Source organism: Bos javanicus, chromosome 23 (assembly GCF_032452875.1).
Source record: "Bos javanicus breed banteng chromosome 23, ARS-OSU_banteng_1.0, whole genome shotgun sequence".
In the NCBI taxonomy this organism is placed as follows: Eukaryota; Metazoa; Chordata; class Mammalia; order Artiodactyla; family Bovidae; genus Bos; species Bos javanicus.
In genome coordinates, this window is record NC_083890.1 from 47,827,948 (window position 1) to 48,116,305 (window position 288,358).

The window sequence follows — 288,358 nt, forward strand, 5'->3', positions numbered from 1 at the left end:
GCTCAGTCTCACCCAGCGAAGGGAAGACTTGGATGGGGTTTGACTTTGCCCAGGCCTCCACAACAGAGGACCACAGATGGGGGCGCTTAAACAACAGAAGTATTTTTTCTCATAGTTCCAGAGGCTAGGAGTCCAAGGTCACGGTGCCAGCAGGGCGGGTGTCTTCTGAGGCTTGCAGACGACTTTCTTCTCCCGTGTCCTCCTGTGGTCTTTCCATCTGTGTCCGTTCTAGTCTCTTCTTCTTCTAAGGACGCCAATTATATGAGATCACGACCCACCCATATGACTTCATTTAACTTAATTACCTCTTTAAAGTTCTTATTAACTTAAATACGGTCTCATTCCAAGGTACTGAGGGTTCAGACTATAATATATGAAGTGGGGTGGGGAGCACCCTTCATCCCCCTAGATAACAAACAGCACCTGTCTCCAGCCAGGTGAACCCTAAAAGAGTTCACCCTAAAACCCTAAAAGAGTTTTAGTGAACCCTAAAAGACCAGGCAGTCTTACTGGTCAGACTGGATGGACTGGCAGTGGTATAAGTAGGAAGGACCCCTCAAGGACCTCAGAGTCCACCCCACTTGGCCTTGACTTGAGAGCTCTGGTGTTAAGTCCTGTCACTAGGCTTTTTTTTTTTTTTTTGCACTGGGGTGGTTTAGTTGCTCAGTCGTGTCTGACTCTCTGCGACCCCAGGGGCTGTAACCCACCAGGCTCCTCTGTCCCTGGGATTCTCTAGGCAAGAATACTGGAGTGGGCTACCATTTCCTTGTCCAGGGGATCTTCGTGACCCAGGAATTGAACCTGGATCTCCTGCTCCGCAGGCAGATTCCTTACCAACTGAGCCACCAGGGAAGCCCTTGTAGGGTGTAGGGCATGTCTTAAAGATCCATACGGAGGTCCTTGTTACTGTGTCTATTTTGCAGACACAACACTTTGCCAGGAAGTCTTGGCAGACACAGCCCCGTAACTCAGAAATTCCATGCTCCTGCATCCCCAGGACAGATGTGAGCAGCTGCCCTGGCAACCGGAGCTGCCCGCCTGCACGTGGTGAGACCACACCCCCAGGATGCCTGGGGTGTCTTCCCTGATAGCCAAGGGAGGAGGTCGCTGCGGGCTTTGGGATTTGGCTGGAAGAATGGGAATAACACCACCGTGTTGCTGAAAAATGCAAAGGGAGTTTTAATGGAGCAGGAAAGTTATAGTTACATCACTAGGGCTTGCCCATCATGAAAGGCATTCGGTTTAGTTTATATGACGTCTCAGCTGCCTGTGTGGGACTGAAGATTCTTCATGTTTAGTGAAACATGGAGCAAGAAGGCACAAGTGACTAAATGCTAGATGTTCAAGACCTAGTTTTTGGTGCTGGTCAAAGGTTCATGGTCGTCCCATTATTTGTATGCATGTAGACTGAAGACCTGATTTTGTTGCCTTAATGGAATCAGTTATTAAAATGTCTTAAACTTTAGTTTTCTTTATACACATGGATTTTTTTTTTTAAGGAAGAATTAAAAAAAAAAAGGTAATGATATATCCAGAAGATGTTAAATTTGGACTAAAATTCTTTAAAAGGAGACTTTTATTTCTATGGAGATACAATTTTACTCAATCTAAAAAGAAGTAGATGAAAATGTACTCGTGTGTATATATGTGTACATATATATATATATTAACATTTCTCAAAGTTTTCCATAGGGTCTCTGTTTATAAACTTTAAGTTCATTGTCTTAAGTGCCAGGAATTTTGAGTCAAACAAAGGAAAGTTGGACCTGCTTATTAAATGAAATAGAAATATTGAATGAGGCATCATTCTTTGAAGTAAAGAGGAATAAAATGATGTTAATTCTTTAGACACTTGAACGTATCAGCACTGAGAAGTTCTGTCATTTTTTTCGCAGATGAGTGCTAATTCACTCTGAATTGATACATATATATATGTGTGTGTGTGTGTATATATGTATATAGTATTATAATATTTCTAAATCAGCAACTCAACAACAACAGATGGAACCAGGCATGGTTTGAAGCACTTTGTATGTAATAACTCATCATGTTGTAATAATTTCTTACAACAAATCTATAAAGTGGGTGTTATTAGAGTCCCCATTGAACAGATGAAGAAACGTAAGCACAGAACATTTAAATTATCCAAAACCACACAGCTGGGCAAGAGCTGGAATTCAAACTTCAGCAGTCTGATGCAGAGACTGCACCATTATTAACCACTAAAATGCACTGCTGTTCATATTGTAAATGGTCTGAATATACCATATATATTTTTAACTCAGTCCTCTCTTAAGGGATATTGGGTTGTTTCCAAAGGTTTGCTATTTTAAACAATGTTGCAATGAACCTGTGAAGTTATCTCCGAAAGATAAGGTGCTTAACCTATTGCTGGGTCAAGGGTATGCATGTGCTTATTTAAATTTAAATAACCTGTATTGTCAAATTGCAACAATCATGTCCATTAAATTTAAATTTTTTTTCAATTACAGAATTACAAAAGTGATATGAAGACATGCTTATTGCAAAAATACTCAGATGAAAGATGCACACACACACGCACACACACACAGAGCTCACTCCAGTCCTACTCCAATCCCATTCCTCTCCTGTACCCAGTGCTATCACAGTGCAGTATGTACCCTACTACAGGCAGTAAGGAAACCAGCCTTCTGGAACAGTTACACAGTATAAGAGACAAGATTGCAGAAGTAGAGGGAGCCACGAAAGCCACGCAGAGGATTTGTGATGTGGTATAAGATGACATACAGCTCGCTTACTCTGACCCCTGGACTGTAGCCTGCCAGGCTCCTCTGTCCATGGGATTTCCCAGGTGAGAATACTGGGGTGGGTTACCATTTCCTCCTCCAGGGGATCTTCCCGACCTAGAAATTGAACCCAGGTCTCCTGCATCTCCTGCACTGCAGGCAGATTTTTTTTTTTTTTTTTTTTTTAACTGCTGAGCTACCAGGGAAGCCCTGTAAGAAATATAGAGCTATTCTTTACTGGAGACTGAGCAGTGACACACTAGACCTGTTATCTCAAGATGATCTTGGTAAAAGCAGCTGCACATGGTTTGGACAAGAGTACACAGAACTCGTCCTAAGAGCCAGGAGACTAGAAAGACCACCCAGGCAGCAAGTGGTGCTGGGCTGAGCCGAACAGTGCAAGCAGAACCAGAGAAGGGAGCATACATATGACTTCCCAATAAACTAATTGCCAAGTGACCTGCTGGAACTTACTTAGCAAAGCTGTCATGAACTCATGCACTGTATGTAGACATGGCTAAGTATCACAACCGCTTCGGAGAATTGTTTGATTAATTGACCGGCTTCAGTTCAAGTACTATCATTTCTTTCCTGCCTCTGCTCTCACTGTGTTCCCTGTCTCCTTCTTTGCTCCCTGCCTTGATTAAAACACAGAGCTGGCTAAACCCAGCTCCTTGTCTGTTCTGCACAACAGAACGTACCTGGAGGAAGCCCAGGTGTGTCCCGTTGAATTCTGGTGGGTCCCCACAGCCACCAGTCAGTCATGCCAGACCACCCTGGTCCATCACTCTCCCATGCTTTTCTGGACCTCAGACTTCCTCTTCCCTCTCCAGACTCCAGGACTGCTTTGGTCTCGGTTCATGATACTGGCTCCCATTTTAGGACAAAATGGAAGCAACCAGAAGAGGACAGCTAGACATCTGTGCTCAAAGGGCCCTGCAGCACCCCTCTCCTGGGCACTGAGGGCAGAGACCCTGACTGTGCCTCACTGGGGCCCAGTGCTTTTCCACGCTGGAGCGGGGCTGGGACGTCAGCCCTGTGCTCAGAACACAGCTGACTACAGCCATGAGACCCACTGGCTTGGGTCCACCATTCCCCTGGAGTCTGAGTTTGGAATAATGCTCTGGGATTCAGGCAGCTGTTAGGAGACGGCCTCTGAGCACCGTGAGAGAGATGTGTCCACGTGCTCACAGAGAACATTGCAGACCATGGCCAAGGCCATCTGCACAGCCAGCACGGCCAAGACGAGAAGGGAGCTGCTGAGGAAGTGGCCTTCTTGGTGGGAAGACTGTGCCCCAGCCCGAGTACTGATGGGCAAGCTTTGCATCAGCCTGTTGGCCTTGCACCCAAGGAATGTGTGGAAGACGAGCTGCCATGATAGCAGCCAGCAAAGGAGGAGCTGGGAAGACGGCAGGGCGGGAAAGCGCCGAAGGCTGCAGCCGGATGTCCCCAGACGTGGAGAAATAGCACGGTTCTTTCAGCTTCATCATCAACATGGGAACTCTTCCCCCGCCCCGACCACCAGCGTGCATCCCACATGAATTTGGAAAGATTTATCTCCCAACTAAATCTCTTATGTTAGAATGTCTCTTCCTGCACCTATTAATCATTTAGGAGGAGATGGGCAGTGTTAACCAAGGAGGTTATGTGGATGGTGAGTAAATACCAACTCTCCATTAACCATTTTATGTTAGTAAAAAGAACAATTTATTGTAGTTTACTGCATTTACAATGTTGTGTTACTCGCAGGTGCACAGCAAAGTGAGTCAGGTAGTGTTGCTGTTCAGTCGCTGAGTCACGTCTGACTCTGCGACCCCGTGAACTGTAGCACGCCAGGCTTCTCTGTCCATCACTGTCTGCCTGAGCTTACTCAAACTCATGTCCACTGAGTCAGTGATGCCATCCAGCCATCTCATCCTCTGTCACCCCCTTCTCTTGCCATCAATTTTGCTCAGCAACAGGGTCTTTTTCAGTGAGCTCTTCGCATCAGGTAGCCAAATAATTGGAGTTTCAGCTTCAGCATCAGTCCTTCCAATGAATATTCGGCACTGATTTCCTTTAGGATTGACTGGTTTGATCTCCTTGCCTTCCAGGGGACTCTCGAGAGTCTTTTCCGGTACCATAGTTCAAAAGCGTCAATGCTTTGGTGCTCAGCCTTCCTTATAGTCCAACTCTCCCATCCATACATGACTACTGGAAAGACCATAGCTTTGACTAGACAGACCTTTGTTGGCAAAGTGATGTCTCTGCTTTTTAAAACACTGTCTAGGTTTGACATAGCTATTCTTCCAAGGAGCAAGCGTCTTTTAATTTCATGGCTGCAGTCATCGTCTGTATTGATTTTGGAGCCCAAGAAAATGAAATCTGATGCTTTTTCCACATTTTCCCCATCTATTTGCCATGAAGTGATGGGACCGGATGCCATGATCCTAGTTTTTTGAATGTTGAGTTTTAAACCAGTTATACATAGACACACATCCACTCTTTTTAAGGTTATTTTCCCATATAGGTTATTACAGAGTATTGAGTAGACTTCTCTGTGCTATACAGTTGGTCCTTATTAGTTATCTAGTTTATATATAGTATGTGAATGTCAATCCTAATTTATCCTCACCCCTTACTACCTGGTAACCATAAATCTACACCTGTAACTCTTATTTCTGTTTTGTAGATGAGTTTCCATTAACCATTTTCGTTTTTGTTTTTGGTTTTTTTTTTGCCTCATTCTGCAGCATGCAAAATCTTAGTTCCTCAACCAGGGATCAAACCCACGCCACCTGCATTGGGAGTGCGGTGTCTTAACCACAGGACTGCCAGCAAAGTCCCCCATTAACTATTGTAAAGCACTAAAAATAGCCCCATTTCTCTGATCATCACCAACTGGGAAATTGCTTTGGTCTTTTCTTTGGACTTGCTCTGTTGAGAGCAGTCGTTCAGCTCTGCTGTCTTTTTCAGCAATCACATCTGAACCATCACAAAAGCTCCTTGAGGAAACTGGTTTCTCTTCTTCTTCAGATACACCTTCCAGAATGTTCTGACCTACAGAACAACAGGATGTCAGTGCTTTCAGTACCTGCCTAAAAGTAGCATTTGTAGCCCAATTATAACTCAGAACACACCTGTTGAAGAGTTCAAATGGCGGCGTTTCGGTTTCCACATTTAGAGAATGTTCTCTGCGGTCCTCTTCCCAAAGTGGCAACACACTGGGGGTTCATTTCACTCTCGGCAGGTGGGAAATAAACGCTGTAGATCCCCACCCCCCTCCACCAGCAGGGATTTCTCCCACTGGCGTTCTCCCCCCTAACCCCCGCGCAGGACAGCTTCTCCCGCACCTCCCGGCTGCAGTGGGGACCCGGGTACAGGGCTGGGAAGGAGGCACTGTAGCAGCTCTATTCATCAGTGGTGGTAACACCCCTGTGCCTGTTGTTTGTTTGGGAAGAGGCCTTGATGGTTTCTCAAGGAAGCCATCATCTGAGGGAAAACCAAATACGCTTTCGTTCATTGAACAAATGTGTATTAAGTGCCTGCACCAGACGTCGTGTTCACGCCCATCAACCTACAGAGACTAGAGGGGAAAGCTGACGCTACATAAACCCACAGTCACTGTTCTGTTCGAGGGTCCAGAGAGAAAGGACAGATGTTAGGAGAGCACCGTGGGGCTGGGGGCTAGCCCCTGCTGGGGGTCAGGAGGGTCTCCCTGGAGAGAATCGTGTTCACTTCATTGTTATAAATATGCAGTCTCCCCACTTTTAGACTTCGTTGAGCTGGAAGGCAGGCCGCCCAGAATTGGGAATCTAAGCAGGCCGCTCCTGGCTGCTTCCTACTGGGGCGACGTGTTCGTTCCAAGTGGGCCCTGGGAGCTGAGAGGAGGAACCTGGCAGAGCCAGCCAGGGAAGCCAAGAGCTCTGGGCCAGTGGTGACGGGGGCCATGCAGGGAAGGCAGGGCCATGACTGGCCCAGAGAAGGGGAGTGGCAGTGCAGGCACGGGGAGCAGCTTGACACCTCCTTGGGAAGAGCGAGTTACCAGTATCTAGTCTTAGTGGAGCCTGGGAGAGACGGGGAGGACATGGGCTCTGGGTTCCAGGGAGAGAGTGGTGGGCTCACTGGAGAGAGCGTCCTTCCTGGGGCTGACAGGGAGGAGGGCCAGGGGTTCTGGCCCTGACGAGCGAGCAGGGTTTCTGGTTTGAGCCAACCACAAGGAAGGACCATTTTCCGAGGTGGAGAAACAGAAGGCCAAGCAAATTGCGGGGAATCCTGTGTGTGAGGCTGGGCTCTGCCTGCGAGACAGGCAGATGCGGAGATCAATAGGCAGTGAGCGCACAGAGAAAGGTCTCGGCTGGTTAACAGAAGGTCAGCATCATCAGCACACAGACAGTGTGTCCACCAGGGCCGTGCATGAGCTCAGAGAGAGGGCAAGACGAGCCATCTGGAGGCCAAGAAGCTTCGATCTCAGGGCCGGGCAGAGGGCACCGAAGAGGATGTACGCGTGGGAGGCATCGCGGTGAATGACTGATCAAGACATGGCCAGTTTTGTTTGTCTCGAAGCTGCCAGGAAGCCCAGTGACATAGAGAGTGTAGTGTTCCTCCCATTTGCTGGTGTGATATCGTCGGTGACTTTGGTGTCCACTGGGTGCAGGAGCCAGAGGGGCACGAAGAATGAACGGACAGGGACTTGTGGATAGTGCTGGAAGGATTTTGCTATGAAGGAAAACTAAGGAATTGGGGTAGTAGCCGGGGGCTCCTGCGGTCAAGGGATGTTTTCTAAAGTTAGGAAATAGGAAGGTTTGTCCGTGGGTGGGAATGATCCAGCAGAGGGGAAGCGGTTGGGAATTCGTGCAGGAGAGAGAGCGGTTGCAGCAGGAGCCAGGCCGGGAGGAGGCCTGCGGTGGGGGCAGGGGCAGCCGGCTTACGGGTCTTCCTGGGCTGCTCGAACAAACTACCCCAAACCTGGTGTCATGAAAACAACACATGCTTCTCCTTTTACAGCCTGGAGGGCAGAAGTCCGGATCCGTGTCGCTGGACCAATAAAGTCAGATCGACAGTATGGCCAAAGGTCCCTCTGGAGGGGCCAGGGAACCATCTGTCTCTTGCCTTTTCCGGCTTCCAGAGCTGCTTCTAGAGCTGCTTTTTTGTTCTTTGTCGCTCCCTCCATCTTCAGAGATGGCCGGGGTGTTGAACATCTTCACATTTATCTCTGCTCTAGTCACACCATCTACCATGCCCACATTCCCCCCTGCTCCTCTCCTGTGAGGACATCTAGAGCCAACCGAGACAGTCCAGAATTACCCTCCTCCCCCCACCAAAGATCCTTAATGTATGAGAAACGTTGGGCTGGAAGAAGCACAAGATGGAATCAAGATTGCTGGGAGAAATATCAATAACCTCAGATATGCAGATGACACCACCCTTCTGGCAGAAAGTGAAGAGGAACTACAAAGCCTCTTGATGAAAGTGAAAGAGGAGAGTGAAAAAGTTGGCTTAAAGCTCAACGTTCAGAAAACTAAGATCATGGCATCTGGTCCCATCACGTCATGGGAAATAGATGGGGAAACAGTGGAAACAGTGGCAGACTTTATTTTGGGGGGCTCCAAAGTCACTGCAGATGGTGACTGCAGCCACGAAATTAAAAGACGCTTACTCCTTGGAAGGAAAGTTATGACCAACCTAGATAGCATATTAAAAATCAGAGACATTAGTTTGCCAACGAAGGTCCATCTAGTCAAGGCTATGGTTTTTCCAGTAGTGATATATGGATGTGAGAGTTGGACTGTGAAGAAAGCTGAGCGCCGAAGAATTGATGCTTTTGAACTGTGGTGTTGGAGAAGGCTCTTGAGAGTCCCTTGGACTGCAAGGAGATCCAACCAGTCCAGTCCTGGGTGTTCATTGGAAGGACTGATGCTAAAGCTGAAACTCCAGTACTTTGGCCACCTCCTGCTAAGAGTTGACTCTTTGGAAAAGACTCTGATGCTGGGAGGGATTGGGGGCAGGAGTAGAAGGGGATGACAGAGGATGAGATGGCTGGATGGCATCACTGACTCAATGCACATGAGTTTGAGTGAACTCCGGGAGATGGTGATGGACAGGGAGGCCTGGTGTGCTGGGATTCATGGGGTTGCAAAGAGTTGGACACAACTGAGCAACTAAACTGACCTGCAAAGTCTCTTTTGTCCCATAAGGTAACCCTTAGCTGACATGGACGGGCTCTGGAGTGCGGTGGAGGACCCGCCTTGGCTTGGAGCAGGGAGACTTTCTTACTTTGTATAACTGGAGGGAAAGGGACTAGTGCGGGGCTTTGTAGATTTGGTGGCAGAAAGATGAGGGAGTTTCTGCTTTTGGCTTCAACTTTCTGCAGGAAGTATTGACAGCCGAGAAGGATGGTAACTGCAGGAGGGCGGGGAGGGGAGGGGAGGGGTTGAGGTCTGGAAGCAGCGCACAGAGTGGGGAACTCAACAACGTCTCGGCCTGGCCAGGCAGTAAGTATAGGATGAGAATCCACGGGATTTAACCGGGAGGTGAGGGAAACATCGTAGCTGGGCGGCTTGCGAGGAGACTGTGAGCAGAATAGGGTGTTGAGGCTTCAGGGGTGAACCCTCAGGGGTGTTGAGGAGGAGACACTGAGCCAGCAAACTTTAAGTACCGGAAGGACGGGCAGAGTGGGGTGCCCTTAATGCAGATTTTGGAGACACTGTGATGTCCAGTTATGACAAGCTCTGGGGTTTCCCTTGGGGAGGGAGTCACTGGGGGACAGAGAGACAGGTCATCAACCTGGATGCTGAAGGTGCTGGAAATGAAAACAGGGAAGACGTGGCCCGAGCCACAATCTTCAGTGAACAGGGAAGGGGGAGCTACCCGGAAGAAGACTGGTACTAGAAGTACCGGGGTGACCGGAACCGGAAGAGCAGTGGGGGCCACGCTCAGCAGCTTCCACGGAAAGGGAGCTGGTGGTTTGCTGGAGGAAGGAGGAGAAGTGCTATGAGCGGAATCATGCAAGCAAGGAGGCCTGGGTTTTCTTCCCGACTCGGAGGTAGGTAGCCAAGGTGTGAAAGACAAGTAGCTAACACTTGAGAGGACTCCCATGTTTCCATGTTTGCATTCAGATAAGTCAAGTAGCGAGGCTCTAAGAATGTGTGCTGATGCTTTGGTGGAAAAGTTTGGGAGGCCTGAGGTTCAAGGCACAGGGAAGTGGGAGTCTAGCAAATATGGGACTTTTGGAGAGCATCCCTGTGCTTCTAGTGGTGAGTGAGTTTCACAGGACACAGAACTTTTGGAACCAAGGGCCTCGAGCAGTGGACTGAGGACTGCGTTTTACCCTGTAAGGGGGGGGCTGGCGGGGGTGGGGGGTGTTCACAGCGAACTATCATGATCAAAGGCAGGCTTAGGGAAAGTTAACTTTCCAGCCTGATGAGTGACAGAGGCCCTTAGAAAGCCACTGCATGGTCCAGGAGTAAGGGCTGATCAAGGTACGAACACCGCGAATGGAAAGAAGGGATTTGTCAAGAAATGCGGTGCGCTTTAATTACAGGAGATAAGGGAGAGGAGGGAGTGATGGGGAGAAGGCTCCCATGTTGTTGAGTGTTAACTGGTTGGTTTGGAGGGGAAATTGATGGCTTGGTATTTGGCAAACCACGGTCTTAGGTTGAGCAGTGGCCAGAGCAGTGTTGATGACAGGTGAGTCATGGGGCGCTCCCCTTGCCGTGCCCGCAGTCACTGCCTCGGGTTCCCCAGACTGCGGACCACAGGAGGCAACCTGAGTCTCCTGATTCAGCTTCAGATCCCCAGGGCGAGGCCTAACCCTCAATTATGGCGTGCCGTCGGGTATGTGCGCAGGTGTGAATTGAGGTGCCCGATTCACACGCGTCGCGCCTGGGTTCGCCTCGCAGCCCACGGGGCCAGAGCAGGCGCGTCCAGATGCACCTGGGGGCGCGGGCGCCCTGGGACGCCAGGCGGGCGCCGGTGGAGGAGGACCCTAAGGGGTTTGTGTCCGGGAAGACGCTGTAGGCAGGCTTTCCTCTCAACCCGAGGTAGGGCGGGGCAGGGCGCGCCCCCAAGCTTTCGCTTGGAAGACGGGTTTTCATCACACCCCTGGGCTCGGACCCAGAATCACAGTTGAGGTCCGAGAATTTGATTCATTCAGGTGTAAACCTCGCCCACTTCTGCTCAGTTTCGTGAATTCTGCTGACGGCAGCTCGCTCTTTCTTTCGCCTTTGTGTAGTTGAGGTGAGCCGAGGCCGACACCGCCCTCGGTGGCCTCCGGGCCTGGCCTCTCTGACCCTCCAGTCCTGGGCGCAGCCCCACGCCAGAGCGGGCCCAGCGGGGCTTGGGGGGGGGGGGTGGCCCGCGGGATTGGCCCAAGCCGTCCCTCCAGCCCTCAGGTGCGGGAGGCCCGCGTGGGAGACTGTCGGGGGCCTGGCCCACCCCTCCCCCGGGCTCCCAGCGAGGATCCCCGGCCACGCGCGGGCGCGTCTGGGCCGGGGAGGCGGGCGCGCGCCGGAGGGCGGGGGCTCGGGGCGGGGCCTCGGGGGCGGGGCGGGCGGCGCGGAGGGGACCGGCGGCCGGGGCGAGAGCGCGCCCAGCCCGCCGAGATGCCCGCGCGCGCCGGACGCCTCCTCCCGCCGCGGCCTCGGGCCCTGGCCCCGGCCATGCCGCCGCCGCTGCTGCTGCTGCTGCTGCTGCTGGACGCCGGCGGCGGGCGGGGGGGCGCCCGGGCCCAGGAGCCGGGGTCGGCGGCGGCGGACGGGCCCCCCGCGGCCGGCGGTGGGGGCGGTCAGGACCCGCACGCCAAGCACCTGTACACGGCCGACATGTTCGCGCACGGCATCCAGAGCGCCGCGCACTTCGTCATGTTCTTCGCGCCCTGGTAACTGGCCGCGCCGCCCGCCTGGGGCTCTGCGGGCGCTGGTCGGGCCGGGGCTGGCGCGTGGGGCGCGGGCCCGCGTCCTGGGGCGCCCGGCGAGGGGCAGGGGCACTTTCGCGCCTGGGGGCGCGGGGGGCGGCGCGGGCCGGGCGCTCGCCGCTGACGTGGCGCAGGGGCCGGGACCAAGCGAGAGGGGGCGGTCCCCGAGGGCCGAACCGGAAAAGGCCGACGCTCCGGCTCCTTCGCCCGGCCCCCCGGTCCCGGTACCGGGGTGTCGGGGCAGGGGTCATTGTCCATCGGGGCCGCTGGGAGCCCGGAACCCGTCCGCGCCCAGTTCCCCAGCCCCAAACTAATGCGCTGGTCGGAGGCAGCGGCCTGCGGCTCGGCCGGTACCCGGAGGCCACGTGCGGCCGCGCGGACACCCGGGGTCCGGCGTGTACACGTGGACTTCCTGTCCCGTGCGCTCGCTGCAGGGCGGACCCCGGCCTGGGGGTTTAATTGAAACTCAGGGACTCCCAGGCTCTGCGTTCGCGAGGTGGGAGGGGGTGGTCCGGACATTAGAGGGTTCCCACTCTTCTCCCGGGAATTGGGGTGCCTTTTGGAGGCTGGGGGCCCCTCCGCAGCTCCGGGGGCGTGGCGAGCTGTGCTCCAGGTACAGGAGCTATTGACCCCCGACCCAAGGCTGTCCTCGGGCGCGTGCTCCCCTCCGCTTTCTTGGGGCCTGGCCATCTGGGAAGTGTGAGGTGGGAAAAGGCACAGCGTTGGACAGACTCCCCCGCCCCCGCCGTGGTTCCAGGATGGGGGGCTTTGCTGTGAGCCTCGGTGCCGACCCCAGAGACCCTTGCCCTGCGAGTCGTCCAAGAGACTTCCGGCCCTTGACACGAGCAGAGGGACCGAGTGCCTTCTCCCAGGGCCTAGATGCCCGCTGAGGGGGGTCCTCTGTGGGCGGCGCAGCCAGTCGGTCTAGGGCCCAGGCCTTTGCAGGCTTCACTGCAGAATTTGGCATTCTTGCCCAGAGCCAAGAGACTCCTTGAGATGTGGGAAAGGGATGCAAAAAGGATTAGGAAGAAGATGCCCAAGAAAAGCCGCCTGTTGAGAAAATGTGCCGGCATAAGTTGGAGGAAACTTTCCCCCCATATTCAGGTTATTACTACATTTCAGTTCCTTTGGAGTGACATCGACACTTTCAGTCGAGCTCAGACTTGTCATTTCCTAACTGTATTTATGGGATAGCTTGTGTTTCAAGAACCAAAGGAGCTCAATTTTTAGAACCCAGTGGTATAGAAATGTAAAGTAATGGTTGTGGATAGTTTCTTTGTGGAGGGTGTTCTCAGAGTAGCTGTTGCAGTTAAATACACTACTGAACTGAAGTCTGCTTCTGTGGAATAAATCTGCCCCTGGGTTGGTTTATTTATTTTTTTAAAGACACCTGACATGTAGACATCGTAGGTCCCCGCAGTGCCAATGGAGTTTTGGATTTGGAGTCTCTGTGATGCTCACCATTTAGTCCTGGCCTGAGTGAGGGAGAGGACTAGTACATTCCTGTTTCATTGTGTGCGGCTTACAGAGTTTTAGGTGGATGCTCCCAGAAAAAGTAACTTTTAAAGTTTTTGTTTGCTTTCTCATAGTCTACTAGGAAATATTTAAACAGATGTGTGGGTTTCTGTGACAGCATTTAACAGACTTTATGAGCAAATTGGAGTATCAGCTAGTATACACTGGGCTGCCCCTGGTCTCTTTGCAATTTCAGTCTCTGAAATGTTGCGCACCCATGCAGGATTCGGGGGCAGGAGCCAATGATAGCATTGATCCTGTGTGTTTGCTCTGAACCTAGCAGAGGCAGGGCTGTCCTACTGCGGTAAATGGTGTGCCAGCGTCAGATCATAGCTTCTGTATGGCCAGTTTTCAGGTCACATTGAATCTGGTGACAACGAGGTCAAGGTTGGGGCCGCCACCTCGAAAGGACCAGGTGGCTTTGCTCTGTTGCTGACCACAAACTGCCTCAATGCAGCTGCAGTCTCAGTTTTTGTGCTGTAGCCCCAAGGGTCCAAACCCAGAGTGCTGACTGTGAGGCACCCATGGAACCATCACGAGGAAGTTGCTGAGCACTTCGTACACGTCTCGGGCATCCAGTTGTAGAAAGGAAGATGCTTGTCGTCTTGCACTTGCACCACATCTACTTAAATCTGAAGGTGGTTTCCCCTCAAAGTTATCTTCCAGAAAAGAGAGTTCATATTATATTTGAGTCTCTTATAAAGCAGGATTCTCTCCTCTGGCCTAGAAGGTGTTGCTTAGGGAAAGTTTGCTTAAAGCAAGCTCTTCTAGTACTGCCTCTAGATGCTTCCTGGTGAGGTCATCTGTCAGAAAAGAGGCAAGGGGACTTAACACTGATTTTGTGGAGAAACTGCTTTGAGGAGGAACTTAGAAGTGCTGGGTGTTCTGACAGCACTCTAAAAAGCACTACAGCAAGGAGTTCCATGGCAGAGATCAGGAATTCACACTCACCAGGAGAAGGGGGAGCAGACCATGTGCTCTAATGCTTTGAGAGCGTTCCTGGGGTCTGAGATTCAGTTTTCAGTATCAAAAGTATGGCCCTGTGAACAGCTGACAGTTAAAGACAATGATCAGCCATATGACTCAAAAAGATTTAGCGATGGGGAAGAGACTGATGCTGTCAAGAAATGGGACAAGTAGAAGCAATCATTTTAAGTTAGCATATTATTTTAAATGATAGGTGATTTTAAAATACTTATGTCATTAAATTCTCACAGTGAATATTTTAAGTGTCCATTTGAGTGTGTCACATTTAGAAGTTTTGAGTGGCCACAAGCGTGTTGTTTTTTTTAATCTTCTCACTGGTGAGAATGCAGAACGGATTTCATTCTGAGACTGACATATTTGGAGAGAGTGGGTTACATGGGGGAGGAGACCTGACCCTAAAGGGACCATGGCAGCGAGAAGGGCGGAGTTGCTGCCACCGAGAAGGAGCGAGGGGGCTCTCCCGACCAGAGAGAGAAGAGAGTGGATACCGGTGTGAACAAGGGTGGGATCAGAGCGCCCCGCTAGGGTGGGAGATGGCTGGCTGAGGAGCTGGGCTGGGCCCCCTCCGCCCCCGCGCTGAGCACGCTTCTTAGCGCCCCCTTGTTACAGGTGTGGACACTGCCAGCGGCTGCAGCCAACCTGGAACGACCTGGGAGACAAGTACAACAGCCTGGAGGACGCCAAGGTGTACGTGGCCAAGGTGGACTGCACGGCCGACTCGGAGGTGTGCTCCGCCCAGGGCGTGCGCGGGTACCCCACGTGAGTGACGGGCGCGCGCGGGGACCCCACGTGAGTGACGGGCGCGCCCTGCGCCCTCCGCGTCCTGGTTTTTCACCAACCGCCTCAGGCCAAACGAAGTGCAAGTTGCGTTTTTGGCAACTTTGTAGTTCTGAGAAGTGAGGCAATGCCAGCTTGGAGCCGGCAGTCCCTATTGTTAGGGAGGGTTATTTGCGTGCTGTGTGTTAGATGCTTTTTTGTACTTTGTTTGGAAAAAGGCTTCAATTAGCTGAGTTTTCCTTTTTATATAATTATGAACGTGTTTGCCAGACAAAAATGGTATTTTTCTCCATGAGGTCTTACCACATCTGATGTTCCAATGAACACCGACTGTCAGGAATTTTTGTCTGAATTTTTGGTCACTCTGGGTTTTTTTTCTTTTTTGTAAGATTTGTGTGTTTTTGACTACTCTGGGTCTTTGTGGCCGTGCACAGGCTTTTCTCTAGTTGCGGCGAGCAGGGGCTGCTCTCCACTTGTGGGCCCAGGCCTCTCACTGAGGTGGCTTCTCTTTGCAGAGCACAGGCTCTCCACGTACGGGCTTCAGTGGTGCAGCTCTAGACTAGAGTCCAGGCTCAGTAGTTGTGGCACACCGGCTTATCTGCGCCAAGGCATGTGGGATCCTCCTGGACCGGGGATCGAACTGGCGTCTTGCATTATTGCAAGGCAGAGTCTTTAGCCCTAGACCATCAGGGAATCCCCGTCACGCTGTTAATTCTTCCCCACGTGACCAGCACAAGGGCCGTTTTTGTTGGAAAGAAAGTGCAGTCATTCCAATAAGTGAGACTCTATTTCCTCGGCAGTTAAAATAGTTTTTAAGAACAGAAGTTGAAACTGGCTAATTGAACAAAAGAGGGGCTTGATGAAGCTGGCTTAGTCTGCAGGCTGTGGGAGCGCCAAGGTGCTGCTCCACGGGACTGGAGGCCTGTTTCTCTGCGCCCCACTCAAGGTGACTCAACTTGCCAGCTCTGCATCGCTCTGTTGCCATGGTGGGCTTAGGCCCATCGCTGATTGGCCCACCTTGGATGGAGTATTCATTCCAGAAACAGACCTTGTGGCCAGAGAGGCAGGATCTTGTTGGAAGACAGACTCTGCATTCGATGTTGGGGTGAAGGTCACATCTTCAGAAAGGGGAAGATGCCATTTTCAAAAGGCTTGGGGGGGAGGGGTCGGGCACTGCAGGTCCCAACGTTTGTTCAAACTGATGAATGAAGTCAATCCTGTATGAGACTGGAGCTGATCTTCAAACCCGAGGGGCCGCGTGGGAAGGGGAGGAGCGGGGGGGAGGGGGGACCACCCCACCCCACCCCACCCCACCCCACCCAGGCCTGCTCGTCCACGTTGGAGCAGGCATCCTGATTTGGTTTTTAGAAGATGTGATCTCTCCAAGAAAACCAGACCCTGCTTTAGGGTCGTTAAAGAGAATTACCAGCTCCCACTGCATGGTTTGCAAAGGAGCCCTGTGACCATCACAACCAACACCAGATTCTTTTCACAGAATGCAGAAGGTGGGGGCGTGCTGCATAAAATGTAGGGGCCTAGGGCCTTTACACGTTGACCTGTGCGGGCTTCTAGAGGCGTTTCGAGGCCTGGATCAGATGATGCTGTAAATGCTGGGCGTTGGGGGGATGGGGGGGTCAGCACATTAATGCTTGTGTCATCCCTTCCGGGCACCTTTAACGGGAGTAAAGGGTCGGAGAGGGGGGGAGCTTGGGTTCCTAGGTCCCTAGAGAAGGCTGCCTGTGCTCAGGAAGCTGTTTTGAGATCTTCCTGTTGAGCCATTAAAGCATCTTTATCATCTGGGAAAATGTTAGCAGGGGCAGAGCTGAAGGAAGTCTCCAGGGCTGCCATGCAGAGTGCCCCAAAAAGAACAGAGAGGCAAACTCTCATGGTCCCAGGGGCCAGAAGCCAGAAATCAAGGCTCTGAAAGCCCTCGGAGATCCTCCTTTGCCTCTTCCTGGCTCTGGCAATCTTTGATGTTCTTTGACTTGGAGAAGCACCACCCCAGTCCTCCTCCTCAACACAGCCTTCTCCTGTGTGCCGTCTCTCTGTCTAAATTTCCCTTTTTATACAGTCACCAGTCATATTGGCTTAGAAAGAAAGTGAAATTTGCTTAATTGTGTTCAACTCTTGGCGACCTCATGGACTATACAGCCCATGGAATTCTCTAGGCCAGAATACTGGAGTGGGAAGCCTTTCCCTTCTCCAGGGGATCTTCCCAACCCAGGAATCAAACTCAGGTCTCCTGCATTGCAGGCAGATTCTTTATCAGCTGAGCCACAAGGGAAGCCCAGGAATACTGAGTGGGTAGCCTATCCCTTCTCCAAGGGATCTTCCTGACTCAGGAATCAAACCAGGGTCTCCTGCAATATAGGCAGATTCTTTACCAGCTGAGCCGTCAGGGAAACACGGTATTGGCTTAGGGCCCACCCTACTGACCGCATTTTAACTTGATTGCTTCCATGCAAATCCTGTTTCTAATTCAGGTCACAGTCTGTGGTAGCATGGGTCAGGACTTCCGGCAGATCTGTTAGTCACCTCATAACACCATCCCGTCTATGGTGGTAGGACTTCGTCTTGCTGTTTTCCAGAGAGACCCGTCAGTGGGGATTGTCTCCCCTGCAGTCTCCTTGAGAGAGAGACAGTTCACCAGGAAAACAGGTGCCCACGGCAGAGGTTCGGCAGCAGCAGAAAGGTTTGGGGCTCTCCTTGGCGCTTTAACCCAATGGCCTGCTCTCCACTACCGCCTGCCTCTCCATCCATGGTGAAAACAAAGCTAGATGCCCCGTCAGGGAAGCTTGTCTCTCCCCAGGGTCTGTGAATGTCTCCAGAATCTCAGACTTGTGCAGCTTAGAAAGGTTTTTAATCCAATAACAGAAGGAGATTTTTAAAAATCAGTTTCGTTTCAATCAGTGTATACCGAATGAGGAAAAATGAACAGATGAGGCTCTCCTGCTTTTAACCTTAGCAAAGAAACGACAGGCGAGGTCAGCAATGCCTGGTTTCCTTCTAACGCTCTGAGGAGCCACTTATTTCCATCTTGAAGCGCTCTGTCGGAGGGTGGCGCCTGGCCGAGAGGGAGGTGTGGAGGACGGGTCACCCCAGTCCTCAGTGGGCACGGCGCATGTCTCCAGAGCATCTCAAGGGGGTGGGCACCGGTGGTCACAGGCGTGAGGTCAGGTTGAGTTGCTTGAAATGTTAAACTTCATGGTTTTTGTCATGGTTATAAAAGCATAAGCTGCCAGGGAAGGGGAGAGATACACTTCATTGGAGTCACATCGAGGTGTCCCCTAGCCTCTCACAGAATCTGAGCTTCTGGGTGAGGTTGGTAAGCCCATTCTCACTTGAATGCCTTCTGCAGCCAATGTGTTGGTTTTCTTGTTTGGTGTGAAGCTTCATTTTAAGATCTTTGTGAGGTCAGCCATCCAAATGCACAGTTCTGATTTCTGCATATCTTAACTTCGTATATTCTGATGCTGCACGTTGGGCATCTCCAGCAAAATCCACATACACGCCAGGAAGCATTAGGGGGTGTTTAGATGGGTAGGCTTGCCCCAAAATGCTAGTCTGTGTTGCTCTGTTTTCAGTAGCTATATTTTAGTAGCCATGCTTCCCCTTCCATCCTTGACGCCTTCTATTCTGTCAGTCAGAGAACTATTCCCTCCCCTCCCTGCGCCCCTTGACACCTCCTGTTATGTTCTGTCGGGAGCACGTTGTCTCGTCGCCCAGGCAGCGGCCCGGCTTTGGACCTGTTTGTCTCAGGCTCTGATGATGCCTTTTGTTGTTGTTTAGTCGCTTAGTCATGCCTTTTTGCGACCCCGTGGACCGTAGCCCACCAGGCTCCTCTGTCCACGAGATTTCCCAGGCAAGAATGCTGGAGGGGGTTGCCATTTCCTTCTCCAGGGGATCTTCCCCACCCAGGGATTGGACCTGCATCTCTTGAATTGGCACTCGATTTCTTTGCCACAGAGCCAGGTGATGTCCCCACTCCCCTCCAAGGGCAGAACTCTTGCTCCATCTGCACATACCTTCAGAGGCTCGTATGTGTGGAAAATAGAAAAGAGTCCTTCTCTGGGGACAAGTGAACAGGCCATTATCAACCAAAGTCAGGGTTGTGCTTAAAGTTGGAAACTTGAGCTCTCATTGTAGCTGGATAGTCACGCCTTGTGAAAATTGAATAGCTGACAGGAAATAGCCTGGAAATAAATTTACTGCAGAACAGTGCAGTTTCCACGACAGTTCTAGATTGTTCTTCAAAATGCAGAACATAAAAACGACTGAAGCCGGGAAAGGACAACGAATACCAGGCAGGGGAACCTGGGGAATTCTTACTCCTGAATCCTTGGATCTGTGGGGCTCAGCCTGATATGTTCACCTTGGTTTTGTTTTTCAAGAATAACACGAGAAGCTTTTAAAAATTGAGGATTAAGTGAATATGCCACCTCCTCGAACATTGCTTTTCTTTTTTTTTCCCAAGCGTTATCAGAGAGGGGCAGGGGTGAGCTGGCTGCAGCCCGCCAACACCCCGTTTTTATGATTGCTTCACTAAATGAGTTTATTCTTTGCTCGGAGCAGTTTGAAGTGCTTTAAAATCTACTCCGTCTAATCCTCTGTTACTCTTTTCAGCTTGAAGTTCTTCAAGCCTGGCCAAGAAGCTGTGAAGTACCAGGGTCCCCGGGATTTCCAGGCCCTGGAAAAATGGATGCTGCAGACACTGAACGAGGAGCCCCCTGTGAGTGCACACACAGCCACCCCTCTTTCTTCCTGCATTTGCGGGGTAGTAAAGAGGCCAGATTAGCTACCATCTTAAGCAACTTTTTAGAACTCAGTGATATCATAGGTAAAGATTCACTTTTTTGTTATTGGTGCTGCGATTTTTAAAAATTCTGATAAAATACAGTATAAAATTTACCCTCTTAACTATTTTCCAGTGTACAAGTCAGTGGTATTAAATACATTCATAATGCGGTGCAACCATCCACCCACAGAAATTTTCCATCTTCCCAAGTGGAAACCTGGGCTTCCCAGATGGCTTAGTGGTAAAGAACCCTCCTGCCAAGCAGGAGACATGGGTTTGATCCCTGGGTTGAGAAAAATCCCCTGGAGGAGGAAATGGCAACCCACTCCAGTATTCTTGCCTGGAGAATCCCATGGACAGAGGAGCCTGGTGGGCTACAGTCCCTGGGGCTGCAAAAGAGTCGGACAGGACTGAGCAAATGGACAATAAGCAGAAACCTTGTTCCTATTAAACACTAACTCCCCAGCCCCTGGCACTCGTCACCCTATATTCTGTCTCTATGAATTTGAGTACTCTCTAAGTACCTTACTGGGAAAAGATGAAGTTTTAGAAGCTTTTTATTTGGAGATGTTCAAACACGCACAGAAGTAGGGAGAAGAGTGGTGAGTGGCGGGCAGCGCGCAGTGGAGGTGGTCCTGCGTGTCCACCTCTGGCCCCAGCAGTGCTGGCAGTTTGGTCTCCGGCCTTCCCACCCCTTGTTTGGATGCGGTCAGGGCCGTCGGTAACCATTTCAGAATGCAGCCCACAGAAGCGACTTACTCCTTTTTAACGTACCCTCCGCTCCCGTCTCACGCGTCATTCAAATCACGCTAATTCCTCAGTGCCAGAGATGGACTCGCGGCCTCCCGGGGGCCAGGCCTCTGCCGGGGCGCCCAGTCCAGCTCAGCCCTCCCCACCTCCACAGCCCACTGCCTTGGGCCGTACCCCCAGTGTGACTCTCCTTTGCTGCTCAGCCCCACAGCCCTGGTGGCGTTGCTGATGACAAAACTTAATACCCTGAACTCCCTGTGTCTTAATGGCCACTACTCCCTGCTCTGAGGATGTAACTGTGGAGACTCTGATTTCTGAGGCCTGTTTTTTTTTAATTGAAGTGTAGTGACTTACAGTGTTGTGTTACTGAGACTCTTTTTAAAGACATGGTTACGTGTAGCGTTCCTGAGAAAAACCTGTAGTCCTCAGTCCCCCAGTGGACGATAGGCGTCTCCGTCTTGTCATAAATCACGATGACCGTGAGCCCTCCACGCAGTGTCCCTCCATGCACGCTGCCTTCTGGTGAGTGCTGAGGGCCCAGGCCGCAGAGGCCGAGCTGGGCCTGACGGGAGCAGAGGTGGCCAGTGCGCCTGCTTCACATTTCTGATGAGGCCTGAGTGTGTCTGAGGTCTCTGCACGTGGCTTCCGTCTCAGCACTTGACTCAGTCTGTGGTCTCGCATCAGGCGAGTGTCCCCTGGCCTGGAGCTGGTCTGGGCAGTTGCAGGGGCCTTCTGCTGTCCCCTTCCCGGGTGTCTGTGTGGTCCTTCAGCTCTCCCCTACATTCTGTGTAGAGCTCAGAGCCGATCAGAAACCCAGCTACTTCCCAAGTGCTGCTTTTATCTCACATTTTAAAAAGTCTCGAGGCTTCCCTGGTGGCTCAGTGGTAAAGAACCCACCTCCCAACCTAAGAGACGCAGGTTTGATCTCTGGGTTGGGAAGATCCCCTGGAGAAGGAAATGGCAACCCACCCCACCCCAGTAGTCTTGCCTGGGAAATCCCATGGACAGAGGAGCCTGGCAGGCTACAGTCCACGGGGTTGCAGAGTCGGACACGACTGAGTGCCACCACCCAGAACTGCGTGCTGAAGACCGCTGGCGTACAGTGTTGAGTAAGTATTGACCAGAGCTGTGTCTAATTTTAGGTAACAGGGAAACCACAAACCCCTCAGAGTAAATTTGCATCTTTGTCACGACAAGAAAGCTGGACCAGCAGGTGTAACTTTCACATAGATTTAAACTTAAAGTTGTTTTTTTTTTTTTTTTGATTGTTTTTTTGGTGTTCTCTGGAGCGGGGAGGAAGCCAGTTTTAAAGGAGAGTTCATAGTCTCCAAAAACATTTAAAGTAAGTTTTTCACCAAAAAGCCAGTCTTCTGCGATGACTGTATTCAGGAAGCTATCAGCCAGGGTCAGGATGGCAGAAAGCCGTCATCTCCCCAGCCGACATCCCTTTCAGGGTGGAGCCCAGAGCACAGGCTGGGGACGGTGTGGCCAGGCCGAGGCTCAGCGTTGCCCACCTCAGGGCCTGTCCTGGGGGCATAGCCACATGGATCCCACCCCAGACCTCAGTCACCCCCCTGCCATATCTTGGCGTCTCAGAGCCGTGGGCATCTCAGGTAATTGCTGGAAATGATGATAGGGTGGCTTATTACAGAAAAATTCAAGTATTCAGACTTCATATTACAAACCAAAATTCTTCTCCATATGAATTTTGCTTTATATTTTAAGTGAAAGCTTTTTTTAAAAACTTCTATGAAAGTGTTGGTCTCTCAGTCGTGTCTAACTTGTTACAACTCCATGGACTGTAGCCCGCCCCTGTCCCTGGAATTCCCCAGGCGAGAATACTGGAGTGGGTTGCCATTTCCTTTCCGGGCGATCTTCCCGACCCAGGGTTTGAACCTGAGTCTCCTGCATTGCAGGCAGATTCTTTGCCATCTGAACCACCAGGAAGCCCTTCTGTATTTATAACTAAAAATAACTTAATATATACGTTTTCCTATTTAAACAGGATAAATTTAGGGGTTTCCCTCCTATTTTTATAGTAACATATTAAAGTCAAGGAAAATCTGCCATTTCTTACCTTCTACTCCAATTTTTATATTTCCATGTTTCCTTCTGTATTTTTTCCTTAAGTAGTCATCATCACATAGACATGGTTCATTTCACTAATGATCTTTTTATATAGTTGAACATCTTTACAGTGATCATGTTTTATCTTCTGGATATGCCAGAATTAACCTTTTTTCTGTCATTGGATATTTAGGTTGTTGAGATAATTTTTCTCTCATCAGAAACACTATCTTTGTAAAGGACTTTTTTCCCTACTTTGGAGTGACTTTTTAGAATATCCAAACATAACATTGCAAGGCAAAAAATAAAAAAGCCAGACCACTTTTAGAGCTCCTGTTGAGTAGTGCCAAGCTGCTTTCATTTTTTAAAAAGGTCTTTATTCTTGGCCGTGCTGGGTCTTCACTGCTGCGCGGCCTCTTCTCTGGTTGAGGCGCAGGAGTTCGCTCTAGTTTGGGGCACAGGCTTCTCCCTGTGGGGCGTCTCTGGTTGCGGAGCGTGGCTCTGGAGCACACGCTCAGGAGCTGTCTCCCTGCGGGGCGTCTCTGGGGAGCAGGCTCTGGAGCACACGCTCAGTAGCTGTCTCCCTGCGGGGCGTCTCTGGTTGCGGAGCGTGGCTCTGGAGCACACGCTCAGTAGTTGTGGCTCACGGGCTTAGTTGCTTCTGTGCATGTGGGATCTTCCCAGACCAGAGATCAAACCCGTGTTTCCTGCATTGGCAGGCGGATTCTTGACCACTGGACTTCCAGGGAAGCCCCAGGTTGCTTTCTTAAGACTCTTAAGCCCACGTTGTCCCCAGCTTGGGGACGGGACCCATTCTGTGATACACTGTGAAATTCCTGTAACGATCATCTATCTTTACCTGCCATGGAACAAGGACCAAAGACGTGCTCCTTTGGTGCCACAAGTGGGCGTTTCACCACCGCAGGCCCTCTGAGCACACACAGCGACACCCAGCCCCCTCTTTCACTGTGTTGGACTCGCTGCCTGTGCCTTAGCCGTCTCTCTCAGACACCCTTCTCTGTGGGTCCTTAGCACTTAACACAAACGTAGCGTGGAAGTCAGGCCAGCAGCAGAAAGCTTCACGTTGCTGCTGTTCAGTCGCTCAGTTGTGTCTGATTCTTTGTGACCCAGTGAACAGCAGCACGCCAGGCTTCCCTGCCCTTCACCAGCTCCCAGAGCCTGCTCAAACTCATGTCCATTGAGTCAGTGATGCCATCCAACCATCTCATTCTCTGTTGTCCTTTTCTCCTCCTTCCTTCAGTCTTTCCCAACATCAGGGTCTTTTCTAATGAGTCAGCTCTTCGCATCAGGTGGCCAAAGTATTGGAGCTTCAGCATCAGTCCTTCAAATGAATATTCAGGACTGATTTCTTTTAGGATTGACTGGTTTGATCTCCTTGCACTCCAAGGGACTCTCGAGAGTCTTCTCCAACACCACAGTTCAGAAGCATCAGTTCTTCGGTGCTCAGCCTTTTTCATGGTCCTACTCTCACATCCATACATGACTACTGGAAAAACCATAGTTTTGACTATACAGATTTTTGTCAGCAAAGTAATGTCTCTGCTTTTTAATATGCTGTCTAGGTTTGTCAAAGCTTTGCTTCCAAAGTGCAAGCGTCTTTTAATTTCCTGGCTGCAGTTGTCATTTGCAGTGATTTTGGAGCCCAAGAAAATAGTCTGTCACTGTTTCCCCATCTATTTTCTATGAAGTGATGGGACCGGATGCCATGATCTTAATTTTCTGAATGTTGAGTTTTAAGCCAGTTTTTTCACTCTCCTCTTTCACTTTCATCAAGAAGCTCTTTAGTTCCTCTTCGCTTTCTGCCATAAGGGTGTTGTCATTTGCATATCTGAGGTTATTGATATTTCTCCTGGCAACCTTGATTTCCAGCTTGTGCTTCATCCAGCCCAGCATTTCTCCTGGTGTATTCTGCATGTGAGTTAAATAAGCAGGGTGACAATATACAGCCTTGATGTATTCCTTTCCCAATTTGGAACCAGTCCGTTGTTCCACTTCCGGTTCTAACTGTTGCTTCTTGATCTGCATACAGATTTCTCAGGAGGCGGTAAGGTGGTCTGGTATTCCTATCTCTTTAAGAAGTTCATTGTGATCTACACAGTCAGAGGCTTTAGCATCGTCAGTGAAGCAGAAGTAGAAACTTCATGCTGCTTTACAGTTACAACCCTGCCCAGCTTTGAGCTCTCAGCATTTTGAAAGCTTCTAATGACTTGACTTGGATATTCATTTTAATAGAAATACAAACCCCTAGATAAGAACTGAATAATAGATACCCACGTGTCTGTAGGACCGTAATGTCTCAGTGATCATGTCTTTACCTCTGCTTGCTTTGGCTGGAGACCACAAATGTGCTGGCCTAAAAGAAAATGAGATATCTGGAATGGTGTGGTTTGGTGGTTAGTAATTAGCTGTAGACTGGTGTCTGCTCAGGTACTGGAGAAGCGCCTTTTTAAAAGCCACTGCAGTGGCACCCCACTCCAGTACTCTTGCCTGGAAAATCCCATGGACAGAGAAGCCTGGTGGGCTGCAGTCCATGGGGTCACTGAGGGTCAGTCATGACTGAGCGACTTCACTTTCACTTTTCACTTTCATGCATTGGAGAAGGAAATGGCAACCCACTCCAGTGTTCTTGCCTGGAGAATCCCAGGGACAGAGGAGCCTAGTGGGCTGCTGTCTATGGGGTCGCACAGAGTCGGACACGACTGAAGCGACTTAGCAGCAGCAGCAGCTTGTCCCTTCACCGTTTCTGTCCCAAACTCAGTCCTGTGAATTACGTTCTTAAAGGCGCAGCCCACGTTTGCCCTGTGGTTTTTTCCTCTGAGGACTTTGATCCGTCCAGATTTCCCTCTTGTCACTTTTTTTCTTTTATAAGCTCTTCAGAGTTTCACCTTCCTTCCCAGATTTCCTTACTGCTGCTGTGCATAAAGGGTGGCCGGGCCGCCTGCTGTCTGCTTTGTCCCCTGTGTGCCTCGGTGCCACTCGCTGCTGTGTTCTGCCAGCCATCTCGGGTCTCCTCTCCACGAACCCAACAGGGTGCTGGTTTGGGGCGGCCCATCCTTCAGTTTGCTCTGTTGGGTTGGGTTTGAGGGCAGCAGAGGACAGGTTTGGGAGGGGGGGCTGGTTGTCACCTGGTTGCCCTGGAGCATCAGTCCTACACCACTTGCCAAGGGGCCTCTTGCCCCTCGACACAGCAGCATCCCCCGGAGGGGGGAGTGGCAGAAGGTTCCAGGCAGAAGCCGTGATGGGCTCCATGGTGCCTCGACACACATCCGTGGTGACTCTTGTTCTGTCTCCCCCATCAGACTCCAGAGCCCGCGGTAGAGCCGCCCCGCACTCCAGAGCTCAAGCAAGGCCTGTACGAGCTCTCTGCCGGCAACTTCGAGCTGCACGTGGCGCAAGGTAGGCGGGCGGGCGTGCGTGCGTGCGTGACTAGGGGCGGGCCGCAACCCTGGGGGCGGGGCGTGCCTGGGGTCCTACCTCCCAGGTGGCCGGGGCTTCTCTCCCAGCTTGAGGGCTCGGGGCCACTGCATGGGTGGCGTTTGTCCAGGGTTTCTCTCGTGCAGCCCCGCCGACACCTGTGTCTAGCGCTCTTTCTCTTGGAGATGACACCTCTCCATCCGATGGAGAGGCCGGTTCTGGTGCCAGGCTGAAGCCTCGGGTGTGCGGAGCACACGCGTCAGGACTGGGCGCTTTCACCTAACTTGTGCACGGGCTGGACTCGCACCCCTGGATGATGTGATGTTTCTTTAGTTAGCCTTAATCACGTGCTTACTGACCTGAGGCAGAAACAAAGGTTTCTCGTAACTGTTTAAAGCAGAATTTAGTTGGGACCGTTATAACACAAATCAGGATACGTGTTCTTCACCCATAAACTACTTTTTTGATATCACATCTTAGTCTCCTGGGACTTCCCTGGTGGCTCAGAGGGTAAAGCGTCTGCGTACAATGCGAGAGGCCTGGGTTCAATCCCTGGGTCGGGAAGATCTCCTGGAGAAGGAAATGGCAACCCACTCCAGTATTCTTGCCGGGAAAATTCCATGGACTGAGGAGCCTGGTAGGCTACAGTCTATGGGGTCACAAGGAGTTGGACACGACTGAGCGACTTCACTTTCACTTTCACTTTCTGAGTCTCCTAAATGTCAGAGTGACCCAAGTACAGTTTCTTAATAACGTATGTAAGACCTCCCTTCACAAGCTCAGAAGCGTGGGCTCAACAGTGAAGGGCTTGAACGTGAATCCAGCCGCCAGGCTGACCTCTGCTCTCAGATGCTGCCCTGAAGAGAGATCCTCCGTGTGACTGAGGCAGGACCGTTCTGAAAAAGGGCTTAAAATTGTGTCTGGCCTTGTGGGTCCTGCCTGCTGGGAGTGAAAACCCACCCCCTCCAAGGCTGGAATCACTTGTGATGCCTGCAGCCACGTTCGATTTTTAATTAAAGGTCATTATTGGTACCGATGCTCTGGGAGTGGACCTTTAGGGTTTCTGTTCTCCGGGAGTCACTTTGAGGCGTGCTGGGACTCCCCGCAGGACGTGTTACCAAAACCACCCAAAGCCCAGCCCTACCCCCTGAGCGGGTCACCTGCCGAGGGGCCGAGTCCGCAGGTCTGCTGGGAAAGCGGTGCCCCACCCACCCTGACCCCGCTCCCCTTGAGGCGCCGGGAAGTCCTGGACCCGCTGTCTCCACCTCACAGCTCAGGGCGGTGACGGGCCTGTCTGGGGAGACATGGTTCCAGCCTTGCAGACCAGCTGCTAACATATATATGTATATATATTTGTTTTTGTTTTACTTTAAAGAACTGAGGTATAGTTGATACGAAACATTGACTGTCGAAGCAAGTTCCCCCCAGGTCCCTCCGACACCTCAGTGCTGTGCTGACCAGGTGCCCCCTGGGCGTCGCCACGCGAGCCTGACTTGGAGCCTGGGTCCCCGTCAGGGCTGCTGGTTGCTTCTCTCCCTGCCTGCAGCCTGACGCCTTTCTTTGCCCTAAGCTGGTCGAGGTCGAAGAGCCGAGATAAAAGTCTTCAGTGTCTCAGTCATGATGTGGTTTACTTCCTAGCCAAGAGAGTGATACTCGAGTTTTTGGGTTTTTTTTTTTTAATCTTCTATTTTATCGTGAAATAAAAACTGGATACAGAAAGCAGTGTAGGGGCAGTGAATGGTCGTAAAGCACTCACCCTGTAGCCACTGTCCAGCTCACGTCCCCGCTCCTCTCCCACCCGCTTCCTTCTGTCCCCCGAAGAGCCCTGCCTGACCGGGCGGAAACCACCGCTTACTTTCCTCTCCGGTTCGTCACTCGAGTGTGCCCTCCGGCACAGTAGTTGAGGCTGGTCTCTCTCCTTTTTTAAATCTCTCTCTCCTAAGTCTCTTTCAGTCTCTCTGTTCCCTCAGCATCTCTTTCTCCCTTGCTTCTGTTTGCCAGGCACACAGACCTGCACATTTCCCGCAGTGGGGACTCGTCGTGTTCCCAGGGTGTGGAATACAGCCTCTCTGTCCCTGGGCCCTCACGTCTCTATTCCATGTGAGCTGGCAGTTGGCTCTAGGGCTGTTTTCGCTCCGTGTTTGATGTTTTGAGGGGTGTGAGCATGGCTGCATGGCTGGGCAGTCTCTCTCTGATGTCAGCAGCCTCGCCCATCACTGCGCAGAATCCGTAATTCACCAGAGATGCCAGCCAGCACCACTGCTGAAATGACAGCGTCCCTTCTTCATTTTTTTTCAGCAAGAGGTAACTGGCCCTTGTTTATCACTCCGTTATCCAGAGTGCAGTTCATCTCAGGAAAGACAGGCTGTAAAGTGCCCGCTTCTTCCCCTTTTTTGCCAGTTTTCCAAATAATGAGTTGGTTCCCTGGTGTCCTTCAGAGGTGACAAATTCCTTTCTAAGGATTGCCACGAACTCAGGGATAGAGACATATTTGATGGGGAGTCACTTCTTACCGGCTGAAGGGTTCATCCTGAGCTGAGCTTTGCAGGAAGACGGAGCTGAGATGCGCCCATTCTGTCCGTGTGGGTGGCTGTGAATCACTCTGTCCCCCTCCCTGCCTTCTCCCCCCGAAGGAGACCACTTCATCAAGTTCTTCGCCCCGTGGTGTGGTCACTGCAAAGCTCTGGCTCCGACCTGGGAGCAGCTGGCTCTGGGCCTTGAACATTCTGAAACTGTCAAGATTGGCAAGGTGAGTGAGCACCCTGTTGAACTGGAAATAGACCATCTTTGGCTGGATTAATTAGCCGAGTAGCCCATTATTAATTCTGTGCGTGTAGTCGCAAACTTGATTTATTAATTCCATTTAATGTGCCACTTGATAATTCATTTCACCTTCACAGATGGCAACCTGGTTTCGAGAGTGCTGACTTTTCCACATTCTAGAGATTAAAATTAGGGCTTTGGCTCCTTGGTTGATTTTGAAGCCATGGCCTGTTAAGAGGCCTTTCTGCCAAGACCTGGGACAGAGCCGTAGAGAACATTCACTGGATGCCCTCAGAGACCAGCCACACTGGGTCTCAGCCAGGAGCTGGTTCCTAAAGGACCTCGGCTGCATGCCCACACAGGGTACAAAAGACCCACCTGAAGTGAGCCCCACCTGCTCACCCTGCTGCCTGGAATCCTTTCCTACTTCACGTGGGGAAGCCAGAAGTGGTGCCTAACCACTGGGTTTTCTAGAAATATCTAGGGTAGCTTCTGGATCTTCAAGCACTTTGTAATCTCATCCGTCCCCCATCACCCACCAGACACCCCTGCCTGCATCGCTTTTTATCAAAGCCTCCTCCTCTGCTTTGCCGGGGACTGATTCGTATACAGACTCAGCGCCGTGTGTCCAGTAGTTAATAAGAGGCTCTGCCCAGCACAGGGAGATGCCAAAAGCACAAGCCTGGGGTTCAGACAGACGTGGCCAGCCACCTCAAGCAGTTCTGCACCCCCGTCTCCCACTCTGCAAAACCAGGACGAGATCTGACTGAAGTGGGTGGCAGTGAAGCGCTGAGCGCAGACCTGGGCTCGGAGCAAACGCCTCGGAAGTTAGAGTGTCATTAAAGGAATTTTTCACTGTTGCCTGTTAAAGACTTAGAGTTTTTTTTTGTTTGTTTGTTTTTCAGTTTTGTCTTTTTATTATAGTCCAAATACTCCTATTTAAAGCTGATGACTTTTTTCCACTTTATCTTAAAACTCTGTAAGCTTGAACCTGAGAAGACATTTTTCCCATCCGAGTACTAACCTGGCCCTACCCTGCTTAGCTTTCGAGATCAGATGAGATAGAGCGTGTTGAGGGTGGTCTGGCTGTAGACCTGAGAAGACGTTTCTCAGCTCACCTTGTGACTGGCTGGAGGGGCGGGGGGGTCTCTGTCCCTAGCAGCAGGCCATCTCCTCTCCAGCTGTCAGGGTAGGGTCCCTTTTTCCACCTGTTAACCTGCTCAGGGTAAATGACCACTTCCTAAAAGCTGGTGTTTTTAAATGAGTGAAAATAAATCACATCTCTGAAGTACATCTTGTTCCCCTGCCCCCTCCACTCAGGGGCAGCTGAGCAGTTCTTGGGAAAGGTCTCTCCAGAATCTGCAGACACTGCAGAGACTCTGCCCATGGGGGACTTGAGTAGTTTTCTTTCTGAAAAAAGTGCTGAGTGTCCGACAGACAGTTGGTAGTTGGTCAGGAAGGCCCTCGGAGAAACTGACTGGGTGTGCGGTCTCTCTCTCCAGGTGGACTGCACGCAGCACTATGAACTCTGCTCAGGAAACCAGGTCCGAGGTTATCCTACGCTCCTCTGGTTCCGAGATGGCAAAAAGGTGCGTCTTCGGGTCTCCGTGTGGAGATAGGAGGTGTGTCTGTGCCCCAGCTGAGCTGTCAAGTGGGTTAACAGGGCACGGCAACCCACCCCAGTGTTCTAGCCTGGAGAATCCCCACGGACCGAGGAGCCTGGTGGGCTGCAGTCCATGCAGCCGCAAAGAGTCGGACATGACTGAGTGACTGAGCTCAGCACAGCTGCCAGCACAAGTGGTTTGGGCTCTGATTTAAAGGAACACATGTCACGGGACGAGAGGTTCTTGGTCTTCCCTGGTGAGATCTGGTGGTTGAGAGGAACCGTCAGCTGTTGACACACAGCGTTGCAGGCTCAGGTTATCTTTAGAACAAGCTGGATCCACGGTCCTGTTCCACTGCTCTGGCCCTGACCTTGGAGGGAGTCAGCGTCGGCTCCCTCCCTGGCCGATGGACTGCACCCAGGCCTGGTGACCCTTGGTTCCCCAGAAGAAAGGCCCTGTCAAACTCTGCTCAGAGCAGGTCGTTTATGCTTCACCTTGACATTCGAGCAGCGGACGCCACTGGCCAGGACCCCCAGAGGGAGCCGCCGGAAGGCAGGGGCCCCAGGCAGGCAGGGGAGGGCCCACAGCGCTGACGTGTGCCTGTGCCCCGACAGGTGGACCAGTACAAGGGAAAGCGGGATCTGGACTCGCTGAGGGAATACGTGCAGTCGCAGCTGCAGGGCGTGGGGCCTGCCGCCCCAGAGCCCACCCAGCCCTCGGAGGCCCCGGCGCTGGCCGCCGAGCCCGCGGCCGACCAGGTGGGTGCCAACCAGGAACGGTGTGGGAACGGCCTGCACTCCACGTTTCAACACGACCTCATCGCCTGCTTTTATGTGCTTATAGGGGTTTCTCTTTAAACACCTTGAAGCAGGTGTGAGACAAGGATCCTGAAAGTATGTGTCCACGTTTCTGGAGTGTTCTTCCCTTGGGTTAGGCATCGCTGCCCTTGTGTCAGCGAACAGCTGAGGGGCGAGTGGGCATTTGCTGGAGGGGCTGCGCCGGCAGGAGGGCAGGGCGAGGAGGACAAGGGCGCCATGTGGGGTGGAGAGGAGGTGGCCACTGTGCCGAGGAAGGTCTTGTCAGCCCGCCAAGGGTCTTAGGTCTGTAGGAAGCCAGTGGCGGGCTTGGAACAGATGGGGACTTGACGAAAGCTGCCCGGCTACAGCCCGTGTGCAAGAGATGGGAAAGGGTTGTATTGAGATGGGCGGTGTGGGCCCCCACAGCTGAGGGGAGTCCAGCTCCACCAGCGCGTTGGGGTGGTGGGGAGCTTGGCCAGGGACGCTGGGTGGGCACTGGGGTGTCCGGGGGACGGTGCACCGAGCTCAGGGTGGGAGGAGGAGGGAAGCGGTTTTCAGGGCTGGGCGGGGGGTGTGGACGTGGCGACAGGTCAGTGTGTGCGTCTGAAGCTGCAGCCGATGTCTATCTCCCCAGATGAGTCAGGTGCCGGGGGTGGGAACGAGACTACTCGGGGAATAGAATTGTGTTTGCTCAGCTAGGAACCGTAAGGCGTGGTGGTCAGTTTAGTTCCTAAGTGGAATCCTCGTGTTGCTGATTCAGTTCACATGGTCTGTGGAGTTCTTCCCCGGGACGGGGTGCCTTGGTCCTGGCAGGGACACCCTCCCTGCCCCACAGTGACCCTCTAGCCTCAGTGCTCACAGGGTGGTCTTGACTGGCTGGAGCCACCACGCCCCGAGGCCAGGCATCCATGCTTGGAAAAGCCAGCGGCCACCTACCCCCTCCACCCGACGTGGGGCTGCGGTGGGCCTCCCCTGCCCACAGTGGGAACCTCGGCGCCTGGGGACTGCGTGGATGTTGGTTAAACATTGACGTTTTGTTTTCAGAAGTAAAGAAATGATTTTGTAGTTACGGACCCCGTGTAGGGGAGCATGTTGCAGTGGTTGTAAAGGTCATCCCAGATCCAGTCTAATTATATACTGGGATGTTTTCATCAAGCCCAGACGGTTTCTATTTATACTCACCTTTTCCACCGTTAAGTGGATCTTTTGGGGAGTGTGGTCACCTCTCCGGACAGAAAGGTGGCAGGGTCCGGACGGCCTCCCGGGCACTGACACAGGACTCGGCCCCGGACTCGCGGGGGCGGCCGTGGCACGCGGTCACGTGACACAGCGCCGTGCTCTTGCTCCCACGTGAGGATGGCGCGTCCACTTTTGGGGGAGTAGATACAATTCTGTAAAGAACCATCCCGATGGAAGCGCTTAGAGCAGACTGGCTCGCTGCCCCTTTGCCCTGAATTCTCCAGAGTTCAGATTGAACAGTTTTCACGTTGACTTTGAATTTTAAGATGGAAAGCAGCCTGTTTATTTGTAAAGCACATCAGTGCCTATGCTTTTCTAGGGTCCTTAGAGAAGAAAATCTCTTTACGAATCCACAGATGAGAGCAGTAGAACCAGCGAGAACAGCAGTGTGTGTGCAGACTTCAGGGAGGCTGGCGGTTTGGACTTGGGTCAGTGTTTGGGGCTCCAGGCCCACGCGGTGCAGACCTGGGCGTGGCCCGCCCGTCCGCACGGCATCTCCTGGGCTCCGGACCGTGGGACCTGTGATTAGTTGCTGATGTTTTGTGAAAAGCAAGTCGTGTGGGTATGTGTATGTAGCCTTGGAGCACACGTTGCAGCATTTTAAAGATGTCTGACGGGCATTTCCGGGATCCCGAAACTTGACCCACACGGTCGTATCTGCTGTGTTTGAGTCGTGGCTTTTCCCTCCCCTCAGGGCACCGTGTTGGCATTGACAGAGAGGAACTTCGATGACGCCATCGCAGAAGGCGTAACCTTCATCAAGTTTTATGCTCCGTGGTAAGTGGCTGTTGGATCAGAAGCTGCTCTGTCGTCATGCCCTCAAGGTCCACCCTGATTCCCCACTCGCGTGCCGAGCCTCGAGACTCAGTGTTGGGCACATACCACGCTCACACACAGTCGTGCTCTCGGGGAAAAGAAGGGTTACCGCTCAGCTCCTGCGTTCAGGTAGGCGGAAGTTTGGAGGAGGAGGAGGTTCACGCTCAGCCTGCTTTGGAGAAAACACTGGAACAAGACTGGCCCCACGGCCAGTGTCATGTTGAAGTCGTGTGGGGTCTGGGTGTGCTCCCACACGGATGGCCGTTTGGGTTCAGCACCGTGAACTTCCTGATGGAGCTTTGCCAATCCGTCTCAGGATGTTAGGGGAATTGACTGGAGCTCGGGTTGCCGCTGGAGCCATGCAGCATGTCAGTCAGCTGCCCTGCCCGTCCCGTGGCCTTTGGGGACCGGAGCAGAGGTGGGGGCTGCTCCAGACCAAGGCACCGGAGGCGGCAGGAACACAGTGGGTTCCGGGCTGTGCCTCGCACCTGTGACCCTGGAAGCCTGTTTCCTGTTCACCTCCTGCTCACGGTACACTTATAAACAAGGGAGCCCGCAGTTTACCGCAGAGAAGGCTTCCCAGCTCAGTATCGCTCTCAGACCGTGTTGCCTCTGTCCAGTTACCTGAACATGTGGATTCAGGGACGGGGGTGGGGAGGAGGAAGGCTGACATTTATAAACTCAGGCCCAGGAGGCCGTCTGGGCAGCGGCGCGTGGGTGAGCGGATCCAGCGCCTCAGCGGCTCCGTCATGCTCTGTCCCCAGGTGCGGGCACTGCAAGGACCTGGCCCCGACCTGGGAGGACCTCTCCAAGAAGGAATTCCCCGGCTTGGCGGAGGTCACCATCGCCGAGGTGGACTGCACTGCTGAACGGAACCTCTGCAGCAAGTACTCGGTGGGTCCGCATGGCCGGAGCCTCCTGGGGACAGAACGGGGGTGGGGGGGTTCCCAGGGGGACTGTGATGGGGTGGCCTCATCCGAGGTCACTCACGCTGCCCTCCTCCTCTCAACAAAGTGTTCGTGTCCTTTTGAGCGTCTTGAGGTTTTTTTCCTTTCTCATTTGAAAAGCAAAAAGAGCTGCTCTCCCAAAAGATAAGGCTTTTCTCTGTGAGTGCACATGATTCCGTGGTGGTGGGCGGGGAGTGAGGCTTCCCCACCTGGCGGGAGGCTGGCGGTAGCTGAGACTCAGAGCTGGAGGGCAGGACCCCACCTGCAGGACCGTTCTTGTTGGCCGAACAGCTGGCGCGTCGCCTTCCTTGTAAACGCCTGAGGAGCTTGCTTTTCAGACACGAGGCGGCGCTCCACAGAGGAAGTGTTTGATCCTACACTTCCCCGCTGGGAGGGCTGCACCAGCAGCCTAGGCACGTGGCTTGGCTTCTTCATGCAGCTGTTGCCTTCTTTCCAAGCTATTAGCACCACTGAATAGCCTAGAACACTTGCAGTTTCTGTTTTTCAACTTGTGTTGTTCTCTTAAAACACTTCTGAGGCCTCTGGAGTTTATCAGAAGAGATAATACCACAAACGTCATCTGCTTACTAGAAGACGGCATGTCTGTGTTTTCAAGAGAAAAGCGGTGAGCCGTAGCGGACAGGCGTGTGTCCACGAGGTTCTCGCTTCTCCTTAGTGTGGCCTCGGAGCACCTGCATGTCACCCGGGAGCTTGTAGGAGTGCAGCCTCTCAGGCCCGCACCAGCTCCCCAGGGCTGGTGTGAAAGTCCGAGACGCACTTCAGGGTGAAGTGCCTCCTCAGTGCTGATCTTGAAAGTGTTTCGTTTGGGTTTGAAAAGTGAAATAGAGCCCCAAGGCTCTGCTTTCTGCAGCCTTGGGTAGTTTGCTGAGGGTCTGTGCGCTCTGAAAATCTAGCTGTAGACTTCCTTGGGCTCAAGGGTCTTTTCTGATTTTACTCTGTGCATGAATCAAGCTCTTTTTTAAGCTTTTTTCTTTTTCTTTTTCTTTTTTTAAGGTACGAGGCTATCCCACACTGCTGCTTTTCCGTGGAGGAGAAAAGGTTGGCGAGCACAGCGGGAGCCGCGACCTGGATTCCTTGCACCGCTTCGTCCTGCGTCAGGCAAAGGACGAGCTGTGAGCCCGGCGGGGCGCCGTCCCTCGGCCGCTCCCTGCTTCCCCGCAGCGGTGACTCAGAGATCCGAATGTACTAAACTCGTGCTGTCTTCTCCGTGTGTGTTTTTAAGCCAACACACCCTACAGATTCTTAAGTTTCTCTAAGTAAATGTGTAACTCACGATCCCTTTGCAAACTAAATATTTTCGGTGGCGACCTACCATCCATTCCCCCCTTTAACTTGCTCTTGGTGAAATCGAAATGGTTTCCTTTGAGACTAAAACAGAGTCGAGGAAAACCCAACTGCCAGACTACTTTTGGCTCCCGAGTGATTCTGGTGACAGCGTCATCCAAAGCATTGTTTTCAAAGGGCCCACGAGTCCTAGCCAGGTGGCCTTGCCTTGTGGCCCTGTTGAGTTGCTTTGATCACATGACTTGTTCGTACGTGGCTGGTCCATAGCTTGGAGCAGATTTCACACACAAACCCCCGATGCCTGTGGAAGAGCCACTTGTCCAGCCCCTCCTGGACCTCCTGTCTCTGCGGGTGCCTCTCACGGAGGGTGGTGAGCCGCCGTGAAAGCCGTGGTACCTGACACGTGCCTGAGTAAGATAGTGCCGCTGCCATGGCCTTGTGTGGGTGTTGACACTTGACCGATTGCTTATTACTGTTCAAGGAATACTTCTGTCTCTCCTGCAAGATTTCATTTGGGAATGTGAAGCCAGAGTCCCTGTGCACGTCAGGATTCGATGTCTCTCGTGGAAACTGTGGACGTGGGAAGTGCCACACAGCTCGTCGTGACCCTTCTAAGAACTCCTAGGAAGGTTGTGATTGTCTCTGCCTCCCAGGAGGGGGCAGGAGGGCTGCACGAACTCTCCCAGGTCGGGTGTCGGGGACCGGGAACACCCCGCCGCCCCGCAGCAGGTGGCGGCAGATGCCCTGTGTTCGGTCCGCCTTCCAGGAGGCCACCCATCTCCTGTGTGCAGAGGGGATTGACTCGACCTCCAGACCAAGGCAGGCAGGGTTGCAGTCGGCCATGTCCCTGGTGTCCTGATTCACGCCATCCTGGGTATAAAGCCCTTTTCCCGACGCCCTTGGAAATCAGCCACCGTAGGCCTAGGCTCCCGTAAGGAATGTAACCTGTACATCCTTCCGCATCAGTTAGCCCTCCTGATAACACCCTTCGCCCCACCGCCCTTGCTCAGGCAACGTGGCTGCTTAGTGAGAAACGAGACCCCCTCCACTGTCCGCAGCAGATGAAACAGCAGGATCCTGGCCAGCCTCTGCCTTAAAGGAGATCTTTATTAATCATGTATGGTTCACAGATGTTCTTTTAAAAAAAAAAAAACCCAACTTTCTAGAGAAGCACAATCTTCATGAGTGGCTTCGGCTTTGCATTGAGTCTTGTTTTAAAAGAAAATCAAAGTGGTACAATTTGTTTACACTATGATACTTTCTAAATAAACTCTTTTTAAAAAAAAAAGTCTGGTGTTCCCTTAAATGTTACAGCAAAACAGATATAAAATAGACAATAAATTATAGTTTCTATTTACAAAAAAGCTGTGAGTGCAGATATAGATCATAAATGTATTATTTAATCAGTTTAGTATGAATTGGTTTCCTAGTACATGATCGTGAACAAGACATCTTAAGAACATCCTCATCTTTGATCTGAGTCTCATTTTCAACAGGAGAAAACCATGATTTCGGTTCCCAACCCACACGCCTGTCCTAACCCCTTCCTCAGTCTAGATGACTTAGGAAGTCCTCAGCCCATCGCTTCTACTGGTCTAAACCCTTGATGCAGAACGCTGTCCCATCAAAGAACTGCGTTACCAACACAGGAGAAGTGGCGGTCCTAATGTAAGTGAGCTTTTCAGAGAGCCATCCCCCACGGGAAGGGGTGCAGACGAGTCGCTCGGATGGCTTTAAAAAGGCTTCTCTTCTGTGGAGCCTCCCCCTCAAAGAGAGGGTCACTCACTCTCTGCTTTTGGTCCTAGCACAGAAAACAGCAAATGCTGGGGCGAGGAGAGGGGTAAAGGATGTAGTTTAACTAAAATAAGTGTATCTTCTCTCACCAACAAAATGCCCACATGACAGCAAGACTGAGACAAAAGGCACTTACTTGCAGGCCGCCCAGCTGAGACCCACGTTCCCAGGGCAAGATCGGAACAGAGGTGTATCCGACCCTTCCGTGATCTGCAAACTCTGAGAAGCTACTGAACCCGCTGATATTTGAGCCAAAGAAGACTTTTACTTCAAGATTATTTTCCCTATTTACTCTCTAAAACCACAAGGATCTAAAGCAGTAACTGATTTTGGTGGGTTTGGGGAGGGTGCAGAGGGGAACCCCTCCAAGTTACATTTCTGCAGTCCCCAGACTTCAGACGCTTGAGTGCTGCTTCCTAGAGCCCGATGGCTACTCACAACGCTCACGGTGTGAGCAAGGGGCAGACGGGGTCCCTTCGGGTCTGCGTCGGGCGGAAAGGCCAACGCCAGCCGAAGGTGGCCTCGGGGTCTCCTCTTGCGTCCCGGGGGCCTCTGTGGGCTTAAGGCGGACGTGATCCAGGAGTCCAGGCAGTGTGTGCACAGCGTCCCCAGCCACTCACCCCGAGTCAGTGGCACCCACACGCTCGTACGACCATGTTCCGGTACTTCTTCAGGATGACATTGGAGTTGTCATCGAAGTAGAGCACCGAGATGGCGTTCAGTTTCGTGGGCGCACAGCACGGTTTGGGGACGTACTCGGGGTTCATGAGGTGAACCTGTTCCAGAGACGAGAGGAGGGGGCGGCATTAGGGATGGCCCCCAGTCCTGGCTGACCCCCCGCCCCCCGTGGCTTGAAGCCGGCCAGCGCTCACCAGGGTCTGCACGATGGCATGGTTGGTAGCGTTCATGTGTGCGTTGAGAGGAAACGAACATTCTCCGTCACAGTAGTTGGCAGCGTAGCCCTTGGGGGCAATGATCCAGTCCTTAATTGAACACAAAAGGAAGCGACAAGGGGTCAGCACACGGGCCCCACACCCCCTGGGTGCTGAGGAACCCCGTGAGAAGGCCTCGCTCACGTGGGGCAGCTAAGGAGACAGACACGGGGTCAAGGACGCGTGAGGGGCAGAGTGAGGTGCAGACCTGCTCAGTCTGACTCTGGAGCCCTGGTTCCCACAGCTGGGCCCACCTGCCCAGGCCTGCCTGCAGGCCTGCAGGTGGTCGGCTCCAGGAACCTGGACCAGAGGTGCCTCCTGGAGTCCAGGGTTCCCCTGTCCCCATAAGGCCACCTGCACACGGGAACCATCTCCAGTCACGTGGCACCTAGAATTTGCCTGAGCAGCGGCTTCAGGAAGGAGGCAGCACACGGGTGCCCTTCCAGTCTGGGTGAGCTGATAACTGTCAGATCAGTTTTTCCAGCCCTTTCTTGAAACGCAGTGCACACTGTTGAAATGCCCAAAGCAACGCAGGCCCTGGGGACTGAGAGAGAATGAGGGGAGAACTCTGGACTGGCTGCGGATCTGCAGGGACTCGGAGGCCGTGCACCTGGGGGTCCCTGGAGAGGTGCAGGGGCAGGGGGCTTCAAGCACAAGTGGGCGGGCTGTCTCCCCTCCTCTCCAAGACGTAGGCAACTGAAAGGCTCCTAAGTACCTTCCCAGGAGGAACCTTCCCGACCCTGAAGTGCAAGGTCTCTGATGATGGCAGCCGCTGCCTTCAGGACGAGAGGAGGCCCTGAGACGGTCAGGAGCACTCACCTGCCACCCCAGGTCCTGGAAGCTCACGTAGAGCTCATGCTTCCGGCAGGCCGTCTTCAGCTCGCTGCTGTTGTAGTCTGCTGGGGATCAGAAGGCGCACCCATAACTCCCTCATTCCCTCCTTCACAGCCTCACCCGGACCCTTGGCCGCGGGCGAGCCCCCACTGGCCGCAGCCTGGGGCACCCAGAGCTCCGCAGGCTGCCAGCCGCTCGGGCGTCTGACACGCTGTTTCCCCTCTACCCCAGGGTCGGGCACACCGGCTCCCATCTCGACGCCCGCACTGACCCGAGTGGACCCCTTTCAGCAACAGGGGCATGTCGTGACCCCCTGTTGGACCAAGAGGCCCCAGAGCGCTAACTCAGAGGACACGATTCACGTTCAAGACAAACACACTGGCAGGTTCCGATTCTAACGGGGACCATCCTGAAGCTGCTTGGAGCCTGTGAGGATGGCTTGGGGGGTCAGGAAGGGCCTCCTGAAGGGGGCGCCCTGGAGCCAGGAGGCCAGGAGTGGGGGGACACTGCTGTCCAGTCCCTTGACTGGGTCAGTGTCCCCCAGCCCCCACTAAGCCGCCCCAGGAGAGCAGCGCCCGGCACATCAGCAGAAGCGTGCACACCTCTCTGGAGTCAGGCCCCGCTAGTCTGGTTTCTCACCCGACCCCCGCTCATCGAGGGCTGACAGAGCCGCTCCTGTGTGGCATGCCCTTCCCAAGAAACGAGGGGCCCCATCAGACGAGGCTTCTGTCCTCCAGCAGCTCGGGGAGCGGCAGGGGTGATGCGTGATGTGCCCAGCTCACTCCAGCACAAGACAATCTGGATGCCGTGCACGGGGCTGCTGGAGAGAAACCCCCTCGGGAGGTCAGAGAAGGCACAGTCACGAGGCAGAAGGGGAGAGAGCAGTCATGGAACGAGTGTGAGGACGCGTGAAGAGTGACCCAAACCGTGGACTCTCCTGTGCGATCACTCCAGCTCCTCATGGGTCCCCAGAGAGCCCAGGATGGGGTCTGCTCCCCAGAAAGAACTCAGGCCAGCCTGACCTCTGGGGAAGGGGGATTGGAGATGGAGGCCAAGTCCTGAGACCCGCGTGATGGCTCTGGACATGGGGCTTGGGGGAGCCCGCAGGTGGGCAGGCATGTCCGCGTGTGGAGCGCGACCTGCCGGATCCCAGCGGGGGGGGCGGGGGGAGCCCCGTGTCCCAGGCTGCTCTTCTCAGAGGGGGAGCGAGGGGCTGTTCCTCCCGTGTGTCCCTTATAATCCAACTGGAATCCTGAGTGCAGCACCCCCCGAAGGCCCAGGAGTTGCTCCAGAGTATCATCAGACAGGGGAGGGGGCGCTGCAGGAAGCCCTGAATCCCTCCAGTAGACAGACCAGCGGGGGGCATCAGAAGCGGGCAGAGCCCCTGACCTCGTGGCACCTGTGCCCACCCCAGGCAGGGAGGTCAGGACGGAACGGGACTGGAGGACCCCTGGCTGGTGTCAGGATGCAGGCGGGGGAGTTTCTCGTCTTGCCGGCTGGAACCGAGATGACGTGGGTGAGGGCTCCCGCCGACACTCCGCTCTGGCTGACCCACGGTCCCACCCCCGTTCTGGCTCTTTCTTCCCTGGGGCCAAAGGCTGGGAGATGCTCAGGAGAGCGGGGGTTGCAAAGAGATGGACACAGCTAAGCAACTAACCTTTTAAAAGGCATTGGGGATTTTGTCATTTTGACCTTAAATTCAAATTTTAGGGCCAGTAGCTTGGCTCCCAGATGTCTCGGTCAAGAGGTAGAGGCTTGTCCAGGGTTTTTTAAATGAAACCAGAACTTAATTCTCCACAGCTGTGGCGGACAAGTGTGGCATGAGTGATTGGAAAGTTGAATTGTTCCAAACTCCACATTCATAATACTTGACTCGCTTTTGCCATTAAGCCCCTTTAGGGTAAAAGTTGCCAAGGAATGAAGCTGACTAGAACTTGACCTTCTCCTCCATCCCTAGGGTTCACCCCTTACGAATGTGCTATTGGCCAGTAGGCTGAATAATCAGAGGCATAAACAGATGCTGCCAGACACTCAAATAATCCATCGAGTACTGCCATCTCCCAGGAGAGCACTGGGGGCCGGGGACCTCTAGCTAGGGACTGGGGACAGAGGGACATGGAGCAGAGAGTCTCAGGGCTCAACCTTTAAGGGATATCTCTGTCGTCAAGATCCTTAGCTCCCTATTCTCTTATTCATCAAAACAAAGGCTGAGAAGAGATCAGAGCCCCGATTAAATGGAGCTGTGTGAGACCTTGAAATCCTGCAGCCACAAACGAGTAGGATGGGCCTTCACCGCTGCCTCTCCTGCTAACCATCTCGCCGTAAACAAAATCGAGACACTGAAAATCAAGCTGCCCTCTCCCCGCCTGCCCCTCACCTCCCCAAACACTTTATGAGATTATCGACACCAGAAATCCTGCAGCGTCATGGCACAGGTCTGGGCTTCCCCTGGCAAGCCTTGGAAGCCCTGTGGATCATGGGGTACATGGGAGCCAGAGCCGCCTCTGGGAGAAGCTGGCGGATCCGGCCGAGGTGGGACAAGAGTGGTCAGACCGGTGCAGACGGAGGTGCCCGGGGAACAGCTGCTCTTTGTCCCTGACCTTGTCATTCTAGGCTGGAAGGGAGATGAGACCAGGGAACTGTTGCCTCTAAAAAACAAGTTTCCTCTGGGAGGACTAGCCTGAGCTCGGAGAACCTGGGCCGTGTGGACAGCATGCTCTGTGTGCCTGCTGTTCCAGTGTTTTCCTGGCCGAGCGTGGGGCCAGCAGCTGGCGTGGCCAGGGGTGGGGGAGGGGCACGACCAGCCCCCGACAGCCCCGGGTGGGGGGGCGGCAGAAGCCCTGGCTCCTCCCCTGGGCCCTGGTTTCTTAGGCGCCCTGCCTGTCTTTTCCCTCCTCTGTTTCTTCTCTCTCTTCCTCTTGGGGCTGGAAAGGCGGCAGGGGTGCCGCTGACCCCAGGGCTTGGGCTGGGCCGGGGCCGCCCAGACTCGGATGCCGCCGCCTCCCGGGGCTGCCCAGCCCCGCCTGGGTGTGAGGAGGGCCCTGCCCTTCTCATCTAGGCCGCCCCGTGGACTGTAGCCCGCCAGGCTCCTCTGTCCATGGAATTTTCCAGGCAAGAATACTGGAATGGGTTGCCATGCCCTTCTCCAGGGAAATCTTCCTGACCCAGATATCGAACCCATGCCTGCTGCATTGGCAGGCAGGTTCTCTACTGTCTGAGCCACCAGGGTAGCTCAATACCTTTGAAGAACTATAAACAGCTACGTCACAGCCCTGACCCATGTCCATTCTACCCAAGCATCGTGTCCATAGTGGATGAGCCCACTCACCTCTGGCACATCCACCCATGGAAGCAAATAAGGAACTAGAGGGGACACCTGCCAAGAACTAAAAGGCTGAGCAAACACTGATCTGTGAGGAGGAGAGCCCCTAGTTTGTGGGCTGAAGTTCCCTGAAATCTACAGCAAAAGATGTGATAATTATAATAAAGTACCCGCATCGCTGCTTTGCAAGTGATGAGTTCTACTTACTTTTCTTAAGCTGGAAGCATACTGAATGGTCCCAACTGGAAAGTTCAAGAGGTAGAAGATATGAACTAGCAACAAGAAGGTCAGCAGTATATTTACATGTACCAGAGCCACCTCTCCTCCCAGGATCCCTAAAGATACATGTTTGGGTGGGCTGGAAAAAGACAGAAGGAGAATTTAAGAGATGCTCACAGGTAGCATCTGAATCAATGAAGAGCTCATTTTGGAGAGAGAGAGAGTCTTGTGAAGTTACTGGTTCATGACAGTCAGCAGGGCTGAGTGACGGCACCACGAACATGAAGGATGAAGGGGACCCAAAGTTAGCTAATCTGATTTGACATAATTGTTCCAAGTGGCAGAAAATGTTTTAAAACCATCTGCCAAAACATGGAGCAAGTCTCACCCGTGGTGTTGGCAGCCAGCTGCTAGACATGGCAGAAAATCTCAGACTCACCAGCTGAACTGAAATCGCATTAACTACTCCTGCCCCAAAGATGTCTAGGAAAGATCTTGAAAAATGAGCTAGAACAGAATCTAGAATCGCCACACAGAACCATCCCTCAAGGCCATTTGTTCACAACTCTTGTAATGGGTCGGTCAGGTGTCAGTCCCCCTGGAGACAAAATCATGGAACCGGAGAGAAAGATACTGTGGAAGAAGCAGGTAGAATGAGACCATCTAATGAGAGTTCTGGGAACCGTGGACAGGGTGGGCACCACAGGATCAGTGGCTGAGTCACTAGAATCCCCAGTGGGCTTGCACCAAGCCCACTGGGGATTCTAGTGGTAAAACGTGTCAGAACGATGAATGATATGGTCCAGACGATACGCAAGCCCACTGGAGAAGTACAAACCGGGGTAAGTGAAACCCATCCAGGGAGACTTGGGTCCAAACCCACTGTTCTGGTGCATGTGTTTGGAAAGTCCACTAGAAGGCCAAGGAGAGATGTGAGAGCAGATTTGGGGGAGGACGGGGAGAGGCAGACAGGCTCGCGGCCCTTCCTCGTTGAGGATTGGTCCTGCCGTCTCCAGATTTGGCAGCTCAGCTTTAAACACAGACGCATATTTCCCTGCCACGTTTCAGCTGGAGGACAGGCAGCTGGAGGACTGATGTGCTCACTCCTCTGCCCAGCAGCAGGACGGTGTCTGGTGGGCTACCCTGCTGGTCGTTTGAGTGGAGAAATGTTAATTCCCTAGGAGCACATCGTGGAAGACGGGGGCAGCAGGGGGCAACACTCTCTTCCTTCAACCTCCGGAAAGACTCACAAGGAGAAGTCCTGTCTGGACTCACACAGTCACACGCGACCACAGCGGTCTGTCTCAGCAGCATCTACAAAGTGCATAAAAACCCAGAAGCGCTTGGCCCCACAACAGCCCAGAAATAAACATGAACCGGCTGGTCTGTGCCCCTGGGCAGGAGATTGTTATCTTTCTGGAAATCCTTTCTCCAAGAGCAAGTGCCTCTGCACATCCATCCCCATTAATGGCAAGAATAAGTGAGGAGGAAAGAACCAGAGAGAGAGAGCAGGGGACTTCTTGGCGGTCCAGTGGTTAAGAACCCTCTTTGCAATGTAGGGGATGCAGGTTTGATCCCTGGATGGACAACTAAGCCCGTGAACCACAACGAAGATCCTGCATGCTGCAACTAAGACCTGACTCAGGCAAAAAATAAAGAAATATATGTTAAAAAAAAAAAAACAAAAAGTAAAGCAATACTTCAGTGGGTCTAACCGGATCATTAATTGGACCATCTTGAGAGAGTCTTTGAAGATAGTGGGGGGTCGGGGGGAGGACTCTCCAGAGTAAGGGGTTTAAACCCCCTTTTGCGAGGGCAGAGGTGTTTGTTAGCAACTCTGCTTTCTTACCCCTGAAAAAGGCAGATACACTTGCCTCTTCTTACAAAGCAATCCACCTTTAATACTCATATTTAATTCAAACTCATCAAACTGGAAACAAAATGCTGAAAGGGACTTGGAAGAGAATAATTCAGTGATGCCACGGAAACCCAAATCAGAGATGACATGTTTTCTCAATTAGAAAAGAAATTTTATGTGTGTACTGGTGGGGGGAGGGGAGGTGGAATAAATCAAGTGAAATTTTCATTTAACAAAAGCAATCAGCATCCCAGAGCTGCCTTCATGTCTGAGGTCCCAGCACCAAACTGACCGCAGCTCGTTAATGAACGGCCGCCATGCCCCGAGGAGAAGCCCGGGATGATTGCTGTTCCAAAGGCTTCCTCCACAGCGCATACAGGAAAGTCATCACTTCTTCTTTTTCTTTAAACCCTAGCCCTGACTGTTTCTAGCAGTAAACACAGGAACACCCATGCTGGGCGACGCTTCCAAGAAACAGCAAGAGAACAAGCGGCAAAATGTCACATCACGCTGGGTGGCGCCCATTCTGGTTCCACATCCAAGTTACTGGGAACTGAAATGGCTGAGTCGGAATCCAGAGTGAAGACACTGCTTCCCACAGGAAAACTGGGTGCTTTGGAAAGTTCCACGAACTCTTTCCAGCCGCAGAAGATGACATTGTTTTAAAGCCACCTGGAAGAGTTAATGCATCTGCCTGACGTATTTTACATCCCTTCTAAGGAGCCTGACATACCTGCTAAGAACTTCCTATGGCTGGAGGCACCTCATCTTTGAGCCAGAGCGATGCTCCTCATTCAATCCCAGCAAAGCCACTGAGCATCAAGCGTGCCCACCAACCGCTGGGTAAACCGAAGCCAAACTGGATCAGGTTCGTCCTGAGTCACAAAGCAGGGCTTCCCAGGGTGGCAGTGTGAAAGCACCGGTGCTGCCGATGCAGGGAACGAGAGAGATGCGGGTTCAGTCCCTGGGCCAGGGAGATTCCCCTGGCACGGCAACACACTCCTGTATTCTTGCCTGGAGAATCCCATGGACAGCGGAGCCTGGCAGGCTACAGTCCACACGGTTGGAAAGAGTCGGACATGACTTGGCACATGCACACACGCCAAGTTACAGAGCGCTGATGAGGAAAGCAAGATCTCTGACTACAAATCCCAAAGTGAACCCTCAACTTGGTGCCTGATTTCCGGGCTAGTTAAAGGGAAAGGAAGCCTGGAACCTGTAAGCACCCAGCAAGATGCACCTTGTTTTGAATTCAACACTGACCAGCTCTGTGCTACCTATCAGCGCCTGCATGCCCTGCCTCCTGTTCTGAAGACTGGCTCTGCATGGGAGGGAGCCTGTCTGCAGGACTGCTGAACTGACACTCTGGCAGAGAGGGCTGTTTCCTCTCTCTTGCCCTTTGAACCTGCCCATTCAGGGCAGGCGGTGGGGGGTGGGGGCGGGGCCGCACCCCACCCCCTAGCTCCAGGCTCTGCTGAAGCTACTGCAGAAGAGGCGCTCTCATCCTGAAGCTGAGATTGCCTTTCTCAGCACATGTCGAGCTAGGCTTTCTGAGACCACCACCAACAAAGGAAAAAGGAAAGGGGATTCCTACTATCTGCTGAGCCCATGGGTCTCACCACATCTCAAGGCAGAACACCGAACTGCCCAGTTGAATGAAAACCAATGAAACCCATCAGAGAGGGGTGCTGGAACTGACATGCCATCACTCCCAGCCAAGAGCACTGACCGACACGAGCCCGCCTTCTACAAAGGCATGAAGTCTGTCTGTCACCACTTCCTGGGCATAATGCAATTTGGAGAAAATGCAGTCATTCCCTGGATCTTTATGGGAATGAAGAAGAGCTGGGAGAAATCTGATCAGACAGAAGGATGCTTTTCTGGGACAGCAGACACTGAGGCTGTCTCAACCTGCAGACGATCTTGGGGTCACAAAGGCTCCCCTCTGACGGCCTAGGCGTCCGTCCAGATAATCCAGGGCACCTACAGCTGCACGTGGGCCTGCAGAGCTGGGCAGCGCCTGCAACCCTCGGCAGGTCCTGTGTCCTCACAGACGCCCCGGGGCCCACAGGCGTCCCTGACCCACCTGAAGCGCTGGAAGCCCGCGACACGTCCTGGGCCGGGGTGGAGCGGTTCCGGGCCTGCTGCCGGCGCCGCCCGGGGGCCGAACGGGCACTGCGCACGTGGACCTCACTGGCCTTGAAGAAGGCCACCATGAAGGGCTGCTTGTCGTAGGGGCCGTCCCTGCCCACCAGGCCCGCGGCCCCAGGGCTGATGCTGAGCCCTGTAGGCAAATACGGAAGCGCACCTCTGAGATGTGGCACCGAGCCTGGTGTCCACCTGCAGGGCACGCCCAAGCCTCCCGGGTGCCCTCAGAGAGGAGGAGCCCACGTGCGGGTAGACACGGGGCACCCTGAGCCCTACCCCCTCCTCCTGCCAAGGTCCCGGGAGGCAGGGCAAGGGGTGGTGGGGCCCCCAGTTCCCCTGTTCCTTCTGCTATCTTCTGTTCACACCCATCTTCCCCATCTTACGTCTCCCACCCAGGAAGGTGACTTCATGGGCTGACTGGGTCCGGCCCGAGGGGACTGGGACCTGCCAAGCTCTGACACTGCAGGAGCGGGTGCAGGAAGGGCCCCCACAAACCTACTCAACGTCAGCACCTAGAGCTCACCCCGGCCTTCCTCTTTAACTCAGCACCCAGCTCCTACCCCTCTCTGAGGCTCCCGGACCATCTAACTGTCCCTGAGTCCTTGCCAGGAGGCCCTGGGGCAGGACTCTGCTTGTCCACCAAGGCTCCAGGAGGTCGGGAAACGGGGGGCCCGCCTGGGGACCACGGCTGCCCACACCTGCCGCCAAGGAGGCAAAGGCCCGAGTCCCTGAACTCACCATCGCGCGTGACCACGCTCAGCTGCAGCCCCATGTTGTGCTGCGGAGTCAGGACCCACAGGTTGCTGGTGGCCGTGATGTCGAACTCCAGCCAGCCCGCCTCTGAGGCCCACACAGCACGCGTGCCCAGCAGAAACAGGTCCGAGTCTCTGGAAGAGAGAGGAGACAGAGGGTGAGGGCACAGGGCCCCGGCTCAGCCCGCGGTCCTGCCAGGCGTCAGAATGCAGGCAGGACGGTGGCCCGTGCCCAGCGCCATCAAGGGGAGTGCACATGAGCTGGGGTGCCACACCGGCTTCCTCCTGACACGGGAGGGCCCTCCACGTCCGCGGGAGCCTCACAACTGCTCGTGCCAGAGGTTTTTAGATTTAAGAAAAAATAAATAAGTAAACGGGCCTGTGGTTGTTCACTTTATGGCTAATGAACTCTAAAAAGAAAATGGAGGGGTGGGGGGCCGAGAAGAAAACGATGAAAAAAATACTAAAATCAGGATTAGTAAAGATGAGCATTTACTAAGCTTTGATTTTTTTTTTTTTTAATGAGGGTCCAACAATCCTCACATGTTCTTAGTTCCTGTGGAAGGGGAAACCAGGGTTCACATGCTATTTCTGAGCATCAATACTTTTCTTTTAATCAACACCTTTGCACACGGCCTGCGGTTAAGAGCCGAGTCCTTGCTCGTGTGGACTGCAGAATGGAGTCGGTGTTGGCCCCACCGTGAGCCGCCTGGGCTCCTGTGAGGCAAACTCAATGAGCCCATTCCTTCCACTGGACTCCACAGGGCTGTTCTTATATTTACATACACATTTCTTGTCTTTTCTTTTTTACAGTTTCCAGCTAACACAACCCACGGGATCATGGACAGACAGGGTGAGGGACCCATATGCTGTGACAAAGCGGTGTGAGGGACGGTCACCTCGGGGTATCACAGGGACACCCATCTGAGTTGACGCCCCGGGGTCACGGGCAGAGAGTGGCCTGGAATCCCTGTGACAGGGAGGGAGAGGTTTCCACCCTCCCTGGGAAGACGCAGACCCCCTGGTGCTGGAAACATTCTGTGTGGAGAGCTTACAGGACAGAAACATGACTAGAATTCAGTACTAAACTTAAAATGAGCATCATAATACGAACAGCATACATTTAAATCCATTACAAAGTGCCTGCATCTGCTCGGCTTGGGCCATCCTGCAAAGCAGGCAGAGGATCATTACCCCCATTTTACAGGACACTGCGACTCAGACATGAGTTCACAGACACGTCACGGTCAAGGCCAGAAGCCAGTGGATCCCGAGATTTCCACAAGGGCCTTCCCGCCTTTTGAGATCATGATGAAAGACAACCCGCGACAAAGGAACAAAATGTATCTCTAGTCCATCCAATGGTCTGGAGGCCAGCGAAACCTCTGAGTGAAAAGTCTTAGACTTCTCAGAGGAGAAACAATTTTTCCTGTTTACCCCGCTCAGAGCTGGAAGGCAACACTATTGTCATCTTTTCTGAGCTCGGAGCAGTAGGTGTGGCTACGCAGCGTTTACTCAGCTGGTGGACAGGGTCTGCGGGGGGCACGCCCGGCCTGCCATCTATAAAGCTCCCCCCTCAACGCGTGTGTCACAGCCCCTGCTGACAAATTACCCCCCACCCCCGTCACTGAGGCGACTGTGGGCGGACAGACGGGGGTGTTCATGGAAAACAGCAAGAGGGGACACAAGTCCAGAGCTTTGAAGTGAAGATGTGAAGACATCAGTTCTGTTCTGGAAGGTAGGAAAAGACTCTCATCCAGAAATAACAGAACCAGGAACAGCAATGTGGGGACAGTCTGGTCCTGAAAGAAGCACCAGACACGTTCTTATCAGAGGAGCAGTTCTAGAATGAGGATGTGGTGGGGATGTCAGCGCCCACAGGGTGCCATGGCTGAGGGGCACTGGTCACTAGGGCGTCAATGGGGCAACTGGCTCATGTTCTTAGGACTTGTAACAAGGATGCAGAGAAATACAGCCCAAGATACGAGTGTGACACGGCTGGTAGAAAGAGCTCAGTTCAGTACAGTGGCTCAGTCGTGTCCGACTCTTTGCGACCCATGGACTGCAGCACGCCAGGCCTCCCTGTCCATCACCAACTCCCAGAGCTTGCTCAAACTCATGTCCATTGGGTTAGTGATGCCATCCAACCATCTCATCCTCTGTCATCCCCTTCTCCTCCTGCCTTCAATCTTTCCCAACATCAGGGTCTTTTCCAATGAGTCAGTTCTTCACATCAGGTGGCCAAAGGATTGGAGTTTCAGCTTCAGTCCTTCCAATGAACAGTCAGGACTGATTTCCTTTAGGATGGACTAGTTGGATCTCCTTGCAGTCCCAGGGACTCTCAAGAGTCTTCTCCAACACCACAGTTCAAAAGCATCAATTCTTTGGCACTCAGCTTTCTTTATGGTCCAACTCTAACATCCATACATGACTATTGGGAAAACCATAGCTTTGACTAGATGGACCTTTGTTGGGAAAGTAATGTCTCTGCTTTTTAATAAGCTATCTAGGTTGAGCTAGAATGAGCTTTTATATTTCAAAAGTAGGGCTCAGGACAAAGGAATGGGGGAGTCTGTCAGCTGAGAAAGTGGGAGATGGGACAGAAGGCCATCATCCAAAAATGGGGCAGAGACAGCAGAGGACAGGAAGAAGAGGGGGGTGTGGTTTAAGGAGGGCAGAGGAGGCACACAAAACCATGACAGGGAAGAAATGGAGTCCACAGGTGGGTGGGGCTTGGTGGACACGGGAGCCTGTGTTGCAACCTGACGCTGCTCCAGGTCACCCAGGGGCCCCCCACGTACCCCCCCCAGGACCTGGCAGGGCTTCAGGGCCGCGCCTCGCTGACTGTCCGGTGAAGACAAGGCTGGTCCTCGCCGATTAGAAGACCAGGGGGTCCACACACACGTGGGCTGCAGCTGAGCTCCGGGGCTCAGGGCACGGAGGCCAAATCAAAGACAGCCACTCAAACGAGGGTGCTCAGGTCCCTGGGAGCAGGGGTGATGCAGCGCAGGGACTTAAAGTAACCGGGCTCAGGGCCTTCCCAGCGGTCCAAGGGTTAAGACTTCAGCTTCCAGTACAGGGGGTGTGGGTTCAAACCCTGGTCGGGGAGCTGGGATCCCACAGGCGTCGTGGCCAAAAAACCAAAACATAAAACCAAAACAAATTCAATCAAGACTTTACAAACTGGTCCACATAAAAAAATAATAATAATAATAACTGGGCTATCGGCCTGGTGGAGCAGCAAATACCTCCCGGGCTCCCAGCACTCGGGCGCCGGCCAAGCGCTCCCGCCGACCCGAAGAGGATGGGGAGGCCGGTCCCATCATGGCTCCCTTCCGGAGCTGGCGGCGCGCAGCCCGCAGAGGGGGTGTGTGTGATGGCCACACGGGGTTCAGGGGGGTGACCAGAGCTTGAAGCTGGAGCCCCGGCTCTCAGCCACCACACATCCAAAAAGCGGAGTCAAGAAAAGCATAGGACAGATGACGTGTGATGTCACTTATCTGTGGAATCTTGAAAAAAAAAAAAAAAAAAGATGATACAAATGAACTTAATTACAAAACTAGAAACAGACTCACAGAGAACGATCTTATGGTTACTGGAGGGGCAAGCAGGGGAGGGGTGCATTGGGAATTGGGGATTAACAGATACACACGACTGTACATAAAATAAACAAGGACCTACTGTATAGCATGGGGAACTATATTCACCTATCATGTAATAAATAAACTATCGTGGAAAAGAATCTGAAAAAGAATATATATATAAAAATATATGAATCACTTTGCCATACACCTGAAACTAACACAATATTATAAATCAACTCTACTTTAATACAAAGATTTTTTTCTAATGCATAGAGCAGAGGTAAGTAAACACCCAGCAAGGGCTTGGAATAAAGTCAGAGATCCAAACCCACTGCCCATCAGTGCCAGTGGAGGCTGGATACAGAAGTCAGGTTTCAGATGCTTGGGGCTGGCAGAGGAGAGCAGTCAGGGGTGACTCCACATGTCAGGGCAGGAGGAGGAAGGTCGAGATGCCTCACACCCACGGCTGGGATGCCAGCAGCCTCCCCGGCTTCTCCCCTCTCCCCTTCCGAGCACAACGCCCTCCGTCTAGATACAGCCATCACTGACACACGTCCAGTGAGGCAGAGGGCCTTTCACAAGAATGAGCCTCTGAGGGGGGACCCCGCTGGGTCAACGCTGCTCGTGACTCAGGTGAGTAAGAGACACTATTTGTGGCAAGTCACCAAAATGGCCCTGGTCTGCCCACAGCTGTTTACCTTTCTTCAATGACACGTGACCTTCTCAGTCTACGGACTCTGTCAAAGGGTCGCCTCACACAAGACGCACCCGGTTCTGTGACGTGAGCAGCAGGGCTGCCCCTGTAAACCACTCCAGGGGCGTCGAGGCCTTCTTTATGCAAGAAGAGCATAAAGTGCAATTTTCAAACAGAATGGGAGCCAAAAATCATTTGAGAAAATGAGAGAGTAAGGCAAGGGTTTTTACTTTTTTCTTATGTGATGTATTGTACATACAGGATCACATCTAAACTTTTACCAACTAAAAAGGTAGAAAAGAAAGAGAATATTTGAAAACAGAGTACTAGAAATCAGAGTAAACTGCTACACACTGATTCAAGTAACAAGGCTGAATGGACATTACTGTATACACTATATATTACATAATAATATTGTATACATTATATATCACATATATAATAATGTTCATTCACCTGTTACTTGAATTATACACATTATGTATTGCAGGAGTTCCCTAGTATTATTATTCCCAGACAATAAAGAATCTGCCTGCAATGCAGGAGACCTGAGTTCAATCCCTGGGTCAGAAGGATGCTCTGGAGAAGGGAATGGCAACCCACTCCAGGATTCTTGCTTGAGAAATCCCATGGACAGAGGAGCCTGGTGGGCTACAGTCCATGGGGTCACAAAGAATCAGACATGACTGAGCAACTCACACTTTCTTTCATACTATGTACGCAATATTATATACACTACATACTGTACTAGTGAAAGTCACACAGTCGTGTCCAACTCTCTGCAGTCATGTGGACTATAGCCCACCACGCTCCTCTGTCCATGGAATTCTCCAGGCAAGAATACTGGAGTGGGTTGCCATTCCCCTCTACAGGGGATCTTCCCAACCCAGGGACTGAACCAGACTCTTTACTGTCTGAGCCACCAGGGAAGCCCTCATACTATGTTATATGTACTATATTGTATATATTGGGCTTCTCTGGCAGCTCAGCTGGTAAAGAATCTGCCTGCAATGCAGGAGACCCCGGTTTGATTCCTGGGTCAAGAAGATCCCCTGGAGAAGGGAATGGCAACCCACTCCAGTATTCTTAGGCTTCCCTGGTGACTCAGATGGTAAAGAATCCACGTGCAATGAGGGAGACCTGGGTTCGATCCCTGGGTTGGGAAGATTTCCCTGGAGGAAGGCATAGCAACCCACTCCAATATTCTTGTCTGGAGAATCCCCATGGACAGAGAAGCCTGGCGGGCTACAGTCCATGGGGTCGCAGAGAGTTGGACATGACCGAGCAACTCAACATAGCATATACTATGTTATATAATCAGCCAGGCTCCCACTGACTTTATGGCAGTTGAATTTACCCAGTTTTCACTTCTAGGATGAACATGGCATAAAGAGAAGTTTCAAACATCAAAGGCACCAAAATTCGGTAAGGTATATTTCATCTTCGACAAACCAACACAAATCCCTTTGAATCCGGATAGTAACACAGCTCTGCCCTTACACGCTGTTCACCACGGGACAGCTCTTACATGTGTTAGCTCCTCACAACTGCCCAAGAGTATTCACACCATCACAGGCGAACACAGCGGGGAACGGAGGCGCACGCGGTCACGCAGCTTGCTCACAGGCACTCCGCCGGCACGAGCACAGCGGGGATGTGGACCCAGGCAACCTGGCCCTGAGCCATCACCACGGAGGTTCCCAAGGCCGGTGGGCACCAGACGCCCCTGGAGGCCGTGCTCACACACAGACTCTGAGAGTTTTGGCGGCAGGGCCTGTGAGCTTGCATCCCCATCAGATTCCCAGGTGACGTTGCTGCCACTGGTCTGGGGAGCACACTCAGGGCCACTGTCGTTGAGCACTCTGCCTTTCTCTAAAGTACGAGGAGAATGACCTTGGCCTGCTGTTTAGACTTCAAGTTTCAAGCTGTCAGCTCTCAAAATACCTTACCTCTCTCTCTAAAATAGTATCAAGTCATGTAGACTTCATGCGTAAATGCTTGATGGTCTTGGGGACTGGCCTTACCCTTGGGGATTTATCAAGTGAGACTAACAATCAGAGTTACGGGTGAGATTAAATCCAAAGTAGCAGGATTATCAGAAGGCTTGCTTCTGTGTGTCCAAGACAGGGAGCAGGGGAAGATGGAAGGCTACTTTGTTCAAGTTCAAGGCTACCTAACCTGTGCTTGGTGACCACATAGATGCAATAATGTTCCCATACACTGGGGTAAGAGGGCGGCAGAGGACAAGATGGTCAGATGGCATCACCAACTCAATGGACATGAACTTGAGCAAACTCTGAGAGGTAGAGGAGGACAGGGAAGCCTGGTGTGCTGCAGTCCATGGGGTCACAAAGAGTCAGACACGACTTAGCGACTGAACAATAACATCACACTGGGGTATATATCCCACCACACCCCAGTGATTGGGTACAGACTGAATGAGGTTTTGAGAGAGTCAATTCCTAGGTAGGTTGATAAGAAGTCCGGGGGTCCCCAAGAAGAGAGGGGTCTGGAATTCTCAAGGAGGAGGAAAGGACAAACGTTTTCTTTTCCTCTACATTGCTTAGTCCTAGTCACATAAAACATTTTTATCTTTAAGCCTGGAAGTGATGATTACACAACAAACAAGTCAGTTTAAACAACTAAGTTTAAACTCTGTACTAAAGATTATACAATGACGTGTCCTGCTTGAGTACAGTTTCTCCTTCTTGAAAACCTTCTGACTAATCCTGATATTTTAGAATGTATATTATGGGAGTGGGTCTGGTAGGATCTTTCTATTGTTAAATTCTAATCTTGTTATCCTAAAATGTAAATTGTTGGCATGGGAGTGGGTCTGGTAAAATTTTCACAAGCTTGAGACAGTCTTTTGATGGTCTCTGGCCCCCGATTGAATTCTTCTCTTTCGGAGGCCAAGAATCCCAGCGTCCTTTCGTGGGTCAGCAACAACCTCTCAGTTTCTGCCACCTTTTAAACATGTCACAGGCAAATTTTATGTTTTGGTTCTTATCACCCACGCCCACATCCACATCCCTGCCCAACATGGGGAACTAAGGCAATAAAAGTGCTGCTAATTGGTGATTTTAAAACAAATAGCAAAAAAAAAAAAAAATCTTGACTATACAACCATGGCCTGCCTCCCAAAAAGCTGGACATCCTGGTGCGGAGATGCTGGCAACTAAAACACCTGGGTGTGAATAATAGAGAAGGCAGCATCATTTCCAGACACAAACCTCTTTTCTTTTCTCTGCCACATTTACCAAGTGGGTAAACAATTCCCAAACAAAAGTTCTTCCTGTTCCCCACACCCTGACGTCCCCCTCTCCAAAATTTGTCCTTGTTCTTTTAATTCTTCTCTAACCTTCTCAGCTACCCTTCCAAAGAACAGAACATAGACAGGCAAGGGGAAGAAGGCTTGGTAGCTTCTTGACTCTTGTTTTCCCCTTTGACTTCATGGGGGTCTTTCTAAGTCTAAGGAAGATGCTCTTGACTAAGAAGATGAAAGTAACTGGTTACATAACCGCAGGTGTGGGTCGGGCACGTTATCCCTTTCTCAGGAGCAAAGGAACAAACACTACAAAGTTCAGTGCTCGTCTGGGGCCCAGGCTGAGTGTGCCAGAGATTACCAAGCCAGCAGGAAGATTTCAGTAGTCCCTAGGGAGGGAACCTGTGACAGCCAGATTCAGAAAGAGAAACAGGCATGGCTGGGCACAGCGATAAGAAGCCTTTGATTTTCCTCTGCCCAAACAACAATCAACTTCTCCCATCCCGCCTTTCTCAAATTTGCCCTTCTCTTCATAAAAGAACAGTCCCAGATATCTCACTTTCAGGTCAGTGGAGATAAGAGTTCATGTTCCTTCATTTCGGGAGGCATCACTGAACATCCAACGGAATTTATACGGCAATCACTCTATGAGCATCAGCCTGTGAGAAATGCTTTCCTAAGAACACGAATCTCCTAGATGCTGGCCCAACGACTGGGTTCAAGTCTGGTTTCCAGAATCACACTGTTTGGTTCCAACATCAACATCTGTGGGGATTCATTATAAAGATTTCCAAATAAAAATATGACACTTCAGAGATGGGTGCTTTGGGGTATGGTGCATCAAACGAGCACTCTTACTAAGAACAGCGAAAATCACAAACCTGTTTGAAGCTACCTTAGAGCCACCAAGAAAGGCAAACACTTGATGCGGCAAGAGGTCAGAGAGAAGAGAAGTGCATCAAGGCTGAGCCTGTATCCGCCACTGCTTTTTCATGTCCGGGCCTTGGTTAATTCCTGGCATACCGCAAAGATGTCAAACAGAATGGGGTAGCAGCCCAGAGCCTGGAGCGGTATCATTGGCTGGCAATGCAAACTGGAGCTTCAGGGAGTTATGACTTGGAGGGCTAAGGTCCCAGAGGACTGCACAGAAGTGAGCTCATCAATGTGATTTCATAGAAGTTAGGGGTCCCTTCCTCTAGGATCTTGGCTCTTCAAGGCCTGACTGCCGTGAACTCCAGTATTTCCATTTGAGACATTTGCCAAATGTTAGGCTGTGTTTGCGTGGAGGAAGAAGCTGAGAAAACAAGCAGGAAGAAACTGCTTAGAGGCTAAACAAAAGCACAGCAGAGTTTTTGGCAGTCTCTCAATGCTGGGGAGTTTAAAATTAAGAGTTCAGAGCCCACCATGGAAGAGAACTTCTGGTAAACAACCTAGACCTTCAGCCGAGACCCTTAACAAGCTAAACTGCAGGAGAAAGGGAAAACAAGAAACAGATGCCTCAACATATCCAGAAACCTGGCTTCAATTAAAACCGAACAAGCTGACCTGCCTGCCTTCCAGAAGAAAGTGAAATCCAGTCTGGAAGGAGACACCAGTATCTAGAACTGTTTTTCATAAATAAAGTCCAGAATATAATTTCAAAAAATGATTTGGCATGCTAGGAAATAAGACCAAATGAAGAAAAATCAAGGGAGCAAACAGATCATGAAAATAGACCCACAGGTGATTCAAATAATAGAATTTTCAGACATGATCTTAAAATCTAGTGTTATATTAAAAGGATAAATCCCAAGTTCAGTTTGTTTCAGGAATGTGACATTGGTTATAGACATCCCTCAGTATCCTTGGGGGACTGGTTCCAGGACCCAATTCTGGATACCAAAAAATAGCTAGACACCAAAATCCATGTATGCTCAAGTCCATTACATAAAACCATGTAGTATATCTGCATATAACCCATGAATGTCCTCCTGTATATTTTAAATCTCTAGATTACTTATAGTACCTAATACAATGTAAGTGCCGTGTAAATAGTTGCAAGCACATAGCAATTCAAATTTTTTGGAACTTCCTGAAATCTTTAAAAAATATTTTGATGCGTAGTTGGTTGACTCCACAGATGTAGAACCCATGGATATATGAAGGACTAACTACAATCATGCCCCAAAATTCAGAAAAAAAATCCACATAATTTCTAATTTTAAAAAACTCATAGCAAAGTAAGAATAGAGGAGAATTTCCTAAGTCTATTCAGAGTATCTACAAAAACATTTATAACAAACATTGTCCTTAATGGTACAGATTAAATGCTTCCTCCCTTAGATCAGAAATCTGACAGATTTCCAATGTCAGATTAGAAACCTACCAGAAACCTGAATGGAATTCAATATTACACTGGATGTCCAGCAAGCACAATAACAGAAGCAAAAATATAAGAACTATGATGAAAAATTTAAAATATTTATAGATGACATGATTATATTCATGGAAATTCTAAAATAGTGCAGAGAAACATTATTAGACTATGTACATTTGCAAGGTTGCTGGATATAAGATCAATATCTAAAAATCAATTGCTATTTCTATGGGTACAGCAAAAAATAATCAGACACTGAAATTTTTAAAAGATAACAATACCACTCACAATAGGATGGAAACTTCAATACTTGGAATAATTCTAATAAAAACATTCAAGACCCCCACAAACTGTAAAAGGTTACTGAGAGAAGTTAAAAGCAAACCTAAATAAACATTCTTGGACTGGACCACTCACAATTAGCGAGAGTCAATTCATCCCAAATTGAGCTCTAAATCTGACAAAATTCCAAGTAGATTCAGAATTTCAGCACAGAGCTTCTTTGTGGCAACTGAAATGCTGATTTTATAGTATACATGGAACTACAAAGGACCATCAACAGCCGAGAAAAGCTTGAACAAATTTGGAGAACTTACATGCCAGATATCAAGACTTCCCTTAAAACTAAAAGACTCAAGAGCATAATATTGGTACAAGAAGAGAAAAATCAACCAACAGAGCAGAACAAAGATCTTAGACACAGACCCACACTTAAGTGGTCACATGATTTATGACAAAGATGCCACTGATGTGAATGGAAAAAGGACAGTATTTTCAATAAGCGGTCCCGGGTCAACTAGGTTTTTTTATTCTTATATCTAAACTCTCTAATCTACGTCCATCGTTCTCAAATACCCAGAACTATAGAGTAGAGCTCATTCTGCTGGTCTAAATACTTCCATATCTCACAGGCTCTCAGCATCTAATCATGACTCAGACCTGTCCCAACCTGGACTCTTCTCCAAGACCCTCCTGACTGATTCCTCTGTTTCCAATCTCCGTGAATGGTTCAGAGAAGTGTGTCAAATTTAAAATTCTGGAAAACTGCTTTTGCCTTTCGACAGTTATTTTCTCTCCTGGGACAATTATATTCTATCTTAAAAACAGGTCAGAATTGATGAACTTAGTCACATAAACAATAATTCAGTCTGGCCTTCTTCCTGGGGACTCCACCAGCATAGCCTCTGGGCAGCCTAAGGAAATCTTTCTCGGTTTTAAAAACCAACTCCACCACAGAATTGCCCTGCTTCCTTGATTCAAAGCTGCACATCTTCCAGTGCTAAAAACGATGCTAAAATTAGGATGAAGCATATGATCCAAACTGAGAAAACTATATCTATACAAAAAAACTCCCACTTTGCCTCTGTTTGTTTGCCTCCCACTCCCTCTGTTTGCAAACAGAGGAGTAAGTTGTGCTGTTGCTTATACCAGGAGGAACTGACTTTTCAATCTGGTAATTAATTCTCGCTTAAATGTCTTACAAAAGACTGCACCATGATAAAACACAAAAAAGAAAGTTATCACACACACAGAAGACAGACTATCACTGCCAAGCGACATATACACGCCCAGAGTACAGAATTTCACAGCTAGCAGAGGCACGTGGGGCCGACCCATGGACCAAACAGAACCATCTTTCAGACACTGAAAACATTTCTGTCTGGCTTCCAAGAGATGCTGTTTGACTTCCAGATATACAAAAGTGAATTAAGAGGTAAAGTATATCTTTAACCAAATAAGAAATACAGATGAGAACGATATTCCTAAAGGCCCCCAAATTGCACTATTAGTATAAAGGCACGTGAGTACCTATGAACTGAGCGGCATGCTACCATCATGCTGCCACACATGATAACAAAAGGTTGACAGTTAATCAGAGCAGCCTTTACCCTCCAAGTATGAAGACAGCTTAGCATGGACGCGCTGCAGGAGAAAATGCAAAGTAAATGGACAAAAACACCACACCGTGACTAAGTACAACTACTTACCTGTGATTTAGTCTTTCATCGCCTCCACACCTTTCCTTTGGAAAAGCTGCTAACACATCCATGGTTGACCAATAGATCAATGAAGGTTTGCAGAGGTTTTTCCCACCAGGAGTCCTCAAGAGCCAAAGGCCTGAATTCTAACCGACACATTTTTACCCAGAGCTGTCTCCTGTGCTACCCAAACAGGAGCATCCTTGAGATGTTCTTATCCAAGCTGAGGAGTTGAAGATGCAAGACGTGCCATAAGGGGACCGTTTCCCTCCCTCTGGCACTTCACCTTGGGACTGTCCCCACAGCATGGGGGTGACTTTGAGTAAGCAGAGCACACTTTAGGCCTAATCTGGACTTGACACAATGTATATACGCCACATTTCATCCTCCTATAGCGTAAAGTGCCTACCCAGCTGTCTGATGCGGTCATGGCTAAACTCTAAGGAAGGGATTTGGGAAGGTTTTTCCCAAACTCTGAGCATGATATAACTGCCAGTTTCTACCAGGGTCATCATAAACATATAACAATTCCTAACATCAGATTTTAACAGCAAACTCATCTTAAACTACCAACCCCACTCCATACTACAGAGTTAAAAATGGGGGGAAGGGAGAGTTAGGGAGTCTGGGATAGACATGTACACGCTGCTGTATTTAAAATGGGTAACTAACAAAGCAACTTCCCTGGTGGCACCGTGGATAAGAATCCACCTGCCAATTCAGGGGACACAAGTTCGATCCCTAGTCCGGGAAGATTCCAGATGCTGAAGAGCAACTAAGCCCCGGGCCATAACTACTGAGCCCGAGGGCCCTAGAGCTGGTGATCCAACAAGAACAGCCACCCCGGTGAGAAGCCCGTGCACCACAATGAAGAGTAACTCTCACCACAACTACAGAAAGCCCTCGCCTAGCAATGAAGACCCAGCACAACCAAAAATAATACATAAATTATTTTTAAAAATAAAATGGGTAAACAACAAGGACCTTACTACAGAGCACAGGGAACTCTGCTCCCTGTGATGCGGCAGCCTGGATGGGAGGGGAGTTTGGGGGAGAATGGGTACATGGATATGTATGGCTGAGTCCCTGCACTGTCCACCTGAAACTACCACAGTATTACTCAGCTATACCTCAATACAGAATAAAAAGTTAAAAATAAATAAACAGACTACAAAGAGCACATGTGTGCTTCTGGGTTGCCAACCCCCCTCCACTCCACAAGTTGCTCCAGTTCTTTTCAGGACTTAGATTTCATCTCTAGGCTTATTCTCAGGTTTTGAATAATGTATCAGCTGCTTCAACAAACACCATCTAGTCATCGCTGTTTTTTAACTTACCTGGTTCAGTGATTTTTTACCAGAGGCATGAGGTTTCTGCAGAGTTCACAGCAAAAGCCTCCCTTCCAAGCATCTTTCCTGACCCTCCCTGGGTCAGACTCCCTAGCTGCCCTTTATAGCAGGAGGTCTGACACAGAACTCCTTCAGCCCCAGCTGAGGGTATGACTCAGCAATGAAAATCCTGCCTTTTTTTTTTTTCTTTTTCAAGGAGGCCAACTCTTTTGCAACACACACGTCTTAAGCTGATCCATCAGATGCTACAAATTTCACTGAAACACAGATTAGACAGCTATGTTTCTTCATGAGCTGGGAGAGTCCTTTTTAGCCAAGACACTCCAAGATGGTACAGATGGGGAGATGGGACCTTCCCCAGAAGGGGTCCCACGGTTCAATCTGGAGGCCTCTGAAAGAAAACGAGGAGGCCACAGGCATTCTGGGCTCCAGGCCACTGATAAGAAAAGACAATCTCCTCCTGGCCAACCTGGAACTCTTCAAAAGCACGAAATTCTCCCAATTCTCCCAGGATTTCCCCTTTCCTATGCACAAAAGTTAAACATATCCATCGCCAAATACTCCCGTCCTAGAAGGCAGAGCGATTACAGCTTTGACAGGGAGTCATCAAAGGTTGGGACCATTGGGGAGTCTGTTTTCCAAGCTCACTGCTGGCCTGGAGGAAGCCTGACACCAGCATCTGAAGCTCAAGGCAGCTGTTCACTTCTGGCTGAAGCTCAATGTAAACCTCACAAATAGTCTGCTAGCGTGTACTCTCTCTCTTTGGTAAAATAATAATAATTTTGAAAAAAAATTCATAGTCACAAAAGCTCCAATCCAGTGTTTTCACCATGAAGCTTATCCTTCAGAACAGAGGAAACTATGCTTTCCAAACAGAAGTCTGAGCCAAAAAGGCACCAGCAGATTATTTCCAACACAGAAAGGCAATGAGACTGATAATTAGGCAAACTGAAAGTCAATGGCTAAATTAGTCATAAACAGATGTGAGAGCTGGACCATAAAGAAGGCTGAGCACCGAAGGACTAATGCTGTCAAACTGTGGTGTTAGAGAAGACTCTTGAGAGCCCCGTGGACAGCAAGATCAAACCAGTCAATCCTGAAGGAAATCAGTCCTGAATACTCATTAAGGGCTGATGCCGAAGCTGAAGCTCCAATACTTTGGCCACCTGATGCGAAGAGCTCACTCACTGGAAAAGACCCTGATGCTGGGAAAGACTGAGGGCAAAAGAAGGGGATGCCAGAGGATGAGACGGATGGATGGCATCACTGACTCAATGGACATGAGTTTGAGCAAACTCAGGGAGATGGTGAAGGACAGAAAAGCTTGGTGTACTGCGGTTCATGGAGTTGCAAAGAGTTGGACACAATTTAGGGACTGGACGACAAAACCAAGCTATTCCAAAGAATCACTGAATACTGAATTTCTCTGAAATACTGAAAGATGAAAAGCTAGCAATGAAGAATTTACTTCTCAACAGAGGCCCTTAACAGTTAAATTGATCGATATATTTTAATTTAGGAGTGATAATCAGACATCAGAAAACTTCCCTTCCAATCTGAACTTTTGGTCTGTAATAAAGATCCCACAGTGGCTCTATTTCACTTATTACGTATTATCATGTGGCTGAGATTCACCTACAGCGGTCAGTGTGTATGCCCACACCAGCGTGTGTCCCCAAAGCCTGGCACGTCCTTCCTTCTCCACTTTCCTCATAATGGACCTGAATATGCATCAGGGTCAAATGTCAGCAGTGCTCTCAAAACAGTTCTTGTGTGGGGCAAAGTTCACATTTGTTATTATTTTAGTGCGTGTATTGAGACAGACCCGTAAGTCCAGGAGAAACGAAACTCATTCCTTTGGACCTTCTTGGCCGAGACTTTTGGACCTTCTTGGGAAGTCAACAGACTTCCAGGACCAAAAGCAAGAATCTGGAGTTGGTTTATGAAACCCAAGCTAATAGAGTCCATAAACAAAGGGGTGGGGAGTTCCCTTCCCTTTGCATTCTCTTACTTTTATCTTCAGATTTACCATATTATTGCCAGAAAATCCTATCATGTGCCAAGTTCCCACTTGCTACCCGATGAGAACCACGGGCAGCGCTGACCTCTGCCCCAAGCTCTCCATTTGACCAAACCACTCAGCTGAGCCCTAAGGACTAAGCAAAATTTCAAGGTCATGGGCTTGTTCTCTGTCTCTGTAGGACTGAAATAAAATGCTGTACTACTTCATCCCTTAGCCCCTCCAATGCTCTAAAAAATCACCCCATGGAAGGATTCTTTTACTTGCTAGGCAGCCCCAAGAACACAGTTCTTTTGTAAAATGGTGTGGCCTCATTTCAGGAAACAAGAATAATACAAAGAGGACACTAATAGATGGAGAAATATACCATGTTCATGGATTGGAAGAATCAATATAGTGAAAATGAGTATACTACCCAAAGCAATTTATAGATTCAATGCAATCCCTATCAAGCTACCAACGGTATTCTTCACAGAGCTAGAACAAATAATTTCACAATTTGTATGGAAATACAAAAAACCTCGAATAGCCAAAGCTATCTTGAGAAAGAAGAATGGAACTGGAGGAATCAACCTACCTGACTTCAGGTTCTATTACAAAGCCACAGTTATCAAGACAGTATGGTACTGGCACAAAGACAGAAATATTGATCAATGGAACAAAATAGAAAGCCCAGAGATAAACCCACACACCTATGGACACCTTATCTTTGACAAAGGAGGCAAGAATATACAATGGATTAAAGACAATCTCTTTAACAAGTGGTGCTGGGAAAACTGGTCAACCACTTGTAAAAGAATGAAACTAGAACACTTTCTAACATCTTACACAAAAATAAACTCAAAATGGATTAAAGATCTAAATGTAAGACCAGAAACTATAAAACTCCTAGAGGAGAACATAGGCAAAACACTCTCCGACATACATCACAGCAGGATCCTCTATGACCCACCTCCCAGAATCTTGGAAATAAAAGCAAAAATAAACAAATGGGACCTAATTAAACTTAAAAGCTTCTGCACAACAAAGGAAACTATTAGCAAGGTGAAAAGGCAGCCTTCAGAATGGGAGAAAATAATAGCAAATGAAGCAATGGACAAACAACTAATCTCAAAAATATACAAGCAACTCCTACAGCTCAACTCCAGAAAAATAAATGACCCAATCAAAAAATGGGCCAAAGAACTAAATAGACATTTCTCCAAAGAAGACATACAGATGGCTAACAAACACATGAAAAGATGCTCAACATCACTCATTATCAGAGAAATGCAAATCAAAACCACCATGAGGTACCATTTCACACCAGTCAGAATGGCTGTGATCCAAAAGTCTACAAGCAATAAATGCTGGAGAGGGTGTGGAGAAAAGGGAACCCTCTTACACTGTTGGTGGGAATGCAAACTAGTACAGCCACTATGGAGAACAGTGTGGAGATTCCTTAAAAAACTGGAAATAGAACTGCCTTATGATCCAGCAATCCCACTGCTGGGCATACACACCGAGGAAACCAGAAGGGAAAGAGACACGTGTACCCCAATGTTCATCGCAGCCCTGTTTATAATAGCCAGGACATGGAAGCAACCTAGATGTCCATCAGCAGATGAATGGATAAGAAAGCAGTGGTACATATACACAATGGAGTATTACTCAGCCATTAAAAAGAATACATTAGAATCAGTTCTAATGAGATGGATGAAACTGGAACCTATTATACAGAGTGAAGTAAGCCAGAAAGAAAAACACCAATACAGTATACTAACACATATATATGGAATTTAGAAAGATGGTAACAATAACCCTGTGTACGAGACTGCAAAAGAGACACCGATGTACAGATCAGTCTTATGGACTCTGTGGGAGAGGGAGAGGGTGGGAAGATTTGGGAGAATAGCATTGAAACATGTATAATATCATGTATGAAATGAGTCGCCAGTCCAGGTTTGATGCACGGTACTGGATGCTTGGGGCTGGTGCACTGGGACGACCCAGAGGGAGGGTAGGGGAGGGAGAAGGGAGGAGGGTTCAGGATGGGGAACGCGGGTATACCTGTGGCGGATTCATTTCGATATTTGGCAAAACTAATACAATATTGTAAAGTTTAAAAATAAAATAAAATAAATAATAATTAAAAAAAAAGAATAATACAGACATGGAAAAAAATAAAGTCTACTGTTCTGTCGCATCTACATGATAAAAAAAATACATTTGAGACACATTAATTCATACACACACACACTCTCTCTCAAAGACATTATATTGGGTTGACCAAAACGTTCATTCAGGTTTTTGACCAAAAGTTCATTCATGCAATTATCTTAATGACCTTTTTGGCCAACCAAAATATACGTATATATTGTATCACTAGCACATAGCCTTCTATTCACTTGACTCAGTAGCATTTGTAAGCATCCTCATATAATTTTCAAGTATGAACCTGTCAGCCACCCTCACCCTCCATTCAGAAGACAGCCTAAGCAATAGTGGGAACCAGTTCCCAGTCGGTTCTGTTTCTGATCACAAAGGGTGCTTAGTAATTACTATTCACTGGCTAGCTTCAGAAAAGAAAACTATTGGGAAATCTTCACCGTAAAAGCAAAAGTATCTTCTCGCCCGCTAAACTAGCACTGGGAACACATCCCTCGTCACGCCCGTGGGCTGCCCTTGAACTCCAAGCCACCTTCCCCAGACACGCTTGGGGTTACAGGGTGATGGGGTGAGAAACGGGGCCCAGCCCGACCCTTTGGGGTTCCTTGAGCCTCCATACCTGTGCTGATGCTCCTGTAAGACTTGGTATATGCTGATAAGAAAAGTTTGGTTTTTAAAACTGCCCACAACACAGTCCTTGTAGATTCGGAACTCTGCAGCCGTCACCGCCTCACCCTCAGGAATCTGGGATAGGTTGAACTTGAACTCTTTGTGGTGTCGCTGGCGAGGGGAGAACTCCTTGTCGTACTCCACTATAGGATTAAACGAGAGAGAGTGACAGCTGTTGTTACTTGGCTGAGTGCCACAGGCTCACCTCGAGCAAGTCCCCCGTTTTCATTCATAAGAGGATTACCAGTTACCCATGGCTTCTGAGAGGGGGTCGGGGGTGGTGGAAGGAACCATGGGCTAGGCGGCCAGGCTCAGACAAAAATCCTTCATTTTACTCAAGGATTAAATACAACGCTTAGATTCTATTTAAAGACTTTAAATAGCTTAATCAGGTCGCATGAAAGCAAGTTATTTAAACGCTTCGCTTAAGGGGTCGTCATCTGCATGGGTGGGAGAATGGGGGCTTCCCAGAAGTTGCAGGACTTCAGGAATCAGTGACCGGGACTTGCCTCTGCCGTCTAGCCCCCCGCCCACCCCTCCCAGCCCCTCTTCTTCCAGTTGCCCTGGCCCCTCGGGTTGCTTCCTTCTCTCCCCACCAAGCAGCTGACAAGACCCAGGGCAGCCCTGAGCTGACCTTTGGTGGGGGTCCTGGTAGTCGGGGGTGCATTCCGCCTGGGTCTGAAGCTTTCAGGGTCTGCCATATTTTGCCTGGTGGCTGGTGGAAATTTTTGTTGAGGGGCTTAGTGTGAAGCTTCGTAGAAAACATTGTTCTAATTGAAGTCCACTGCTTCCTTCTCCTGGAGGAAACTGGGGGCTGAATAACTCTGCGAGGAGGGACCCTCTGAGTTTGAAGTTGCCGGGGTCTGCCTAACTTGTCTATGGAACCCAAGTATGAGGACAGAAATGTGCAAACACACCACCAATGGGGTGACATGCTGTTGTCCAAGGCTTTCTTAAAAACTGGGAAAGGATCGAATCGACACGTTTTTTCTTGCCCATATTCTGGCTATTCCACGTGGTTCGCTGGATCTCAATACCCCAACCAGGGATGGAGCTGAGCCCCTGCAGTGACAGAGCCAAATCCTAACCATGAGGTCACCAGGGAACTGCCTGAAGGCTTTTTTAAAATGAAATCTTTCCCCTGCTTTTAATAAAGCCAAACTACAGAAAACTACAAGCTACTGATTATCCTCCTTCCGGGCTGGCCTTCAGATGTCCACACAGAGTCCGAGGGAGAGAAATGCTGTCAGCCTCGTCGCTGTAGGAGAGAAAAACCAACACCCCACTTCCCACCACAAAACCCAACTCTTCTCCCCCGAGCTCAGAAATGCTTCTGCCCTGCTGTTCCTGATGGGTTTTTTTCTTTCTTAATGGCAACCACAGTAAGATCTCATGAGCAAATTAATCCTTGTTGGCAGAGTTTCTTCAGGGCTTGTGGGTAGGAAAAAAGAAGTTCTTTGCCACCTCCAGTGGCCCACTTTCTACCACTTGTGCTGTTCTCCATAATCACCAGAAAAAAGCTTTGCAGATTTAGTGTTTTAAAAAAAAAAAAGAAGAAAAAGCCGCCAATAACTCTTTATATGAGCTTGAGACCTCAATGGCATTGCAGAAGCTAGGGAAAGTTAAGCTATCCATCGGTATGGGATTTTCAAGAATTTCTGAAACTGCCATGTGACTGTGCAACAAATCTTTTAGTTTCAACTTATCCCTTTGGAAGGGTAAGAGGAGAGGGAGTTGTTCAAAAAAAAGGGTAAACTTTCATTTGTGTAAAAGAGTTTGAATATAAATATGAAAAACAAACAAAAAAAGAAGGTCCAGACGGAAAGCAAGTCACCATTTAGCCTCAACAAGAGAACAGGTTTTTAAATTAGTGGCCAAGCATGAAAAGCATCATTGTTGGGGAGTTCATCCAAGGACACCCACACCTCATGGTGGATCACTTTTCTCTAAAACTGATCTGCCTTTTTAGTTTGCTGTGTTATCATCAGTGGTTAAAAGGTGAACCGAATCTGATTTCCCAAAGAGACTTTCTAAAAAACAGTCACAGAGCTATTCTATAGGCCTTCTTGGGTGCTGAAATTTTAGTATCAAGAAATGAAAGCATATTCTTAAGATTCTTTTGAGAGAATGCCTAAGAATTCCTCAAAGAAGTCATTAATATAAACAACAGAAAAAACTATGAATGCAAACAAGGTACAAAGCAGTGACAAGGTATTTCAGTCAGGAAGAGAGAAAGGGACAGACATTTCAATACATGAGAAACGTTAGTCCTTGGAGAGGTATGCCACCCCCAGTAAACCAAACCTTCCTGCATTCACACCCCTGGGTGGTTGCTCTCCCCTGGGCTGGCTCTGTGACCTTCTCTGGACCAAGAAGAGGCAGCAACAATGGTTAGGAGTGACTCCTGAGACTAACTCGTAAGTTTTGACTTTCCTTCTGATTAGGTGTCTTGGGATGCATGTCTGAGGCAAGATGGCTACCAGGTAAGAAGTCCCACTACTCTGAACCCCCTACGCTACAAGGAAGTCCAAGGTAACCATGTAGAGAGGCTGTGTGGTGTATAAGGACATGGAAGGAGAAGGGAGGAAGGAGGAGGGAGGAAAGAGTCCACTCAGTCCCCAGCCACCTCAGGGGGTCCGCCGGACGTAGTATGAAGACGCCATCTTGGATGTCCAACGCAGTGCAGACTTGGGATCACCCAACCCCTACCAGAGACCACCTGGCTGCAATTGCATGAACGCCCTCCAGGGGGAGCCACCCCATTCGTCCTCGTCTTGTCACGAGACTGTGAGAGACGATCCCTTGTTCCGAGCCACTAAGTCTTGGGTGATTTGCTACAGGTAAGAGGCAAACGACACAAGAAGAGAAGGGAGAGCCGGAGAGGATGAGAGAGAGGGAGGGAAGGAGAGAGAAGGTGCGTCTGACCTTGCCAGGAAGGGGAGAAGCTGCGTGCAGTTCTTGAGAAGGGATGTCGAAATCCTGGGAGGCGATGTGTGTGACTAAGGAAGGGTCTTGGCAGCCGCTCGCAGACAGATGTGAAGAGAGAGAGAGAGAGTCTAAAAAGGAGAAAATAGAAGCGTAGTTCAAAGCCCTCCATTTTATTACCGTGTGAATTAGAACTCACGGCCTTATAATGTTCATTTCCCCAGTTCTCCTCAGTGTGACCCTGAAGGACTCAACTTCCTCCTGCTGTTGTTCTTTTATCCTTCTTGGAGGACATGCATGGTCTCCTCAGTCCCGCAGGCGTCTCTGATTGCTGCCCAGCTCGTGTTAAGCTTTCCCACCCAAACGTTTTATGCCCCTTCCGTCAATGCTATAGCATCTTCCTCAATCTTCCTATGAGACCTCAGCTACCAGTAACTGAAGTATGCTTGGAATGCCTCCTCTCTCCCCAAATCTTCTGCCCACAACTGAATTTACACAGTGCATTTGCTAATGTCTCATATAGATGCAAGAAGTAAGTACAATTAAATCACTGCCTACAAGTGTTTGAAGACTACCATAGTAAAACAGTCCAGTATTCTTGCCTGGAGAATCCCATGGACAGAGGAGGCTGGTCGGCTACCGTCCATGGAGTCACAGAGTCTGACACGACTGAAGCAGCTTAGCACACGTGCAAGGGTTCCAATGAGCTTAGCCTTTCCCCCTTTAAGCTGCGTGAACTGGGCTCCTTAAACATCGGGGTGAGAGAGGGCTGAGCGGGGGATCCACTGCCTCCTACCTCTTCGGGAGCCCCTGCCTCTGGCTTCTCAAAGATGGTGCTGTGTGTGGAATCCAGTGAAGTAGTAACCAGGAGTGTGGACCACAGTGGGGAGCTCCCCAGGGGTTGTGAATTCCAGCTCCCCGTTATCTTACTCCAGTGATTCTGAGCAAGATGTTAGCCAAAGTTGCAGTTATCAGTTAAATGGGAAAAAATAACATTCCTGAAGATTGAAAGAGTCCATACAAAACAGTCAATGGTAGAGAAGTGCTCGGTAAATGTTAATTGTAAGCTTCATCAGCTGGTGGTATTTGAGACTGTAGGTCCCCTGAGCTGGCTGTCGGTAGACCTACTCCTGAGTCTTCACACAGGGCCGATTAATGTTCCTCTAAATGAGCTTTTTAAATGGGAGAGTATAATACATTCTCTGGAAAGGAAGGTGAGTGAAATCCCAGTCTTGAATATCATCAGCCTTGGAGTTTGGCTACTGAATACAGAGCTGTGTTCTCTGAGGCAACAATTCCTAGAATTTTTCATTTCAAGGACCCCTGAAAACACTTCTTTTTTTTTTTTTTTTAACAGTAATGACCTTACACAAGGGCATCTACTGTTTCTGTTTACCTTTTGTAAGGAAAATAGAGCAAATAAGACAATAAACTGCACCCTTTCGACGCTCTGATTTTATTTTTAAAGGTCCTTTTAACACCAAATTGAGTAGGAAGGACATAATTCAAGGATATACACAATCCTTGGAGTTGAATCAATTTAGCTTTATAGAACTCACTGTATTCTCTCTCCTTGCCTCAGACGAATACTAGTTGAAATTTCAGAGCAGCGCCGGACCTCTGGCCAACAGATAGGGGCCACAGCAGGAAAGAATAAATGTTACTGGGTTAAGATTATAAATGTAAAAGTATAAATGTAAAATGTGTAACATGCAAAAGTATGTTTATGTATGTGAGTTTACAGAGGTAGTGAAGCATAATAACAAAGCACCAAGGAAACCAGCACCCAACTTAAAAACTGGAAGGAGACCAATATTTCTCTCCGAAGCCAACCCCCACCCTTCACCCAAAAGGAACCTCGGGTCATGAACAGTGTCTGGCAGTCCCTTGCCTTTTAAAAATGAACAGTTTTACCTCATATATGTGCATCAACAGATCACAGAGTAGTTAGTTTTTCTTTTGCTCCTGAAGTCCTTCCTTTCAGAGACATGATGGGAATTTTACAGATACCCAGGGAAAATCTAGGCAAGACCACAGCTAAGCATGAAAGCTATCCAGGCAGGGGTAGGGGTTGAGGGGGGGGGGTGGTCTCCACTGCCCATTGGCTAGTGGTGTGCTGAGTTTCTATGGGAATGGCATTTTTCTTAAGATATGTTGGTGGGGATATGGAGAAAGTAAAACCCCTGTGCACTGCACTCCTGGTAGGAATGTAAAATGGTGCAACTGCTGTGGGAAAAAAATTATTCCTCAAAAAAAAAAACAAAACAGAATTATCATATGATTATCCAGGGATTCCACTTTGGGCTATGTGGGGACATCCAAAAGAATCAACAGGGAATCAACATCAGGGACTCCAACAGATGTTTGTACACCATGTTCATAGCAGCATTATTCACAACGGCCAAAAAATAGGAACGAACCAATATCCACCATGGATGAAAGGATAAACAAAATGTGGTCCATACACACAATGGAGTACTATTCAGCCATGAGAGTAGACATTCTGAAACATGCTACCATAGGGATAAACCTTGAGGACATTTTGCTAAGTGAAATAAGACAGTACAAAGGGACAAATAGGGGTCCACTTATGTGAGATGCCCAGAGTAATCACTCCTTGCCAGGTGATTCAATAGTATATAATCTGCCTGCAATGCAGGAGATGTGGGTTCCACCCCTGGGTCAGGAAGATCCCCGGAGAAGGAAATGCCAACCTGCTCCAGTCTTCTTGCCTGGAAAATCCCATGGACAGAGGAGCCTGGCAGGCTGCAGTCCACGGGGCCCCAAAAGAGTTGGACATGACTTAGCAATTAAAACGAACAAAGGATCATCAAATTCTTACAGATAGAAAGAAGAATGGTGGTTTCCAGGGTCTGGGTGTGTGACAAGTGAGTGTTTAATGGGGCCCGGGTTCAGCTGGGGAAGATCAAAAGGTTCTGGGGATGATGGTGGTTGATTGCTGCACAACACTGTGGATGTCCTTAAAGTCATAGAGCGTGTACAGGAAAATGGCTAAAGTGGTATAGTTTATGTTTTGTGTATATTACAATAAAGAAATTAAAAGTGAACATTTTCTTTCTTTCTTTTTTTTTGATCATGCAGCTTGCAGAATCTCAGTTCCCCAACCAGGGATTGAACTCTGCGACACAGCATTGAAGTGCCTAATCCTAACCCCTAGACTACCAGGGAACTCCCCACAAAAGTAGGCATTTTCTTACACAATTGCAATGTATGATCACAGCTGAGTTAAAATAATTCTTCACTGTCCTCCTATACCAAGCCCATCATTAATTTCCTCAAATGCCTCAAAAACTGTCTTTCTACAGTGGATTTATTGAAATTAGGAGCTAAATAAGGTCCATTCCTCACACTTGGTTAAACTGCCTCTTGAGTCTCTTCTCAACTAGCAAACCAGGAATAGAAAGAACTCCGTGAATCCGATAAGGAGTCTGTGTAAAAGCCTACACTAACAACCGTCTTCACGGTGATACACTGGAATCACTTCCTTTAAAACCAGGAAGAAGGGGAGGATGCTCATTTCGGTTTTGTGCTGGAGTCCAGCCCAGTGCTGCTGAAGCTACACAACAGGGAAGGAAGAGACATGTTACCAACTGTGGACCTTAAAAGAAAGTTCAGCAAACTGCCTCCTTGACCATCTCAGTGAGCTATAGCTGCTATAACAAAAACGCAACAGATCAGGCAGCTTAAACGGCAAACATATATTTCTCATAGTTCTGGAAACTGGAGATCAGGGTACCAGCAGGGCTGGTCTTGCTGAAGGTCCTGGCCCTTCCCAGTTATGTCCTCACATAGCCTCCCTTGGTGCAAGCAGGCAGAGCGACAGACCGTGAGCTCTCATCTCTTATAAGGACACTAATTCTGTCCTGGGGCTCCACCCTCATGACCTCACATAGACCTAATTACCGTCCAAAGGCCCCACTTCCTAGTACTGTCTCACTGGGGATAAGGGTTTCTACAGTATAAATTCTGGGGACGCAAACACAGCCCATGACATTGACCTGACGGTGTCACATGGTATTCTGCTACCGTTCCAGTTTATGATTTGAAAATTTGACATTCGTGTTCCTACGTGACTCTGATGATGGTCTCATCTCATGATGTTGTTTGATTTCAAGTTATGCTTGCTCTTGGAATAAGCTGGAGAACATTCATTCTCTTTCAAGAAATGATCTCTTCCTGGAAAGTGTGGGAAGCTTATTGGTAGCATCTGATCCTGGTGTTTTCCTTTGGTGAACATTTTTAATTATTCATTTTCCTTTAAACATATCTTTCCTTTAAACAAGATATCTTTTTTTTTCTTCAAGTCAGTGTGTATTTTCTAGAGGTTTGTCAATTTGAGTTTAATTTTTCAAATTTATTGCCAGAAAGTTTTCCAAAGTATTCTATTATTTAATCTCTGCAGACAATAAATAATAAATATTAAATAATATTGTTTATTTGTGGATTCTGTTTTTCTTGACTCATCTTACTGAAGGTTATTTTCTTTTTCTTACTACCTGCTTAACTTGATGATAAAGATATTTTAATGTAAGTATCTTCTGAATATCATCCCACAAAATCGGAATTATATTCACTAAAGTTGTCTAGAGAAAAATAAAGACATCAACTGCAAATATAAAAGAAGAAAGAGGGAGGGAAAAGATTGAAATAATCTATTTATATATTTAAGAGTATCACAAATTCATAACTCTCTCACTAACTGGACTCATTCAGTGGTTAATTCATATGGCTTAGTTAACAGAATTACAATTGACCCTTGAAAAACTGGGGGGTTAATCCGAGTGTGACTTGTAGCTGGTGCTCCATAGTCTCAGTTTCTCCAAATCCTCAGCTTCAGCCAGCCATGCACTGTGTAGTGTGTAATATTTGCTCCTGAAAAAAATCCCCATGTAAGTGGATCCACACAGTTTAAACCCCCATTGTTCAAGGTCAATCATACGTTCATTCCACAATAAATTCTACATTTTCCAAATGCTTAATGCTTCCACTTTAGACCAAACTTGAAAAACCGAAAACCCCTTTTTTAAAATCACCATTCCATTGACAACAATAATCATCTTTTCATGCTCTGGCACAAGTTGATTTCATTTTAGGTGACACAAAGTTCTAGCTAGTTTTCCATGAGTTGTAACAATGGTGGCCTTCTGACATTTCTGTGATAAGCTTCCAACCTTAAGTGGTCATAGAGACACTGAGCTAAACTCTCCAACTCAATTTTTAACCACAGCCCCATGACCCTTTACCCTCCGGGATTCACCAAATATTTCTAAGTATTTGTATTCATGTTCTCTGAACTGATGCTCCTATAAATAGAAATCAAGAAGAAGCTGTTTTCCTGGCTGTCATGCTCTATGTTCTAAATGACATTTTCCCCTTAAATTTCACTTAAAAAATTACAGATGGACAAGTGGTTGCAAAAATAGGGTACATTAAAAAAAAGGGAGAGAGGTCCCATGTAATACCCTGTATAACTAAGAACAACAACGAAACCAGGAAACTGACACTGGCAAGTTAGTATTGGAGCAAGTCTGTTGATTTCACCAGCTTTTACATGAACTTTTAGGGGATGTATGTATGTTATGATTCTATGACCACCACCAAAATCCAGATCAAGTCACCATAAAGGACCTCCCAAGGCTGCCCTTGGATTCCAAATAAGTTTTAAAGATCAGACTCAGTACATATATTATAGAGAGCTCTAGGACCAAAATTCGTGGCTACATATCATCATTAGCCATAAGGGTTAACCAAGTCACTTTTCATTTTAAAAACCTCATCTTAGAACTTCTCCCCCATTTGCCCCCCAGATGCTCACATCACTTTAGACTGGGAAGATGTTCAGTAGTTATAACCATGCACATCTTACAGTAGAAACAAGACCCAGACCTCAGCCAACATGAGAGGGCACACTTGGGCTCCTGATAAACACAGGTCACAAGGACAGAGTTAAACTGAACAGTGGCAGCCTTATCAAGTCCTAAAGAGAGCAAAGAGCCACGTTTTTGCCTAAGAACTGCTATAAAGAAGCAATCAGACTATGTTTAGTAAACACCAGTATACATAATATGCATTTTTTTCATAGATAAATTGGAGGTCTTCAGTCAAATCAAACAGATGGGATAGCCCAAAGAGAAAAATCAACTCTGCCACACCTCTGGTTTCAATGGCACAGCAATATTAGGTGGAATGTCCTCACTGGCTGAGGAGAGAAGTGAGTCTGTATTGATCGAATCAGACTCATCCTGTCTTCCTGGATGACCTGGCGTCTCAGGTCACTTTCACATCCTTGTTCTTGCTGTGCTACAGCTCCACGACCACACGTGAGCTGTGCTTCCTGTGATTCTGCTGGGATGACACTGGACTTCAGTTTTCTTTGAGATGACTCTTACATGGATACTATATTAGCCCCTCTCATTCTAACTTGTGCATTTCTTTTTTAAATTTTGTTTATGTATCTAGCTATTTTCGGTGGCACTGGGCCTTTGCTGCCGCATGCGGGCTTTCTCTGGTTGCAGAGAGTGGGAGGCTGGGCTCGAGTTGCGGTGTGCGGGCTTCTCATCGTGGCGGCTTCTCATTTCAGCTCTCAGGGCCAGTAGTTGTGGCACAGAGGCTTGGTTGCTCTGCAGCATGTGGGGTCTCCCCAGATCAAGGATCGAACCTGTGTCCCCTGCACTGCAAGGCAGACTCGTAACCACTGGGCCACCAAGGAAGCCCCTAATGCCTGCGCGTCTTAAAACCGCACATTTGTGTCTTACCTCCTCATCTCTGGGCTGAATCCTCTCTTCAGATCTATCTACAAGTTCACCAATTCTCTCGAGTATTTAATGTATAGTTTAAACCATCTATTAAGTTTGACATTTAACGATTAAAAAAAAAACTTTCCAATAGCTGTTGTCATGGTTGCTGCGTGGTCTACTTTGTCATTTTCGGTTGTCCTTTATCATTGTTGTATAGTATACACGTTTCCTTTTTTGTATTTCCTATATAGCCATCTTCCCTTTTCTAATTTGGTTTTTCTTTTCTAAAATGTGAAATCCTTGGGAGGGTTGAATCCTCGTTGTCTTCCCATCCTTCCAATGACTTTCCTTTTGCTGGTTTTACCTTCTCGGGGGTTTGGAAATTTTTAGGTAATTTTTTTTTAATTGAAATTCATCCCAAATGTTTAAACTGGAGTTGCTTTTATTTAAAAAAAAAAAAAAAAAGTGTACATTCGCTTCTAAGAGGAACACGACCAAGCTAGAATCAGCGATCTCTTCTAGAAGCTTGGGGGGCCCTGGCTTCACTTGGGACCCTCCGGGACGACTCCCCCAGCTTGGCCTGGACCCCGAGCTGGTCTCGGGATCTGAGTGGTGCTGGTATTTGCACTCCCAGACACCCCGCTTTTATGTTTGTTTGCTCACGGTGACAAGCCCGAGGGAGCCCTCCACGATGTCCCAGAGTCCCTGACATTCTTGCCGGAGACATACTTGCCTCTGTTTATCCTGGACCTGGTCATCTGTTAGCAGGAGGGCCTTACGAATGATCTAGCTTGCAACCCTTCCAGAATCTGGAGCCTTTATCTTTAGTGTCTGAAAAATAACATTTGGGACACATTCCTCTCCATTCCGAAAGACATTATAAAACTCGCCTGATGTTTGAAGCCTCTACCAACGCTACCATACACATCATCTCATCTGCTTTTCTGGAAAGTCTCAGTGGCCAGGCAGAGCACACGTGATCACCACAGCTATCAACAGGACTCACAGGCCGTGCAGAGGCTTCCCTACACAGCTCACTTTTAGGATCCCAGCCAGGGTTTTATGCTGATGGCTCCCACCGGTCATCTCCAGTCCACCGCTCTCCCTAAGGGTCCATGTCACCATCCAGCACCATCCCTCATGTACCTGAAGCCCCAACATGCACAAAAGGAAAGGCATCAATTCCCCAGTTAAGCTGCCCTGTGGCTTTACCTCTTGTCCGCCCAGCCAGACCCAACTGGCCGATCAATTACCGGCTTGTGTGGATCTCACCTTCTATGACTGCGCTGAAGCCACGTGCAGCTGATGAAGTGCAAAGTGACGAAAGTGAAAAATGCAGCTCCTCAGGCCCACCGGCTGCGTTAATAGTGTCTGGCGGCCACACTCAGCTGGCGGATACTGTGTCCAAAAGCAGGTCAGGGAACACGCCATCGTCACAGCTAGTTCTACGGGATGGCATGCTTTGGAGGTCTCTCTGACCACCACTGACCCACCTGCTCCTCCTCGACCACTGCCCCTTGTCCCAGTGTGGCTGCCAAGCTCCCCTGCTAGACCGTAAGCCTCTCAAAAGCAGGGTCCAGAACACATTCATCTTCATACCCCCGGAGAGCACAAGAATGTCTGTTGAATGAATGTAGGAGCAGGACTCAGGGCCGCTCCTTGCTCTCTCCTGGGCACCAGTGTCCCCAACGGGCAAAAGGAGCCAGGGCAAGTGTGGCGCCAGGCTTCACACTCCAGCCCCTGGGCCATCCTCCAGAATGTGCAATGACTAAGTCGTGTCCAACTCTAACCTAGAGGACCGACGACACATCTGTCCAGGTTAATTTTTTTTGAAGCCGCAGCACGCTGGACCCAGAACACCAATTTTCATATTGCTTTGCACTCAGTGTTCAGGACGTGAACTCCAAGCATGTTAAATTTTAAAGCGCAAAGGAAAGAAATTAATCGGCTCAAATTGCTTCAGTTACACTCAAGCCATATCACAAGGTCACCATGCGCAAGAAAGACAGAATGGATTTTTAATCCCATCCTGAATCCAGAGAAATAGACCTCTGACATTCTCTTTCTCTCGCTTTCATTCTTCTTTAAACTGAAGTGAAATTTGCATAATAAGATGAACCACTTCAAGGTGAATAATTCAGTGGCATTAGTACACTCACAGTATTGTGTGATCACCATCACTACCTGGTTCCAAAACATTTTCATCACCCCAAAAAGAAAACCCACACCCCTTAAGCAGCAGCTCCCACTCCCGCCACCCCAGATCCTGGCAACCACCAATCCATGCCCCACCTCTACAGATCCGCATGTTATAGATGCTGTGTAAGAATGGAGTCATACAACCCTTTGTGACTTGCTTCTTTCACTCAGCACAAGGTTTTCAAGGTTCATCGGTCATGTTAGAATGTATCAGTACTCCATTCCTTTTTGTGGCTGTATAATATTCCACTGCAAGCACATGCCACATTATGTTTATCTGTTCATCCACTGGAGGGCAGGTGGGCTCCTTCCACCCTTTACCTGCTGTGAATAGCACTTGTAAGAATGTGACCGCACGTGGGTCTGAGTGCCTATTTTCTATCACACACCTCTTTCATTCTCTTTTGTTCTCCTTCTTCATCTCTCCTTTTCAGCCACAGAATCCCCAGAGTTAATGCTGGAGAAATTAATAATTACCTATTAGAGTTTAAACACAGCCTGTCCCCAGAACTCGGGGAATTAGTCAAGGACCCTCCTCAGGACCACGCTGGGCAGGACATCTGAGCAGAGAGAGGCCGGAGAATAACTGAGTGTGGAGTGAACACACACAGCCCTGTCTGTGCTCACAGGGGGCATGGGTTCGTATGTGTGCAAAGTAGGCTCGCAATAAATGTCTGCCGACTCTGGTTATAAAGGCAGTTAATCCAGGGGAGCTACAGGAGAGACCACAAGGAGGGAAGATAGATGTGTAGCGTCGAGAGAAGAAAGGGGCACTTCAGAGGCCAACAAAGTGGGAGGAGTGACCGGAGACTGAAAATCAAGCTCTAAGGAGAGAGGAAGCTTCTCTCCAAAGCCATCCTGGGAAAGGTGAGAAGGGAGGGACCCTCGCCAAACGGCTATCATTTCCTCGTTTCAAAGTCAGGAGCCGAGAACACAGAAGAGAGCACAGAACCAACAGGCGAGGCTGTGAGACCCAGACACGGCTTCCTTCTGGACTGTCAGCCACTGTTTTCAATGTGCTGCATCTACAGAGTGGCCTAAACTCTGGAAACTACTACTTCTTTTTCATGTACTGGAATATCAATAACTCACTTACTAGAGGGTATTACGCCTCTGTTTACCGATGTGGTGACACCCTGCATAGATGGAGAAGTAACTTCCATCCACAGGCAGACAGAATTCAGACCTCAGGCACAAAGATACTCAGACAATGCCCGTGCTGGGGGCTCAGTCATGCCGGACTCTTTGCCACTCCATGGACTGCAGCCACCAGGCTTCTCTGTCCAAGGGATTCTCCTGGCAAGGATGCTAGAGCAGGTTGCCATTTCCTTCTCCTGGGGATCTTCCTGACCCAGGGATCGAACTGAAGTTTCTTGAACCTCTCACATTGACAGGCAGGTTCTTTACCACTGAGCCATCTGGAAAGCAATGCCCAACAGGGATGCAAAGCACTAGAGGATACATCTTTTTTTATTAAGACCCTGCCCATCAGGGATTTTCTTCACGTACACCCTTTCATGGCATATAAATCCCACCGCCTCCATCCCCTTCTGCAGAGACAGCAAGAGCATGAACAATCCACTGAACAGAAAATCAGTCCTTAAATAACAGAGAATTGAACTACACGGGGCCAGTTTCTCTCGTTGGGTGGCAGCTTAAATAAACACTAAATCCTGCCTTTATCCACAGTGGACTTCTGACCGTGACAATGGAGCTATTTGGTTTTGATGAAACATTCAAGTCTTAAAAGTTAAGAGTAACTGACAGGCCAGTTTCTCGCCCCGGTTCCCAGGGTGACCAGGGTTTCAGATTCCTGGTCAGTTACACTGCATCAGATGACCTGTTATTATCCACGGCCCAGCGTCGGGCGTGCCAAGCACAGGATCGGGAGAGAACTTTCTCAGGCTCCCATCCAAGCCCCAGGTGGTCTGACTGTGGGGGGCCACTGCACTCGACCGCCCCTTCACCCCAATGACACCCAAACCCGCAGCCACAAAGGAAGAAAGCACAGGTGAGCTGGTACTGAGGGTGGAAAGCCCCTCCAGCGTGCACCCGCAGGGTGGGGCATCTTGTTTTGTCACTTTCTGCATCCTGAGTGCCTGACCAGCACCTGCATGGCACAGGGGGCCAGTGAACCTTCTCTGCACGAGGGAACTACCCATGTGGAGATGATGGGCCCCCACTGCCCAGGCACCGGTGGGCCTAGCCTGGCCGCTGCAAGGCCGCAGCAGACACACGAGCCCTTTCTGGTCAACCTAAAACGTGCAATTCTAACCCTCAGATGCGATCACAGCTGCCGTCTCCTAAACAAGGGAATGGAAAACCCCCCATGGAGTTCGAGGGGGTCCCCACAGCATGGCCGAGCCCTCTGAGCACAGGACACGGAAGAGGGCGGTTCCTTTCCTCACAAAGATAAAACCTCGATGGCCACATCCTCCCCAAAACACAACAAAACATTCTCCCCGGCTGCTGTCAGACCATCTCTTTCTCTTTCTGGGGGAAGCCCTCCTGGTCTCTCCTGAGCAACTGCGATGCCGATGTGTTTAGCCTTAATTGACTCCAAGATTTTATCAGCAATGCTTCCAACATTAAAACAATAGACACACTAAGGTTAAGCATTTGACTGTATGATTTGGAAGAAAAACAAAGCAGAAAACACCTATAAGAGGTTCAAAAGAGTGGGAAACACAGGGCTTTACTTCTGGCTCTCCTCTCCCTGTTCTGGAAAAAAAAAAAAAAAAAAATCATGCAACTCCTGGGTTAACCAGCGAATCCTTACCTGAATGACATAACTTCTCAGGCAGTTTTACTCATAAGAGTGAAACCGACTCCAACCTACTGCAGTAGTTCCCCAGAAATGATGACAACGATGGATAATATAAAGTCAGAAAGTCAGAAATGAGATGGGAAACACTCAAGTGCGACAGATGGGCGGTATGCACTCATTCGTGTTTTTCATTTGGTTCTGATTTCCTCATTAACAAGTGGGGCAGGGAAAACATCTCTGGATGGAACTGGAAGCTCAGGTTCTCATCCCCTTTTCCTGGAGACCCCTCCCCGAAACCACCACCCTAGATGTGTTTGCCCGGCCGTAGTTTGTATGCAGCCTTGTCATTTCACCTCAGGGCTGAGTTTAGGAAAAACCATGCTGGAGGAGGAGATCCTCACCCAAGCATCAATCTGCGGGAAGGCAGGGGAAGGCAGAGGCGCAGCGCAGCGACGGCCAAAGGCTTCTCGGTAACCCTCCCTCCGTCTCCTAATTCAAAACATTATCCTTCGTGATTGGAGGACATTCTCTGCTGCGTTGATTCACTTTGCCTTCCTGAGAACACGACGCAGAGAGGCTCCCAGTGTAGAGTTACTGATCTGCCTCCAGATTAGGTCCAAGCTAAACCGCTCACTTCACATTTTGTTTTCCCTGAAGCACAGCAGGTCCACAGGGTTGGGGAGCCCATGGGGCGGGCGGTTCCCTTGGCCAAGTCACAAGATCTGGGTTCTCTCTGGATCTCAGATCACAGACCGAGGAGATGAGCTGGCTGCCTTGGGAGAAGTGGGCCCGAGCAAGAAGTGAGGAGGGCCACAGGGCTCAGGAGGAATCACCGACTGCACACGTCCCTGGAGTTCAGCTGGACGAGGGGCTGTGACTGACCTGGACCAAGTCCAGCCTCGCTCGGGCAGTGAGAGGATCCAAAGTTGTGGTTCACAGGACAAAACGAGACAGGAGAGAGGCAAAGACTAGAAAGGAGGCTGCCTGGGGGTCCCCGGGGGCACCCCGCATACATCAGGAAGGATAGCGCTAACAAAGGAACCCAGCAGGCAGTCGTGGAGACTGGTTCCCATTTGACGGGCGGTTGCCCTGGACCCCCCGGTGGTCCCAGCACAGGAGGTGGGGCCCACATGCAGTGGGTGCCACCAGATGCTTAGCCTGGCTCACCCACATCAGTTTTCCCCTTACTTTTTCTCTTCCTGCCTGATATTGGCAAAAACCAGACAAACCAAGTCCAAAGGAAAGTATGAATGAGGACGGTTCAGTCCAGTCACTCAGTCATGTCCAACTCTGCGACCCCATGAACTGCAGCACACCAGGCCTCCCTGTCCATCACCAACTCCCAGAGCTTGCTCAAGCTCATGTCCATTGAGTCGGTGATGCCATCCAACCATCTCATCCTCTGTTGTCCCCTTCTCCTACCACCTTCAATCTTTCCCAGCATCAGGGTCTCTTCTAATGAGTCAGTTCTTCTCATCAGGTGGCCAAAGTACTGGAGTTTCAGCTTCATCATCAGTTCTTTCAATGAATATTCAGGACTGATCTCCTTTAGGATGCACTGGTTGGATCTCCTTGTAGTCCAAGGGACTCTCAAGAGTCTTCTCCAGCCCCACAGTTCAGAAGCATTGAACAGTATGAAAAGAATGAGGACAAGTCATGAGTAATTATTCAAACCACCCTAGATCATCAGGACCTTTCCCTCAAAACCTGCCACCAGAGCCTCCAGTGATCAGTGCAATTCATGGGCTGGGTTGTAACTTTTCTCTTTTTAGAGCCTTCAAATGCTCCATGGAGGCAGTGAGGAGCCTAGCACAAAATAAGCCATGAATGAAGTAACTTGCCCTCAGGTTATCCCAGGCTGACAAGGGCATTTCCACTGCCCTCCAGGCGGTGACCAACCTGGCCCATTCTGATGATGAGAAAGGCCACTGGGAAGGTGGACACACGGAAAGGCCTTCACCACTCAGGAGGGCAAGAACAAGGGGCGGCCGGTGTGACACCAGGGTGGGAAGGGTTGACCTGGCTGGAAGAGACCCGGCAAGAAAGAGAAAAGGAAGCTGTCCTTTTATACCCCTTCGAGACCAGGAAGGAAGTCCACTCAACTGGGTTTGGAAACAGAGGTGGCCAGGGGGTCCCAAGGCTCCCTGAGTGTTCTGGAAGGATCTGCAGCCTCCGTGGCATGGCCTCAGTTCACAGACACCAGAGTCCGCTCCATCTCTGAAGTTCCCTTCGTCCTGCTCCTGGCTGGACGGCCTTGGGAGCGGGACTGTGCGTGCTACTCAGTCATGTCTGACTCTCATGACCCCATGGACTATAGCCCCTCAGGATCCTCTGTCCATGGGATTCTCCAGACAAGAATACTGGCGTGGACAGCCATCCCCTTCTCCCCTTCCTGACCTAGGGATTGAACCTGGGTCTCCTGCATTAGTGGGCAGATTTTTTTTTTTTTTTTTTTTTTACCACTGAGCCACTGGGGAAGCTCCATGAAAGGGACCAGGCAGGGTCAAAACGAGAAACCAGGACCAGAACTGCGGGGAGGAGGGCGACAGCAGGGTTAGGAATGACATTTCCTTCTCGTGGCCCTGCCTCAAACAAAATGCCGTGAGGGAAGGATGAAAAGGGACCTGAAAGACGAATCTATAAATAAGAGGGCCACTGACCTACCGCTTGAGTTTGCCCAAGACTGAAGGGTTTTCTAGGACATGGACCTTTGAGGGCTAAAACCAGGATCAGCCCAAGCCAACATGGATGGCTGGTCATCATACTGCTTTGGGACATCTACTCTAGTCCACCTCAGACTCTAGAAGTTACCTGGATTAGACATCACATGTGTCTGCATGTGGCACACACATGTACTCACACACAATCACATGCACACGCCTTCTGGCTGCACCTCTGCCCATGTACTCCACACCATAGCTGGTCCCTTTCCTTCCCTCATTTTATGCTCCAGCCACTTGTCACAATTCACTTTGTCATCATGAGCACTGTTTCTTCCTCTAATGACTCATGTTCTCAGGTCTTTCCCTAGTAAAACATTGCATATCCCTCTCTGAAACTGGAAAAGAGCGTCTTGCCAATTTCATGTGTTTATATTTTTTTTATAAAAGGCAACATCGGCTCATTAAAAGGACCGCTTTTCCCCGGATTGTGACAGCCTTTTCCTTTTTACGATATTATCAACGTGTCTGCACATAACCTCTGACCCAGGTAGACCCTGACAGTTGCACATGACCCTGAATTTCACAAGAAGCTCCACTCCCTGTTCACTCTGAAGACAAGGGACACGGAGCCAAATTCCAGTAGCCAAAGCTCCCCATCCCACCCCTCTGGGTCCCCAAAGGCTCTGGGTTCCCTGCCTCATTCAGCAACTTCCCACTGACCCTTTTACACATGGTAATGTGTGTTTCAACATTACTCTGTCAACCAAAATGCTCCAGGTCTATCATGACAGGAGAGGGTGGGGAAGACCCAGGATTCAAGTCAGCTGAAGGTTCAGTAAAATCTTAAGAAACACTTCTAATTCAGCTTTAAAACACAAGGCAGGTTTTCTGCCTTAATAAACATACATTGCTCCCTTATGACTGGGGCTCCTGCATAACGTCTATATTATTAGCTCCTACTGAGAAATAAGGTCAGAAGAAAATAATGCCTGGTTGAAAGAATCTCGAAGACACAGCACACACCTCTTCCCCTTCACACACACAACATATAAGAATCAAATGAGCTCATTCACACATGTAAAGAGCACTCTGCAAATTGTCAAGTTCATGGGCAAGGCGTCATTTTAAATTAGACTGAATGCTTCCTTGGCCAAGGACCTGCCTAGAAGCTTTCTGCAGAGTGATAATCTTGGCTTTTTCTTTTTCTTTTTCTTCTAGTGAAGTATAGTTGGCTTACAATCCTGTTACTACAGCAAAATGATAAATATATGTGTGCTCAGCTGGTAAAGAATTGGCCTGCAATGTGGGAGACCCAGGTTCTATCCCTGGGTTGGAAAGATTCCCTGCAGAAGGGAAAAGCTACCCACTCCAGTATTCTGGCCTGGAGAATTCCATGGACTGTATAGTCCATGGGGTCACAAAGAGTTGGACACGACTGAGCGGCTTTCACTTCAAATATATTTTATACATAGAGTCTTTTTCAGATTCTTTTCCCTCATATCAAAGGGGAAATATTGAGTATAGTTCCCTCTGCTATATAGTAGGACCTTGTTGGCTATCTGCTTTATACATAGTAGTGTAATGTTTATATTAATCCTGAGCTCCTAATTTATCCCTCCTCTTTTTCAATTTCACTTTCTTTCCTCCGTAGAGTTCAATATAATAGATAATACTGGTTAACTGAAGGATCTGCTCTTAGTCACTGAAGTATTACCACAATAAAAGACCAATCAGCTAATAACCAGTATTAGAAACAGTAGAGGAATAAAGTTTTTGCATTCTATAGAACTTTCCTCTGATATCATAGTGAGTTTTCTTTTTTTAACCTAATATATAACTCCTCTAGGAAAACTGGACACTAGGGGCAAACAGTAAAGCCAAAAACCACCACCAACAAAACAGACTATACTCTGATGTGCTAATGCCCTTTAATAAACACAACCAGTTCTTAAGAGTTTCATAAATTGGTCTACAATAAAGGTCACCAGGCACAGAAAATATAATCTTTCCTAATTAGGCATTTTACTTTGGGCCAGAATCCAAAGTCATATACCAGTGGGAAACGCACAGGTTTCTGTAGTCAGACAGATCTGGGTTGAAATTCCAGCTCTACCACTTACCGATGTGTGACCTTGAAGAGTTATCTGACCTCTAAATTTCTTACTTCCCTTTAAAATGGGGAGGACATTTATTCTGGCGACAGTGGTGAGGACTCAGCTGAAGGACACAGGTGTCACACAAATGTTAACACTGTCCTCTTCCTCACCTTTTCCACTTATTCTTCCCCTCTTTGTTTTTTTAAAGAAATTTATTTTTAATTGGAGGATAATTGCTTTACAGTGCTGTGTTGGTTTCTGCCATACATCAGCATGAATCAGCCTCCTTTCTAACCTCCCACCCCGCTAGGTTGTCCCAGAGCACCGGGCTGAGCTCCCCGTGTTATATAGCAACTTCCCATTAGCTGTCTATTTTACATATGGTTATTCTTCCCTTCTTTTCTCTTCCTTTCTTAAAACACCCTTCAGGAAAACATATACACAAGCCCCTCGAGCATCCTACTAACTGATGACTTTGCAACCCAGAGGGCAGGATTTCTGTAGGCCCTCACTGTGGGAGATGTCTAAGGAAAAAGCACCCTCTCTCTCTTTCCACTCCAAATGTCTCAGATTCTGACTGCAGCCACCCGGCCGACAAACACAGCTTAAGCGACATTGATGCACAAATGATTAACAAATGCCCTGCCAACCATTAGGTTTGGGGCTTTGCCGGTAGCTCAGAAGGTAAAGAATCTGCTTGCAATGTAGGAGACCCGGGTTCGATCCCTGGGTCAGGAAGATCCCCTGGAGAAGGGAATGGCAACCCACTCTGGCACCCTTGCCTGGGAAATCCCATGGACAGAGGAGCCCAGGGGGCTACAGTCCACGGGGTTGCAAAGAGCTGGACACGACTAAGAGACTAACACTTTCACAGAACTACTATTTCTACGCTACTATGTTCTATTTCCTCTTATTCTATTTGTGGATAAATGGGTTGTGTTGGGAAATTCAGCAACCAGAGAGACAAAGGAAGATGCTGATACTAAGCACGGCTTTGTTGTGAAATGCTCATCATTAATTACAATGCAAATGAATTTAGCCATTTTCCTCCATTCTTAAAGACCTCACTATAGTACTATTTTATAAAATTTAATTTACAATTCAACTATATGACCATTCTCCAATCATGTTCACCTTTGAAACGCTTCACCACTGTTTAATTTCAAACAAGACTATGGCATTGCTATTGTCATTATTCATTCTTAGCAGCAAAAGCAATAATAGCAGCATTTTACTGAATACCTATTAGGTGTCAAGCAGGGAGGGGCATCTGCAAATATCGAATTCATTTTTTGCAACTATGAAACAGTAACAGACTTTATTTTCTTGGGCTCCAAAATCATTGCAGATGGTGACTGCAGCTATGAAATTAAAAGATGCTTGCTCCTTGGAAGAAAAACCATGACAATCTTAGACAGTGTATTAAAAAGCAGAGACATGACTTTGCCGACAAAGGTCCATATAGTCAAAGCTATGGTTTTTCTAGTAGTCATGTACAGATGTGAGAGTTAGACCATAAAGAAAGCTGAGTGCCTAAGAATTGATGCTTTTGAACTGTGGTGTTGGAGAAGACTCTTGAGAGTCCCTTGGACTGCAAGGAGATCCAATCAGTCCATCCTAAAGGAAATCAGTCCTGAATGTTCATTGGAAGGACTGATGCTGAAGCTCCAATACTTTGGCCACCTGACGTGAAGAGCCAAGTCACTGGAAAAGACCCTGATGCCAAGAAGGATTGAGGGCAGAAGGAAAAGCAGGCGGCAGAAGATGAAATGGTGGCATGGCATCACTGACTCCATGGACATGAGTTTGAGCAAGCTCCGGGAGATAGTGAAGGACAGGGAAGCCTGGCGTGCTGCTATTCATAGAGTCACAAAGAGTTGGATACGACTTAGCAGTGGAACAGCAACAGCAGTATCATTCTAATTTACTGATGAGAAACCTGCCCAGATTCCCAAAGCTTCTCAGCATTCTCAGAAAAAGCCAGAATTTCGGTCCACATAAATTTTTTTAATCACAGTCCATGCTTTTAGCCTCTCTGCTATTCTGCATGCACACAGGTAGTTGCCACTCATCCAACATTATCCCCACATCCATCAATTATCAGTGTTTTGGTACCACAGCTTCCAGGAAGGACTGGGAGTAAAGGCTCTGATTACTTGGCCAGAGAATCCACGGGTGATCCCTTGATTAAATCCCGGGAGTTCTTGGTCTTATCAGGAGAGAAAAGACCCAAGAAAGGAAAGAACAAATCATATTACAATAGGTAACTTAGAAGCTTGGCATCACATAATCTGAGTATCTTGAAAAACATTTAAATGAGCTCATTTTACATCCCAAACAGGTTAACCGAGATGAGACACGTTGGTTCCTGCCAGCTGAGGGCACTAGGGGATCAAGTGGCATCCATGTGTCTCCATCCAATGGCCGGAGGAAAGAGATTAATGAGACAAAGATGGAGAGAGAAGCTCCCTGTAGTTGCCGCTGAAGAATTCAGCCTGCATGTGTGCGTGCTCAATCATGTCCGACTTTGCAACTCCATGGACTAAAGTCCGTGAGGCTCCTCTGTCTGTGGGATACCAGGCAAGAATACCAGAGTGGGTTGCCATTCCCTCCTTCAGGGGACCTTCCAAACCCAGAGATCGAACTCACATCTCTTGTGTCTCCTGCATTGGCAGGTGGATTCTCTACCACTGCGCCACCCTAAGCCACAAAGAATCCAGAGATGATGACAAAAGATAAGACCAAGAGGATATGTGTGCTTTATGTGAAAGGATAAAAAAAAATCTGAAATAAAACTGAAGAACAGCAGAAGGTGGTGAAGGACAGAAAGAAATGAGGAACACAAGAAATATCTTAAGGACAAAAAAAAAAGTTAAGCATTTTTGGCCTTTGGCAGGGGTAGGCAAATGCCTAAATCTCCTAAATCCCCAGGACTGAAAATAGGAGGAGATATCAAGCCATGATTATATTACCTATCAAAAGGATTTTGCAGAGGTAGTTAAGGCTGCCCTGGTGGATCAGTTGGTAGAGAATCCATCTGTAATGCAAGAGACTGCCTACAATGCAGGAGATGCAGTTTTGATCTGTGGGTCAGGAGGATCCTCTGGAGAAGGAAATGACAACCAGCTCCAGTATTCTTGCCTGGGAAAATCCCATGAACAGTGGAACCTGGGGAACTACAGTCCATGGGGATGCAGAGTCAGACATGACTTGACTTAACCACCACTAATCAGTTGATTTAAAGTTAATGAAGATGAAGACTATTATCCATGTGGGCTTAATCTAGGCCCAGGAGCCCTTTAAAAGCAAAGTTTTCTCCAACTGGTGGCAGAAGATGAAATCAGAGTAACTCCTGGCAGGATGTTATTATCGGCTCTAAAAATGGAGGGAAAGACAGTCTGTTGAGGCTTCTAGAATCCAGAGCAGCCCTGGCTGACAGCAAGCAAGAAAATGGGGACCTCAGTCCTACAACCACAAGGAAACGCCTTCTTCCCAAAACCTGAACAAGCTTCAAGGTAGATGCTTCTCCAAGTTTTCATAGAAGAAACCAGATTGACCAATATTTTCATTTCAGTCTTAAGAGACCCTAAACAGGTCAGCCAAGAGCCCCAAATTTATGATCTACAGAACAATGAGCTAACAAGCGGATGTTGCTTTAAGCCTCTAAATGTGTGATAATTGGTTATATGGCAGCAGAGATAGTGGGAAGACAGAGGAGCCTGGCGGGCTACTGTCCACAAGGTCCTAGAAAGTCAGACACGACTTAGCACCAACAGCAAGCAGCGGAATACTGTCTGGCTTGGGTTCAGATCTTAGCTCTTGTCCTTTCTACAATTTGTAATCTTGGGCAAGTTACTCGAGCTCTTTGCTTCCCCATCTGTAAACGGAGACGATGAAGCACAGCCCAGAAAGTCAGTGGGAGGACAGGATTAGCTGCCCAGTCCCGTTCTGGGAGAAAGAATCGGAACAGCAGGATGTCCCTGAGGCTTCCCTGGTGCCTCAGAGGGTAAAGCATCTGCCTGCAACGCAGGAGACCCGGGTTTGATCCCTGGGTTGGGAAGATCCCCTGGAGAAGGAAACGGTAACCCACTCCAGTACCCTTGCCTGGAAAATCCCACGGACAGAGGAGCCTGGGGGGCTACAGCACACGGGGTGTAGCCCCCACGGGGTCGCAGAGTCGGACACGACTGTCCAACTTCACTGTCACTTTCTTTCCCCCACAATGGCCACCAGGTGGCCAAACAAGAACATGAACAGCTGGGCTTTCACTCTAAGCCCCAGCTGGATCAGGGGAGGGGAGCAGAGAGGGTGGCATGGGAGTGAAGCGTGGGGAGTGAAGCGTGAGGCGTGAAGGTCGCACTGGCTATACAAACTATTGACTATTCACAACTCAGATGCACAGAATCAAGGGGATCCCAAAGGTTAACTGAAGACAGATGCTTTGGATAATGATGTACTTAAAACCCATGTCATTCCCAGTGTTGCCTGGAGAATCCCAGGGACGGGGGAGCCTGGTGGGCTGCCGTCTACGGGGTGGCACAGAGTTGGATACAACGGAAGCGACGTAGCAGCAGCAGCATTCCAAATGCAGTGGAGGTAGTCTACAAAGTGAAATCATACATCAGGACAAAAATTAGTGAATAAGAAAGCTGGGGAAAGGGAGAGAAAACCAGTGATGCACAAAGTGCCTGGTACTGGGACTTCCCTGGTAGTCCAGGCGGTTAAGACTTTGCTTACAAGGCAGGGGGTGTGGGTTTGATCCCTGGTCAGTGGGCTAAGATCCCATGAGCCTCAGGGCCAAAAAACCAAAACACAAAACAGAAGCAAGATTGTAACAAATTCAACAGAGATTTTTAAAACGGTCCATGTAAAAAAAATTCTTTTAAAAAAATGTGTGGTATTAAGATCTTTTAACCACATCAAGGATGGTATTTGACCTTCTCAATGATCACTGAAAATAAGGACAAGGACAGTTACGCCACTCCCAGGGAAATTTGCTGAGAAAAAAAGTGTAGACCTGGAAGAGGGTGCTCATGTGGGTGCTTACAAATGGGACACTGCATCATACTGAGAAATAATTGTTGAAAATACACCATAGACACATATTTCCTTCTCAATGTTTTTTGGGTGACTTTTGCATATTTTAAATTCAATTTTAGTATTTTTCTTCATGATTTTTATGGATTCACAATAAGAGCAGCTTTTGGTCTTATTTGTTGCTTGCTGTATTTGCAACAAATAAACCAAAGAGATAGTATCACAAAGGTATTTGTATAATTTTATTTTGACATGTTTTAAATTTTTATGTAGTTTAACATATAGGTATATTTCCTTATGTATAAGAAATGTGTATATATAACATATCTATATAGAATACAATTTCCTGTCACTTAGGATGTATTTTTCCATCAGGGATCCACTAAATAATTACCTTTATTTTCTTCCAGTTTGTAACAGCTTAATCTTTTTTAAATTCCTGTTGGCTACCACTTCAGTATTCTTGCCTTGAGAACCCCATGAGCAGTGTGAAAAGGCAAAATGATAGGATACTGAAAGAGGAACTCCCCAGGTCAGTAGGTGCCCAATATGCTACTGGAGATCAGTGGAGAAATAACTCCAGAAAGAATGAAGGGATGGAGCCAAAGCAAAAACAATACCCAGTTGTGGATGTGACTGGTGACAGAAGCAAGGTCCGATGCTGTAAAGAGCAATATTGCATAGGAACCTGGAATGTCAGGTCCATGAATCAAGGCAAATGGGAAGTGGTCAAACAAGAGATGGCAAGAGTGAATGTCGACATTCTAGGAATCAGCGAACTGAAATGGACTGGAATGGGTGAATTTAACTCAGATGACCATTATATCTACTACTGCGGGCAGGAATCCCTCAGAAGAAATGGAGTGGCCATCATGGTCAACAAAAGAGTCCGAAATGCAGTACTTGGATGCAATCTCAAAAACGACAGAATGATCTCTGTTCGTTTCCAAGGCAAACCATTCAATATCACAGTAATCCAAGTCTATGCCCCAACCAGTAATGCTGAAGAAGCTGAAGTTGACAGTTCTATGAAGACCTACAAGACCTTTTAGAACTAACACCCCCAAAAGGTGTCCTTTTCATTATAGGGGACTGGAATGCAAAAGTAGGAAGTCAAGAAACACCTGGAATAACAGGCAAATTTGGCCTTCGAATACGGAATGAAGCAGGGCAAAGACTAATAGAGTTTTGCCAAGAAAATGCACTGATCATAGCAAACACCCTCTTCCAACAACACAAGAGAAGACTCTACACATGGACATCACCAGATGGTCAACACCGAAATCAGATTGATTATATTCTTTGCAGACAAAGATGGAGAAGCTCTATACAGTCAACAAAAACAAGACCAGGAGCTGACTGTGGCTCAGATCATGAACTCCTTATTACCAAATTTAGACTTAAATTGAAGAAAGTAGGGAAAACCATTACACCATTCAGGTATGACCTAAATCAAATCCCTTATGATTATACAGTGGAAGTGAGAAATAGATTTAAGGGCCTAGATCTGATAGAGTGCCTGATGAACTATGGACTGAGGTTTGTGACATTGTACAGGAGACAGGGATCAAGACCATCCTCATGGAAAAGAAATGAAAAAAAGCAAAATGGCTGTCTGTGGAGGCCTTACAAATAGCTGTGAAAAGAAGAGAAGCAAAAAGCAAAGGAGAAAAGGAAAGATATAAGCATCTGAATGCAGAGTTCCAAAGAACAGCAAGAAGAGATAAGAAAGCCTTCCTCAGTGATCAATGCAAAGAAATAGAGGAAAACAACAGAATGGGAAAGACTAGAGATCTCTTTAAGAAAATTAGAGATACCAAGGGGACATTTCATGCAAAGGTGGGCTCGATAAAGGACAGAAATGGTATGGACCTAACAGAAGCAGAAGATATTAAGAAGAGGTGGCAAGAATACACAGAAGAACTGTACAAAAAAGATCTTCATGACCCAGATAATCACAATGGTGTGATCACTCCCCTAGAGCCAGACATTCTGGAATGTGAAGTCAAGTGGGCCTTACTTAGAAAGCATCACTATGAACAAAGCTAGTGGAGGTGATGGAATTCCAGTTGAGCTATTTCAAATCCTGAAAGATGATGCTGTGAAAGTGCTGCACTCAATATGCCAGCAAATTTGGAAAATCAGCAGTGGCCACAGGACTGGAAAAGGTCAGTTTTCATTCCAATCCCAAAGAAAGGCAATGCCAAAGAATGCTGAAACTACCGCACAATTGCACTCATCTCACACGCTAGTAAAGTAATGCTCAAAATTCTCCAAGCCAGGCTTCAGCAATATGTGAACCATGAACTTCCAGATGTTCAAGCAGGTTTTAGAAAAGGCAGAGGAACCAGAGACCAAATTGCCAACATCCGTTGGATCATCGAAAAAGCAAGAGAGTTCCAGAAAAACTTCTATTTCTGCTTTCTTGACTATGCCAAAGCCTTTGACTGTGTGGATCACAATAAACTGTGGACAATTCTGAAAGAGATGGGAATACCAGACCACCTGATCCACCTCTTGAGAAATTTGTATGCAGGTCAGGAAGCAACAGTTAGAACTGGACATGGAACAACAGACTGGTTCCAAATAGGAAAAGGAGTTCGTCAAGGCTGTATATTGTCACCCTGCTTATTTAACTTCTATGCAGAGTACATCATGAGAAATGCTGGGCTGGAAGAAGCACAAGATGGAATCAAGATTGCCAGGAGAAATATCAATAACCTCAGATATGCAGATGACACCACCCTTATGGCGGAAAGTGAAGAGGAACTAAAAAGCCTCTTGATGAAGGTGAAAGAGGAGAGTGAAAAAGTTGGATTAAAACTCAACATTCAGAAAATGAAGATCATGGCATCTGGTCCCATCACTTCATGGGAAATAGATGGGGAAACAGTGGAAACAGTGTCAGACTTTATTTTGGGGGGGCTCCAAAATCACTGCAGATGGTGACTGCAGCTATGAAATTAAAAGACGCTTACTCCTTGGAAGGAAAGTTATGACCAACCTAGATAGCATATTCAAAAGCAGAGACATTTCTTTGCCAACAAAGGTTCATCTAGTCAAGGCTATGGTTTTTCCAGTGGTCATGTATGGATGTGAGAGTTGGACTGTGAAGAAAGCTGAGTGCCGAAGAATTGATGCTTTTGAACTGTGGTGTTGGAGAAGACTCTTGAGAGTCCCTTGGACTGCAAGGAGATCCAACCAGTCCATTCTGAAGGAGATCAGCCCTGGCATTTCTTTGGAAGGAATGATGCTAAAGCTGAAACTCCAGTACTTTGGCCACCTCCTGTGAAGAGTTGACTCATTGGAAAAGACTCTGATGCTGGGAGGGATTGGGGGCAGGAGGAGAAGGGGATGACAGAGGATGAGATGGCTGGATGGCATCACCGACTCGATGGACATGAGTCTGAGTGAACTCCGGGAGTTGGTGATGGACAGGGAGGCCTGGCGTGCTGCGATTCATGCGGTCGCAAAGAGTCGGACATGACTGAACGACTGAACTGAACTGAACTATTTCCTATAGCTAAGACATGAAAACAAGCTAAATGCCCATTGACAGATGAAGGGGTAAAGATGCAGTGCACATATACAATGGAATATTACTCAACAACAAAAAGGAATGAAGTCATGCCATTTGCAGCAACATGGATGCACCTGAAGATATCACACTAAGTGAAGTCAGAAAGACAGACACTATATGATATCGCTTACATGTGGAATCTAAAGTAAGACACAGATGAACCTATCTACAGAAGCTGACTCAGGCATGGAGAACAGACTTAGGACCGCCAAGAGGGGGAGGGTGTGGGCGAGGGAAGGATTGGGAGTTTGAGATTAGCGGATGCAAACCGTTATAAATAGGATAGATAAACAGCAAGACCCTACTGTATAGCACAGAGAACTACATTCCATATCCTATGATAAACCACACCAGAAAAGAATATGAAGAAGAATGTCTGTATGTATAACGGAATCACTTTGCTGTACAGCAGAAATTAACACAAAGTATACATCAACTATCCATCAATAAAAATTTTAAAAATAAGGTAAAAATCTATGAAAATGAAAAAACGTCCTCTTGTCTAAGACTGCTGAATTTCAAAATGCATCTGAGGTTCAGGCCAATGTCCATGGGAGCTGGTATGGATAGGGTTCTTTCAGCAAAGAAAAGGAACCTTTCTCCAAGATTTAAAAAGTTTAGATACTTGTTGTCTGGAGCCAATTCACTATTGGCCCTGAGAATAAGTAAACAGATTCCCCATTTCTCCTCCCTCAAGTCCTCCCATTGTCTCCATCCAGTTGTAACGCAGCTCTATCAAAGTCCATCAAGTGTACCAAGTCATGATCTAACCCAGAACCACTAAGCCGATGCTGAGTTTGGAGTCTTGGCCCTTGGTCTGCTCCCCCGCCCTGTTCTCCTCACTTGAACACCTGCCTGTGTTTGCACAGAGCTCAGCAGAGGCACCGTCCTGTGCTCTCATAGCCATTTGGAGGGCAGCAATTTTCATACATGCTTTTTCCACCACTTAGTTAGCAATCCCAGTTGGAAAACAAACATGTAAGTATTTTCATCACTGGCGGCTTTTACAGCCCAAAGAGAAAATTAGGTGCTTCCATCATAGAAGTTATCTGTAGGAAGACTTCTCATCTCTGCAGGAGTTTACCTGGAGAAGTGTAACCAAGGGTAGAGAGAAGGCACGTGAATTTATGTTAGACACACAATGAGGAGACCTGGAATCTATTAGGTCAAATTATACCCTGTGTTACCGGTAAGTTACAGAACAGAACACTATCCTGAACATAGACCCCGTTTCAGGATGCTGAGTGCTTTATAAACAGCCTTCCAAATCATGTTGTCTCAGGTAGAGAGGAGGTCAGAAGGGGCTCTCCTGGAAACACTTCTCTTTAGGGGACACTTGCCCCATCAAGGGACCTATCCCCATGGCAACCAGTTACCAGGCCAACAGTGATGCCCACAAGTCAGACCTTCCTCCCAAACAGTCTTTTCCCATGTCCTCATCTCTGCCTGATGTCTCCCCCTCCCATCATCTCATCCCTTAAGCAAGTGTCTCCCATTCCATGACACGCCACGCACCCCAAGTCTCAGCCCCCACGAACCCCCATGTCCACCTGACTCTGGCTCCAAGACCTGGACCCTGGGGACCCCCAGTTCACACCCCCAGGAGAGCCAGGAGTGCAGGGCGTCCAGGAGGGGATGTCCAGGCACAGGAGCGGAGTGAGGGTGGTAGATGTGCAGCATCACTGCCTCAGTAACAGGGGGTCTGGGAGGGTGTGGGGGCTGGGACACAGGGCAGCTGGCGCCACCTGAAGAGGACAGCAGTCCCGCTTACCCATGACCTTTGACACCATTTAGCACAAGCTGCATCGTCGACCAAATGGGACTCTTTAGCCACAAAGCATGAGCTTAACTGAGCTGAAAGTGTACTTTTCAAGTCCTTGACACGGCACCTCCCAATCAGGGGAAAAGTTACCTCAGCTGGGGTGGGGTGAGGGGGCCCCGCTTCAGACCCAGGGTTTCAAAGCACACCTCTGGTCAGGTTAGAACTCCAGGCCCAGTGGTTGGACTCCACATGGTTGCTACCCCCATGGAATACACCAGAAGCCCATTTCATCTCAGAAACTCCATCCCCAAGAGTCACTGCTGGCCAAGGGGTGGCCTCTCTCATACACTCTGAGATTCCCCTTCTCACAAGAAGACATATATTTTTGGAAGCAACTTAACTGTCCATAGACAGATGAATGCATACAGAAGATATAGTATGTATACACAATGAAATATCACTCGGTCATTAAAAAGAATGAAATAATGCCATCTGCAGAAACAAGGATGGACCTAGAGAGTTATCAGCCTAAGTGAAGGCAGTCAGACTGAGAAGGACAAGTGTATCACTTATATGTAGAATCTAAAACAAATACGTTAGATATTCCCTGGTGGGACAGTGGTTAGGACTCTCCTTTCACTGCCGAGGGCCCAAGTTCAATCCCTGCCCGGGGAACTAAGATCCTGCAAGCCACGGGCCATGGTCCCAAATATTCAATAATTTAAAAAAATTTTTAAATGACACAAATGAATTATATATAAAAGAGAAACAGACTCACAGACACAGAAAACAGACTATGGTTACCAAAGAGGAAAAGGTGGGGAGGGATAAATTAGGAGTTCAGGATTAACATATGTACACTCCTGTATATAAAATAGACAACCAATAAGGACCTTCTGCATAGCATAGGGAACTCTACTCAGTATTTTGTAATAACTTACAAGGAGAAAGAACCTGAAAAAGCATATATATATAAATATATATACACACATACACACACACATATATATATATGTTGGCTTAAAATTCAACATCTAAAAAACAAAGATCATGGCATCTGGTCCCATCACTTCATGGCAAATAGATGGGGAGACAGTGGAAACAGTGACAGACTATTTTCTTGGGCTCCAAAATCTCTGCAGATTTGGTGACTGCAGCCATGAAATTAAAAGACGCTTGCTTCTTGGAAGAAAAGCTATGATCAACCTAGACAGCATATTAAAAAGCAGAGACATTACTTTGCTGACAAAGGTCCATCTAGTCAAAGCTATGGTTTTTCCAGCAGTCATATATGGATGTGAGAGTTGGACCATAAAGAAAGCTGAGCTGAAGAATAGATGCTTTTGAACTGTGGTGTTGGAGAAGACGCTTGAGGGTTCCTTGGACTACAAGGAGATAAACCAGTCCATCCTAAAGGAAATCAACTCTGAATGTTCATTGGAAGGACTGATGCTGAAGCTCCAATACTTTGGCCACCTGATGCATAGAACTGACACATTAGCAAAAACCCTGATGTGGGAAAGATTGTAGGCAGGAGGAGAAGGGGATGACAGAGGATGAGATGGTTGGATGGCATCACCGACTCAATGGAAATGAGTTTGAGCAAGTTCTGGGAGTTGGTGACGGACAGGGAGGCCTGGTGTGGTGCGGTCCTTGGGGTCCCAAAGAGTCTCACATGAATGAGGGACTGAAGTAATATATATGTATATGTGTGTGTGTGTGTGTGTGTGTGTGTGTGTGTGTGTAACTGAATTACTTTGCTGTACACCTGAAACATAACATTGTAAATCAACTAAACGTCAATTAAAACAAAAATCAAACTATTTTTTAAAAAAAGATACACATATTTTAATGCTTTACACGTTTAGGAAAATACAATGAGGGACACTATTACACAGAATGAATCCTTTGGAAAATTACCTTCCTAACAGATAATTCACACTTCGCAAGTTTCCATTCTGCAGCCCTTGAGGAAGAAAGATCTAAGACAGAAAGAAACACGGTGTGCTACTCCAGAGTGGTGACTTTCTAGGCATTAAAATTCAGCACGGAGGCCAGAACCCAGTCAGTGCCTCGGACATGTTTGGGGCGGTGAAGCAGCCACCCTGTGGGGGCGACGAGGCCCCTGTGCTTGGCAACCCCCCAGCTGCCTCTAGAGCCTTGGGACGGCCGCTTGTGCTCAGCTTCCGTTCTCATCTGTACATTTAGGCTACTGAGCTGAACGTGTTGAATGCCCCTCGGAGCTTTAGGAATTCCAAGATGCTTTGAAGCTGTTTTCTGACAGGCTAGTGGTCATACAACTTGAGCAGCACCATTTTATTATTGATGGATAAGATGAGCCACTTGGCAAGAAGAAAATGTCTCATTCTTCATGAAGCCAGATAAATGTATATTTTTATTTTTCCCTATCAATTAGTTCAGTTCAGTCACGTCCAGCTCTTTGTGACCCCATGGACTGCAGCACACCAAGCCTCCCTGTCCATCACTATGTCCCAGAATTTACTCAGACTCACATCCATTGAGTCGGTGATGCCATCCAACCATCTCATCCTCTGTCATCCCCTTCTCCTCCCACCTTCAATCTTTCCCAGCATCAGGGTCTTTTCCAATGAGCTAGTTCTTCGCATCAGGTGGCCAAAGTACTGGAGTTTCAGCTTCAACATCAGTCCATCCAGTGAATATTCAGGACTGATTTCCTTTAGGATGGACTGGTTGGATCTCCTTACAGTCCTAGGGACTCTCAAGAGTCTTCTCCAACACCACAATTCAAAAGCATCAATTCTTTGGGGCTCAGCTTTCTTTGTAGTCCAACTCTCACATCTATACATGACTACTGGAAAAACCATAGCCTTGACTAGATGGACCTTCATACCAGATAAATGTATATTTTTATCTATTTTTTTCCTATCAATACATACAATTAACCAAGAAAGTTAGATCTAACTTTGAGAATCTATAGAGCAGGCAGTGGAAATAGAGGTCTATATATTTTTTAAATGGCTTAAAAACTGGGCTAGCAATGCCTTAGCTTTCATAACAAGCAGCCATTAAATATTTGCTCAGTGCACAAATGCAGGAATAAGTGGCTTCACAGTATAAGAGATTCGGGAGAAGTAATACATCTTCATGATTAGATTCCATTTCCCTGCATTTTTGTTGTCTTTGATGTTTTATTCCCTAAAGACTTCTGAAGCATTCAGGCCAATTAGGCTGGTTTGTACACAGCCTTTTTCTCAAGCCCAGTGTAGTAGAAATTCAAACACAATCACACATTGTCTGCCCATTGGGCTCTAAAGCCTAAAAAAAACAACCAACAGCCTTTGCAGTAATAACCATGTCCAACTATTTCACAGTATGAAGGTTTCCGCCGAATGGCAGTGGGTGGGATGCAGTCCGTGGTCCAGAGCATCTCCTGGATTAAATGTTTTCTGGCCGTTCTCAGAGGAGAAGAGCAGTTAGTCTGCATTTAATTTTTAAACCATGCTTCATCCCCTTCCGCCTCTATACAGCCACACGCGGGGGAAAATAAATTCTTGTTGCCGCTGCTACGCATTCTTTCTCCAATTCTTCTGGGCTGTTCTTCCATTTCTGTTTAGAACAGCTAATCTCCCCCAAACCTGGGTCGAGGGCAAGAGGCACATCTCGCTCATCCCTCATCACACAAACAGAAAGAAGGCGTGGACACCATTAACCCCTTGAACAACAGGCAGCCACAGACCCGAGGAAGGCCCAGGAAACCCGATATCTATTCCCCACTCATTCCAATGCATTATTACAGGTCACAAGAAAGCTACCAGAGAGTCCCATTTAAAGAAACTCAAGCTAGAAGTTTTTACAGGATGAATGTTAACGTCTTTGCTCTTAAATCTGTATCATCACAGACATTAAAAAGAGGCATGTTTCTGTATTACACGCTCAGGAGAAGCAGCAGGGCCCTTGTCAGAGCACTTTTTTTGTATTAAAAAAAGATCAGTCCTGGATTCACCCATGGTCACAAGCTCTCCAGCACCTCAAGGCACAGAAGTGCTAATGGGAAGAGGATGGTTCTGACCCCAGTAACTGGACATTTGCCTGGTTCGCTCTCTCGGGGTGAATAAATTCTGCCAAGTTTGGTGCCTCCCGGAAAGGCAGAACGGAGGGGTTTCAGAGACTAGTCGGGTCTTTCGGTTTCCTAAATTCTAAGAATAAATTCAAAAGAAACTATAAGCAAGGTGAAAAGACAGCCTTTCAGAACGGGAGAAAATAATAGCAAATGAAGCAACGGACAAAGAACTAAACTCAAAAATATACAAGCAACTCCTACAGCTCAACTCCAGAAAAATAAATGACCCAATCAAAAAATGGGCCAAAGAACTAGTCATTTCTCCAAAGAAGACATACAGATGGCTAACAAACACATGAAAAGATGCTCAACATCACTCATTATCAGAGAAATGCAAATCAAAACCACAATGAGGTACCATTTCACGCCAGTCAGAATGGCTGCGATCCAAAAGTCTACAAGCAATAAATGCTGGAGAGGGTGTGGAGAAAAGGGAACCCTCTTACACTGTTGGTGGGAATGCAAACTAGTACAGCCACTATGGAGAACAGTGTGGAGATTCCTTAAAAAACTGGATATAGAACTGCCATACGACCCAGAAATCCCACTTCTGGGCACACACATCGAGGAAACCAGATTTGAAAGAGACAAGTGTACCCCAATGTTCATCACAGCACTGTTTATAGTAGCCAGGACATGGAAGCAACCTAGATGTCTATCAGCAGATGAATGGATAAGAAAGCAGTGGTACATATACACAATGGAGTATTACTCAGCCATTAAAAAGGATACATTTGAATCAGCTCTAATGAGGTGGATGAAACTGGAGCCTATTATACAGAGTGAAGTAAGCCAGAAAGAAAAACACCAATACAGTATACTAACGCATATATATGGAATTTAGAAAGATGGTAACAACAACCCTGTATGCGAGACAGCAAAAGAGACACAGATGTATAGAACAGTTTTTTGGACTCTATGGGGGAGGGGGATGACTTGGGAGAATGGCATTAAAACATGTATAATATCATATAAGAATTGAATCGCCAGTCCAGGTTCGATGCAGGATACAGGAAACTCGGGGCTGGTGCACTGGGATGACCCAGAGGAATGGTATGGGGAGGGAGGTGGGAGAGGGGTTCAGGATGGGGAACACGTGTACACCCGTGGCGGATGCATGTTGATGTATGGCAAAACCAATACAATATTGTAAAGTAAAAATAATAAGAATGAAATTTTAAAATTCAAAGTTGCAAATGGACAATTCAGAGCTTACAGTCTTAAGAAATTAATAGCACCACAGGAACTCGAAGCAGTTGGCTTGGGCATGTTTGTAGGAGTCCCCACCTCCCCACAAAGGCACTGAACAGCTTCCCAGCAACAGAACAACACGGCTCACTGGTCTACCTGACAAATGTTTCTCCACCTGCCTATCCCTAGGTGTGCAGACTTTACTACAGAAGTTTGTCTTCTACTAACCAAAAGCACGAGCTGACTTTAAGTGCAATCCTTTACATGCGAACTTATTTTATTTGAAAACTGTTGGTCAGTAGCACAGAGAAGAACTGGTATCATTCACAGGCACAGGGTTGAGCAGGGCTGCATTTCATGCTGGAATTTTTTTTTTAATATTTATTTATTTGGCTGCAGTAGGTTTTAGTTGCAGCATGTGAGATCCTCAGTTGCAGCATGCGGGATCTAGTTCCGTGACCACAGATCAAACCCAGTCCCCTGCAGTGGGAGCGTGGAGTTTCAGCCACTGGACCACCAAGAAGTCCCCACGCCTGCTTCAAGGTGCACTTGAAGCAAGAGGGAGCAACAGGGAAGCCTGCCCTTCCTGGGGTGGCCTGAGTCGTCCTCTCCCATTTGGGACTGCTGCTGCTGCTGCTAAGTCGCTTCAGTCGTGTCCAACTCTGTGTGACCCCACAGACGGCAGCCCACCAGGCTCCCCTGTCCCTGGGATTCTCCAGGCACATTTGGGACCGCCTCTCCCTAATTTCCTCTAATAGCAAGGCTTCTCAGACTTAACATGTCTCTGAATTACCTGGAGAGTTAGTTAAAACACAAATTGCTGGTCCTCCCCCTCGCCCTGAGTCTCTTGTTTCGGAGGCCTGGGGGAGGAGCCTAAAGTTGCAGATCTAATGATGATTCCTTAGAAGATGCTGCTGTGGCTGACTTGTGGACCACGCTTGGAGAACGGCTGCTCTGTGTGTATGGTAAGGGCAGAGATGGGACAGGACATACAAGGCTCCTGTGGGCACTCTTCTCTTCTTTTCTCCCTCAATGACAGCCGTAAGGAAAGCATTACATAAGGGGAAGACCCGCGGCTTCCCACTTAGAGTAAGTGAAGTGACAATCTGAAGCAAGGGATGTTGAGATCAGACGTGTATATAGTTGTTAATGTTGAAATGTAATGGCATGGAGATGATGGAATCCCTTCATTAGGAAGTTATGAAGACTAGAGGAGCTTTTGGTTTCAATATTGTGATTTAAACTGAAGATGGGGGTGAGGGGGTGGTAGACCAATCCCTCCCCATCCCATGACAGGTGAAGTTTTTCCTTTCCTACCAGCCTAGCTACACCAGATTAAAGAGCCTCTGGATAAAGCATGAAACCTTAATTCTAAACTCCATTTTTGTTTTAAAAAGTAATCCAGTTATGGATAGACTAAGTGGAAAATAATTTCATTAAGATGTAAAATATTTAGAGTGGTTCAACTCCAAGAAAGAAAAAGATAATTGGGGAAAGTCCTTGGTATCCATGGATTTATTGACTCCAGGACCCACTTTGGATACCCAAATCCTCTGATGCTCAAGTCCCTTATATAAAATAGCACAGTATTTGCAAATAATTTGTGTACATCCTCCTGGATACTTAAATCATCTCTAGCTTCCCTGGTGACTCAGACAGTAAAGAATCTGCCTGTGATGTGGGAGACACGGGTTCAATCCCTGGGTCGGGAAGATCCCCTGGAGAAGGAAATGGCAAGCCACTCCAGTATTCTTGCCCGGAGAATCCCACTGGCACAGTACGGGGGGCCACAAAGAGTTGGACATGACTGACACACTTCACTTTCCAGGGTGCTTACACCTGATACAATGTAAATGGTACGTGAAATCGCAATAGTGAAGCGAAAGTTGCTCACTCATGTCCAACTCTTTGCCACCCCATGGACTATACAGTCCATGGAATTCTCCAGGCCAGAATACTGGAGTAGGTAGCCTTTCCCTTCTCCAGGAGATCTTCCCAACCCAGCGATCAAACCCAGGTCTCCCGCACTGCAGGAGGATTCTTTACCATCTGAGTCACAAGGGAGGCCCCAAATTGTAATAAATACAACGTAAATGATATAGAAATAGTTGCTGGCATGGCAAATTCAAGTTTTCTTTTGGGAATTTTCTTAATTTTTTTCCCCCAGATATTTTGGATCTGAGCTTGGTTGATTCTATGGATTCAGAACCTGGGGACACAGAGGGCCAACTGTACTAAAAGTCCTGTATAGGCCACTGTGAAATCCTCCCTTTATTAAAACCACTTTCTTTTCTACTTGTCAGGCCCAGAAGAAGTATGTATTCCTTAGAATCACAGAAAACATCCAGCCAGTAGAATCCATTTGCACAACCACAAAAGCCATACACTTACAAGTCAAAAATCTAGGGAAGAAGTTACAACCCACACCTGAGCATAGCCACTCAGGTGTGCACATTTTCAGGATAAGAATGCAAAGGATTACAAAGATGTCTGTCCACAAGGAAATCAGCTGGTTAGCAATCCTAGAAACGGAAACAAGTGGGTATAACTTGCACTGGGTTGGCCAAGAAGTTCATTCAAAACCCAAACGAGTTTCCTGGCCAATCCAATAGGTGGCCTAATCTTGCTGTAATCGGGAAGAACCTTTTGTTTTCTATTACAAGGTAATCACTAAAGGGATGTTGCCTATAAACTTAAATTTATACACAATGACCCAACTCCTGGGTCTCTGCCTCCCAGGTAATGAACCTTATGCTGAAATATCTTTGTTTCGGTTGGTCCTAAGTCGCTTCAGTCATGTCCGACTCTCTGCAAACCAGGCTCCTCTGCCCATGGGATTCTCCAGGCAAGAATACTGAAACGGGTCGCCATTTCCTTCACCGGGGATCTTCTCCACCCAGGGATCAAACCCTCGCCTCTTACATCTCCTGTACTGGTGGGTGAGTAACTTTACCACTAGCCCCACCTGGGGAGCCTGTTTAGCCTACCAGGCCCGCCTGTGAATGACTGCAGGCAGAAGAAATGAACACATGCCCCTGGAGACAGATGGGAACCAGGCAATGTTTGACTTTAGTCTACAAGAAGCCTAAATTCTAACTCAGGCAAGCTGGTTCTTTGGGGCATGAGCTCACCATTGTCTTCATGGGCTGGCTTTCTGAATAAAGTCATCACTCCTTGCCCCAACAGCTCATCTCCCAATTATTGGCCTGTTGTGCAGCGAGCAGTACAAGCTGAGACTCCGCCACGTTGCTAAGAAGTGGCCACTACAAGAGACATCAGTGTCACCGAGCTGGGTGGGATAGCTATGCCTCTGTCACCATCCGGTGAAGCTCCTGCTCCCCCGATGAGAGAGGAAGTCTGCACAGGGGGGTGGGGGGAGCTCCAGGGAGCAGCACTGGCCTCCTGCCCCCGGGCCTCTGGAGCTTGGCACCAGACAGTTAACTGGACGTGTTGAGCAGGCTTTGCAGAAAATCTGTTGGATGCTAATCTCCTAAAAAGCGTCCAGCCGCATTGCTGACCCCACATCTCGGAACGCGGCAGCGCTCACATGTGGGAGCTCACATTCTTTCCAAGTGGACACTTCACACTCGAGCAGTAATGAGGCGCAATGTGGCTGGAGTCATGTGTCGTTCCAACCGGAGATAAACAGACCCAAATGTGCTGTCCACGCTGACCCCGCTCAGTGTGGGAAGCCTCGCTTGGGACATTTTTCACATCGCAAAGTATTTAAGATTTTAATGGCCCTGTGACTACCGTGCTAGAATATTTTATGATCTCTGACCCTCAAAATGCTCTTCGTGGGGTTTATTTTGCCTTACATGGTTCAACAAGAGCTCTTCTAAAACAGAAAAGCTCTTGAACCAAATATTGACCCTGTTTACACTTCCCTGGTCGTCCTGAAATACGTGCTCCTCGCTTCCGTTCACTCCTCCTCCCTGAGTCCCCCACAGAACTCGGAGGGGCTTAGATGCGCTCTCCTTCCAGACTGTCTGATGCTTCTACACAATTAAAATTCCATCCATCCTGAACCGTCACAAGAAGATAACAGGACAGACACGGTTCTTGAACCTAGCAGAGAACCACAAAGAACAGCAGCATCTCAGCGTCTCAACTTAAAAAGATACACATCACGCTACTTCTTAAGATGACGGCAACCAAACTAAAAAATAGTGCTGACTGGCTCCAGACCATCTCACATAGCTGCATGTCAGCGTGTAGCTTTGTAATCCAAAAGGTAACGTTTCTGAGCTCCACATCACACACAGCGTTGACGAAGAGCTCAGGGGCGACTCTTGCTCCACTGCCCGGACGCCAGATGAAATGACCCAAGTGGTTCTGTGCTGCAGGACGGGCTCAGGCAGCTGAAAAATGTATGCCAGGTTTGTTTGTTTTCCATGCCATCAATCGCATCTTGGATTGGATGAAATATGGTAATCCACCATGTACTACCGAATCAATATAATTACATTTTATCCTCCTGAAATGAGGGTTCTGAGCTCAAGGACCACATGGTATCCCTTTTTGTATTCCAGGGTAAGCACACTTCCTGACATGCAAAGTTGGTAGCACCACAATGGACCTAAAATGATTAGAAAAACGTGCAGGAAACAATAAGGAGTTCACTCGAGTGAGAGCTGAGGGACCTACTCGGAACATTAGAAGAGATGGGAAGGTCCTCAGCTACCCTTCAGTCCAGTAGTCATGTACAGATGCGAGAGACGGACCATAAAGAAGGGTGAGCACTGAAGAATTGATGCTTTTGAACTGTGATGCTGGAGAAGACTCTTGAGAGTCCCTTGGACTGCAAGGAGATCCAACCAGTCCATTCTGAAGGAGATCGGTCCTGAATATTTATTGGAAGGAATGATGCTGAAGCTCCAATACTAATACTTTGGCCACCTGTTGCAAAGAGCCAACTCCCCAGAAAAGACTGAAGGCAAAAGGAGAAGAGGGTGGCAGAGGATGAGATGGTTGGATGGCGTCACCGACTCAATGGACATGAATCTGAGCAAACTCTGGGAGAGACTGAAGGGCAGGGAAGCCTGGTGTGCCACAGTCCATGGGATGGCAAAGAGTCGGACACTACTGAGCAACAACAATCCTTCATTTCTCTCCTCACATGGAGGGACCAGCCCTAGCCAACCCCATCCAGAGACTGCTCTTTTCCTATTCAGCCCTGTCTATGTTTCTTTCCTAGCACCCTGCAGAGCTTGAGTGGTTACTTACATCCAGTTGACTTCTTTCTGGGTTGTTTCCCTTTGGGAAATGAGAGGTTCGTCAGTGGAGGCACCAGGTCTCTCCTTCTCCCCGGCTGTGTCCCAGCCCCTGGCAGTGTCTAGCGTGAAGCAGGCACTCAGCACAGACCCGCTGGTGCCTAACCGGCTCCTCCCCTCCAGCACACGCACTCTGAGCCAGGAGGCCACATGGGCCGCAGATCAACTCATCTCAGCATCTGGAAAAAGGGTGTTGGCTCAGAATGTCCCTCTGGGATGAAGAAACCATGGTGATGCTTCAAGGGCAGAAGGCCATGCAGAGAAAAAGTCTCAGTCCATTCAAGGGCACCGCCATGGCCCTCTCCTTTGAGCGACCTGCTCAGAAGATGCCCATGCTGTCAATGGCTGCACCTTCCCCAGGCTTCGCTGATGGCTTAGATGATAAAGAGTCTGCCTGCAATGCAGGAGATCCAGGTTCGATCCCTGGGTCAGGACGATCCCCTGGAAGGAGAGGGTGGTGGTAGTGTCCTCAAATGGACTTAGACGTCTCTGGACAATTTTCTGCCCTTGAAGCATCCTGCCCTTCCCCTTTGCCCCTGCCTCCCGATGAAAAGTCTAATTCAAGCTTATCAAATAATAATGTTCTAACTCAGTCATGCTTCAAATTCAAGGTCACACTGAACTCTGTGTCCAATCCATTCATTCTGACCACTGTATGGAAAGCCCCTGACTCGTGACTATGCTAACGCCTGGAAACCAGAGTTCAAAAGAGATGAGCTCTCAGGCCATCACTGGGGGCTTCCCTGGTGACTCAAATAGTAAAGAATCTGCCTGCAATCTGGGAGACCTGGGTTCGATCCCCATTTTGGGAGGATCTCCTGGAGAAGGGAATAGCAACCCACTCCAGTGTTCTTGCCTGGAGAATCCCACGGACGGAGGAGCCTGGCGGGCTACAGTCCATGGGGTCGCAAACGAAGTCAGACATAACTCAGCGACTCACAGGACTGTCATTAGTCTCTGAATGACACTCCATTATACAAATCAACAGCCTGCAGGAGGACAGAGACACATCTGTGTAATCCGCCCCTGCAGGGCTGGTGCCAGGAACACAGAGGGACTCAGTATTCATCGACCCAGTGAAGGAAAACTTCCCATAGGACACTCCTCACTGCACTCAGTCAATCACAGTTTTCTTTGAAATCCCAAATATCTGTAACCCAGAGGGCTTCTCTCTTCCTAACTGACCGTAATAAGAGATAAGCTGAATTAGGTGAATGAACTGGCTCACATAAGGTTCTCATTCAAGCCAAAGGTCTCGCAAGCTGTCCACCAAATGCCTTCTTAATGGCCTGCTGGCAAGCTCTCTGTGTCCAGGAAGCTGATCTGGAATTTGCCCTCTGGATCCCTGTCTGCTTAAGGATACCCTGTATCCACCCCCTGACAGAAAGGGCTTCCTCCGGCCCTTAGGCCAGCACACATGTCACCCTGACCCAGATCAAGCTGATCCTACCCATTGGGGTTCTACAACCATCTGCACCCCGTCATGCAAAGCTGCTGCTGCTCCTGCCGCCCCACCCCCTATGTCTCCTTCAGAGACCACTCTCAGGAGAGGCCCCCCCAGGGCCCACTCGGGCGGAGACCCTGTGGCGATCCAGAAGGTGTCTGTGCCCCTGCTATGCTCTGCAAGCCCTGAGCTCTCACCGGCCCCAGGTTGGCACACCTCTCTCCCCAGCTCAGGTGGAAAAGCCTAGAGAAGGCGCTTCCCCTGACACTGCTCTATTCTCTGGACAGGCCTCCTTTGCCCCTGAGCTACCACGTGAGTCACCTGAGATCCTCCGGGATGCCAAGCCCGTGGGCGAAGCATGACTTGGCAGCATCCATTGTCCCGGGCCTCCCATCCAACCACTGCCGATCCTGGAGCTCCACGCTGGCCAGAAGGAAATGATTTCCTGTTCACCTGGATCTGCTCTTAAGGCTGCATTCAGCCTCAGCCTGGCCGAGCCCAGCCCGAGCGTCAGAGCCCACAGGTGCCTCTCTCTCGAGTTTCGCAGTGCGTCACAGCTCCACGATGGAGACCCGGACTGAGGTCCAACGGTACCAGGCGATGCCAAGAAAACAGAGGACTGTCTCCCAGAAAACAATCAACAACACAGTCTGGGAACTCGGCAAGAAAGTTTCTGAGAGGACAGGGTTTGAGTTCATAAATGCTCTATTGAAAAAGTTAAGGCTCAGCCACCAGGATGAAGCAATCCCACTCATTCGCACAGGAGGAATCATCCATTTGGAAATGTTTTTTCCCTCATCTCTGCCTTCGTTACTGCATCCTGGAAGGGAGAAACAGTTCTACTTCCAAATTAAGTGAACAAACGAGAACAATCTCAATTCTTCAAGTCTCCCTCCGACGTGAAGCAAGCTGATGCTTTCCCCTAAAGCTGACAAAGAAAAGGTTGGGCTGGACCAGCGCAACTGACTGGCGTCCAGGTCAAAGTCCAGGATGTGTGGCCCAGCTTTGTTTTGCTTTATGGCCACAACGTGAATACCCACCCCTGACTAGTTCAGGCAAAGACTCACTAGCACTGGAACGTATGCACTGACTATAATTCTTTAATGAAGTGTTATTGGCAGTAATCCCACTCCTAGGCATATATCTGGAGAAAACTAATTCAAAAAGACTTAAGCACCAAATGTTCACAGCAGCACCGTTTACAACAGCCGGGACATGGAAGCAATGTCCTAAAGGTCCATCAACAGAGGACTGGATAAAGAAGATGTGGTACATACATACAGTGGAATACTACTCGGCCGTAAACAAAGAATGAAATCATGCCATCTGCAGCAACATGAAGGACCTAGAGATCGTCACAGTAAGTGAAGTGAAGTCAGAGAGAGAAAGAGGAACATCTGGTATCACTTATACGTGGAATCTACAGTATGATACAAGTGAACTTATTCACAAAACAAAAACAGACTCCCACACACAGTAAACAAACGGACGGTTATCAAAGGGAAGGACGTCCACGCGTGTGCTCCGTCGTGTCTGATTCTCTGTGACCACAGGGACTGCATGTACGCCCCCAGGTTGCTCTGTCCACGGGATTTCCTGGGCAAGAATCCTGGAGTGGGTTGCCATTTCCTGCTCCAGGGGATCTTCCTGACCCAGGGATCAAATCCGCATGTCTTGTATCTACTGCACTGGGAGACTTTAAAACTGGTGCCACTTGGGAAACCCAAGGGGAAGCAGGGTGGGGGGTAAATTAGGAGTTGGGGGCTACGTGTACACACTACTTTATATAGAATGAACAATCCGCAGGGACCTTCTGTATAGCACAGGTAACTATACTCGGCATTTTGTGATAACCTATAAGGGAAAAGAATCTGAAAAACAGTAGTATATACTTAGGTACGTATGTATGTCCTCAATGTCTTATAATAACCTGTAGTGGAGAGGTATCTGAAAAATGTGTGTGTATGTGTGTGGCTGAAATGCTTTGCTGTTTACCTGAAATTAACACAGCCTTGTAAATCAACAATGTTTCAATACATTTTTTAAATGTGAAGTATTGTTGAATCAATTGGCTTGAAAAATAGTCATTCCAATAAATACTTCCACAATGCTCATAAACATGGAAGTAAAATGGTCAATAAAAGGAACCCCAGAATGGCTGAAAGTGAAAGTCGCTCAGTCGTGCCCGACTCTTTGTGACCCCATGGACTGTCCATGGAATTCTCCAGGCCAGAATACTGGAGTGGGTAGCCTTTGCCTTCTCCAGGGGATCTCCCCCACCCAGGGATCGAACCCAGGTCTCCCACGTTGCAGGCAGATTCTTTACCAGCTGAGCCTCAAGAGAAGCCCTCAGATTCAGTAAATAAACATATAAACTCAGTCCCTAAGGGGAAACAAAATTCTTTGGGTAGTAGGAGAGCTACCACTGAAATCCTGGAGCTTCGTAAGAACAGAACCCAGAAGTGCCACCATCCAGATCTGGTTTAAGGCCCAGATTTCCAGAACTGTGGAGCGAGAGGGGAGGAACAAAGGAAGAGCAGCTTCAGGAGGTAAACGTTAGCAGATTCTGTGAGACAAAACGGCTCAAAGGCAAAAGCCAACATGTGGGCAACGTGTGCGTGCCAATATTTTATGGACATTAATGATTAACTGCAAAGTTTTCCACTGGAACTACTGGACCTCACGAGACAATTTTAAGTCTGCATGTAAGAGCTCTCTCCCTAAGAGTCCAAAGAATGTTCATATTTATCATCTCATTTGTCTCTGCTGCTTACTGTGAGGCAGGATCAGGATTGTCTCGTTTTACAGCCTTGACAGCAGATAAAGTCTAGTGCGCACGTGACGTGTGTGGAGGGGCTCACAAGAGGACAGAGCATGCCAGAGAGTAAGGAAGCTGCTTTTAGATAAAACCCATGTGCATGCGTGTGTGTGCGCGTACACACACACACACACACCCCTTCCTTTATCATAGCATTTGCCTCTTTGGGATAAGAGAAGACACACTGATAAAGATGATACGAACAAGACACAAACTCAAAAAGCATGGGTCCCTGAACCTCAATTCAGGACTTCATTCATTTGGCACGTTTCCTTTCTTGATGGCACCTGACCTACCGACGTCTGCACTTATCCATAAGCAATGGGTTTCCCCTAAACAAGTGGAAAAATGTTCCCTATCAAGTGAACAGGCTCAGCTGCTAGTGAAGGCGGGGATTAACATCAGAGCTTTCAAGGTTTAAAGATGCTCAGATTTTAAGCCCTGTAGACATTTCTTTTTTAAACAAACTAAAATACAGGGGGAATATAGGTTTTGGCTGGGGCTGTTGTCAACTCTGGGGGACTTCCCAGGTGGCACAGAGGTAAAGAATCTGCCTGCCAAGGCAAAAGATGCAGGTTCAATCCCTGGGTTGCCAAGATCCTCTGGAGAAGAATACTACAGTATCCTTGCCTCAGAAATCCCACGGACAGGAGAACCTGGTGGGCTGAAGTCCACGGGGTCACAAAGAGCTGGACATGACAGAGCACAGGGGAGCTGTCAACTCTAAATCAGGACTGTGTATTTACAAAGCTGAGCTGATTGACTGATATGCTTAACTAGCCCATTATCCGTTCCTCCGGATATTTCAAGTAACAGCCCTGCGCTTATCTGGTGTTGGCACTGTAAGAGACCTTTTCATTTTGGTCTCTCTTCCTTATTTATAGTGAAAATCTGAGGCCCATTGTGCAACTTGCACAATGACACTCAGTTGGCATCAAATAACCTTTCTCTGAAATAAAAATACATACATACTAATTTTTTTCTCTTCAATAACTCCAGTAGGCCTCCCCCAGGCTAACCCAATTTACTGGCAGTGTTCAGAATTCGACTTCATACACGAATATTGATTTAGCATCCAGCCCTGACCCCTGCTTTGACTGGCGGGGCTTCAGTGACCACTAAAAATCCACAATGTAAATAACCCTTGAAATGGATAATTGCAAACCGAGTGCAGTAATTTTAACAAATTAGCTTGGCACTCGGGCCCCCCAGATGAGGTTATCCTGTTGAATAAGTGGTTCTCTCCTCTCTGCCTCCTTTGGAGACGCTGCCAGATTCTATCATCTGAACCCAGGAATTCGCAGTAGCCAAAGATTTCATGCTCTGTGTTGGAAAGTTCGAGTAAGCTTGTTACTCTGAGGCTACTGACCAATTACAATCAGTCCGTGAGGTGGTGAGAGCGCGTGAGTGAGGTCAAGAGGTAATAATTAAAGATGATGTAATGAGATGATCCAACCTCCCCCGGCTGCCAGAAGGCCCGGCGGTGACCACGCTCCTGCTCTTCCTGCATCACTCTGGCGTCTGGCCATGGAATCTGCGAAATAAAACCCCCTCTAATCCGAGCTGGGGTTTCTCTGGTTCCCGAGTCGAGGCTAGTCACTGTTAAGTCTGAATGTAAGAGGATTACTTTACGGGTCATCTTCCTCAGGCTACACGCAGCACAGGGATTGAGGATGATTTACAAACATTTCACATCAGCAGGTGTCTGGTTTGTCGGCCCCTGACCCCGAGTCCTGTGGGTGGAACAGGTCTGTGCACAAGTGTAGATGGGACAGCTGAGCCTCACCCTCAAGATGAACAGGCCTGATGAGATGCCGCTGTCTGGGACACAGACCTGGGAACACGTGGAACACAAGCAGCACACTAGTGCGGATGGGTGCTGCGCCCAGCGGTGATCCGGCTATCTGATGAAACACCAGGAGGGAACTGGACTGGGTGGTGGCCGTCCGGCACCAGCTCTAAGAGCCTGCGTGACTGGGAACAGGCACTTGTCCTTCTATCTCAGGTCTGTGCCCGTAAGGCAAAGACGATGACCAAGATCACCTCTGCCACAGACTGAATGCTCTGTCTCCCCGCCTCCAAGTTCATACGTTGGCATTCTAACCCTGATTTGATGTGATGCTATTGGGAGTGGGGGCCTTTAGGAAGTGCTTAGGGCACAGAGGTGGAGCGCTCTTGAATAGAATCAGTGCCCTTTGGAGAGACTCCAGAGAGCGTCTGTGCTCCTTGCATCACATGTGCGTTGCGTGTGTATGTCAGTCGTTCAGTCATATGCAACTCCTTGTGACCCCACAGACTGTAGCCTGCCAGGCTCCTCTGTCCATGGGATTCTCCAGGCAAGAACACTGGAGTGGGTTGCAATGCCCTTCTCCAGAGGATCTTCCCAACCCAGGGATCGAACGTGGGTTTCCCACATTGCAGGCAGATTCTTTACCATCTGAGCCACCACAGGACCCAGGACACAGGGCAAGCTGTGCCCATGCCTGGTGAGGAAGCAGATGCTCACAAACACCAGACCTGTCATTGCCTCGATCTGAGACTTCCCAGCCTCGAGGACTCTCGGAAACAAGTGTCTGCTGTTGACAAGCCATCCAGTCTATGATATTCCGTTCTAGCCACCCTGACAACTAAGACGGTCTCTGTGGTTCCTGCTAAGCCCAGGGTCCTCAGCTCTCTGGTCTTGCATCCAGTTTGAAACATATGACTCATGGCAAGAAGCTTATCTGGCCTACAAGTAGCCCTTGGCCCTTAGTAACTTATTGACCAGAGACATATTAACACATCTTTTGTTACCTGAACATTGTGGACTGGAAACATTTCAATATTCACTTACAAAACAGATCACCGGCCACAGGCATTTGTTTCTGCAAACCACCCCCTGGGTCAATAATGTGTTAAAATATAAGAAGGCTGATGGACTCCACAGAGATAAAGGGACTCCATCCATTTATGTCCGTATATCAAATACAGGGCGACTGTCGTATTAAATCCCAGACTTGGTCTCCTTAGTGCTTCACTCACCCGAGCAAGTCAGCTGATTAAGAAACCAAGATTACATAACGAGAGAGCTTCTAGAGGCATATTTAGCTTGAGGGAAAGGATGACAGAAGCATGAGGCTCATATCACAACGGCAGGTAGAAGTCGCCCCACCCAAGGAGGACGGACTGACACGTCTGATCTCTTTAACTGCTAGTTTCCGCACTTCTCTCAAAACACCATAATGGAAGAAATTATCATAGAAAAGTTCACTTAGTAAAAAAGAAATACGCGTGAAACAAAAAAAGTCGAATGTGTAAAATCATTTCTCTTTCACCTTGGGGCCCTCAAAAGCTTGCGTCAATCTGCTGTTCTGCTGCTGTTAGTAATAAAGCTGAACTCTGAGAGATGAACCAAGTGATCTCTTGGCCCACGGAACTTACTACTCATGCAGTTTGTTCTCCAGGCAAGAGATTTACAGACCCAGCGAGAAAAATAAATCAAAGGCACGCCTGTGAATAATGTCCAACGAGAACAGTGGTGTGATGACATGTCGCCATTTGAAGTTTGATGGCTTACTGCCCCCTCTCAACACCCACTCTTGTGTCTCACCTAGAACACAATTTCACATTGGAATAATTTATAAGCATCAATTTGCCAAGGTCGATTGCTAACCTTCACTTTTCACGTGATGAATTTGTAGGTGCTTATTAGGATTAAAATACATCACCTCTCAGAATATTAGTTCTTTGGCTGTAGATGCCAAGAGAAAGTTGAAGCAACTATACACTTCATTGCTCGGGGTTTGTAACAGCCCGTGTTTTGTGTGGTGGATGGAAGGGTGGGGGGGCCTGCCTTGCTAGATTTATTTTGGAGCCTGAGGACTTAGGGGCACATGAAATAGAGCACACGCTTAAAAATAAGCACCACCTGAAATTTCCAGTGTGTCATCTCCACAAAGAGTCTGATGATGTATACTTGCTGTAGTTACTGCAAAGTTTCCTACTGCTTTACCAAATTCTCATTATTGCATTTGTCAGGCTGTGATGAAACACACCACAAACACTCAGTACTTTAAGAAGACACTGAAGTCCAGACTCTTATAAGTTAAATCGAAAAATAAAAATAAATACCAACCCACAGGACCAAAAGCACAAGCCAGGGTTCTGCATGTGCACCTCAGACTGTGCGAATATCTGAGAAAGAAAACCAACTATCCAGAAAGATTCAGATAGCTATGGCTTGAGAATCAGAAGACTTCATGAACAAAATTTAAAGGCTGGATTCAACTGTGAATCCAGCAACTTTTGTTAAAAAACAGCCTGCCATTAATTTCTTTACGGAGTAAATACTGCATGAAATAGAACTAAAATTCCACTATGTATTGAGTATACTAAAAGTAACGCAGGGGGAAAAAAATGACATTGTTTTATAAGTATGACATTTTCTGGCAAAATAGAAACTTCTTGCTATGATTTCCAGGCCTCATAAAAGACATTTGACACATACGGATAATTTTATCTTTTTCTAAACAGATTGTCCATAATATTAATATAATGGAAAAGAACTGAGGAGAGATTAGCTAAGACATTCTGGCGTCAAGACAAAGCCCAGACAAAGCTCATATTGCTACACACGAGGAAGGGGGAGAGGTCCATTAACACGCCTTCATACGACGTGGGGAACCAGGTGAAAGTAACGTACTGTTTTTCCACCGAGGCAGGAGGACCTCGCCTGCAACAGAAGCCAGGCCTCCCCAGCTGTGACGGCTGCGGTCTGGCTCCATCCCTCCCTCTGGTCACGGGTGAGATGCCCCTGGCAACCCCGATGGCCCTCCCTGTCTTCTTTCAAGACCTCTCTATAGGGTGTGACGTTACTGACCCCACCCGCTGCCGCCCTCCTCCCTGATGCTTTCTTATTTTTGGCTGCGCTGGGTCTCCTCTGCCACTCAGGCTTTTCTCCAGCTGCAGGGAACAGGGGCTACTCTTGAGTTGTGTTGCCTGGGCGTCTCATTGCGGGGGCTTCTCTTGCTGTGGAGTTCGGGCTCTAGGGCACGCAGGCTTCCGTAGTTGTGGCTCCTGGGCTCCAGAGCACAGGCTCAACAGTTAGAGCCCAGGGCCTTAGTGGCTCCAAGGGATGTGAGATCTTCCTGGAGCAGGGATCAAACACATGTCCCCTGCATTAGCAGGCAGACTCATCCCCTGAATGCTTTCAGATGTCATGCGTTTCCGATTTTGTTCAGCCTCCTTCCCAGGGTCGTCCTCTCCCACTTGCATCTTCCCCGGGAACCACTTCATCTTCACCCTGGGGACTCTCCCTGGACAACTGGGTCCACCCCACAGTTAACCATAGCTCCACGCAGTAGGCTCCAAATCCTACACTTCAAGTCTTGACCTGTGTGAATTACAGATTTGATTCCAACTGCCTGCTTAACATTCCCCATGGGGACCTCCAACTCAGCGCATGTCCAAATGAACTCATCTTTTTTCCTCCCAAACCCACTTGTTTCTCCTTATGAGGGTTAATTTTATGGGCCACCTTGACCAGTCATGGAATGCCCAGATAAGACACTCCTCCTGGGTGTATCTGCAAGCATTTCTGGATAAGACAAACATTTGAATTGGTAGAATGAGCCCAGGAGATGGTCCTTCCAATGAGGATGGGCATCGTCTAATCTGCTGAGGGTCTGAGCAGAGGAGCATGTGGAGGAAGGCGGATCCTGCCCCTCTTCTCCTGTATCGTTGCTTCAGTTGAGACATCTCATCTTCTCCTGCCCTTGAATGGGATTTGTTCCACTGACTCCTGGTTCTCAGGCCTTTGGATTCAAGACTGAATCACACCTGTAGCTTCCTGGGTTTTCAGCTCGTAGACCCCAGGACTTTTCCATCTCACACACATATGAGCCTATTCCTCATAACAAATATCTCAGTCAGTTCAGTTGCTCAGTCATGTCCAACTCTTTGCAACCCCATGGACTGCAGCGTGCCAGGCCTCCCTGTCCATCACCAACTCCTGGAGTTTACCCAAACTCATGTCCATTGAGTCTGTGATGCCATCCAACCATCTCATTCTCTGTCGTCCCCTTCTCCTTCTGCCTTGAATCTTTCCCAGCATCAGGGTCTTTTCCAATGAGTCAACTCTTCACATGAGGTGGCCGAGGCATTGGAGTTTCAGCTTCAGCATCAGTCCTTCCAATGAATATTCAGGATTGATTTCCTTTAGGATGGACTGGTTGGATCTCCTTTCACTCCAAGGGACTCTCAAGAGTCTTCTCCAACACCACAGTTCAAAAGCATCAATTCTTCAGCACTCAGCTTTCTTTATAGTCCAACTCTCACATCCATACATGACCACTGGAAAAACCATAGCTTTGACTAGATGGACCTTTGTTGGCAAAGTAATGTCTCTGCTTTTTATATATAAATGCATAATATATTGAAGTCTTCGGTAAAGAACCTGCCTGCCAACACAGGAGATGAAGGTTTGACCCCTGGGTCCAGAAGATTCCCTGGAGGAGGGCATGGCAACCCACTCCGGTATTCTTGCCTGGAGAATCCCATGGACAGAGAAGTCTGGCAGCCTATAGTCCATGGGGTTAGGGTTAGTTGCAAAGAGTTGGACACGACTAAAGTGACCTAACACACACACACATAATATACTGATGTATAATTTTAACATGTAAACATATAACATGTGAACTTATATAAATATATAGACCCAGGATATATTCTACCAGTTCTGTTTCTCTGGAGAACGCTGACCATCACAAGCTCAGCCTCTACCTCATTTTAGAGGCATCACCTCCACCCACACACCCGAGGCAGGCGTCTGGCATCATGTCCAACACCCGCCTCCCTCCCCGCCCTTTCCCCTTTCCGATCAGTGCTCATCCCGCCAGTGTGGCTTCCCTGGTGTCCTCAGAACTCGTCTCCTGCTCTCCGCCTGCAATGTCACTACCCCTGCCCCCATCTCATCTCTGTGCTTCCCAAGGTCATCCTATGCCATGAAGCCTCTATCCCTGCCACACAGCAGTGCGCCTGGTCATGTCAGTCCTGATTAAACTCCTTCGATGGCTCATCACCGCCTCCAGGGCTGGATCGAGGCAGCTTCATGACAAACTGGCCCTCTGGGGGCAGGACCCTGCCTCCCCGTACCCCCTGGAGAGCAGGTTATCTTACACCCCGCAGTCTTACTATTCCACCCCGTCACCAGCCAGCACATCCTCCAGATGGCCTTCCCGGGCCAGTTCCTCCTTCCTTAGGACCCGACTCTGCCCTCAGGCTTATCTGATCAGTTGAAGGCTTTGAGAGCAGACACAGGTTTCCTAGGTGATAAGAAACTGCCTCAAGACCACCGAAGCAACTCCCACCTGAGAGTGCAACCTGTCGGCCGCTCTGCAGACTTGGAACTTTCAGCTCCCACCAGTGGGTGAGGCATCACACAGGGAAAGTCATTAACATCCGTCCGTCCATCTGTCGTCTTGGTCCTGCTTCTCTGACCGACAGAGGAGCCTAACCTGTCCTTGGGAGGTCAAGGAAGTCTGCCAGGGGACTGACTTTTAAATGAGAAGCAGGGACTTCGCTGGATGTCCAGTGGGCAGGACTCTGCTCCCGATGCAGGGGGCCCAGGCTCCATCCCTGATCAGGGAATTAGGTCCCACAAGCCGCAACTAGGAGCTTGCATGCTGCAACTAAAGGTCCCACAACTGAGACCCCGGCGCAGCCAAACAAATATTTGTAAAAGAAAAATAAGTTGCCACTGAAAAAGTACACACACTTTACAAAATGGGATGGAGGGTCGGGAAGGATAAAAAGTGGACAGACATGAAATAGACTAAGAAGGTAAAACCGATAGGACCTGGCAACTGAAATGGGCAGGAGCAGGGTGAGAGAAGGCAAAGAGTTAAGGTAATGCCCCTCTTTGCTGGCAGAGGAAGCTGAGTGTCTGGCGACGTCCTTCACTGGACAGGGAACTCAGGAGTGGCAGGCCTGGGGGACAGAATGAAGTAAGTTCCTACATGTTGACTTTGAGGGCTCTGGGACTTTGGAGGGGTGATGTTCAGGCAATCAGGAGGGTCTGGGGAGAAAGAGAGAGAGAGAATTATGGGTCAGGAATATAGACTTGACATGGGCTCGGGACACTCAAAGCCCCAGGAGAAAGTGAGGCTGCCATGGAGAGCAAGAAGGATGTGGAGAAGGATATGGAGGGCTGAGAGCAGAGCCCAGGGAACTCAAATCACGGAAGAGGGCTGGAAAGACAACAGAGGGGACGGGGGGCCAGGAAGGCAGAGGGCAGACTGAGACTGGACATCGCAGAGCCAGGGGAAGACCATGCTTGCCACGGGAGACACATCACAGCAGCGCAGGCACCGTGGAGCAGGCTCACCAGGCTGGCGGGAGCCACCGAGAACACACAGCGGTGATGGGTCTGCTGGGAATCCTTCAGAGTCCTGCAGAGCAGCTGAGGCCAGTGAAGTGAAAACTGTGGAACAAGGTGCTCATCTATTCATGCTATGCTCTGCTAAGTCACTTTAGTCGTGTCCAACTCTGTGCAACCCCATAGACGGCAGCCCACCAGGCTCCCCCGTCCCTGGGATTCTCCAGGCAAAAACACTGGAGTGGGTTGCCATTTCCTTCTCCAATGTATGAAAGTGAAAAGTGAAAGTGAAGTCGCTCAGTCGTGTCCGACTCCCAGCGACCCCATGGACTGCAGCCCACCAGGCTCCTCCGACCATGGGACTGTCCAGGCAAGAGTACTGGAGTGGGGTGCCATTGCCTTCTCCCTATTCACACTGGGAAACTAAAAATAAAAATCTGAGTAAAGAGAAAATAAAAATTTGCCACCTCACGTGCAAAGAATGCAGCCCGCATCCTTCTGGGGGAAGACAGATAGGGCTTCCCTGGTGGCTCAGATGGTAAAGAATCCACCTGCAATGCGAGAGATCCAGGTTCGATCCCCGGGTCGGGAAGATCCCCTGGTGAAGGGAATGGCTACCCACTCTAGTATTCTTGCCTGGAGAATCCCATGGATAGAGGAACCTGGCGGGCTACACTCCATGGAGTCGAAAAGAGTTAGACTAACACACAGGAGAGTCAGCAGAGGGAGGGGATGCGGTGGTGGGGGGGGGTGGGGGCAGGCAGGAGGAGGTGGTGCTGGCCCCGGGGGAGGCGGGGAGGCCTTCTGGGAAGGTGGGGCCCATGAGAGCATGTTTGAAAGTTCAAGGAAGGAGCCTGCAGAAAGGGCGGATTAGAACCTGCGGAGGGGAGTGAAGACGAGTGGGTTGGAGGAGACTGAAGGGCTGGCGATGGTCAACAGAAGGCATCCGAGTTCTTCCCTATGACGGGAGGGAAAGAGGAAGAGGAGCTCCTCAGAGACGATCAGAGATGCGTCGGCAGAAAACCCGCAGAAAGAGGAGTTTGGAGAAGCAGCAGCATCTTACAGATGCTGAGAGGGGAACTGGGGGGCTTTTCTCTGTTTTGACTACAAAGGCCTGAAAGACCACGGTGAACACTGACAAACTCTGCCAACACCATCCACTTGATACTCACTACTGGAGGCTAGGAAATTTCTCCATATATTGAGGGGGCAGGAGGGAGGAGACCACGTGACAGCCGTGCACACGAAGTCCCAAGCCAGCGTCCCAGCTCGTGGGCCAGGTTCAGAAACCTGGCTGAGGGAGGCAACTGGGAAAAATACAAGCACCCCCTGGAACCCAACACATCACCCAGTGGATGGGACAAAGCGGGTGATCCCGAGTGAAGACCTGATGGACACTGAACGCTGGCAATGCTGAGCAAGCAGGAGACACGGTCCAGCCAGCAGCCCACACCCCGGGCCAGTTGGAGGGGGTAACAGCAGCGGCCCCCACGTCCAGCAGCTACTGCACACCGGCCAGGCTCAGCACAGACCCTAAAGAACCTCCTGCATCTTGAAAAGATACGAGGGTCACTGTTTAAAAGCCAGCCAGGGAGAGTCTCAGAAGAAATGCTACAAGCTGGGAAATGATGACTGGGAAACAACTTCCTTCCAGAAGGGAAGCTGTCAAGACACTTTGGAAATGGGTGTTGAAGAGCAAGTCACTGATGCCCATGACCCTCAGAGCCTCTGTCCGTCCGTCCGTCCGTCCCCCCTCTAACACCATCCCCATGTTTTCCGTTTGAGGTGCATGTGAACTGCAGTCTCCCGTGTTCCACTCACCTTCGCATTTCACTACCTACTTCTAAACTTCCATCTACTGTTCAGTTAACTGTACTTCTCAGAGTATTTTTGGAGGCCCTTCTCCTTGACCTTTCTATGTAGATGGCTGCTAAGAGTCATGGGCTCTGAATCAGTCATCTCCCAACGAGGGTCCACAAATCCCTGGGGGGCGGGGGGTGACAAAGAATTCCTGGAAGGACATGAACACAGATGGATTTTAAAAGTAATGACCTTTCCAGAATCTCAGTTGCCTTATGAATTGTTTCCTAAGCCTGATTGGACCGAGACTATAGCTGGTTCTCTTCTGCTGCCTCCACTTCCTTCTCTCCCTTCCAGAATCTTAAAGCACATTGACGGGGAAAGCATCCGGGGTGCCAAATAAAAAGAGTAATTCAAGCATGCATTCCCAAGGGAGAGCCCTGGACAGAAAAGTATAGAAAACTTCGCTTTAAAACAAACAGAGATGATATAGTAAGGGTGGAGATGTCTTATTTCCATCAGATGACAAATCCACTGCAAAGCCCTTGCCTTTCCCAGCTATATATTTTAGAGTTTAAATTCAGAAGTCAGATGGTTGTTTGGAGGTACATGTTGACATGTTTATTTACACTGAAAAAAACACAGTGACTACACTTCTGATTGGCCTGCTCTGTTCTATAATGACCGGCTTTGCCACTGTTTTTTTATATTGGTGGGCAGTTTTCAAATATGCAAGTCCAGAACTTCCACATTTTGATGAAAATACATTTAAATCATACACTGTAACAAAAGACCTTTAAAACTGTTTGTGTGAATAGGGGCTTTCATTGCTGGCTGGAAAAGGTATGAAGGGGGTTCCTGGTTTCTTTGCATAAGCACAGACAGCAGTGCTAAGCCCCTGCCCATTCGGTGCCGTATACAACCTGTATATGTACACACAATAGTAGACGCTGCGTCCCTTGAAGTCACTCTTAGTATACAGAGGGTTTCAAAGATCCCCAGTACTTTATATATTATTAACACATACAAATGACGACCATTCTTTCTCTAGCACTTCCAAGCCTCTCTGCCCAAGAACACTTGAAGATCTAAATTCAATTGATTGAGCTCCACCAAAACGCTTCTGAGGACTCCAGCCTCCTTCATGGATGTAAGAAATTTATTTTCCAAGACACACAGATGACCAATAGGCCCATGAAAAGATGTTCATCATAGCTAATCATTCAGTTCAGTCGCTCAGTCGTGTCCAACTCTTTGCAACCCCATGGACTGCAGCACACCAGGCCTTCCTGTCCATCACCAACTCCCAGAGTTTACTCAAACTGATGTCCATTGAGTTGCTGATGCCAACTAATCATTAGAGAAATGCAAATCAAAACATTGAGGTACCACGCCAGTCAGAATGGCCATCATCAAAAAGTCTACAAACACTAAACACTGGAGAGGGTGTGAAGACAAAGGAACCTTCCGACACTATTGGCGGGAATGTAAACCGATGAGGCCACTGTGGAGAACAGTATGGAAGTTCCTCAGAAAACTAAGAGAGAGCTAGAATATGATCCAGCAATCCCACTTTAGGGCATAAGGGAAGCAAAACTATAATTTGAAAACATACATGCACACAAATGTTCACAGCAGCACCGTTAACAACAGCCAAGACACGGAAGCAACCTGAATGTCCACTGACAGATGAATGGATAAAGATGTGGTGTGTACACACACACACACACACACGGAATACTACTCAGCCATAAAAAGAAGGAAATAATGCCATTTGCAGCAACATAGACAGACCTAGAGATTATCATCCTAAGTGAAGTGAAGTCAGACAAAGTCAAATATATGATATCACTTATACATGGACCTAAAATATGACAAATGGACATACCTATGAAACAAAAGCAGACTCACAGACATGCAGAACAGACTTATGGTTGCCAAGGGGGAGGGTTTGGGAGGGAGGATGGAAGGATTAGGGGTTTGGGATGAGCCGATACAAACTATTATATGTAAGATGGATGAACAAGGTCCTACTGCATGACACAGGGAACTATGCTCAGTATCCTATGATAAACTATGGCCTAAGCAGTGCCAGTGATAAAGAACCTGCCTACCAACGCAGGAGACATAACAGACAATGGTTCGACCCCTGGGTTGGGAAAATTCCCTGGAGGCGGCCATGGCAACCCACTTCAATATTCTTACCTGGAGAATCCAAAGGACAGAGAAGCCTGATAGGTTACAGCACACAGGGTCGCAAAGGGACTCAGCATGCATGCATGCACAATAAACCATGATGGAAAAGAATATGAAAAAGAATAGATACATGTATAACTGAGTATGCTGTACAGTAGAAATTAACACAACACTGGAAATCAACTACACTTCAATAAAAAATTTTTTAATAAAGGAAACGTCCTCTAGACTTGGGCAAGGACTTTCCATAACACGAGGGACTGGCCACTCTTGTAGCTAAATATTAATCCTCGGTTTCTCTTCTTTCTAACAGGTCACATTTATCACATTTATCACATGTGGTGTGAAGGAAGCTACACTTGAAACAGGCATCCAGCTTGACATAATTTTATCAAAATGGCTTTTGATTTTAAAGAAGAATCGGCATAGTGTAGTCAGCAATCCAGAAGGTGGGCAAAACCTGCCAAATACACATGTGAGCCCACCACGCAGTAAAAAGGAAGGACTCTAGAAGGGAAATGCCAGGATCCCGTGATTTATGGGATTCCGGGTAAGCACTCTCGTTATTACCATAATGAAAGTAATAAACATTCCATAGGAGTTAAGAAATACAAATTCCAGAAAAGTTCGACCAGTGTCGAATAGTTACTAAATTGAGAGTCTTCATTCCAACCCAACACACAAATATGCCAGAGTCAAATGTGGCCTTGACCCTTTCAGACAGAGCAAAGAGTGGCCAAACAGCCCGCCACGCTGAGCTAGCAGCCCCTTGCCTTGCTAACAGGGTTTCAAAGAAACAGCTCCCCAGCTCCGAGGGAGTGAGGAGTCTAGCAGATCCCTCCTAGAGCTTTTTCGCAGCCTGCAACAATTCATCTGTCAAAAGAGCACATGAATGGGAAAAATCCACCGGCCGAGCCAAGGGCTGTGTTGCAAGTGTCTCAGATTTTTGAGAGCTGGCCAAACACGCTTTTATGGATTGTTTTCACTCTCTTGGCTTTGCAGCCCCTCATCTCAAAATCCTTGATAACTATTTTAGAGGTGAGACTCCAGTTCAGACACTGACTCAACTTGGGCTCTTTTAGAGAGATCCAGGCACATTCTTCAGCACAGATGGTGGATCTGCATATGGACTGCTGGCCAAAGTACAAGTCAACACATTTTCCTTTCCCCGAGAGATGATCCATGCTTCTCGAGCTCACTGTTCAAGGACCGAGCCTCCCAAATTCCGGACTCCCGTCTCCCTCTCCAGCTTCTTCCATGGGACATCCGCCTCTCCCCCTGTCCTTTTCAGACCATCAGTGGAAAGGGAATGAGAGGAGGTTGAACTCTAACTAGTCAACTGAGCTCCACTGGGGAACAGATCACCAAATGAGGATGTCAATGCCATCACCCAGATTCGGGGTTTATCTGTGGGTCTGAATTATTCCTGTTCTTCCTACCTTGAAAGGGTCAAGGATGATTGACAGCTGGCTGTCGGTGGAGTTCCAAGTGGGACAGCCTGTCACAGTGGCAGGCCCTCAAGGAAATCCTTCCTTTGATACCCCCTGAACTCGGTCACCCACATGGGACCCTTCTACTGATGCTCAGAGTGTGCATTATAAGCTGCAAACCTCTGCTGTTCCTTCTACTTTCTGGACTGTCTCCCAAAACACTCCAGAGGGCTTGCTTGTCCCTGGGGGCTGTCTTTTCTAGGCTGATTGAACATACAGAGGTTTGGGACACATACCCCAAAATTCTAACTCACAGAAGAACAACCTGCGAAGGTGATGGCCAGCCTATAGCAACAGGTGCCGGCCAGGGGGCATGGCGTGGTGAGGAATGCGAGGGCTTCTACTAAGGAAGCACAGCCAAGGATGTGAGCTGAAAGGTTTCCGGAGGGATTTTATTTTAAAAAAAAAAAAAAGGAAAAACAGACTGAAGAAGGGAAAAGCAGCTGTTTGGAAATAAACTGTAAAACATCTGTAGCACACGGGCAGAATTCTCCAAGCATGAGCATACAGTTTTAAAGGGCCCTCACCTTGTAACAACAGCACTCCAACCACAGAGCAGACACCAAGGGTGACGACCCATCCTTTGAGGAGTTCCTAGTGGGCTGGGGGGAAGGTGTGGCCAGATGTGCTCTGCCCGGGGAAAGGCCAGTTTTTCCTGGCAGGCGCCCAGCACAGCTGTCCTCTACCGTGCCAGGCCCCTAGGAAGGGAAAGTTCAAAGGAAGCTGAGTAGCCCAGCAATACCGACTTATCATGGATGGAGCTTAAAGAAGCAAATATCAGGGACCTGCTCTCCTTCTACTGGGAAGCCTGAGCTTCTGCTCTGTGCGTTTTCAGGACTCTTCGGGATCCATTTATGACCAAAGGGAAAAGAAACTTTCTGCAGTTTCTTTGGCTTCATTTGCATCACTGCAATAGAATTCAGAGATTTTTTTTTTTAATCAAGGTTCAAGGGTCTAAGTAGCTCAATTTATTTTTCAGTAACTAAGTTACCAGAAACTTGTAGCGTGGCTGTATTTATTTTCTAAAGGAGGCTCCAAGTTGGCAGAGGGATTCTTGGATGGACATATTTCTTCACGTTCTCTTGATCTCAGTGTGTGGAGATTCACTTAACAGCTGTTTTATGTACAAGTGTTTTTTCAGCCACGTCCTCCCCCTCCATAAACAGATTTTTTCTTTCAGGCAAGAGAAGCCTGCAAGACACAACAAAATACGCGCCTGCTCCTCACGCCTCTGCCAGCAGCAGACAGAAGAGTTTACGAAGATCGCTGTGTGGTGCGTCCCCATTTATTCCTTTCATAGCTTGAGAGGGAACTGGAGTTGAAAGGGCAAGATGCTCCCCTCCCCGCCAACCCCCAGGCTGCTCCCTGTGGATCGCTCTCGAGAAGACAAATCATAACAAACATGCTAATTCTACTAAGTGTCTGACAATTCCGAATTTCAAACACAAAGACCCCTTTTCTCATTTATCAAAAAAGCTCTCAGCGAGGACTCAGACTTGTGACACATGAAGAGAAAGAAGCCAATTAAGCATCACTCTTTAAGCTCTAGCTTTGGGTTAATTACAGCAATAATTCCTGACATTTTTTGAAACAGCATTTATTTAAGAGTGCCAAACTCAGTAAGCCTGTTACCTTCTTTCCTGCTGTGGCCCCAGAGAATAGGAGACAAACCCCGTTTTTGTAAATACAGGAAGGGGATCATCACAGCCTTCTGGTATACCACCGTGCCTTTTTTTTTTTTTTAACCTTTTCTTTTGCACTGGGGTATACTCAGGTGGTATACCCAGGCCCCATCACTTCATGGCAAATAGATGGGGAAACAATGGGAACAGTGGCTGACTTTATTTTCTTGGGCTCCAAAATCACTGCAGATGGTAACTACAGCCATGAAATTAAAAGATGCTTGCCCCTTGGAAGAAAAGCTATGACCAACTTAGGCAGCATATTAAAAAGCAAAGATGTTACTTTGCTGACAAAGGTCTGTCTAGTCAAAGCTATGGTTTTTCCAGTAGTCATGTATGGATGTGAGAGTTGGACTATAAAGAAAGCTGAGCACTAAAGAATAGATGCTTTTGAACTGTGGTGTTGGAGAAGACTCTTGAGAGTCCCTTGGACTGCAAGGAGATCCAACCAGTCCATTCTAAAGGAAATTAGTCCTGGGTGTTCATTGGAAGGACTAATGCTGAAGCTCCAATACTTTGCCACCTGATGTGAAGAACTGACTCATTAGAAAAGACCTTGATGCTGGGAAAAACTGAAGGAAGGAAGAGAAGGGGATGAGAGAAGATGAGATGGTTGGATGGCATCAGCAACTCAATGGACATGAGTTAGAGCAAGCTCTGGGAGTTGGTGAAGGACAGGGAAGCCTGGCGTGCTGCAGAGAGTCAGACATGACTGAGCAACTGAACTGAACTGATACCCAGGTGGCGCTGGGTATACCCACTTCCTACCCAGTGGTAAAGAACCCACCTGCTAGTACGGGAGATGTAAGTGTGGGTTTGATCCCTGGGTCAGGAAGATCCCCTGGAGGAGGCCTCAGGAACCCACTGCAGTATTCTTGCGTGGAGGATCCCCATGGACAGAGGAGCCTGGTGGGCTACAGTCCACAGGGTTGCAAAGAGTCAGACACCACTGAAATGACTTAGCACGCACGCACACATAGCTGGTTAACAATGTTGTGATAATTTCAGATGAACAGTGAAGGGATTCAGCCGTACATATACATGTATCCATTTTCCCCCGAACTCCCTTCCCATCCAGGCTGCCACAAAACACTGAGCAGAGTTCCCGTGCTATTCAGAAGGTCCTTGTTGGTGATCCATTTTAAATATAGCAGTGTGCACAAGTCCATCCCAAACTCCCTAACTATCCCTTCCTCCCATCATTCCTCTGGGCAACCGGAAGTTCATTCTCTAAGTGTATGAGGCCACACTCTTCAACCTCAGTGGCCCTGCTCCAGCTGCCTGGAATAGGTGTCCAGGGGGGAATCTGTTTCCTCCAGAATCCATCCAAACTTTCTTGTCTCCATGACTACCCCTCTTGGTTTGCCAGCGAAGCATTAGCAATTCCTTGCTAAGTAGGTGGCAGATGACTCCAGGGACCTCCCCTTCCTGCACTGAGAAGCCCACCTCAGACCCTAATAAACACAAACCCCTTCTCCACTCCCTCAGTGCACGATGGAGCCATGGAAGGAGGAAGTGGCCGGGTGAGCGGTGATCCGAGGCAGGAGGCAGCCAGTCTCTGTGGGGACCACCTGTCCCTCCTTCCCACTAATGCTCCTGCAAGCTCAGCGTTAGCATCTACCGAGAAGTAAGACGGTTTCTCACACTCCCTCCAAGATCAAGCTATTACACTTTCTTCTCTTCTGTGTTTGAGCTTCTCTCATGCTTGTACAAAATACCATCATTTGAAGTTCAAAGGATTTTCTAAGAAAAAGCAAATTTTGCCAAATGTGTTAATTGGTGTGTGGGAGGGGAACTCTGGAAAAAGTTATCTGGGGTATGAATTTTTAAAAATGTATCTTGGCTCAGAAAAGCTTTGTTTTGCAATGCTACTCGTGATAACAGTCTGAACATATGACTAGCACCTGATCTAAACACACACTTAGACACACACATCCCTAGACCCATTAAGGTATACTTGAAGATGGCCAATTCACTTCAAAAGAAATGGGCACTGAAGATGACTTTCATATTTCTTTTTTTTAAAAGATTTGATTTACATAATAAGCAGGAGAGATGCAAGAAGATGAGCCACATATCTAATAATGAAATGCAAAAAAAAAATGTCAACAATCACAAAAGGAAACTGCAGAGGAGGAAACCACATGAATGTTAGAAATAAAGGCATCTTAAGACATGGAGAGGGAACCATAAACAAGAGAGAAAGACAACCCACAGGATGGGAGGAAATATTCATAAATTATGCAGCCAACAGGGGATTAATCTCCAAAATTTACAAACAGCTCATGTGGCTCAGTATCAAAATCATCACCCAATCAAAAAATGGGCAGAAGACCTAAATAGAGATTTTTCCAGAGAAAACATACAGATGGCCAATGGGCACATGGAAAACATGCTCAACATAGCTCATTTTTAGAGAAATGCAAATCAGAACTACAGGGAGGTATCACTTCACACCAGTCAGAATGACCATCACCAAAAGTCTACAAACAATAAATGCTAGAGAGGGTGTGGAGAAAAGGGAGCCCTCCCGCACTGCCGGTGGGAATGGAAATTAATCGGTGCGGCCATTATGGACAACAGTGTGGAGGTTCCTTAAGAAATTAAAAATGATCTACTGTGAAAGTGCAAGTGTCAGTCACTCAGTCATGTCCAACTCTTTGCAATCCTATGGACTATAGCCTGCCAGGCTCCTCTGTCCATGGGATTCTCTAAGCAAGAATACTATCCATTCCCTTCACCAGGGGCTCTTTCTGACCTCGGGATTGAACCTGGGTCTCCTGCACTGCAGGCAGATTCTTTACCATCTGAGCCACCAGGGAAGCCCTAGAACAATGACATGATCCAGCAATTCTACTTCTGGGCATATATCCAGAGAAAAGCCTTGTTCAAAAGGATACATGCACCCCTGTATGGCATCACTGTTCACAACAGCCAAGAACATGAAAGCAACCTACGTGTCCACTGACAGGTAAGTGGATTAAGAACATGCGGTACAGACACACACAGTGGACTATGACTCTGTCATTAGAGAGGATGGAATGTCATCTGCAGCAACACGGATGGGCTTGGAGACCATCATACTAAGTGAAGCCAGAGAAAGACAGGTATCACATGATATGATTTATATGGAGATCATCATACTAAGTGAAGCCAGAGAAAGACAGGTATCACATGATATGATTTATATGCAGAATCCAAAAATGGAACAAATGAGCTTAATCATAAAACAGAAACAGGCTCACAGACTTAGAGAGGAACTTACGGTCACCAGCAGGGAAGGGTCAGAGGGGGAATAGATTGGGAGTTTGGGGTTGACGTGTACACACTGCTGTATTTGAAATAAATAAAGGACCTATCGTGTATAGCACAGGGAACTCTGCTTAATAGTCTGTAATAACCTAAATGGGGAAAGAATTTGAAGAACAATAGATACATGTATATATAAAACGGAATCACTTTGCTGTGCACCTGAAACGAACACAACATTGTTAATCCACTGTACTTCAATATAAAATAAACATTAAAATATAAAACACAAAAAATAACATTGAACTTATGAATTATTTCTGGAATTTTCCATGTACTGTTTTCCAATGGCAGCTGACCTCGGTAACCCCACAAAGTAAACTCACAGATAAGGAGGAGGGGGGGAGGACTACTATATACTGTTTGGATTAGAAAGTTGCAAAGGGTACAGGATAAAAATACAACTGCTCACTCACATTTAAGAAACACTTATTGCCTGCTTGCTAGGTAGAAGCTATTTGGGATATAAAAGAAGGACTTAGATTAATTCAAGGATTAAGGAAAACTAAGAGTGTGCAGGGTTTTCCTTGGGTTTTAAAAAGAAAAAAAGAACCAAAAATGCTCCCGGGGTGGGCGGTCGGTCTGGTACCAGTGGTGACACCCAGAGACACAGAATTAAACTGGTCACAGATGACACGGGCGGGAGCTTCTCGGCTGCCCAGAATAAGTCGTGACGAATGAGCGCCACAGCTAAGCAGAAACAGCACCGAAATAAACGGCCGGGTGTGTGCGCTATCTAGAGTCGCCTTAAGTCAAACACACGCCACCACACACGGCCCAAGAAGCGAGAGGTAGGATGAGGTGAACCAGGGCTGCAAACTGGTTTCCCAGAGGCAGCCTGTGGTCTCAGGGAGGAAAGCGCGCACGGAGCCAAGCGCTCCCTCCCCCACCCCAGACACCACAAAAAGACACAGTGGGCACCACGGAGGCCCCTCCCTGACCTCAGGTGACATCGCCCTGCTCCGTGAGCGTCCTCCCGGCTTTGGTGTCCCTGTCTCTAACACGGGGCTCCTGGCCTCGTGGGAGCACCTTGCAGAGGCAGTGGATGAGCCCACCTGAGAACACTCTGGAAAGCAAACCGCTCTCTGCACGAGTCATAGCATTTCACGATCGTTAAGTACACTACGTGCAAATTAAAAGCTCCTTCCAGATGAAATCCACCCAGGTGGTGATGAGTGGAGGTAGTAACTTGAGCACCCCCCAGAGGGCACCGTGGCAACCGGGCACCACGGCCAGCACACTCGAAGGCAGTGTACACACCTGAATGCGGTGTGCTCGCTCAGATGCACTGCGCACACTTGACCGTAGTGTCTGGCTGGCTGGGCGCCTGCCACACACACCTGGAGGGCTGTGACCTGCTGATCGGCCAGCGCTCGGGTCCTCTTGGTGGACTCCTTCTCGAGACCCACAGGGGTCCAGCAATTGCCAAGATCGTCTGTCCACCAGCAGCAGAGTCAGGAACTACTACCCCTCCTCCCCAGCTTGCATGGTGTGCCTGATGTTATGCCAACATCACAAATATCTGAACACCTATACATCTGAGGCCTGGGCTAGGAACTTGAGGGAAAACAAAGAAGGTGGACAGCACCTACCCTCAAAATGTTTATCATCTTATTGGAGAAATAAGACACAAGGAAATCAATCCTGAATATTCACTGGAAAGATTGATGCTGAAGCTCCAATATTTTGACCACTTGATGCAGAGAGTCGACTCCTTAGAAAAGACCCTGATGGTGGGAAAGATTGAGGGCAGGCAGAAAAGGGGGCGACAGAGGATGAGATGGTTAGATAGCCTCACCAACTCAATGGACATGAATTTGAGCAAACTTTGGGAGACAGTGAAGGGCAGAGCAGCCTGGCGTGCTGCAGTCCGTGGCATGGCAAAGAGTTAGACATGACTGAGTGACTGAACAAGAGAAGGTAACCAGCAAGGCAAGAAGATGACTAAGCATCAAAAGAACGAGAGAGATAAGAGAAACACCAGATGAGGGAAGAGCCTGGTGTCCTGGACTTAAGACAAGCTCTGCTTTGACTCATTCAGAGGAAGAATCTGGGAACTCACTTCATAGAACCAAACTCCAGAGAAATGGAGCGGGGTTAAAGCAAGACCATCTTGGTAATTCCCAGGTGGTCCGGTGGCTAAGACTCTGTGCTGCCAGTGCAGGGGGCCTGGGTTTGATCCCTGGTCAGGGAACTAGATCCCACATGTCCCAATTAAGATCCTGGCACAGTCAAATTGTGTGTGTGTGTGTGTATACACACACAAGACTCTTCTCAAGGCATGAGATCCCAAGACTATGACAGCAGTTTCAATTTCTCTACTTCTCTCAAGCTTTCCCTGTCCTTCACTTAAAGAAACGTACAAACACTGCCACCACAGAAGCAATGCCTGGGAAACAGCTCCACACCCGCTCACTCACACAGAGGCAGAAAGCTCCAGCAGTCGGGGGTGGGATTCGGACTCAAGACACACCTGGTCTGTGCTGCCACCGACTCTGAGGCCTGGACAAGGCACTGCGCTGCTTCAGAGCATCAGTCTGCTTATCTCTAAAACGGGGTCAACACCAACACCTCCAGTGCTGTCGTGGAAATAGAACCAGACGGCACACTCAAAGAATGGAGCGCAATGTTAACCGCATCGTGCTCAGTACAGGTTAGCTGTTGACAACGTCTGGGCTTTACTGTCACACGGCACACACACATCTATTTCCCTACAAGGCGCGTTTACCCTCGGTGTACTCCCGCTGCTTTGAGACGAGGGCGCCTGAAAGGTCACCTCCTCGTCACGTCTGGTCCAACCCGCCTCTGGCCACAGTCTCCAACTGTGCTCTGAAGGTCAGCCGACAGTCAGTAAACAGTTATTTAAAGTAATTTCCAAATGGCACAGTTGCCCACTCCGAGGAGATGCGCCTCTGAAAGCGGGCAGGTAACCGGCCTCCTGACCCAACAGGTAATGTTCCTTATACAGAAGTTATTAGCACTCATTTTGGGAAAGGAGGGAAAACAGAAGGGCCGTGCCATCGTTATTTGACCTTCTGGAAGCCAAAGGAAACACCGACATATACGGGCGCGGCCCCAGGCGGGGCCCGAAGTCTGGGCCGCCCAGGCCAGCGGCCTCCGAGGAGGGTCACTGAGCCGCCCCAGCTTTAAATAGAGAGGCGTGTTTACACAGGGAACTAATTCGGTAGTTCTGATGTGTTTGCTCGGGTTTGACGCCTTACTTTCAGCTTTTCCCCCTCTCCTGTTTATTAAAATAATGATGATGCCAGAGAGATACAGGTCTTCATTAGGCTGATGTGTTGGTTTTGCTTTATTTTAACACTGGCCCCAGCTCCTCCAGCTCTTCCCCGCTTCTCTCCCCCACCTCCCTCCCCAAGCCTGCAAGTGCCAGATGTCTCCTAAGAAACAAGGCCCTCCCTATGTCTGCAGCTGGCCTGCGGGAGCCCCGTGTACCCTCCATCTCCCCGTCCGGTACCGGCACCTGAGGGAAGGGCTTGCTGCAGCTGACCAGGGTCCCTGGAGGGAGGCGAGCCGCTGAGGGCTCTAAAGAGCGTGCCCCAATAAAGCAAGTATTCATGGATGACTTTGTATAACTTTTTAAAACCACAGTGCATAAAAAACGTGTCCACTCTCCCCTAACCTGATGTGTGCCTGTGTGTACGCACCTGTGAGTGTGTGGAGTGCACACACTGGACGAGTGTTAACAGCCTGATGGCTGAGGTGCCCTCGGGGGCCACCTGCCGGCATCCAGGGTTGATCCGGCCAACCCAGCCTCTGTCCTTCAGCTGACCATGCACCCTGATCAAGAAGACGCCTCCCAGGTCAAGGGTGAGCTTCTCAGCTGGAAGATATCCTTCCTTGATGGGGCACAGGAGATGCCCCACTTCCTGAGGGACCCCCGAAGGTGAGGCTGGCATCCAGAAAGCTATGGGACTATCTCGAGCTCTACAGCATCAACCGTTTCTGGTTATGACTTCTTTGTGCAGGGCTAATGAGGGTGCTTGACCTTCTAAGAAGAGGTCTGGGACTATTTAAATATCTATTCAGGCTGTGACTATATCATACCCCTAACTGGTCCGCAGGATTCTCACCCTGCTGTATGCCTTTTCTGTGTATGTACATCCTCTCCCCTTCTTTTCACTCCTACTGTCATGGGGAGCTCAGGCCATGGCCTGTCTTCCCAAATCAACAGGAATGTCAACGTAAGATACATTATCTAAACACGTGTTATCGTTACTACTCTCAATTTGACCCCATGGACTGTAGCCCACAGGCTCCTCTGTCCATGGAGTTCTCCAGGCAAAAATACTGGAGTGGATAGCTATTCCCTTCCTCTAGGGGATCTTCCCGACCCAGGGATGGAACCTGGCTCTGCCACGTTGCAGGCAGATTCTTTACCATCTGAGCCACCAAAGAAGCCCCTAATTTGACAACCATCAACAGTAAAGTAGGGAAGTGAGGCGTAAGAACGAACTGGGGGAGCAGAGCACTGCGGAAACAGCCCTGGTGACCCAGTGGACGCTATGAGGTTCTTCCTCCAGAAACACTGGAAACGGCAGGGAGCTTGATGACAGAATAAAGAGGAGGAATTCCCTGGGCCCCACCCTTCCTCCTGAAGACCCAAGAAAACAAACCATGAATCTAGAAAGCAGAGAACCTAGGGTCATGTTACCTCCTCTGCTAAATTTATCTTTTGTAACATCAAAGTCTCTATGAAAGTCTCTTCTCGATGTGCTAATTAAAGTTCCTAGCCAAAGTGGAAAACTGAAAGGGGCCGCGTGAGAAGTCCTCTCAAAGTCTTCGTGTATACCTTGGGCGACTATCTCAACATTGGACTCCTGGGCTTCCCTGGTGGTCCAGTGGCGAAGAATCTGCCTGCCAGTGCAGGAGACGTGGGTTCCATCCCTGGGTCGGGAAGATCCCACGTGCCGCAGAGCAACTTAGTCCAGGAGCCACAACTCCTAAGCCTGTGCGCTAGAGCCCAGGAACCACAACCAATGTGCCCATGTGCCATTAACTTCCGAAGTCCACACACTCTGGAGCCCGTGCTCCACAAGGAGAGAAGCCATAGCAACGAGAAGCCTAAGCACCACAGCTAGAGGACAGCCTCCCATCACAACTAGACAAAAGCCTGAGCAGCAGCAAAGACCCAGCACAGCCAAAACGAAATATTAATACAATTATATAAAAAAGTACTGGATTCTTATTTCAGCTCTGAATTTGGCTTCATCAGTAGTCGAGCATTATTTCCAAGCACTGTAATATTTGCCTTTGATTCTTCCCTTGGCTACATAGCCAACTAAGGACGCTGTCTAATGGTTTAATTAATATTTTTCAAGAAAAACATAGTCTTATATTTGAAGTGCTATTGCATCTTAATGTGAGCAGAATGAATAGAAAGTTACTAAAAATGAGTGTCATTTCTTCTCAAGCGATGACAAATAAAGATGCCTTCTTTGCCACCCCGAATGTTTACCTTAGTTTTAGAATCACAGAGGAGAGATTATAAACACTCAACTAAGTCACTGGAATTGATGAAGAACCTTAGCAATTTCCTCCCCAGCAATCAAGAAGCGCTCATGTGACCTGGACTGCCAAGCAAAGAAGGTCAGCTTTGGAATGCAAATAGTGGGAGACAGACAGAGCTGACCTTCTGCATTCCTGCAGCTGGGAACGTGAGCCTAGGTCCCTGGACCCTGCCAGTGAGAGGCCAGCTTCATAGGCCGAGGATGCATCATCCTCGTGGGGACTTCACTTTGATGATAACACAGTACATTAACAATGGGCTTCCCTGTGGCTCAGCGGGTAAGGAATCCGCCTGCAATGCAGGAGACCTGGGTTCAATCCCTGGAAAGGCTACCCACTCCAGTATTCCGGCCTGGAGAATTCCATGGACTGTGTAGTCCATGGGGTCACAGAGAGTCAGACATGACCGAGTGACTTTCACACTTTTACATTAAAAATAATCAAGGCGTATTATGAACAGAAAACAAAATCTGCATGATTTTTTGACAGAATGCAAGAAATTTGAAAAAAAAAAAAAAGTATCTTAGGCCCTCAGTGGTGGCTGTGGGTGCTCCAGGCATTTCCAGAGCACAAGCGGGGTCTCCACAGCCTGCAGACACCAGGTAACTGACTCATCCAGGTGGCCACACAGAGGGATGCCAGTGGCTCAACTCTTACTGAGAAAAGTGTTGTGAATTCCTCATCTCATATTTCTCCCTGGCATCTACCGAGGGGTGGAAACACCTCCTCTTCACCTGAATTCCCTCCAGCCACCCTTGGCTTCCAGGTGAATCTTAACTCACCTGTAGGATCCAGGACAGTTTCTCCCTGACCCACATCCCCATCTGCGGGTACCTGCTGGTTGGGGCTGCTATTAATATTTAACCCCTGGCCCAGAATCCACAAGTTCTGTCCATCCTGTATCCCATGGTATAATGTGTAGCACATAAAAAGCACGCGATAAATATCTGTGTAATATGTGAATGAATGAATAAATTTGCAAAGCAGGGCATGAAACACTGCAACATTCCACAGAAAGCCGACGGCTTTCTGGCGATGTTGGTGAGAACCCACCACAGGGTACTTCTCGCCAGGGTCTCACACTCTTGGTTCACAATAACAACAAGGAGTAAACAGCCTCCGAGGATCTGGAGAATGAAGGACATTCCACACCACGTACAATGAGGACGGCATGAGAGGCTAAACACCTGTCAGCTACAGCTTGAACTCGGACTCAGTGAGGACTCATCACAATGAGTGCATGAGCATCAGGACCACCTGAACTGTTCGGGCAAAGGGGACATGCCACTGATTGTAAGCCATGGATCCACCCCTCAGCCCCCCAGGAGTAAATCAGACAACCGGATAGCAATCACGGGGCCAATAATAACTTAGAGGTTTAGACCTTTAAAGCCAGAGGGGATGCCATAATGATCTTTTCAACCCCTATCTTTCCACAAATGAGATGACCAAGACCAGCCATTGCTAAATAACTCAGCTCAGTTTAAGACTGCGGAGCAAGGCCTGACACCCAATTCTCCTGGTTCCAAGTTCAGTATGTCTCTTACAACATCACTCTGCTTGGGCCTTACATCTGCTGCTGAAGCTTTTAACACAAGTGTTTTGAAATTGCTTTCAGAGATTCTTAGAAGCATCTGCTGATGTTCTCTCAGGCTGTCTGAGTCTCCAGAATCCATGTGCAGTCCACCGACCACAGCAAACGAGGCTATTGGCGGTTCCCATTCTGCTGGAATTAAAAGATGCTTGCTGCTTGGAAGAAAAGCTATGACATACCTAGACACCATATTAAAAAGCAGACATGTCACTTTGCCTACAAAGCTCTGTATAGTCAGAGCCATGGTTTTTCCAGTAGTCATGTATGGATGTGAGAGTTGGACCATAAAGAAGGCTGAGCACCAAAGAATTGATGCATTCCAACTGTGGTGTTGGAGAAGACTCTTTAGAGTCCCTTGGACAGCAAGGAGATCAAACCAGTCAATCCTTAAGGAAATCAGTCCTGAATATTCATTGGAAGGACTGATGCTGAAGCTGCAATACTCTGGCCACCTGATGTGAAGAGCCAACTCATTGGAAAAGACCCTGATGCTGGGAAAGACTGAAGACAGGAGAAGAAGGGGACAACAGAGGATAAGATGGTTGGATGGCATCACTGATTCAATGGACATGAGTTTGAACAAACTCCGGGTGATAGGGAAGGACAGAGGAGCTAGACCTGCTGCAGTCTCTGGGGTCACAAAGAGTCAGATACGATTGAGTGACTGAACAACAACAATAATCAGACCTCAGACCTGCCAGTCTGAGTGACAACATCAACTCTTGCATATAGAATCGCTACAAAAATGCTGTTACAAGAATGGCTTAAAAAAAAAAAAAAAGAATGGCTTTACTAATGCGGTGTAGGGGAGGCCAGGGAGCAGGAACACAATCCCAGGAGCTCGTCTTTGCTGCCTGTGCTACAGGCTTGTCATCCAGTGTGCACATGGCCTGAGCAAGAGGCTGACCAAGTGTTCCTTGGATGGATTTCCTCTCTTTTCCCAGTACTTTGGAAATGCATTTCTTCTGGCGGGAGCAATGCAAAGGAAAATATAGGTTTTAGGTCTTGCTCTTGCAAAACATGGACACAGTTATAATTCTTACCATCTGATTCAGTTAAACCATTTAACAGATATGACATCACACCCTTCCTAACCTTTAACTTATTTCAAAGTAAAAAGTTTAAAAAAAAATAATAAACGGGGGATTTTCCTGATGGCCCAGTGGTTAGGAATCCGCCTGCCAATGCAGGGGACATGGGTTCGATCCCTGGTCTGGGAAGATCCCACGTGCCACGGAGCAACTTAGCCTGGGTACCACAACCACGGAGCCCTCGCACTTCGGAGCTCATGTGCCACAACTAGAGAGTCCGTGGGCCGCACCAAAGAGCCGTGTGCTGCAACCAAGACCCGCCTCAAAGAAACCAGTGAATATTAAAAACAAAACAAAACACCTGGAAGAAAGGGTGGAGGTGGAAACAGTGCAAAGCACATGGAGCCCGCCTGCTCTGCCATCCCGGCACGGAGGCTGCCTGGGCACCACCGCTCGGTGACTCCCCCGAATAGCCAGGGTAAAATGCAGATCACAGAGCCAGCTGAGCAACGTGAGGCAGGAAGGATCTTAATTCAGGCAAAGACGTGCTTATAAAATTGGTGGAAGGGCAGGAGGTGCAGGCTTTGGAGTGAGCACACTTCCAGAACAGCCTACCCGAGGGGCAGCCAGTGGGCGGTCAGGAAGCCACTGGCCCACAGAGGCCCTAGGACCACAACAATCTCAGCCGGCCCCGGGGAAGCAGCTGGCCCCAAAACACACACCAACTCGCGATCAGGCGCCTCCCGACTCCTCATGTGGGCCAGTACTTCAATTCCTCCACCATGCATGGACGGGGGAATGGATGTCACTTCTAGAAAGGGACTCTAGAAGGAGGATGGAGCGGATGCTGACCAAGCTGACATTCTGTACATCCTGTGTCCACCAGCCAGAGGAAGCCCTCCTTCCTCGAGCAAGCACCTTGAGGCTAACCCTCACGCTGAAGCCTCCCCTTTCTAGAAGCTTCCGGCTCGAGTCCAAGCCCTCGTCCCAGTTAGCCAAAGCTCCAAAGAAAACAGGCTCCAAAGAACAGGTTTCAAAAAAGACATCCAGATGGCCAACAGGTACGTTAATCTTCAGGAAATGCAGATCAAAACCATGAGATCCAGTGGTAAGATAAACAGGCACTAGGGATGTACTATGGGCCATGATGAAAACAGAACTAATACGGCTGTACGTTACATGAGAGTTGTTAGGAGTCAATCCTAAGAATTCTCATCACAATGGAAACATTTTTTTTTCTATTTCTTTAATTTTGTATCAATTTGAAAAGATGGAGGCTCACTCAACTGTGATAATCATTTCATGATGTAAGTTAAATCATTACGTTATACACCTTAAACTTCCACAGTGCTGTACGTCAATTATATCTCAATAAAACCAGGAGGAAAAAAGCTACAGTGCAATTATCACCTGACGCGTGTCAGGACGGCTATCATCAAAAAGACACGCAATAAGCTGAGACGAGGATGTGGGGGAAAGGGAACTCGTACACTGTTGGGGGGAAAATAAATTGGCGCAGCCCCTATGGAAAACAACAGTTCTCAAAAGCTTAAAAACAGAACTATAATACGGCCCAGAAATTCCACTTCTGGGAATATAAGAAGTGGAAAGGAGAACACTAACTCCAAAAGATATCTGCATGCCCATGTTCATGCAGCATTGTTAACAACAGTCAAGACACAGACACAACCTGTGTTCACCGATAGATGAACGGGAAAAGAAAATGTGGTGTATATAAGTAATACGTGCATGCTCGGTCACTCAGCTGTAACTGACTCTGCGACCCCATGGGCCATAGTCCGCAAGGCTCCTCTGTCCATGGGATTCTCCAGGCAAGGATACTGGAGTGGGTCGCCATGCCCTCCTCCAGGGATCCTCCTGACCCAGCGATTGAAGCCGCATCTCTTATGTCTCCTGCACTGGCAGGTGGGTTCTTTACCACTAGTGCCGCCCAGGAAGCCCGTATATACGTACAATGGAATATTTTTCAGCCATAAGAATAAGGAAAGCCTGCCATTTGTGATAACACGGACATACCGTAAGAGCGTTATGCTAAGTGAAGCAAGTCAAACAGAAAGACAGATACTGCACAGTCTCACTTATGCATAGAATCGAAACAAACTCACAGACACGGAGAATGACTGGCAGTTGTCAGAGGGGTGCAAAGTGTGTGCAGGCTGGGGGAGAGAGCTGAAGGAGATCAAAATGTACAAACGTAAACGAATTTTTAAAAAACCAGCAGGCACACAGCAGTCCCAGTGGAGTTGGCTGGGGACCAGACCCCGGGTTTCCCATCCACCCCAGTCACCTAAGTCACGAAGCCATCAGGAGACACCTGACCGACCACTGCCAGCCACTGCCCTCAGTCAGGCCCCCATCTGTGCCCAGTTGGATGCCGAGACCACCCCGGTCCCACTTTTGATGCTGGGACCCTGCTCTCCTCCCCTTGCAGAATTGCTGGGAACTACTGCTCTTCCCTGACCCATTTCCTTGAGCAGGAGTCTGCCACCTGCCACCAGGTGAGCCGGCAGCTGTGACGTGCAAGAAAGAGCAGGCCAAACAGGTCTACAGCCTGGCACTGCCACTAACGGCTGAGTGAGCTAAGTCAGGGACTGCCACACACCGAGCTCTGGTTTTCTAGTATGTAAAACTGCGGGCCTGATCCACCCAGGACGTCATAAGATGTTGAGACAAGATATACTACTGCCAGATGGGCCAGGTCCATGGTGAGCATGCAACGCGTCCTCCGTTCTTTGATTGGGCTCTGCCCACTCCCTCGGTCTTCTTCGCCACTTTTCTTGCCCCCTGGTGCTCGGGGATGAGCAGGGCACGCCTGCTCACCTCTCGGGACCTCCCCTGCCCGCCTGCCGCCACCGTGCTGGCCAAGCAAGCCTCTTTTGAGCCTGGTGGTTTTTCAACCACAGTGACTCATAACCAGATGTAATAAAATACTAGAGTCTGAAAAAGAGTCACATTTTTTATAAGTTAGATGAATCGGGGCTATCCCCAGTCTCCCTCGTCTCCCGGCCCTTTCCTAGGTGGAAAGGAAGCAGTCAGGACAGGAGCTGGTGAGCTGAGGGTTCTCTCTGCCACAGACCCAATGGAGTCCCCCAGACCCTGGAGATGACCAGGCACCACGTGGATATCTGCATGCAGAAGCTGATTTGGGGGGGAACCTTACTCTAACCCGCAGGCCCCATTTGGCAAAATCCAAGTCCCATCACTAACTGCCGTCCACTCACCAGCTTGGCTCAGGACTAGCCAAGCCTGGGCCAGTGAGGCTGGAAAGACATGGAACCCTCTAAAGATAACAAGGGGTGACAGTCAAAGACACGCTGGGCTCTTGGTCCTTTCATACCGTCCTGAGAAATCACTACAAATGGGGTAACGAGCCATTACCTCCAAATTCCATATAGCCTCGAGAAAAGGGTCTCTCCCAGAAGAAAGAGCAAGGGAGGGAAGGAACCTGTTCCTTTAACTCTGCCCAGATATGAAGACCAAAGGCAGGACAGACATGTGGAAACCCCATACAATCCATTCAGCTGCATTCGGATTAATGACACTAGAAGGTTCACCGTTGAATTAGCTACTGTTGACATTTTTAAGTCCAGTGCCTCAGTTTACCCACTGTTCACATTTCTCTTTATTCCTACACCTTTAAAATAGCCTTTCCTTAAGGATGCTCTTCTGAAAGTCTGCAAATGTGCACACTACTAATGCAAACAGAACTGCAGCACACACTGCAGAGTCATCTGAATAATCTGCAGGTTCTCTATTAGTCTGTGTTTATACCCGGTCCAGGCCTGGGCCAAGTTTGGCTCGCTTGTCCATCCTTTCCCTGCCACTGACCCCGTCTGCAGGGGGCACTCCACCAGTACCTCTGCTGTGCCCTTCCTCCCCAGGACCCCACCCCAACCACATTCACTAGAAAAACACATCGTGATGAACAGGACTCAAAGCAGGTGTTCTCAGCCCTTCCTTCCAAAGGGAAACAGGATGTACCTGGCTTTGCCCCAGATGCCACCATCTACAAGAAAACTGGGTCTACTGGGCTGTGTACATGTGTGGACACAGAGGTGGGGCCAATAGAGGGTTACACTGGGGTTTTATATGCATCATGTAAGAGCATGTACAAGTGGGAACTACAGAAACAGCATCTGTTGGACAAAATTCTGTGCAAACCGAGAATCTAGTTTCTTCTGAGTATCTTTAGTCATCTTCCTGACTATGAACAGCGTACAGGGGCTAAAGTGAGAAATCCCCTCTGAGAATCTGAAAGAAGAGAAAACTGCCTTTGGAAAATGAAATTTTAAAGCAACTCATAATGAATCCCACTCAACCATCATAAAGAGAAAGATTGGTTCCTAGGCCTGCAAGGTATGAGAGTAGTCAGATCAAGTGTTCCATAAAATATCTAAAGGAAGAAGGTAGGAATGTGCTAATGGACAGTCACCAGAGCTTAGGAAGGAAGGGGCCAGAGTTGCAGGCAGACAGGTTCTACCCACCCACATCCAGACTGGCCCCGGAGATCCCCGTCTTAGAAGCTCCTGTAGTCTAGTCCCAGTTCTGCCTCATCACCTATTTATAGCGTGATTCCCGAAGTAGAAGACCCCCAGGAGACACATCCTGCGGGAGGACACAAGTACTTGATCGTGTTGGCAGTGATCAACCTCACTGCACATCAATAAACTGGCCTCCACTTTTGAGACTTGGCTGGCCATTCCCAGGGGCAGAACATCCCACCATCTGCTTGCATTTGTCTGGTCCCCTCAAGAGTCACGATCACATCGTATTATAAATCAATACATTCGATACTAACCAAATGGGCTGTGGGCCTTTACAGCTACGGGACAGGCTCAAGATTCAGCCAGAAAAGGACTCCCCTACAGGTGTGATTCTGCGCAGGCAACAGTGAGAAGGATGACTTAGGAACATCCCCCTGCAATGAATGAGGACAATGAAATGGAGAGGTGTCCCCATTCCCTTGGAACCCTCGCATGGCTTAGGACCTGGATGAGTGTGGCAATGCTGGGGGAGGGCAGAAGTGCTCCAGGAAACAGAGGTAGACGACCGTGGCATTCCCAGGGGTACCCCTGAGAGGGGAGGATGGGCAACGCCGGGGCACACCGAGCGACAAGCCCCTTCTAGCGACAACCAAAAGGACGTCTAAAAGCAATGACTGGCCGAGGTATCCGGTTTTGCACTACACAGTCTGCTGTCTCTTCACCCCCTGGGACCCCTCCTTTGCGGCCTCCCCCATTCAAAGTCTTCAGTCAAATCTATCAGCAAGGCAACATCGCGTGACTATAAAAAGCATCGGAACACAGACTTGGGACTGGGCTGCGAGAGCCCAGGGTCTGGCTCCATCGCTCACTCTGCGACCTTGGAGAAAGTTATGTAACCTCTCCACCTCAGCTGCCTCATCTGAGCAATGGGACTAAGATCAGTAACGACCTCACATAAAGCTCTGTGCACGACATTATGACGTGGGAAGGGAGATGTCTCAGCCAGGTCCACTCGGGGCTGACCCTCCAGGCACAGAAACAGACACCCAGGGCCGCGGCCAACAGAGCTACACAGACACCACCACAACAGCTTGAGGAGAAGAAGTCTAGGGCTTAAGGAGCTAGACGAGCCCTGCTGATCCCTGCGTTAGACCAACAGTTCCCAGGAGGCGCGAGTGGTAAAGAGTCTGCCTGCCAACGCAAGAGATGCTGGTTTGATCCCTGGGTTGGGAAAATCCTCTGGAGGAGGAAATGGCAACCCACTCCAGTATTCTCTCCATGGACAGAGGAGCCTGGTGGGCTACAGTCCATGGGGTGGCAAAGAGTTGGAGCAAGTAAGAAGCACTCAGCTAGCAATTCATGTAAAAGGAGGTTCAACTGCTTAAAAACAGGATCTGGCTCATTTTTTTAAGCGTTTTATACTGGGTATGTAAACTGTTCCATGTACTCAAAAATAGGACGACAGCTTCTGCAATCATTTTTTAAGTTCATACTATAAGTAGCTATATAATGCATATCAAAACTGAATAAGGATAGAAAATGGAAATGTACAGCAGTCTCATTTGACTATATCCAAAGATACTAAATATAGGCGTCTATTAAAATATTTCTACACGAGAAGGGTTTATTCCAGGATGCAAGAATGACTCAACATTAGAAAATGTGTTTACACAAGTCACTACTTTGAAGGTTGCCCACTGTTGTGATTATATATTTTATAATAAAAATATATAGTATCCAGGGCTTCTCAGAGGTCCTAAATGATGAAAGACAAGGAAAAGATAGTTAAGAATCTGGGAAAGAAAATTTCTAATTTATCTTTATTTGAAGATGGATACAGTGGTCTACTTAAAAAATCCCAAGAAAAAAAATCAACCTCTCTGCATCATTTTTTTTCTGTTTATTTAAAATAACTGCAATTATAAATTACAATTTGCAAATTATAGTACTATTCCAAAATATTTTCCCTGACATTCCAAAACTCTATCTCAAGTATTTTCCCCACGCTTGATTTCTCTGTGAATTAACCAGATAAATCTTTCAGACTTTCAATTCTGAGGCTCAAAATTGCAGAAAAACAAACCTGGCAGAGGTCATGTTAATAGAGAGGTGACGACCACAAACATCTGTGCTGAACTTGACCCCCAACTTCACATATTCTGAGGCATAAGCCCCTGGCTTGCCAATTGTGCTGCAGCCCGGAATCTGCTGGGGTGTCTTTAAGAGTGAGATGCTCAGCGCCCACCCCAGACACTGCAATAGATTTAGGGTGGGCTGCAACCTGGACATCAGGATTTTAAAAGCACTTCAGGTGATTCTCAAACCTAACAAACCAAACCGCTGATTAGGCAGTTCCCAGGCTCCTTGTCCTTTTGGCAAGTCTGGGTTACGAAGAGCTGAGAGCGCAGCTCAGTCTCATTCTTTCCAACATCCAGCTTGGCTCCTCTCACCTGCAATCCATCTCTGTTCTAATTCAGGAACCACTGGGACATCGAGTACCGTGTTTGCCTTTGTTCATCCTACCTGCGCTGCGATACTAACACATCATGTATGTACTGAGTACGCTGGGCTTGGGGGAATCTGTGATCTCTTTAAATGGTTTAATCTAGTTCGTGGAGTAAAGCTCCTATTAGATTTCCTCGCCGCCGACCTTGCAGGTGCTGAGCGGTGACAGTGATTAAGACCTGATCCTGAGACCCCTGGTGTCTGCAGTTTACAGTGTGGCAGAAAAGAACACAAAATAACAAGAACAAAAAGCCTGACCGGGCATAATGGAGTGTGATGAGTACAACAAGAAAGGCGCAAGTCAAGCGTCACGGCCAAGTGTCTCAAGGAAGAGAGAAACTCTCCTTCACCTTGCAGAATAATGCGACAGGAAGCAGCAGCCAGTCCTCAAGAGTATCTGAAACAAGGAGGAGGAGACCCTTAGGCCCCTGGCAGGGTGGGCAGGTGTGCCTGGGGTGGCCACTTTCCAGGGGAGCCGCAAGAATCGGCCAGAACAGGAGAAAAGCTGGGAATGATGAGCACATGCGGTGAGGAAGTCGAGGTGAGGCCACCACAGGGCCAGAGACCGAGGTTCAGAAACAGGTAAACGACACCGGAAGACAGGAGGCCTGGAGAAGCGGAGGCAACGCGGGCAGAGCCCTTGGGAGAGTCTGAGAAGCCCAGGGGATCCAGCATGGACACAGGCAGGGCACCCAGTGCCAGTGAAAACCAGTCCCTTTCCCTCCTGGCTTGGCATGCAAGGATCTTGGAAGTCACCAGTCCATTCTAAGAACAAATAGCAAAGCAAAACAAACCGAAAACCAGCAACTCTTCTTGGACCCATCAGAGAAGTGAGGTCATGGGCAAGACACTGCCCCTTAACTTTGGAGAGATGGACAAAGACAGGATTGCAATTGACAGGAGCAGAGACTCATGAGCAGAAGTCGCTGTGGGAACCAGCCCTGGGGTAGGAAATCCTGAACTTGAATAGACAGAATTGCAGGTGGGGGGTGGTGGGGGTCGCTGCAGACAATTCTGAAATTAAAACTCCAGGGGAACCCCAGGCTTTCACACATTTCACCTTCTTCAGGAACTCAACCAGGTTCTCACAGTGAAGAACAGAGAAAAATCCCCTGAGGATTCCAACAGGAAGAGGGGGAAAGTGGTCATTTTGAAACCCACCTGGCCACTCTGCTCCTAACGAGCCGTAAGATCGCGGGAAATTATTTCACTAGAGCCCAACCAGCCTGGGAGCAAGAAAATTCCTGACTCCCACTCCCTCAAGCCACCCTGTCCCTCCACAGGGGGAAAATCAAGGCGCCCTGAAGTCCACGGCCAGGAGCACAGGTTCACTCGAAGACTGAGCTATAACCCCAGGACTGGAGAACACATTCCGCCGCCTCCTCTCCGCCTCACCACCACATTCCTCAGGGCTTATTAATTCCTGCAGTTTCTTTGACCTAATGCATCAGGTCTGTCAACAAAAAATTACAAGGCATACTAAAAGGCAAGAAACAAAACATTTTGAGGAGAGAGAGCAAGCCTCAGAATCAGATTCCAGTAGGACAGGGATGTTAGAATTAGGAGGTCAAGAGATTAAAATAACGGTAACTGTCAGGTATAAAAGATTTACCAGCTGGTACCCAAGTAAAATTGTCCCTGGCTTGAAGACACTAACAGTACCACATTTTCACCTAAGATAGCAAAACATGAAACATTGCGGCTTTGTATCTGGGAGGAAAACAGCTGAGAACTTGAAACACCACCTGCACCCAACCTATTAAGTCCGACTCTCCGGGTGAGACTCAGATTAGACAGGGATGCAATCTATCTTCATCCATGTCACCCAGCAAAGGCTCCCACACAAAGGACATGCCTTCAAATGTACCTATTGATTTTATTTGTGTACATTATTAAAAAGAGCAAGCCTACATGTAAGCACAATAGTATGCCATTATATACTATCCAATTATTTCTAAAAATCCATTTTAGCAAACTCTTCATCGGAAATAGACTACAAAACCCCACAGAACATCTGCAGGTAAGATACTATGCTCCAAACCAGGGCTCTGTGACAAGCTAGAGGGGTGGGATGGGGTGGGAGGGAGGTTCAGGAGGGAGGGGACATATGTATGCCTGTGGCTGATTCATGGTGATATATGGCAGAAACCATCTCGGTATTGTAAAGCAATTCTCCAATTAAAAATAAAAATTTTCAAGATACAATCCTCAAAACTTTACAAAATCTCAAAGACCACCTGGGAGCATATAGTAAACGAAGAAATAAACTCCCACTTACACACGGTCAGCCGTCACCAGGCGTCAAACCTACTGTAGCAAACAGGGTGGTGACCCCCACAGAAGGCCACGTTCTAACCCCTAGAACCAGGGAAGATGTTACCTTATATTGCCAAAGGGATTTTGCAGATGCAATTAAGTCACAGATTTTGAGACGTGGAGATAATCACAGGTTATCAGCTGGGCCCAACGTAACCAGGTCGGGTTGCACCGTGGGAGGCAGGAGAAGTGATGAAGAGGGTGAGAGAGACTCAAGGATGGAGGAAGAGCCACAGGCCAAGGAAGGCAGGGGCCTCTATCAATTGGAAGAGGCGAGGCAATGGTTCCCCTAGAGCCTCCTTCAGAAATGCAGCCTGGTTAACACCTGGAGTTAACCCAGTGAGGCCCACATCAGACCTCTGGTCTACACAAATGTAGGAGCAGCGCTCAAGTTGCTTGAAGTCACTAATGGCAGAAAGAGAAGGGGAATTAGAGAGCCTCTTAATGAGGGTGAAAAGGAGAGTGAAAAAGCTGGAAACATTCAAAAAAAAACTAAGGTCATGGTATCCAGTCCCGTCACTTCATGGCAAATAGAAATGGAAAAAGTGGAAACAGTGGCAGATTTTATTTTCCTGGACTCCAAAATCACTGTGGATGGTGACTGCAGCCATGAAATTAAAAAACACTTGCTCCTTGGGGAAAAAAAGCTATGGCACACCTAGGCAGCGTATTAAAAATCAGAGACATCCCTTTGCTGACACAGACGGGTGTGAGAGTTGGACCATAAAGAAGGTTGAGCACCAAAGAATTGATGCTTTCGAACTGTGGTGTTGGAGAAGGCTCTGGAGAGTCCCTTAGGCAGCAAGGAGATGAGACCAGTCAATCCTAAATGAAATCAACCCGGAATATCCATTGGAAGGACTGATGTTGAAGCTGAAGCTGCAATACTCTGGCCACCTGATGCAAAAAGCTGTTTCATTGGAAAAGACCCTGATGCTGGGAAAGATCGAAGGCAGGAGAAGAAGGGGGTGACAGAGGATAAGATGGTTGGATGGCATCACTGATTCAATAAACATGGGTTTGAGGAATCTCTGGGAGACAGTGAAGGACCAGGAAGCCTGGTGTGCTGCAGTCCGTGGGGTCACAAAGAGTTGGACACAACTTAGCGACTGAACAACAACAGGGGTTCAACAATAACAACTTGGGGTAACTTGCTGTGGCCGCGACAGGAAGCACCTGCCCTCCACCAGCGTCTGAAGTGGGCCAGGGCGGCGAGTTCACGCGAGAACACTCACCGGGTCTCTCGCCCTGAATGGTGCTGATGCTGACAAGGCGAGGACTGAGCTTTGGTTGCTGTGTGCTTCTGATGCGCTCACCTGTTCTTGCTAACGTTAGGCAGGACACGGAACAGAGCTAACCCACCTGAATCAAGCAAGGACTGACCCTCTCAGCAGTCTGCTTCTTGGGAGGCCGGGAAGAGGGATTCTTCTCCTAACCTATAACAGTGACAGTGGATATAACTGCCCTCATCCTTCTTAAAATTCTGAGAAGCAGGTAAAATAAAATGTTGAAAAGAACTGGGGCTTCCCTCTCTCTGGGAAAGTAGCCTAGCCTCTCTGAGAAATAAACCTACAACCTTGGGTATCCTTGGGCCAACCAACTTAACCAATCAGGAGAGGGATTCCGAAAACCAATTCTCCAGAAACTCGAGGCTTTAAACTCTCAAGACAGGTCCATTTCTGGAACATTTTAAGTCACCACCAGTTAGAACACAGTTTTATAATGAAAGGGAATGCAGTACGTTCCAGTGAGAGTGAAACAGGACAGCGTGTGTGTCTGACCAAACCTTCATCGAGCAGATGGAGCCCCAGGGGACAGAGTCACCCCCCAACCCTTGGAAGAGGCAGCATGTCCCTTTGGAGTGTCCAGCTGGCCACTGCAGGGTGTGCTCCATGTCAGTCTCTGCAAAACCATCCACAAAGCACCAGGTGACCGGCTGTAACTACAGCTAAGGAGTAAGACTGGATTTGCACTCTGGAGGGAACATGAGTTATTCAAGTTTTAACACTTGAATTTTAAAAGTTCAATCTATGATCCTTCTTTAAAGGGACCAAGGGCCAAGGAGACAGTGACATACTGAGAATGATATGAGAGAGAGGAGGAGGAGGAGAAAAAATTCAAATGTGTAGCAAGTCTCTCAACATAGAGAGAGGACCTAAAGTCAGACGAATTCCTGGCAAACAGTAAGTGTTTAATAAAAGTCTGTCCAGTGAAGGCAGGTATAGATCCTCAAGCCGTTAACAGCCAAGGTGACAAGGTGTCCGGGCACAAAATAAACCCCTTCCTGGCTTCTCTCTTCTGGTCTCCCTCGGGCCTCCTTACTGCCGGGGCCCCTGCAGGTCCAGCAACAAGTGTGGTGGGAACCGGACACAGAAACCCGACCCCACGGAACGTCACAGCGGGCATCTGCACACGTGCGCTGTGAGCACTCCAGGCAGCAAGCCCACGTCCGTGCGGTCAAGGGGGAAAAGGCAGGAGTGTGGTCTGAGACTTCACCTGAGTGTGTGTGTATTCATAGCTCAGTCATGTCCTACTCTTTGCGACCCCAAGGACTGTAGCTTGCCAGGCTCCTTTGCCCATGGGGATTCTCCAGGCAAGAACACTGGAGTGGGTTGCCATTTCCTTCTCCAGGGGATCTTCCCAACCCAGGGGTCAAACCCAGGTCTCCTGCATTGCAGGCAGATTCTTTACCTTTTAACCTACCCAAGAAGCCCCTCATTTTAGTGGGAATAGCTATAAATACAGGCTGCTGGGCCCATGAATTCCTAATATCTTTTTCTCAAAACTGCAGATAATTTTAAAATAAGCAGGGGAAGATAAATGTCCCCTCCCATCCCCTCCAGAGAAGGACAGTTCCCTGCTTGTATGGCTTTCCAGGTGGTTCAGACAGTAAAGCGACTGACACTTTGCTTTTATATTCAGAGGATTCATCTGAGGAAAGCAGATGAAATTTCAGACTCCTTTCCCCCCAAGGCCTTCCCACACTCATCATTGTAAACACTTTTCAGCCTGAACTGAAAACCCAGGCTTGCCTCTCCATCCACCCTGCTTCTCCCAGAGTGCGCGGCAGATACCCGGGCACGTACCCCCTTTCCGGCTGCTGAGGTCCCCTGGCAGGGCACTGCTGGTTTTATACCGCTTCTGAGAACTGATCTTTCAACAGCTGTGTTTGTTTACGGGACAAGAAAGGAACACAGAACACGCACGCTGGGTCCTGCGGAGTTTGCCTTTTGGCGTCTCCCTCTGCAGACAACACAATATATCAGACCTTGTCACCCAGTTAGAATCTGCTATCGAAGGAAGCCAAGAGGGTGGGCAGAGAGGATGTTGCCGTGGAGGGGAACCTTGAGTTGTTTGCTGTATAGTCAGACATCGATCTCCCCTTTAAGTGGGGCCAACAGGCCACAGCTGGGCGTCCATCTGAACTTGCCATTTCCTAACAGCGGAGGGATGGTCCTCACTTCTCGGCCACAAGGGAGGGACGGTTCTGTGAGCCCCTTGGGGTCCTACTCAGGCATGATGGAGCCAAGGCCACAACCCACACTCCACATCTGGCCAGCTGTCTCCCACAGCAAGGAGATCTTTGCATGAAACTCACCAGCCTCCTTTCTAAGCAGTTTTAAAAAGATGTGAATAAAAGTCTCTGACATAAAAGCAAAGGCAGATGCTTTCTTCAAACTTTTTCCGTTCAGAAAAAGACTTTGCTTCTGGTGTTTTGTTTTTTTAATTCCCCTAAGAGTGCCCCTCCCAACTTTAAAATAAAATCAGCTGTAAGAGGATCATTATTCTCCATAAAAATACCAAACTTTATCATTCCTTTTTTTTTTTATGAATCCTTCTGATCCTCTTATTTCAAAGTAAAGGGGTGTCTTGTATTTTCATTTCTCCGCAATGTCTTTTGAATGATTCCTCCCACAGGGTTAGCTGAAGAGAATGGAGACTGAACACATCAGGGAGCTGTTTCTAAATTCTAAATTTGCTCCTGGGGTGTATGCTCTGTTCTTTGAAACAGGCATCTCTAAAGGCTCACCTATTACCCAAGAATTACGGAATCCACAGGAGTATCTGCAAAGCTGAGTGCAGGGGCTGCAGACACACAAGGAGTCCAGAGGGCAGGTGGGAAGTGGGGACACCTACACAGTCGTGTTTTGGGGGCTGGGTCCCAAGTGTTTAAAGACCACCCCGCTCCACTGCTCCCAGGCTCCCAGGACACTGCGAAGGCAAAGCAGACGTCAGCTGGCTGCACTCTGGTGTCACCTTGCAGCTTCAACATCAAGCTAAGCATGGAGGTTTCCTCTGTCATCTTGCTCCTGCTCGCCTCAGGGGACAATGTGAATATTCATGCACAAGCAGTGCTCTGATAGGATGCTGCAGTCACTGGAAGAACACTTAACGTGTGGACAGACACACACACATGCACACTGAGTTGTGTCTTTATCACAGAACAGAATATAAATACAGTTATATTGCTATAAACACTATAACCTGTAGAGCCAGAAAGACTATCTTGTATGACACGGATTAAATCGCCATATCTCATAGAATGCATTGACCATTTCACTCAGCCAGCTCTTAAAATACGTCATGAAAGTGAAAGTGTGAGTTACTCAGTCGTGTCCGACTCTTTGCGACCCCGAGGACTGTAGCCCACCAGGCTCTTCTGCCCATGGGATTCTCCAGGCAAGAACACTGGAATGGGTTGACATTCCTTTCTCCAGGCAGTCTTCCCAATCCAGGGATCGAACACAGGTCTCTTGCGTTACAGGAAGATTCTTTACTGTCTGAGCCACCAGGGAAGCCCATTTATGGCATATCTCTTCATTTTATATTTGTCTTCTCTCCCCTGATAAGCTGTAAACTCCAGGAAATCAAGGACTACTGCCCAAGGGTTTGAATCCAGGTCCAAATCAGATGGCAACCCTGGGGGTCACTGGCATGGCCTGGACAAGTTCTTTGAAAAGTAACACACAAGACTTACCTGGTGGTCCAGGGATGAAGGATCCACCTGCCAATACAGGGGACAAGGGTTCAATCCCTGCTCTGGGAAGATCCCACATGCCTTGGATTAGCTAAGCCCACTCACCTAGAGCCTATGCTCTGCAACGAGAGAAGCTCCCTCACCACAACTGGGGATCCAGTACAGCCAAAACTAAATTAAAAAGTGTTAACTTCTCAAGAATACACAGAAGAACTGTACAAAAAATGAGCTTCACGACCCAGATAATCAACATGGTGTGATCATTGACCTAGAGTCAGACATCCTGGAATGTGAAATCAAGTGGGCCTTATAAAGCATCACTATGAACAAAGCTAGTAGAGGTGATGGAGAAGGCAATGGCACCCCACTCCAGTACTCTTGCCTGGAAAATCCCATGGACGGAGGAGCCTGGTAGGCTGCAGACCAGGGGGTCTTGAAGAGTCGGACATGACTGAGCGACTTCACTTTCACTTTTCCCTTTCATGCATTGGAGAAGGAAATGGCAACCCACTCCAGTGTTCTTGCCTGGAGAATCCCAGGAACGGGGGAGCCTGGTGGGCCGCCATCTATGGGGTCGCACAGAGTCGGACACGACTGAAGTGACTTAGCAGTAGCAGTGGAGGTGATAGAATTCCAGTTGAGCTATTTCAAATCCTGAAAAATGATGCTGTGAAAGTGCTGCTCTCAATATGCCAGCAAATTTGGAAAACTCAGCAGTGGCCACAGGACTGGAAAAGGGCAGTTTTCATTCCAATCCCAAAGAAAGGCAATGCCAAAGAATGCTCAAACTACCGCACAATTGCACTCATCTCACACGCTAGTAAAGTAATGCTCAAAATTCTCCAAGCCAGGCTTCAGCAATATGTGAACCGTGAACTTCCAGATGTTCAAGCTCCTGAAAGAGATGGGAATACCAGACCACCTGACCTGCCTCTTGAGAAATCTGTATGCAGGTCAGGAAGCAACAGTTAGAACTGGACATGGAACACCAGACTGGTTCCAAATAGGAAAAGGAGTACGTCAAAGCTGTATATGTCACCCTGCTTATTTAACTTATATGCAGAGTACATCATGAGAAATGCTGGGCTGGAAGAAGCACAAGCTGGAATCAAGATTGCCGGGAGAAATATCAATAACCTCATATATGCAGATGACACCACCCTTATGGCAGAAAGTGAAGAGGAACTAAAAAGCCTCTTGATGAAAGTGAAAGAGGAGAGTGAAAAATTTGGCTTAAAGCTCAACATTCAGAAAACGAAGATCATGGCATCTGGTCTCATCACTTCATGGGAAATAGATGGGGAAACAGTGGAAACAGTGTCAGACTTTATTTTGGGGTGCTCCAAAATCACTGCAGATGGTGATTGCAGCCATGTAATTAAAAGACGCTTACTCTTTGGAAGGAAAGTTATGACCAATCTAGATAGCATATTCAAAAGCAGAGATATGACTTTGCCAACAAAGGTCCATCTGGTCAAGGCTATGGTTTTTCCAGTAGTCATGTATGGATGTGAGAGTTGGACTGTGAAGAAAGCTGAGCACAGAAGAATTGATGCTTTTGAACTGTGGTGTTGGAGAAGACTCTTGAGAGTCCCTTGGACTGCAAGGAGATCCAACCAGTCCATCCTAAAGGAGATGAGTCCTGGGTGTTCTTTGGAAGGAATGATGCTAAAGCTGAAACTCCAATACTTTGGCCACCTCACGCGAAGAGTTGACTCATTGGAAAAGACCCTGATGCTGGGAGGGACTGGGGGCAGGAGAAGAAGGGGACGACAGAGGCTGAGACAGCTGGATGGCATCACTGACTTGATGGACATGAGTTTGAGTGAACTTCAGGAGTTGGTGATGGACAGGGAGGCCTGCCATGCTGTGATTCATGGGGTTGCAAAGAGTCGGGCACTACTGAGCAACTGAACTGAACTGAACACAGGTTCCCTCGAACAGGTGGCTCCCTCCATCTTAATGAAGACACCACCTTTTCCTGACACCAAATGCAAGGTAAGACTCTGCCCATATCCTCAAGGAGGTGATGGACAGACCAGAAGGGGCAGGAAAAAGTGAATAAATGACAATCCAGCCATCAGAAAGTGCCAACCAAATGCTATGAAGACTTCAAGGAAAGGAAGCTGGCATCTTCTCCCAAAGAGGCCAGTCAAGGCTTAGGGAAGGAGCTACAGTTTGAGATGCACCTAGAAGGTTGGCTAAGAGCATGTAAAGCAGAGCAAAGTGGTCAGGGTTGAGAGACAAAGCCCGCTTCAGCAGCTGCGTCTAGGTCTTGGGCGCCATCCCAATCCATCCACTCCTGTCGCTTCCACTAAACACAGACCATGGCTGTGGGGCTTGGTTATGCCTTGGCAGGACTGGGATTTTCTGTGCTATTACCTGATCACACTGAGTCCATTCCAAAACATCCTATGTCCTCCTCCATCTCCCCAAAAGAGAAATGCACTTGGAAGCCTATGTTAAAATAATACACTGTGCTCCTTCTGTCTCCCGCCCAATTATATGATGTTGGAACGCTCTGCTGGAAAACTCGCAATAATGACCAGCCAAGTGCTGAAGGGCATAATGTTTGGACTGTCAAACAGGTTGCTCGTGATGCAAAATCTATGACTTCAGAAGTGATTTCACAAACATTTTGGGAACAGCGATCTGACTCATAAGCTCCAACGTAGTCTCATCGAACAGCTGTGCGTGTAAGTCGTCCAAAGATGGTCCTGGAGAAGTGTTACCGAGAAAAGCAGAAAACAAGAGGAGAAAGTCTGCACCTTGAGGAGGATATCATTTCACAGTGAAACTTTGCCACTCAACACGAGGAGGGCAGGCCAAGCCGACCACACCAAGGGTACCAAGACCATGCATCGTTGATCGGGGGGGAAACACATGTATGGGCTTACATTATTTTACAAGATTAGCTGGAGACTTTCCACCCCGATTACAGCACTAGGCAAAGAAAACACACTTGGGAGGTCTCATAACACAACATTCATTTCGTACAGAACGTTTTGATCCATTGAGGACTTTCATTTTGACTTTTATGTTTTGTTCCCCAGGCCTCTGTTGTTCACATGTTAAAATGCTACAGTCCAAGAGAGTTACAAGTCTTGCCCAGGGTCGCCCAACCGTTAAGCCAGGTGGGAGGCTGGCGTCCCTTCTTCCACTGATCTCTTCCCTTTCATCCACACGCAGACTCAAGAAAACGGTCAAAGAGATTATAATTCAGCATTTTTCTGTTTCAACTTTACTGCTATTCATCACACCAGTGCAAAAAAAAAAGAAATGTGAAAGTCTGGTTTCTTAAAAATAAGAATGGAATCAGCAGGTGTTGAAATTTTACTTCTTTGTTCTTTCACTTCATGTGAGCTTTTAAAATCTGAGGTCCTTCAGTTAGGGAATTGGGGATGGACATGTACACACTGCTATATTTAAAGTGGGGAACCAACAAGGACCCGCTGTACAGCACAGGGAACTCTGCTCAGTGTTAGGGGGCAGCCTGGACGGGAAGGGGGTGTGGGGGAGAACAGACACATGTATGTGTATGGCTGGGTCCCTTCACTGTCCACCCGAAACCATCACAACATTGCTAATCGGCTATACCCCAATACAAAACTAAAAGTTCAAGAAAAAAGTCTGAGATACCTAATTCCATAAAATGTGTCCCTTAGTTAAAATTCAAACCAAGTTGGAGCCAAGAGCCTTAAAAGAGCCTGGGTTCTACCGAGGCGGCAACCGGGATCTAGAAAGGTTAAGCGGCTGCAAGGTTACCGGCTAGTTAGTGGCAAGCCAAGAAAGAAACACAGTGTTCTGGACCTCAACATGCAGAGTATGATGGAGGACCTTGGAAAACCTGAATGCCAACCGCCTACAGGACACAACTTGAGTTTTTTTCCACCCGTGCTCTGACAGGTCACCTTGAGCTGCCCAAAGAACCATCTGGCAAAATTCACGTCTGATGGAATTGTTCAGGAAAGCTGAATGATCCTCCTAGGAGCACAGATTTCTGGTAAGATGGAAGATATTACTAGTGTTGATATTTACATGGTCGGGAGGGACTTAACATCTGACAGCATCTCCTGAATCACTGAATGAATGATCCCCAGATTGGCAGTGAGAATGACACTGTGAAAAAGGAGAGCCATCCTTGTACCAAGCTACCATTTAGAAGATAATTCCATAGCTAATGTGCCAGACTCTGTGCTCAAAGACACACAAGAATAAGACAAGCCCTGCTCTCAGGAGCTCTCGGTCTGGCCGGAAACGGATGCATAAACAGACCACTCGCATGGGTCTGACGTGAGACACTTCTGTTCCACCACTGCCCGCGGCCTCTCCTCAAACCAGACACGCACCTGTGGACAAGCTGAGCCAGCAGAGAAGGGACCACATGCTCCACCCCCACCCCATGGTACATGCCAGCCCGTGGGGGGCGGGTGGAGAGGGTGAGGGGGCTTGCAGTTGGGTTGACAAAGACTGGACGCCAAAACTGCTAAGCACAGCCTGACCTGAAGGCGCCCCTCTCCTCGTGCATCAGGCTTGGCAATAGGTCTCCCATGACCAGTCCACCTAAGGCTTCCCAAGCCACTATCACCACAGCTATTCAAAAGAAGTCAGAATTAACGTGCAAAGACCACAGAGCACTGTAAGGAAGAGAGGGGGGTTGTTGGTCCTGTTGTAAACAGGCTTGGTGGCAAACCAGAGCTGTCGGCATGGCCATTTTCCCAAACACAAACCTGGTGAAGTCCTGCAAGGACCTGATAGAGGCCTAGATGAATTTCTTGGTCCTTCAAAAATGCCCAGGGGTGAGTGTTCAGCTAGAATTCTCTAAAGCGATTCCTGATTCTGCCAATCATTCCTAGCCTTGAGTGAGCATCTTTGTCCCTTTACTCAGCTTCCTGCCTGGCAGAGGAAGGCCATCACTTATCTAAGGGAATGGGCTACTCATCTGGCACTCACATCCTCAACATGAACTCAGAGATGCTGGAATCTGCAGGGATTACCATCTTTCCAGAAAGAAGCTATTGCTCTGACAGGCAGTGCGTGGAACACTTGTGAAAAACGTTATACATCCCCATGCACGTGGGGTTTCCCACACGGTGCTAGTGATAAAGAATCCACCTACCAACACAGAAGACGTAAGAGACCGGGGTTCAACCCCTAGGTCAGGAAGATCCCCTGGAGGAGGAAATGGCAACCCACTCCAGTATTCTTGACTGGAAAATTCCATGGACAGAGGAGCCCTGTGGGCTACAGTCCCTGGGGTTGCAAAGAGTCAGATACAACTCAGTGCACATACACACCCCCATGTGTGAGCATTCTTCTCTAACCAAAAAGACTAGTTTGCCATGATTATTCTGTCACTCCTCTGCAGAGCTTTGATCTACAGAAGCCTCTTCTAGAGAAATGGTGAAGATAATCTGAGGCAGGATTCTCAAACATGTGAACATCCAGAGAGTGGCCATTTTCTCAGGCTAGGGAGTGGTGATCAACAGTCACGACTGAGGGCTGTTGAAAAATGAAGACCACGGGATGGGATTTCCTGCAGTGAGCCTTCAAAGGAAGCGTGCAGGAATACCTTTGAAGATGAAGCTCTGGATGTAACCATAAAGGAACTCTGACAGACCGAGTAGGATGGGGTCTGAAAATGGAGCAAGCAGCATCTCTGAAACGAGTCTTGTTTCAGCAGAAAGAACGTCCTTGTTAAGAGGCACAGTTGAGGTGAGTTCCTTTGTCTCTGAGGGAGAATGAGCAACCTAGAGACAAATCATAGCTTCAAGGGATCAAAAGAACTTTGGGGACCTGTATGTACCGGGTTGAACAGTATCCCCTGCAAAACTCACATCCCTCCCAGAAGCTCAGAATGTGACCTTATTTGGAAGTAGGGTCCTTGCAGATAAAATTAAGATGAGGTCATAACCGGAGTAGGGTGGGCCCTTAATCCAATGTGACTAACATCCTTATAAGAAGAGGTGAAGAGACATAAAAGCAGCAGAGAGAGAAAGGATGCCACATGAAGACAGAGGCAGAGATTGGAGTGATGCTTCTACGAGTCAAGGAATAACAAGGAGAGCCAGTAACACCAGGAGCAAAGAGCAAGGCATAGAACAGACTGTCTCAGTGGCTTCAGAGAGCACAGCTCTCCCAATACCTTGATTTCAGGCTTTCAGCCTCCAGAACTGTGAGAGAATTAACTTCTGCTAAAACCCACCCAATTTATGGTACTTTTGTCATGGAATCCCCAGGAAGTTAATACACCATATTATGAATTTTGCAAATGAAATAATAAAACTAGCACAATCTTCTGACTACTTTATTCCATGCAATGGAAATTTCCCTTCTGCCCATGAAGACTAAACACTATGGAATTGCCCTTGCAACATAAAACAATTAGAAACCTAAGGAATAAAAGTTATGATACAAATAATGTGAGCCTGATGATTGCCCTAGATCACTGCCTAGAGAGAATTTCAGTTCTGGGGGCTGTATAGAGCCTAATAATATTACTGAGTTCAGGAGACTTAGACTGGAGTCTGGGGAGACCAACATAGCTAAATTGCAGGGTTGGATACCAGAAAAGAGGGAACTACACAGAGAGAGCAAGCTCCAAAGACATGCAAAGGGGTCTTCTCTAGCCTGTAGCTGAATTCTGAACTTTTCATGAATCAGTAAAACCTCCAAGACACGGAAAGAGCTATAACCATAAAAAAAAAAAAAAAAAAAACCCAGAGGTCATGCAAGGCTGGAAAGAGTTTGTGTCCCCAAGAACCAGAGTGCAGAAACATCATAATATGTTGAGCCTCAGGTACAATCTTCAAAAAGAATGTGCTTTATTAGGGAGATAAATTATTCCTAAATAAAGGTTGATCTGTGTCCACTCTAACAAAAAGCAAACTTCAAATAGATCCTCAAATAGATCTGCAAGTTACTTAACTGCACACCAAATAAAATTTAACTTTCCTTAAAGGAATATAATGAAATCCAGCAGCACACAACACCAACGCCAAAATGAATGGGCATGCAAAGAAACAGGAGACTATATCGTATCAGATCAGATCAGTCGCTCAGTTGTGTCCGACTCTCCGAGACCCCATGAATCGCAGCATACCAGGCCTCCCTGTCCATCACCAACTCCCAAGCTTCACCCAGACTCATGTCCATCGAGTCAGTGATGCCATCCAGCCATCTCATCCTCTGTCGTCCCCTTCTCCTCCTGCCCCCAATCCCTCCCAGCATCAGAGTCTTTTTCAATGAGTCAACTCTTCGCATGAGGTGGCCAAAGTACTGGAGTTTCAGCTTCAGCATCATTCCCTCCAAAGAAGTCCCAGGGCTGATCTCCTTCAGAATGGACTGGTTGGATCTCCTTGCAGTCCAAGGGACTCTCAAGAGTCTTCTCCAACCCCACAGTTCAAAAGCATCAATTCTTCGGCACTCAGCCTTCTTCACAGTCCAACTCTCACATCCATACATGACCACAGGAAAAACTGTAGCTTTGACTAGACGAACATTTGTTTGGCAAAGTAATGTCTCTGCTTTTGAATATCGTACGACCAAAAGTAAAAGTCAAAGCAAACAGACTCAAATAAGAGATAAGAGCAGACAAGGACCTTGACTAGTGATTATAAATCTTAAAAATATGCTCAAGAATGTAAAGGAAAACAGTATACAGAGCGAAAAAATGAAGCTACAAAATACATGCATGAAACTTCCAGAGTAAAAATAAAATTCACTGGAGGAGACTCAGCATTTCAGATAACGAAGAAGAAAATATTAGTGAGGCTGAGGCATAACAATAGAAACTACATCAAATGAGACAGCAAAGAGACCAAAAAAAAGACTGAAAATAAACACACCGAATTTGGTGAACCGTGGGGTAATATAAAGCTGTCTAGTATTTTGGGAATTTTAGTCCCAGAAGGAGGGGAAGTCCCAGAAGGAAAAAAAGGGGAAGACTGAAAAGTGACTTAAAGAAGTAATGGCCAAGTTTGAAGACAAACACTACCAAGTCACAGATCCGAGAAACTCAAGAAACTCCAACCAGAAGAACCATAAAGTAAGACCAAGGCACATGATAAAACAAAGCTGGTGAAAAACAGTGACACAGTTAAAAATCTTAGAAAGCAGCCATATAAAAGAAGACACATTACATATAGATACATGAAAAGCAAAAGGTTGGAGACACCCTGCAGACACTAACCAAAGAAAGCTGGGGTGGCCATAATAATTTCAGATGTAAGGTGACTTCAAAACAAGGAATATTACCAGGGATAAAAAAGGTACATTGCATAATGCTACAGATAAGATGCTAGTCACTCAGTCGTGTCTGACTCTTTTCGACCCTGTGGACTGTAGCCCACCAGGCTCCTCTGTCCATAGGATTCTCCAGGAAAGAATACTGGAGTGGGTTGCCATTTCCTTCTTCAGGGGATCTTCCCAGCCCAGGGATTGAATCCAGATCTCCCGCATCGCAGGCAGATTCTTTACCATCTGAGCCACCAGGGAAGCCCTAACGTTATAGAGTCCAGTTCATTTAAGACACATAGCAATCCTAAATGTGCATTCCCCTAAAAACAAAGCTTCAAAACCCTGAAAGAAGAACGAGAGGACTGAAGGAGAAATGGGTGACTGCTTAATGATGGTTGGAGAATCCAACATTCAGTCATCGATGGAAGTAGATGGAAAGGCAGTAAGGAGACAGCCGACTCGGACTTCCCTGGTGGCTCGGTGGTAAAGAATGCACTTGCCAATTCAGGAGACATGGATGCCACTCGTGGTCCGGAAAGATCTACGTGCTGCAGAGCAACTAAGCCAATGTGCCACAGCTGCTGAGCCCAAGCACCCTGAAGGCTGTGCTCCATCACAAGGAGTCTGTGCGGCGCAACGTGAGAAAAGCCTGCACAGCAGCAAACCCAGAACGGCCCAAATAAATAACATTATTCTTATAAAAGATGCAGAAGATTTGAACAACACTATCGACCAACTTATCCTAACTGCTATTTACTGAACACTCCACTGAAAATCAGAACATACGTTTTTTTATTTGCACAAGAAACATTCAAGATATGGCTCCAAAGTGAAAATCGCTCAGTTGTGTCTGACTGCTTGTGACCCCATGGACTATACAGTCCATGGAATTCTCTAGGCCAGAATACTGGAGTGGGTAGCCTATCCCTTCTCCAGTGGATCTTCCTGACCCAGGAATGGAACCAGGTCTCCTGCATTGCATGCGGATTCTTTACCAACTGAGCTATGGGGGCTGATAGTGTGGGGCTCCAAAACAAGACCAAAATTCAAAAGGACTGCAATCATCCTGTGCTCAGAGTGCAGTGGAATTAAACTAGAATCAGTAAATCCTCACACATTTCAAAATTAAAGAACATACTTCTAAATAATCAACAGATGACAGAAGAAATCACAAGGGAAATTTTTAAAATATTTTGAACTGAATGCAAATGAAAACACAAGAGGAAAAGCTGGTGATAAGAGGGAAATCTACACCATTTAACAGTTATTTTAAAAAAGGAGAAAGGTGCATACACCAGAGTGATGAGAAGACTTATCATTTGGGAACTCAGAATGATTTGACTTTGAGTCTCAATGCCATTGGACATCTGACTTCTCTCCCCCGCTTATCTCCCAAGACATAACTCAAGCTCGTCTTACATATGGGCATTTCTGGAACAAAGACAGCCCTGCCTGTTAGCTCTGTGAAGAAGGCTGTGAATTAGTCCAGGGCCTCTCAAACTTTACTTTGCCGATGAACCACCTGGGTGTCTTAAAAATGAGATTCTGAATCAAAAGATATGGGATTAGGCCTAAAATGATGCAGTTCTTTTTTATATAATTTTACTTATTTTTTGGCTGAGCCGGGTGTCTTCATTGCTGTGCGGGCTCTTCTCCAGTTGTGGTGAGTGGGGGCTACTTCCGAATTGCAGCTCCTGGGCCCTAGAGTACAGGCTCAGTCATTGTGGTAGGTGGCTGAGTCGCTCCACGGCACGTGGGATCTTCCCAGACCAGGGATCGAACCTGTGTCTCCTGCACTGGCAGGCGGATTCTTCACCACTGAGCCAGCAGCGAAGCCCCGAGATGATGCATTTCTAACATGCTCCCTAGCAGAGGCAGACCATGCTTTCAGTGACAGGGAGCAAGAACCGTGTCCTCCAGATTCATTTTAACCAGGAACAATTCCTCCCTCCGAATCTGTTTTGCATGTCCTCTGTCCTCTCCCCTCTCTGGATAAAAAGTCAAGAAAAGGTCAGCGTGTGATGGAGACAGAGTGACTTCAGAGAGAAGAGACAGAGCTGGCCAGAGACCATGTGATCAATTAAGTAGCAGGTGCTTGATTGAGATCAGACTGGCTTTAATAACCATTAAAGTGCTGAAGCCTTTCTAAATGCCTAAAATGACTTTGGACTCAGACCAGTATTTTTTTTTTAACAGCAGTGTTATTACCATATATAATGAGAAATCTTAAAAATAAGGCTGGTTCTGTGTTTAATATTACCTGCTTTGGCAGCATGACTGAGCCTGACTCCTAGCTGACCTTGTTCACTGATCCCCTGAACAAGGAGTAGGTGTTTATGGTGCTCAGCAGACGATACTCGGGCACGCTGTGGTCCTACACAAGAGGCTCTTCAGGAAAGAGAAAGGGGAGGCCACGTGAACCAGGCTTCGAGGAATTCTTCTGCCTACCCATCCACAGGATAGGGCTTCCCTGGTGGCGCTAGTGGTGAAGATCTGTCAATGCAGGAGACGCAGGTTCGATCCTCGGGTTGGGAAGATCCCCTGCAGGAGGAAATGGCAACCCACTCCAGTATCCTTGCCTGGAAAATCCCAGAGACAGGGGAGCCTGCTGGGCTATAGTCCATGAGGTTGAAAAAGAGCCAGACACAACTTAGCGGCTAAAACAACATCTACAGGCTAGTCTGTGGTGCTGAAACGATAGCTATATGCAGGGCCATATAAATATTCTGCACTTCGGGAGCAAAGGTTTCTGTTCACCTGCATCTTCCTTATCTGCAAATTGCCAATACCAGAAAGCTCAAGGATGGAACAGCAAAAGCTCTTTTTTGAAAGTATTTGCTTCCTGGCATGAAAAATTACATAGAATTAAAATTACGCCCTTTTTTAAAAAAAAGAAAATTTTAATTCCAGTTATAATTTCATTTCTATTAGGACTCAAAGACTTTTGTAAGATTGACTCAATGACTGTAGATAAGACTTTTTAAAGCAAATTACTTTTTTAACAGTTCTATTTATTTGGCGCTCCACGCAGGATCTTAATTCCCAGACTAGGGATTGAACCCACGCTCCCTGCTTTGGAGGCGGAGTCTTTTATCTATTGGATGACTGGAGAATCCCTAGACTTTAATTCATCCCGCAGAACCAGAGGAGGGTAAGTGCCCCTATATATGTCACGGAACTAGCCTGGAATTAAAAGTTTGAGCAATTTATCTTCAGGACCTGGATTATGTAGTTTAAGAATAGAAGCCAGCAAAGTATAGCTCATGAGCTAGCTACCGAGTTTTATAAATAAAATTTAATTGGAATATACTCTAATGAGACTCCCATTTTTTTTAAGTACTGCTTCTGCACTACTGCAGAGTTGAGTAGTTAGGGCAAAGACTCTCCCTTGCAAAGCCCAAATATTTACCCTCTGGCCCTTTAAGAAAAAGTTCCCAACCTCTGTTCTAGAAGAATGAGCAAGGACCAAGACGGTTCAAGGAAGTGGAAAATTATTATACTGAGCGTGACCCAGGTGGCGCTAGTGGTAAAAAAAAAAAAAAAAACAAAACAAAAACAAAACCTGCTGGCCAGTGCAGAAGACATGAGAGACTCGAGTTCAATCCCTGGGTTGGGAAGATCCCCTGGAGGAGGGCATGGCAACCCACTCCAGTATTCTTGCCTGGAGAATCCCACAGACAGAGCCTGGTGGGCTGCAGTCCATGGGGTGGCAAAGAGCCGGACACGACTGAAGTGACTTAGAACACACAGATGCCAGGGCACAAAACTATCAACTCTCACAATACAAAACCGTAAATGAAGCAACTCCGTGAAGTCGTGAATTTCCTGGGACATGAAGGATTCAAACAGCTCTTAGGTGACCATCATCCTAGAACAGTGGTGAAGGGGATGAGGCGCCATTCAAAGGGTTCCTTAAAGCCCATCTCTGACGCTGCATCATTCTGTGTTATCAGCAACACAGAGGTCCACACGAGACTCCTTGAAATACAGTCTCACTTGACTCACGAAGAAAAACATCTTACATTATAGCTAAGAGAATCTAAAGAAAACACGCATCTTGAAAAAGAGAGCCCTGGGTATCTTTTGGTGGCCGGTTTGCCTGTAATCTGCCCACAGGAGTGACTCTGCTGGACAGAAGCCACGTCTAATTCTGTGGCCATTACAGCGCTTAACATGCCATGATTGCTCCACAGAGATCTGTAAATGTAATTTAATGATGTCTCTGTATAATCCACACTGCCAAATCTTTCTGCAGTCTTACTCTTGGGCAGAGAATGTATGTGTCGACCCAATTACAGACTCTGAAATATCTGCAGTACCCCTGGATCTTTTCAAACAAGTCAGTAGTGTGTTCCACAAATCCAGGTGGGTGGGCTCATGGACAAGGCAAGCCTAAAAAGCCCAAGATTCATCCTTACTTCTCATTTCTTTACCAAATTGCTTTTATAATATAGCAAATTAAGAGGGTGTGTGTGTGTGTGTGTGTGTTTTGGTTTCCAATTAAAGTATTTGACCTGTCTAGGGCATTTTAGTAGATGGAGCTAGGTTTCACTCCTCTGCCAAACACACTTTGCAACTCTCAAGCCAATTCTTTCTCTGACCAATTTGGCAATGTGGTTGGCTAGGCCTGCAGGTAGTAGTGAGAGCAGAGAGCTCCCAGGGAAACATTCATTTTTATGGTGTTGGCTTTCACCTAGGTATCAGCGGGACGCAATAGCACTTGGTCAAGTCCGCCTTCAAGCGACATCAAAGGCGCTGAGCATGACGTGGCTGAGCACAGACTAATCCAACAGCATACGAAGCTCTGGGCTGCAGCCAAGAGCAAGGAGGTTGAGAATTTCCGTTCTGGCTCCCGATGAAGAGTAGCTTAGGCCGCATCCTTAAGTGGACCCCTCCCCCATCTCAGCTAAGACAGCCCAAGAAGAGACACAAGGTGGATCGAATCAGAGCTCTGACGTCACACAACGGGCAGACATGCAGGTGAGGAGGTTACCTGATGTTTAACCTCAGAGTGTTTGATGCCCATGGAAACCAGACATAAAAAGAAAGAGCAGCCAAGTTATTAAAAATCATACCCTTTATTAAGTCTCTCTTTCAAATAAAGAATGTTCACTTTGTGCTTTTTTTTTTTTTTTAAAGAATAGAGAATTAAAAAAATCAAAGAGACTTTGATTTTTTTTTAACTTCAAATTCCAGAACCAGCTGGAAAGATCTCAAGATATACCTAGTGGAGGTCCCTCTATTTATGGAGTTCATTTAATTAAGTAGCAGAAGGACAGGTAAAACACAAGCAAACCAGCCAATGACAATAAAAGTTATTGTAAAAGTCACTCCGGGGCATCTCAGGCTAAGTCATGGCCATTGTGCCTGCTCAGAAACGGAAAAGGAGAAAAAGATCGGCTCAACGTCCAGATTCAGAAACTTCTGCTTCCACGTGTTGCTCTCATCACTCCCTGATAAGCGGCAAACAGATTTCCAGGGCTTCCCAGGTGGCTCAGATGGTTAGGAATTCGCCTGCAATGCAGGAGACCAGGTTCGATCCCTGGGTCAGGAAGATACCCTGTAGAAGGGCATGGCAACCCACTCCAGTATGCTTGCCTGGGAAATCCTATGGACAGAGGAGCCTGGCAGGCTGTAAGTCTATGGGCTTGCAAAGAGTCACTGAGCGACTAACACTTTCACTTTCAAACAGATTTCCATCACAGAAGCTGCTACACTCCCGAAGTCCTGTGTGTGGAAACATCAACCTCTTCCTTCTGGACAAGCTGCTACAGGAGGACGTGACTGTAAGATCTTAGCCTCCTTGGATGAATCTACAAATGGCAAGGACGGTAGGATCCCCTTAACACACCGAGGTCCCCCTTTAGCCTCCCAGTCACCCGTTCCCATGCATTAGCACGATTTATGCCTTTGCTGCTGTGAGTGCTCTTATTTTAGGAACACCAGCCCTTTAAATCCCACCCACCCTTCCCGGCACAGTGCTTCTCAAGAGTCTGGTCCCATGAACCACTTGACTAAGAACCATTTAGAATGTCGTCTTTTTTTTTTTTTTAAGTAGAATTTTACTTTTATCCTCATTCAGCTTCACATACTATCATCCATCGCACTAATTATTTTTCAGTAGCTTCAACTTTTCCATCTCATGGTCTTTGGATTAAACCTGCCTGGCAAAATCTCAACCTGGGAAGGATTCAATGCGGTGTTTATAGCCAGGTTGATGAGCACTTCTGGGGGGAAAGATTGCACCCTGCAGATTAGTGATGTGTTAGCGATGTCACTGAATGTTCTCTCATCTGAGTCCACAGGCACACCCCATCACTCCGCCCCAATCTCTCACACACTGTCACCTCACCCTCACACATTTAACGAGCAATCCTCAATACCTCACTTCAACTCTCTCAACTTCTTACCACCAGATCTGCTAACCAGCCTGTATCCAACGCCTAGAATGCTTCTTAAAATGCAGATTCCTTGATTCCACAGCAGACACACTGATTCAAAACCCCTGGGAGGAAAGTCCAGGATGGCACATTCTAAACAAGCTCTTGAAATCATTCTGAAGCCCGTGATCCAGAGACAAAGCATGTTTAATGTCAAGTTCAACCTGCCTTCAGAGATCATCCAAGTGATGTCACATTATCCCCTCTGCCCTGCGGACCGTGCATGACGCCTAACCATTTGGCAAAAGACTCCAGTCCATACACGTGGTGACATAACAGGGTATACAGGCTGTTTCTTTAGAGAAGTGCCCCACAGGCCTGGTCACAGAAGTATGTGTGGGGATAGTGGGCCCCAAGACTGTGACAGGTTTCTGCTATACCTACTGTGGTGCTCAGGGAACTCTGCTTAATGCTACATGGAACCCAGATGAGAGGGGGGTTTGAGGCTGAATGGATACGTGTATAATGTGAGTCTCTTCCTAAAATAAAGAGTAAAAGGTGAGTCTCTTTACTGTCCACCTGCTGATGCTTTGACAACTTACTATAGATCTTGCACAGTAATTTATTTCTCCCCCACATCATATTGAAAGCACATCTGAGAAAATTTACAGAAATACAATTTTATAAAACAAACATGAAAGAGATGCAGAAATAGGAACAAAAACAGGGCAAGAAAATAATAGAGAAAAATAAATGCTGTATAATAAATAGAAGTAGTTCAGAGTTTCCTAGTGACCAAGAAAAATGGAAATATGACTATTCATAAAATTCAACATTCACAAGATAAAAACTGGTCCCCCCCCCAAAAAAAATCCTGAATTTCCCTAATGCTGGCAACTTGAGCTAAGTAGAACCTCATATTCCGAAAAGCAAATCAATTACATAGAACACCAATCCCTTGCCCTTCAGGTGGAGGCACAAAGGTTCATCAGTGGTGCCTTTGGTAGATGAAACACAACCTTGGCAACAAGTGTCTACAGAAAAGTTCCAAACACGTCTACTGAAGGACAGAAAACCTGTGGCATTAATGCAGGGGCTCACGAGGGCAGAACTAGAGACGTTTCCTGTTTCACTAGGTTACCTGATTGGCTAAATGATGTAGGGATTTCCAATTTTTTCCCCTGGAAAAAAGCTTTTCCATTGTTTTTTTTCACAGATTCATCCTCTATTGATCTCAGGAACAGGGCATCTTTATAACACAGCAGCAGTCTTACAGTCCCAGAGCCTAGCACCGTGCTGGGATGCAATAAATTACAGACTCCGGAATTCCAGAATTCCAGGCCTATGGAATTAGAGTGTGTCTCAGCACATGACAACCATTCAGACATCGACAGTGAGTCTTGGATCATTCGGCTCGGGTAGGCTTAGCAACAGCCAACGTCTCCACCCAGTCAGAAGCAGGCCAGAGGCACTGCTTATTCACGGGGTATTTATGGGCCCTACAACTGGTGTGCTGCTGCTGCTGCTAAGTCGCTTCAGTCGTGTCCAACTCTGTGCGACCCCATAGACGGCAGCCCACTAGGCTCCTCTGTCCCTGGGATTCTCCAGGCAAGAACACTGGAGTGGGTTGCCATTTCCTTCTCCAATGCATGAAAGTGAAAAGTGAAAGTGAAGTCACTCAGTCATCTGGTGTGGCCCCCCCCAACACCTTCCTTTATTTTACCTTAGGTTGGCAGTCCTTCAGCTTTATAAATTTCTCTCAAAAACATTATCCCCTCACGTTCCAGAGAGCACAATAATGCCTAGGTACTTTCCAGAAGAGCTTACGAACCTGTATGTACACACGGCTACATTTAAAATGGATGACCAGCAAGGACCTGCTGCTGCACAGGGAGCTCTGCTCAAGGCTGGGTGGCAGCCTGGGTGGGCGGGGGTTTGGGGGAGAATGGGTGCACGTAGATGCGTGGCTGGGTCTCTTTACCGTCCACCCGAAACTATCACAGCATTGGCAACTGGCAATGCGCCAACACAAAGTAAGAAGTTAAAACAAACCAATATTTCCAGTTTTCTCTTCTGATGGTTTCCTACTCTGAGCGCCAGAAGATAACGTGTTAAAGAGTAGCATGTACTGCCCAATATTTCCAGTTTTCTCTTCTGATGGTTTCCTACTCTGAGCGTCAGAAGATAATGTGTTAAAGAGTAGGACAAAGAACACGAAGATATTTTTCTGTGGCTTCTAATTGCCAGCACATACAATAGCAGTGTCTAACTATAAGCACTTAGGATACATCCAGAGGAGGACCCTGGTGGTCCCGGGGCTAAGACTCTGTCCTCCCAATGCAGGGAGCCTGGGTGCAATCTCCGGTCGGGGAGCTGGATCTCATATGTTGCATCTAAGAGTTTGCATGCCTTGACGAAGACCTGGTGCAAGCAAACAAATAGATAATTTAAAAAGAGAGAGACAGATACACTCAGGACAGTGCTAAGCCCGCTACAGAGAGTATCTCAATGCATCCTCACAAGCACACCAAGGACTAAATGTAATTGCCACTTCCGGTTTCTCCAGGTGATAAACCGGAAACAGACTCCTAGTGGGGTGAGGCTCATATCCAAACACAGGCAGCGTCTTGCCGCCATTCGCACACTCCAATTCAAGGAACCCCAAGGGACAAAGATGAGCACCAAGGCCCTGTGTACACACCACTGGTTTTGTTTTGTTGCTTATTGCTGCTGTAACACATCCCCGCAAACTCAGCAACTTAAAATAAGGCACGGCTATTCACTCACGGCTCTGTAGGTCATGTCCTCCCGTGAATTAATCCTTATCTGCCCAGAAGGGCACTCTCCACCACTGTGTCTCCCAAGATCTGAAATGATTCAACAGCAGAACCAACATCCTTTGGCCTTTGCGTGTTACCCGTAACCCTTTTACTTCTGGGTCCTTTTCTTGCATTCCGTGGAGGGTATATAGATGGTCACTGCAAAATCTTTCCATTTTTTAATACATTTGAAAATGTTCACAATAAAACGCTAGCCAAAATTAAGAGTTGAACCACAACTTGGAATCGGCTTCCTCAAAAAGGTGTGGAAGTCAATCACAATATTTGCAGGCATCAACAGGGAGGAAGCCAAGAGCTCCTTGTGGAATTATAAACGAAAAGCGCTTAGGTAAGAGTTTGGTAAAATGTTTGCTGCCCAGTAGGAAAAACCATGTACTGTAGCTGACCTTAGAATCATGGAAATAAAGGCCTCATTCCAGCGAAACGCTCCGGTGACATATTTTATTTTCGCAGAGTGGAACGGGGCTACCCCGGGGTTGTCCCTGTGGTTTTTAGTGATGCAAAGTGGCGCTCCGGGAGGAGTTTCGGTCCTGAGTTCAGCTTCCCGTGAGCCAGGCCCCAGAGGAGCAACAGAAACAGAATGCCTGCTGAGGGAGACAGAGAGACATCGGGTGCGAGGGGAGGAGTGAGCAATCCCACCGTCCACGAACAAGGGCCTCGAGGAAGAGAGAAGCCAAAGGGCTGAGCCACCCGCTTCAGAAAAGCCTGTCTTGTGTCATCCAACCCTGAGAGGTGAGTGGAAGTGTCACTGTTAGAGGAGGCCCCACCGATACAAGATGAACCGTGCTCCTTACAGGAGCCAAATGGGAAGAAAGGAGAGGTAGGTCATTACAACCACCCAGACACCTTAACCTTGCACGTGCTGGGGGATGCGACACTATACGCCCTTGCTTGATCCTAACGGTGGCCGAAGGCAAATAGCAAAACAGTAAACTAGCCAGGATGTGGAAAACAACCCGAGTGTCTGTTGATAAATGGAAAAGAAAATGTGGGATACACCGAAACAACAGAACAGGATTCAGCCTTAAAGAAGGAAATACCCGCTGTTCTCAACCATGTGGATGAACCTGGAGGACCGGATCCTAAGTGAAATAAGCCAGACAGAGAAGGATGAATACTGTGTGATCTCACTCACACACAGACTCGAAAACAGCCCAACTTGTAGTAGCAGAGAGTGGAAGAGTGGTTGCAAGAGGCTGGGGCAGAGGGAGGAACAGGAAACCGTGGGCCCAAGGGTATAAAGTTTCAGTTACGCCAAGTGAATGGGTCCCAGAGATCTCAGCAGAGCGATGTGAACACAACTAATACTGCAGTATATACTTGAAATCTGCTAAAAGCGGAGATCTTAAGTGTTCTCACCACAAAAAAGGGAAAAAAATGGTAGTTACGTGAGGTGACGGACATGTTCATTGATTTTAATGGTATTTCACAATATAGCAAATCATTACAATGGATACCTTAAGTACATACAGTTTCTATTTGTTAATTATGCTATAACCAAACTGGAAAATTATTATATCTATAAACTACTTATTTGGGGTTGGTGGGCTATAAAGGGAATCTAGTCAAGGCTATGGTTTCTCCAGTAGTCAGGTATGGATGTGAGAGTTGGACTGTGAAGAAAGCTGAGCGCCAAAGAATTGATGCTTTTGAACTGTGGTGTTGGAGAAGACTCTTGAGAGTCCCTTGGACTGCAAGGAGGTCCAACCAGTCCATCCTAAAGGAGATCAGTCCTGGGTGTTCATTGGAAGGACTGATGCTGAAGCTGAAACTCCTAGAAACTCCAAACTCCAACGTTGGCCACCTCATGCGAAGAGTTGACTCAATGGAAAAGACTCTGATGCTGGGAGGGATTGGGGGCAGGAGGAGAAGGGGACGACAGAGGATGAGATGGCTGGATGGCATCACCGACTCGACAGACATGAGTTTGAGGGAACTCCGGGAGTTGGTGATGGACAGGGAGGCCTGGTGTGCTGTGATTCATGGGGTCACAGAGAGTCGGACACGACTGAGCGATTTAACTGATACTGTACCTTCCTCTGCAACTACTTTATTCACTCAGCGCTTTCTTTTCTCTGATTTAAAATATTTTCATCCCACCTGATTTTTTGTCTGCAGCCAAACTAGAAATTTAGTTTTTCTCCTAAAAAATGCAAAGTACAGCTACATATATTTAAAAGGTGTAAAACACACCAGATCATCACTTGATGAGATGGACGCATCTCATTCTCATAGTTCCCATGGCAACATCCTACAGCTCCGCAAGTCAACTGTGAAAGAACTACATTTGCTGCTTCCCTGGCCTCCATCAGTGCCATGTCTGTCCCTTGCCTCCACAGTAGGGCTAATACATATCCTGGAAATTAGAATGCTTCTGTCTGGCATGCTCTGGTAAGGAGGGCAAAATGAAAGTGGGTCAGGAAGGGAAACAAGTTTCTCTGTCCCAAGACCTACCTGTCTCACGATACATAATTTAAGGACTAAAGAGCTGTTTAAACTACTTCTCTAACAGCCAATAAAAAGAGAAACATCCCATTTCGCATGCCCTTACTCCATTTGACGTTTTTTTCCAACCCATTTGGACCCACTTGCTCCCACTTAAGCCTTCTCTCCGACTGACTGCTCAGAGGTTCATTCTGCCTGATTCATTTCCCCAGTCGTCTGGAAAGACGACAGGTGGGGGTGATAACTCCTGTCTGCTCCGGGCACCCACTCAAGAGACCACCCTTGACCTGGCCAGCCCTCACTGCTCCTGGTAGGGGAATCTCAACCCTGCCCTGAGTTTTGATCCAGTTTGGGTTTTTAAACACTCTCTGTTGCTTAGTGGGGAGCTGAGTGACTTCGCTTCAATAGACATGATGTCACCCCCTCAGCCCTTATGCAAACAGTGTCTAACACCTTCGCGATGGAAGCCGAGCCAGCTGACTCCAGGAGAAGCTGACAAGATAAGTATTTTGCGTCGGCACCTGCAGGCGGAGTCAGGGCACAAGCTGGAAACTTAAATTTAGACCCGGCAGCACTTCTGACTCGATGAACACTTCTTAAAGTCATAATGACTGACATCAGAGAGAGGAAAAATAACATTTCTCCTTTCCAAGGCCTTTTTTTCCCTTCCCTCCACCATCCAGAAAGTCACAGAATGTAAACCCAGCAAGAAGGCAGTGTCTTCTTTTATGACCACCGTTGCCCATGGAAGTTCAGAAGCGTGCCTCTGACCTGCAGGGATTCACCACACTGAGGCTTCTCTCCAACAGCCGGGGTTATTGCAAGGAGAGAGAGAGAGAGACCACCACACGCAGTCATTACATACAGAGAAACTGACCGCCATCCACCCCACGAGCATCTATTGAGTACGTGTAAAGTAAGGCACGGTGCCAGGTACTGGGGAGAGAAGAGGCGTCCAGGTGAACAAAGCATCACACGATGAACAATCAGGGACGTGGGTGTGGAAGGTGATTTGCCCAATCCCCCAGCAAGCAGGTGGCAGTGCCCTCACGGGAACACAAGGCTCCCAGCTCCTGCCTCTAAACCACACAAAACTCATCCACAACACAGCTGACCATCAAACGTGCCGTGCTGTGCCAGGGAGGGTCACTAGACCCCAGTGTTCTTTCCAAGAGGCGTGGCGCGTGGTGGGCAAATGTCCAGAAGGCTTCCTCAAGAACACAGCCTGGGAGCTGGGCTGTAGAGAACAGGTCCCACGGAGAATGTGGAAATGGGCAGAGATACAACGAAAATGAGAGGAATCGGGAGAAAAAGCCAGAGGAAGGGAATCATGGAGCAGACGTGGCTGGCTGAATGGCAGTGGAGACGAGGAGGGGAGGGATGAAGTGGAAACAGGGTGGAGTCAGATGGCATCCTGGCATCCTCAGGAGAGGAGGAGCCAAGGAAGGTGACGGAGGGGGAAACAGGTCACATCTGTGCTACAGATACACCAAGCTGGCGCTGGTGCAAGGGCGGCCGGCACAGCACCCCAGGCCAAGGTCAGAAAGACCTCATCTGGGGAACAAGGGAAGAGAACGCAGGAGGAAGATGGGAGTGAGATTTCAGACGTAGGAACGGCAAGTCCGGCAACCGCTTGGATGTGGGCATGAGGCTAGACCAAGGGCGCCCCTGAGCAGTCAGCACCCACCGTCCACGCAGGGTTCTTCAAGTGCAGATTCCCACAGCAAGCCCCTGCATCCCGGCTGGCTCCAGGAAGGCTTTCATTGCATCGACAATAAGACATCTGTGCTGACTCTGAACTGAATGACTGTCCTGCCGTGAGACGGGTACAGACACAGAAACTGCCCAGTTTGGTAACCACTTGACCAGTCATTTTATACCAGTGGGATCTGACAAACTGAGGTTTGATTTTTTTATGTATTTTGTTTTCCATTTCCCTTCTCTAATCATTCATTTTTAATGAATTTGACACAAGTAGGGGTCCACAGAAATTTGGACATTTTGAAAAACCCAACTGGGGCTTGCGCAAAAACAGTTTAAGAAGCAAACTTTGACCACACTTTGAATGGACAGGCGAGTAAGACGGGCTCACGTGATCAGGGGCTCCCACTGGAGACCTCCCTGGGGCTGACATCTGGCCACCAGAATCCCCCAGTTCCCAGACCCCATCACCGCAGCCCACTCAGCCTACATGCACACCACCTGAAAGGCACCACCCAGCCACGTTACCTCCTTATTCCTACATCCGAGTGGGCTCCTCCACCCCAAACCCACGGCGATCCCAGCCCCGTGTGCAGGTCGAGTATTACATGCCAACCCTCTGAATCTTTTTTTTATTCAGGAAATGTTCCCAAACAGCTATACAGGGGACAGAAAAAGAACCAGGAAAGAGCAAGCAGAGTCACAGAAGCTAAGCAGAGGATTTCTCAGGACTGTGCAGCAGGTGGTAAGGTGTGTCAGAAGGTTAAAGGCTTTAAGAGAGGAGGGTGAAGACTCAGGGAAGGGTGCTTAGTCGCCTTTGATAGAAGAATGTCCCCAGAGTGATGGGGACAGAAGTCAAACCGTAAGAGGACAGTAGAAAGTGGGCGAGCTTCGCTGAGTGGTGGGGGAGGCGAGGAGAGAGCTCAGCAGCTTCACCAGACTGTTCTATGGTGTAACTGGATGCTATTTTGAACATTAACACGACTCTCGATAACAATTCTCTACCCCCGTTCTCCAAATTCTCCCCTATCTCCTAATGGTTAGGGCTTCCCTGGTGGCTCTGTGGTAAAATATTCATGTGCCAGTGCTGGAGATGAGGGTTTGATCCCTGGATCGGGAAGATCCCCTGGAGAAGGAAATGGCAACCCACTCCAGTGTTCTTGCTGGGAGACTCCCGGGCTGGCTACAGTCCACGAGATCCCAAAAGGACACAGTTTAGAGACTAAAGCACTTACTACAGAGCCTGCTTAACCCCCACCTACTGATGGTTAGGGTAAATCTGCAGCTGTAAAGTCCTTTTCCTTCCTCGCTGAGATAATAGGGCGAGTGACATCTGTCACTCTTCAAAGCAAAAGCCCATAAAGAAATACAATACTTACATGTTCTTACACCCCCCTCACCCAGACGACACAAAAAAAGGATGCAGTTCTATTTAAGCTTCCAGGATCCTTGGAGAAGGGTGAGCCTAGCAGGGGAAAGTCAGGAGTAAACTGGAGTCTGCTTTCTTAAATGTCTTGGACTTGTGCCCTACCTCAACTGCCAGAATTTGAGAGAGACACAAGCAAGAATCTTGGTGATGTTTGCCCGAGGCATCAAACCCTTTCAGCTTGAGTATCAAGGAGATGCCAACAGTGTCTCTAACCATCCCCAAAGGGCCCAGATGCTTGATCTTGAAATCAGAAGAGATCTCATAATAAAGAGCTCCTATAAAAAAAAATAAATACGGGAGGTGAGATACAGGATGGAGGCCAGTCAACACTGCAAAGAGCAGGCTTGACCCTGGAGAGTTCTCTGACCCAAAATCATCATTCACAAGCATCTTCAGCAAATTCCATTCTTAAGGATGTTCCAAGCATATACAATGAAGCATGAACTGAAATGGCATCAATGAAAGATGGGATTTTCACTACACTTCCTCTATATTAGGATATTATTCCATTTCCTGGCATAGGCAACCGTTCAAAAAGAATAGCCCTGGATACACTATCTTGATTGTGGTGATGGCTTCAGAGGCACTCATATAAGTCAAAGTTTATTGTATCATATACTTTAAATAAGCAGCTTACTGTATGTCAATGATACCGTAAGAAAGCTGTTGGGAAAAATTAATAAAAGATACACATATGGAACACTCCTAGAACCTCTGAGCATTATAAAGTCTGGGGTTTCTCTGCTACATTCTAGAGAATGAAAAGGCTGTAGTGATCAGGGTCCAGCCAGGGTAAGAGAAACCCTAGCAAGTGTTTACAACAGAAAGAATTGAATGCAGGGGACTGCTGGCATCACAGTGGGAGAGGCAAGCAAGTCACGGTGAGACAACCCACAGACAAGCAACAGCCCGAAGCCATGGCTGCCTTCAGGAGAAGAAAGAGGGCCTGGGGCCACCCGTGGAAGTTGGCACCAGGTGGCCCTTCCAGAGAGGGCCGAAGCCGCTGGAAAGGAAGCTGCCTGCGGTCCCGCCACTGCTCTACAGGGAGACCCAGGAAGGGTCAAGAGAGGCTATTAGGGCAGAGAAATGGCACAAGGATGTTTCATGGGGGAAAGGGGTTACAGAGCCAAAGTCAGCTCAAAAAACTCTAAAAAGCATGTTAGCAGACTTCCCTACTGCTGGGCTTGTCAAGGTTTTAGCATGCTCCCAGACACGGGATCTCCAAGAGAAGAATGTAACGCTAAGTGCTTCCACGCTCTTCCTCTGCAGAGCATTTGGGAGACGTGTCCCACGAAATGCTATTAGGAAAACGCTGATCCAGCCCAATATTCACATTTACAGACAAGGAAAGACGTTGAGATTTGGCTAAGTGGCTTGAACAGGCTAAAAAGGGATAACACAAAGACAGGAGGCTTAAGCTTCTGGAATCTTAATCAAGAGCTCTTTCTTCAACTCTGCACTGAAGAGGCCTTAAAGCACTTTCTGTCACCCTCAAGAAAACCAGCTGCTTAGCCACTCCGGTGAGCGAGGTGTCATTTTGGTGGTAGAAGCTATGAGGCTCCATGAAGAGGTGTATACAGCGTGCTGTTCATGACAACCAAAGGCATCAGCGCCACAGAAAAAGAAAAAGGTGTAAAAGAGGAAGTAAGGCAGTGGGGTGGCCAGACTTATTAATGGGAGGAAGAGGAGAGAGAAAGAGGAGGAGAGAGGGGGAACCAAGCTCCACAGGGTACCGCTCGCATGCTTGAGCCGTCCGGGCTTCCGCCTCTAACAGTGACGACACGTAGGTGCGTGTACGACAAACAGCCTTAAGCCAGCAGATACACAAGCAAGGTGCAAGATTGGTGAGAGGGGTTCCCAAAGCTGGTATGAGGGCATTCTGCCCTAGAGACCCCAGCAAAATGCAGAGGCCTGTTCCACAGCCCGTGGGAGAAATGCAACTCTCCCAATAGCTTCAGCTGAAGACACCTGAGTCCTCCTCACCTTACCCTCCATAAGCCTTTTGGCTCAGACTTCTGTCCCAGATGATGCTGGTGGCACAGTACATGAGAATCCACCTGCCAATGCAGAGGGCGTGGGTTTAATCTCTGGTCCGGGAAAATGCCACGTGCCAAGGAGCAACCAAGCCCGTGTGCCCAACTACTGAAGCCTGCACACTCTAGAACCCACATGCCATGGCTACTGAAGCCCCTGGGCCTAAAGCTATGCTCCACAGTGAGAGAAGCCACCCCGTGAGGAGCCTGGGTACCACAACGAACAGTGCGTACTCCCCGCAACCAGAGAAAACCACGTGCAACAGCAAAGACCCAGCACAGCCAACAGAAATTAAAGTTTAACAGAGGAAAAGACTTCTCTCCCACCAGAGAGTGTGAAACCACCATGAATACTAAGCCCGGTGATTCCGAAGCAAGCTGAAGTCCTCAAATGTCCTGACACAGCCCTGGTGCCAAGCTCTTTTTGAGGTTTCATCTCCGCAGGGATGTGTCAGGCGATAAAGGGAGTTGTGTAGCTAGAATTAAGAAAATACCCCAATCACACAGATAGCTGACTCAAGGAGAACTGGGGGGAATTCGTGAAGGGTATCACCTTACGATATTTGCAAAGAGATGCTCACAGATCCCCAACCTACCTCAGACGAATCGCCAGCTATTTGTTCAACAGCACTCTTGAGGGTTACCATGCTACTTGACTACTGCCTTTTCTCATTATTTACCATTAATCGGTATAGCCTTTTCTCACGGAAAACAGTTCAAAGCAAATGAGCCTAATCTACTAAGACCACCAGTTTACGGAGTCTCTGTTAATTTAATTTTAATCTGATCTAAACAGTCTCTCCTGAGGAAACCTTTTCAAGTTCCCGGATCCTGCCACTAAGGGAGTAAAAGGTATTTTTGTTGAGTTTCTCAATCCAAAACTCACACGAAGTTTTAACAATATTTTTTTCTTCCTTTCTGAAAACTTGAACCCCTCTCCCCAATAACATCCCCCACCCCCCGAATTTTAATAATTTACAAGCACAGAATTCCTGATTCTTATCCATTCCTCAGGCTGCTTTCTTTTACTCCCCCAGTCCCGCCGAGCACGGATCAAACAGGGCACAAGCCAGGGAGAAATTTAATCGCTCGTATCTCTGCCTGAGGGATTGTCTAGGTACTATGGTGACAGACACCTCACTGAAAGCATGTGGAGGAAAAAAGACTTTAAACTCCTAGACTTATAAAAAAAAAAAAAAGAGAGAGAGGTTTCTAATGGAATTGCTGTCAACGCACAGAAACACAAAATAAGGCCGGCAAAGTCAATCAAAACTACTCATATACTGATGGGGTAAAGCTCCAAACAATATTGTTCGAAGGTATTTTGTTTCTCTTCCCCCAAACTCTGCCTAAGTTGAATTTTTGGGTTTTTATTGATTTGCTTTTCCAGCTAAATGTACAGTTTCTCCACAGATTTTTAGGTGGAACTACTCCATATGATACCATAACCATGGACACATGTCATTAAACATTCATCCAAACCCAGAGAATGCAGAAGACCAATGGTGAGCAATAATGCAAACTATGGACCCTGCGTGATACTGTGTCCACGCAGGGTCATTGACTGGAAGCTGTGTACCAGTCTGGTGGGGAATGGTGGTCCTGGGAGGGGGTGTACGCATGAGGAGGTATGGGCATATGTAGGAAATCTGAGCTTTTCTCTCAGTTTTACTATAGACAGACTGTTCTAAAAAGTATTTTTACTGTGCAGGTTCTCTGCTACTTTGTTCTGATAGAGGTGTGTTTAATAACATCTGGGGGGAAGTGAGACTTTTAGTCCTTCATTGCGTAGTTTTCAAAGCTCTGTCTTTAGGGTATGTCAATTCGTAGATTGAAAGGGGACGTGGGGAGAAAGTAAGTGGTCTCAGAGACCAAGGTTGATTATAAAAGTCTCCCAGCCACATCACCATAGAAAATAACCCAGACGAGGCAGTGGTTAGTTCCTGCTCTCCCGATACGCGAGTCAGAATTTTCTGCCAGCCCGTGTTCGTGAACAGGAAGCCAACAAGACTGTAAACACAGGAACCCCCACCAACAGACACAGATGTGGAGGGCTGGAAGTTCCACCCTGGACAAGGTGAAAAGGCTAAGGGGCAGGGGAGTCGTAATAAAGCTGTCGGCTGGTTTCAAAGTTCGGCGGAGAGAGGGCTCCTGGGCTGTGCCGCCTGCCTGCTGAGAAGTCAGCCCACTCCTCCCCCCTCGGACTGCTCAGATGATGAGAAAACAATCTGAACATAAAGTCAGCACGACGGAGCAAGGACGTCTGAAGCGTGGGACAATCCCCGACCTATCTGGCAGGATCAGAAACCAAGGGCGTGTGCCCATGAACCCAAGGGCCAGGAAGGCTCTCCCACTCGGAACTAGAACCTCATTCTGCAAAAATGCTTGCAGGGGAGTCTTCGGCCCAGTCATCTGGGACTGGGTTGGAGATAACTGGACCGTGGGGACCCATCCAGGAATTACCTGATGCAATTTAGATAGCATCTCTATTATGGACCTAGTCTGCTTAATAATGGACATGGGCAGGGCAGGAAGAGAATCAGAGCCTGTGAACATCAGTAGAACAATGCTGCTCAGGGCAACGTGGTTTTCAGCTCATTTTTGGAGAAGAAAACAATTCTTTAAGGTCAACGGTCCTTCGGCATACCAAAGAAGAGGATATTTATAGAGATGCTTAGTTTTTGTTTTTCTTTTCTAAAAGCAGAGTTCTAGGAGAGAATGCTATCCACTAAAAGAAAATCCACAAAATTCCAGATCTGGGCTCCCCACCTCTTGCCCTGGGCTGCAGTCTTGCATGCTTTTAATTTCTCCTGAATTATCCACTCACGTCTGACCAACAACTCTATGGCCCTATTTCTCAGATGCTTTAGGCTCTCAGTGGTTCTGTTGGTCGTTCTTCAGCTTGAGACGCACTAGCAGTGAGGAGGAAGTGGGCCCAAGTACCTCTCACAAGTGTAACTACAAACAGAAGAGATGACATGAACCTTTCACGCTGTAAATTCTAGGACCTATGGACGACACAAATGGATCATCCCTAGCTGCCAATGGATAAAGGAAACCCAGCTTAAAAAAACACGTTGTCCACTGCTGGGCATGTTCCTCCAGAAAAGCAATGTCATGGAAGATAGCTCTGTGTCTCCAGCCAGCTCCAGGGTCTAGCTTCATAAGGAGGCTGAAATTCTACTTATTGACAGTGGGAAAAAATAATTGCAGAGCACAACATTTTCAAAACACTAGTAAGTGGAGCCAAAAAGTCCAATCAACTTCAGCAGACTACAATGTCTTATTTCTAAAGCTTGGAGGGGGTACTAAATTAGGAGTTTGGGATTAACATATATATGCAGCTGCTGCTAAGTCGCTTCAGTCGTATTGGACTCTGTGCAACCCCAGAGACAGCGGCCCACCAGGCTCCCCCGTCCCTGGGATTCTCCAGGCAAGAACACTAGAGTGGGTTGCCATTTCCTTCTCCAGTGCATGAAAGTGAAAAGTGAAAGTGAAGTCACTCAGTTGTGTCCAACTCTTCGCGACCCCATGGACTGCAGCCAACCAGGCTCCTCCGTCCATGGGATTTTCCAGGCAAGAGTACTAGAGTGGGGTGCCACTGCCTTCTCCGATATATATGCTACTATATATGAAATGGATAACCAATAAGGACCTACTGTATAGCACAGGAACATACTCGATATCTGGTAATAGCATGTTAGGGAAAAGAATCCAAAAAAGATACATGATACATATATATATGGATAACGGAATCATTTTGCTCTACAACTGAAACTAACACATCACTGTAAATCAACTATAATGAAAAAATTTTAAATAAATAACACAAAAATTAAAACTAAAAACCATTAAAAAACAGATATTACTGCAGTTTCAAGAATTTCTGGCATGCACTAAGACTGTAGAGGTTGATATATCCCCGGTTCTTTAACTAGCTTTCATGAAAACAAGACTGGCTTTCCTTCGCCTTGACACAAGTGTCACCACTATCCTAAATAGCTGGTAGGACTAGGGGCATTTTCTGGTCCCAAGTTTCCAGAGGACAAAAGGTGGAAGAGAGGGGAGCCAGGAGGTAAGAATATTATGAGAAAACGTGCTTACATAAAAGCAACTAGGCTGTCACGACGAAAACATAAATGAAGACAGCAGTACACACCAGCTCTTTGTGGGGAAAACAGAGGGGAAGAGAAGATGCCAGCCGCCCCCCACACCAGCCCCTGGGTGACACCACGCGGCCAGGACAGCTATGTCATCTGCCTGGGACAGGCTGGGTAGAGTGATGGTCAGCATGGGGGGGGAGGGGGAGGAAGGTTAATGTGTAACAGCTGTGTATACGCATGGGCCTCTCAAGGGCTCAGATCGTAGCAAGTGTCTACACTGGTTTCTACTCCTTTTACTCATACTTACGGAAGCTTGGACTACTCTGGAACACGATGATCTGATTAAAATATCGCCCACTTGTCTTCCCACTGCTGGAGGCATCAAAGGCGATGTCACAAATTTAGACAAGAGGAAAGACTGAAAAACTAGAATAAGGCTCAAATGGAAAAATTAAAAGTGCAATGTCTTCATATTAAGAAAAACAGAGCCTCCCATGGAATAATCCATTGTTAAACACAGGATGGTAAACAGGAGAGGGAAAAGTACCCAAAGCTGACTGGACCCAAGAAATGGTACTCGCTTTCCTAACTCAGCTTCATAAACAGACGGGAGAGAGGCAAAGACCAGAGCGACTGGTCATCTGAGACTCTCTGATATCCAGTATTCACCCTCTCACTCCCATATCTAAGCAAGTGTGTGAAACTCAACATTCAAAGTAGCCAAACTCTGAAGGTACGGGGCTGAAGCAATTACACGCTGAAGAAAGTGCTGAACTGTGGGGATTTTTTCACTGACACAGATGTTTATATCACTAGGGATCCTTCCTCTATGCGAATCAGAGTTAAGTTCTCAACAGAGGAACTAAAAATGACTCAACACATCTAAAAAGGATTTATACCCATTCTTAGAAGGACATTCAGAGGAAGCACCATCTGAGAGCTAAACAATGGTATCTGCTTGCCCTTTGATCCAAGTTTAAGAACATTTTGTACAACTTGGTTGAAATACCACTGAATTTCACATTTAGTATTTGAAATCTCTTTAGGGGACCATCCACTGCTTTTCTGAGCCACACTCCTGCAATCAAGTTCTTCAAACTATTTTTGCTGTGAATAGCTTGCAGGCATGGATTTATTTTCTCCTAACAAAAATCTTCCTAAACACAGGCAGCTTAAATGAAAAATAGGCCCACTGATCATATAAGAAAAAGACACTACAGTGTATCTGGTTACAAATCCAAGGAAAGAGTACTCCATTTTTCTTCCAATTTATGTTTCCCAAGAGTAATTTTGTTCAGAAGATTGCCAGTATTTTTAGTACAATAAGTTTCTTGTTACTGGTAGGAACACATGCTGATTCCTTTTTCTGACCATAATTTGAGTGGGTTTTTTTTTTTTTTTTCATTTTATCCTAGCATCTGCGGGCTTCCCTGGTGGCTCAACTGGTCAAGAATCTGCCTTCTATTCGGGAGACCTGGGTTCAATCCCTGGGTTGGAAGATCCCCTAGAGAAGGGAAAGGCTACCCACTCCAGTATTCTGGCCTGGAGAACTCCATGGACTGTATGGTCCATGGGGTCGCAAAAAGTTGGACACCACTGAGTGACTTTCACTAGCATCTGTAGATCAATACCTCATTAATTTAAAATAAAGTCTGACATGCAGAGATTTAACTAAAACTTTGCACTACTCTCAAACGTAATGCCTATTATGAATTAATATACACACAGGTAACTAATAGAAAGGTGTTTAATAAAGCCTGAAAATATGCATCAGATATCATGAATCTCAGACGCTGAGATTACCTGTCTTCACTTACCTCAAATGTTTTACTTAATAAAAATCATGTAGGTTCTTATTTTTCACCTGAAACCATCACAACATTGTTAATCAGCTATACCCCAATACAAAAAGTTAAAAAAAAAAATCAAGTAGGGATTTTCCTGCTGGTCCAGTGGTTAAGAATCCACCTGTCAACGAAGGGAACACGGGTTCGATCCCTCATCTGCGAGGATCCCGCATGCCTCAGGGCCACTAAGCCCGCTCGCCTGTGCTCTGCAACAAGCAACAGCGACCACTGCAATCAGAGGCCCCTGCACCAAAGAGACGCCCCCACTCACCGCAACTAGGCAAAGCCCATGTGAGGCAATGAAGACCCAGCTCAGCCCAGATAAATACGTTAAAGTTCATAAAAATCAGTATGCCACTTGTAAATGAGCTAAATAAAATCAGATATCCCCTAAGCAGATTCGTGAAATACGAATTTTACATGAATATGCCTACTTTCACTCCCTCTTGATTAAGCACCTTCAGTATGCTCAGCATTGTGTTAGGAACTTCGGTTACAACAGTGGATAAGCCTGGCTGCTTTCTGAGGCTGACATCCTAGAGTGGTGACAAACAAAATGAGTAAGCAAATTTTAAAAGAAAAAAAAACAGCACTCCCTGTGATAAGTGAAACCAAGGAAATCAACAGGGTACGGTGACCGTAAACAAGTGAGGGAAGGTGGGGGCCGCAGCAGTTCCTACCAAGTGGTTAGAGGAGGTTTCTTCTCAAAGGTGAGCTTTAAGCTAAGACCCGAGACAGTTCAGGATACTTCTCCAAGGTCACCACATTGGCAGGCTTGCTTCTCAGGCTGCCAAGACATTTTCAGCGCTAGGAAACAAGCAGGAAAAGGCACCCATGGCCGGGATTGAATGCAGGTTAACGAGCACTCAGCTTGCCTGGCGGGCACTCTGCACACCAGCCGGTTAGAACGAAAGAAGTTATACATCAACAGACTGCTCACCCAGAGAGTGTAAAGCCATCAACACAGACAGCAGCCAGATGACCAGCCTTGGGGACACGCAAAAGAAATGTATCCTGTTGATTCATGCTTCCTGATGATGCGTCTCTGACTGACAAGGCTCCAGGCCTTTTCAATGTATTTCATGAGTAAGTTACTCCTCTGTCCCAAGAGGATGTTTACAACGATGTAACACATTCCCTTAGACCTACAGTTTTTAATTTGTAACTTTCAGTTTGTAACTTACCTAACTCAGTAGGTATATAAGAACACTTTAAAATCCATCCTGCCACCTTCTGTAGGGTTCTTTTAGTCATGTAATACAGTAACTTAACACGCCGTTGACAGGGAGGAAGAAATCTGTGGATTGTCTCAACACCCTTAGAGAATCCACATTGCGAAACAATTACTGAGCTTCCCAGGTGGCGCTAGTGGTAAAGAACCCACCTGCCAACTCAGGAATCATAAGAGCCACAGGTTCCATCCCTGGGTCAGGAAGATCCCCTGAAGGAGGGCACGGCAACCCACTCCAATATTCTTGCCTGGAGAATCCCCATGGACAGAGGAACCCAGTGGGCTACAGCCCATAGGGTCGCAAAGAGTTGGACACAACTGAAGCGACTTAGCACAGCACAAGCAATTACTTCTTTCAAATGTACTGTCCTAATGGTCAAAGCTATGATAATCAGATTTCATCACATTTTTAGCCTCTCATAATAAAATCCTCCTTTCCTACTGCTAAATGGATTAATATTAAATAGCATTGCTTGAGTGGCAGGTGGCATGGCTTCTGACTTGGATTCAACTTACCTGGAAAGGTTTTCTCCTCTACCCATGTGGAGTCCAGAACCGGATCTACAGATAGCTATAACTTGCAATCACAAAGTCTAAGAAGGGCTTGGGGCAGAATTCCCTACCTAGGAGTCTCTTTTGTTTTGTAACAGCTGGTCCCTGGCCTGAAATGACACTATTATTGAGTTCTTTTAGAATTTTTCAGTGCTATTTTTTGAATCTTTAAAAATCTTTCTGAAAAATCCCTAGGGAGATACTATGTTAAACGGTTGCTTTCGCAGGATTAGAGTTGACAAACAGCTTCAAGCTTCAGAAGCCACGTGTACCTGTAGACCTGGAAAGCTCAGAAAAGCAAGGAGAGAGAACTTGGAGGTCACTAAACAGTGAATGTCAAACTTTACAAACTTGCCTCAGGCCAACGTACAATTTCAAATACCAGTGGTTCTCAGACATTGGAATCACCCGAGGATCTTTAAAAAACGCTGATATCCAGCTTTCAGCCACGCATTGATTTAACTGATGGGGGTACCACCTGGACATCTAGGCCTAAAAGCCCTCCAGGTGACTCATGCACAGCAATGTTTGGGAGCCACTGACATAAAGAAGCATTGCTGTTAACTGCTTTCTGGAGTGATCTGATTGCCTTCAGATACCAGGTGGTATCTCCCACGCCAGGGCTTCTGGACCGTGGCCACTAAGATTCTGACTTAACTGCTCTGGGGAGCAGCCCAGCATCACATGTGCCAGGTCGAGAACCACGACCTTAAGCCTAAGAACTGTTTTCTGGAAAGTGTGATACAACTGTCTCTGAAGAAGTCACAAGTGCTATTCTTCCCACTTTGTTCAAGTCGGGGATTACCCCCAAAAGGCAATGAAACATTTCTCCAAGGGAAGAAATTTAGGGGATTAGAGGGGGGGTAATGAGGACGAGGGCAGGGGATGGAATTTACTAAGAAGCAGCAGGGATGTTAGAATAAGGAACAGCGCTGGTGCCTCCCCGGTGCCCCAGCTTGACTGACTGGCTTGAGAATTTCCTTAGAATACTTCTTGGAGGTGGCTCCACCTTGGCTTTGATCCCAATAAATTGTGAAAACTCCTGTCCAATCAGAACCCGTGGCGCTGCAAGGAGCCAGACAGGCAGGCCTGGAGCCTCCAGTCCCTGTGAGATTCTGCGTCAGGAGTTTCCCAGGAGGATGCCTGCACCCCTCGGACGTCTGCGGTCTTGCTCCATACCCTCGGAACCCCGCCCCTCCGCCCCAGTCCTTTCTTCCCCCAAAGCTCAGCGGAGTTGATTCTCTCCTTGACAGACTTATAAAGGACTCGCTTAAGGGTTTTGACATGGGGATTGTCCTTAAAAGACGGACGTCTCCGACGTGGCTTGGAGACGCGGGTGCTGCTCTGGCAATGCCTGCAAACCCACTTCGGGGCCTGGGCAGAGCCGCGCGTCTCGCCCCGGAAGGGAAGTCCGCGGAGACCCACCCCACCGCGCGGCTGCGCCCGCTCCGGTCGTGGCTCCTGCGCCCCACTTCTCCCTGGCTAGAGCGCGGCCCCTACATCGCTGCGTCTACGCTGAGTCAGTTTATGAATGAAGAGGAGCACAGATCGGAGGCACAGATTCTGGGAAAAGTCCTCCTCACGCCGTTCTCATTTACAGATGCGAAGACGCGAGGGGGAAAAGCTCTGACTCGGTCCGGGTTTGCCACAGAACATTTGCGGCTGAGCCCGATTTAGCCGCCCTTGAATTTCCATTCTGTTGCCTGGCAACCGGTTCAGACCAGCTCCCGGCCCAACCCCAGCCCCCAACCCGCACCCTTTCTCTGCCCGTGCAGCTTGGGCCGAGCTGATCAGGAGTTCAGCCTTTGGGGGCTCGGGCCAAAGACATGTGAGCGAGGGTACTAGGGGAGCGACCCCAAGCCCGCGCGAGCCCAGCCTGGCCGGGGCTGGCGAGCCTCCCGCGGTCCTTTCGGGACTTCCTTGTGCATCCCTCTCCCCCCAGATCGGTGGACACTACTTAACCACAATCGTCAACTTTCCTTAAGTTCTCAGCTGCTCCGGGATTCTCTGAGATCCCGATGGGAGAACAGGCACTCTCAGAGTTGAGGACGCCGAACAAAACAGGAGGGGGAAAGTGTTGAAGCGCCTTCTCCGTCCCAGCTGGCCCCACTCGGGCCGGACTTTTTTGTCACAGTCGAGTTAACGGGGCCCGAGCCGGGCACCAATTGGGAAAAGCGCGGACTGTGCTCGGGCGGCTCGCGGAGACGCGCCAGCCAGCGCCGCATTCGCGGCCCAGTGCCCCAGCCGCCCCTGCGCCGCGGCGAGCAGCCCGGGGCTGGGAACTCACGTGCCGCCCCCTCTCCCGCCCCCGGGCCGCGCAGGTGGTGCGAGGGCAGCTGGCTGGTCCGCGCTTCCCCGCCTGGGCCCCCAGCGCCAGGGGCTCCTCCACCCTCTCACGCCCCGCGCCCAGGAGACTGGAAAGGGGAGGATGTTCTGGTCTTTACGCTACCCACCCACTCACCCCGCCCCCGATACTTACCCAGGTTCACAAAGCTCATGACCATATCGGCGTCGTTGAGGAAGGCGCTGTCCTGCGCGCTCGTCAGTGGGGACGCGCCGCCGCCAGGCCCGGTGGCCAGGAGGCTCCCGCTGCCGAGGGGGTGCGCGGCGCCCGGCGATGGGGACCGGGGCTGGGACGCGTCGGCCCCTCCGCGCTGCCCGGGCTGCCGCCTCTCCTCGTCCGAAGCCCCGTCCTCCTCGTCGTCGGCGGACAGGGCGTTGTACAGGTCCAGCATGAAGAGGGGCGCAGACTTCAGCCGTCCGGGCGGGGGCTCCCCGCGAGCTGGCTGCTGCTGCTGCTGCGGGAATACCGGGGGCTGCGGGAGGCCGTGCAGGGGCCGCGGCCGGTGCGGGAGCCCCAGCACCGACAGGATCTCTTTCTGCATCTCCCGCTTCTCGTGCGTCTTGAGCCGCCGGTACAGGAAGCCCGAGGAGGAGGTCTGCGGCGGGGGTGGCCGCTCCTCGTGGCCCGGGTTCCCGCCGTCCCCCAGCAACGCCCCCCCGGCTGCGGCGGCGGCGGGCAGGGGCGGGGGCCCGCAGAAGCTGCACAACAGCCCCCACCACCAGCACAGCCACTGCGCCGTCCGCCCCAGCATCCCCGCCGGGCCGGGCGGGCCCCGCGGGCCCCGCGAGGCGTGGAGCGGCGGAGCGAGGCCGGAGCGCGGCCGCGGTGGCCCTTGGCGTGAACAGCTCCCCCCGCCACCTCTCGGCGGGCTCGCTTCCCCTTCCCGGCCTCAGTCCTTATCTCTCATGGTTCTCTGGGGCGCCCCCAGTTGCCCGGACTGGAAGGGAGGCGGAGGGGGCGCGATCCCCTCCGCAGAACCACTGGAGGGGCAAGGGGAAACCCCGCACTCCCGCGGAGGTCTCCGGAGGCGCAAGGTCCAGGCCAGGTGCGTCCGAGTCCGGGCCGCGCTGCGGCGGGCGTCCTCGCCCCTGGGCGAGTCAGGGGGCAGTTACTTTAGGGTTCAGCTGCCGGCGCACAGCCCTCCCGGGGCGGCTCACCAGCGTCGGGGGATGCCCGGCATCGCCCCCGCGCACGCCTGCGCCTTGCTCGCGCGGCCGCCGTGAAGTGCCCCAGCCGGAGGGCCCCGGCCGTGGCGACAAGGCGTCCCAAGGTGCCAACCCTCTCGGCAAGGCTTGAACTTCCTTCTCTCTCACAAACTCCGCGCCCCTCGGTCTCCGGATCGCTCTCGAGATCTTGGCGCGCTGCTCCCCTGCCCGAGCGCAGGCGGTGAGGATCCTGCTCTCCGTTCCGTGCTGACTCGGCTGCCCCCACCCCGGCCTAACCCCGGTTCGCAGAAGGGATGGGAGGGACGCGGGCCGGGGCGCGGAGCGGCGGCGGCGGTGGCGCCGGAGTTCGCAGGCTACCGCCTCTCGGAGCCGCGCTGCCCGCAGCGGCCAACGTGGGCTTTCTGGTGCGCCTCTCGCCCAGGTACCGCACTCCAGCCCCCGGGACGCCCCGCCCCCCTGGAGATGGACAGGCCGGCCGCCAATGGGGAGGCGCGCCTCGTCGGTATTTAAATGGGCCCGCCCCCTTCTTGCACCCTCCCTCTCCCGGGAGGCGGCGCCTCCGCCGAGGGTAGGTTTCAAGTGTAGAGAATTCTCGCAGGCGTCCCAGGAGCAGCGACTCAGAAAGGCAACCAGATCATCGGTAGGGAGAACGATCTGATCAGAGCCCAGTGGAAACCTTGCTCTTTTACGATTCCATAAAAGGCCTAAACTGATGTTTTTAACTAAATAAAAGTAAAGTCAGCTGTTAAATCAGTGTCACCTGACTCAGCTGAGGAAGAATAGAAAAATGATGCTTTTCCCATTCCTTCCTTATTTTCTCTAATTGATGTAATGTAGTCATTTAACAGTCACGTGGCTTCTCCAAGACAGCTGCTGGGACTTGGGGCACAGCTGCGGAGAAGCTGCTCCCAAAAGCCACAAAGAGGGTCACGTATAAGCCAAACCCTTCGTCCAGAGGGCTTGGGCCGAAGTATTTTTATTTATTTCTTTATTTGGGCTTCGGCTTTGCTTCTTAGGGGCTTCCCTAGTGGCTCGGTGACGAATCTGCCTGCAGTGCCGGAGACCCAGGTTGGACCCCTGGGTTGAGAAGATCCCCTGGAGCAGGGGATGGCAACCCACTCCAGAACTCTTGCTTGGAGAATCCCATGAACCGAGGAGCCTAGCAGGCCACAGTCCATGGGACCAAAAGACTAGGAAACAAATTAGCGACTTAGTACTGGCACTTCACTTCTTAAGCTAGCCCCCAAAAGAAAGCCGGTGTATTCAGATCCTAAAATAGAAAAACGCACCCCCACCGCCATCTTCTTGGAAAGGTTTCAGTGCTTCTCCAGTTTGTCTGTTAAGGTTGCACCTTAATGTATTGAAATGCACTCTAGTTCACATGAAGCAAGATCAGTAAAACTTGAGGTAGTACAGGTAATTTCAATAACTGTAGGGGCTTGGCATGTTCCCATTATAGACAGGGCCCTGAAACTCTGGTTGCTGGGAACATTAGACAAGATCAAGCACATAAAACACGTTATAATTTTATGGCAGGCTCACTTCTCAGTTAAAGACACTGCCCCTCCATCCAAACACCACCCCCACCATCTGCCATCCAGGAAGCAAATTCATTTGCTCTTCCCATCCAGAAATGCCAGTTATTGCTGCATCTTAGAAGGAAGTTCTTGTAAAACATTTTAATCTTTTATCTACCTGGTTGAAAACATGTGCCTTAGAAATCAATACTGACCTGGCTGCCTTGGTTCACAGAGTCCAAGGCATTTGGGAGCCAGACCAACCAAATACATAGAGCCTTATAGGATCTGTGATCTTAAGGGACCATGAGGTTTCTGCTGATTCAAGCCTTATAAGCATTTTTACTTTGTTTCATAGAATCTGTTTTGAATGGGTAAATGTTTTTACCTCCCATCACCCCACCACTCACTGGATTGCTCTTATCTGTTGTCCTGTTTCAGCCCAGACACACTAGTCTTTAGGACAGACTTTGGTTTTACAAATGTCCTATAGCCATTGCTCTCAGGCAAGACAACATCAGCCACACTGACAACCAATCTCTAACCATCTGCAGGTGTTGTTTTCACCTGAAAAGAGGAACACATCACTCCCTTGGTCTGGGATTCCAGGCCCCTTAGAATTCAAGAGCCTCCATCTCCCTCTTTCTTCTGCTGGGACCTGTCAGCAGCGTGAAGTCGTTGCAGTGCAAAATATTGCAGCCCCCAAGAGCTCTGATCAGAAGATCCGAAGTCTAAGCAAGTATATGTGGGCTTCCTCCTTTCTCGAACCCAGTCACGCCTTCTTAAGATTTCTAGTGAGACACGAGAAGAGTGAAGCAGCTCCAGCCTGTCAGGGCAGTGGGGAAAGCCCTGGAAAACCAAAGAACCCTGAGCATAGGGCACTTTGGGAGGCCTGTGCCCTTCAACACACAAAAGCAGACCATGACCCGTCTATTGTACACGCACCTTTTACATGAGCCAGAGGAGAACTCACGCAAGCTCACCACTGTCTCCTTTTCTCAGATACTTGGTAAGAGATAGGTGGATCTGTGTGACCTGGGTCTAAAACAGCCCTTAGTGATTTGTAATCAACATCTGTGCAGCAACCCTGACTCAGTTCTGCCATGGGCTCCACCAAGAAGTACTCTCAGGTCCTGTTGTGAGATGCTAGAAAAAAGGGGGTGCCTCCCAATGACAAACACAAGAGCACACGACTCTCTTAAGAGCCAGAGGGGAAACATATGACGTGAGATATGACAATGGTCATAAAGACGGTGACATTTGACCAAGGACCACAGGACAGGATGCGCTCTCCTCACATCTCCACCGCCCCCTACATGTGCATATGTGTCAGAAAACACTCAAACATGGCCTTGGATCCGTTAAGGGAAAGAGGTATGAAGAGATATGATTCTGAAATTTTCATACAGTCAAAATTGGGACCACTGCTTCTTCAAGCCAATCTCAACTCCAGGTGGATAAGGGACGCCAAACCACCACCTCACTCCCTCCCTGCTAATCTGACCCCTGTCCATCACCCACTCCAACCCTCCTCCAGAAGTCCCAGGACTAGCGGCTGGGCAAAGTCCTGATGTGATTCAGGAGGGATGGAGGAAGGGCCAGGAACGGGTCTGCCTCTCAGGGTCGGCTGGGCTGTGTGATGGAGGGAAATCAGAGGGAGCTTCGCCCCCTGCAGGACACCAGAGTATCACCGCCCCTCTGCTCTGTGGGCCTGGCCCGGCTTCATCAAGTTCTCTGCAATTCTCCAGAACATCTGGGTGGAAAGACAAGGAATTCGGTCAAGAAGCCGGATGTGGAAGCCAATCCATATCAAACATCTGGCGGCTTGGCTGACATTTCATGCAGATGGCCTTCCGTTTTCTGGAGGAGGTTGCCAGTCCCAGCCCTGCCCACAAAATAGGGGACTGAGGAACCCCTGCCGAAAAGCAAAGGATTGCCCTGTGCCTTTGGTGACACGGGGGTAGGATGGGAATCCTGTACCCAGGGGTCTGTCAGGGCACAGGGTAGGTCACAGGACAGAGTGTTTATGAGACCAGTTACCCATGTTCCTTTCATGTTATGAGGATTTCCAGTTTACATTTATGACACACGTGACCAAATAATTTCTATTTTAAAAAGATGCTGCTATTAATTTGGTACATCAAATATTCTATACTCTATGCTTTCCTTTGAATTATATTATTAGCAATAAACTGCAGTTGCAGTCTTTGATTTGTGTACTAAATCATACTGGGCCCCTCTCAACTGACTTTCTTTTGCAAGATGTAAGTAGCTGCTTTTAGAATTAATCTAACATAGAAGCATTGTAAGCTACGCTGCTCTTGTGTTTAAAAGCCTGAGGTCTGGTCGCCTGGAATCCTTGGGCAGCTCCACTTAAAATACTACATTTTTATCTTCTACCTCCCTGTAAGGATTTGAGTATTTCTTAACTTGAATTTCTCAATATAATAATTTGCTCAGACTTTCAAAATGTCAATTTGGAGTTGCGTGAAAAGGAAATATGGTAAGTAAATGTTTGCAGAGTATGAGAAATGAGAATTTGAGAGTTAAATAAACATTGCTTCTGAAAGCTACACCTGTAAGGCAGCCTTCAAAATACAGGTCTCATCCAGAGGTCTGTGGCAACACTCGCATTCACTCACACTTTCCTTTTACTGTCAACTATTCAAAAATGCTGGGCATTCACACTTCAAAATATCATGCGAGCCATCATATTTTCCTACTCATGAAGGACATCTGGTGGCAAAGTGAAAAACTAATACATAAATCTGTTTCCAGAGAAATTTTCCACACTGTAACCCAAGCAGCAAACCTGTTACTTGTGTGTGTGTGCCTCAGACTTTTCTCACCAGCTCACATCTTTATCATCCAAGGATTTAGACGGGTTATGTTGTATCAAGCCACAGAATCTTTAGAAACATCCATAAGATTCATTTTTGAAATGTTCATTGGTTAACTGACATGGGCAGACTAAACTTTAATTATTTTTATTTTAACTGAGTTAAACAATGCTTAACACAGTCCCATGACTAGCTCTACTATCCCTGGAGTCTGGTTCCAAGAAATCACTGAACATTAAGTCCCACTGGGCGGTGCCTGAGGTCTCTGAGCTCCACCCGTCTGTGGTTCCCTCTGGATGTGTCCCTTGGGTGTCAACCAGGAGGTCCCGTGAAAATATGACATGATTTTACTCCCAATCCTTTTCACTGGTAGAGCTGTAAGCAGTGATGTGGGGGCGGGGGGCAGGGAAAACCACACTGTACTGGGTAAAATCAGGTTAAAATGAAAATCAAGGCCATCTTTGAAAGAGGACGAGGAAGTCTGAGATGTGTACCAATGGGAAAGCACATGTTGACACTAACTGGGACTGTTGTTTAGTTGCTCCGTTGTGATCGACTGTTTGCAACCCCATGGACCGTAGCCCACCAGGCCCTTCTGTCCATGGGATTTCCCAGGCAAGAATACTGGAGTGGGTTGCCGTTTCCTTCTCCAGGGGATCTTCCCATCCCAGGGATCAAACCCACATCTCCTGCATTGGCAGGCAGATTCTTTACCACTGAGCCACACAGGAAACTTGATACTAATTACCCAGCCTGTATTCATTCATTCATTCATCTGACAAATATTTGAATGACATATATTGAACAGCCACATGTGCCAGGCTCTGTTCAAGGTTTGGGGACACCAAAGAGTCAGATTTTAGAAGGAGAAGATTGACAATAAACAGAATAACTAAGAAAATATATTCAGGTAGGCAGGCTATTGTCTCTGTGATTTCTTTTTTTCGCTCTCAGTATTCCACCTGTGAGTATGTTTCTGTACACTGCAGAGGGGACTTTGCAGACAGAATTAAGTTTGCTAAGCAGAAAGTAGGAAGAGTATCCTGTAGTAACCAGGTGAACCCAATGTAATCACAGGGGTCCTAAAAAGCAGAAGAGAGGGCTTCTTCCCTGGTGGTCCAGTGGTTAGGAATCCACCTTGCAATGCAGGGGACACCAGTTTGATCCCTGGTCCGGGAAGATTCCACAGAGCAACGAAGCCTGTGCGCCCCAATGACTGAAGCCCACACACTGCAGCTACTGAAGCCCAAACACCTAGAACCCGTGCTCCACACAAGAGGAGCCACTGCAATGAGGAGCCCGCACGACGCAGGGAAGAGCAGACCCCTCTTGCCACAACTAGAGACAGGCCTGAGTGCAGCAATGGAGGCCCAGTGCAGACTAAATAAATACTAAAATAGATACATAAATCTTTATTTATACAAAGAGCAGAAGAGGGAGGAAGATGAAATAGAGCAGCCTGCAAGGGACTGGCACCGCCTTGCTGGCTTCGAAGGTGAAAGAGCCAAGAACCATGGGCACAGGCGCCTCTAGAAACGAGGGCAGGTCTCAGGCGACAGCAAGAACAAGAATCTAATTCTGGTTTCTGTCAGCAACCTGAATGATCCTGGGCGCGGTTCTCACCCAGAGACTCCAGGAGGGAGCCCTGGGTAGCTGGGTCCTTGATGTCAGCCTTGGGGTTGGGCGGGGGGGTACCCCAGAGCAGAGGAACCAAGCCCACCAACAGCCCACCTACACAACTGTGAAGGTAATAAGTTTGTGCGGCTTTAAGCCACTGATGCTGTGGAATTTTCTCTCACGACAACAGGAAACTAGAAAGTATGTAGTACAGTGACAAGGGCTGTGGGAAAAACCAGACAAGGGAGAGGGCGTGGGGAGCGGGGACGGCAAGGAAAGGCTTCATCGAGAAGGGAACCCTTGAGTCTGGACCCAGCAGAGGAAAAGAGAATCAGCCTTGAGGCTCTCTGGGTGAAGAGATTTCGGGGCAGTGGGGAAACGGGACGTGCAAAGGCCCTGAGGCAGGGGCATGCCTGTTGTGTCTGAGCAAGAACAAGGAGGCCAACAAGGCCAGCCCAGAGGAGAGAGGGGATGACAGTGTAAAACTGCGTCAGGTCCTCAGGGCTCAGTGGAGGCGCAGACATAGGGAACAGACTTACGGACACAGTGGGGGAAGGACAGGGTGGGACGAACGGAGAGGGTAGCGTTGACGCCTGTACATTACCAGGTATAAAAGAGACCGCCAGTGGGAATTTGCTGTACGATGCAGCGTGCTCATGCCCAGTGCTCTGTGGCAATCTGGGTGGGGGGATGGGGCGGGGGGTGGGAGGAAAGTTCAGGAGGGAGGGGACACATTTACTCCTGTGGCTGATTCATATGGACAGATGGCAGAGACCAACACAACCAGGTAAAGCGATTATCTTCCAATTAAAAATACATACAATTTCGTAAAACTCCAAAAACAAATACATCAGAACCCCAAGGAGGTGCTATTTGTAATGGCAATGGGCCTGATCACTTTCATCCATCTCTTTTCTCTCTTTTTCAGATGGGGTGAACTCTGCTGTATGTCCTGCAGCTCAAAGACTCTATCATCTCCACTCTACCAGAGCCCATCTGGTAAGTTTTTTTATTTCGGTAATTGTATTCTTTCCATTTGGTTCTTTTTTTTTTTTATAACGTCTGTTTCTTTGCTGAGATTTTCTGCTTTTTCATTTATTTCCAGGGAATTTGTAATTGACTGTGGAAGCATTTTTCAGGACAGCTGCTTTTACAGCCTTGATGATTTGGGTGAGATGAGGTCATCTGACATCTGAGTGATCCTTGAGGTGGTGCTGGTCAGTAAGTTGGGGCTTTCTTGATTCTTGGCCTGGCAGGTGGTTTGGGGGATTTTGAACAGGTTTTCTGTGGGTCTTTGTTTGTTTTGGTGTATTTTTGTTTTGCATCCTGGGCACTCTATTCTGTCTTCAGTCTCTGTGCGTGCGCACTAAGTCACTTCAGTCATTCCCTGGACTGTGGCCTACGGACTGTAGTTCGCCAGGCTGCTCTGTCCATGGGATTCTCCAATCAAGACTACTGGAGTGGGTAGTCTTGCCCTGCCCTCCTCCAGGAGATCTTTTCAATCCAGGGATCAAACCGGCATCTCTTATGTCTCCTGCATGGGCAGGTGGGTTCTTTACCACTAGCGCCACCTGGGAAGCCCACGAGGCTCTGGGTCCTACTTACGTCTTTTATCAGGCAGTTGCCCTGCCTAGGTCTAGCAGGCAGGAGCTGGCCTCCTTTTGTAGGCATGGCTGGTTCCAATGGCAACTTAGTTTTCAGAGGCTTTGTGGTATCATCATCATCTGCATGGTTTCTCCGGTGCTGTTGGAGTGCCCTCATCCGTGTTAGCGCTGCCTGAAGGGCCAGTCTTCCCCATACAGACCCCTGGGTGTCTCTCTGCGGGGCGAGAGTCCTTTGGAGACAAGGAATCTCTCTTAGAGTCAACTTTTAGATACCCATATACTAATGATCCGGAGAAGGCAATGGCAACCCACTCCAGTACTCTTGCCTGGAAAATCCCATGGACAGAGGAGCCTGGTAGGCTGCAGTCCATGGGGGCGCCAAGAGTCGGGCTCGACTGGGCGACTTCACTTTCACTTTTCACTTTCCTGCATTGGAGAAGGAAATGGCAACCCACTCCAGTGTTCTTGCCTGGAGAATCCCAGGGACGGGGGAGCCTGGTGAACTGCTGTCTATGGGGGCTCACAGAGTCAGACACGACTTAAGCAACTTAGCAGCAGCAGCAGCATACTAGTGATCTGCAGTCAAATGTTGGTTCCAGGACGGTTCCCACCAACGATTGCATGAGTCATTTTTATTGTTGTCATTGTGATATGAAGTCGGTGATTTAATTGATTTTAACAAATTCCATATAGTCACAAACACAAATAAAGGTAGCTTAATTAAAACACAATTAAGGACAAAATAGGAAGGACTTCCCTGGTGGTCCAGCGGTTAAGAATCTACCTGCCAATACACGGGACACAGGTTGGATCCCTGATCCCAGAAGATTCCGCATGCCGTGGGGCAACTAAGCCTGTGATCCACACCTACTGAGCCTGTGCGTCTAGAGCCTGTGTTCCTCAACAAGAGAGGCCACTGCAATGAGAAACCCAAGCGCCGTAACCAGAGAGTAGCCCCCACTCCCCGCAACTAGAGAAAGCCCACGTGCAGCAACAAAGACCCAGTCCAGTTCAGTTCAGTTGCTCAGTCGTGTCCGAATCTTTGCGACCCCACGGACTGCAGCACACCAGGCCTCCATGTCCATCACCAACTCCTGGAGCAGCCAACAAATAAAGAAAGAAATATTTTCTTTAAAAAAAAAAAGGAAAATCAAAAATTACTAGATTGGAACCAAGTCATCAGGCAGGTATCTAAAATCATAACAGAAATTAAGCACTGTATTTAGCTCAGAGATGCCTCGGGGGCAAGACAAAAATGGAAATGGTGGGTTATATTGTTCTCAGAGTCGAGTAGAAAAATGCAATGGTATCTGGAGAAAATTTTCCTGCACTGAATCCTCGGAGGCCTTTTTAATGTAGTTCCTTCTAGAAATCACTCCTCTGCCTGTTGATGACTGTATGCTCATTTCTCCTTTGACGGAATAAGCCAAATCTGCTCCAGTAAGATTTGTACTTTATATTCCAAAAGCAAGCAGGCACTGCTGTTTGGGATTCCGTGTGGGGTTTTGTATGGCGTCTGAAACGCACCAGGGAGTTACTGCTGCTGCTGCTGCTCAGTCACTTCAGTCGTGTCTGACTCTGTGCGACCCCATAGACGGCCTCCCTCCAGGCTCCCCCGTCCCTGGGATTCTCCAGGCAAGAACACTGGAGTGGGTTGCCATTTCCTTCTCCGATGCATGAAACTGAGAAGTGCAAGTGAAGTCGCCCAGTCGAGCCCGACTCTTGGCGCTCCCATGGACTGCAGCCGACCAGGCTCCTCCATCCATGGGATTTTCCAGGCAAGAGTGCTGGAGTGGGGTGCCATTGCCTTCTCCGCTAGCAGTGTGCAAAGAAATCGTGTCTACGTTTGAGTACAATTTCTACAAGTATTTTTCCACGACAAGAATGCAGGAAAGGGCAGAAATTTCAAACACACCTGAAGTACTTTTACCCAGTATGTTTCTTGTTAAAGAATCACTGAAGTGCATGATTTCTATACACCCTGACCGCTCTGTGTTTACAAAGCCAACAGCCCACGCAGGCCCCTGGCTACCTATGCTCACGTGACGAGATTGGGGAACAAGAGGTCGATGAAAGATCTTGCCGAACAAAAAATTTTCACCAAATCTCATGCAGAGGCTAGTGAATTTACCCTGTAAGCAACTGAACTAGGGTGGTAGACAGAGCAAGTCACAAATCAATGAATTTTCAGTCGCCCTCCAGATACGCAGCCTGGTTAGTGCGGGCAACAATCACCACATCTCACTGTTACCTGGTCTGAAATCAAGACTGTAAGCTTTTTTTCATCCCAGCCCTTAGCACAGTGCCGGGCACATAGTAAGGTGCTAAGTCAACATTTATTCAGTGATAGAATTTTATTGGTTAACAGCTTGGGTGGGAAAAGAGAATGCCTGAGACATTCTCCCATCACACGCTTTCTCTACCATGAGAAGATCTCAAAACATAAGAAATTATGTGCATTCATAATAGTTAAACTAAACTGTAGCCAACGATAATAAATATTACACTATTCACTAAATATAAGCAAAATGTCAGAGCTTTAAGACAACATGATTCTCTTCCCACACAGACATTAGCATGGGATCACCAAAGCTAATTTTAGCAATCACCTCTACTCCTTAAATGTGTATAAATCACACTCATAAAAATGAGACTTTCATACAGAAATAAAACTAAAATTTGCCAATACACCTCAGAGTAAAAATGTTATTTAAGGATTAGTAAAACATTTATTTTCCTAGCATGTGAATAGGACACTTGTTCTCCTAATTTTCCTTCACGTCCCTCACCAGAACTGAAGCTTCTGACATCTGGAACAGATTCTTTCAGATGCACACATACACCTGTTTCAAATTCAGACGCCCCAGAATCAATGCAAAAAGAGACCTTCCAGACAACACCAGTGGGTCAGGCCTCCTGTCAACCATGCACTTGGCTAAGGAAAGAAAGCCGTCTCTCCCCGCCATGAGACGGGAGCGGAAGGGGAGATTTTGTAAATGCTGCTGTACTCTGCTTGATCCCTCAGTTGTGTCTGACTTTTTGCAACTCCATGGACTATAGCTCGCCAGGCCCCTCTGTCCATGGAATTCTCCAGCAAGAATACTGGAGTGGGTTGCCAGGTCCTCCTCCAGGGGATCTTCCCAACCCAGGGATCGAACCCAGGTCTCCCGCATTGCAGGCGGATTCTTTACCTTCTGAGCCACCAGGGAAGCCCATTCAATTAATGAAATGACCGCATTATCACTTACAGGCTCATGGAAGCATGGGGTTCACAGTAAGCCTTTTACTGTAATTACCTTAGTTCTAGGTCCTTTTCTCTTTTTATCAGAGAAACTCAAGACACATTCTTTTCAAGACTGCTGTGTTCTAGTTATGCAAGAATCAGTGCTAGAGGGCACTTTCCTCGTGGTCCAGTGGTTAAGACCTTGAGCTCCCAATACAGGGGGCCAGGGTTCAATCCCTGGTCAGGGAACTAAGATCCCATATATTGCAGCAAAGCATGCATGCTGCAACAAAGACCAAGAGCAGCCAAAATAATTAAATAAAATTATATACATATATATAAATATATAAAAATCAGTGCTAGAAACCCACTGTACAACCTAATGCCTCTGGTTAACCATACCTCTGTCTGTTTGTGTGTGTGTGTGTGTGTGTGTGTGTGTGTGTGTTGTGCTTAGTCGTGTCTGACTCTGCAACACCATAAACTGTCACCTTCCAGGCCCCTCTGTCCATGGGGATTACCCAGACAAGAATACTGGAGTGGGTTACCATTGCCTACTCCAGGGAATCTTCCCGACCCAGGGATCAAACCCAGGTGCCCCAGGTCTCCTGCATTGGCAGGCAGATTCTTTGCCTCTGAGCCATCCGGGATTTCCTTAACCATACCCTCAGTTCAGTTCGGTCGCTCATTCGTGTCCGACTCCTTGCAACCCCATGAATCGCAGCACGCCAGGCCTCCCTGTCCATCACTAACTCCCAGAGTTCACTCAGACTCATGTCCATTGAGTCAGTGATGCCATCCAGCCTTCTCATCCTCTGTCATCCCCTTCTCCTCCTGCCCCCAATCCCTCCCAGCATCAGAGTCTTTTCCAATGAGTCAATTCTTCGCATGAGGTGGCCAAAGTACTGGAGTTTCAGCTTCAGCATCATTCCTTCCAAAGAAATCCCAGGGCTGATCTCCTTCAGAATGGACTGGTTGGATCTCCTTGCAGTCCAAGGAACTCTCAAGAGTCTTCTCCAACACCACAGTTCAAAAGCATCAATTCTTCAGTGCTCAGCCTTCTTCACAGTCCAACTCTCACATCCATACATGACCACAGGAAAAACCATAGCCTTGACTAGATGGACCTTTGTTGACAATGTAATGTCTCTGCTTTTGAATATGCTATCTAGGTTGGTCATAACTTTCCTTCCAAGGAGTAAGTGTCTTTTAATTTCATGGCTGCAGTCACCATCTGCAGTGATTTTGGAGCCCCCCAAAATAAAGTCTGACACTTTCCCCATCTATTTCCCATGAAGTGATGGGACCGGATGCCATGATCTTAGTTTTCTGAATGTTGAGCTTTAAGCCCACTTTTTCACTCTCCTCTTTCACTTTCCTCAAGAGGCTTTTGAGTTCCTCTTCACTTTCTGCCATAAGGGTGGTGTCATCTGCATATCTGACGTTATTGAGATTTCTCCCGGCAATCTTGATTCCAGCTTGTGTTTCTTCCAGTCCAGCATTTCTCATGATGTACTCTGCATAGAAGTTAAATAAGCAGGGTGACAATATACAGCCTTGACGTACTCCTTTTCCTATTTGGAACCAGTCTGGTGTTCCATGTCCAGTTCTAACTGTTGCTTCCTGACCTGCATACAGATTTCTCAAGAGGCAGGTCAGGTGGTCTGGTATTCCCATCTCTTTCAGAATTGTCCACAGTTTATTGTGATCCACACAGTCAAAGGCTTTGGCATAGTCAATAAAGCAGAAATAGATGTTTTTCTGGAACTTTCTTGCTTTTTCGATGATCCAGCGGATGTTGGCAATTTGATCTCTGGTTCCTCTGCCTTTTCTAAAACCAGCTTGAACATCAGGAAGTTCACAGTTCACGTATTGCTGAAGCCTGGCTTGGAGAATTTTGAGCATTACTTTACTAGCATGTGAGATGAGTACAATTGTGCGATAGTTTGAGCATTCTTTGGCATTGCCTTTCTTTGGGATCGGAATGAAAACTGACCTTTTCCAATCCTGTGGCCACTGCTGAGTTTTCCAAATTTGCTGCAAATTTGGAAATCCCCATGGACAAGGGGCCTGGAAGGTGACAGTTTATAGTGTTACAGAGTCAGACACGACTAAGCACAACACACACACACATACAAACACACAGAGGGTATGGTTAACCAGAGGCATTAGGTTGTACAGTGGGTTTCTCGCACTGATTTTTATATATTTATATATATATATATATGTATATAATTTTACTTTTATTTAATTACTTTGGCTGCTCTCGGTCTTTGTTGCAGCAAACCATACCCTATCATGCACTTAAAGTTTTACTGAGGATAGATCTCATGGTCTGTGTTCTTACCCAGAAAAGGAAAGGAAGAATGTATGGAAACTTTTGGAGGTGGTGGAAACGTCTTTGACCTCGACTGTGGTGAAGTTTCCATTGGTGTCTGCACGTGTCCAAACTCATCGAACTGCTTATACTGAATAGGTGCAGCTCTGTGTAGGCCAGCTATACTTCAAAAAAGCTGGTTTTTTCAAAAGTGATCTGAATGATATGTTGAGACATATCAGACAGGATCGTGAGGAATTCAGACCATCAAAGGATAAAGGATAAACCACCCCAAAGGGTTTGAACCAAGGAAAACTGACTCTGATACTGTATTTTAAGCTATTTAATAGGCTGCTTTGCAGAGCATAAAAATAGGAAGGCCCAGAGGGGAATATTGAGGTAAGCCAGGTAAGCTGCACCCAAATTTGTGACCTATGGAAACTGTGAGATAATAAATGTTTGTTGTTTTCAGCTGCTAAATGTTGAGGCGATCTGTAGCAACAGAAAACTAAAATGGAGAAGAATGTGAGGAACAGAAATCTTGATCAAAAGAAAGCTAGAGAACTATGGTTAGGATTGACAGTGTTAAGTAACCAACTTCCTGAGACACCTCAACTCAACGGGGTCAAAATGTAAACCATCTTACATTTGTCCAGCCTTATGCCTTCCACTGTTCTCTGTCCAGTCCCCATTGGCCCTTCCTTAACACAGCTGCGCAGATTTCGTCACTTGCCACTCACTTTCAGTTGAGAAGCTCACACAGTTTAGCACTTCAGCGTCTTTACTAAAAAATGTCAAGCTAAGATTTTGAAGGAGCATCCCACACCCATTATTGGATCCACAGTCTGCATAACCAGTGGTCAAAACCTTACAATAATGTTTCACCAATCTTATGGTTACCGAAAGGGGAAGAAGGGAGGGATAAATATTAGGAGGCTGGAATTAACATATACACGCTACTGTGCATAAAAATGGGCTTCCCCATTGGCTCAGCGGTAAAGACTGTTTGCAGTGCAGGAGACGTGGGTTCAATCCCTGGAACGAAGATCCCCTGGAGGAGGACATGGCTACCCACTCCAGTATTCTTGCCTGAAAAACTCCATGGTCAGAGGAGCCTGGCAAGCTACAGTCCATGGGGTCAGAAGAGAGTCTGGCACAACTTAGGAACTAAACAACAATTTATAAAATAGATAACCAACAAAGATCTATAGCAAAGGGAATCAGTTAGATATACATCTGTAATGAATGAAGTGAACTGAAGTGAAAGTCGCTCAGTCATGTCTGACTCTTGGTGACCCCGTGGACTATACAGTCCATGGAATTCTCCAGGCCAGAATACTGGAGTGGGTAGCCTTTCCCTTCTCCAGGGGATCTTCCCAACCCAGGGATCAAACCCAGGTCTCCCACATTACAGGCGGATTCTTTACCATCTGAGCCACCAGGGAAGCCCAAGAATACTGAGGTGGGTAGCGTATCCCTTCTCCAGGGGATCTTCCCGATCCAGGAATGGAACTGGGGTCTCCTGCATTGCAGGCAGATTCTTTACCAACTGAGCTATGAAATACAACATTGTAAATCAACTATATTTCTTTATAAAATTTAAAACTTTTTAAAGTTATAGCAAAAAAATGTGTTTCATAAAGGGTATCTCACAGAACATTATAACTGCTCAGCATATTCTTCAGAATTCTGCCGAAACAAAACCCAAAATCTACTGTTTTTATTTTCCCTAGAATCCATTTTAAGTATAACTAAGAACAGTGCTCAACCGTATAATAAAGTTGTGTGTTTCCTCCTTCTTGATCATCTGCCTTTTAAAACGTTCCCAATCAGAAAACAGGCAGATGTCGAGTATGACTGCCTCACTGCAGGAATGAACAGCTCGGTCTCCTCACTGATGGAAATGCACGTGCCAATTTACTATTGCTTTGATGCACATCTTGACTTGATGAGCATTGATTTCTATTCAGTATCTTGTTTAAAATGCCAGCTTCTTTGATATCTTGCTCCTCTTCCTTTAATATCGCTAATGTTTAAATGGATGTTCATAGGTTTGAAATGATTTCTTAGAGGAGTTAATTCATCCATAAGACAATGAATATTTCATGACTTGAGCCCAAGTTTGCAAAATATCTTGTGTGCCCCTCCTGGTGCTGTATCAATTTTATAATTTAGACGTGTTCAGAAAACCAGGGAGAGGCTGACCTACAGAGATTCTCAAGCACTGTAATTACTGTTTTTATTTCCAAAAATATTTTATTGGCTTCTAAAACTCGTGTGTGTGTGTGTGTGTGTGATTTTCAAGCTATTTATCTTCCTCAACACTCTCCCTTATCAGCACCTCAAAGGATGTGGTCTGGTTCTCTGCCGTCCTGTCTATCCTGGGCCTCCCTCTTCCACGGATAAGGATGTGAAGAAACAAACGAGAAAGCAAAGGTGATCCTAAGCAGCTCACGTCCTGCTGGTGGCGGTGATGGGGAGCATCTTTGAGCCACCTGATGCTGCTGCCCTCTGGCAATATCGAAGCTTCTATATACCCAGGACATGTGTTTGGGTATATATAGGGGTATATACGGGTATATTTATATGGTGGAGGTGGCGTTCAGATCTGCCCCTGCCTTCGCCATCACTGAGAACCCCTTCAGAAAGGGGTACCATGTGTCTCTCTGGCCCTCAGTCATCTCACCACATTGGGCATCGCTTTGCTGGCCCAGGTACCTCCTGGAGGGCCTTCCTTCCTGCCCTTCATCTGACTTCAGTGCTCCTTGTTATTTATCCATGGAAGCCACTGAAGGTCTTTTCCATACCCTCTGAAGGCCAAAGAGAACTACAGTGAGGCCCCCAACAGCCATCTTCTTTATCCAAACTATGTTAAATCACGGTTCTTACTCACCCTACTGGGCTTCCCCTGTGGCTCAGCAGGAAAGAATCTGCCTGCAGTGCGGGAGCCACAGGAGATGCAGGTTTGATCCCTGGGTCGGGAAGATCCCCTGGAGAAGGGCGTGGCAACCCACTCCAGTATTCTTGCCTGGGAAATCCCATGGACAGAGAAGCCTGGCGGGCTACAGTCCATGGGGTCTCAAAGAGTCAGACACAACTGAAGCGACTTAGCATGCATACACTCACCCTTCTGGCAAAAGTTGGAAAGGTCTCTGGACTTCCCTGTTGTTACAATGAATCAGAATCCACCTGGTACTGCAGAGGACACCTGTTCAACCCCTGGTCCTGGAATATCCCACCTGCCAGAGAGCAACTATGCCCGTGCGCCACATCTACGGAAGCCCTCACGCCCTGGAGTTTGTGCTCCGTGACAAGAGAAGCCACCGCAGTGAGAAGCCCGCGCGCCACCGTGAAGAGCAAACCCTGCCTTCCACAACTAGAGAAAGCCTGCGTGCAACAGTTGAAGACCCAGTGCGACCAAAAATTTAAAAATAAATGAATAAATTTTTGTTCAAGTTAGAAAGCATCTCACTTTAGAAATGTCAGGCAGAGGCTCTGCTTCTATGGATACACGTGCTCCTAACCCTGGGGGATACCCAGCAAGCTCCCCCACAAATCCCTTCACCACGCTCCCCTCTGCTCCCAGGGAGACCCCAGAGGAAAATACAAGGTTTCCAGCTTCACAAGCATGAAGCAAAGGAGTGAGACTCCAGCCTTTCCTCCTGCGAGTCATTCATCTCTGCGAGTGACTCTCTGGATGCTCCCCGCGTGGGAAAGAGCCCTGCCTCCCTGGTGAGGAAGGGAAAAGCCTCCCCCCACCCAGGGGTCCCCTCTCTGCACTCCTGGGGGGTATGGGGGGAAGACAGGAGTCATGGCTGAGGCTGGTAAGGAGCTGTCTGCTGCCTCCGGAATAATCCTCGAAGGAGCGAATGCCTCTAAATTGCAGGCAGTCGTTGGAAAGGATTGCGTCTCTGTTCTCCGTTTTGGACACATGGTGACTGAGCGAGGAAGACAGTAGAGGTCTCACTTTGTGTGACGGAACCCTCAGAGGCTGTCCCAGGAAAGCGGACAGCATATCCAAAGGCCAAGAAGAGGAAGACCACGACTCGTGATGAGGAAGGACAGCCGTATGTTTGATTTGCAAGGGCTCTAAGATCTGAGTCAAAAGCAGAGGCTAAAGGCACAAAAAGAGACCTAATTGTCTAGAGACCTGCCATGCCCTGTTGCGCTGTGCTGGGCTCAGTCACTCAGTCACGTCCAGCTCTTTGCAACCACATGTCCGCCAGGCTCCCCTGTCCATGGGATTCTCCAGGCAAGAATACTGGAGTGGGTTGCCATGCCCTCCTCTAGGGGATCTTCCAGACCCAGGAATCAAACCTGTGGCTCCTGCATCTCCTACACTGTAGGCAGATTCTTTGCTGCTGAGCCACCAGGGAAGCCCCAAGTATGTCCTACTGAGGAGTAACAATTATATACCATTGGTGGAGCAGAGTTGTGGAAGAGTTTTTTGCAAAGGAGTGACAAGATTCTGTTTGCAGGTTAGAAGGGTGGCTCTGCGGGCACTGTGGTGGGTAGATCATCTTGATGTGTCCAGAATTAAGAGGAAAGGAAGGTCGGGTGTCCTCATGTCTCATGCTTGAACTGGAGGAATGGCAGGTGTGATGGAGGTGAATAGAGTGAGGAAGACGCCAGCTTTGACCCATTGGTTTCTGACTTGAGGAATGTGGTGGAGAGCACAGGTATTTCCGGAGGTGGGGTTCAGCAGCAGATGAGCTCCGCTCTGGACGTGTTGCGTTGGAGGCTCCAATAGGGTGTCCACATGGAGCTGCCTCGTTGTAAAACCATTTCGGTGTCATTTCAGGGGCTCTGAGGAGCTCCAGTACCACAGTTCTTTATGTCTCAGCTCAGGAAAGGATTCAGCAAGAGGCTAAGTGATAGATAAGAAGTGATTTACCAGAATGGGACGCTCGTGAGGTTTACAAGCAGCCAGGTGAGAAATATCATGCCCCTAGAACTTACTGGGCTACAGTTTTACAATCAAAGGAAAAGTGGGGAGGGGAGAAGACTTTCTTTGTCTTTCTTGAGTGGACCTCATGCTTCCATCATCCACTCCACAGGATGAGCAGGGGAGTTTTCTTGTCCCCACATGGTCAAGCTAGGTCCACAGATTGTTTTTCTCTGTGGGCAGAGAGCATGTCCTAGGGGTCCCTGACTTACTGAGCTCCTTGGGCAGCATGTGGAGCTCCTGCCACCATTATTGCACTGTTTGGGGGCACGTCTCGGGCTTCTGCAGCCTGGTTTTGTGGCTAAGCAAGCCCGCTTGGCTCTGTGATTAAGCAAACCTGCTCTCTTGAGTGATCGTTGACTTCCAGGGGTCGCCCATATTTCTCCCACTTATACTCCCCTGGTGTAATCACCACCTTTATCCCTGTACTCTGTCCCTGTCATTCCCCCTCCAGGTGGTCACTCGTTTTGCTCACAAGGGGGTGAGGGGTGACTTGAGCGACCATCAGCTGTCTCCTGCTGGGATGGGCAGAGGCCTGCTGGGGAGGAGTAAACACCAGGCTGACCGTCCCTTCTCTGCTGGGAGAACTGCAAGTCGGTGTCCCTCTGGGGAGCATCACCCTCTTAGCCCTCTTAGTTGATACGTATTAAAGGACGAGTCTACAGAAAGATTGGAGAAGACAATGGCACCCCACTCCAGTACTCTTGCCTGGAGAATCCCATAGACAGAGGAGCCTGGTGGGCTGCAGTCCATGGGGTCGCTGAGGGTCGGACATGACTGAGCGACTTCACTCTCACTTTTCACTTTCATGCATTGGAGAAGGAAATGGCAACCCACTCCAGTGTTCTTGCCTGGAGAATCCCAGGGACGGGGGAGCCTGGTGGGCTGCCGTCTACGGGGTCACACAGAGTCGGACACGACTGAAGTGACTTAGCAGCAGCAGCTACAGAAAGATAGAGATGAAAAGAAATCCCTCAACGAGCATTAGAAAAGTCATTAAAAGAGATTATAACCATGATTTTGAAGATCCAAACCACATTTCCCCCAGACAGATTTTAATTCTGCAGGAGGGTCGTTTAAGGCTTCAATCTGTTTCTTTTTGCTTAGGCTCAGAATCTCAGTGTTTTATGTTTGAGGGTCTGTGGAGTCTTATCTCACTCATAGATTTAATCTGCTCTTTTTTCCTTTTCTGTTAATATCCTTTGGTGGTATGGGCGGCTTCCTTGTCCCTTGAGACACCGAGTGGCCCCTAATTTAGCCAATAAGTCCCTTCCATTAAAGAAACAGGACAACCAGGCACAAGCAGAAGGGAGTATAGGAACAACTAGCCATGGAGGTTGCAGAAAAGGGGTTCCAGGATAAAAGGGGGGGGGTCCCGGGATACAAGGGGGGTCCCAGGGAGGTGTGCCTGGTGTCTGGGGCTTTCCCTCTGCCAACCCCCCGGACGCTTGCAAAGGGCACACGGGTCACAGTCTTTCCCGCAGTGTCCTCTGTCCACACAGGGCACACTAACTTGTCCGGGTACCCGTGGGCTGTGCATTCCACCATGGCCAGCCAGACTGGCCCAGGAAGCCTGGGCTCCCCTGTGGCGGGCTCTGAGAGGATGAAGCCATCTTCACCTCGTGGGCCTTTTGCTTGTCTCTCTGGGTGTGTTCACCCTCTTTGGCCATATCCCTATTAATCTTGAAGGGCTTCCCTGGTGGCTCAGATGGTAAAGAATCTGCCTGCAATGCAGGAGACCTGGGTTCGATCCCTGGGTGGGGAAGATCCCCTGGAGAAGGGAATGGCAACCCACTGCTATATTCTTGCCTGGAGAATCCCATGGACAGGGGAGCCTGGCGGGCCACAGTCCATGGGTCACAGGCACAACTGAGTGACTCACACTTTGACTTTCTTTCTATACTGAAAACTGAAGACGCCAATTGGAGTAAATCGCTCATGGGGTTCTGAGGACTGGCAGTGCTTTTTGAATCCTTTTTTCATCTGATGTCTGGAGCAGACTGGGCTATGAATGCGTAGCCCAAAGGGATTTTGGCACTGGAAGGAAACTTTTGGATAGCTTTTTACTGCTCCAGTGAAAGCTGCTGCTGCTGCTGCTAAGTCGCTTCAGTCGTGTCGAACTCTGTGTGACCCCATAGACGGCAGCCCACCAGGCTCCCCGTCCCTGGGATTCTCCAGGCAAGAACACTGGAGTGGGTTGCCATTTCCTTCTCCAATGCATGAAACTGAAAAGTGAAAGTGAAGTTTCTCAGTCGTATCTGACTCTTATCGACCCCATGGACCACAGCCGACCAGGCTCCTCCATCCATGGGATTTTCCAGGCAAGAGTACTGGAGTGGGGTGCCACTGCCTTCTCCGGGTGAAAGCTGCTAAATTCATGAAAATGGTTGCTCCAGCAAGGGCTGTCTCAGAGGTAGGAGCCAAGACCCCAGTCACTGCTGTTACAGGAAAAGCCCACGTTGACAGAGCCCTCACTGACCAGGGGGTCGCCCAGCCCCAGCAGGTCACACAGCACACTGGGTGGGGAAGAACGCTGTCCCCGAGGCAGACTCACAATGGAATCACCAGATAAGTTTTATTGATAGAAATAGATGGGACCATATGATTGATAGTTTAGTAGATGGCATGAAAAAGCTCACAATAAAACCCATTAATTATGAAAAAGTGAAAGAAGTCCAATAGGGACCAGATGAAAATCCTTCAGTATTTTAAGGGAGATTAGTGGAGGCTTTAAAAAAGTTCACAAATGTGGATCCTTCCTCCCCTGAGGGACAGGCCCTTTCTGTTACCCATTTCAGAGTCCAGTCTGCCCCAGCTATCAGGGGGAAAAAAGACATCCAAAAGACGATTGCCGGTCCTTAGACCCCCATGAGCGATTTACTCCAATTGGCTTATTCCGTTTTCAATAATAGGGATATGGCCAAAGAGGGTGAACACGCCCAGAGAGACAAACAAAAGGCCCAAATGGTGGCAATGGCTTTGTCCACTTAGAAACCAACACAGGGGAGGCCAGGCTCTCTGGGCCGATTTGGCCAAGCTAAACCACATGGCTGGTGGGTACCCAGACAAAATCACTGCACCCCTGTGACAGAAGGGACACAGGAGGAAAGACTGGGATCGGTGTGCCCTTTCCAAACAGCCAGGGCACTGGCAGAGGGCTTGTTCCAGATGCCAGTGAGTGATGGGGAACCTTGACCTTTGACGGCTTCACAATCAAAAGACTGACCGGGCCCAAGGTGAGAAGAGGCTCTACCTAGAGGTGCCATCTGCCAACTAATGCCTAAGTGGTCACTGAAGTGATGGGCCACCGAATAAAATTTCTAACAGACGCTGGTGCAGCCTTCTTGGTTTTAACCCTGAGGATTACAAATCTTAACGACTGGGAGTGTCAAGGAAAAGACAGGGGCACACCTCCCTGGGGCCCCCCTTTTATCCTGGAACCCCTTTTCTGCAACCTCCATGGCTAGTTGTTCCTATACTCCCTTCTGCTTGTGCCTGGTTGTCCTGTTTCTTTAATGGAAGGGACTTACTGGCTAAATCAGGGGCCACTCGGTGTCTCAAGGGACAAGGAAGCCGCCCATACCACCAAAGGATATTAACAGAAAAGGAAAAAAGAGCAGATTAAATCTATGAGTGAGATAAAAGACTCCACAGACCCTCAAACATAAAACACTGAGATTCTGAGCCTAAGCAAAAAGAAACAGATTGAAGCCTTAAATGACCCTCCTGCAGACTTAAAATCTGTCTGGGGGAAATGCGGTTTGGATCTTCAAAATTATGGTTATAATCTCTTTTAATGACTTTTCTAATGCTCATTGAGGGATTTCTTTTCATTTCTATCTTTCTGTAGACTCATCCTCTAATGCGTATCAACTAAGAGGCTAAGAGGGTGATGCTCCCCAGAGGGACACCGACTTGCAGTTCTCCCAGCAGAGAAGGGATGGTCAGCCCGGTGTTTACTCCTCCCCAGCAGGCCTCTGCCCATCCCAGCAGGAGACAGCTGATGGTCACTCAAGTCACCCCTTACCCTCTTGTGAGCAAAACGAGTGACCACCTGGAGGGGGAATGACAGGGACAGAGTACAGGGATAAAGGTGGTGATTACACCAGGGGAGTGTAAGTGGGAGAAATATGGGCGACGCCTGGAAGTCAACGATCACTCAAGAGAGCAGGTTTGCTTAACCACAGAGCCAAGCAGGCTTGCTTAGCCACAAAACCAGGCCGCAGAAGCCCGAGGCGTGCCCCCAGTGTAATAATGGTGGCAGGAGCGCCAAATGCTGCCCAGGGAGCTCAGTAAGTCAGGGACCCCTAGGACATGCTCCCTGCCCACAGAGAAAAACAGTAATTTGTGGACCGAGTGTGACCATGTGGGGACAAGAAAACTCCCCTGCTCAACCTGGAGGCGGAGCGGATGACGGAAGCATGAGGTCCACTCAAGAAAGACAAAGAAAGTCTTCTCCCCTCCCCACTTTTCCTTTATTATAAAACAGTAGCCCAGTAAGTTCTAGGGGTGTGATATTTCTCACCTGGTGGCTTGTAAACCTCACGAGCATCCCATTCTGGTAAATCACTTCTTATCTATCACTTTGCCTCTTGCTGAAGAGCTGAGACATAAAGAACTGTCTTACTGGAGCTCTTGGGAGCCCCCCAGACGACACCCAAACAGTTTCAGTTGGATGTACAGGAGTATGCCCTAGTGACACCCGACTAGAGACACTGACTTGGAAGCTGGACTCGTAAGTGTGAGTGCATTAAGTGTAGAGTGCCTACACTCAGGATGGAGTTCTAGAGGCCACTGACATTCTAGGAGTAGGATGGGGAAGAGGGAACCAGAAAACACACTGGGAATTATCACTGAGGTGGGTGGGGAGCCAGGAGAATGGTGCCATCTTATTCGATATGGAGGAGACTCCATGGTGAAAACGCTATCGAAGGTGTCATGAGGTGTCGTTTGAAGTGCTTCCCCGGGACGTAACCATCAGAACATCCTTTGAGATCCTAGGGAGGAAATTGCAGAGGGATGGGAACTGGTGTATAAGGTAAGTCCAAGGAAAGTGAAGAAGTAGAGAAGACAGAAGAAGGAGAATGTCTCCTGGGAAGGAAAAATGATTTAATAAAGCTGGAAGTGACTACAGGATCAAGAAAGGATGTGTATGCGGCCAAGAGGGTGTGCTGGTGGGTCTAGTTCAATTCAGAGAAGGGAGAGGAGAGTGTCCTTGAGGGCTTAACTGCAGTTCTTCCTGCTGAGATGACCGTGAATTCTAGAGAAGAATACTGCTACTGTAAGTCATTCAGTCGTGTTCGACTCTGTGTGACCCCATAGACGTCAGCCCACCAGGCTCTCCTGCCCCTGGGATTCTCCAGGCAAGAACACTGGAGTGGGTTGCCATTTCCTTCTCCAATGCATGAAAGTGAAAAAGTGAAAGTGAAGTCGCTCAGTTGGGTCCGACTCTTCGAGACCCCATGGACTGCAGCCCACCAGGCTCCTCCATCCATGGGATTTTCTAGGCAAGAGCATTGGAGTGGGGTGCCACTGCCTTCTCCACTAGAGAAGAATACTTCTAAGCTATTCATGGGGCTTGTGCATGCGTGCCAAGTCACTTCAGCCATGTCGTACTCTGTGCAACCCCACGGACTATAGCCCACCAGGCTCCTCTGTCCATGGGATTCTCCAGGCAAGAATACTGGAATGGGTTGCCATGCGCTTCTCCAGGGGATCTCCCAGACCCAGGGATCAAACTCACGTCTCTTAGGTCTCCTGCTTTGGCAGGCAGGTTCTTTACCACTAGCGCTACCTGGGAAGCACAATCATGGGCTTACTAAAGCTTCATTTACCAGCCTCGAGGGGATGTAAGACTCCAGTAGAATTTTAGTAACCAGAAATTTAATTTCCAACATCTAATTCTTTGCCTAAGTCTCTGTTTTCATCCCAAGAAAATAAATACAGAAGCCAGAAATACCATGTCAGCACGCTGTGAATTCCGTCCATTTCTCCGGCAGCATCACATTCACATCTGGCATTTTGATAAAAACAAGACGCGTCTTTGAAAGCACACCTAACTGTAAAATATTGATCATCTTAATCAACCAGTAACTCTTCCAATATTCTCCCAAACCTCAGTGAGCCCCAGACACTGCTGGGGGAACATAGCCAGTATGGAGATTAGCCACAAGGTCATACTCATCAGTTTCCCAAGGGCACTGCCGATGGAGTGTCTCTCATCTCCACACAATGCCGAGTTTCAGTTCAGTTCAGTCGCTCAGTCGTGTCCGACTCTTTAAGACCCCATGGACTGCAGCAAGCCAGGCCTCCCTGTCCATCACCAACTTCCAGAGTTTACTCAAACTCACGTCCATTGAGTTGGTGATGCCATCCAACCATCTCATCCTCTGTCATCCCCTTCTCCTCCCGCCTTCAATCTTTCCCAGCATCAGGATCTTTTCAAATGAGTCAGTTCTTGACATCAGGTGGCCAAAGTAAATGTTGAGTTTATACCTCCTCAATCTCCAGCTTCCTGCCTCATAAAGGATAGCGGGTGGGAAACTTTTTGCAGAGAAAAGTCTTCATTTTCCTACCAAATCTACAACCTTATCTTCTTCTACTTTTGTCACAATAAAGGAGGTTGTCTCTCCTACCCCTGAATCGGGGCAAAATGCCCCGCGTGCACACTGGTCACGCCTCCTTGTGGTCTCCAGGGGCTTGGCTCTCGATTCATCAGCACCAGGTGTCTGCCTCACACCCACAGCATCATCACCACGATCTCCCTATCAGTGACGGGTAACTTTCCCTTTGCCCAAGTGCTTCCGTGTGTTCCACTTCCAAGAGCTTTCCTTCAGTCCCTCCCCAGCACACTCCCCTCCAGCCTCCTCCCCATTTTCCTCTTTCCCCGGATGGCTCTGAATTGTGGTCTTCACCTGCTACATTTCAACACATCCCAGTCGGCTTCCACCCCCACCGTGCACGGTCTTAATGACTACCATCAGCAACATCTACTAATGGTTAGTGTAAATTTGCAGCTATAAAAATCCATAATACATGCTCAGTCACTAAGTCATGCACCACCTTTGGAACCTCATGGGCTATAGCCCACCCGGCTCCTCTGTCCATGGGATTCTCCATGCAAGAATACTAGAGTAGGTTACCATTTCCTCTTCTGGGGGTCTTCTGACCCACGGATCAAACCTACATCTCCTGCATTGGCAGATGGTTTCTTTACCACTGGGCCACCTGAGAAGCCCTAATACTAACATATTCTTCCTTAAATGAGTATTTACTTAGATCTGACTTCTCAAAACAAAAACTAATTTACTAATTTAGAAACATTATTCTTCACCACTATATATGTAGTCAGTTATGTTGAAAGTGCTTTCATAAAGCTGACAAAGCATCACAGTCTATTTTTGTGAATTCATTTTTCAATCTTACAAGACTGTGTAGATACACAAGCCCTACTGACATCTGCTTGTATCATCCAGAGGTCTGGAACATGATTTGCAACTGTCAACTACATGATGAAGCTGTCCAAAATCCATGGAGGCAGCTGCATACATTTTGAAACCAGAGTCAAAGTTCTATTTATTCTTCGACAGTGTAAGTGGTGCACATTTTACAGGATTATGGAAGGTAAACCCTCACCCCACCTTCTGTCGTCGTTGTTTTGAACTTACCCTACAGAAATTTCTTTCATGGGCTAAGCATTTCCTAAGTTGCTCTGTTCCTAAGATGAAATGTTACATATATTTCTTTATTTTTTACTGAAGTAGAATATACATTCAGGCTTCTCTGGGGCTCAGTGGTAAAGAATCTGTCTGCCAATGCAGGAGACGTGTGTTCGATCCCTGGGTCAGGAAGATCCCCTGGAGGAGGAAATGGAAACCCACTCTAGTATTCTTGCCTGGGAAATCCCATGGACAGAGGAGCCTGGCAGGCTACAGTCCATGAGATTGCAAAAGAGTTGGACACAACTCAGTGACTGAACAATAGCAACAATATACATTCAGAACATGCATATGTCTTAATGTGCTATTGGTGAGTTTTCACATGCTCAGCCCACATGTATAACCAGCACCCAGCTCGAAACAACACGATCAGCCTTTAAACCCCGCTTCTAGCAGCTGCTCCTCCCAAAGATAACCACAGTCCTGACTTCCAACAGTCTTAGTAGCTTTGCCTGGTTTTGGACTTCATAGAAATGGAATCAGGCAAGACGCTGATTTGTGTCTGGCTTGTTTTGCTCAACACTGAGGTTTAAACACCTTATTAATGGGTCTATAATCGTAGGCTAACCTCCACAGCACTGCAGTTCTCATTCAACCATTCAGTAAATATTTGTTGAGCTCCTCATGTGTGCCAGGAACAAATGAATCTTCGTTTCTATAGATAACATTTCAGTGCTCATTTGTTGATAGAAAGTCAGTAGAGAAAATTTTAGTTTCCTAACATGTCTTTCACAGTGAATTGCTTTGCCAAACTGAATTTCAGCAACCTCCAAAATAACCTCAAAATCAAGATATACATAAGGATACAGGAAATACTTTTTCTTTCAATAGGAACAATGTCTATTTGTATGAATATTCTCAATGTTTACTCAATATTCTCAGTGTTTTCTCTTACAACATTTTGTGACTGAAATTTTTTTTTTTTCAGATTTGTGAATCTAAATTCTTGGGAACACTCAGTTCTCTGGACCAATTTGTTCTGAAGCAGGTGAAGATTCAAGGACACACTGAACTTACCTGTGAAGCCCAATTTTACCACCACTTAGCTGTGCAACTTTAAACAAGCTCCATAACCTCTCTGTGCTGCTTTCTGCATCTATAAAAAATAGTAAACCTACATGATTTCTGGAGACTCTCCTAGTGTGAAAATTCTATTAATCTTTATTAAAAATAAGAACTAATTTCCACAATGGAATGTTATTCATCCATGAAAAAGAAGGAAGCCTTCCATTTGTGACAACATGAATGGATCTTGAAAGCATTATGCTAAGTGAAGGAAATCAAAGACAAATATTATATGATATCACTTATGTATAGAATCTAAAAAACAAGACAGAATCAAAACTGAGCTCATACATATGGAATACAGGGAAGAGACTGGTGGTTGCCAGACAAGGGTGGCGGGGAGTCGAGGTGGGGGAAATTGGGTGGAGGGGTGCAAAAGGGACAAGCTTCCAGTTATCAGACAAATCAATCCTGGGACGTGACGCACAGCATGGTGACTGCATATAACAATACTGCATCATGTATCTGCAAGTTGTTGAGAGAGTAGGTCTTAAAAATTCTCATCACAAGAAAAAAGCTTTGTAACTCTGTATTATGATGGATGTTAACTCATCTTACGGTCATCATTTTACAGTATTTACATATGCTGACTTACTATGTTGTATTACCTAAAACAGTGTGCTGTGCTCAGTCGCTACAGGCACGCCCAACTCTTTTGCGACCCTGTGGACTGTAGCCCTCCAGGCTCCTCTGTCCATGGGATTCTCCAGGTAAGAATACTGGAGTGGGCTGCCATGCCCTCCTCCAGGGGATCTTCCCCACCCAGGGATGGAAGCCGCATCTCCTGCATTGGTAGGCAGATTCTTTACCACTGAGCCACCTGGGAAGCCCATTACCTAAAACTAATGAACGTCATGTTAATTATATCTCAACTTTAAAAGACCAATCTCAGATGAGAGGCTTATGAAGTAGTGCCCACTTTCTGTAGAGTAGATGCCTGAAGACAGTACATAAAGAGGATTTGTACACTTGCCTTAGAGAGGTACCTCCCACCAACATCCAAGGAATATCATAGAAATACAGTTTCTTTGGGGCTAACACTCTTGCTATTCAAAGAAGAGCTCCAAAATTATTTTTCCACCTTTCACACTGAGGTGGAAAAATGCAGAGCTCAGTCTGATCGCAGTGACAGTGTGCATAAGACAGCATAGCTTTTGCTCTGGAGCATTTTGTAAGTGGCAGGCCTGAGCAATGACAACAATACCACAAAAAAGCTGGGGTCTATTTCCCAAAGAGAAAATAGATCGAATGTACTGCCTGTTTCCTTGGTTCTGTAAAATATTTGATTAATGATCTTTCTCACAAATAACAACAAAAAATAGCACATTAACATGTTAGTCCTTAGAATTCTCAAGCCTACATTCTTTAAGCTACCACAAAGCTTAAAAATGCAGTAACTAGGGCTTCCCTGGTGGTCTAGCGGTTAAGAATCTGCCTTGCAAAGAAGGGAGACCAGTTCAGTCCCTGGTCCAGGAAGATCCCACTTGCCACAGAGCATCTAAGTCCGAGTGCCACAACTGCTGAGCCTTGTGGTCTAGAGACCCCAAGCTGCAACCACGGAGCCTGCTTGCTGCCAATACTGACCCACGCGCCGAGGGCCTGGGCTCCAAAACCAGAGAAGCCTCTACGAGGAGAAGCCCAGGGCCGCAACAAAGAGTAGCACCCCATACCCCGCTCGCTGCACCTAGAGAAAGCCTGTGTGCACCCACAAAGACCCACCACAGTCAAAAATTAAGTTAATAATTTTACAAAACTCTTTAAAAATGCAGTAACTTAGTAGATGAGTAAGTCCGTCATTTCTTCTGCATCCCCTTTCCTATGCATCCTCAAAGAGGAAAACTGGATTGTTCTTCAAGTTTAAGTGGTGATCAATAAAATGAAGCCAAGGGACTTCTCTGGCAGTCCAGTGGCTAAAATTCCACACTCCCAATGCAAGGGGCCCAAGTTCAATCCCTGGTCAGGGAACTAGATCCCACATGTGGTAATTTAAGATCCCAAGATATGGCACAGCCAAATACATAAATAAAAGTATTTTAAAAATAAAAAAAAATTAAATGAAGCCAAACGTCTGAAGGATGTTGACAAATAGACTCGTATCTGGTCTACTGGAGTCCACGTCTGTCTCTCTCTGAGTTCATGGCCTCATGTGTCTAACACAGATGGGGAGAGAGCAAGACCCAGCACAGAAGCAATCGATACGGGCTCTCTGTCACCTCTGAATGGGAAATTACCAAGGTTTACATCAAACCCCAACTCTATTTTGGGTTTATTTGAGGGAGAAATATATCAACAAGGATTTTTTTTTAAACTCTGCAAAGTAAGTCATTACTTACGTAAAACAAACACCCCAGAAAGGAAAGCTCCACCATCCGTCGCCTGCAGTGGGATTTGAGGAAGCGTGCTGACGCAGCTCAGGCCTCGGGATGCCAAACAACAGCTGAGCTCATCTGTATGCAGTTGGTAAATTTGTAAAAGGTAAACTACAAGAAATGTGGCATAATGACACCATAAGGGGGAAAAAAAAGTCGTTTGTGAGTCCGCTGTTCTTTAAACTCTTTGAATTCTTGCTTCAGCGGCTCTGTTGAGTCACAGCTGTGATCCGTGTTGGCATGAACCAAAAATAACACCGCGAGCTGCAAAGGTTACAGGGTTCGGGCCAGCTTTTTACGGCCACACAGCAGTACCTTTCTGTTGAGTGGAAATGTAACATTTAGCTTGTAAGGGAAATCTTTCTCAAGCAGGTTCTTATTCAGAGTTCTCTCGGGTCTGCCCAGGGTGCTGTTTCTGCTCTGCTGAAAGCAGACGGCCAAAGTACAAAACACAGGAATTGGATGGACACTCTCATCTTCAAGGGACTTCCACTGAACCTCCAATGCTGGACAAGACCACTGATGGAGAAAATGAAGCGTGTTCCTTAGGCGACACAAAATCAGCTCTACATCTGACTTTGATTAGAAAACATAAACCCTTTTCAGAATCTTTCCCCTTTCTTCCCCTCCTCCCCCCAAAATGGCACTGCTTCAGTTTTTCCAATCATACAGTGATATTTGGAAAGTTCCATGCACTTCCATTAAGAAAAATACAGAGAAGGAAAAAATACATAATGGCCATCTATCATTTTGTATGTGGGACTCAGTTATGGGATTCTCAAAAAAAAAAAAAAAGAGAGGGAGAAAATCAACTGTGTGTTACATAAGTAATTTAAGTCTGTGAGAACGATAACTCTATTTTGCTCTAAGAAATGACTTTTATATTCAAGGGCTGATTTTATTTGTAATTTCCCCACTAGGGTTTATTTTCCTCTGACCTTCCTTTCACTCACTTCATCATTAATTTAACACACAGCAATGCAGGAGACGCAGGTTCGATCCCTGATTCAGGAAGATCCCCTGGAGAAGGAAATGGCAACCCACTCCAGTGTTCTTTCCTGGGAAATGTCACGGACAGAGGAGCCTGGCAGGCTACAGTTCTTGGGGTTGCAAAAAAAAGTCAATCATGAGCGACTAAACAACAACAAATTATTAAACACCTATTATGCTCTAGGTGTCTAGATATAGAGGTGAGTGATGTCAGCCCTTGTGAGGGGGAATCGAGTTGGGACGTGAGTCAAAGAATCACAGAATAAGTTTGACAAAACGGTTATGGCCAGGACTCTTCAGGAGAGCCTTGCACTTTAGTGCTTAATGTCCAGAGACTTGAACCTAATCAGGGCGGTCAAGAAAGACGCCCATCGTGGGACTTCCCTGGTGGTCCAGTGGTTAAGAACCCACTTTCCAATGCAGGTGATGCGGGTTCGATTCCTGGTCGGGGAACTTAGATCCCACCTGCTGTGGAGCAACCAAGACCACGTAACAGAGCTAGAGACACCTGCAACCAAGAGCCCACATGCCACCACAAAGCCCAAGGCAGCCAAAAAAGAGAAGGAAGAAAGAAAAAGAAAGATATCAGCCAGGGGGCAAAGAGCAGTCCGGGTGGTGGACCACTGTTCCTTGGAGCATCTGAAGAACTAGAAACAGGGCTGGTGGAGGCCCAGAGGGAACAGGGGTTGGAGCAGGGGGCTGGAGAGCTGGGTAGGACTCAAAGTCACCGATAAGCACTCTAATCCTTCTCCCAAGACCAGCAGGAAGCCACTGAGGTTGAGCACTGAGTAAGTAGCGGGTGACCTAAGCACATTTCAGTTTTGTGTTTGTCGTATAAACTCACGGTTGAGTCAAAAAACAAAACTCCAGGAGACACAGAGATGAATCATTGTCGTAATTATTAATTATTGCTAGCAATATCCCTAGCAACACACGTTTAAGAATAAACTTGGCACAGGCCAATTGCCTAGCGGCGACAGACGACCATTCTTCTCTTCACGGTCATAGAAAGTTGACCCAAACCCTGGTAACCTTCACCGTGAGTCATGTCAGTTTTGGCCCATCTCAACTCACCTGTTTCCAAAACACTGGGGAGGTGCTCTGGCAAGACAGGTCCAAGGCCCTCCATAGGCCAGTCACGCAAGCAGCCTCAGGCCATGAGCATCTGCAGACGGAGCGTCTGTTGGAAGACGCCAAGGCAAGGGGCAAACCCCAGGAGCCCCGAGTGGTGCCTGCTTCTCAGAGTGGCAGAGCCATAACTGGAGTAGCCCTCCTTCCAGAAAGCATTTTTCATGTTAGGGCTTCTTATGTGCGAAAGGGCCTTCAGACTTCCTGAAACGAGTGAGTAGTCCTGCTGTGGTGACCCTCCACCTTCTACCTTCCCGAGTGTGAATGCACAGAAACCTGCGTGATCACACCGCTGCAGGAAAGGACTTCCCGGGGGTCCAGTGGTTAAGAATCTGCTTGCAATGCCGAGGATGTGGCTTCATCACCTGGTCGGGGAACTAGGATCCTGCATGCCTCGGGGCAACTAGACCTAGGAACCCCGACTTCTGAGCCTGCTCGCTCTAGAGCCTTTGCACGGCAACTAGAGAAAGCCCGTGTGCCACAAAGACCCAGTACAGCCAAAAAAAAAAAACAAGACAAAACAGCCCACTGCAGGTCCCGTTACCCAGAGAAACCCACACCTTAGGATCAGCTTCCTATGCTTTCATCCTCTTCCTTGCCTACCTGCTTCTGTCTAAATCTGCCCAGATGCACATACCCAAGAAAAAAAAAAAAATTAGCAAAATTCTTACCAAAAAAAAAAAATGTGCTTTTTAAGATTGTCAAAATGTTTTGAGACTTAGGTGGGTGAGAATGAGGAGAGGGAGATGTGGGTAAGTCCCTCCTCTCTCTCTCAAGTCCCCTTGCAGAGTCAGTTCGGGCAGAACAATTCAAGGCAACTATAACAGTAAGGAGAACACAGGAGGTTGAGCAGACCCACAATAGACAATGAACAAAAGAATAAGCACAGAGTAGGCTTCCCAGGTGGCTCAGAAGGTAAAGGATCTGCCTGCAGTGCAAGAGACCAAGGTTCAGTCCCTGGGGCGGGAAGATCCCCTGGAGGAGGAAATGGCAACCCACTCCAGTATTCTTGCCTGGAGAACTCCACAGACTGAGGAGCCTGGTGGGCTCCTTGGGGTCACAAAGAGTCCAACATGACTGAGTGAGTAACACTTTCAGAATCTTCACCCTGTTGTCTCTAGGACTTAGCCCAGCAGGTTCCTTGGTCTGTGGAATTCTCCAGGCAAGAATACTGGAGTGGATTCCCATTTACTCCTCCAGGGGATTTTCCCGATCCAGGGATCGAAGCCACATCTCCAACGCCCCCTGCATTGGCAGTTGGGTTCTTTACCACTAGCGCCACCCGGGAATCCCTTGGGGATAAAATGATACCACAAATGTGGGGGAAAAAAAAGAAAGAGAGAGAGCTTTGTCAAGTTTACATGTTATATACGTAGTCACAGCCCAGCTCTCCTGATTGGTAACCAGTATCCAAACCAATAAATTCACAGTTCAGGCTTAACAATGGCCATCAGTGATCTCAGCCCCTTTCCTCCGAATTCTTTCCGGTCCCCACCTCCCCACTCCCCCCCCCCACCCCAACTCTACTCTCAGATTCCTTAGGTTTTAGTGTTGCTTCCTTAAGGAGATCTGCCTTGAGGTTTATTCATGTCCTTAACCCCTTAAACTTCTTCAGCTAAAACCCATTGCCACCCTAAAGGTCCCGCCACTGATCTCGCTGCTGTGGAAAGTTTGAAATCACTCGGCGTAAAACCCATTTGAAATGGAACAACCGCAGTCTATTTTAAATGAGATAAGGCAGGCACCAAGTCTTCTATTCACTTCTCTTTCCCTACAATAGAGGCAGAGGGATTTCCTGCCCGTTTATAAGGCTATTGTTTTAGGTTTAGGAGGAAGTTGTAAAACAATAAAACAGAGGGGGGGAAAGCTGTCTGATAGGTTTATCCTCAAAGGTAAGGTCTAAACGACCCCTCACTGCAATGGATAGTTTTAAGCCCCCAAAAGTGTCACGTCTGACTTTGCGGTCAGACCTCAGACATCACCACCAAGCCGCTGACTCACCCTCCCAAAGGAAAGGGTGGGGCTGGCAAATGTAAACAGAGAGCAGGACACCTAAGACTGAAGACTTGGGATCCGAACACCCGGGAGGAAGCAGCCCCACCCCAGGAGGGACCATCGGGATGCAGCTCTGGGCTTGACGGAAAGCATTGAGAACCAGCTTGCGTTAAGGTTGCCAGTTTTTAGCTTCAAACACTAGAAACGCTTGCCTGTGAGTCAGCAAACATCTCCTTTTGGTTTCGAGGCTGGAAAGTAGAATTGTCTCAAATTTCTGAAGTTGTTTAGGAGAAAGGATTCTCCTTTCTTACCGGTACCATCAGCCCCTTCACCTCCGGACATCCCTCTCTCCACACTCCAGACCTGCCCATCCTGGGGGCCTGGAAGCAGGTTAACTGGCAGAAGATGCATGGGCATTTCCACAGGCACCCGAGGGGACAAAGACCATGCAGTGTGTACCACCCTCTCCAGGGGGATCTTCGGGGGGCCTCTTAGCCTGGCCTCTCTAAGGACCATCAGCCTGCCAGGGGCTCCATCACCCCTCACCCCACAAAGAGGGGTCCAGGGGTCTTATTCAGACTGGCACACCCTGCATACCTCAGAGCACGTGCCTGAACCGAACTTGCCATGTAGAATCTCCCAGGAATGAGGAATTGGAAATCAGAGGCTGCATGTCAGTTTCTGCTTAGGTGGCAAGTTGGAGGGATATGAACGTACATGAGTTGAGAGCCATCTTCTGCCATCTGCGCTGATGCATAGGACCTGACAGTCTATAAACAATAAAGTCCTGTGAAGAGATGAGCCAGAGAGAGAAAGAGAGAGGAAGAAAGAGAGAGCAGGAGGGAAGGACAGAGAGAGAGGAAGGGCCCGTCTTGGGGTCTGATGACTCTGGTCCTGACTCTCTCCCCCACCCCTACACCCTTTGGCTTCCCTGTCCCCGGGTTCCGTGAGATAGCCCCACATTCCTGGAATTAACCCTCCTCTTTTATTCCAGCTAAGTCAGGTTGATGTCCGATGTCTACAGCTACAGTGGACCCCAGAGCTGCCTCCGTACACGCGCTTTCCTTTTCTTGGCAACTGTCTCCATTTGCTTTCAACACTCACTTCGCCTCAGTGCCACATACACGCTTTAAGGGGATGTGATTTCAAAACAATACATATGACTCAAGTTTAAGTTAACCAACAGCTACAGGTTTAGACAGGTCTGTATAGTCCTATAAGAAAAGCTATGACAAGCTTTTGAAAGAAAAGCTGCGACCAACCTAGACAGCATATTAAAAAGCAGAGGTATTACTTGCTGAAAACCGTCTGTCTAGTCAAGGCTCTGGTTTTTCCAGTGGTCATGTGTGGATATGAGAGTTGGACTATAAAGAAAGCTGAGCACCAAAGAATTGATGCTTTTGAACTACGGTGTTGAAGAAGACTCTTAAGAGTCCCTTGGACAGCAAGGAAATCAAACCAGTCAATCCTAACAGAAATCAGTCCTGAATGTTCATTGGAAGGGCTGACGCTAAAGCTGAAGCTCCAATACTTTGGCCACCTGATGCAAAGAGCTGACTCGTTGAAAAAGACCCTGATGCTGGGAAAGATTGAAGGCAGGAGGAGAAGGGGACGACAGAGGATGAGATGGTTGGATGGCATCACCAACTTGATGGACATGAGTTTCAGCAAGCTCTGGGAGTTGGTGATGGACATAGAAGCCTGGTGTGCTGCAGTCCATAGGGTCACAAAGAGTTGGACACAACTGAGCGACTGAACTGTGTGACTAATAATCAAAACTATGGTTTTCCAGTGGTCATGTACAGATGTGAGAGCTGGACAGTAAAGAAGGCTGACTGCTGAAGAATTGATGTTTTCAAATTGTGGTGCTGGAGAAGACTCTTGGCCTCCAAGGAGATTAAGCCAGTCAATCCTAAAGGAAACCAACCCTGAATATTCATTGGAAAGACTGATGCTGAAGCTGCCACCTAATGCAAAGAGCTGATTCATTGGAAAAGACCTTGATGCTGGGAAAGACTGAAAGCAAAAGAAGAAGAGGGTGGCAGAGGATGCGATGTTTGGATGGCATCACTGACTCGATGGACACAAGTTTGAGCAAAGTCCAGGAGACAGTGAAGGAGAGGGGAGCCTGACGTGCTGCCTTCTATGGGGTTCCAAAGAGAAGACCAGACAACAACAACAGGTTTAGGAGTGAACTCAACAGCCGCTGCGGCCAAGGAGAGGTGGTGGTGGTTTAGTCGCTCAGTCATGTCCGACTCTTGCAACCCCATAAACTGTAGCCCACCAGGCTTGTCTGTCCATGGGATTCTCCAGGCAAGAATACTGGAGTGGTTTGCCGTTTCCTTCTCCAGGGGATCTTCCTGACCCAGGAATTGAACCCGGGTCTCCTGCATGGCAGGCAGATTCTTTACCATCTGAGCCACCAGGGAAGTACCCAAGGAGAGGTGAGGGTCAATATTCTGACAGCTTCCAGGATGACCCCCTCACTCATTTCTGTGGTCCTGATGGAGAAGCAGGCCAACCAGGGAGTTGTTGACAGCCTGGTTATGACCACACAGAGGACACCCCCGACGGCTAAATAGAAAGATGGAAAAGAAGCCTTGTTTCAGAAGACACCACAGAGCTGCCAAGTCAAACCATTCCCAAAGTCCACCCTCCCTCAGACTATCCATTGACATGGCCCCATAAATCCCTTTAACTAAACATCTCAACTAGAATTCCTGAGACACAGATCTGCAGACTTCCACGGCAATAGTCCCAAACTACTTCAGTATATTCTGGGAGAATAAGGAAAACAGGAAAAGAGAGCTTGCCTGGAAAACCAGAGTCTTCCAAGATACCAGCTGTCCTTGCCACCGATTACCAATGGAATCTTGGGCAAGTGTGTCTCTTCTTTGAGCCCAGCTGCTCATTTGCCAGGTGAAAAGGACTAATACTCTTTGATTTTAATTGTTGACCCTGAGTGCCAACATTTGTTGAATCCTCTGGGAGTGATTTATGATTACATATGTGAATTGTCCCATACTCTCAAGACTCAGAAATCAGCAACAACAAAACATTTTACTTGCATCAAAACTTTCATGGATCCTGGAGAAGGAATGGCAACCCACCCCCATATTCTTGCCTTGGAAATCCCATGGACAGAGGAGACTGGCAGGCTACAGTCCATGGGGTCACAAAGAGTTGGACATGACTGAGCAACTTTCATCAACATCGTGGAGAGAGGAAATGAGGGGATACAGCTGAAGAGTCTTCTGACTGAGTCCTGTTCACAAAGGCCAACCCTTGGAGTATTGGGGAGTTATCAAAACCAAGGAATCCAGGGGTTTGGGCCCCTGCTGGTCACACCCAGCTGGGGGACACCCTTCCCTTGAGCTGTGTGGTTATGGGTGACCTCTAACAGTGGAAACAGCAACTGGTCCATCAGGCTTTGTGAGAAGGATATAAGAGTGTGCTATTTAATGCAGGCTTTGAGTTGGTTGGCGAACGCATTGAACTCTTCAAAGTTAGTATTTGTTACTGATATTATTTTTCAAGACTTCTTTTTGTCAGCGACTGCTTTGTTTCTCCCTTTCGTGATGTGGTTACTGCTAAGAAAATAAAACCTGCCCCAACCCAGAAACTCAGAAGTGATACTCCAGGTTCTCTCACTGGAAAGAAAAACAAAAACAAAACCAGTATAATTGACTTCCACCACAAAGGGCACATGCAAGATTGTGCGTGCACTCATTAAATTCATAAAGGATATTGGATCCAATCGCGCAAGAATCAAGCTGGGAGCAGACCTGCCATATGGATTTACTTTTACTGGAGGTTTCCAAATATTCAATTTTAGAACAGACTTTGGTGCCGTCTTTTTCAAGAAATCTCTTCTCCCCACAACTTTAAATAGAGCTGAGCTAAAGTCAAGCATGATCGCAAAAGAACAAAGCAAGAGAGGTTCACAGATCATCCTTTGGTAAAGTTCCAAGGAGCTATCACATGACAGCATCTGTATATCAGGCCAATTTTAAGACTGATGTCTGTCCATGCTTGGGAAAATAATACTGGAGAAAAATATAATTCTAGAGACCATAAGGAATAGTACCATGTACATTTCCCGCTTTAAAAACAAGATGGTTACTTTGGTTGGCCAAAAATGCATTTCAAACAAAAAATATTCCTCTATTTTCTCAACTCACAGCCTCAAATTGGAGAACTATAAGAAATCATAGTAATTATTACCCACTCCAGTCTTGTTGTTAATTGGCCTATCTTCCCTGGTGGCTCGGATGGTAAAGAATCTGCCTGTAATGCAAGAGACCTGGGTTCGATCCCTGGGTGGGGAAGACCTCCTGAAGAAGGGAATGTCTACCCTCTCCAGTACTCTTGCCTGGAGAATGCCATGGACAGAGGAGCCTGGTAGGCTACAGTCCATGGGGTCACACAGAGCTGGACAGGACTGAAGCGACTATCACTTTCACCCGTAATTAGGTAGAAAACTAGTCTGAAATATGACTAAGCCTATTAAGAGTGCAATATTCAGTACGGTATGATTTTGTTTACATGAAGTTCAAAAGCAAGCGAGGCTAATCTACGGTGTTAGAAGGCAGAATATTGGTTCCTTCTGGAAAAGAGGAAGCGGGTAGAGGAGGGGCCTCTGGTAACGCTCTTTCTCTTGATCTGGGTGGTGGTTAAATGCATGAGAGTTCTGACATGCATAATCAAGCTGTGTGTTTACAACTTGTGCATTTTTATACGTATGTTACACACCAACCTAGAAGACGTTTATTTCACCCTCAAAAAAGAGTCTGGGTAATTACATCTAAGTCAAAAAGTGAACAAAGAGATGTCATTTTATTTTAGATCCAGCATTTACTTTAGAAACACATTAGCTTTTTACTCACCTTTTTAATATGTGGAGATTCACTATTTGGGGTGTACACTGTTACGAGTGTAACAAATGCATGAAGTCAGGCGCTCCCCTTTACCAAGATGCAGAGCAGTTCTCACCTCCCCCAAAGAACTCCTCAAACTGCTCCTTCAACTCCCAGCTGGGGACCCCATCCCGCCCATTCAACTCCCAGCAACCACTGATCTGTTCCTGTAATTTTTGCATTTTCCAAGCATGTCGTATAATTAGAACCACATAAAATGTAGTCTTTTGACTCTGGCTTCTTTCACTTAGCAAGAGGCATTTGACATTCATCCACGTTGTTACATGAACCAGTAATTTTCTCCCTATTATTCCATTCTGAGTAGTATTCCAGTATTTGGATGTACCACGGTTGTTTTATCCATTCACCAAAGGACATTTGGGTTGTTCCCAGTTGGGAGCATTCACGGACAAGTTTTTATGTGAACAAATGTTTCCAGTTCTCTTGGGTCAATACCTTGGAGTGGGATTACTGGATTGCCAGGAGAAATATCAACAACCTCAGATATGGAGATGATACCACTCAAATGGCAGAAAGTAAAGAGGAACTAAAGAGCCTCTTGATGAGAGTGAAGGAGGAGAGTGAAAAAAGCTGGCTTAAAATTCAACATTCAAAAAACTAAGATCACGGCATCCAGTCCCATCACTTCATGGCAAATAGATGGGGGAAAAAATGAAAGCAGTGACATATTTTATTTTCTTGGGCTCCAAAATCACTGCGGACATTGACTGCAGCCATGAAATTAAAAGACACTTGCTCCTTGAAAGAAAAGCTATTAACAAACCTAGATAGTGTATTAAGGGCTTCCCTGGTGGCTCAGAGGTTAAAGCGTCTGCCTGGAATGTGGGAGACCCGGGTTCGATCCCTGGATCGGGAAGATCCCCTGGAGAAGGCAATGGCACCCCACTCCAGTACTCTTGCCTGGACAATCCCATGGAGGGAGAAGCCTGGTAGACTACAGTTCATGGGGTCGCGAAGAGTCGGACACAACTGAGTGACTTCACTTTCATTTTCACTTTCAGACAGTGTATTAAAAAGCAAAGACATTACTTTGCCAACAAAGCTCTGTATAGTCAAAGCTATGGTTTTTCTAGTGGCACATACAAATGTGAGAGATGGACCAGAAGAAGAAGGCTGAGCACCAAAGAACTGATGGTTTCAAACTACAGTGCTGGAGAAGACTCTTGAGAGTCCCTTGGACTGCAAGGAGATCCAACCAGTCCATCCTAAATAAAATCAACCCTGAATATTCATTGGAAGGACTGATGCTGAAACTGAAGCTCCAATATTTGGCCACTTGTCGCAAAGAGCCGACTCTTTGGAAAAGACCCCAATGCTGGGCAAGATGGAAGACAAAAGGAGAAGGGGGCAGCAGAGGATGAGATGAATACAAAGCGTCACTGATTCAACGGGCACGAATGTGAGGGAACTCCAGGAGACAGTGCACAGGGAAGCCTGGCGTGCTGCCGTCCATGGGGTCGCAAAGAGTTGGACATGCCTGAACAACAGCAACACAGTAAGTATACGCTTACTTTCTAAAACACTCAAATTTTTTTCAGAGTGCCTGTACCATTAGCGCTGCCACCCCCAATGAATGAAAATTCCATTGTTCTGCATTCTTTAAAGCACTTCTTATTGTCTTTTTTTAAAATGCCATTCTAATTGGTAAAAAGCTCATGTTTACAGAAAATATTTGCCCAAGATTCTACTAGTAGTACACAGAGTAAGTTTAAAATGTAGAAAGAAACAGTATACATGAATATAATTCTGCAGGCCAATTGAAAGTATTCTACTTCCTTAAAAATAAAGAACTATCTTTCATAATGAATTCCTTTAATACTTGATAAATATTCATTGGCTTATATTTATTGGCCATTTGTATTTCTTTCATGAGAATGGCCTGTTTAGCCAATTTGCTCATAATTGTATTAATATTTTTTTTAACATTTATTTATTTGCACTCGGTCTCATGTATGACATGCGAACTCCTAGTTGCAGCCTGGGGGATCTAGTCTCGGGACCAGGGATTGAACCCAGCCCCCTGCATTGGAAGCCCGGAGTCTTAGCCACTGGACCACCTGGGAAGTTCCCTCATTCTGATATTAATATTTTAAAAACTCATCTGAAAGAGCCCTTTGTGTTTTATGGAAATCAGACTGTCAATTATCACTAGGCTGTAGATAAGTCTGTGCTTTTACTTTGTTTACGAAGTTTGCGGCTACAAAGAGATTCTCTTAAGCTTAGAGTCAAATTTATAGCAAGCTCTTTTCCACTCAAAGATTATTTTTTAATCTTGACCGGTGTTTTCTATTTTTTTTACATCGTTTTCTCCTGGGCAAAATTCACCTAGAATTAATTTGGATGTGACAAGGGAAGGATCTCAAAGACTAAGATTTAAATGAAGTAAAAGAAATTAAAATCTGCAGGTCAAAGGTGGAAAAAAATTTCCTAAGATTAATAAGCTTCTTTCCAGAAGTGTGTTTTTTAATGATTTTGTTTTTATTTATTTTCAGCTGTGCTGGCTCTTCATTGCCACCCGGGCATTTTCTAGTTGCAGAGAGCGGGGACTCCTCATTGCGGGGGCTTCTCTGGGTGCCGAGCTCGGGCCCTAGATCACAGGCTCAGGGGCTGTGGCCCTGGACTTGGCTGCTCACAGCATGAGGGATCTTCCTGGACCAGGGATCGGACCCGTGTGCACTCTTCACCACTGAGCTACCAGTGAAGCCCCAGAAGTGAGTTCTTAAATTTAGGTTTCTCTAGTCACTTTTTGAGCAAGCTCTGGGAGATGGTGAAGGACAGGGAAGCCTGGCACGCTGCAGTCCGTGGGGTCGCAAAGAGTCGGACACAACTGAGCGACTGAACGACAGCAAAGTCACTTTCACTTGATGTCCCTCCCACTCCAGCTTTACAACGTTTTGAGAGTTTTACTTTTTTCAAATTTCATGCAACATAAAATGATGGAGACTTCTTGGGGAAATGTGACAGCAAAGTCTGCTCTTAAGTATTTCTAATGTAAATGACATAACTTGATCTTGAATAGCTAAACCGGACGCCCAACACATTTATTTTAAAAACTCCATTGGAAAAAATGTAAATTCAAATGGCACTATTTGATTCCAGTAAATGTGAATTCAAATGCATCGTGTTATATACCTGGGGCCAAACTGTCGCCCAAAGCAAAGGACACCCCGGGCTCCCAGCTGCCATTGGAGGGATGGGGCTGGTCTTATGTCAGCTTCCTGGGGGCTCAGTGGTAAAGAATCTGCCTCCCAAGCAGGAGACCTGGGTTCGATCCCTGGGTCGGGAAGAGCCCCCGGAGAAAGAAATGGCAACCCTCTCCACTATTCTTGCCTGGGAAACCTCATGGACAGAAGAGCCTGGCAAACTACAGTCCATGGGGTCACAAAGAGTTGTGACTCAGCAATCAAACAACAACAACCTCTTATGCAATGCATGTTTCCCCTCACTGCCTTGAGATGTCACTTTTATTATATAATAAATCCCCATTTGTTCTTGGGTTTATTTCTAGATTCCCCATGGCTTTTTCTTAATCGGTCTACAAAATGGACTCTTTTACAGCTTCATCATGTGATGACTTTTGACATGAAAAAAAATAACCTTCAATTTTTTTTTTTTGTATTTTACTATGAAAATTAACAGATACAGGAAAGTACATAAAGTATGTAAAAACTTTTAAACAAATAGTTATAAAGAGAACACTTGTATAAACACAACCCAGGTCAAGAAATAGAAGTAAAATTTATTTTTTTAAGTTGTCTCCCACAAACTACCTATTTAAAATATGAATTATCAGCTAGCTCTGACGGTTAGACAAGCATATTTTCAGTCATTTAGTAAAAGTTTAGATGTAATTGATAGTGGAACTAATAACGCTCCGGTAAAAAAAAAAAGTACTAGTTAATTTTGTTATTTTTTAAGTAAATGGGGTTTAAACCTTATAATTCCACATTGCATAAGCGCAACACAATAATTTTCCCTTATTACACAAAAAGATTTTTCTAAGTATATCAGTCTTATTTTAAAAAAGAACATTTAAACTTAAGAAGGACCCCTTTTCAGATGTTCAGAAACATTAGTTAATTTATAAACAGATCTGCACTGTGCAAGAGGGCGGCTACCAGCCAGGTAGCTAATTAAACTTAAGGTAATTAAATAAAATGTAAAATTCGGTTTTTCAGTCACACTAGCCACATTTCAAATGTTCAAAAGCCACATGTAGCTAGTGGGTACCCAAAGCGTCCAACACAGAGGGAGAACGTTTTCATCATCGCAGGAGGTTCTAGTGGGTGGCTGTGGGCTAGACCCTTCTTGGCTTCCACCAATGATCTGAGGGGTCGAAAACACTAATCTGAGTTGTCTTTAAAACATTCAAGATAAACAGTGAAAATAAACATAGGAAACAGAGGTCAGAAATTAAAGAGAGAGAGAGAGGAATGTACCAGGAATGAGTGATATTACACAATTGAGCACTAAATTCTGTTTTAACCTTGTTTAGCCAAAGCTGAACAAATAAACAAAACATTCAATGGGTCATATAGTTCTCATTCCACAGCAGGAAGCATACACTTTTATTTGGCAAGAAGTACTGTTTCCTGATGATAATATTTGGTGAGAAAATATTATGGGGAACCTTCTATCAGTGTAACCCATGGGTAGCTGAACTGGTCAGGTGACCTCCGCTCACCCCACACAGCTTGAAATTGATGCCTCACATCAAAAAAGTAGCAAAAATCAGAGACTTCCCTGGTGGTCCAGTGGTTAAGACTCTGCACTCCCAATGCAAGGGGGCCTGGGTTTGATCCCTGGTCAGGGAAGTAGATCCCTACATGTTGCAACTAAGATCTGATGTGGCCAAATTAAAAAAAAAAAAAAAAAGTAGCAAAAAAACATCATTAGCAAGTAATGTTGATTTTCCTGAAGGTTTTTCAAGGAGATGAAGGGAGGGATTACATTACCGAGCACAGGGCAATGTCTCATCCAACTGTGGGCTAGCTCTCACTGTCCTCATCCAACCTGTGGACTCTTCTCCAGTGCCCCTTCAGCTCACTTTTCCTCTCCTCCCATTCCCTCCAATGCCCACCTCCTCACCCACAGCCTCTAAACATCCTCTCTATTGGTCATAACAGTTCAGCTCTTGCCTTTGCACGCACACCTCGTCCAGCAAAGCCAAAGTTCAGTGAGGACCCCAAGGGTGACCCACAGTGAGCCCTCCAACCCACTTCACAGGGGCTCCCCCTGAGCCGCCATCTGAACAGTCATTTTGAAGGGGAGGGGAAAAAAAAACAGAGCTGAGGCTGGGGCGTTCAATCACAACTTAGTCAAAGCAATTCTTATGAGAATTAAATGAATTTGGTCCAGATACTTTGGTTTCTGCTAAACTCTGTAGCCCTCCAGGCAAAACAGAAAAACAAATAGACATGGGTACAAGAATTAAGATGCTTTCCTGGGGCAGAGGGAAGACTACAAGCTCTTACTGGAGGGACACTGTCTTTTCCAGCTCGACAGCTGGTGACATCAGGTCCTCTGGGGAAATGACTTTCCCAATCACAGCCGTCATTTAGAAACAGATCTGAGGGACCTCCCTGGCGGTCCAGTGGCTAACACTCCCAATGCAGAGGGCCCTGGTTCGATCCCTGGTCGGGGACCTAGATCCCACATGCGCGACTAAGTGAATAAGGGTTCACGTGCCTCAACTAAAGATCCTGCATGCCGCAACTAAAGAGCCCCCATGCCTGATGAAGACTGAAGATCCCCCTGCCACAGCTAAGACCCAGCGCAGCCAAATAAATCAATAAATGAACGTTGCTGGTTTTGGTGTTTTTTTTTTTTAAAGAAACAGATCTGAGATTCCAGCATACATCTGTCTAAACAATCCCATGACACCACCCTGCCTCCCTTATTGATCACAGCATGGGAGAGGGTAAGGGAAACAAAAGGTCATCATGGTAGCCCCCAAACCTGAGCCTGTCTTAGGGCCCAGTTAGCCAACACTGGTCGCCATAATGAACTCCCCCAGAGCTGGCATCCCTCTGTTGACACCACACACTTCAGAAGGAGGAGCATGAGAGATACGGTCTCTGTGCTTCCTCCCCTTTTTTGCAGGTGGAAATTGGTTAGAAGTCCATTTAGACACAGGAAGAATGATTCTTCCCTGGTGGCTCAGACGGTAAAGAGTCTGCCTGCAACCCTGGAGACCTGGGTTTGACCCCTGGGTCCAGAAGATCCCCTGGAAAAGGAAATGGCAACCCACTCAAGTATTCTTGCCTGGAAAATCCCATGGACAGAGGAGCCAGGTGGGCTACAGTCCATGAGGTCGCAAAGAGTCGGACATGACTGAGCGACTTCACTTTCACTTGAGACGTGGAAATCATAGAATTGTAGAACTGGGAAAGACTCTCGAGTCCTTCCTGTACAACTTACTGCTCTTATAGACGAGGTCAGTGGAGTCCAGAGAAGTGGGGTGTGTTGTTTAAGATCACTAGCCCGTCAGGGGCAGAACCAGAAGAACCCAACGTACCTGTAGCTCCAATTGTTTAAATCAGAGGCCACAAATCATTGGCCCACAGGGTATTTTTAATTTTTAATTGTTTGCTATAATTTTAAAGTTGGGGGAAAAAAATCAGAAGTGCTAACACAGAGTTACGGCTGGCTCCTTTAGGTGAGCTGTGAGACTTTCCATTCACAAGTGGAACATGTCCCTCCTCCAAGCAGGCAGTAAGCACACCATGCTCCAGATCCATGTCTGATATATTTTTGTAACTGGGGTCTAGCCTATGATTGTACTTAAGGCAGATGAACTCTTGAATGAGTGTTGCATGGATGTCGGGTCGACATTTCGGCATAGAGAGTCGTGAGAAGCGACAGTCTTCTGGTTCACGGTTCTGCTCTCCATCCTGAGCTGCTAGCTTGCTGGGTGAGGTTAACATCCATGGAGATCACCTGGAAGCCTCCCCACCTCATGGGCCCCCCGCCCACTCCCCCTCTCCTTCCCACATCCCCCACAGTCACATGCAAAGTCCTGGAATTCCCCTGAAGCATGCAATGATCTCCATCTCCTTTCTCTGGCATAAGCTCCATCCCATTCACTCTGGCACCCCTGCCCCCCACCACACCCATAGACACAGCCTCAGCTCAGTCACTCCCGTGTCACCCCGCCTATCATCAACGCCCCCAGCCGTTCTCCTTTCTCAGCAAGCCCAGCCTCCACGCTCCCTGTCACAGGATCTCAAAATGTTTTTCAGACTTGAAAGGAATATTGTGGTCTAATAATTTCAGAGCACTTTTCACAAACATTTTTGGGGCCCCAAATATGTAATTTAGCAACTTTGCACAAATGCCCTGCTTTGAAGAGGCTTTTGGTCTGCCTTTTATCTTTGCTTGGGTTTTTCCCCTTTGGTGCATCAGAATTTTTTCTCTGTTGAGCGTGAGGTTCACGCTGTGGTGTGTGTGAGTGTTTGAGTTATCTACCAGATAGAGCAATATGTTAACTGTACTGAAACTTTGGGTTTATCATTTCTAGGGCAACTGTTTAGAAGACTAACTACCAAAAACTAAGCTTTCCCACCCACTGTAGAAACGTCACATTCAAACATACTGAGAACTTAGAAAGTCAGCTTTAGAAGCAAAGATACCAACCACAGGGGGATAACCTATAATTCTGCCGGAGAGTGAATATTATATTTCCAAATGAGTAAAAGGCCGCAAGTGGGAAAGAGAGCTGAAAAAAAATCCAAACTTCATTAAAATAAGGGTTGCCAACAAAGCTGAATTACCTTTGACAGTCACACTTGCATGAAAACATCTGTTCTGACATGTGTATCAAGAGATCCAAACATCTAAAACTGGAGAATGAATAAGCCATTGTTTAGTCTGTAAAGGGCAAGACTGTATAAATGAAGATAAAAGTGGCAGAAAAAAAAGGTACAGAAAAGAAAGATTCCTATAGAAACCGTCCAGCAAAACACAAATGTAGGAGAGGGTGAGACAAATGGAGAGAGTGGTGCTGACATATATACACGACCGTGTGTAAGGCAGTGGGAAGCTGCGGGGAGAGGAAGCTAGGTGGATAGCTGGATGGATAGACAGATAGACAGTGGGAAGCATGGAGCTTCCCAGGTGGCCCGGTAAAGAACCTGCCTGCTAGCGCAGGAGACTCAGGATTGGGTTCAATCCCTGAGTCGGGAAGATCCCCTGGAGAAGGAAATGACAACTCAAATCCCAGGTCAAATGAGCCTGGTAGCCTATAGTCCATGGGATTTCAAAGCGTTGGACGCAACTGAGAACATGCCTGTAGCACAGGGAGCTCAGCTCGGTGCTCTGTGATGACCCAGAGGGTGCGGTCAGGTAGGGGGTGGGAGGCCCCAGAGGGAGGGGATGTATGTGCAGGTAGAGCTGATTCACGTGGTCGTATTCACATGTTAGTTAGAAACTAACACAGCACTGCCGGAGAAGGCAATGGCACCCCACTCCAGTACTCCTGCCTGGAAAATCCCATGGATGGAGGAGCCTGGTGGGCTGAAGTCCATGAGGTCGCGAAGAGTCGGACACGACTGAGCGACTTCACTTTCACTTTTCACTTTCACGCATTGGAGAAGGCAATGGCAACCCACTCCAGTGTTCTTGCCTGGAGAATCCCAGGGACGGGGGAGCCCGGTGGGCAGCCATCTATGGGGTCGCACAGAGTCGGACACGACTGAAGTGAAATAGCAGCAGCAGCAGTAGCAGCAACACAGCACTGTAAAGCAATTACATTCCAATTTTTTTTTTAATGACAATGGGATACACCAAAGCTCCATAGAAATGGATTATGTCCACTAAGACAACAGCTACACACACACACACACAAATGAACGCACAGAAACTTTCCCACAGATGAGAGAGCAAAACCCTGAGGAAGAAAGCAGCAAGATGAGAAAAGGCCTGTTAGTGACTCAATGGCCTGAAATAAGATTAGATGGAGGAGGGGTCAGTTATGCAGATGCAGTCAGAAGGGAGGGGGGCTCGGGGAGTGACGGGAGGGTGCTCAGGGAGCAAGGGGAGGACAGCAGAGCCCAAACCCAGAGAAGCATCCCAGAGACAAGATCCAAGTCTTCAGCCCCTTTATCAAGGGTTGTTACCCTCTACCCTTATTGGATGAAACTTCCCGGGCTGCCCCTTCAAGCAAGCACACCAAATACTAGGAGTTGCTTAAACCAACAATCCAAAAAGATGAGCAGGCAGGTTAAAAAGAAGTAAAGAAAACAAGAATTGGAATGCCTTAGAGGATCGTCTTCCTAATAGAATAACCTGGGTCTCCCACATTACTGGCAGATTCTTTACCATCTGAGCCACCAGGGAGGCCCAGGAGAATAACAATGATCACACAATTAGTATGATTAGGACGAATAGCTAAAAATATAGATTTCAACCTCATCTGTTTTGCCAGCTAGGCTAGCCAAAAATTAAAAAAAACAATTAAGTCAGGGGCTTCCCTGGTGGCTCAGTGGTAAAGAATCCACCTGCCGCTGCAGGAGACCTGGGTTCGATCCCCATGCCATGGAGCAGCCAGGCCCATGCACTGCAACCCCTGAACCTGTGCTCTCGAACCCAGGAGCTGTACTGAGCCTGCGTGCCTAGAGCCCGCGCTCCGCAGTGAGAGACGCCACTGCACGGAGAAGCCTGCACCCCGCAACTAGGGAGTAGGTCCTGCTCGCTGCAACTAGAGAAAGCCGCACAGCAACGAAGACCCAGCACAGACAAAACATAAATTATAAAGGGATAAGTGTTAGTCTCTCAGTCGTGTCTGACTCCTTGCGGCCCCATGGACTGTAGCCCGGCAGGCTCCTCTGTCCATGGGGTTCTCCAGACAAGAATACTGGAGTGGGTGCAGCCATCCCCTTCTCCAGGAAATCTTCCCAACCCAGGGATCAAACTCCGGTCTCCTGCATTGCAGGTGGATTCTTTACCATCTGAACCACCAAGGAAGCCCTAATATATAAAAAAACAACATTTTAAAAAAGAAAAAAAAGGCAACCAAGTCAATAATCAAAGCCAGAGGGACCTCTGGTTCTCCTGTTTCTAATGTTGCCTTATGATGTAATGCGTCCTCATGGGAGAAAAACGGATCACCTACAGTCACTCCCTTGAGAGCTATTTCATCGAGATATGAACCAAACTACTGTGAAACAGCCCAAAAATACAGCAATGGGGGGTCAGCCAGGGGGAAGCTGAATTCCCCAACTGTGGGCTGCTGTGTCCAATGCAGGCTTGGAAAGCTGCTTTCAGGGGGGGCCCTGGCGGAACCCTGGCAGGCAGCCTCAGAAGCCCTGAGTCTGGGTACCAAAGACTATTCGCATCCACGCTGGTTCTTCATCTGTCATGCCCACGCATGCCCTAATGGCCGTGGGCAAAAAGAAGGAAGCTCTGCTGCCAGTAGCCTCCCCACTTTCTCCCCTCCTGAGCTCCTGCTCCTCCATCTCTCATCTTGTTTTCTGATTTCTCTGTCACAAAGCATCCTCCAGCATGGGAGGCCTTTCAGTGCAGTCTCTGTGCTCTGCATTCAATGCCATCTGCAAATGGCCCACACTCACCATTTCCACCTGATCGTCCCTGTTTCTCTATACATACCTTGCAATCCTGCTCAAGACATGCTAGAAGCAACTGTAGTCCAATAAAAATTAATAATAATCTTAAAAATACATGCTCTATCTTTTCCAAAAACTCTCTGAGCCTCCCTGCTCAGGGAACATCTCCTCCATCTCTGGGGATGTGTGAATTTTCTACCCTTACAGCCTCCACCCTACTTTCCTTTCAACACACCACTGCTTCCCCAGTTCCAAGAACCCCTCACCATTACAGAAGAAGGATATAAGGCTTCCCTCAAGAGTTCTGGAAATGATACAAATGAACTTACTTACAAAACAGAAAGAAATTCACAGGCTTAGAGATCAAACTTAGGTTGCCGAGGGGAGGAATAGTTTGGGAGTTTGGAATGGTCATGTACACACTGCTGTATTTAAAATGGATAACCCACAAGGACCTACTGCGTAGCACATGGAACTCTGCTTGGTGTTATGTGCTGCCCTGGATGGAAGTGGGGTTTTGGGGGAGAGTGGAGACATGCATATGTGTGGTTAAGTCCCTTCGCTGTTCAGCTGAAACTACAAGTCTGTTAATCTGCTATGGTGCTCAGTCGCTCAGTCGAGTCCAACTCTTTGTGACCCCATGGACTGTAGTCCACCAGGCTTCTCTGTCCGTGGAATTCTCCAGGCCAGAACACTGGAGTGGGTAGCCGTTGTCTTCTCCAGGGGATCTTCCCAACCCAGGGATCGAACCCAGATCTCCCACATTGCAGGCAGATTCTTTACCACCTGAGCCACAAGTGAAGTCCTGTAATCAGCTATAACCCAATATAAAATAAAAGGTTTAAAGTTTGAAAGACAAATTAATCTGATGCCTCTGGTATGTTATAGATAGGCCTGCAAATAAATAAATTTAAACTATTAAAAAGAGTTCTGGAAGGTTCTGGTATTTACTTCCACCCTTCCTGCAGGTCTGCTCATGAAGCGAAAGCAGGCCTCCATACTCCCAGACTCATACCTCCAGCACTCATGTGGTGCCTTGCACATACCGAGTACTTAATAAATATTTATTTGAATCTTCAGGGTTGAATTTGATTGAATTGTAAAATAAGGTTTATGTAGTTCAAGTTTTGGGTACCTAGAAATCAGTTTCACAGAATCACAGAATTTTTAATGCCAGAAAGAATGGCAAGACCATCTAGTCAACCCTATGGGGAGGAAACAGGGACCTGGGAAGGTTTTTAATTTGCGCAGGGACACACAGTCAAAAAGAAACACCCGCAACTGAGAACAAGATGCCCAGAACACAATTCTGACAATCTAGTGGGATCCTAAGGCACAATATTCATGTTAATTTCAGAACATCTCTTGAGGAAATCGTTTGATGTCTTAGCTGCATGTGGAGAGCCTGCAGCAACCCAGCCAGTGTGCTAAATATTCAGGGAGGGAACACCGCCTTGCTGCTGTCCTCAGTCGTGGCTAACTCTGCGACCCCTCGGACTGCAGCAGGCCAGGCTTCCCTGTCCTTCACCATCTCCCAGACCTTGCTCAAACTCGTGTCCATTGAGTCAGTGATGCCATCCAACCATCTCATCTTCTGTTGCCCTCAATCTTTCCCAGCATCAGGGTCTTTTTCACAAGTTGGCTCTTCCCATCAGGTGGCCCAAGTATTGGAGTTCAGCTTCAGCATCAGTCCTTCCAATGAATATTCAGGGTTGATTTCCTTTCGGATTGCCTTATAAGTGTGTAAATGAAAATACTTATCATTGTCTTTAGAAAGGCAGAGAGCAGACTGTCATTCAGCCGAGATCCCACACCTCGAGCTCACACACCGGGAGACCTGACTCCCTCTGTTTTTAACTCACCATAGTTCCTCTGTATGTGCAAATTCCCTTTCTGTTTCCCCCTCTGCTCTCAACTGTGCCTTCCCAAAGAAAAGTCTGGTTTTGAATCCTCGCTGATGCTGCTGTCTGCGTTCACATTTACTCCTCTGCTGTCACTCCTGGTGCAGCTGCATTCTCTGTCGCTTGTGTCTTTAACGCGGATAATGTATGACTCAAATTTCTGGCATGAAGAGGTTTCTGACAGGTCATTTTAACCTGGGAGATGCACACCACTTTCCCAGCTTCCAAAAGAAGGAAAGAAAAAGAGGGTCGTAGAATGATCTGAACGATGTTAACTCCTAACTTGGCCCTTCTTCACCACCCCTCCGCCACCTTTTTAATCGCCCTTTTCTTTTTTACTCTTTTCCAACTCACTGCCTTCTAACATAATACAGAAAAGAATGAGATGCTTCTTAGGATGTATCTTAGATAGGACATCTGGAAATTAGCCTCTGTTTCATGTATTTCTTCACGGCTTCTCGCTTCTGTTTCATGTTAATTCCTTTGACAGAGGTGAATGCTTTGAGACTTGCCACCAGCTCCGCTCCCTAAACAGCCTGAGTTCTTTGACAGGATCTCTTTCCTTCTGCCACATTACTTAGGAACTAGTATCTCATGCAGGAAATGGCAAGCCACTCCAGTGTTCTTGCCTGGAGGATCCCAGGGACAGGGGAGCCTGGTGGGCTGCCGCCTATGGGGTCACACAGAGTCGGACACGACTGAAGCACTTAGCAGCAGCAGCAGCAGCAGTATCTTATGCAATACAAATCACCTTCCTAAAGCTGATATTTTGTTCTCTGCATGAGCCTTCTTCTTCAAGTACCCAGCCGTTTTCCATCCATGGGACATCACACAGAGTGTCAGAACGCCAGCCAAGCCTGGACCGAGAAGGGTAGGTCAGAGGCAGTCTCCATCATATTTTAAATATTCACTGGTGCACTGGGACGACCCAGAGGGATGGTATGGGGAGGGAGGAGGGAGGAGGGTTCAGGAGGAGGAACACATATATACCTGTGGTGGATTCATTTTGATATTTGGCAAAACTAATACAATTATGTAAAGTTTAAAAATAAAATAAAATTTAAAAAAAAAAATATTCATTTCTTCTATTGACTTGTGTGCCAAATGCTATTTAACAGTAGTCAGTGGTAATTTCTGGAGAAGGCAATGGCACCCCACTCCAGTACTCTTGCCTAGAAAATCCCATGGATGGAGAAACCTGGTAGGCTGCAGTCCATGGGGTCACGAAGAGTCAGACATGACTGAGCGACTTCACTTTCCCTTTTCACTTTCACGCATTGGAGAAGGAAATGGCAACCCACTCCAGTGTTCTTGCCTGGATAATCCCAGGGACAGGGGAGCCTGGTGAGCTGCCGTCTATGGGGTGGCACAGAGTCGGACACGACTGAAGCAACTTAGCAGCAGCAGCAGCAGCAGCAGTAGTAATTTCCTTTGTTTCTGAGGATAGATCTCATGTGTACCTAACCTGAGTGTAATCCCTTATTAGACTTGAAAAAAGAGTTTGCACAAAGTGTAAACAATCCTCCTCATAGATTTAAGACTGAATGGTCTCGGCTTTACCATTGGATTATCAGTTCTCCTGCCTGAGAGCGTTTGGGCAGGAGAAAATGCGGAAGTGGGGCACCCTGTAAGGGACTTATAGAAATTAGAAGTCTGAAGATGACCACAGGTATCAACAAGAAGCATCAGGTTCCTTCATCAACTGGGTCAGTATGTCTCAGAGAACATTCTGTGGATGTGTAATCCCAAATATTTTAGATGCAAATTAGTAAATACTATTTGTTTTCCTTTGCTTGGAAAATATCTCTCTATTAGTCAGTGTTCTGCAGAGAAACAGAACCCATAGGGTATACACACATAGAGATTTATTTTAAAGAATTGGCTCATACAACTATGTGGGCTGCTAAGTCTGATACTGGCAGGGCAGGGCAGCAGGCTGGAGAGCCACAGGAGAGCTGATGTGGCAGCTTGAGTCTAAAGGCATCTAGAGGCAGAGTTCCTTCTTTCTCAGGGATTAGTCCCTTTCTCCTAAGGCCTTCGACTGTTTGGACAAGGCCCACCCACATGGCGGAGAGATATCCACTTTATTCAGAGTTTACTGGTTTAAATGGTGAACTCACCTGAAAAACACCTTCACAGCAACATCTAAGCCTGGTGCTGACCTAATATCTGGGTACCATGGCCCAATCAAGTTGATACATAAAATTAGCCATCAGACTGAGCATGTGACAGGAAACTTTAATTCTCTACAGGAAAATTAGAACATTATGGTATTTTGTGCGGTATCTTCTAGCTTTCCCAGTGCTTAATCATTCTGGCCTTAAAGACAGCATGCCATGACAATCTGTCAGTTGGGACCACTTGAGTATCAGAAAGAATAGGACCTTTTTCAACAGCGTAAGTCCTGTGTCTGAAAGTTGTCATACAACAATCAGTGTTATAAATGGTTTGATTCCACTTACTTTATCCATCACATGCCTGAAAAGTGTAAGACTGGTGGTTCTTCTTGGGGGTACACCTCACCACCATTTGTAACACTGTGTCTACAGGGAAACACATTCAAACGTGTAAATCCAAACACCAGTGATACCCTGCCTGTGCTTGCGAGCAGAAGGGATGACGATGTTCTTGGATCCTGGTAGCTTATTTTCTCCTTATTTCCCTAATCATCAAAATCATTCACGACACGCTTTTGTTAGCTGATATTCTCTAACTCCGACAATCCCCAGGACCCAGGTGTTCCTTCCAGAGGACAAAGGAAGCATGTTCTAGAGAGCAATCCTTCCATACGCGTTCCCATAAAAAGGCTGTTTATGAAGAGAGGGTCAGCTCAGGATCTCCATGGTGGTCCAGTGGTTAAGAATCTGTCAGCTAATGCAGGATAAGCTAAGCTAAGTCGCTTCAGTCGTGTCCGACTCTGTGCAACCCCATAGACGGCAGCCCACCAGGCTCCGCCGTCCCTGGGATTCTCCAGGCAAGAAAACTGGAGTGGGTTGCCATTTCCTTCTCCAATGCATAAAAGAGAAAAGTGAAAGTGAAGTCGCTCAATTGTGTCCGACTCTTAGCGACCCCATGGACTGCAGCCCACCAGGCTCCTCCATCCATGGATTTTCCAGGCAAGAGTACTGGAGTGGGGTGCCATTGCTATGCAGGGTACACAGGTTCAATCCCTGGTCTGGGAGGATCTGAGTTGGTATATCGAAACTACAGAAGCCTGTGCGCCCTGGAGTCTGTGCACCACAATGAAAAGTAGGCTCTGATTGCTGCAACCAGAGAAAATCCATGCAGCAACGAAGACCCAGCACAGCCTAAAATAATAAATAATTAAAAAAAAAAAAGAGAGGGCTAGGCCATCTACATAAAAGGAGTCTAAAGGCTCAAATAATAGCATTCAGTTGTGATGTGAACACTGGAGTTAATTTATTTTTTTCTATGAATATACAGAGGCAAGGAAATAAGAATAGAAAATCTAAACTGGGTAATGGAAAAAAAGCTCACAAGTCCCAACTATGCGCTAACATAGTTACTCTGTTACTGGGATGGAGCCGTAAATAAAATCTCCCGGCTGATAAGGACAGCAGATACAATGCTACTCGTTGACCAGGTCGCATCTTATTTCCTCCCCCGGCCCACGTTTCGGAAGCTCACGCCCGGCCAGTGACCCACTGCCCCACCCCCATCCCCAGCAAGGCTGTCCACAATCTTGTCCTCTCTTTTGGCCATCTCGCAGACCACACATTGAAGATTGCAGTGTCACGAGATCAAAGGGTTCTGGAATCCTGAGATACTGTGTGATAAGGAGCCACCAAGGAAAGCCATCTGACCAGCGTGATGTGAACAAGAAGACTCCTTTGTGCTGTAAAGCCCCTGAAATCCTCGGTTTATCTGTTAGACATCGTGACCTTCCCTAGCCCCACAGAATACGTGTTCCCTAAGTCTTGTGATCTGACAGTAAATAACAGCATTCCTTAAAGCGAGTAGCATATGCTAAAGTAGACGTGCCACAAGGAACATTATTCAGAGACCAACACAAAGCGTGGATTACAGAAACTGACCAAAGCCTGTTTATCGCTGGAGGAGAAGCCTCCCTCCTTGTTTCTTGTATCGGCCAAATTTCCTGCGTGGCATTGGAGTCCCTCCCATGGCCTGGCCAATTCCTCCTTTTCTAGTCTTGTCTTCTCCTGGCCTCTCATCTTATTTCCGGAGACACCAAGCCACCCATGTTCCTCGCATAGACTCTGCCATCTCACGACTCTGCTCTTTATTTTCCTCCTGCCTAGACCATTTTCCTGGCCTTCTTTGACTAGTCACCTGTCGATTTTCAAGAAGAGGTGGAGAACCATGGGAGTGACACAGAACAAGGGGTCCATTCCACAAGCAGCCAGCAGGAGCTGGACGCACAGTGTACTCGCGGCCGAAGTCCCGAGGGCGGGCATGTGGCAAAGAAAGGTGGGCGTGGAGCGGGGTCTGCTGGGAGCGCAGAAGGCTGAGCAGAGCCCAGGCTGGCCTCTTACGGCCCTGCCTCTGGGGATGCCTCCAGGAGGCTGGCCTTCTTCATCAGAGAGATGCCCACTCCCCTGGTCCGGGAGCCAGAGACGCTGAAGGAGGGAGGCCAATGGGGACAAAGTCCTCCTCCCCGCAAGGTGGGGCCATGTGGGCCCCCGCTGGCCCTGTACAGATGGACATCTGGACACAAACACAGTTGCAGCTCCTCTCCCACCTTTCTGACCCCACATAAGTGTCTCCTGGGGTCTGTCCTAGCCCAGGACCCTGCAGGAAAGGGGTTCCTAAGGAATGTCATTCCACCTTAGCCAAGCAGACCAGTACGAGCTCACCACACGGGCTATCATCTATTCATTTTTTAAAAATTGAAGTACACTTGACTTCCCTGGCGGCTCAGATGTTAAAGAATGTTCCTGCAATGCAGGAGACGTGGGTTCGATACCTGGCTTGGGAAGATTCCCTAGAGAAGGAAATGGCAACCCACTCCAGTATTCTCGCCTGGAGAATCCCACGGACAGAGGAGCCTGGCAGGCTACAGTTCATGGGGTCGCAAAGAGTTAGACACAACTGAGCGACTCAGCATGCCTGCCCTCAAACAAAGATCCTCATTAAAAGCACAGGCAGAGAAGGACAGGAAATGTTTCCGCCTCCCCTCTAGCTCTCCAGTCCGAAGGCAGGTGTCCCCGGCCTCCCAAACAGGTTGCACACGGAGCAGTCCCCTAACTAGGGGGCGGAGAGCGTGTGAGTTTCAAAGAGGAGCTAACATTGAGCGAACGTTTCTTCGGTGACAGGTGTAGCTCTCAACACCTCCGCTCCTTGGACCCCTCTGACTAGAGTTCTGGCAGGTGGGCAGGATTTACCCCCCAGGAGGACCAGGGCTGTTAGGTAATCTGCCCACAGCTGGTGCAGCCCACAGCTGGATTCCTCTGACTCCAGTTGCAGGCTCATTCTGCTGGCCCCCGCGTCCCCTCCCCACCGCAGCCTGGGGACTGCAGGTGGCTGGACTGGCCCAGTGACTCAGAGGGGCCTCAAACTAGGGGAGAAAGAAGAACGCCATCATCTGGAGCTCTTTAAAGGCCCGGGGTGCCTGTAAACTGTACTCCGTGGCTGACCCCACCCTCCTCCCACCGAGGCCCAAGGGTGGGGCCAGGGCTGGAGTCCAGCACCTCCTCCCTTCTCCCCACCCCGTCCTCCCCACCCTGGGGCGGCTCTGGGCGCAGCAGCCGCCCCCGCTCCTTCCGCATCTACCTCCGGCCCACATCTCCTAATGCCCCGGCGGGTTTGGGTGGTTCTGCTGCTGGGGGCTGCCCTGTATGCCCTTGTTTGAAACAGAGCCCTCCAAAGAAGTGAGGAGTGGGTCACAGGCTGAGATTTACCCCACATCCCATCGCCCCTGCGCTGGCTTGACTTCATTCCCAGGGTCTCCAGCTGTGACCACCTGATGTCTCAGACCTCTTGGCTTTAGGATCAGAGGTCCATCCCTTTGGGAGGATCTCGGAGGGTGGCTCGGTGAGGTGGCCTTTGGACGCAGACCAGCCCGAGTGTGCGTTCTCCCGGTCACGGCTCCTGCTCTGCCATCTCAGGCCAGCTGCCTCGCTTGTCTGGGCCCTTCCTTCCTCGTCTCCAAGATGAACGCCGTGCCCATGCTTGGGTGGTTGGCAGGGTGGGTGGGAAGGAGGCCTGGGAAGGCTTAGTGCAGAGCCGGGCACACAGCAGGCATGGTGGTGGGGATGCTGGGACAGTTCCTATGCCATCCCACTGGGAGATGTGGAAGGGAGTGGCTGGACTTAGAGCAAGCTCGTGGTTCTTATTTTTTTTTTAATTGAAGTATAATTGATGTAGGGGCTTCCCCCAGTGGTTCAGCGGGTAAAGAATCCGCCTGCAATGCAGGAGACACAGGAAACGTGGGTTTGATCCTTGGGTCAGGAAGATCCCCTGGAGAAGGAAATGGTAACCCACTCCAGTATTCTTACCTGGAAAACTCCACGGACAGCCTGGTGGGCTACGGTCCAAAGTGTCACAAAGAGTCAGACACGACTGAGAGACTAGGCACACACACACAGTTGATTCACAACGCTCTGCTCATTTCTGCTGTACAACAAAATGGCTCAGTTATACATATATATATATAACTTATACGTTTTAAAAATATTTATAAAAATATTATTATTATTTTTTAGTTTTGGGTTAGTAAATGTAAACTATCACATCTAGAATGGATAAACACACCATGGGGGGAGAAGGAGGGTGGGATGAGTTGGGAGACTGAGATTGACATATATACACTGCTGTATATAAAATACAGCATAAAATATCGTATAAAATAGATAACTGAGACCATAGTGCATCGCTCAGGGAGCTCTACTCAGTGCTCTGTCCTGACCCAAATGGGAAGGACATCCAAAAAAGAGGGGATATGTGTACATGTGAGGCTGATCCACTTTGCTGCCCAGTAGAAACTAACACAACGTTGCCAAGCGACTATAATCAATTTTAAAAGTCTGATGGACAGACAGCAACGTCCTGATGGACAGACAGCAACGTCCTGTTGTATCGCGCAGGAAACTATAACCGACTTCCCGGGCTAGATCGTAATGGAAAACTTCTTCTGCGTGGCAGGCGGCTTCTTTACCAACTGAGCTATCAGGGAAGCCCGCTATCTATGCTTACACATGATCAGGGAAGCCCGCTATCTATGCTTACACATGATCAGGGAAGCCCGCTATCTATGCTTACACATGATCAGGGAAGCCCGCTGTCTATGCTTACACATGATCAGGGAAGCCCGCTGTCTATGCTTACACATGCATGCGTGTTTCCCAGGTGGCACCAGCGGTAAAGAACCTGCCTGCCGTGCAGGAGGCGTAAGAGACGTGAGTTCCATCCCTGAGTCGGGAAGATCCCCTCGAGGAAGAAATAGCAACCCACTCCAGTATTCTTGCCTGGAGAATCCCCATGGATAGAGGAGCCTGGTGGGCTACAGTCCAGAGGGTTGCAAAGAGTCAGACATGACTGAAGTGACTTAGCACACACACGTGCGCACACACATATATGAGTCCATGATTCTTATGGCCCTCAATCGCTCAGCCTGCAGGGGCCTCAGAACATTGTAGCTCCAGTAAAACCACTCCTGTTTCTCCAAAAGCAAACACAACTTCTCTCCTTGATCAAATGGGAGTCACTCATTCCTGTGTCCCATGCTGGATGTGAGGAGGGGTCATTCAAAGACATTGAAGACATGTTTCCTGGCTTCAAGGAGCTTTCCATCTGTGTCCCGTAAGAGAAAGATATTTGGATCGTGTGCAGAAGGGGTTAACAGCAGCTCTGCCCGCCTTTTATGCTGTTGCTACTTCGAAGCAGTAAATTCTCGTCTGAACTGCACTTGACCCTGTGCACACAATCATGTTATTCATATTCTTATAAACAGAGGGTACAGTATGTATAATTTCCTAGATTTCTGGGAGGAGATGTATCATAACTAAACAGCTTTTCCTTCGGAGAACCCGTCCCATTTGTTTCTGGTTAGCTTCAAAGCAGAAACTAATTTTTTCCTTTTATGTGTCAGAAAGTTGAGTGAAATTTGTCACTTGTTTTTATGAAAAATTCTTTGCCTTTGCCTTTATGGCTTAAAAAAAAAGAAAAGAAAAAGAAAAACACCCACAACAACTCACACTTCCTCCACGGCGCAGGGCACCTGAAGCGCAGTGGCAGGAGGCGGGTGTCATTTCTAGTCATGGAAACTAACAAGAGTTCCATGGAATGGCCTGACCCCGTCTGTCCGACGAGAGTCTATTTTCAAGTGTCTACTGTGGAAGCGAGACCACTGGTGACATCTTGTTCCAATTTAAGCAGAGTTGAGCTGTGGGCCAGCGCCTTCAAATCATAACCAGCTCAGAAATTACCTCCTACCAAAAAACCACAAGGGCTAGGCTCTGTAAGAATCAGTCCCGGAAAAGTTGGAACTCTCCGATCCAAGCATATTTCTGAAGCCATCCAGGCAAGAACAGCGTTTGCCTTTTCTTTCGTGGGGGGATGTCTTGTTTGTCCTGGGATGAATTACCAGGGTGGTTGGGGTGATGAAGAGTAGTTTTATTTTGCCTTAAAATGAACTGACTGCTCTGTGACCACTTTTCTGGGAGCCAGAGCTATTTAGAAGATGTTCAACCTATTTTTACCTTTCTATAGACCTATTTAATAGAGATACCGTGTCATTAGCAAATTCCCCAAAAAACATGAGCCGACACACTGTCTCAGAAATGACTCAGAATCAACAGGATGTCTCTCTAGGAGCACAGTTCTCCCAGGGAAAGGCTCCCTCTGGCCTGCATTTTCCATCCCAGCCAGGCCTCGGTTCACCCAGAGGACCACGGGGATTGTGACATTACAGGGAGGCTCCCTGTCTGCCTCCCACACCCCAAACATTATTATATACACCATGGCTTTGAGCTCTCAGTTTACTCAATGTCTTTAAGTTCAAGTGACCAGTGAGCAAGGAAAGAAACAGGAGTGGCCCTGAGATGATTCAGATAGGCTGAGTCCACCCAGGATAAATGAGCAGTCAGTTCACATCTAGGCTCTAGGAGCGTAAGGCATGTGTCACCATGGAGAGGATGAAAGGGAGAGAGCTGAGGGCCGAGGTCAGCAGTGGCCACCGGGACTGCTCTTGCAACAGAGGTGGGCAGTACTGGTTTAGGGCACCAGCTGGCTCTGCAACCCACCTGTGATGGTCACTAGTGTTATGAGCCAAATGGTGTCCTCCCCCTCAAAATTCATACATTGACGTTCTAACTCCAACTATTTCAGAATGAGACTGTGTTTGCAGAAAGGACCTTTAAAGAGGCAGTTAAGGGGTTTCTCTGGTGGCTCAGTGGTAAAGAATCCACCTGCCAGGGCAGGAGACATGGACCCCTGGTCCAGGAAGATCCCACATGCTGTGGAGCAACTAAGCCAGTGTGCTACAACTGCTGAGCCTGGGCTGAACTATCGGCTGGGTTCTCTAAAATGAAATTATTCTGGAGTTGCTGCCAAATTTCATGTATTTCCAAAATTTTCTCAGATTAAGCAAATTCAAAAAAGTCTTTCTTTGGGATTTTAAAATTAGGAAAAGTTCAGGGTGGGGTAGAAGGGAGGCTCAAGAAGGAGGGGAGATATATATATATATATATATATGTATATAGCAACTAATACAACATTGTAAAGCAATTATATTCCAATAATAAATTTATTCAAGAAAAAAATTCGGGAAAAATATTAGCCTCAGGGGGCAACAGAGGACGAAATGGTTGGATGGCATCACTGACTCAATGGACATGAGTTAGAGCAAACTCTGGGAGACAGTTGAGGACAGAGGAGCCTGGTGTGCTGCAGTCCATGGGGTCACAAAGAGTTGGACAGGACTTACTGACTAAACAACAATGAATAACCTCTGAGACGTGTTTGTGACCACAGCCTGTAATCTACTTCTATTTTCCTCACTCTTCATTGTCAAACGCTGGGTGTTCCCCACCTCTCTTTCCCCAGGCCCTTTAAACCCCCAGTCACCTGGCTTCATCCACCCTGCCACCCCATCCCCACCACCAACAGCATCTCTAAGCCACTTCTTCAAAAACAAAAAATGTTGATGGGATGCAGAACAATAGTAATTCCATCCATTTTTTAAATTGAAATGAAGTTGATTTACAAGATCATGTTAGTTTCACATGTACAGCACTGGTTCCAAATTGGGAAAGGAGTACGTCAAGGCTGTATATTGTCACCCTGTTATTTAACTTATATGCAGAGTACATTATGAGAAATGCTGGACTGGGTGAAGCACACACTGGAATCAAGATTGCAGGGAGAAATCTCAATAACCTCAGATATGCAGATGACATCACCCTTATGGCAGAAAGTGAAGAGGAACTAAAGAGCCTCTTGATGAAAGTGAAAGCTGCTGCTGCTGCTGCTAAGTCGCTTCAGTTGTGTACGACTCTGTGCAACCCCATGGATGGCAGCCCACCAGGCTCCCCCATCCCTTGGATTCTCCAGGCAAGAACACTGGAGTGGGTTGCCATTTCCTCTCCAATGCATGAAAATGATAAGTGAAAGTGAAGTTGCTCGGTCAGGTCCAACTCCTACCGACCCCATGGACTGCAGCCTACCAGGCTCCTCCGTCCATGGAGTTTTCCAGGCAAGAGTACTGGAGTGGGGTGCCATTGCCTTCTCCAGAAAGTGAAAGAGGAGAATGTAAAAGCTGGCTTAAAACTCAACAGTAAAAGACTAAGATCATGGCATCCTGTCCCATCATTTCATGGCAAATAGAATGGGGAAACGATGGAAACAGTGAGAGACTTTATTTTCTTGGGCTCCAAAATCACTCCAGATGGTGACTACAGCCATGAAATTAAAAGACGCTTGCTCCTTGGAAGAAAAGTTATGACCAAACTAGACAGCATATTAAAAAGCAGAGACATTACTTTGCCAACAAAGGTCCATCTAGTCAAAGCTATGGTTTTTCCAGTAGTCATGTATGGATTTGAGAGTTGGACCATAAAGACTGAGCATTGAAAAACTGATGCTTTTGAACTCTGGCATGGGAGAAGACTCTTGAGAGTCTCTTGGACTGCAAGGAGATCCAACCAGTCAATCCTAAAGGAGATCAGTCCTGAATATTCACTGGAAGAACTGATGCTGAAGCTGAAACTCCCAATACTTTGGCTACCTGATGCGAAGAGCTGACTCATTGGAAAAGACCCTGATGCTGGGAAAGATTGAAGATGGGAAGAGAAGGGGACGACAGAGGATGAGATGGTTGGATGGCATCACGACTTGATGGACATGAGTTTGAGCAAGCTCCAGGAGTTGGTGATGAACAGGGAAACCTATCATGCTACAGTCCATGGGATCACAAAGAGTTGGACACGACTGAGCAACTGAACTGAACTGTACACCAGTGATTCAATTATACATACATATATATGTATTCCTTTTCAGATTCTTTTTCCTTATAGATTATTACAAAATATTGAGTATAGTTCCCTGTGCTATACAGTAGGTCCCTGTTGGTTATCTGGTCTAAAAGTGAAAGTTGCTTATTCATGTCCAACTCTTTACGACCCCATGGGCTGTCAGTTCAGTTCAGTCGCTCAGTCGTGTCCGACTCTTTGCTACCCCCCCATGAATTCATGAATCGCAGCACGCCAGGCCTCCCTGTCCATCACCAACTCCTGGAGTTCGCTCAGACTCACGTCCATTGAGTCAGTGATGCCATCCAGCCATCTCATCCTCTGTCGTCCCCTTCTCCTCCTGCCCCCAATCCCTCCCAGCATCACAGTCTTTTCCAATGAGTCAATTCTTCGCATGAGGTGGTCAAAGTACTGGAGTTTCAGCTTTAGCATTATTCCTTCCAAAGAAATCCCAGGGCTGATCTCCTTCAGAATGGACTGGTTGGATCTCCTTGCAGTCCAAGGGACTCTCAAGAGTCTTCTCCAACACCACAGTTTAAAAGCATCAATTCTTCGGCACTCAGCTTTCTTCACAGTCAAACTCTCACACCCATACATGGCCACTGGAAAAACCATAGCCTTGACTAGACGGATCTTTGTTGGCAAAGTAATATCTCTGCTTTTGAATATGCTATCTAGGTTGGTCATAACTTTCCTTCCAAGGAGTAAGCGTCTTTTAATTTCATGGCTGCAGTCACCATCTGCAGTGATTTTGGAGCCCCCCAAAATAAAGTCTGACATTGTTTCCACTGTTTCCCCATCTATTTCCCATGAAGTGATGGGACCAGATGCCATGATCTTAGTTTTCTGAATGTTGAGTTTTAAGCCCACTTTTTCACACTCCTCTTTCACTTTCATCAGGAGGCTTTTGAGTTCCTCTTCACTTTCTGCCATAAGGGTGGTGTCATCTGCATATCTGAGGTTATTGAGATTTCTCCCGGCAATCTTGATTCCAGCTTGTGCTTCTTCCAGCCCAGCATTTCTCATGACGTACGCTGCATAGAAGTTAAATAAGCAGGGTGACAATATACAGCCTTGACGTACTCCTTTTCCTATTTGGAACCAGTCTGGTGTTCCATGTCCAGTTCCAACTGTTGCTTCCTGACCTGCATACAAATTTCTCAAGAGGCAGGTCAGGTGGTTTGGTATTCCCATCTCTTGAAGAACTTTCCACAGTTTATTGTGATCCACACAGTCAAAGGCTTTGGCATAGTCAATAAAGCAGAAATAGATGTTTTTCTGGAACTCTCTTGCTTTTTTGATGATCCAGCGGATGTTGGCAATTTGGTCTCTGGTTCCTCTGCCTTTTCTAAAACCAGCTTGAACAACTGGAATTTCACAGTTCATGTATTGCTGAAGCCTGGCTTGGAGAATTTTGAGCATTACTTTACTAGCATGTGAGATGAGTGCAACTGTGTGGTAGTTTGAGCATTCTTTGGCATTGCCTTTCTTTGGGATTGGAACGAAAACTGACCTTTAAAAAAAAAAAAAAAGAAAACTGACCTTTTCCAGTCCTGTGGCCACTGCTGAGTTTTCCAAATTTGCTGGCATATTGAGTGCAGCACTTTCACAGCATCATCTTTCAGGATTTGAAATAGCTCAACTGGAATTCCATCACCTCCACTAGCTTTGTTCATAGTGATGCTTTCTAAGGCCCACTTGACTTCACATTCCAGGATGTCTGGCTCTAGGTCAGTGATCACACCATTGTGATTACCTGGGTCATGAAGATCTTTTCTGTACAGTTCTGTGTGTTCTTGCCACCTCTTCTTAATATCTTCTGCTTCTGTTAGTCCATGGAATTCTCCAGGCCAGAATACTGGAGTGGGTAGCCTTCCCCTTCTCCAGGGGAATCTTCCCAACCCAGGCATAGAAACCAGGTCTCCCGCATTGCAGGTGGATTCTTCACCAGCTGAGCCATAAGGGAAGCCCAAGAACACTGGAGTGGGTAGCCCATCTCTTCTCCAGGGGATCTTCCTGACCCAGGAATTAAACTGGGGTCTCCTGCATTGCAGACAAATTCTTTACCAACTGAGCTATCAAAGCCACTTCTAAATGCTTCCTCAATGACCATCCTCATCTCTATAGCGGTTGACATCTCATCACCCCCAAATTTTTCCCTGATTTTTTTTTAACGGAAGGAGCACTTGCCTTCTGTGGAAACTGTATATGCTACCAAAGTATGTGGAGTTCAAGATAAAGGCACCCCCTCCCATTCTGCAGCTCAGTGTCTTTAAAACATCGGTGTTCAATGAGGGACAGGTTTATTCCTGGGGGACATCTGGCAATGACTGGTGATAATGTTGGTTTCTACAGATGTGGGGGAGGGAGGGAGGTCAGACAGGCTACTGGCATCCAGTGGGTAGAAGCCAAGGATGTTGCTAAATGTCCCGCAGTGCGCAGGAGGCCCTTCCACGAAGGATGGTGTGGCCCCAAATGTCAGTAGTGCTGAGGGTGGGAAAACCCACCCCGGGGACAGTGTAGACATGAATCTGCACGGGCGTTTTCTTGCTCTGTTTCCTGCCGCTGGCACTTCTGTTCATTCCCAACCTCTTTTTTGAGCACCTGCTCTATGCCAGGCCGCGCGCTGGATGCTGGGAGTGAAACAGACATGCTTCCCGTGCTCAGGGGCTACGAGCCCCAGCATTCACCCAGATGAATGTGCAACAGGGCACTGTGTAAAAATACAAAGGAAAAGGGTAACATTTCTGAGGAAATAACTGAAAAGACCTAATTGAGACTGGGCAGTCAGGTTGAGCCCCTCTGGAGAGGAAACAGCTGGGACTTGAAGGACGTGAAACAAGTGAGCAGGGAGAAATTCCTCGACACCGGGCACAGCGCACGCGATGGCCCTGGGGCAGGCCCTTGCAGGAAGAGGCTGCTGTGGCTGGAGTCCAGGGAGCCCTGGGCAAGAATACCGTGAAATGATGTCACATACATTAACCCAAGTATGAGGACATCTGTGGACCCACGATGGGGGAGGGCAGCACTGGTAAAACGATTGCTTTTCTGGTCTCCTACTAGCTCCTCTCTAGGCTTAGCTCCTCCCTGCTCTCTCGGACAAAATCCAGGACGGGCTTCAGGAGTTATCTCGTCCCTCCCAGGTCATAAAATGTCCTCTGATCACTTCAAGTCACAAAATTGACTCCTCTCTGTAATTAAGATGTCCAGGGCTTATTTATAACAGCCAAGACATGGACGCAACCGAAATGCCCATAGACCGATGCATGGATAAAGAAGATGTGGTACACACATACGGTGGAGTAGTACTCAGCCATAAAAAAGAATGAACCAATGCCCCCTGCAGAAACATGGATGGGCCTAGAGAGAACCACGGTAAGCGGAGTAAGTCAGACAGAGAAAGACAAATAGCGTATGGTATCACTTATATGTGGAATCTAAAATAGGATACAAATGAATTTATTTACAAAATGGAAACAGAGTCACAGCATAGAGAACAGTTTTATGGTTACCAAAGGGGAAAGGGTTGGGAGGGGCAAATTAGGAGTTTGGGATTAACAGATACACACTGCTACATATAATAGATAAACAATAAGGACCTACTGCATGACACAGGCAACTATATTCAATATCTTACAATAATCTATAAGGAAATGAATCTGAAAAACAATATATAATTGAATCACTTTGTTATACACCTGAAACTAACACAATATTGTTAATCAACTCACTTCAATTAAAAAAGAGAGAGAGAATAGTACTTCTCTGGTGGCACAGTGGATAAGAATCAGCCTGCAAATGCAGGGGACACAGGTTCGATCCCTGGTCCAGGAAGATTCCACGTGCTGCAGAGCAAGTCAGCCCAGGCACGACAGCTACTGAGCCTGCGCTCTGGAGCCTGAGCACAGGGACTGAGGCTGCGCTGCAGTTTCGGAAGCCCGCGCGCCCTGGAGCCTCTGCTCTGCAACGAGAGGAGCCACTGCAGTGAGAAGCCCCCCAGTGAAAAGCAGCTCCTGTGCTCCACAACTAGAGAAAGCCCGTACAAGCAAGCAAAGGGCCAGTGCAGCCCAAAATGAAACAATTAATTTTTTTTAAAAAAGAGTAGCCTTTTCCATACACGCAGAAGAATGAAGATGAACTCTTACCCCACACTATACACAAAAATTAACTCAGAAAGGATCACAGATTTAAATGTAAGACCTAAAACTATAAAACTTGTAGAGGAAAACAAAACAAAAAACATTTGCAAGCTTGACACTAGTTTCTTAGGTATGACACCGCAAGGACAAGTGACAAAGGAGGAAATGAATTGGCTACAGTAAAGTGAAAGACGTTTATGACACAAATGATTCCATCAAGAAAAGGAAAAAGCAACCCACAAAATGGGAAAACACACCTGCAAAGCAGTTAGGGAGCTCGTGTTTAGAACACATAAAGAACTTTTCATAATTCAATAACAAAAAGACAAATAACCCAAATTTTGAAACAGGCAAAGAATTAAATAGACATTTCTCCAAAGTAGATATACAAATGGCTAATAAGCACATGAAAATATGCTCAACGTTATTAGTTAGTAGGAAAATGAAAATCAAAACCACAGATACCACTTTACGTTCATGAAGATGGTCGTAATTAAAAGGCAGATGATAACAAGTGTTGGCAAGGATGTGGAGAGACCAAAACCCTCCTACATACTGGTGGAAATGTAAACTAAATAGGGCAGCTGCTGTGGAAATCAGTTTGGCAGTTCTTAAAAATTTTAAACATAGAATTACCGCATGATTCAGCAATCCTACTCTCTGGTTTATACCTAAGAGAAATGAAAACGTGTCCTCATAAAACTTGCACATGAATGTTAACAGCAATATTGTTCATTTATAGCCAAAAATTGGAAACACATGTCTGTTAACTGATGAAGGAAAAACAAATTGTGGTATACCTATACAACTTGTTTGACAATGAAAAGAAAAGAAATGAAGCGTTGATACATGCTGCGACACAGATGAGCCTTGAAAGCACTGTACGAAATGAAAGAAACCAAGGACTTCCCTGGGGGTCCAGTGGCTAAGACTCCACGCTCCCAAGGGCTTGGGTTCAGTTCCTGGTCAGGGAACTCGATCCCACGTGGTGCAACTGGGAGTTTGCATGCTGCAATTAAAGATCCCATGAGCCACAACTGAGACACAAATGAATAAATAAAAATAAATATTAAAAGATATTTTAAAGAAGCCAGTTGCAAAGGACCACATGTCCAGAATAGGCAAATCCACAGGATGGAAAACAGATCAGAGGTCTCAAATCTCCTTCTCAGAATCTGCTGCACAGGGAACCCGACCGGTGATAAGACAGACCTGCTTCTTCGTTTTCTCTTATGTGTAATACAAACAAAATACTCATTATACTCATGACCCCTCACCACATGCCTTCTCTCAGGAAACTACAGGAGAGTGTGCTCCACCTACGCATGGGAGCAAATCCAAGAAGCAAGGACCCAGCAACAGAGAAAGCTGAAAGGAAGCCCCACCTGCCATTGCAGTGTGGGCCTGTAGAGCGGCCAGCGCACTCTGGGGCTGCAGGACAGGGGTGTCCAGGAGAGATGTCTCTAGAAAGAGAGAAAAATATGGACTCAAACACCAACAGGTGTGCGTATATTGAAAATATACTGGACTTTCACAACGGCAGTAGGAGGTCAGAGACACAGGTCCCAGGAAAAGAAGTCAACAAATAGATGACCAAATGAGACCATGATTAACATCTGAGAAACCAAGACATTTCATAAGAAAGAAAATAGACTCTGAGTTCACCCCTTGGCTGGGCTGTGAACAATATTTACCTGGTTCTCACAGTGCAAACACGGAATATTGATTTAACAACAAAAAATGAGGCTCTTGGGAAAATAGGAAAAGACACGAGTTGGGATGTGGAGAGGATGAGGCAGGTGAGCTAATTCCTCACCTTCTTCAGTTAGGGGCCAAAGGGGGAGATCTAAACTTGGAAAATCACAGAGAGAAATAGGGTAGGCAGATGATACTGACATACGGAAATAAACAACATAAGAAAGAATTGGAAGAGCTGGAAATCACAGCTCTGGCAAGAGGAAAGCCACGAGGACATGAGCAGAACACGGAGCTGCTGGTTCTTTTTCGCTGTAAATTATGTAGAACTGTTTGACTTCTTAAAACTATGTGCATGTGTTACTTTAAAATAATAAATAGTAACTTTTTCAAAGTAAGCGTCTACCCGTTTTAGAAGTCGTTTCAGTCGTGTCCGACTCTTTGCCATTCTGTGGACTGTAGCCCTCCAGGCTCCTCTGTCCATGGGATTCTCCAGGCAAGAATACTTTAGTGGGTTGCCATGCCTTCCTCCAGGGGAATCTTCCCAACCCAGGGATCAAACTACTGTCTCTTACATCTCCTGCATCGGCAGGAGGGTTCTTTCCCACTTGCTCCACCTGGGAAGACTTTTCAAAGTAAGGGAACCCCATAAATCCTTGATTGATTGATGGACGGGTTGGTCCAATGTGAGCCGATGGATTATTTGATTTTCAATAAAAAGTGCCAGGAATAAAAAGTGGATCGGAGCTCTTAAACAAACTCAGAGCTTGTCTCCTCCTGTGTTAACCACAGACTCCATCCACCCTCACCCAGCCAAAAACCAGAAACCAGCCAAACTTGGCTTTCCCTGGTGGTACAGTGGTGAAGAACCTACCTGCCAATGCAGGGGACACAGGTTCGATCCCTGCTCTGGGAGGATCCCACGTGCCTCGGAACAACCAAGTCCGAGCACCACAACTACTAAAGCCCTGTGAGCCTGGAACCTGTGCTCCGCAACAAGAGAGGCCAGCTCGGTGAGAAACTGTCGCCCGGCAACCAGAGAGCAGCACCCCACGTCGCAACTAGAGAAAGTCCTCACGCGGCAGTGAAGACCCAGCACAGCCAAAAATAAATAAATAAAATGGAGGGAAAATCATTTATAAAAAGAAGAGAAACAAACCAGATTCAGGGCCCTGGGTCATTGCCAGGACCCCAAAACCTGCACCAGAGCACAGGTGCTTCGTTTATTTATTTAGGGAAGTCTCAAATTCACTCTCAGATTCAGAAAACATTCTGTCCCTTTTTCAACTCTTATGCGAATGTTCAAACATGCACAGAAGTGTAACGAACTCCCGTCTTTCCATCTTCAATAATCATCAACATTCTACTTATTTATTTTATTTGCCCCTCTCCCACCCAGCCTCATTTATTTTGTCTGGAAAATTTTCAAGCAAATCCAAGGCTTTATGGTACTTTGCTTGTAAACAGCTCAGTATGCACCTCCAACAGATAGGATTTCTTTTTGACATAACAACCTTGCCATTATCACATCTAATAGAATTAGCAATAATCCTTTAATATCACACAGTAGCCTGACTCTTAAGTTTGCTGATAATCTTAAGGTTATGATTTTGAAGTTGTTTTGTGTGAATCAGGATTTGAAGAAGGGCAACACGTTACATTTGATTGCTACGCCTCTTAATGCTGTTTTATTCTCTAACAGCCCCTCTATTTTTAATGTCATTGATTTGATGAGGAAACAAGCTCTTTTATCCTGTAGAATGTCATTCATTCTAGATCTGGCTAACTGCTCCTTTAACTTGTTCCTCTAGCTCTCCTGTTTCCTATAAGTTAGGTCTAGGTGTTGAAAGAGATTCAGCATCAACTTTTGGAAAGGAATACTTACTGAACATCTGCAGTGCCATGCTTCCCAGGACACATCACAGGGCTCAGAATTCCAGTTATCCCACCTCGAGACCCGCCCAGACTGGTTATTAGACTCACAGAGGTGTCGGTCCGAACTCTCCAGCATGAAATCGTTTACCAACTTTTCAGCTAAAGACTTTAGTATCACCCATTGATGACTATTGCCTGGACTCAGTCAGGGTTGCAAAATGAGATTTTCTAATGTCTTCTTCACTGAGTAACTGGAAATATGCTTTAAAAAAGGGAAAAAAAGGGAGACCTTTTTCCCCAAAACCATTTATTTTCCCTGAAAATATAAATATAATAAAGGGAGGACAAACATCTGATGCTTCTCTTCACTTCTGAACTGTCATCGTGCCCTGTAGTTCCCGTTGACCACTGAGGTTCGTGGTGCTTGGCTTTCATTGTTTTTATTTTTTTAGTGTCATTGTGAGCCCTTGGACATTCTCGGGTTTAACATATTTCAATCTTCTGCTGTTACTGTCCACACTGATGCTCCCGCTGTCCCTTCTTTGCCCTCAGCAGCTTCCTCCAGTTGGGTCGTGTCCTTGTGGCTTGACCCCGTTGGTCTTGAGAGCCTCCTTGCCCCTGGCGTAACAAGATGCCCCAGGCTCACCGGGTGCAGCTCCTGCCCCGGACATGGAGTCAGCCATTTCTCCAAGGAGTTCTCAGTCCTTTAGTGGGAAGTGGAGCCTATTTATTCTCAATTTATACTCCATCCCAACAGACTTAGAAATTAGATTTCCTAGCCCCAGATGCTTAGAAATATTACATTAGAAATGGGCTGCTAGAGACATACACTCACAGCTGTGAGTGGGACAGCTAACAGCTTAATACAACAGTGAACTGGAGGGAAAGTTATGAGAGGCAGATATAAGAACTTAAAAATTTCAGCCATCCAACCTGGCTCCAAACTTGCCTTCTCCAAAAAGGGATCTTCAGTTTTCCATTTGAAACCGGTCTCCTCTTCCAGCCTTTCCTGACATTTTATCCATCTCCACTATAATATGTATCCAGTTGTTATTGTTTGGGGCTGTTGGTCTAGATTAGTATCCCCAATGTCCATTACAATCACCTAAGGAGCTGTTTACTTTAAAAAATACAATGGAAAATAAAGACATTTTAATTGAGATATAATTGACATATAACACTGTGTTAGTTTTAGATATGTGCCAAGTCGCTTCAGTCGTGTCCGACTCTTTGAGACCTCATGGTCTGTAGCCTGCCAGCCTCCTCTGTCCACGGGATTCTCCAGGCAAGGATGCTGCAGTGGGTGGCATCATGGTGATTTGATGTATGCATATATTGGGAAAGGATTACCAGAACAAGTCTAGTTCACATCCATCACTGCACATACAGGTTTTTTTCTTGTGATGAGAACTTTTAAGATCTACTCTCAGCAACTTTTAGATACGCGGGACAGTATTTGTTTTTAATATTATTTGTTTATTGTTGGTTGCACCCAGTCTCTGTGGCTGCACGGGCTTTGCTGTGGTTGCGGTGAGCACGGGCTACTCTTCCCCACAGTCCTTGGGCTTCTCACTGCGGTGGCCCCTCTTGCTACGGGCTCTAGGCACACGGGCTTCAGTAGTTGTAGCCCGAGGGCTTAGCGGTTGCGGTGCCTGGGCTTAGCTGCTGTGCAGCATGTGGGGTCTTCCCAGACCAGGGGTGGAACCCACACCCTCTGCAGGTGGATTCTTACCCACTGCACCACCAGGGAGGCCCCAGGACAATACTATTAACGTAGTCACCATGCTGCGTCACATTCCCAGGACTTCCTTATCTGATAAGTGAGTACCTTCTGACCTCTTCCGATTTCTCCCACCCTCACACCCTCCGCCTCTGGCAGCCGCCAGTCTGTTCTCTCTGACTGTGAGTCGGGGTGTTTTGTTTTTTTTAAGATTCCACATACTAGATGAGATCATACAGTTTAAAAAAATAATGAAGTGAAATAAAGTGATGTCTGGGTCCCATTCCCAGAGAGTCATATTCAACTGGTCTGGGAAGGGGCCATCTATATGTTTTTAAAACTTGTTCGATGACTCTGTCGGACAGCCAGGCTGAGAGTCACTGGTCTAGCCAGGAACCCTGGAAGGGTGGAGACCCACTAAGTCACCCTTGTATCTCCCAGCGCTGCATGGTTACCCAGAACTACCATTCAGTCAATACTCATCTTGAGTTTTGGCTGTGCTGGGTCTTCACTGCTGTGCAGGCTTTTTCTCTAGTTGTCATGAGTGGGGTTACCCTCGAGTTGCAGTGTGAGGCCTTCTCATTGCGGTGGTTTGTCTTGTTGCTCTAGGCGCATGGGCCTTGGTGGTTACAGCACTTGGGGTCCGTAGTTGGGGTACACGGGCTTAGTTGCTCCGCGGCATGTGGGATCTTCCCCAAACCAGGGATTGAACCCGTGTCTCCTTCATTAGCAGGCAGATTCTTAACCACTGGACCACCAGGGAAGCCCCAGTATATGCTTATTATGACTAGGAATCTTCAATGAAAAATGGTTAATCCGGGAATGCCCTGGCATTTCAGTGGTTAGGACTCTGTCCTTTCATGGCAGAGGGCTTGAGTTCAATCCCTGGTCAGGGAACTAAAATCCCACAAGCCACATGGTGAGGCAAAAAAAAAAAAAAAAAAAAAGGGTTAATCATTTTCAAGATAGCAAATTAGAGACTGTGTCCCACCCCATCCCTTCAAAGAACTGGACCCAGAGCCATCCGGGAAACTTGACTGTTCTGAATAATGTATTTCTAGTTGTGTTCAGAGAGCTCAGGTTTTCAATCTTTTGGTAAAATATTACTGTAGTGCTGAAGGCTTTATCCCTAAACATTAAATCTCCAGTTAGAAGGGTGGGTTGGAAAAGACTCCCACAGATGCAGAGCTGAAACCCACATGTAGGCAGGCATGGTAACGAGACTTGAGGATGATGTTACTGTGATGTGACTGATGACCAACAGCAGGTGTTCTGAGCCATGGCAGCCACCCCTGTGTGGACGTGGCTCGTTGAGACTCCTAGTGGGAAGAGAGTAACTGTAACTGGTGTGACATACTTTTTTGTGTTCCTTCAGCACTCAGCAGTGTGTTAGACATGCATGCATGGGTGCTAAGTTGCTTCAATCATCTCCAACTCTTTGCAGCCCCATGGACTGTAGCCCATCAGGCTCCTCTGTCCATGGGATTCTCCAGACAAGAATACTGGAGTGGGTTGCCATGCCCTCCTCCAGGGGATTTTCACAACCCAGGGATCAAACTGAGTCTCTTACATCTCCTGCACTGGCAGGCGGGTTCTTTACCACTGGCGCCACCTGGGAAGCCCTAGTACGTAATCAATAAGAAAAAAAATGAAAGCGTTTGTCACTCAGTCGTGTCCGATTCTTTGTGACCCCGTGGACTGTAGCTGTCCAGGCTCCTCTGTCCATGGAATTCTCCAGGCAAGAATACTAGAGTGGGTTGTCACTCCCTTCTTCCAGAAGATCTTCCCAACCCAGTGATTGAACCCAGGTCTCCTGCATTGCAGACAGATTTTTTACCATTTGAGCCACTGGGGAAGTCCACATATTCAATAAGTAAGTGTTAAATCCTTTGGAACAGAGAAGGCAATGGCACCCCACTCCAGTACTCTTGCCTGGAAAATCCCATGGATGGAGAAGTCTGGTGGACTACAGTCCATGGGGTCGTTAAGAGTCGGACACAACTGAGCGACTTCCCTTTCCCTTTTCACTTTCATGCATTGGAGAAGGAAATGGCAACCCACTCCAGTGTTCTTGCCTGGAGAATCCCAGGGATGGGGGAGCCTGGTGGGCTGCCGTCTGTGGGGTCGCACAGAGTCGGACACGACTGAAGTGACTTAGCAGCAGCAGCAGCAGCAGCAGCAAATCCTTTGGAAAGGAGCTGTGCATGTGTGCTCACCACCTCCTCCTTGTGTGAGGACTGCATCTAAAACCAACGAGGGCCACACAGTCTGCCGGTTCTCATTAACGTGATACAGCCACAAAGGCATTGAAAAGATGATCTTTCTATTTTAGGCATAACAAAGAGCTACAATTTTCTCTAAAAATAACCTAGACTGGAATTTTCTTCCGCCCATGAGAGCGCTATGTGTATGAACACACAGTCCCAAGGCCTGTGTCAACAACATTCTACAACAATGTTTCACTTTGATAATCACATACAGTAAGCATTGGGTTCCTTAAGTTTTCATTAGTTTGGGGCATTTTTTTAAAATCCTGACAAAGTGAAGATCTTTCCCGCCCCCCATAAAACGCAGCCCATCTGGTCAACAGCAGTCCAATCTTGGGCGCCTACAGAAGGACAAAATGTAAAAATGGAGACTAGTACCCCATGCCCTGAATTTGGCCCAGACCAAGAGGGTCCAAGACTCCAGCCCAAGCTCCATACAGATTAGACTTGGTCCTGGGAACAGCTCCATTTTCAACCCCTTTCTCTATTTCCAATCCCTAGAACCAGAAGAGCTTAGGATAAACTCCAAAGTGAAGCCTTGAAGTGAAATTAAGCAGCTGTGGTCCTTCAGGAGAATTTTCTGGAGCTTTTCTGGGTGTGGATCAAAGACACGACCCATCTGTGAGAGTGTAAATTGGTCCAGTCACTATGGAGAACAGTAGGGAGGGTCCTCCAAACGTGAGAGTTGCCATATGATTCAGCAATCGACTCCTGAGCATATATGTGGACAAAACTATAATCCAGAAAGATACATGCTCCCCCTTTGTTCTGAGCAGCACTTGTCACAATAGCCAAGCCATGGAAGCAACCTAAATGTCCATTGACAGACGCATGGATAAAGAAGATGTGGTCCATATGTAATGGAATACTATTCAGCCATAAAAAAGAATAAAATAATGTCATTTGCAGCAACATGGATGCAACTAGAGATTATCACACTAAGTGAAGTCAAAAAGAGAAAGACAAGCATCATATGACAGCACTTACATGTGGAGTCTAAAATAAGGCACAAGCAAACTTATCTGTGAAATAGAAAGACTCACAGGCATGGAGAAAGGCTTGTGGCTGCCAAGGGGAAGAGCGTGGGGTGGGGTAGCGGTGGGTTGGGAGCTTGGGAGGAGCGGATGCAAACTATTATATATACGATGGATAAACAAGGTCCCACTGTATAGCACAGGGAGCTATATTCAGTATCCTGCAATAAACCATAATGGAAGGAACATGAAAAAGAATACATATATATGTATGTGAGTCACTTTACAACAGAAATTAACACAACATTGTAAACTGTGCTTCAATAAAATACATTTTAAACAAAGAGCTTCACCAATCTACAGTCCTTGTCACATGATGCAGAATGAGCTGCTTCCAAGTGGAGAATGAGGACTTTATCAGTTTATCCTTCAGGAATCCTCGGGAAGGTGAGCATAGATTTGTATGTGACTCCCAGACACTCTCTTGAGAGCAAGTCCTTATTGCTCTGGTGCCCTTCAACCAGGTGAGGCGTTTGACAGATGCGGGAACAGTCACATTACCAAATAAGAGAGGACTGGGACCAGTATCTCAATGGCCCAGACCATCCCCATCACCGTCTCCTGGTGGGACAGCTTTGAGTTGTTTCACACAGTTCCTCAGCCGTCCTGGTGGGATTGACCCTTCCTGTCTCACCCGCCTCACTCCCTCATTTCTGCTTCCAGGAATCCTCTCCTGAATAAATGACATGCGCCCAAGCAAGTCCTTGACTCAGGGTGTCTTTTGAGTCATCACCTCCAGACATCTCCCGGAGTGTGGCAATTGTTCAGGGTATCAGCTGAGACTCCTCTGGCTGAAATTGGCAGGAAATCCAACAAAATGTATATTTTGATAGATTGGAATGTATTGGCTCATTTACCTGAAAACTACGGCTAGAGTTGACTTCAGGCACTGTGATGCAGATTAAAAGTACAACATTAAGGTCCGGCATCGCTAGCTTTTTGCTTGGTTCTGCTGTCCTCTGTGTGTTGGCTTTATCCTCAGATAAGTTCTCCTTCCGTGGTCAGAAGGTGGCTATCACAGTTCCAGGCTTTCTTGTATTTAAGCTTCAATTCCAGCTAGATACGGCAAGAATATCTTTCCCACAGATTTCAGAAGTCTCAACGCACTTCCTTTGCTTTGCCTGGGTCGTAGGTGCATGGGAAACTGACACCCCGACTCTGAATGTGGGTGTGTGATCAAGGGAACGGGGCAGGAGTGCCCTCCCAGGAGGCAGTCACACGTGGCTGTCAGAATAAAGAGACATGGTCACCGGCTGGCAAAGAGCAACCAAAATCCATTGCAGTTCACTCCTCTGGGCTGCCCACCACACACACACACACACACACACACACACACACACACACACACACACACACACACACACACACACACCCTTCCTCCCACACCTCGAAAACTTGCCCCGTCAACTTAAAATGCATTCACCACTTCTTCACAAGAAGATTCTCTAAATCGAATCCTGCACCGAGCCTAGGATCTCTGGAAGACATGCCATCTTATCAGCTAAGCAGAATATCCTACCTCATAATCTGATGTGCCGTATACTCGGTTGTGTCGGACTCTGCAACCCTTAGAAGAATTGAAAGTCTCAGATGATGGGGAGGGATTTTGTTTTTTTGAGGATTTTTTTCTGATATCACAGTAATCATACTAGGCTTGTTTAGGCTGGCTCTGAGCCTGCAGTTGTCATTCGAGGGTTGGAGGAGGGTCTGAGGTTTCTCTCTTCCATCGTCTCTCTGCTTCCATGAAAAGACCAGGGTGGAAGCTGAGGGCTGGGGCATCAGGAAATAGAGAGCTGGGACCCGGCACTTGCCCTTCCTGAGCACAAGGTCCCCTCCCTCCCTCACGATTCTTCAGCTTCGTGTGCTTAGTCGTTCAGTCATATCCAACTCTTTGTGACCCCACAGACTGTAGCCCCTCAGGCTCCTCTGTCCATGGGGTTTCCCAGGCAAGAATACTGGAGTGGGTTGCCATTCCCTTCTCCAGGAGATCTTCCCAACCCAGGGATCGAACTCACGTCTCCTGCACAGCAGGCAGATTCTTTACCATTTGCGCCACCTGGGAAGCTCAATTTTTCAATAACTATTCCTGTTTTTAAAGAATTTATTTATTTATTTTACTTTTGGCTGTGCTGAGTCTTAGTTGCTGTGCACAGGCTTTCTCTAGTTGCCGAGCGGCGGCTGCTCTCTAGTGACCATGCACGGCCTTCTCATCACAGCGGCTTCTCCTGTTGCAGCTCCCAGGCTCTAAGGCTCAGTGGTTGTGGCACAGGGGCTTGGTTGCTCCACGGCATGTGGGATCTTCCTGGACCAGGGATCAAACCCATGTTCCCTGCATTGGCAGCTGTTCTTAACCACTGGACCACCAGGAAGTCCCATCAACAAATATTTCTTGAGTACCTATTATGTGACAACCATCTGTTCTCAGCTCTTGGATACAGCAGAAAGTTGGGCAGGCAAGATTCCTGCTTACATGGAATATATAGTCAGACTTCATTCAGTTCTAAAAGGCCAAAAACTCAACCCAAATAGGCATACAAGGGGGCGTCCCTGGTAGCTCAGCTGGTAAAGAATCCGCCTGCAATGTGGGGACATGGGTTCAATCCCTGGGTCGGGGAGATCCCCTGGAGAAGGGCTAGGATACCCAATCCACTATTCTTGGTCTTTTCTGGTGGCTTAGATGATAAAGAATCTGCCTGCAATGCGGGAGACCTGGGTTCGACCCCTGGGTTGGGAAGATCCCATGGAGGAGGGCATGGCAACCCACTCCAGTATTTTTGCCTGGAGAATCCTCATGGACAGAGGAGCCTGGTGGGCTACAGTCCATGGGGTGACAAAGAGTAGGACACAGCTGAGCGATTAAACAGCACAGCCCAGGCATATGAGGAAAAGAAAAGTAACTGGTTCGCTAAGATAACTGAAAAGCTCAGGGGTAGCACTGGCCTCAAGTGTGGTGTAAATGCCAGCGTTTCCAGGACCTGGGTTCTCTTCATCACCTGGTCACTGGCCATAGTTTCTTCTATGTTTTGGCCTTATTTTCAGACAGTCCCTTTCTTCCTGATCACAAGATGTCTACAGAAGATCTAGACTGTATATCTTCCAGGCGCTCAGCCCAATAGGATTTCATTTTATTTACTTTGATTGAGTCATATCGGGTCCCCAGCCAGGGAACACAGCCACCCTGATTGGCCAGACTTGAGTCATATGTTCTGTACCTCAAAGGGGCCAAAACCACCAGAAGCCGATGGAATGAGAGTAGATTATGGGACTCCCCAGAGTGGTCCTGGGGCGTGGCTATTGGAGAAGAGTGAATGGAGACTGAGCAACAGCGCTCGTCCCCGGATCCAGAGGAGTGTGAAGGTCCCGACTCACGTGCACGCCCAGCCCAGGGTCTCCAAGAGTGGATGGGGATCAGTGGTGTGCCGAGAAAGATCTGAGTCAGTGATTCATAAGAGGCCAGGAAGTACATGAAGCTCAACTCCCAAGTCAAGAAGCTGTTGAAAGAAGGTGTGGGCTTTTCAAATTCCAGAGGGCCTGCCTTCTATCCTGAGCGTGTCTGGAGAGTGTTTCACTCATCACCTCCTGAGATCTGGTTCAGGTTAGATGTCCCTAAGGCTCAGTTTTGTGAAGGCTGGGCTCCTCAAAGTTGCTCAGAAGATTGGGGATTGGAGGTGAGGGGGTTGGAAAGGCTGTACTTCCATTTCCCCTGACTTCTCTAACTCGTTGCTAAGAATTACCCAAAGCTAGAGAACAACATAAACCAGTGAATACGACACATCTTTTCGGAAAATACATTTTGCTCAATGGAAAATAATTTAAAGCATTACGTATGTAATAAACAGATATATAATGGAGGAGAATGCAAATTTTACATTCATTTTTAGATCACCCATAACATGTCATAACATAACATCGGCATCACCAACTCAATGGACATGAGTTTGAGCAAGCTTCAAAAGCTGGTGATGGACAGGGAAGCCAGGCATATTGCAGCCCATGTGGTCGCAAAGAGTCGGACATGACTGAGTGACTGAACTGATAACATGTCAAAGACATTTTCAAGCTTGCTGTGAATACTCGAAGAAAAATAACTTGCATAATGGAGAGAGAAAAAAAAAAAATCCTCTTTTTCCCGGACAGAGGTTAGGAAGCGTGATCCTTATCTAAGGAGTTAATCCAGCCTCTCTAAGCAGAAAATTCATCATATTGGCAAGGTCTTTTTAGTAGCCAAGGGAGCGGCCACTGAGCACAGGTGAGTAATGGGCCTGTTTATTATCACCAGCAGACGCCCTAGGAGACAATCTGAAATCCGAAGTGAACAGAACTTCCCTGTGAATAAGGAAGCCTTGCAATTACAAAACCTTGAGGTCAGTATTCATCTCTCTCTTTCTAAAAGACAATTAGGAAAATAAATACACACTGCTGCAACTCACATCGGCAGCAGGGCATAAAGAACAGCCCTGGAGAGTCTGCCAGGACAGCCTCATGGAAGAGTCTGACACAGGGTATTTTGAAACCATGGTACCAAAGGCTATAGCCTGGACAAGTCTGGGGAACTTGGAGTAGTGAAGAGCCAGCGCTCCTCGGATGCTATTTCTAGACTGACTTACTAAGACTTTGGGAAAGTACTGGGGGAGGAGAAAGCTATACCCTGGGGGTGTAATAAGCCCTACTATCAAAAGGGTTTCCCAAATATCAGGCAGAAAGTCAAGGTGGAGCTTGGAGGAAGGAGACCCAGAGGGCTGGGGGCCTGAGGGCAGAAACTGGACGCATTAGAATAGCATCCTCCGTGGGAGGCTGACTACCTTGCAAGCTTGTCCTTAGACCCTGAGCAACGTCCGCACATGGTCTGCTATTCTCTTCACTGCATGTTGTCATTCCCTTTTGTTTTCTGCAGTTGTTCAATGAAAGTTGATCTCCCCAGATAGCAATGTGTGGAAGTAAAGAGACGCTCCCTGGAGCTGCACAGAGAGGGGTGAGCCTGCCTCACTAGAGTAGAAACAGGAGAAATGAGATCGGTGCCCAGCTCCCGGTTCCCATCGTGGGCATGTTGGCCCTCCTTTCTTCTTTGGGGATGTTGCTTTACTCTAACAGGTGGTCCGTGTGTAGGTTGCAAGGCGTCACCTCCAAGTCGCCAGGAGTCCAGGGGAAGCCCTGGGCCCCAGTGAGGCTCTTGCAGCTGGCCCAGGGTGCAAGCCAGGCCAATCAGGAATCTCCTCCAGTTTTGATCAGCAGAAGCTACAAGAAGCCCTTTCCTCTCAGAGGGAAAAGATGGGAAGATGTGTGCCCTGGGATCACAGCAGCTGTGATTCTAACCCTAAGGAGCAAAATAATTTAGGAGAATGAAGCAATGTAGAAAGAGGCAAGAAAGAGAGTGTGCCCTCGTTCTGGGCATCCCTGCTCTCTCTACCATTTGCTTATATGAGTCGGTATAGTCTCCTTTTCCTCGGCTGGTGGGTCTTGAATAATTATCACTTGAAAGTAAAGATCTTGTTCAATCAGTGTCCTTTACACGACATGTACTCATGCTTGCTTGCCTGCATGCACACACACACAGGCACACTACAGGCAATGGATTATCTAAGACCAGTACTGAAGTAACTAGAGCCAAAAGTAGAAAAGATGGCAAGGTAGCTTTAAAAGGTCAAATGAACCCCTTGGGAGCAGGTGGGAGACGTCCACCTCTCCCAAATATTATGGAGGGAAGAGACTTTTTAAAGATAGAAAAACTGGCAGTTTACATCTGCAGGCTCCAGAGGCAGAATTAGAATACAAGCTTTGGGATGTCTAGACTAGAACTCTTTCCATGACACAGTGGACCCCACAAGTACAAAGGGATTTTGGGTAGTAATGAGAATGTGTGTTTACGGTAATAATTTCTCCGAGAAAGTGATAACACTCTTAACATATACTTCAGGTTAACTTTCTACATTGAAGGCATCAGAGTAGATTTTGAGTTTTATAACATGCAATTATCAGTGCAGTAAAGTTTGACATTCCTGAGAACTTGCTAATAAGAATTGCCTTTTACATATTAAAATCAAGATACCAATCTCTTCTTGAATGTGTCCCAGAACATCAGAGCTCAGATTCTATTACAGAAGAAAGGTCAAGAGGGAGGCTACTGTGGACTGACTTATGCCCCTCCCCAAATGTGTGTGCTGAAACCATAACCCCCAACATGATGGTATGTGGAAATGGGGTTTTGGGGAGTGATGGTGAGGGTTTAGTTGGTAAGTCATGTCTGACTCCTGCAACTTCATGAACTTGAGCCTGTCAGGCTCCTCTGTCCATGGGATTCTTCAGGCAAGAATATGGGAGTGGGTTGCCATTCCCTTCTCCAGGGGATCTTCCTGACCCAGGGACTGAACCTCGTCTCCTGCACTGCAGGTGGATTCTCTACAAACTGAGCCACGAGGGAAGCCCCTTTGGGATGTACCTAGGGTTAAAGGAGGTTATGAGGGTGGAACCTTCACTATGGGATTAGTGCCCTTGTAAGGGAGAAGGACATGGTAACCCAGTGAAGTATTCTTGCTGGAGAATCCCCACAGACAGATGAGCCTGGCGGGCTATAGTCCATGAGGCCGCAAAGAGTTGGACACAACTAAAGTGACTAAGAACAGGAAGCAAATTTCCCTCTTTCTCTCTCTCTTGCTCCCTCTCTCTGCAGTCTAAGGACAACCCAACAAGGCAGCCATCTGCAAGCTGGAGAGTTCTCATCAGGAACTTGGTTGACTGGCACTTTGATTTGGGACTTCCAGCCCCCAGAACTGCAAGATGTAAATGTCTGCTGTTTGAGCCACCCTGTCTGGGACTCTGTTCGGTGGCGAGGCTGACAAACACAGAGGTCAAGGTCACAGTGGAACTGTATGTCCCAGGTTCCCTAACGTCCAGTCTGTACTCCAGGAGGCTGGGTTTCCACGTTGTCGGGTGACACCCAGGCTACACGCCCCCTCTTCTTCATTTCAGAAAGGAAGCAGATGCAGATGGACTGTCCTTGAGGGTCTGAACGTGGTCACCTGAGAAGGTCTTTGTAGAACTCTGAGACACATCTGTATAGAACTCTGAGTCCTCAGGGCCTTCTTATCAATAATTCTTGACCCAGATAATAACGTGAGAAATTAGATTTATAAAAAAATAAGAAACATTGCTATAGACAAGATCCATTTTCATGGAAAAAGAAAAACCTATAAAATTAGAGACACAACCTCCTGGTTCAGAAAGTTGCTGGTCCCTGGTCTTTTCAGAACCTATCAAAGTACTACCTTAGGTTCCAAAAGGACGTTTTTTATTCTATTATGGAGAAGTGGGAGGTTGATTTAAAAAAATAATCCATTAAGTACTAAGGCATGAACACATCACTTTAGTTAAAAGTCTTCCTTTAGCCAGCTGTCCATCTCGCTCCGGGCGGTGTGTGTGCGTGGATGCCCCTTTCTCCATTCGACCCCCCTCGCCCCCCGACTGTGTCCACAGAATGGAATGGGGGGAGGAGAGGGAGGCGAGGAGGGAGAGGATGTGTGTATAAATACTGCTTATTTGCGTTGCTGTATGACAGAAACCAACAAAACATTGTAAAACTTTAAAAGATATATATTTAAATTTAAAAAGTAGAAAAAAAAAAACAACTTCCTTTAAGATGTGAAATGATTAGAATGGTATGGATAGCTGGTCCTTGCAAGCTTATAGCTCGAGTCACTCTCCGACCTTGAGTGCTCATTTGGAAGTGCAAAAATTATTTCTGAGAATTGGTTGTAAACACAAGCCACGAAGGGGTAACCAACCATGAAAGCAATTCATTAAGAGACTTCTCATTTAGTTGCACATTTCCTACGGGAAAACACGTTTGGAAAATTGCTCACATTATGAACTCAGAGGCACCATTAGTTAAATCTTAATTTAAGAAAACTGCAACCACAGAGAGTTACCCTAAGATGCTGGCATCACGCCACGCCCCACCCCACCCCAACCCTTGAGAGCTAGTTTTCTAAGAGTCCAGGGCACATTTTAATTTGGAGAGACGCTAACGGCAAACATAAGGTGGGAAGACAGAAACTGCTAGTAAATACATGAATGCCATTATAATCACATTTTGTAGGATTTCCGTGGTGGCCCAGTGGTTAAGAATCTGCCTGCCAGTGCAGGGGACGCAGGTTCCCTCCCTGGTCAAGGAAGATCTCATGTGCCGCAGGGCAGCCAAGTCTGTACGCCCAGCTACTGACGCCCAAGCACCTAGAGCCCATGCCCTGCAACAGGAGAAGTGACTGTGATGACAACCCACACACCGCAACTAGAGAAGGCCCTGGGCAGCAACAAAGACCCAGCACAGACAAAAACATATGCATAAATTAAAAATTTGTTTTAATTTATATTCACAAAATTTAAGCCAAGCAACATTAGAAGTAAATTAATTACCAGTGATGATGGTGGTATTTTTTACTGTGGCTAAAAATCCGTCACGTGAGATCTACCCTCTGAATAAATTTTTAAGTGTACGGTATTGTTCACTATGGCACCACGGTGGTAGAGCAGAGCTCTAAACACTTTGTCTCAAGAATCTGCAACTCTGTACCCACTGAACAGCAACTTCCCATTTCCCCAGTCCCTGGAAACCACCATTCCACTTTCTGTCTCTGAATTTGACTACTTCAGGAACTTCATGTAAGTGGAATCACACACTATTTATTCTTATGTAACTGGCTTATTTCACTTAGCATAATTATTTATTATGGTTTTACATGGTTCAATAATATTCATGTATGTTGAACCATGTATCAGAATTTTCTTCCTTTTTGAAGATGAATACTATTCCAAAGTGTGTATATATCAGAATTTTTTTAATCCAATCAGCTCCTGATGTTTCCGCCTCTTGGCTGTTGTGACTAATACTACAATACCCATGGGAATGAAACAGTCTTTCCCAGATCCTGATTTCAGTTCTTTTGGAGAAATACCCTGAAGCGGGGTTGCTGGATCCTAGGGTAGTTTTGGACTTCTCCGGTGGCTCATCGGTAAAGAATCCACCTGCAATGCAGGAGACGGAGGTTCGATCCTTGGATGGGAAGATTCCTTGGAGGAAGGCATGGCTACCCACTCCAGTATTCCTGTCTGGAGAATCCCATGGATAAAGGAGCCGGGTGGGCTACAGTCCATGGGGTTGCAAACAGCTGGACACACCTGAAGCAACTTAGCAGGCAGGCAGGCATGGTAGTTTTCTTTGTAATTTACTTATGACGTTGTATACATACGAAATCTTCAGTAATGGTTTCCTACTATTAAGTTTCATTCATCGCTCTCTAGCTCTTTCACAATATCCTTTTTTCCGGTTTTAGGGAAATACTTGTTGTTTTCTTTATGACAGATAATGAGTATGCAAAATTTTTTCTTTGTTTTTTGTAACTAATGTTATGATATGGGATTTTTCATTCTTGCTGTGGCAATGTGGTGAAAATGATTCTTTCTCCCCAAACTTAAATGAGGAAACTTGTGGCCCTGGCAGAAGAAGGCAGCCCTCTTGTGATCCTGAGAGAAGCCAACCAGAAAATGAAGCCAACACACAGAAAGGGTTGAGCCAAGGAGATTACAGAGACACTGAGTCGGCACCCTGACCAAACCATGCCTGAAGCAAGCTTGATCTTTTTGTGTCGTTGTTGTTTAGTCACTAAGTTGTATCCTCTGGACTTTTCAATTATGTAAGTTGACAAATCTCTAATATTACTTAAAGGTTTTTGAACTGACTCTTCTGTTACTTGAGTTGTATGCCCTGTGCCTCCGTTTCCCCATGTACAGTATGGGCATAACTCACTGATCTGTGGGGAGCAAAGGCAGTAATTCATGCAGTTTTTTGATCAGTGCCTGGTACAAAGAAACAAGCTTAATAAAGTAACATGTATGTAAACACAAAGCTAGAACTGAAGTGATAGATATAGTTCCTATGCAACGATAAATTAAAGACAAGCTCATAAATTAAATTTGAATCAAGCAGAGAAATTGAAATTGTGTGACAGTATTTAATTACAATGTGGCCATTCAGACGATCTAAAACATGCTAATATTGTCTTAAAATGTCATAGAAATTAAAACAGAAAACACAAAATCTTCATCAAGAACTCATGTGTCTCCTAGAACACACACATGACCTTAACAGAAACCAAAATGTCAATTCAATACACATCGAGGGCATTCCTACTGAATGAAGGAGCATAACAAATGTGATTCGAAATTGGTTCTAGGGAAATTAAACCAGTTGGATTTTTAAATTTCTATCCAGAAATTACCCATATCAAAATTCAGTACAGAAAAAGTCTCAAAAAAGTGAACTTCAAGAAATCGACTGAGAGAATATTCAATTTCAGGGTACATCAGAAAAAGAAAAAGAGTTGTGAAAATCCTTAAATAGAATTCATTATACTAATCAATTTAATAGCCATTTTCCTTTGTAAGATAGAAAATAAAATTGGCGTTTTAGATTTTTTTCACATAGTTTCATAATAAGCCATTACATTCAGAGGACTACCTGGCCAATGCAGTTCAGCCAGAGGCAGCTTAAATTCAATGATGGTTGAATTGAATTCAGTGATAGTCCACGGTTCTACAGCCAGGAGTTATTCACGCTGAGTAAATAATGCTGTTTTATTTAATCACCTGTGTGCTATATACTGAGGCTCAAGCAGCTGGTAAATTCTGTAACCTATGATATTTTTTATCCTTGTCTACAAAGCTGCATTCCGCTGTGTTTTTTTCCCCCCAACTATAGTTGTACTTGTTAAGAGAAGTCTCCTGGTGAAAACACCCAGTTTAAAACAATTGTCATATAGATTAGGTTGACATTTGATAGGAGACCAACCTCACCCATCTGGAGAAGGAAATGGCAACCCACTCCAGTACTCTTGCCTGGAAAATCCCAGAGACTGAGGAGCCTGGTGGGCTACTGTCTATGGGGTCGCACAGAGTCAAACATGAATGAAGTGACTTAGCAGCAGCAGAAACCTCACCCGTCACTCATTTATCCACATTGTAAGGGAGAAGGAGAGATGTGATCATTTAGGAGCATTGAGGTATGACCTGGGGTACAAGTAGGATGATGTTATACAGACGTCATTGTTTAGTCGCTAAGTCATGTCTGACTCGTTTGTGAACCCATGGGCTATACAGGCTCCTCTGTCCATGGGATTCTCCAGGCAAGAATACTGGAGTGGGTTGCCATTTCCTTCTCCAGGGGAGCTTCCCAACCTAGAGATAAAACTCATGTCTCCTGCATTGACAAGCAGGTTCTTTACTGCTGAGCCATCAGGGAACCCCATTATATAGGTGGCACAGTGGTCAAGAATTTGCTTGTTGATGCCAGAGATGCAAGAGACTTGGGTTCAATCCCTGGGTCGAGAAGACCCCTTGGAGGTGGAAATGGCAACCCAAACAAATCCAGTATTCTTGCCTGGAAAATTCCATGGACAGAGAAGCCTGGTGGGCTAAGTCCAGGGAGCTGCAGAGAGTCAGACGTGACTGAGCGACTGAGAAAGCACACATACAAGTAAAAGACAGTGTTCTGGCAGCAGGTCCTGCCTTGAGCCAAGGCCGCATGACCAGGAAGATTCAAACCTGCACAGGTGATGGACTGGTAGAGCCCTTGGAAACCTTTTTCAGCGGGTGCTGAGACTTAGCAAAAGGCACAGAGACTTAGGAAGAGAGGTGACCCGGCACTAGTCAAATTTGGGCCTCTCGGAGCGTCTGTGATTCCCCTCTGGAGAAAGAAGAAATGTTTAGAGGATCCTTCTTCCTGGGTTTTTCTTACAGTGCAACCCCCAGGAATAGATTCCGTCAAGATGCACCAGGACAGTGTCTGAATTCTCTGCCTGGCTCAGGCAGTAAAGAATCTGCCTGCAGTGCAGGAGACTCGGGTTCAATCCCTGGGTCAGGAAGACCCCCTGGAGAAGGGAATGGCAACCCACTGCAGTATTGTTGCCTGGAGAATCCCCATGGACAGAGGAGCCTGGCGGGCTATGGTCCACGGGGTCGCAAAGAGCTGGATACAACTGGACAACAAATACACACAGCTGCGCTACCTGAGTTTTCCGTTCCCGTATCAGTAAACTATCCAAAATGTGGTGGCTCGAGTTAATTACTGAATCAGCTAATGGTTGCTCACAATTCTGTGAGTTAGGAATGCGCGCAGGACTCAGTTGGGCAATTCTTTTATGTTCTTGTGCTGCTGCCTTGGGTCACGAGATGCTGTTCAGCTGGGGGCTGGTCTGGGTCTGGAAGGCCTGAGAAGGCATCACGCATATGCCTGGTGTCTTGCTAGAAATGTCCAAAAGCCTGGGCTCAGCTGGATCCCTCTGCCTTCCAGGGAGCCCCCGGGCCTTTCCTTGGGGTACTTCCCACAGAATGGGGGGACTTCTCACCTGGCAGCTCTGCTCCTGCGGAGACCAGAGTGGACGCTGCCCCCGTTCAAAGCCCAGACCTGGGGCTGCAGAGGACTCACCCCTACCATCCTCGGCTGTGGGAGCAGCCACAGGCCAGCCCAGATTGGAGGAGCGGGGAGAACTGGATGCTGTGCCTCAATAGAAGTCCCGAAGAAATGGCAGCTGTCACAACACTCTCCCTTGCTTCACAAGCACAGACCGGGAGACTGGATAAAGACTCAGCACAAGCAAACTCAAGCTCAGGGTTACCAGGGATGGGGTGAAAATTGAGCTCGATCTTTCCCTGAGAAGCCAGGGTGGCTGACCTCAGCCAGGTCTGTGGCTCTCGGTCGCATACTCCGAATGATCCAAGCAACAGTGAGGCGCCACCACCCACCAGTCAGAATGGCCATCATTAAAGAAGTCTACAGAGAGCAAATGCTGAGCAGAGTGTGGGGAAAGCGGACCCCCCTGCACTACGGGTGGGGAGGTAAACTGGTGCAGCCACTGTGGAGAGCAGTATGGCCGGTCCTTAAAGAAACGAAAACTAGAATTATCATACGACCCAGCGATCCTATTCCCGGGCATGTATCAGGAGAAAACTCTCAATTCAAAACGTCCCGTGCACCCCAGTGTTCACTTCAGCACTATTTACAAAAGCCAGGAGGTGGGAGCAACCCCAATGTCCATCAGCAGAGGCGTGGGTAAAGACGCGGCGCGGATATGCACTCGTGCACACACATGTGTACAAAGGAACATGACTCCGTCTTTAAAAAGAATGAACTATGCCATTTGCAGCAGCATGGATGGACCCAGAGATTATCATACAAAGTGAAATAAGCCAGACAAAGGCAAATATCATATCATATCCCTCACATGTGGAATTTAAAAAATGATACAAATAAACTTATTTGCAAAATAGAATAGACTCACATAGAAAACAAACTTGTGATTGCCAAAGAGGAAAGGTTGGGCGGTGGATAAATTGGGAATTTGGGGTGAACAGTATATACACTACTATACATAAAATAGGTAAACAATAAAGACCTACTGTGTAGCACACGGAACTATACTTCATATCTTTAATAACCTATAACAGGAAAGAATCTGAGGAAGAATCTGTTACCTATCTATCTCTGAATCACTTTGACGGACACCTGAATCCCTGTAACCCAACTCCACATCAGTCAAGAATTAAAAGTAAATGACCAGGCAGATTCCTATCCTTGTGCTGCGTCTGCCATTTCTCACTGCTCATTCAAATTCTGAGTTAAATCATGACTCACTCCTGGAGTCTTTCATCCCTTAGAGGCTTAACCAGTGGAGCAGGTCTCTAGTGTCTTCTAAAAATCTTGCCCAATATTCAAAAAAGATGTAATGAGGTCTCATCAGAAAGGCAGATTTTTTGACCACAAAAAAAATAAAAGTAGAAGGAACTTCATGTTTGACAAATATATAAATACTGGGTCAGATTCTGCAGAGCACTTCAAAGAAAGAATGTCACATCTAAATCACAGTCTCAACATGAAAGTTCGCAAGACAGCATGATAATGCTCGCTTGGCAATCCCATCTTCCTGACGGAAACTCGAACAAAGCCAGAGAACTAGAACAAACTCAAGCAAAGCCAGAGTCTTTTTTTTCAAAACAGGTTGTAAACAGTGGGCCCTACCGCCATGCTAATTTGAAGATTATTTTATTACTGTGTACTTTTCAAGGCTAAATTGGAAACATCTGTCTTCCTGAGAATTAACTGGAAAAAGATTACCACTGAGGATGAGATGGCAAAGTCCGTTCGAACTGCCTCGTGCTGAAGCTGGAAGCATCTCTTGGGTGCAGAAAGCACCTCCTTTCTTGCACCCCATCATTTCGCAGACTGTCATTAAGAACATATTGAGGGACTTCCCTGGTGGCCCAGTGGCTAAGACACCATGCTCCCAGTGCAGGGGGCCCAGGTTCAATCCCCGGTCAGGGAACTAAGTCCCACATACTGCAACCAAGACCCAGCACAGCCAGAAATAAAACAAATATTTTTTTTTAAGAACATATTGAATGCTGCAAGTACATAATGCTCTCAGGATCCTATTTATGATACAATTTACACACTAGTAAAGTAATGCTCAAAATTCTCCAAGCCAGGCTTCAGCAATACGTGAACCGTGAACTTCCAGTTGTTCAAGCTGGTTTTAGAAAAGGCAGAGGAACCAGAGATCAAATTGCCAACATCCGCTGGATCATCAAAAAAGCAAGAGAGTTCCAGAAAAACATTTCTGCTTTATTGACTATGCCAAAGCCTTTGACTGTGCGGATCACAATAAACTGTGGAAAGTTCTTCAAGAGATGGGAATACCAGACCACCTGACCTGCCTCTTGAGAAATTTGTATGCAGATCAGGAAGCAACAGTTAGAATTGGACATGGAACAACAGACTGGTTCCAAATAGGAAAAGGAGTACGTCAAGGCTGTATATTGTCACCCTGCTTATTTAACTTCTATGCAGAGTACATCATGAGAAATGCTGGGCTGGAAGAAGCACAAGCTCGAATCAAGATTGCTGGGAGAAATCTCAATAACCTCAGATATGCAGATGACACCACCCTTATAGCAGAAAGTGAAGAGGAACTAAAAAGCCTCTTGATGAAGGTGAAAGAGGAGAGTGAAAAAGTGGGCTTAAAACTCAACATTCAGAAAATGAAGATCATGGTATCCAGTCCCATCACTTCACGGGAAATAGATGGGGAAACAGTGGAAACAGTGTCAGACTTTATTTTTTGGGGCTCCAAAATCACTGCAGATGGTGACTGCAGCCATGAAATTAAAAGACGCTTACTCCTTGGAAGGAAAGTTATGACCAACCTAGATAGCATATTCAAAAGCAGAGACATTACTTTGCCAACAAAAGTCCGTCTAATCAAGGCTATGGTTTTTCCAATGGTCATGTATGGATGTGAGAGCTGGACTGTGAAGAAAGCTGAGAGCGGAAGAATTGATGCTTTTAAACTGTGGTGTTGGAGAAGACTCTTGAGAGTCCCTTGGACTGCAAGGAGATCCAACCAGTCCATTCTGAAGGAGATCAGCCCTGGGATTTCTTTGGAAGGAATGATGCTAAAGCTGAAACTCCAGTACTTTGGCCACCTCATTGGAAAAGACTGTGATGCTGGGAGGGATTGGGGGCAGGAGGAGAAGGGGACGACAGAGGATGAGATGGCTGGATGGCATCACTGACTCGATGGACGTGAGTCTGAGTGAACTCCGGGAGTCGGTGATGGACAGGGAGGCCTGGCGTGCTGCGGTTCATGGGGTTGCAAAGAGTCGGACACGACTGAGCGACTGAACTGAAGTTAATTCTTTAAGTTTTGTTTTTGTTTTTCCAGTTGCCTGTGCTGGGTCTTCGCTGCCACATGGGCTTTTCTCTAAGTTATGGTGAGAGGGGGCTCCTCTCTAGTTACCTTTCCCGAGCTGCTCATTGTGGGAGCTTCTCTTGTTGTGGAGCATGGACTCAATAGTTGTGGAGCACAGGCTCAATATCTGTGGTACCTGGGCTTAACTGCCCTGCGACGTGAGAGATCTCCCTGGATCAGGAACGAACCCATGTCTCCTGCTCTACCAGGTGGATGCTTTACCACTGAGCCACCAGGGAAGCCCTCCTGAAGTTTCCCCCCGCCACCCAAAGCATCCGAAGCCAGACAACCACAGTCACTACTGACTTGCCAACTCAAGGTAATCATGTTCTACTCCCTCCATCTCAAGACGCTTTGATTCTGATCTGCCTTCTCAGGGCCTGGCATCACAGGAAGATGTCTTCCCCAGGAGGATCCCCTTCTCCAGTAGCTGTTTGCCATGTGCAAGGCATCACTGATTTTATTTTTGTTTTTTGATGAAGTTTTCGGAAGGTCAGTTTTAGGGATGCAGGAAAAGAAGCCCACGAAAGTGAAAGCTGTTTCTGCCTGTTGTCTTGGCAAACAAGACATAAGATGAGAATCTGGGTGTTGGGAATGAGCATTTGGCATAATCCAGACCTCCACGGTCTCATCCAGAAAACACAGCTGCACAAGGATGATGTGAAGGCAAGACCTACTGGAAACGTCCCTGAAGTGTTAACATGAGCCACAGACATTATGGAACAGGAGCGTTCATCCTCTACTGACCCGACACCCAAGAGTCTACCAGAGTGGGGCCGAGCTACACAACAGAGTAATGTTTGCATCCTAAGGTCCTGTTTCCTCTGTTATGCATTATACATATTGTCACATCAGTCAGGTAACTTAAAAAGTGAAAAACAGGATTTCCCTGCTGACGCAGTGAATAGGAATCCACCTGCCAATACAGGGGACATGGGTTTCACCCCTGGTTGGGGAAGAGCCCACTTGCCGAGGTTCAACAAAGCCCGTGCACCATGAGTACTAAGGCCGCTCTCTAGAGCTCGCCAGCGGCAGCTACTAAGGCCCGTGTGCCTAGAGCCAGGGCTCCACCACCACATAAACCACTGCAGTGAGAAGCCTGAGCGCCGCAGAGAGAAAGCCTGTGCAAAGCAATGCAGACTCAGTGCAGCCAGAAATAAAATAAATAAATTTAATTTAAAACACCCACGAAAAATTTTTATTTAATTAATTTACTTTAATTGGAGGCTAATTACTTTACAATATTGTGGTGGGTTTTGCCATACACTGACATGAGTCAGCCATGGGTGTACATGTGTTCCCCATCCTGAACCCCCTCCGATCTCCCTCCCCATCCCATCCCTGTGGGCCATCCCAGTGCACCGGCCCTGAGCACCCTGTCTCATGCATCGAACCTGGACTGGGGATCTATTTCACATGTGATAATATACATGTTTCAATGCTATTCTCTCAAATCATCCCACCCTCACCTTCTCCCAGAGTCCAAAAGTCTGTTCTATACATCTGTGTCTCTTTCGCTGTCTCACATATAGGGTCATCATTACCGTCTTTCTAAATTCCATATACATGTGCTAATATACTGTATTTTTTTTTCTTTCTGACTTACTTCACTCTGTATAATAGGCTCCAGTTTCATCCACCTCATTAGAACTGATTCAAATGCATTCTTTTTAATGGCTCAGTAATACTCCATTGTGTATATGTACCACAGCTTTCTTATCCGTTCATCTGCCGATGGACATCTAGGTTGCTTCCATGTCCTGGCTATTATAAACAGTGCTGCGATAAACACTGGGGTACACGTGTCTCTTTCCCTTCTGGTTTCCTCGGTGTGTATGCCCAGCAGTGGGATTGCTGTGTCACATGGCAGTTCCATTTTCAGTTTTTTAAGGAATCTCCACACTGTTCTCCATAGTGGCTGTACTAGTTTGCATTTCCACCAACAGTGTAAGAGGGGCCCCTTTTCTCCACACCCTCTCCAGCATTTATTGTTTGTAGACTTTTCGATAGCAGCCATTCTGACCGGCGACACACGTGAAAATTAAAAGGCCTCCCACTGATGGACCCTCTCTTCCCAAAACATGGAAGTAGGTAAGGTCACCTTCCACATTCACCGTCTTAGCCAGGGGTCCCCAACTTCCAGGATCTAATGCCTGATGATCTGAGGAGAGATGATGTAATAATAATAATAGAAAGAAAGTGCACAATACATGTAATGCTCTTGAATCATCCCCAAAGCATGCCCCTACCCACAGTTCGTGGAAAAATTGTCTTCCATGAAACCGGTCCCTGGCGCCAAAGACTGCAGACCACTGATCTTAGCAACACAAGTTCAAATCAGAAAGGGTGGTCCCAAGTGTTCCTGCTCATGTCTGTAGCCACACTGCCCTTCACACACACACACACACGCGCGCGCGCGCGCACGCACGCGAGTCTCTCCTTGTCCCTCTCTGGTCCCTCCCCCTTCAGCACCACCCCGCAGGGGTCAGTCACAGTAAACCTCTTCTCACTTTTCTTCAATGTATCACACTCTCTTCAGCATCCATGCATCTCCCACCACCTTTGTCACCAGGAATCCTCCTTTGCTTCCCACGCCAGAGCCAGGAACAAGCCCCACCATCTAGTCTGCCTCTGCATGGCCACTGACTATTTTTGTGTGTCCTCTAAACTCTGAGGTGCGTGAAAGCAAGGAACCCGTCTTCCAGGCATGCACCTAATAACTACTGCGCACTCTCTGTGCCAGATCCAACTCTGAGTAAGACATCACCCGGCTCCCTGCCCAGAATACTATAGGTACTTTCCAAAAATTGGTTGTCAAGATGGATTATGGATGGATGGATACACAAATGAATAGATATGGCCATTTTTTGAATGACCATATATTTCATATAACTAGGAATATATCCATTTGGGATAGTTCATTTGCAACCAAAATAAATCCTACATGGGGCTGGGGGAGGATGAATTGGGAGACTGGGATTGACATATATACACTACTATGTATAAAATGCTTCCCTGGTGGCTCAGACAATAAAGAACCCACCTGCAATGAGGAAGACCTGGATTTGATCCCTGGGTTGGGAAGATCCCCTGGAGGAGGGCATGGCAACCCACTCCAGTATTCTTGCCTGGAGAATTCCATGAACAGAGGAGCCTGGTGGGCTACTGTCCATGGGGTCCCAAAGAATCAGACATGACTGAGTGACTAAGCACACACAGTGTATAAAATAGATCGCTAATGAGAAGCTCCTGAGTAGCACAGGGAACGGTACTCAATACTCTTTGGTGACCTAAATGGGAAGGAAATCCAAAGAAGAGGGGATATATGCATACATCCCACCCCGGTATTCTTGCTTGGGAAATTCCACGGACAGGGGAACCTGGCGGGCTACAATCCATGGGGTCACAGAGTCGAACACGACTGAGTGACTGAACAGCAACATGTGTACACACAGCCGACTCGCTTTGCTGAACAGCAGAAACTAACACAACATGGTAAAACAGCTGTAGTCCAATAAGTGTTTTTTCTTTTTAAATTTTATTTTATTTTTAAACTTTACAATATTGTATTAGTTTTGCCAAATATCGAAATGAATCCACCACAGGTATACCAGTGTTCCCCATCCTGAACCCTCCTCCCTCCTCCCTCCCCATACCCTCCCTCTGGGTCATCCCAGTGCACCAGCCCCAAGCATCCAGTACCGTGCATCGAACCTGGACTGGCGACTCGTTTCATACATGATATTATACATGTTTCTTTTTGTGTGTGTGTGTGTGTGTTCCCCATCCTGAACCCTCCTCCCTCCTCCCTCCCCATACCCTCCCTCTGGGTCGTCCCAGTGCACTAGCCCCAAGCATCCAGTATCGTGCATCGAACCTGGACTGGCGACACGTTTCATACATGATATTATACATGTTTCAATGCCATTCTCCCAAATCTTCCCACCCTCTCCCTCTCCCACAGAGTCCACAAGACTGTTCCATACATCAGTGTCTCTTTTGCTGTCTCATATACAGGGTTGTTGTTACCATCTTTCTAAATTCCATATATATGCGTTAGTATACTGTATTGATGTTTTTCCTTCTGGCTTACTTCACTCTGTATAATAGGCTCCAGTTTCATCCACCTCATTAGAACTGATTCAAATGTATTCTTTTTAATGACTGAGTAATACTCCATTATGTATATGTACCACAGCTTTCTTATCCGTTCATCTGCCGATGGACATCTAGGTTGCTTCCATGTCCTGGCTATTATGAACAGTGCTGCGATGAACATTGGGGTACACGTGTCTCTTTCCCTTCTGGTTTCCTCAGTGTGTATGCCCAGCAGTGGGACTGCTGGGTCATAAGGCAGTTCTATTTCCAGTTTTTTAAGGAATCTCCACACTGTTCTCCATAGTGGCTGTACTAGTTTGCATTCCCACCAACAGTGTAAGAGGGTTCCCTTTTCTCCACACCCAGCATTTATTGCTTGTAGACTTTTGGATCGCAGCCATTCTGACTGGCGTGAAATGGTACCTCATAGTGGTTTTGATTTGCATTTCTCTGATAATGAGTGATGTTGAGCATCTTTTCATGTGTTTGTTAGCCATCTGTATGTCTTCTTTGGAGAAATGTCTATTTAGTTCTTTGGCCCATTTTTTGATTGGGTCATTTATTTTTCTGGAGTTGAGCTGTAGGAGTTGCTTATATATTTTTGAGATTAGTTGTTTGTCAGTTGCTTCATTTGCTATTATTTTCTCCCATTCTGAAGGCTGCCTTTTCACCTTGCTAATAGTTTCCTTTGTTGTGCAGAAGCTTTTAAGTTTAATTAGGTCCCATTTGTTTATTTTTGCTTTTATTTCCAATATTCTGGGAGGTGGGTCATAGAGGATCCTGCTGTGATGTATGTCGGAGAGTGTTTTGCCTATGTTCTCCTCTAGGAGTTTTATAGTTTCTGGTCTTACATTGAGATCTTTAATCCATTTTGAGTTTATTTTCGTGTATGGTGTTAGAAAGTGTTCTAGTTTCATTCTTTTACAAGTGGTTGACCAGTTTTCCCAGCACCACTTGTTAAAGAGATTGTCTTTAATCCATTGTATATTCTTGCCTCCTTTGTCAAAGATAAGGTGTCCATATGTGCGTGGATTTATCTCTGGGCTTTCTATTTTGTTCCATTGATCAATATTTCTGTCTTTGTGCCAGTACCATACTGTCTTGATAACTGTGGCTTTGTAATAGAACCTGAAATCAGGTAGGTTGATTCCTCCAGTTCCATTCTTCTTTCTCAAGATAGCTTTGGCTATTCGAGGTTTTTTGTATTTCCATACAAATTGTGAAATTATTTGTTCTAGCTCTGTGAAGAATACCATTGGTAGCTTGATAGGGATTGCATTGAATCTATAAATTGCTTTGGGTAGTATACTCATTTTCACTATATTGATTCTTCCAACCCATGAACATGGTATATTTCTCCATCTATTAATGTCCTCTTTGATTTCTTTCACCAGTGTTTTATAGTTTTCTATATATAGGTCTTTAGTTTCTTTAGGTAGATATATTCCTAAGTATTTTATTCTTTCCGTTGCAATGGTGAATGGAATTGTTTCCTTAATTTCTCTTTCTGTTTTCTCATTATTAGTGTATAGGAACGCAAGGGATTTCTGTGTGTTGATTCCAATAAATGTTTTAAAAAATAAAACAAAATAAATCCTAAACAGTTGCTTAAATCAATAGGGACCTTACTTGACTCACATGACAACTTTTCCGTTATAATTTCAACTTCAGCTAATTTTCAAAATGAGCAAGAAATCAGTGAAGAACAAGCCCAGTGGCACGGCCAGCTGTGAGAATATTACGGTTACGAAAGGCCTCTCATAAGCAGTGGTGTGGACGTGACAGGTGAGAGACGCCCCTCTGTCCCCTCTCACCCCAGGCCCTGGGCTGGGAGCCCCATGGGGCAGACAGCTGCCAGCCCACCTCCCCCAGCCCTCCTCCCCAGCCTCAGAGGCATCCCTCCCTGCCCGCCGCCCCAGCCTCCCAGCAAGCTGGCTAGCAGTCACCATCTCAGCCACTCATGGGCCGGTCAGACATGCCTGCAACCCCTCAGTGTCTGCTTTCTACATCTCAAAGCTATCCAAGTCATAAATACATTCTCCTACAAAATCAATGACTCAAAGACTTGTGGAGTAGAGATTAAAAGTCTCCCTACACCAGCACCCCTCATCACCTGCCCCTAGTCGCATGTCCCTTCACAGATGCCACCTCTGAGATGGGTCTGGGTGTTCCTTCCAGTCTGTTCTCATCCATGCATTTACTCATGCACAACACACCTATGCAGACCACACATAAACACACACTTCACACATACCACACATACTACACACAACACAACACACACGCTACGCACACCACACACACACACACACATCCACGGTTTGTGTATTTCATAAATGGAGTACACGGCCACCCATTCATCTCATCTTACAGTGTGTCTCCGTGTTCCTTGGAAGGATGTCCCATAATTTGGTTAATCAATCCTCCATGGAATGCAGGTTGAATAGCAAGTGATGTTGAGCACAGACTCATGCCAGACCACCTGGAGTCAGATCACACCACAATTCTGCCTCCTGGTAGCTGTGGGGCTTCCTCACTGTGTGTGTCTCTGGTCCTTCATCCATATAATGGGGGTAATAAGAGCACTTAGCGGGGTGTCATGGAGGTTTATGTAAAGTGCTTAGAAAACCACCAGCCCAAAGTGAGCCTTATCTGAGTATTAGCTGTTATCCACAGTAACTACAATATTTCCAATTTTGCAATGATAATATTTTAGCAAATGACTTGTATTTTAATTAATGTGTTTATTGATATTGTTAACTATGCTGTATGGCATGTCGGATCTTAGTTCCCTGACCAGGAATCAAACCCGTGCTCTCTGCAATGGAAGCACAGAATCTTAACTGCCAGTTAAGTCCTGCAGACAACTTGTAGATCATTCTGTATATTTCTAGGGGACAGATTTCTCTTCTAGAAGAGCAATTGCTATATTTAAAAACAGACACATAATAATTGTGTTTGACTCTACTAAATTGTGTCTCCAAAAGGGAGAAAATATATGCAAGAGTGGGTATTTATTTGCACCTGCACAGGGCTTCCCAGGCAGTGCTAGTGGTAAAGAACCTGCCTGCCAATGCAGGAGACGTAAGAGATTGGGGTTCAATCCCTAGGTCAAGAAGATCCTCTGGAGGAGGGCATGACAACCCACTCCGGTATTCTTGCCTGGAGAATCCCATGGACAGAGGAGCCTGGAGGGCTACTATCCACAGGGTCACAAAAAGTCGGACATGACTGAAGCTGCTTAGCACGCATGTACCAATATTGCATGTTATTTCTGAGACTTTGCAACCCATGGGTTGAAGTGGAGTTTTGATGTTTTATTTGCATCTTGCTAGAAGGCAATGGAACCCCACTCCAGTACTCTTGCCTGGAAAATCCCATGGACGGAGGAGCCTGGTAGGCTGCAGTGCATGGGGTCTCTAAGAGTCAGACAAGACTGAGCGACTTCACTTTCACTTTTTACTTTCATGCATTGGAGGAGGAAATGGCAACCCACTCCAGTGTTCTTGCCTGGAGAATCCCAGGGACAGGGGGGCCTGGTGGGCTGCCGTCTCTGGGGTTGCACAGAATCGGACACAACTGAAGCGACTTAGCAGCAGCAGCAGTTACCATAACGGCAAGAATTCTTTCACAGATTTGTCTCACCCCATCCCCTGTTTCTTCTTCCATGAATCCACCAGCCATGGTTTTTGCCTGTTTTCCAGTGGGTTATTTTTCTTTTTCTTATTGATTTGCATTTGCTTTCTATTGGGACCAAAAAGTTCATTTGAGTCTTTCCATACCATCTTATAAACCCCAAATGAACTTTTTGTCCAACATAATTTATATAATGGCTATTAATCATCTGCAGATTACATGTTACAAAGGTTTTTCTATTTTTAGTTGGTTTTGTTATTAGTCTGTCATATAAAATATCATATTTTTAGCAGTCATTTTTAGACAGTCTTTTTCTTTGGCATTTTGTGTCTTGGTTAGAAAGATTTTTCCCATCCCAACATCATGGAAAATAGTCCTTCTTGTCTGAGGATTTTCGGTACCAAGGAAATAATGGGGAAAAAAATGTTTGGGTTGAAATTTTATCTGGAAAATGAAATTAAATAAATGTTTTTAATATTACACCTAGTGACATTTCTATTATAATTTCAATTTCAGCTAGTTTTCAAAATAAGCAAGAAATAAATCAGGATTTTATAGAGGGTAATAATTTTTCAGATAAAAATGTCTGACTGTCAAAACTGCAGTGAGACATCACCTCACACCGGTCAGAATGGCCATCATTAAAAAGTCTACAAACAATAAATGCTGGAGAGGATGTGGAGAAAAGGGAACCCTCTTTCACTGTTGGTAGGAATGTAAATTGATACAGCCACTATGAAAGACAGTATGGAGATTCCTTAAAAAGCTAGAAATAAAACCATCATATGACTCAGAAGAAACGGAGTAGCCAACTCTGATGCTGGGAGGGATTGGGGGCAGGAGGAGAAGGGGACGACAGAGGATGAGATGGCTGGATGGCATCACTGACTCGATGGACATGAGTCTGAGTGAACTCCAGGAGTTGGTGATGGACAGGGAGGCCTGGCGTGCTGTGATTCATGGGGTCGTGAAGAGTTGGACATGACTGAGCGACTGAACTGAACTGAACTGATGACCCAGCAATCCCACTCCTAGGCATATACCCTGAGGAAACCAAAACTGAAAAAGACACATGTATCCCATTGTTCATTACAGCACTATTTACAGTAGCTAGGACACAAAAGCAACCCAGATGTCCATCGACAGATGAATGGATAAAGAAGCTGTGGTACATATACACATGGAATATTACTCAGCCATAAAAAGGAATGTGTTTGAATCAGTCTAATGATGTGGATGAACCTAGAAGCTATTATACAGAGTGAAGTCAGAAAGAGAAAGATAAATATTGTATTTTAATGCATATATACAGAATCTAGAAAAATGGTACCGAAGAATTTACTTCCAGGGCAGCAGTGGAGAAACAGACATAGAGAACAGACTTATGGACATGGGGAGAGGGGAGGAGAGGGGGAGATGTACGGAAAGAGGAACACGGAAACTTACATTACCATATGTCAAGTAGATAGCCAATGGGAATTTGCTGTATGGCTAAAAAACTCAAGCAGGGGCTCTTTATCAACCTAGAGGGATGGGGTAGGGAGGGAGATGGGAGGGAGATTCAAGAGGGAGGGGATATATGTACACCTATGGCTGATTCATGTTGAGGTTTGACAGAAAACAACAAAATAATGTAAAGCAATTATCTTTCAATTAAAAAATAAATTAATTAAAAAAACTCCAATTGTGTAACATAGTCTCCATTTTTTACAGCACAGTCATTTTTACAAAAATATTTGCAGATGTCATCAATTCTCCCAAAGGTTTCTCTTGGTATCTAAATCACCACTCTTTGGAGAATCGATACTGATTTTCTTGAAAATTTTCTCGTCTTCCCTCCTAACTGGTTCCATGCTTCCAGAGCCTCTTTTGCTGACAGCTTTGCACGGGATCTGAGCAGTGTGGCCTCCGAATTTCCATCATCTTCACAAAAACTTCTACCTGTTTGGCCAGATTTGCATTGTCGTCCTGCAGACTGTTTATTTTGGCAGGAAAGCTTTGAATCCTGGGATAGGGACTTCCCTGGTGGTCCAGTGGTTAAGACCCCAAACTTCCACTGCAGGAGGCATGGGTTTGATCCCTGGTTGGGGAACTAAGATTCCACATGCCATGCAGTGTGCCCTCCCCCAAAAAAAGGAGAGTCCTGGGATTACAAAAACTCCTCAAGCCTGCCATCCCACTTAATTCACCCAATATTGAGGGTGTGCACTGAGCACCTTTTTTTTTTTTTAATACTTATTTATTTGGCTGTGCTGGGTCTCAGTTGCAGCACGGGAGCTCTTTAGTTGAGACATGTGGGATCTAGTTCCCTGACCGGGGATCGAACCTGCACCCC

General features: G+C 47.6%; 2 protein-coding genes across 3 annotated transcripts; one reads left to right on the forward strand and one right to left on the reverse strand.

Annotated features, from left to right (window-relative positions):
* The first annotated feature begins 11,335 nt into the window (after window positions 1-11,335).
* TXNDC5 (thioredoxin domain containing 5) lies at window positions 11,336-35,449 on the forward strand. The gene is made up of 10 exons (XM_061398915.1): window positions 11,336-11,625; window positions 14,773-14,922; window positions 19,564-19,669; window positions 25,873-25,969; window positions 28,621-28,736; window positions 30,253-30,339; window positions 30,969-31,112; window positions 33,085-33,167; window positions 33,971-34,100; window positions 35,168-35,449. Exons 1-10 carry the CDS (start codon window positions 11,351-11,353, stop codon window positions 35,288-35,290), a joined length of 1,311 nt encoding a protein of 436 aa, XP_061254899.1. The 5' UTR covers window positions 11,336-11,350; the 3' UTR covers window positions 35,291-35,449.
* A 1,389-nt stretch (window positions 35,450-36,838) lies between these two features.
* BMP6 (bone morphogenetic protein 6) lies at window positions 36,839-187,190 on the reverse strand. Of its 2 annotated transcripts, none has more exons than XM_061398914.1 (7): window positions 186,560-187,190; window positions 65,332-65,524; window positions 47,304-47,452; window positions 46,504-46,701; window positions 39,004-39,080; window positions 38,125-38,235; window positions 36,839-38,028 (listed from the first exon to the last, which is right to left on the reverse strand). In XM_061398914.1, exons 1-7 carry the CDS (start codon window positions 187,173-187,175, stop codon window positions 37,879-37,881), a joined length of 1,494 nt encoding a protein of 497 aa, XP_061254898.1. In that variant the 5' UTR covers window positions 187,176-187,190; the 3' UTR covers window positions 36,839-37,878. The 2 variants fall into 2 exon arrangements, with proteins under 2 accessions (XP_061254898.1, XP_061254897.1); XM_061398913.1 differs by having other exon boundaries at window positions 39,004-39,083.
* Between the last annotated feature and the right edge of the window lie 101,168 nt (window positions 187,191-288,358).

What these genes read in the sequence shown, in the direction of transcription:
- TXNDC5 (XM_061398915.1), top strand. Translation starts at nt 11,351, where the DNA reads ATGCCCGCGCGCGCCGGACGCCTCCTCCCGCCGCGGCCTCGGGCCCTG. An exon ending in CGAGCTGCACGTGGCGCAAG is followed by an intron (nt 25,970 to 28,620) that starts GTAGGCGGGCGG and finishes CTCCCCCCGAAG; the next exon opens with GAGACCACTTCATCAAGTTC. An exon ending in AAACTGTCAAGATTGGCAAG is followed by an intron (nt 28,737 to 30,252) that starts GTGAGTGAGCAC and finishes CTCTCTCTCCAG; the next exon opens with GTGGACTGCACGCAGCACTA.
- BMP6 (XM_061398913.1), bottom strand. Translation starts at nt 187,175, where the DNA reads ATGCTGGGGCGGACGGCGCAGTGGCTGTGCTGGTGGTGGGGGCTGTTG. An exon ending in TCCAGGACCTGGGGTGGCAG is followed by an intron (nt 38,236 to 39,003) that starts GTGAGTGCTCCT and finishes TGTTCAATTAAG; the next exon opens with GACTGGATCATTGCCCCCAA. An exon ending in ATGCCATCGTGCAGACCCTG is followed by an intron (nt 38,029 to 38,124) that starts GTGAGCGCTGGC and finishes TCTCTGGAACAG; the next exon opens with GTTCACCTCATGAACCCCGA.